Raw genomic sequence first — 277,289 nt, 5'->3', positions numbered from 1 at the left:
TATTCCTCAAATATATGTTACTGTTCATATGTTGTTATGGCTGACACATCTGGTGTACCTTCAATGACCAGAGGAGACACAAGCAGTCAACTTAAAGATTTTTATTTAGAAAAAAAAAAAAAAGCACTGGAATTTTCATGTCAAGCAAACAATGGAACCTTTTCATATTAGTATTGTTCCATATCACAAAGTGAGTAATGAAAAGAATAATTAAACCACACAAATGATACTTTTTTTGTAATAAATTAATCAGCATAACAAAAGATATAAAACATGCTTGTACTTCGGTGTTGCAATGGATATTTGGAAAGTCCAATGCTCCAAATTTAAGACACCTGAGAATATAAATATCAAAACAGCTTGTTGCAGCAATTATTTAGTTCCACAGCCTCTCCTATTCACCTTAACTAAAGCTTTGATAAGAGGATTTCTTTTAAAAATTACATTAATGTAAAAATCAATTTAAAAAAACATCAGTTTGTGTACAATGTGCATATCTGAATTAGTGTGGTGACGAGAGAAATCATCGTGGGGTTTTTTCTCAGCAAGCAGCGCAGCAAAAAGTAAAATCCAAAGTGGATAATGCTCGTCTGTCATCAAGCCACATTCAGTGATATGAACAAATAGATTTGGACTGAGCTCTTTCAATTGATATCTGCAGTGAAGTGACGGTCTACTTTTTACATGTTCAGTCTCTGTCCTGCAGCCGGCAGCGAGTCTTTCCCTTGGCAAACCAAGCAGCTGCTGAGCTTTACAGACAGAGGCTGGGGTGCAGGATTTATCCAGCTGATTCATTTACTACTGTCAACTAACAACAGAATGTCACTGAGGCAGGGAGAAGGAAATTCTGCTGCTACACAGGTAGTAGTAATGTTGCATATACAGACAACAGGAAAGACATGGGCACATTACAGACCATCTAGCTGATTAAAAACTCATTTCTGAAACCCAAGGCTCGATGGCTTTATATGAATTTCTGTAAAACAAGTTGGATGGATGCCGCACAGATCCCGCGAATCCCGAAAAAATCCGTGAGGTATGTTGTTCTTGTGATATTGTAGCTTTGAGATCTGGACAGAGTCTGAGTGTAAAGACACTTCCATCAATGAGGAGAGATGGAAGGATAGATTTCCAGTTTGAAAACGTAGAAAACAAGTAGGTATTAGGTGTGTGATTCTTTGTTAAACAGTCCATGTGTTCATGGTCACTGCCAGCAGCGACCAAAAACCGTCAACAGATTAAACCTCAGAGGAAATGTGCACACAATGTCAAAGCCTTGTATTCACTTGGATGAGTACAGCTTGTATTAAAATGAACAGATTAACAGAGAAATGGTGATAAGAGAATGGTTCGAAGAATGAATGAGGAAGACACCTGAAGTTGTTCTTTTTAAATGTGGAGGAAACAAAGTCAAAAGATCTGGGAGATGATGATGAATTCTGTAGAAACAAAAACAAAAAACAAAAAAATCTAATCGAAAGAAATTGCTAAACATAAGATGGCATGGATGACTACGCAAACACCAAAATAAACAAAAATCCGAAACAACTACTCAGTTCTTTTATCACGCTTTCTAAAGCACTTGGACATGAAGGCAGTTTTACAAACCATTAGTTATTAGAGACATCAGCAAAGTTCCACAGTGCTTGCTTGTAGAAGCATAGTAACAGTGCAAGCCATTACACTATTCAACCGAATACACCTGTAAGGAAAAAGTGCCATATTGCATAATGAGTATCTGATGAGCCCGCAGGAGGGCATATATATACCTATACAATGATCTAACTGTAAACATGGTGCGAAGTAGTTATGACATAGTTTAAGGCTTTCAGAGTTTTCCTGAAGAATTGATGTTCTCTGAGATAAATGAATACGTCCACGAGTTGGACAAACAGTGTGGAAACATTAATATAAAAAAAAAAGATTCAACCTCTCTAGACTCGGACCTGGACAATGCATGTGCTCATATTGGTTTAAATGTCTACTTTACTTGAGGTTTACTCGATTCAGTCAAATTTACTCCACAAGGAATATTCAATTTAGGTGCCAGGTTTAGTATGACCCAGTATTATGTAACTAAATCTTTATTGTAGTGGCCATTTTAATTTATCTCACACAAATATAATAGCCACAGACTGTATATAAAGATGAACGAAACATTTCCACTTCCTCTCACCATCCAGAAATGAAGCCAAAATACCCCAGATTTGAACTCTGTAGTCTTTTCGCACCAGAATCTGCGCAGTGAGGCGGTCGGGGGATGGCGCCATGTTGTCGAAATATAGTAAACACGCGTGCTCGACCAATCATGAGTCAGTCTCAGCTATCCATCGAGATGTTTCACCTCATTTCGATTGCATAAAATAACTAATTAAAACCAAATTAAATGGAAACATTTGCATGTGAAAACAGATCAATGTAATAAGAACTATCCAAAATGTCAGAAACAAACTTTGATAATGTTTTTGTTTTTTTTGGTCCATGTGAGACAAGGACCACTAAAATGGAGGTGGCGTGCTTAATGACCAATACTGCAGCCAGCCACCAGGTGGGGATTGAGGCGCTTTGGCTTCACTTTAGGGGCGCAATCATGTCGTCCATCTTTCTGTCCAGTCTATGGTAATAACATTATTAACGGCTTCAATCCATTTAGAAGTATTGTACAAGTCTTGTTAACGCTGGTTCAATGGCTCACTGCACAGAGCAGAGCCATTGTTTGAGTTAGCTACACCTGAGCGACAAGTTAAAATGCCCTTCACAATAAAGCTCTAGTGGTATCATCTTTCCCCGACTTTGTTTAAATTACTCTAATACCGGATTTGATTCCCACACACAGGGTTAGAATGGGAAGTACTTGAAGTCATAAACTTTGTTTCAACTGCTGTTGAAACTTACACCGTGTGAATAAAATCCGGCACACCTGATCCTGAAATATGCTCCCCGCGCCCCTATTGAGCACAGGGGTGAACGCCTTTTCACTTGGAAGGTCAAATATCAAGCTCACCTAATGTCATGTTTTTGTCCCTAAATATTTTCATACCATTGCATACACACATTCTCCAGTTCAGTCACTAACAAAAAATACCTACTAAATAAAATACACACCAACACTCACAGGCAATCTCATCCTATCAAGCGTATACTGTTACCCCTAATATAAGGACTACAATTCATCACATGTATTAATTCTGCTGCTAGTAGCATTACCATGTCTCTACATTAAAAGCTTAAAGCTTATATACATTTGCATCAGTATTAGAGATAATACTACTGTGTATTATGTGTCAGCGTTTCATGAATAACTCATCTAAACTTGAGGATGGCGTGCATACAGCTTTTCTAGAGTGAACTCTGACCCACTTTCTGGAAGAAAAGGTAATATTTGATCAATTAAACTCAATATACACGGGAAAAACAATATAGACAAATATCACCTCAATGATGGTTATGCGATAAAAAAAAATTAAGGAATGTGTCACCACTAAAACTCAAAGCTACAAAAAAAAGCTCAAAAGCTCCTAGTCACTGCCTCGCTAGCTAACATCACAATATTGTGCTACTCATGGTAAATAAATGGTACTAAAAGCACAATAACCAGGAAATAAACCACAAGAAACAGAAGTTTTGGCTTTTGATGAATGTGTAGATTTGTACAGAAAACGTGAAAAATCCCTGCAATTTGTGAAAGTGTTTCAGTTTGAGAAATGAGGTTCGATTAAGGGTCGGTGCTTAATGATTCCAAATCTTATCGAATCCTGATTGAGAAAGAAAACCCAAGTATGTTGAAAATAAGGTTTGAACTGCCATAAACCTGTCATGAATGAAGTTATTTAGTTCTTGGCTAAAAGAAAAATGTATTCTGTTGCACCATGTGAATGGTTTTTATGGCTGTAATTTTCACTTTGAGGCTTTAAAGTCGGGCATTACGAGTCAAGGAGCCAGACAGCTGTGTGGCACAACTGGTTCTACAGAATTTTTGCATCAATGTGATGAAGTACCTTGACTTTACTGGTGTATAATTCAGAGGATAAACCAAAAACGGACTCTCTTATCTAGTTCTTTTCGTATAAAAGGTTTTCACCGTTTAATTTCACTATGTCACAATACAGCATAAGAAACACCCTGCATCTTTACACCTTTCTGTAATAAATGTGTCATCATATTCGATTAACTTCCCTCCCCTGCATGTATTTATTACTGTGTAGTTTCATGTCAATTCATTTCATTCTTTTGTGAAGCTACACTTGGAAAACTCGCTCCAGTCTGCCATATTGTAAACATTATACACGTGGTTTGATCCATGTGTAAGCAGCCATGTAAATGAAGTGCAGAAAGTCCAAACTTTGCTCTCAGGAAACGATAAGCGGAATCAAAAAACACATTTCTTAAACAAATCCTTGGTTCTCATGAATTTGGAACATTCGTGAAACCAACCCTGGTTAAGTTGAGCAGGTGGATAGTGGTCACATGACTCATCTGGGTGGATGGAGAGATGAGGCTACGTGCTCCTCACTTCCAGCTCTGTGTGTTCACTGGTGTACAATGTGTGTATGTGTGCATTTTGGAGTACAACACCGTATTTCTAAATCCATATCGGTGGATCTGATTGTAGCTGGTTAAGTTGAAACCACCGCAAGCTTCCGTGCTGCTGCTGATCCTAGTGCACAGGAAACCCAGACACGCACCATCCTAATGGTGCAGGGCCGGACTGGAAGCTGAGGATGTGCCCTTGTTGCGTCCCAACATGGAGGGCTGGAAGTCGGGATGGCGACGGGCGTGCTTGATCAGATGGTCGCTGCGCATGAAGCGCTTGTCGCACAGTGGGCACAGGAAGCGCTTTTCTCCTGTGTGGGTGCGGGTGTGGCGGGCGAGCTCATCGGAACGGGCAAACTTTTTCTCACACTCGGGCCAGGTGCAGGGGAAGGGCCTCTCGCCTGCAGCACAGAGAAGGAAAAGAGCCGGGACAACCATTTACTAACATGTCGGTGACCAATAACAAGCCACCAAGTCACCACGGCTACAAGCATGCAACAGATGTGTTTGACTGAAAGCAGGTGAGTATCAGTTGGGAGAATGCTTAGCAACCCAGTGTAGCACCTAACCAGTGCAGAGGTTCATCATTACACAAAATTATAGTATAGTATAAATGTTACATAAAAAGTATGTCTGCTGTCTTCAAAGCCGTAACAAACGCAACACAACAAACCAAAGTCTGAAACTGGGAAATGTTTGACATTTGAGCTGGAAAAATGAAGTTTCCATTTGCCAATTTATCAATTAATCAGCAAAGATACAAGTTCTAAGAAATCCATATTCATGTAATAGGTGGGTTGCCCTTTTTATTATTTGATCCTTCATATAATTTAAATATTAGCAGGGCATAGTATTTAAAAGTTACTAAAATAAAGCAAGATATGTTCTGATATTTTAACGAGTGTAACGCAACATGCAAACAGTTTATAGTCTGTTTTAAGTTGTTCCTCATTGATAATATCAATCTACTTTATAGGACAGAATGAGGATTGTTTTTGGTCACTGTATGAATATTTTAATGAATAAAGTTGAACTGACTACATTTAAGATAGTGACGAAATTACTGCCTGCATTTGCTTTATGGGGAAAAAAAGTAATCTCTTCATAGTTAAATACGTGTCAAAACATATCTAGGATTTAGATCCTGCAGATTAGTCTTCCTAAACCACTCCTAGCCTTAATCTCTGCCAGGCAACATGAGTCAAGCCACGATGAGCGAGTGGGATGCTGCTCGGTGCCATTTTCAAGATCACAAAGCCGGGGCCACGTTGTTTGTTGCAGGGACACTTTGTGGGCGTTCCCTCCACCGTTTCTTTCCTGCCCTTAATCCGTCTGCGCCTGCTCAGTGATCCTGAACACACCGATTCCCCTCGTTTTACAGCAGGGGAGAACGAAAAACCACCAGCACGTTTTACTCTGGGCTGCCATATCAGGCTGGTTTGGTTCCAGCTGAAACCAGGTTTTTAACAATGGGGGGCTACGAGACTGTTTTCAGTGACACTGCCACGGCAAACACCAAAAACTGGTGAAAAGTAGATGATCATCTTTTGTACACGATCTTTTTTTCAGAGATTTGACAACACACAAAGTCAGTTTCAGCTACCATTAGCAGAGATCGTGAAGTTATCGTCCGGGGGGTGGGGAGCTACACAGCCACACATCGAGCACTTGCTGCCGCCATCAACAGGACAGGCGGTGTCCGACGATGAACTCCGTGCCACCGACGTTAGGGTTTCGTCTTACGTTCATTTCATATGCAAATGCGGCCGGGAGGAAGACCGTCGTCACCGGTTTTAACGTCCAGCCCAGTTCTTTTGTTAGTTTACTTCTTTGTCACGGTCTCCGAAGGGGAGTTTCTCTATCGTCCCCTCTTTGTTTGGCCACGTTACTGAACCAAGTAGACGGTTAATGGGGGGGACAAACTGCCGCCGCCACGCTGCTGCTAGCTAATCCCGGGAAGTACAAAAGAGCGCCCCCCCCCATGATCTGATTTAATGGTCATTAACGATGTGTGTGAGAAAGTTTATATATCAAGGGTCAGACGTGTGTGTGTGCTCGCGTGCACGACATGTGAGCTGAGCATGTTGTTGTGGCCGTACCTGTGTGTGTCCGGATGTGCGCCTTCAGGTGGGACGATTTCCCGTAAACTCTGTCGCATCCGTCAAAAGTGCACTGGTGTCGCTTCACCGGGGACCGCGGGGGGCCCACGCCTCCCCCTCCCCGAATCTGCTGCCCGGGCACCGGGGTGGCGGAGGGGGTCATGGTAGGGGTGGTGGGGTCGGACAACGTGGTGTAACCGCTCTCCCCACCACATGACGAGTTGCTGCTCTCCGAGTAGGCCGACATGGGGCGGAACTTGCCGTGCAGGTCGGTGAGGATGCCGGCCACCGCCATCATGTTCGCCCCCTCCAGCCGCAGCGTCTCCCGCACCTCCCTGTCCTCAATCGTCCCGTCGGGCTCCCCGGGGAGAAGGCCCGCCGTGGTGGGCAGGCTGGCGGGGGCGACCGGGGTGGGTCTGTGCAGGACGGGACCGCTCGATATCGACACCAGGCACTCGGCGGCGAAATAATCAGACGAGGCGCTCAGCGACATGGTTCCCTGCCTGGTTGTGTTGGCCTTAAGCGGTAAAACAGAACAAAAAAGCTGAGAGATCCACCAGGAGGGGCTAACGGTTGACTGATCCCGACCTCGTTTTTATCAAACTCGACGATCCAACCGTGTCCAGCGGAGCCCTGTTACCGCCATGCAGCGCCTCGGTAGTTAGGAAATGACTCAGTAAGTCAAAAAAAAGGCGCGTGTGTAAACGATAACGGGCTAGAACCGGGTCAGTTCCTCCGGGCCAACGTGTGTGCGCCTCGCCGCCTGACGGTTCATTGTGTCTGATGCTCCGAGAAGCCGCTGCCGGTCAAACCTACGCCCCCTGGTCCCGACTGACGATGCGTTCACAAACAGTCAGTAGTAAATGAGCAGGAGGTGCTCATGTGTTTACATCTCTGAAACCACCACACCAGTGCGCCTGTTCTGCCAGTGCAATTACCACAATGTCATTTTATTAGTCATGAGTTTAACTTTAAGTCCAAAAGTCACAAATAAAGCCGACATGGGAGAGAACGAATAAATAAAATAGATGTTGATCTACTTTTTATACGTTGATAATTATACACAAATATAGTCGCCCGACCTTCTAGTACACTGATCATATTATTGTGCAAATGAAAAAGCAAGCTACACAACAAATACAATGCGGTGACCTTAAAGTTGGGGTGAAGGCACCGAGGGGTCTTAAATCCGACATTTCTCCGCTCGTGAACGCACCTTGAGCCGCCAGCGCGCAGTGGCTGACGTCGGCAGCTCGGGCGTGGACCGCGGCGGAGGGTGCGTGGTGGAAAGTAGGTGGCGAGCAACTCGGGTAATGATGGGGGAAGGAGAGGAGCCCCGGATTAAACGAGAGGCGTGTGGGATCATTTCGACGGAGCTGAAGTCAGAGGCGGCACAACATGGCTGTGTTCTGGAGGGAGTCTGTCAGGTCACCTTTCCGACCGACGGTGTCCAACGATAACCCCTCAAATGTCCACTTTTTCACCAGAGACCCAGACGCTAGATGTCTCTCTTCTCTCAGATGACTCCTTCCTTCAACATGTGCTATCTGTCAGGAGGAATCTCTCAGTGTGGACTGATTGGGCAATGACTTGAAAACGTGGCAGAATGATGGATTTGATCTTCAAATATTAACTCTTTAGTTTTTCAACTTTGACCAGCACAGTGTGCTACTAAAACTGAATTTTGAAAAAGCTTCCCAGTTTAATTCTAGCTTCCATTGGACCAGTCGTGAATAAAATGGTCACAAGCTGTCAATTGTTCGTTTTTTATTATGAATTTGAATTTGAGATTCTATTATAAGAAGTAAGATAACTAATTTTTTTTATTGTTTTGTCTATTTATTATTGTCTAAAATTGGCTATGTATTGAATTTATTTTTGTTCTAAATGAATTCCTGTGTTTTGATCAACTGATTCACAAAACTAAAGTTTCCCAAGAGCTGTGTTACTTGTGCTGCTTCAGATATTTTTGTTCACTTGGGGTTTTTCTTTAGCTTTTTACATTACATTACATTTCATTTCATTTACGCTTTTGTCCAAAGCGACTTACAAAAGTGCATTCAACAATGAGGGTACAACCTAGAACAACAAGAATCAAGAAAGTACAATTTCTTCATGAAGGCGAAACACTAAGTGATACAAGTTAACTTTCTCAGAAAATATATTGCTACTGTTTGACATAGAGTTTAACAGACAGAACAAAGCCAGAGGTGAAATTGTGAAGGGAGATAAAGAGTTAACATTCATGCTATAATTGAGGAGAGGAAATTACTGAAGAATAAGATAAGCTGTCTGCATTGAATCCACATTTCCTAAGCTTAATGAAATGTTCCAAATTTGTCGAAAGTAAATCCTGGTTCATTTTAAGATATGTTCATGACATATAATAAACCTGTCAAGATTCAAGATTCAAGATTCAAGATTTGTTATTGTCAAATGCACAACAATAACATTAAGCAGTTGCTGGCAGTGAAATGCTTGAGTCTCAGGCTCTCTTCTAACAATGCTCAAGTAATTACAACCTATACAATAAAATAGAATAAAATAGAAATAGTATAAAATAGAATATCGAAATTTTAAATAGAAATTAAAGAATATATATATATATATATATATCTTAATATATATATAACCAGCTGAGGAGAAAATAAAACAAAAGTGCAAATATGCAAATATGTAATGGAGAGGAGTTTAAAAGTCTTATGGCCTGGGGGATGAAACTGTCTCTGAGCCTGGTGGTGTGGGCCCGGATGCTGCGGTACCCTCGGCCAGACAAGGTCTGGAGTTTGCAACTTCAGTTTTCAAGAATGACTCTGTGATTTCGATGTAAACACACAGTGGCTATTCTGTCTGGCTTGTAAATTCTGGTAAAACAACGACCAGTAGAAAACAAGAAAATGTAAGTCATCCATGTAGCTGGAATTAATAGAACGGTTTTGGATAGTGTACAGTTCCTACAGAAAGCCTACTGTAAAAATGGCTTGATTGTTGATTACAGTTAAAAAGTAGGTAGATATTGATGGTTTAAACATTGATAGGCTAACAATCAGCTCTATAAAACCCAGCAGGCTTCCTACCTACGAATATAAAATCATCATGGCCAGTGAATCAATACTAAAACACACCTGGAAAGGGGGAGAGGGGGCTCGTGCATTCGTCCGTCACTGCAAGCTCTTACACATGACGTCACTTAGAAGTTCCCAATGACACAAGATGTGTACATGTACATCTATGGACACATATTTGGGATCCCTCTTATATCTGTCTTTTTTTAACTGTAGTGTATATGACCAGTATATGGTCACATTATGAATTATAACTATAAATGAATCCATGAGAAAATGAGTGAGGGGGAAATAATGATTCAGGTTGGTTGACATTGTAAATCAGTGGTTTCATTGAAGAATAATGAGGTGAATGCAGTGGATGGCGTTGAAATGTGACACAGGGGGGTTTACATTGGAGCTGATTGAAAGCTGACATGGAAGGATACCTTGTGCGTCTGAAGGAGACGCCAAGGGGCGTGACTAAGCAGCAGAATTTGATGCTCCTGGTTTGAGAACAGGTTGACACAACGGCATACAACGGCAAAATATGACAACTAACAGACATGCACCGAACTCCAAACATCTCCTGACATTCTCTGGAGGGGAGAGACTCTAGACTTTCTGCTGAGATTCTCAGACCAGGCTACTGGTAAAAACTGAATGTTACAATGAGCCCATGTGAGAATACAGCAGGAGATCCTACAGAGGATTCACAGAGAGTGAATGAGTGTGTTGATGATGTCTCTAACATGCATCATATATCTCTATATATAAAATATGTTAAATTATATGTATTATATATTCAGCTCTATGAGCTATGTGACAATCTATATATACAACAGGCCTCTAACGCTACTGTAGCACAAGGCTACTCCCCTTGTTTCACTCATACCTGTCCCACTTAAAAAACATTGAAAAGTAGGAATTAACTCCTTGGCGAGGGAATACAGCAGCAATTTAAATGTTACACATGAAATACATAATTTACCTTGTAAACTATACAGCTAAATAAGAGACGTGAACTTTGCACAATATCTTTAGTGATTCAAATAACCCAAAACACATTGTGGACAATAAGTTACATGCATGTGTGATTAGACAGATGTCCCTCATAGTGGCAAACATTGTTTTGGTTTAAACATTAGATGGTGAACAGAGTGGAGCAACTTGTTCTGAGGCTCTGTGTCCTAATAAAGTCAAAGGGTCCAATGCTTAGGACTCCCGCATTTTTTTTTTTTACTTCAATGTCAAATATCATAGGAAATGTGGCTTTGAAGTTTCACTGTCTTTTATGACTTCAATGCCACATATCAAAGTAAATGTGGCTTTGAAGTTTCTGGAATATAACCACAAATTATGAGATCACATAATCAGTTGTCCTACCAAAATTAACAGAGTATATCTAAATATCCAAACACAATTAAACATTGTGTTAGGATATTTTTCAACCTACATCTCTGTTGATCTGGATTATTGGACGACATGGATGGCCCCCCCGTCTCACCCATCGCCACCTTGGCGAGTAAGCGGATTGTGACTAAGGCTACCAGGAGGAAGACCACCAAGAGGAAGACCACCGAGAGGAAGACCACCGAGAGGAAGACCACCAAGAGGAAGACCACCGAGAGGAAGACCACCGAGAGGAAGACCACAGAGAGGAAGACCACCGAGAGGAAGGCCACCGAGAGGAAGGCCACCGAGAGGAAGACCACCAAGAGGAGGACCAACAAGAGGAAGACCACACCTGAAAATGAGCGCCCACAGAAGAGGCAGAGGGTTGGAGAGGGCCCTGAATCCAGCACCGATTCTGCTCAATCAACCCTGGAATTAGTGATCGTGACCAACAGCTCCAGTGACGAGAGCACGGTGTCATCAGGCCACAGCAGCACAGGTGACTTACTTTAAAAAAAAATGTGCTGCTGTTTGCATGGATGCAATATGATCATGTTAAAATGGGGATTGGTGTTGACTCCAGTTCAGAGGTATTTCAGTTCTCTTTTCGTGATGTTGTTCACAGTGTTTTAAAAACTGCCTCGTCCAACTTAAAGGAATAATTCTACATTTGAGAAATATAATTATTTACTTTCTTCCCAAGGATTAGATACAAATATTGACACCAACCACTAAACTTTGCGAATACAACATGATGTTGGGTTTTATTGGCATTTGCGTATCAGACTAATTCTTGACTTCAGCGTATTTTCCATCATTAAGTTTGAGGCCTCCAAAGGGGTTCATTGTATTTCATCCTACTTCCAGCCAAATCATTTTATTTCAAGTATTTCTTTAAACTTAGGATTATTTTAGTGCAGTAATGTGCCTCATTAATTATTGTGCCGTGATACAGACACTTGTTTCAGGACTAATCTTGTTACACAGTCACTTTTATAGGAAAAAGTGGATATCATTCATGCTCCACTGTCAGTTAATTTTCACTTGCATTGATAAAACACGATTTCAAGATTTTAAGTGATCAACAGACTTGATCTCCTGGATTTCATTTGCAGACTCATGATAATATGTCTTTACTCGTTCACTGTGCAGGATAATAGCCCCCCAGTCATTGTGAATAGTAAACAGTACTTTCACTAACCTTAACCAAACAGTGGTTGCAATGTTCACATAATGTAAGAGCTTAGTTTTAAAATGTTGTTGTTTAAAATTGCAAAACAATGTTGATTGTGATACAGGATTTTCCAGAGTCATCCAATGTCATCCTCCTTATGTGGTCATAGGATTCAAACCTCACTACCTGCAGTCAACAGATTGATGCTCACTGTTTTCTTTCCTCTTTTGTAGTGAGGTTTAGCCTCCCGCACTCATCAAGCCCCATTAGGGCGAGTAATCGGCCTGTGACTAAAGCTACCAGGAGGAAGGCCCCCAAGAGGAAGGCCACCGAGAGGAAGACCACCAAGAGGAAGACCAACAAGAGGAAGGCCACACCTGAAAATGAAAGCCCAGTAAAGAGGCAGAGGGTTGGAGAGGGCCCTGATACCAGCACCGATTCTGCTGAATCAACCCTGGTGATCGTGTTCAACAGCTCCAGTGACGAGAGCACGGTGTCATCAGGCGACACCAGCACAGGTGACTTACTTTTAAAGAAAATGTGCTGCTGTTTGCATGGATGCAATATGATCATGTTAAAATTGGGATTGGTGTTGACTCCAGTTCAGAGGTATTTAATTTTTATTTTTGTGATTAAACAAACCAGATATGAGATGTAAACAAATATTAAGTTGGAGGTAGTGATGCTCCTTTTTTTTACAACTATATTAAACCATGTGTCTGTGTTCATTGGTGCAGATGACTTCAAGGCCAAGTACTTGGAGCTTGCCAAACTTGGTGAAGGAGGCTTTGGCTCAGTCTACGCTGGCATCAGAAGGTCTGATGATTTACCAGTAAGTACATAATATGAAGTGATAAAATAATTCAATATAATATTCTCACATCACCCATACATACTCTGACTTCATCCCTTGAACTAACCAAAGTGCTCATGACCTATCCTGTAGGTGGCGATAAAATACATCCCCGACTTCACTGGGCCCCTTCAACAAGTGGTGAGTGATCTGATGTCTCAGCACCAACTGTTGAAATCATTCTGTGACTTTTATGTTTTTGTTGTTACCTTGTTGTTGATGAGAGACACACACATATTTGTCTAGATGTTAAATGGGAAGGAACACTGGGTTCCCATTGAGGTGCAGCTCATGCTGCAAGCCGCAGGCGATCCAGCGACTGTGGCAGCAGTGTCGTTACTGGACTGGTACGATCGGGACCAAATGCTTATACTGGTCATGGAGAGGCCAGTCCCCTCTATGGAGCTGTCGCGCTTCATAAAGGACAACAATGGTCCGATGGCCGAGGACGTTGCAAAGGTACTGTTGTTTTATTCTTTGTGTAAGATGTTCCCTAGACTTCTACTGAAAAGGTATCATCAGCTTCAGAGGAGAGTATTTGGCTGCTATCACACCTATATTTAATTTGAGTCCAATTGCGACTAACATTTAAATTTCTAAATTAAATTATTTGAGATTCACTCTTTAGAAACCTTTACTTTATTGAGGGCTCTTTAGTTGTAATAATGTTTATATTATTAGCTGAAATGTGGAGAAAACTATTTCAGAACAAATTTTCTTTTGAACTTAATATGATTAAACATCTATTAAAAAGACCTTGTGTCAGGTCGTTTTCTACAATCGCCCGTCCATAAATAAGAAAGGCCTTTGAACTTCAACTTAGTCCTCAAAGTGTTTAGGAGAAGATGGATATTTGAACCCCTACAAGTTCATGTGAAGTGTGCTCTGGTTGAAAGATCCAGAGCAGCTCCAACATAGACTGTGTTTTTCAGTCCCACCCAGAGTCCCTTCTTCATCTCTCTAACTCATTAGTGACCCTTTATCTCTTTCTCAGATCATCATGAAGCAGCTGGTGGATGCTGCCATCGATTTGAAAGCCAAGGGCATCTTGCACAGAGATATTAAAGGAGAGAACATCCTCATAGAGTCAAGCTCCGATGGCCTGCGAGTGCGCGTCATCGATTTTGGATGTGGCTGGAGTTGGGTGGAAAACACAATTTACAGCGAATTCTCTGGTACGTACGGCCTGTCTTGTTTTCCAGCTTTTCATTCATCTGACTATCAAGTCTCTGCCTGTTCCTCATCCTTTGCTTTTTTCTGTCTCCTTCTATCTGACTTATTGTAGGAACCCCTGCATTCGCTCCTCCAGAGTTTAAATTCAACAAGCAATACATGGCTGGCCCCATGACAGTCTGGCAGTTGGCATCATTGCTATTTGAAATGCTTGATGGATTTAGGCGGTTCTTCACAACAGAGTTCCTCAGAAAGGAACTCCAAATCAGCTCTGTATGGTCCAAAGGTGAGACAACGCCTGTTACAATGTGCAGTTATTATGTTCCTTTCCATGTTACAGTCGATCATCGTAGATTCAAGCCTCATCGTTTGCATATCCTCTGTCCTCTCTCTTCACAGACTGCCAAGACTTCTTGGGAAAGTGTTTGACTTTAGAGCCTGAGGACCGTGCAACACTGGAGGAAATGAAGCTGCACCCCTGGCTACACAACCATGGTACCTAGCCCCATTCCCCACCCCTGGAGACCCCTTTCACCCCAGCCATAAACATTTTTGCCTGCGTCCGTCTGGCCGACGGTACCGCAGCATCCGGGCCCGCACCACCCGGCTCAGAGACAGTTTCATTCCACATGCCATAAGACTTTTAAACTCATCTGAACTGCCTTAACTTCACCAAACCAGCACTGTGGCATATTTGCACATTTGTACTATTTGCACATTATTGCACTATTGTTGTTTTATTTTTTTTCCTCTTCATCTATATATAGATATAATTAGATATAAATATATTTTATTTTCTATTTAAAAATGTTGATATTCTATTTTATTCTATTTTATACTATTTCTATTTTATCTTTTTTTGGGTTGTAATTACTTGAGCATTGCTAGAAGAGAGCCTGTGACTCAAGCATTTCATTGCCAGCGACTTCTTAATGTTATTGTTTAAATTGTGCATTTGAAAATAAAAAATCTTGAATCTTGAATCTTGAATCTGGTCGTCGTTTTATCAAACTCCATGAACCAGACGGAATAGCCTCAGGCCAAGGACCCCCAAACTGGGTTGAGAGATGGAGCAGGGACCCCCTACTATATATATTGTATAAAATTGTGCTTTATATTAAACTGGGCCAAGTGCCATATATAAACATAGCTACCCTGTTATTGTGCATTCCATACTAAGCTATTCAAATATTACTCGGGTTCATATATTCATGTTTTCTATTTAAACATGTGCACGGTACAGGATGGCCATGCCACTGCCATTTATAAACATAATTCTTGCATACAAGGCTGAGCTATTAAAGTAATTCACAGATTCATGTTTTTATTGTAAACATACATGTAGAAGAGACAGTGAATCCTCAAGCCATCTAAGGATGCCAGACATACTCCCACATTAGTGAGATGTCGGACCCTGATGGGTAGCACACAATTTATCTAACCTTGGACAGATGGAGGTTGTCAGGCAGAGGGTCATATTAGCCTCACAAAAAAATTGGCTTGAAAATAAATCAAAGATTATAAAAAATGTAAAAAATGGTCTAATCAACCAAACATTTCGCGACCCCCCCTGCAGTATCTCCGTGGATGCCCTAGGGGTCGCCAGACCTCTGGTCTACATCGAAATGACAGGGTCATGCGCGAAAACCAAAGTTGCAAACTCCAGACTGTGTCAGGTTTATTCTATCTTATGACTTACTTGACTGTTCCTGCTCTCTCTCTCTGTCGTCCGCCCCACACTTCATCACTCCCTTCTTTCCATTCACCTTTTCTGTCTAACTCTCCTCTCTCTTGGTCGAGGCAGATGGTATCCTAAATCTAGTTCTGTTAAAGGTTTCTTCCCTTTTGAAAGTAGAGTTTGCAACTTGCTTCGTAAGCACTTTTTATGTCACTTTTTGAAATCCTTTCATTTCTCTTTATCAATAAGTATAGTTGTCTGAAAAAGAAAAAAGATGGTGTCTGCGGCCACCTCACAGGACCGTAATTAACAGGACCGTAATACTCCTATGGTCGTACCTCCTGTCTGATAAATGTCTCAGCCGGATATCACACTGTCTGCCTCTCACTTTTCAAACTGTTAAACTTTCCTGAAATAAACTTTTCTTACCATATGTGGCTGTCGTCGTGGGTCAATGGGGGTTTAAGAAAACCTTGTGTGAAGTTGATTGGCCCGGTGGATGTTTGTAGCTCCAGCTTGGAAGGTATTTCCTGATTGGTTGCCGTGAGCAGGATGGGTCACGGTGGAAGCCCACGTACAAGTGTGGTCATTCAGTGGCTGTGAACAGTGCTCCGTTTTCATCTCACACACACGCTGAGGCTCGGAAGCAGCGAGACCTGCAGTGACTTTGGATTGCTATGGCCGTGTTCTTATTATTGCTTCATTGGCTGCATTTTACATTGATTTTTGTCAAACTGCAAGGTGAGTTGTAATGCTTAAAATGTGTATTTAATTGTTTATTTCTCTCCACTTTATGTGAAATAGTTAGTTGTTTAAAATTATTTATTTTCTTTGCGCTTATTGTTTTTTAAAATATTTTGTCTGTCTTATTATCATATTATCAACCATATGTGAAGCACTTTGAACTGCACCAACCATCTTTCAGAGTGCTATGTAAAAAGTTTGATTGATTTATCGACTGACTTGTGGCGTGATGACATGACTGAGTGATAGAAGTATGTTTGAAAAGGTGTCTTTAAAATCGTTTTACATTTTTGTGAGTGAGAGATTTTCATACCTTAGTTTCTCTGCAGGAGGTGAATGCTTCCAAGAGGAACCAAATCTCTGTGATTCAAGTTGTACTGGTGAGTTTTGTTTTTGTAGTGCACATCTAATCTGATGCATGCACTTTGACAAATACGTCCACAATAATCTTTTTTTCCCCCATGTAGATTAGTAGATGATTTTGTGTGCTTGAGGAATTTCTTCTATGATTAATTTTGTTATGATTATTTGTTATTATTATTTCACATCCACAGGAATTCCTTCCCCTGATTTGTCCTTTCAGAGAGGGGTGAGGTACACTTACAGGTATAGCACGACCATTACCACCACCCTTCATGGCTCTAATGCTGGCAGAAATGGACTGGCTTTGGACTGTGTGATTGATATCGATGTGGTCTCCAAGTGTCACCTAATGATGCAGGTCAGCTTTATTAAAATTGTCAATAAACACTGCAAAGGGTCGAAGATCCTGTGGTTTCATGCTCAGGTTTCTCCAACAGATCAGGAATCCACAGATAAAGCGTCTTTCCCCTCAGAAGGAGCACTCTGTGCAGCGCCTAAAAAGCCTGAGGTAATACGCACACTATTTCGTGCAATTTGGTGTTTTTATAACAAGAGCAAATAAATGAATAAATGCATGATTAATCTTTTATCTGCTCCACACATTTTTGCAGAAGTGCAGGTGGTCTCTGCACTGCAAACAGTGAAAGTCCAGATCATCTTGGAATGCTACAACTGTTTTCCTTGTGAATGTGATACTCCGTTCCGAAGCTCCACTTGTCTGTGTTCTCGGGTCTCGGGGGGGGGCTCATCTGGTGTTTTTGTTTCCCAGGGAGTCACTGGAGAGGACGCGCCTCAAGTTCTCCCTCCAGGGGGGAAAGGTCACAGCCCTCTGTGTCCAGGAAGGGGAGCAGGTGTGGGCCCTCAACATTAAAAGAGCTCTACTGAGCATGCTCCAGACCTCCCGCATGGGCAACAAACAGGAATTAGAAAAGGAGGTGAGGGGCTGATGTGGGTCTACATGCTCAATTTACCCGGCAGTATAGAGATTTAACATTAATTTGAACAGAAAAACACTAAAATATAAGAGTAAAAGTGCTTCCTCAGATCGGACACTAATAATAACTGTTATTAACTGTCTTAGGCCATAATATAGTGGATTATCTAGGATCATTTTTCGGCCTCTTTCTCAGACGGATGTGTACGGGACTTGCAGCAGCGTGTATGAGAGGCGAGGACCCCTCCTGCTGAAGACCAGGGATTTAAAACAGTGCCAAGAGTCCAGGCTGGCAAACTTCTGGCCTCATTCGGTAGCTCTGAGTGAAGATACGGTGAGTTTACATTTTGATCTCTGCAGTGTTTCTGGACACTTAAATAAATAAATGCATAGATGACTCAAAACAGAAACAGGAACATTATATTCCTTTCTCCAATGGCCCAAATGGCATCAGCTGTGTCTAGGCCTTTCATGAAGAGAACATTTTGCTTAGCAACTATCTGAGTAGTAGTAGGGTCACGGAGAGCGGCTTTTGGTCACTTCCTGGATTCCTTGACAAGAGGCGGGGGACTACAGCTGTGGATCAATAAGGGAGACCCAAATCGATTTGCGTTGACTCCCCTCCAATCTTTTATAACCAATCATATTAAATCTACAGTTATAATTATATTAAACCCCTTTTGTTCGGGGCCATTATTAACTACCTATTGCTAACTGATTTAGCCTAGGCTGTGATAATTGTCCAAAGCTATGTTGTTCAACTTTCATTGCATCTCAATAAATACTTAAATTGGACCAGTCCGGCTCATCTCTTATTTAGGATAAACCAACACGCCTGACAATTTTGGCATTCTTGAATTGATGACCCGTGACCTCATTAATTCAAGAATTATCGCTGTCTCCCTAATAGATTTTGCCTGTAGATGTTCTTTTCTCCTGTTGCTAACTGAGTTCAAGAGAATTGTGAATTTGATAAAGGGTGAGGATGCTGGTTGACAACTGTACCCTGAATAAGTTGTTATGTTTTTTACACAAATGGGATTTCACTTTTTCACCAGTCAGTGCAGTCAGAACTACACTGTGTTCAGCGCCATGGATCTACAGTGATGGAGGAGGTTAACTGTACAGAAGCTATTTCCATGGCAACATGGTCCAGGGCCGAAGGGTTGGTGAAGACCCAAACAGTGTCCGTCCTCCTTCTGCTCCGAGCCCAGCCAGGGACTCTGACAGGAGCAGGTCAGGAACACTCTGAATTAATGACACCTGTGTTTAACCTTAACTCTTTGAGCGCCATGGACCCTGATGCCTGCTTGTCTCCTGCAGATTCTCTGAGTCATGGTGAACTTACCGACCTGCAGTTCGAGGAGGAGGGAGCTGCAGGGTCGGGAACAGCCAGGGTGTCAACACCAGAGCAAGCCAGTCAGACTGTCAGGATTTTATGTAGCCTCACCTCAAAGCCACAACTGGTAGGCCTCAATGACACTGGCTCAAGTGAGCCTTTAACTGTATTTATTTGTAAGGAATACTTCACTTGATTAATACTCTCTATACCACTGTTCCTACAGTGATGAATACAAATCACTTTTAGGTAGCTGGCCCCACTGTCAGCTTGTTTATGTTTGTAAGGCCTGGTTTCACTTCCCCTGAGGCTTTGCTGCATATGAGCCAATTATTCCCCCCCCTCATACACAGAAGGTTAGTCAAACCCAATCCGGTGCCCTTCATCACAGTCTATCTACCCTGGATATGTTTAAAAGAGTACCTCAGAGCCACAGGCTGACACAGTGTGATTAAATGACTGTGTGGGGGAGGACTGAATGATTCGGATACAACCGTACATTCACAGTTCTGTACGAGGTAATCGGTTCTTGAAAGAGTGTAGTGCAAATTACATCTGTTTTATACTTACAAAACAGTGTGATGTGTGTGTGTGTTTGTGTGTGTGTGTGTGTGTGTGCATTTTTTCTGCTCCTAGGTGTCACAACAGTTCCTTCAACTAGCTTTTCAGCTCAGAGATCTCACTCTCCCTCAACTCAGGACGCTCTGGCAAGAGGCATCTTTCAAGTGTCGCAATGACTGGTCAGTATTCCCCTGGTGTATTATGATGGAGCATATTTTGACTAGTCCTTCAACGATAACATATAGCAATTATGAGAAGTTTAAATTTGTTCATATTTACACACCACTCAATAGTTGTTTGCGTAGCAACCAGATTAATGTTAAAAGGACTGCTGCTTATCGATTATTATGAGACAACTACACAGTGCCTCAGACTGAATATGCCGGAGCATTACAGTGTCCTGAGTTCAGTCCTGAGTATAATCTTTCACTGAATATACAAATGATCACAGACCACAGTTTAAACAAAGGTACTACACCTTTGTTTAATATTCAATCCAGATTCCAATAAGTGGTGACAGTCCCTCATATTGTGCGGTGTGGTTCTGTGGTTGGATTAACTGGCACTGAACTAAATGGAATGGAGGTTGTGATTGAAAGCTTTATTGTCATTTCACAAATCTGTACGACAAAATGTGTAATGCAGCACCTAAAACAAACACACATTCCTGCACACATCTGTCCTAATTCATAATTATTAAATACATTTTGAAATGGGTTGGATCCACACAGCAGAGACTGATACTGATGTTGATTTACTGCTTGGACAGGCAGCCGTTGTTAGATGCGTTACCAGCGTGTGGGACTGAAAACTGCATCGTGCTACTGACTGACCTGATGAGGAACACGGAGCTGGAGGAGGAGCAGGCTCATTCTTTCCTCACCACCATAGCCCTCATCCCGCATCCATCCCCACAGATCATCGACTCCATCAACGTAGGAACCTCTGGGTGACATTAATACTGACCTCAGTCTCTCATCGAGGCCATATTCTGTATGCACTCATCTCATGTTGATGTCAGTGGAGCTCTCCCATAGAAATCCGTATGATCAACCCTGCAGTGTGTGCTGAGAGTGCTGCTTTGCTCCTGTTGGTGTAGGCCTTACTGGAGGTCCCAGAGGTGCGGTCCAAAGCCTTGTTGTCTGGATCCTCTTTGGTCTACCAGCTGTGCCAGAGGTCCCCCACCTCCTGCAGTGATCTTCCCCAAGTGCAGACACTAATGCAGACGCTTAAGGAAACACTCAGGGACGGCTGCGAAGGAGATGAACCCAGCCGAGTGAAAGATGTAAAGAGCTAACACAGCATCAGGCTGAATCCATTAATGATTTATAATAAAACAGTCAGAAGCATTACTCAGTTTGTGTTCATTATGCCACCTGTCAGGTTTTTTACGCTCTGAAGTCAGTGGGAAACACTGGTCTGTCTGCTCCAGGCTTCACTCCTCTGCTAAATCACTGTGCGCTCGGCCACGCAACGGCGCTCGAGCTGAGACTTGCCGCCATTCAGGCCTTCAGACGCTTTCCCTGCTCAGCTGATGTAAGTTAACGATGACACTGCTATTTTAGACAGAAGTGAAATAATAATGTCCAGCAATAAAACCGGGAACGTCACATGAATTACCAGAAAAGAATCAAATCTAAATGTTTGAAGGACATGGTCATTGATTCATGATGGGTTGAGGTGGAGGTGAAAAGGTGAGCGGGGTACTGACATCAGTGACTGACAGCAGCTTCCTTCCCTCAGAGGTCTGTGCTGTTGCAGCTGTACCGCTCCTCCCATGAGGATCCCGAGGTCAGAATCGCTGCATACCAGCAGCTCATGCGCTGCCCCGACCAGAACGTGTGCGAGGCGGTGAGGACAACGCTGAGGAACGAGACGTCCAGCCAAGGTCAGATTGAAACTGGTGTTTGTAGAGAGGGTGTCCACAACCCCCCCTAAGCAGCAATTAAAGGAAACTGTTCTGGGCACCTGAGATAATTTAAACACTTCATGAAATCTTCTCAGCCCGCTCTATAATGTAAATGTCATGTTCTGAGTAACAGGCTGACAAAGTCTATTGTTTTGTTCATCACCTGCTTGTCTCTCAGAGCCATGTTTGATTAGGTCATCTCAGACAAAAACACGTGATATTACAGACCCTTGATTTGAATTGGCTGATGCAGTTTGTAGAGTTACTGATAGTGCCTATTAATAAATATTGCTTTCTAGTTCTGTCTCTTTTAAGTGTTATGAAACTGTAGTATAGCATATTGAAAGTCTAATGAGTGTAATGATTGACCGTTTCCATGATTTTGATTGTCAAGTGTTTTTTTACTTGCTTTTCTGTTTTTCTAGTGGGCTCATTTGTGTGGAGTCACCTGACGACCGTCCTGCGGAGCGAGGACCCCATGAAGCAGACCCTGATCGACTCGCTTCCTGACGACATCATCAGCAGAGAGTTTGAGTCAGAATTATTAAAATACTCTTCATATTCAGATTACACTGCTGCCTCAGGTACTGAAAGACTCAAATGAAGCAAAATAGCAATATTTCAATGAGTATAAAAACTGGATATTAACATGCATATACATAAATGCACTTTTTTTTGCTTGCAGGCATGGGAATCACAAATTTGGAAACATCTTTGATTTTCTCCCCCAAATCGTTTCTGCCGAAATCCGCCTCCACCAACCTCACTGTGTATTTTCACGGTCGAGCCCACAACCTTATGGAAGTGAGTTTTAAGTCCTTTCAGTTTTTACATTATATTATCAATGAGAGAAGAGCCTTCCTATTAATATGACAAAATGATGTTGATTCTGTTTCCCAAATTTAGGTGGACCTTCATGTTGAAAATGTGGAACCACTTTTGAAGAACATTTTCGGTCACAACACGCACAACTCTGAAAATGGAGGGTCCACTGCTCACAATCAAAAACGTGAGACAACAAGAAGAAAAACAGACGATGGCCAAGGAGAAGGAAAAGAAAAGTGTTTATCCAGCACCAGCAGTTATCTGAACCAGGCCAGGGCCATGGTGAGGTCACTGCGATAGTCATAAGACACTCTTCGGGGATTGGGCTGTTACCTCATGGCTCATTTCTTAATTTATTTATTTTTCAATTTATAGAAAATCCCAAAATAGTAAAAATGGATGGCTTCAAAATGCTTTTTTTTTTGTCTGGATAAACCCAAAGACATTAACTTTACCATAATATAAGAAATAGCAACAAATTCTCTCATTTGAGAAGCTGGAACCAAAACATAGCTGCAGATGAATTTCCTGTCGATGGACAAACTGATTAATTGATTAATTGGTCTAACTCTATATTGGATAACCTGCGTTATAAGCAACAAAACCACTTATACGGGTAACGAAGCAATCTTCAATAAAGCACCATCGCAGTTCATTTGCCATGTTCCACCAATTCATCATTATTCATCATCCAGTAAATTTTTTTTTTGTTACGTGCGCAATGTCGTGGAGCTTGATGGAATTGAAGGGAAGTGTTGGGACGAGGTCTTTGCTCTTCTTAGTGCTATGATATTTGTTTGTATCTATTATCCTGTCCACTTGTTTTGTGATGGTCAGATTGCTCCACTTGTCTGTTCCAGTTGTTTGGGAGAAGGACAACTGAGGAGAACAGGCCAAAGTGTTGGGTCGGTGTGAAGGTGTTTGGGAACGAGATCAGCGTGTTCACGTGTGACAATCTCTACGATCGAGTTAACCAGCTGTCACTGAGCATGGCGGGACTGGCTGTAAAACTGCTCAAGGTATTTGTCACAGAAACCAGAGGCTCCCAAACTTTTCAGCCCCCCGACCCCCAAAATACATCTTACATATACTGTTGCGACCCACATTATGCCCCGGTTTAGGCAAACAAAATAAATTTAAATCACCAATATACGCGTCTAAATTGCCCTTCTACAACTGATGCACTTACGCAACATTGTTTCATTTTAAATGTATCTACTAGTTTTGCTTTTATTATGCCTGAAAAACACTATTTCTAATCGCTTTTAGATTTTATTTGAGTTTTAGAAATCCCATTGTGACCCTCTCTCAATTGGCTCCGACTCCTAGTTTGGGAACCACTGCTCTCTCTTATGCTGTCATACTTTCTCTTATTAATCTCGTAATTTCTTTCTGATCCACTCTCCCTCTCTGTATCCTCCAGGGTCAGGAGGTTCAGTTGAACCACAGAGCTGTGCTGATGACAGAGGAGCTGCTGTTACCTTCACTGTCTGGTTTGCCCATCAAACTGGGCATCAACATGACCTCCCTTGTTTCACTGCGTCTGAAGGGCAACGTCAACTACAGGGACACGTCTCACTTCTCCCTGACCGGATACATCAAACCTAAGTATTTCCCACATCCCCTAATGTAACGGTGGCTTAGACATTTTGTTGGTAAAAACGGTGTGGGACTGGTCTATGTCTCCTCAGTGCCTATGTGGGACTGTCAGCCAGAATGGGTGTAGACGGCGCCCTCGGTCAGGCTGCAGTGGACTGGGTCTCCGAGCTGACAAGCTCCACCAGTCTGGATGGCAGTGTTCAGCTGCAGGAAGGCAGGGATGTCAGGGTCATGCTGAACACTCCCGAGGACATCATGGACATCTTCTCTTTCAGGTTAGTGTGGGCATTTAAATATAAACTACTACTGAATGTTTAGACTATAATATTCATCCATCCATTATCTGAACGGGTATGTGTGTTTAATTGTTGTGTGCACCAGCTCCAGAGTGTTTCAGCTCAGTGGAGACCACAGAGAGGAGCTGAAGGGGTCAAAGAGTCGGATCCAGAAGACCACCTGCACTCCAAAGACTTGTAAGTCTTTTAGTAACCTTAGACCTGCAGATTATTTCATTATTTACGGATCACATTTGACCACAATGTCATTGTTAACTACATTACAGAGACAGTTGCAGGCTTTTACCAAAAACTGATTTCTTCCTATGCAGGGTCCAAGATGGTCGGCTGGCAGTTGTGCTCCAATGCTTCTTATCCAGCAGGGATTGCACTCCCTGCTGCTGGACCCGTCCACCTTTCCCTCAGGCTGATGAAGCTGGACAGAGGACTCCATTACTACCTTCTGGAGGCCGCCTATACTCTGCTCGCTCAGGTGCAAAGGAAATTGAATATTTTCCAATTTCATTCATTCTTTGAGATGATTCTCTCTTTACTCTCTTTATGCTGCTTTAAGACATACAATGGATTTGAGACTTGCTCCAGAAATGATCCAGACATGTGAGATGTCTGCATATCTTGATGTCAGTTGCTCCAGACATTCTCCTGGGATGTAAAAAACAGGATGGCGATCTCCTTATCTTCTCTCACAGTGGCTAACACCTAAACCTGTCACACCTTGTGTTACAGAGGGGCACCTGGTTCCCCAGAGAGGCCTCCATCCACCTTCTCCTGGCCACTCCTCAGTCCTCCATCCCCAGAGACATGTCTGTGGACTTGGCCTTCAACCCTCACAGACTGCTGCTGAGGATCACTCATCCTCTGAAAACCATCCACATACAGGGTTTGTCCCACGCAAACATCTTCACACACATAATAATAACCTCTTTAAGAGTTTCTTAATGAGAATGTGGTTGTTTCCTCAGGGCAACTTGAACAAGAGAGGAGTGTGAAATCAGGAAAGCTGGAGCTTATAATTGATGGTGTTCATTATTATATTATGGTATGTACCAGCTGGAGTTTTTCTGCTATGTGTTTATGTGAGTTTTCTGTTTCTTGTTAGATTATAATGTTGCTCACCATGAGGCAGTGGTAATAAGGGGTTCGAGGAGGCTTGGCTCCGAGCTGCTCCCAGCCGACAAGTTATGAGGGTCAATCCAAACCAACTGAACCACAAAAATATACGTTTATGACCCACCTGAACCTGACCAGACTCAGTTAGATGCTAGTTACGTCATAGTGCAGTAATTCAGACAGATGACACAAGATCCTCTAGTGCTTGTGTGTGTGTGTGTGTGTGTGTGTGTGTGTGTGTGTGGAGAGTGTGAGAGTGAGCTGTAGCTTCTCCAAACATGACACCTTCTAAACAGCTGTTTTGTCCACAGGGTTTGGTCGACACTCAGTCCCTCCTGTCAGAGCAGAGGACACGCTACCACCTTGAGGCCAAGATGGCCGGCGATGGACATCCCATGATCCTCTCTGCTAACGTTACTCGTGGCCTGGGTAGGAAGACCAGCTTCTCTGCTACGTTGAAGAATGTGCTGAGAGAAACGGCATCACTGTCAGGTATCTTATTATAATGTTTTTAATTTTAAGCACACCCCCTGCTGACATGGTTTGTGGCAGTAGATGTAGTTCAAGTGACGTCTGTGTTCAGTGGCCCTGGAGCGCAGGCGTGACAGCAGCAGCAGGCAGTACTCGCTGGAGGCGGAGCTCCTGTTACCTGGTGTGGTCGGCAGCAGGATGCTGGGACTGATGGAGCAGAAGGGCTCACTGTGGAGCTCTGCCCTACGGCTCAAGTATGGTCTGGGAGGTGAGTGAAGGCACACACTGCAGATGAAGTCTCTAATGGTAGGAGTAAAGAAGCAGTCCACCAAAACACAGACTGGCTTCATAGAGCTGCTCTGTTCATATAGATTGTTACAGTATAAGACATATTTGCAATGGTTCACTCTGTAATGATGCAATTAGAGAAAGGAATCAACAACATGTGAACTTTTCTATTAAGATTTGCCCAACAACTGTCGATATCAGGGACTATATAAAACATAAACTGAGTAACACAGTCATAAGATGGATGTGAATAACCAATTTACTTTATAGGGAGAGATTTAGCTGTAAAGTGATTAAAATGCATCAGTATTCTAGTTTAAAGTCTAAAGGTATTTTTACAGTAGACTCTACAACAGCATGGCCAGAAAAACTCTTACCAGGCCTCATGTCACTGGCTAATTGTAAAGGTTTGGTTGAAGACAATTAGAAGTATATATGATGTGCCTGGGATGTTGCTGAAGGTTTTGCACTTACCCACAAAAGGCTGCCCACATTGTTGTTCGATGTTTTGCTTCTCTGGTCCCTTTGGTGTTACTCAGTTTGAAGTATTTAAAGATCGGGTTCCAGCCAATGCCTCTCCTTTCCAGGAGATATGTATTTCAGATCATCACCATATCTCCACATCATCAGATTGTGTTGACTGTCCTTCAGGTGATGCCCGACACCTTCATCAGGAGTGCTACACATCTCAGAGACTGAGGAGTGAGAGGGACTCGAACTTCACCTACGTCATGAGAGCGGATCATGAATTCTACTGCTCCAACACTGCTCCCATCAACCACAAGGTAACTACACACGTGGAAACACAGTATGACACAGAGGTTTGCGTTGTATCAGATTTGAAGCATAGTAAAATTCTTATGCTTATCCTGCTGATTTCCAGAGGGAGTTAACTGGTGTCTGAGTTGTAACAGAGGGTCTGATCACTCTGACTGTAAGCTTGATATTTTCTCTTTACTTTATGCCGCTTGCAGATTCACCTCAGGCATGCAGAAAGCCAAAGCCACATTAATTCAGCTCTGCACATGAGCTACGGCAAACACTGGGATGAGATTAACAACAAACGCACAGTCCTCTTGAGCCAGTCCTTCAAAAACCAGTCTGCACAAAACCACACCAGCTACACACTGGAGGTAAATAGAAACACACTGTGATCCACGATGCTATATTTCCTCCTGCTCAAATGCTTCGTGTTATTTAATAAATGCAAGTTTTTGTGTCTTCACGATGGCGACAAACATGGGCACCAGAGACATCATGTGTTTTGATTGTTTGTCCGTCTGTCCAACTCTTGTGAACATGGTATCTCAAGAACACCTTGAGGGAGTTTCTTTAAATTTGGTACAGATGTTCAGGCATTTTTTGCTTTTTAAATGCATTACCTTAAGAACACCTCGAGAAGATCATTTTAAATTTGGCACAAATGTTAATTTAGACTCACTGATTGACTGATTCAATTTAGGTGGTCAGAAGTTAAAAGTCAAGGTCACAGTGACCTCGCAAAACATGTTTTTGGCCTTTTATAAATGATATCATAAGTCTCAAAATATATATTTTTTCAAATTTGTTCCACTTATCACTTACATTAAAATATTAACTGATTACATTTAAGTGGTCAAAGGTCATGATCTTTACCACAGACCCTAAACATTCATTGTGAGATGATCTTGTATTTACATTTCTCAATGTTTCATTAACCTAATGAATAAATCTCTCACATTATTCCAGTTCAGTCTCAAGGTGCCAGAGAAAAATCTTAACTACAGGACCCAGCTTCTGCACTCTCACCACAGACACGTTGGATCTGAGAGCAGCACTCACTTAAAGATCAACTACAACAACCTGATGCCACTGGTGGCTGGCTTACACTTGAAAAGCCCTTCTCATGATGGTGTGCAGAAGAAGTGGGAAGGTAAACTCCCTGACAATTAAAAAATAGATTTAATTTGCATAATACGAGGGGCCTGCACCTGCAGTGAGACACTGATCAGCGTTGTGTCTTTCTTTATTGATATAGGTACATTTAACATGGACTCACCCTGGCTGTACATCTATACTGCCCACAAGCTGAGTCACCTCCAGCGTCACACACTCCAGCTCACATCTGAGCTGACAGCCAGTAAGTGGCTGACGATCCCTAACCTCACCCTGGAGGGTTTCTACAGAGACAGAGGCAGAGAGAGGAAGGCCCGTCTGGAGCTGTACACATCGTCTGCCACTTACCTTCACGTAAGAAGAGAAGAGGCTGAGCCTTCTTTTAGTAATTGACTCAGGGAAATCATAGTTTGGTTGCTTACTGGATTTGTATTTGTTGTTAGTGATGCACAACATCACTCAAATGTTACTGGACAAGATTTTGGGGTAGAAAATTGCCCTATATGTACCTGAGCATGAGCCAAAGCCTGAATAAATGCACTGCTGATCACTAAATTACAAGACACTTATAGGTTAAAACAATATCAAAACATCATGATTTACTGTCAACAAATTGTTATTGTCAAGAGAAATGTTTACATACTTAATATCTGACCAATTCTAACTCCGCCCCTCCCCAGGCAGAAGGATGGGGTGTGGTGGGGAAGCGAAGTGTGAAGGCCTCCTGCTCATTGAGCTCATTGTGGACTGCTCCCCTGAGAGGAGATGTCTCTATGCAGGCCTCTAAATTAGGCCATACCCTGCAAATGGCCTCCACCTACAATAAAAACAACATCAGCCTCTCTGCTGGGCTGAACACTATTGACAAGGTGGGTGGAGGCACAAATGGCGATGACCTGTGGAGTCTCATTGGTGTTAAATTTGTGATGTTCTGAAAAATGTATGATCTTTTTACTGACTTGTTTAAGAATTTGAAAAAGAGGCAAGTGACGCTGAAGATGACGTTCTCAAGGCCTAAGAGTCCGTCCACAGAGCTGGAGTTTGAGGGGGTTGTGGAGGAGCTGAGGAAGGACAAAAGGATGTATCAGAAAACTGCAGTGCTCAATCTCAGGTCTCCACCTCAATCTGATTCACTGATAATGAAGCTGTTGGTGTGTTTTGGGATATTGATTACTTCATGTTTTATTTCGATCTGCACCAATTTACACCCACTCAGATTGAATTATCATTCCCCTAAAATTAATCTCAGAGAAATAAAGTAGAAAGTTGAAAAACATCATATTGAAAAAAGTTAAAAATAGTTCCTGGATCTGATTCCCCCTGATCTGAATTTGCACCAACTTGTGGTAATCCATTGTGTATATTTGATATACTTGTGCTAACAAACAAACAAATGCAGATTAAAAACATTACTTCTCCAGTGGAGGTTAAAACAATTGCTGACTTTTAAACCCAACCTTCTCTCACAGACAACCCTTCCAGACCTTTCCTCAGACTCTCCTGCTCAGAGAGACGTTCACCGTTGACCTCCTCAAAGGCCTCTACATCCTGGAATCTAAAGCTGGTTTCCATGGCGACGGAGAGGTCATCCACACCCTTACTATGGGCTACCAACCGCCAAGCCCTTTTGTGCGTTAAACACAGGTTGATTTATTGACTCAACACATAATGCTCAAGTGAAACTGCAGGGGCAGTGTTTTATTGCTGTTTTCAGTGATTTTCATTTGTGTCTCTCTTTATATTCAGGTTTGTTCTGCACTGATCTATCCTTTCAGTTCTGACACTATTCCGTCCAACTCCGAGATCTGTGTGACCGTCACAAGCAACCAGGTGAACTGCTGGCCTACATAACGCAAAACACTGACCCCAAAGATCTGAAAATAATCTGAAACATCTGTCTAAAACGGATTGTGAGATTTTTACATATTAATGCTCGAAACATTTAGAGTCCTTACCAAAAAGTTCACAGGTTATTAAGCCTCTTAGCTGCAGCTTTGACTAAGTATAAAGATGGATGACATGAACGCTCCCCAAAAATGCCAAATCATCTCGATACAAATCTACAAATGATCCAAGAATAGTGTCGGACACTTCATAAATAAATAAAGATAAATGAGAAATGATTCTCTCAGAGAAAGGATTACAGTCATTGGAGAGGGCTGTTTGTGTAGTTACTCTTGCTGTCGGAAGGGGGAGACTACAATTTTGCATTACAAATGACTGCTCTACTTATAACTACTTAAGTGTATATACAGCAAAAAGGTTTAAAACTGTCATATCGACGCTACTTTCTTTTTCAGACCCAGAAGAATGTGCAGGGGAGGTTTCGAGTCGGCAGCAAAGAGCGACTGACTTTCTTTGGACAAGTTCTACTGAGTCCTTTGCATTCAAGCCATCAAGTTATAAAGATCAGAGCCAACTTTACGCATCAGCTGCAGGTAAACCAGCCTCTCCACTTCTTTACAACACAAGTATTCCACACTGTACTGCTCTCCACTGTACACGGGCCTGCTTTGTGTGTTGAATGCTTGGGTCAGCAGTGCAAGGAGTGTTCTAAGTTCACCTCCAGCAGTGTACAGTATAGTTTACAGTAAAAGAGGCCAAACTTATGACCGGTAAAACTGTTATTGCTGTCACAGCTGCAGCTCCCCTCGTCTGCTTTAATGGAGGGAGACGTGAGTTGGAACCCCAAAAACAACACAGACTTTGACTATCAGGCCAGAGGGAAACTGAGAATTGAGCGACAAGAGTGCAAAGTGAGTAAAGGTGAATCTGTATTATCAATAGGGTGTGTTTAAGCAGCAGTTTTTCAATTTGATTTGTGGTACCCTGGTGTTTTTCTTGCCAGCTCTCTGTGCAGCTCAATGGAACATCAGACAGAGTGGGACTGTACTCGTCCCTCAATCATCCGTTCAAATCAAAGCTTCCCAAAACCCTAGAGGTAGGCTGCTTCTCAGATCTGTCAAATGTTTATTGCGAAGTTCTTTCATAATTTTTCTGTTTTTGTCATGTGAAGGTTAAGGCCACCACAGACATGTCGACACTGACTGGTAAAGGAAGCAGCTCAGTACATGTGAGGGCTGATGGGAAGGAAAGGGTGAAGCTGGGCGTCCTCATCTCCCACTCCCTCCAGGGGGAACACAGCGCCGTTGGATTGAGGATGAACTTATCCCAAAGTTTGCTGCCCACGGCTGTCGAGCTTCTCTTGGACGTGGCTGCCAACATGTCCTCAGACAGGTGTGTGCATGTATTTTACACCTAACAAACAATGTCACTGCCTCTTTATGGACATCTGATCTGACTTGTGTGTTTTTCCACTTGTCTCTCGCTCTGCTAGTGGGTCTTTACATGGCTCCTACACTCAGGGGAATGAGCACCTGCTGCTCAAGGTTAAAGGCTCTGTAGGAAACACTCATGGTCGACAGCTTGCTGTGTCGGGGGACCTGAGGCACTCCATGGCCAACCTCGCTCTTCTTCCTCCAGCGCTGGGGTTGGATGGGGCCCTGGGACAGACTGACACCCTGATCGAAGGTGGAAATTTAAAATTGAACTATATCAATCTTAAAATCTATTTTTTCGCAATAAAACAAATACATGTATTTTAAAACATACTTAATTTTCCATAATGTTTTAAATTGATTGAGTTACTTTAAACAAGAAAATGTCTAAATCTGAAAAGCTCTTTGTGACATAAATAAAGAGTACAGACTTTATTGATTTGCCAAGAATATCATGTGTGTGTGTCTGTTTTGCAGGACAGCTGAGAGTTAGAGTGATGGAGGCGCTGTACAGTGTAGAGCTGAGACATCAGGAGGACCATGGAGAAGCTTTGGACAGTGAAGAGGAAGAAGGCATGATGGGAAAAAAGTCCAGCAGGGCCCGTGAATGGCTGTCTGTTCGTTCAGGGGAGGAGAATCTGTTTTTGAACGTGAGCCGCCAAGTGGGGAATCAAGGATGGGGTGAGGTCTCCACCCAGCTCTCTCACTCTTTCCACCTGCTTAATCTCACAGGTAAACATTACGTGAACATACGTCATATTGATATTGTTATAGTTTTGTTCCTCCCTGTCTCTCAGTCTCTTGGTCTTCTGGACACAGGTGTACCCGCCAACAGTAGTGCCCAGGTGAAGTGGGCCCAGGGTGGTGGTCACATGTCGCTTCTGGCAGAGCTGCCGACTGGACCTGAATATCTAAAGGCAGAATTTAAAGGCGGAAAAACAGACCATGTCATCCCAAGATGGGAATACTTCTCTGAGCTGCGGCATCAAGTCAAAGCTCTGCTGAAAAGAGGCTTATCAAGCTCCATACAGGCCAAAGCCCACTGCCAGGTGAAGCTCAATCATCACAGTACATTAAACTTCAACTAATGTGTATTAGGAATCAGAAATTTCCTAATGAATTATAAAATTTCCAATATTTTCCCCTCTTAGCTTGAAACCGAGGGGCTAGATACAGGTTTGACCTTACACATGGAAGAGCAGAGAATGGCTGACATCGTTTTCAATGTTGGATCAAAAAACGGCACAGCCATATTGGCAGTGTCTCTATGGCAACAGATGAAACTTCTGCAGGGACTCTTACCTGCCTCTTTACAGGTGAATATGACTTAATATACTCATGTTCATTTGCATATTTCTGTCTATGAATAACAATGTGTCTTTATTCATTGTTATCGATGATCTTAATTTGCTGTGCTACATTCAAGTCAATGTTTAAGTGATAGGTGCTGAATGAATCTACATTATGAATATCTTTTATCTGCATAATTACAGCAAATAAAAAGTCAAGAAAATATGCTTGTTCACCTTTTTGCACATTGCATCTTTAATTAATCTGTAGAAAGAAGCTTTTTAGAAGCTGGTGGTTAAAAACAAATTTGTCTGAAAGTTAAGCTAACCAGCTGCTTGCGCATTTTAGACAAGAGAGTGAATTAAACCCTCTAAATGTCAACAAGTCTTTTCCAACAGTTTTTCAGTATGAAATAAAGTTTCATCTTAACATTTGCTGTTTTATAATAAGGGCCTAGATAAGCATGTTGGTGCACCATGATTTTGTATGTGTTCAGTTTAAAGTTCAGGATTTCCTTAGAGATTCTTCCATCTCCTCCCTCAGCTTCTCCTTTGAAAAACAAACTTTACCAGCAGGGGGTTCTGTTTTCACAGATGAACTGCTCAGGGGACGCCGCCGCAGACCGTATCACTGCCCAGTGCTATGGAAATGTGGAGGGTCGCCCTGTGGAGGTACAAGCCTTTCGCTCCTATAGACCACACAACAGGCTGTGTTATGGTCTGATGCTCGCCCACTATTGCCTCAGTGCTCAAGCTAAAGGTTGCTACAGTTCCGATGGTCAGAGGGAGCTCAGAGCTAACCTCACACATTCTTCAATTCTACTCATGACATATTTTGGCATACCCACAAATTCTGGACTCAGGATCCTGGTCCGCCCGGGGCCTCAGAGGTGGGCCTTGGGGATGGGGTTTTTGGTTGGCCCCTGGAGAACAGACTTAAATGTGGCACTGAGGTTGGAGAGGCCTGGGCTGTATGGCTGCCATGGGCTGCTTGAGTATATGAGCAGCATTGTTACACACAAAGCTGAGTTGACAGGTCGGATGAGGTTGGAAAGCTGGTGTCACATCTGGGCAGATGTCACTGTAGCGTGGAACTCAATCAGCTCCAGTCTGTTGGCGTCTCTGAGATGTAAAGGGGTGGGACGGCTGGTGTGGGTGCTGGTTAGGGATATCGAGGGGGATGCACCACATAAAACTTCTTTAACAGTACATGGACAAGCAGAGAGAGATGGATTCAAAGTTTCGCTGGGTTTAGAAAACCAACAAGACTCCCTCCAGTGCCTCATGTCTGCACTGCTAAAGGACCAAAAGGCCGATGTCAGCTGGACCATGCAGCACTACTGGACCTCTCTTGTGTCTATCATCCCACACAGAGTGGATTTCCAGGGGTCAGGTCAGCTCCATGATACCTCCCTCTCCGGAAGTGCTCAATACTCTTTCAACACCCGCTCTGCTCAGATGGACATGACTGCTGCCTGGAAACCCTCCCCGTCTTTTAGGGTCATACTGCAGCAAAACATGGCCTCCGCTCGTTTACCAGGGGGGCTCACTGTTAGCATGTCGACCACGGCTAGTCACGTTCAGTTTGAGATGGAAAGTGATGCGTGCTCAGTGCTTCTTCTCCTGGCAAGTCAACACAGGGGAGGAGAGGACAGGAGGACCAGCTGGAATGTTTTGGTCCAGCAGCAATGTGGCCCACTGAAGGTTAGAGAGGAAACAAGAAAACAACAGGAAACTTGTTTCCCAGCAGAGGGAAAGCAAAAAGAAACATCTTCATCCTTGAGATGACTCTTATCTTTCCCTTATATCAAACACATTTCATTGATAATAACACCATTATCTGTAAACAGAAATGGTTGAAAGGAATGATAACCTCAGAGTTTAACTCCTGTGGTGTGCCAGTCCGTCTGTTGTTGCATCTTATATTTTAGTCCAGAGTGATGTATCAATATATATTTGGGGGATTTCAGTGGAATATTATAAAGCTGTTCAAGGAGCTCGTATGCAGTCCCCACAGGATGAACTGCAATAATGTTGCTGATTCCTAAACATTACTGCTAACATTCCACAAAACAATCCAGATTTATCCTGGATTTAAATCTGCTCAATCCACATATCAAAATAAATATCCAAAATTCCCACTGAATCTCAGGAAAACCTCTACAATAACAACCTCTATGGCACATTATGTGAAGGGTATTCGAGTAGAGGCTACCAATCCTGTCAGTCATTTCATTTAATTGATACCAGATGGCTTAATAAGGTGAAAAAGCTGTATACTTTAATATTCATAAGATTTAACACAGCTCTGACTTTACAATTTAAACAGTTTATATGTATTTATACTGTTAATTTGTCTGAAGAAGTAAAAATAATCGAATAAAATATGAATACAAATTAAATCTATTTTTCTTTCTTTTTCTCTGTATAGGCTTTCCTGCCCCCACAGGCCTCAGTCAATGTCTCCATCACTCGTTCTGGCTGTGCCACCAATCTCAGTACTGTTCTCCACTTTGTGCAGGATGAGGGCAAACAGGAAGGAAGTCTTGATCTAAACCTTACTTGTCTCCCGCGCTTTAGTCTAAAAGCGTCTGTCCAGCACTCTATAGAAACAATGCAGACACTGGGATTTCCTTCCCTTGGGACACTAGTTCTGAATGTCTCACCTGCACGTCTGCCTGGTGTGGAGGTTGGCCTGGAACTGGGACGCTGTCATTTCAGGGGTAAATTAGTGAAGAGCCAAGAAACAGAAGGGGACCAGGCTTCTTACACTGTCAATGTCACCAACTACTGTCCTGCTCTCCAGGTAAGCACACACATAGGTTTTGTATCATGCTGCTTATGAAAACCCGAAAAGGTTTCAGAGGTAAATATAGCTGTTATTTATAACTGTGACAGAAACACATCAGTGCTTTCCTCACAGTCAGAAGCAGTGGGATTTCCTACATGATTCACCCCTATTGATTTTAGAAAAAGTCTCTTTGAACTACAGTGTCTGCCTGTTAGAAGGTCAAGCCACAGCTCATTTATCACAAACAGCAGGACAGAAATGGGCCACTGATGATACAGCTGTACTGTACATGATCAACATTTAACCCCATAAGCAGCTCGTAGAGTTTAGTTTATTTTACTTTAGATGCTGTAATGCTATACAATACTATACGGCCGAGATGTGATACGATAGGATGAAAAATGTGACAATGAGATATAATGCGATGTTATGCCATACAATAATATACAATATAATATAATGCAATAGGATATTCTTAAATGTGCCACATTAAAGCAAAAAGAGGGTTCGTAAAATAAGAAACACAAAAAAGTAATATATAAGTAAACATAGGACTTATGATTAAATGAAATGTAAAAAGTAATATATACTATCTAAACAGAATATATACAGCTGGTTATTATAAGGAAGGGATCTATGTATTTTCATATTTTTTTCTTTCATAGGGAACGGTCTTCCCAGTGTCCCTGGATCTCCATGGTCTCCTGTCAGTCTCCTCCTGCCAGCTGAGACTGACCTCTTCTCTGAACGTAGACAACCAAGACCTCACCCTGGACCTGGCGCAGTCCTGCAGGCCTCAGCGTCTCTCTGGGACGCTGGCTCACTCCTTTCCTAAGCTGAGGAGTCAAGGTTTGCCTCGGATGATCTCTATAGAGGCCTCGGCTCCTGAAGGTGCCGGACAGAGCGGAACCCTGTTCATTAAAGCCGGGACATGTCACATTAGAGCCAGTAGAGTCTCAGAGGCCAAAGGACAAGCACAGTGGCTCTGGGCTCTGGAGTCAACGTGCCCGACGTTAGCGGTAGGGTCTCGATGATTATTGTAAAATTTTACATAGATAAAACTGTTACTCGGTTAATCCATCAGTCAGTCAATCAAACACAGTTTTACAAGATCATGAACCCTGATTTTAGGCATCGTTTAAGCACAGGATAAACATTATTATTCAATGAAAGTTTTGATTATGGGATAAAGCATCATTAGTTACATTAACTGCTGCATGGGGTGTCTGCCAATACGTAAGTTTGTGGGTTTTCAGAGACATAAATACATATACTAAACACAGAAGTGCTCCATATATATCACTAATTTAAATGTGCTAATTTCACTTAAAATCGTATTATGAAGAATGACACCCAGTAGACTGTATACCTCCACCGAGGCCCAACAGTCCTCTTCAGAAACCACAGTTGTACACATTCTTAAGTATCAGTTCCCTGAACATGCCTGATTTTTTAAATAAAGAACCATGAATTATAATCTGGGAAATCAATACAAAATAATGCAAAATAGCCTATCTTGCAATAGATTCATAATAAATGAGGTAAAAGTGAAAGTAATCAAATCCAGTCCAATATTAAATGGGTTCTTCCTCAGCCTCTACTGCATTTTTTCACAAATGTATGGATAGACACATGTTTATATATCTGTCCATGCTATACTCTGGCATAGAGTATCAATTAAATCTTTTCATATTCTCTCCTAGAATCTACTGATACGTCAGACGATGTTCAGTGTCTGGTTATGTATTTGCCATCATCAGTCAAATTGATCACAGTCTTCTCATCCTCTCCAGACACAATTGAATGGGTCAGTGAGGCAGGGCCCTGATGGTATCTGGACAGCCACAGTGGACACTGACCTGGAGGGCACAAGGGGTTTCTTGAGGATTAATGCGAGGCCGTGGCCGGAGCTGAGTATAGAGGGTGAGCTCAGTCACAACCTTCCTCCTCTGGCAGGTTTAATTAAGCACAGCAGACTGAGAGTAACCAGCAGGGCAGGGAAACAGAGATATGACACAGAAGGCTTCATTCAGATGGATGACTGTGCTGTTAGTGCCAGTGGAGCTGTGATGTCAAAGTCAGGCCTGCAGGGGTCAGTGGAGTATCACAACAACTGCACAGTGATTAAGGTACAGAAATGACTGATTGAATTCTTTAATCATACACAAAGTATCAACGGTCAAGAGTGATTGACTGTATCATGACCTGGTTCTGTTTCCAGGCGTGGGGCATACCAGACAGGATTCATGCTTCTGGGATGTTGTTTATCTCACCAGCTCTTACTGAGTCCCAGGTCTCCATGGCGATAGATGATGCAGCGTTACAGGCTAAAATGGCTCTTCAGAAAACAAAGGTGAAGTATATTTTAATATGTTCTTTACATTTAAGGGATGTTAATAAATTGCATTTATAGTGCAATAAATATATCTATTACATGTGCTCTGTATCTACTACAAGAACAAGACAATAATGTGTATGATTACAAACCTTGTGGATGTGCTGGACTTAAATAAGCTTCATTTTTTCAGTTTTAAATCTGTTGTCCCTTTAATGCTGTTGTTGTTGTTGTTGTTGCAGGACAAAAAAGAAGCATCACTATATCTAAATCAGACTGTGCCTGTGTTGAAGCAACTCGGTCTCCCAGCAAATGCTGCATTGACAATTAATTCGAGGAGTCACGGAAATGGCTCGTTCTTTTACATATTCAACAGCAGCGCAGGAAATCAAAAGGTTAGAGCAGTAATTGGCAAAAATACACACTCAAACCAAAAAAGTCCAAAGATTAGGACCATAATAATATATTGTATATATAATTTGATGATCCCACCCCAGCTGACATTTCACCTTTGCTGGCTTAAACAGCCAGACAGATGCAAAATGCAGAGACGACTGCCTCCATTTGTGTGGTGCACAATTCAAATTCACTATAACAGCTGCTGCATTAGATGCATGTCTTACAGCTAAGCCAAGAGATGACGGTGTCAAAGACATCCGGAGCAGTGAGAGTGAAGAGTCATTTCAGACACACAGTGAACTATCTGAAGACGCTCGGAGTCCCTGGAAACAACAGCATACAGGTCAGGGGCACAAGTAGAATCTTGTTGTTAACAACTGAGTGACGATTAGATGATTGTTCTCATAATGACTGTGTGCAGGTGGAGCTGGGTTCCTCTGAAGGGAAGGCTTTAACCCTGCAGTCCCAGTTTGGAGGTCAGCATTCAGGACTGAGAGTGAAGATGAAAAGTTTGCCCATGACCAAAGAGATAAGTGGAAGCATGTGGCACAGCTGGTCATGGCTACAGGACAGAGGCCTTCCACTCAATGTAGAGGTAACTGAATGATGTTTCAAACATCCTGTATAATCATCAAATATACTTATTTACACTATTGATTCATTATTGAATGATAATTAATTATATTGATTGATTTTAACTAGTTTAAATATTTCCTGGTTGTTTCTTGGGATTTTTTGTTTCTCCAAGGGTCTCTGTTCCATCCAGGGAGTCTTCTCTCAGTGTCAGTCCAGGGCTCAGCTCACCGTGGACGGACACAAGCTGCTCGCCTCTGGCTTTAACATCAGTGCGGTTGATGGACGTCTGGCCCTGCAGCTCTCCTACTCTCCACTGGCTTCAAATCGAACAAGGCCACGAGTCGGCCTGGGCACTGCACTGACTGCTCAGTTCAAAGGTCAGATCATATTAACAGTTGGCTTAATATGTGTTGTATGTTTTGCCTGAACCTATTTTTAACATTGTTCCCTGAAGTTTAGGATGTCCAAATATTTCTGCTGTAAAAAATAACATGTATATATTTTCGCACGATGGAGTATTAGGGGCCTATTCTAGGGTAAAGAAAACAACTATTTGTACAATTGAGATGAAACACACTAGTGAAAACATCATTAGGATTATTTTATATTCAATTTCTTCTAGTAAATCCTTTTCACCTGAATCTTACACACTGAACCTTGATTTCTTACTATGCAAATGCAATATTAAAGTATGGCCAGCAGGTGTCAACAGTTGACTTCATAAACTACCAAAGCACACTCACTTTTTAAGTAGTTTAGTAAAATACAGAACAAAAGTCGTGCTTATTTTTTTTAATTTTCAAGATTCTCATGATGTGATGAGAGGCTTTTACCTGTGACATCTTTGCTCTGATCCGATGTGCAGGTCCTCTGCGCAGCGCCTCAGTAGACGTCCAGTGTCAAGACTGGAGGCTCCGAGTGATTGGGGATGTCGGCGCCTGGAGGGCGCATGGAGGGTCCAAGGAGGCCAGAGTTACACTTCAACATAACATACTGGGACAAAGCAGTCCTGCTTTACAGGTGAAGATCAAATTCACTCAAATAGTCGTACAGCTTTGTTCCTCTCTGCTAAATATCCCTGTGACTGTTAATGTAGCTCGAAGCCTGGGGAAGACTCACCGGGTCACAGCTGAGGTGCTCCATGGCTGTGAATCCTGAACTCAGCAAATCACTGGCACTCATCATCCAGGGACACCATCTCCCTCATAGGTATGTTGACACACACACACACACACACACACACACACACACACACACACACACACACACTCACTCACTCACTCACTCTCATGCACAAACTTCTCTGAAAGAAAGATGTTCTCATGTCTAGCAAGGACCTGATGGTGAAGGTCGTCCAGAATATCCCCAAGCTATTGGTGTACCTTCCTACTCAGCTCAATGTTCGCTCTCAGGTGGGTTTAATTTATCGGACGCATTCAATCATTAATTTTTTCATTTGTAATGTATTTTGGTTTATAAGCATGACGTTTATCAAATATCACCATCCCTCTCCACTGTCTCCAGCTAAACCAGTCTCAGGCCAGTGTGTCGGCTCTGCTGGAGGTGTTGTCGGGCAGGAGGAGGCTCTGGGCTCTTGGGGAACTGGCAGCAATTGAGAGCGGTTACAGACAGGCCTTGGAGATCAAACACTCTTACCCACAGGTAAATTTAGACAAGCAGCTCCGTGATTCCTTTGTCAAACATCACGATAACTTAAATCAAATAATAAAGATACCTCCACCATATCCATATACATGTTTCCTATAATCCATGACATAGTTAATGTGCATGTGATTTGTCCTTGTTCTGGTAGTGGAAGCCGTTCCCCAGGACTATAGCAGTGAGGACAGTGTATGAAGCCAGAAACTGGAGCTACCAGGTTCAACACAGAGCTTTGTGGGGGAATCAGGAGTTCAGCATGTCTGGTCTCTACTCTGCCCCTCCAGCAGTGGAGTTGGGCAACCAGACGCTGCAGGGTAAACCATTGCAAACCAACTCTGCAGAGCTACACAACCAATGAACAGCTCTTGATTGTGGACTGCTATCCACCTAATCTCAGATTAAAGATGGACACAGATTGTTCATGTCATGTATATTTGTCCTGGATCTTAGTTCAGATCAAATGCATCCCACGCTGGACCAGTTTGGAGGTGACACTGGAGCGCTCCCTGCAGAGCCGACTGGACAGTGTGTCACTGGGCTGGATGAGGCATGGGCGAGTGGAGCAGGTCAGAGTCTACATACGGTGCCACGACCATGATATAATTGAATTACTGTTATTCGGATATGGTCAATAAGGGGCTCAGATTGAGCAATGAAAGAGAGAGAAAAATACTGTACGGCAGAACATATCCCCTGATATGTAAACACATCCCTGACCACATCACTAAGTCGCAGCTGTGATGATTTAACTATCTGAAACGTTTCGTGGAAACGCACCTTTTGCCTCTTTATGAAAAATCCCCCCTTTTTATTAAACGTTAAGTGTGAGCATCTGTTTGGTTTTCTGTTCTGTTTTCTCTGGTCGTGAACCGCAGATCAGAGCTCTCAGCACTTGGAGTCGGTCAGAGGAGATTAACGAGACCAAGCTGGAGCTGAAACAGCCGTTCTCTGTCACTCTGAGCCAGCTGTCGCTCCACACACTGTCCCATGGCTCACAGAGGGAGCAACGCAGCAGCCACCAGGTACAAAAGATGTTCACACATATTTATTTTACAGAGCAGAACCATGTTCCTCATCATTCAACCTAGAAACCAATCTCAGCACTTTCGTTATTTTTTCGTCTTTGTGATCCTTTTTATTAAACAGTCACCAACATTTTTTATATAGATTATCAATTGAAACCTTAATTCTATTAGCTGAAGTGGAACAGGTCCATGTCTCTCTTTTATTTAAACCTCAAAATCCAACATGACTGAAAGTTTTTTTTTGCTAATATTTCTTATATTTGTTGTACACAATGAAGGACTCCAGTCAACAATAGTTTAATGTTGTTTATTTAAATCAAATTACATTGTTATGTATACGTTGCAGTATACACATAAAAAGCTTCATTTTATTTTTAAAAACATCTCAAGGATAAATAGAATAACAGGGACCAATTATGGTCTTTTCGTAAACATTTTGATTCAATTAGATCAAAGAAAGCTGCTTTAAAAATGTCCATATGTTTTATTTTGATCTTTTCACTGATCTACCTTGTTGGGAATAAATTATTTCCTGATGTGCATAATGCATATTACCACATTCTTAATTTGTTATTCATAGACAAGGACATCAAACTAAATATAATGGAGTCCAGTTTATTTCTAAAGCAAATTTAACAAACCACAATTTAGCAAAGTGCTGAACATGAAATAAAAACAGAAAAATACTAGAATAAAATACATTATGATAGTGTCTTATAAAATATGTAAGATAAAAGGCCAAAAAGTGAATAAAAAACACAAATTACAATCGAATTCTGAGAGAAAAAACTTAAATACATTAATGGAGACGTATTTGTGTCTATCAAAGTTAAACCATTAAACAATTCCAAAGTTTCAGAGTGGCAAAAGTAAATGCACAATCACCTTTCAGATAATTTTGTAAATCATTGTTTACAAAGCCTAATCGTGTGTTTTTGTGTGCGTACAGACTCATCTGACATGGGACAGTGCGGTCCCTGTCAATGTCTCCTTCAGCCTGAACAAACAGTGGCAGAACAACTCCAGCAGGGGGCAGGCATGTGCTGTGTTCTCAACACAACAGGTTGGTGGGTCCCTCAGTTTCAAAACTCTCCAAGGATTTTGATGACCATATCGCGTGTGTGTGTGTGACTTAGTTTTAGGAATAGGGTTAGAATTAGGTTAAGGTAGGGGTTAGGGTTAGGCATTTAGTTTTGAGGGTTATGGTAAGGGAATCGGGAATGCATTACGTCAATGAGTGTCCTCACAACTATAGAAAGACAAGTGTGCGTGTGTATGTGTGTTTTTTTATGTGGGTCTGTGTGGTTCAGGTGTTACTGATGTCATGGGGACCTACAACTGTAACGCAGTCACAAGGGGACTTGTCTTCCTTATGAGGACAAATATCAAGCCCCTACTATGTTAATCATTACATTATAAGGTAGAAGACATGTTTTAACATTATGGTATGGGTTAGGTTTCGATTTAGGCAAGGTGTAAGTATGATTAAGTAATAAGTCTGCAGGAAATCAATTTAAGTCAATGCAATGTCCTTCGAATGGAGTCATGACTCTGAGTTTGTGTGTGTGTGTGCGTGTGTGTGTGTGTGTGTGTGCAGATGACGATGTCTTCTGTTAAAGGTTGTGTGTCAGTGGGGCAGGAGGGAAACACATACTCACAGAATGCAGAGCTGCGATGGGACAACAGGAGCATTAGACAAGGCATGAAGTACCAGGTATTCCTCTCAATCATACTTCAGTCCAACATGGAATGTAGGTATGCTGCCTGTCAGTGCATGTCTGGTGTTTGGTATATAAAAGTCTGTTTTTGATGTTTGTAGAAGGGTTCACGGGGAGTGCACAGCCTTCAGGTCAATGTGGGGTTGGAGAAAGTTTCTCCTGGACCCTGTCCCTCACACACACTGCTGGCCAAAGTCCAAACCAACCTCAGGGATCGGCTGGAGCACACAGTGCTGCTGGGCCTCTGCCCCTCCCAACCTGTGAGTCCACACACATCGATGATGCTGACGGACGATAAATAGTTTGTACTTAAAATATGATTCATGGTCTTTCCGTCTGTTTGTCTTGTCACGGACCTGTAACACAATCAAGGCATGCAGGGAGAATCTCCAGGCTGGATGAATGATTTGATGAAGCATTCAATAAACATAACAATGTGTGTGTATGTGTGTGTGTGTGTTTGTGTGTGTGTGTGTATGTGTGTCAGACTCTTTCGTGGTCAGGATCCCACAGAGTGAACTCAGGAGAGGAGCTGTTTTACACACAGTCTCGCCTCTCTGTGACGGGGCGTCCCCACCAGTGCAGCCTCACCCTCTCCCTCATCAACTCCTCCACCACTCAGGGCACCAACATGTCTCTTTACTCTGAGGTAAACAGCTAGAACCCCCTGCCGGTGAATAATCAACAATGACGTGTCTCTGTAAACTTAGTAAAACAGGGCATGTTATGTTTCACTTCTTTTATTGGGTATAATCCATTCATTACATTGTGATAATGGTTTTAAAGTGATTTGGGTTTAAATCTATAAAATGAGAACCTCAATACCTATGTTATATATTTTGTTGACTTTTGGAGTTACAAAATCTAAAATCTTCCCAACACACTGCTAAACAGTTAGCAATATGCCTTTTTTTTTATTGGTGATTCATAATACAACCATACAACCAATACAACCAACCAGACTACCATTGGGTAGATCTTCATCAACAATAGTGGTGAAGACAACAACTCCCGTGATTCTTCACTAGATCATCATCTTCAAACTAGTTTTTTTTTTTATTGAGAGACCCCTAGTGGTCGAAGTTACATGTCCATGTATACATAGCACACTGAACACAGTGGCGGTTTACCCATCCGTCTGTTGGAGAACCAGTTAAAGTTTTAAACCTTTAATACATTTCAGTTGATTCTCACTTCAAGGTTTAGATAGATATAATTCGAATTTGAGTAATGCATGTTTTGGTAGTTTAAAGCAACATAATGGCATTTCTTTGCTTTCTTGTTGGGATGTTTTATCAGTGAGGGTCCTCATAAGTGTACAACAACCAATGGGTGCATGTACTTCACAGTCTAAAATAGGTAACTGGAGTGTGGAAGTGGGAGGAAGCGCCCTTTCGTGGCCCCAGGGGTCCAGTCTCCAGGTGCAGGCCAGTCTGGACGGCGCTGAGAGGATCTGGCTGAACGGGACGGCAGAGGGACGATGTCTTCAGACCACAGCTGGACACACCAACGGTAAATTCTGAATAATCTCTGTAAATTTTGGCAAAAATATTTCAACTGAGATTATGATTAAATCCACTTGCTTCATGTCCAGGTCCAGGCCTCTGTGAAGACGTCACTGTGATGGCGTGTGTGGGAACCAATCACAGTTTGATGGTGGATGTACAGAATAGAGACAGTTGCAGTAAATCTGAAACTCTGGGTCGTGTGTCTGTGGGAACAGCCAATCAGAAGCTGATTCTGAGAGCTAGTGGCTGTTTGGAGAGTCTCACTGCAGTGGAGGTATCACATGATAAAAAAAGTGTCATCCTTTCTGTATCGATACAACATCAAATTATTAAATTATGTATGCTTCTTTTTTCACAACAGGCACGGATTGACTATTTGAGCTCTCAGATGTGGAAAAAACTGTCAGAGAGAATCAGGACGTTGCAGCATCTTCTCACTGAATTCAGACGACAGGTAAACATTACACAACAAAACTAGTTCACTAGCAAGGACCACACCCCAACTTTGTGCGAGTTATGTTGAATTAAAAGTTGATAATGGATGTTGGGGAGAAATTAATGAATGTTGAGTGAAAGGGTCGAGGTGAAGATGCGTCTCATAGGCTGGTCTGGGAGAATGCACTGGTGACCGGGTGGAGGGAGGCCCGGAGTGGGGGTGGGATGTGGGAAAGAAGATGAAGGAGTGTGGGTAAAAATGATGAAGGGATAAGAGAAGAGAGGAAGAACGGATATTGGGAGAGAGGATTAAGGGATGAGGAAAGAGGGATGGAGTGATAAGGGAAGACAGCATAAAGGGATGAGGGAGGTAAGATGAAGGGATGATGGATTGAGGATGAAGGGATGTGGGTGGAGAGAATGAAGGGATGAGGGAAGGAGGATGGTGGGATGTGGCAAGACAGAATAAAGGGATGAGGGTAGGGATGAAGGGGTGCGGGGAGAGAGGAGGAAGGGGATAAGGGTTGTTTCCCTTGTTTGTTTGGTTCTTTTCTCTCTTCTTTTTCTTTTCTTCTATACTTTTACTTTAAGGAAAGGGTGTGTTGAAGAATCGGAGACATTCAGATTGTGATGGGTTGACAGATGATTAGAGGTGTGGTTGTGGTTGAGGTTGAGGTTGAGGTTGAGGTTGAGGTTGAGGTTGAGGTTGAGGTTGAGGTTGAGGTTGAGGTTGAGGTTGAGGTCAGCCATTAAAGTTGTATACGGCTCGAGCTTGGGTATTAATGTGACGTCTGCTTCTCTTCCCATCATTCTCCGCAGTCCAGAGACAGCAAGTTGCTCCACGAGTTGAGCGCCATGCTCCTTGATGTTTCCCAGCGAGCCGAGGGGCTGCTGGGTCAGAGAGACAAAGGTTTGGTGGCTCTGTGGCAGAAGAGCCGCCTTCGTCACGCCGCCACCAACAGCGTTCCTCGCCTCCTGATTCTCCTGCAGCACGCCTCGCAAATGGGACAACAGGAACTGAGAAGTGAGTTCCTGTGACGCACTGTGGGTGTGTATGCACAGTAAATTTAGCTGCAGTATATATAGAGATGCTCTGGTTTTTGAGTCACGGCAGCACAACCAGACTCTGCATTTCCTCATCGGCAGAAATCTAATTTTTTCAAGAAACTCTGAATCATAAACTAATCCTCTCGTCCTGTTCTTCATTATCCAAAGCTTGAGAAATATCTCTTCTGTTACTCATTTCAATAATTTTCTTGATTGGGGAGCCAGGATACTTTGACCCCTGTGCTCCTCATTGATTCGTGTCCTGTTACATTAGGGAAATGAAAAATGTAGTGTTTTGCTGTCAGCTCTTATGTTCGGTCCCTCTGGATGCCTGAAGTGTGAGAAAGCGTTAATTAAAACCCTGTGTTTGTTTTGTGGTACGGCCTCAGGGCCCCTGGCTACTCTGGCAGGTGTGTACCAGGACGTGAACGGCCATCAGCTGGAGACCCTGTGGAGGGAGACTGTTTCGTTGTGTAACGAGAGGCTGGCGGAGGTCGTGGAGGCTCTGCTGGGGAACCCTCAGCTGAGGCCTCTGGCTCATGCGGGTGCCGCCATGTTCAGCGTTGCCCTGGATGTGGTGAGGAACTTGTACATCAGTGCCTTTTTTCAGTTCAACCACAGTTTTATCGGAACTTTGGGTCATTTCGTGTGGGCATGTCTAATTCTCTGTTAACTTGCACACATGTATCACTAATGACTGGGTCTCTGGAATATTCTGGGGATGTGTTGTTCATGCTGAACCCCTCCTTTCGAAGAACCTGGATGAGCTCATGAAATTTGAAGTCGCTGTCCAGAAGAGAATCTGCACGGATGCCTCAAACTCACCGACCTCTAGTAGAGAACCTGAGCGTGAGGAAGTATATACCACCCCCACTTGCCGAGGAAAGACGCCTTTCCTCCACAGCCCGCAGTCTCATTCCGGCCTGACAACACCTCCAACAGTCATGACACACTGGACTGGGATTAGTTTAGCTGGAGACAGAAGAGAGGGACAGTGATATTTGTTATAGTCGTACATATGCTAATAAACTGCACTGCCAATATTGAGCTGAGAGGGGAGGTAGATCAACATAAGAGAACATCTATAACTTAAAGTGTGTGTGTGTGTGTGTGTGTGTGTGTGTGTGTGTGTGTGTGTGTGTGTGTGTGTATGTGTGTGTGTGTGTGTGTGTGTGCGTGTGAGTGTGTGTGTGTGTGTGTGTGTCTGTGCGCGCGTGTGTCTGTGCGCGTGTGGTTCAGGTTTTACTCATGTTGGTGGGACCTAAAACTATTTACAAAATCATATTATAGGAACTTGTCTTCCTTATGGAGACAAAAAGCTAATTCCTAAAAACTTGATTCATTGAACTTTTAAAACTTTTAAGGTGAAGACATGTTTTATGGTTAGGTTAAGAGTAGTTTAGGGTAAGGGTTAGGCAAGTAACTGTGGTTGAATGCAATGATCTCTGAAGTTTGTATTTGTGTGTGTGTGTGTGTGTGTGTGTGTGTGTGTGTGCTGCTGCTGCCTGTCCATGGTTCAGATCTTCGATGCAGCTTATCTCCAGGCAGAATCTTTTCTCAGAGGCTGCCTCTGTGGATTTAAGTGCATCAGCAAGGGAATGATTGTCTGTGATACAGATTATTGCTTGAGCATGTTCAGCATCGGCAGTAGTCAAAACCAGTAGACAGAAAATAATGGCCTTAACAATTCAATCAGACGTTGCTAGTGTTTCACCAGCAGGAGTGCGCCACTAAATCTTCAAGTTCATGCAGATCTACAACCCCTGTTTTATCTTATTTAGATGCCAGTGATTAGGTTTGTATGGTGAGACTTGTGATCGAGCAGCCTATATGTCAGGGTAAGGGTTAAAGTTGCATTGTGTAGAATTTAGTGACATAAAATGGTGAAGTTGCATGTTGCAGTTGAATACCCCTCACCTCATCCTCCCCTTCCAAACATGAAAGAGAACCTGTTCTGACCTTCTGTTTTCTAAAAAACTCAAAGGGTGTTTACTTTGTCCAGTCTGGGCTACTACAACAAACATGGCACCCTCACGGAGAGGAGCCCCCTGATGTAAATATGAAGTAATTCAATATAAAGGGCCTATTCTAGGGTAAATACAACAACAATTTGTATAATTTAGATGAAACACACTCATGAAAATATCACAAGGATTATTTTATATTAAATTTCTGTCAACAGATCCCTTTCACCTAAATCTTTCACACTGGATCTTTAAATCAGAAAAAGACTGCCACTGCCACAACCAAACCACACAATTACTTTGGTTGTTTTGCAGTCTGTCCTCAGAGGTATTAGCAGAGATATTTCCAACACAGCTTTTTGAGCTACTGGCCTTGAGTGTATGCCTCCAGAAGGGTAACGTACATGTTCCTTCACCTGCCTCACGCAGATTAGGTGATAATGGGGTTAGAGAGAAAGATTGCTTCCTTACAGGGTAGAGGGAAAGCAGTGGGGGCATGGTAAGTGCACTTTGAATATACAGTTTAATAAGGACTTCCTAAAATGACCGAAATCCTCTGCGAAATGTTTTATTTGAAATGTATTTAGCAAAAATTGTTTGGTTCATTTCCATCCATTAACATCGATAGAGCTGGGTTATGACCTATACTGCAACCAGTCACCAGTGGGCAATCAAGACGCCTTGGCTTCACTTTTGGGAAGCTGTCACGTCTTCCATCTTTATCCCAACAGATGCACTAGAGCTCTTTAGTCAAGCATTAGCTGCCCATCATTCATGACCTGTCTTCTGAGATGGAGAGAAGCTTCAGTGCATTTAAACACTTGAAGACCTGGCTTCACTCTTCGGTTACATAATCGTCAACTTCAAACACGTGGTGAGGACCCCATGCCGCCAGAGTAAACAACCCCTATGGATGTAACTATCCAGGTTTCTAATCATATTCCAAATACGATCCGATCCAGCATGAGATTAAACTTAAAAGATTAATATGAATGTAAACGCTGTCATGAATCTGTATTAAATGATGTTTTGTGTGAATCAGGCAGGACAGCACACCTATCACTGGATGGAGACCAGGATGGCCACGGCTCTGTCTGGAGTCAGGAAACGTCTGGCCTCTGTCTACAAACTCTCCCCCAGGTACTATCTGACACCTCTAGAAGGAATTCTTGTTCCTTTCATGAAATCACTTTAACAGGTCAGAGAGGAGATAAATTCCTTCTGTGGAAGTATAGCGATCCCATCTGCCACTGTGTAGCGTACAAAGCAGAGATGAACTAGAGGTTTGTGTGTTTGATGAAAAGGGTCCGAGCAGCACATGAGCAGCTGAGGAGTGGGAAATAAAAAGAAACAGGGTTAATGTGCATATTTATATATTAAGAAACTAATTGAGGCCAATATGTAGAGTTATAACTTTTTTAAAGCCATGATGTGATTTCTCTTCACAGTTAAAACTAGAGAGAGGTGAGTTTTCTGGGTTTAATCAAAGCCAGGAGCAAGGATAACATTTGGGAGTTGTTTCCCCGGTGCCCCAAGTTAATGACTGAGACTGACATCTATAATTTCAAGGTTGCGTGTCTAGGACTCCCCAATTAGTCAGCTAGAAATGAAGAAGGCTTTTGTTTGAAAGGTGAAACGTCCTGAAACTCAAGCAAGTCCAGTAAATCACATGACCGGATGGAAATCTTCACAGACATAGTCAACACATGATATGTAGATATATCAATGTGATGGTTTGAACTGATTTGACCACAAGCCTCAAAGCTCTGCATTTGTTGTTAAATGACCACATGTTAGGCATGAGCTACACAGATGTCAGAAACTGATTCGACGTGAGATGTTTATGAACAAAGCGGTCTTGCTTTTGTTTTTCGTCAGTGAGTGTTCGGTGACTCTGTCCGTGGCGCTGCCTCCTCTCCCCCAGTCGAAGTTACCGCTGGCCGGACTGGTGGAGGTTCTTCTAGAGGAGTGGCTCCTGAGGCCGCTGCAGACCCTCGCCGCCATCAGACCCACCGCCGAGTTTTACCACCTCAAGAGGAAGATCATGGACAGCCCCTTTAAACGTAAAACATACTCACCTTTAAAAAATATATAACAATATGCATGACACAGCTTTAATAAAGGGATTAGTTCCTTTTTTTGGAATATTATGTTATACATATTTTTTATTATCCATTACTTCCTGATCATTTTCTGCGAAGATTCCTGAAAAAATAATTTGAATTACTAGGAATAAATGATTCAGTCAATTTGAAACATTTGATTATTTTAGTTAGAGCTGGATCACAAGGTGAACATGTTGTTTATAAGCGTTCGTTAACTAACTGTAAGAAGGCGTGACTGTTGCCAGGCGGGTTTGTTTAATCAGTCTTAATGACGGCCGAAAGGGACTATGATGATTATCAAGGACCTAAATCTATGTTTTGCTGTCTTTTATCTTTGTCTCCATGTGAATAGACCAAGCTTTGCTGGTTGCGGATCAGTTTGTGATGACGTTTGATGGCCATCTGTATGAGCTGCCACGTTCGCGTCCACTGCTCCTCGCCCAAGACGTTAGCGCTGACCCTTCGTTCACACTGCTGCTTGGCTCAGACTCACAGAGCTTCCTCCTGATAGAGATGAATAACAGCAGCATCAACGTGCAGCACAATGGACAAGTATGTCTTAATGCCGCGGCCAACACTTTTAGGGTTTAGTGTTTTGTATCATCTATAGTCTGATTTCCTGCATGGGGAGAAAAAACTGTTTGATTTCTTATAATCAACATTTATTCTAATCAGTTTTGTAAAAGTACAATTTTAGTGTTTCTCATTATTTTTAGTTTTACTCTTTTTACTTTTTATTATTACAATTTCTTAAATTGGTTTTAATGTAGTACTTTCTAATTTTCCTTAATTTGTGTTATTTGCTTGTTTATGTTTATCTTTTTTTAGATTAACTTTTTACCTTTGACTGCCCTATCATCATAACTAACACTAACCCTGACCCTTTTATTTCTCTAAATCTAAACTAAAACTAAATATTTAATACATTTTTATTCATATTAACATCCTTTGTTTTATCATCCACGTGTAAAGCAATATGTTTTGAATTGCATTTGACTTGTTTTGAAGGTCCTTAAATATAAAACTAAATAAAGGTTTGACTAATTGATTAATTGAAGATGCCACTACCTTTTCGTTTCACAGGTGAGGGCCGACTGCATCCACGCTATAACACACACGTTCCACAGTGATAGTGGAGTGTCGGTCAGAAGAGGCTCAAGCATCGTGCAGGTGGCCAATCGGAACGGAGTGTCAGTATCTTGTGACCCGTCGCTTGAGTTGTGCAGCTTCACTCTAGATGGATGGTTACACGGTAGGGAAGCTATGGACATACCACAGACTCATTTCCTAATTTTAAAAAACACATAAAGCTCTGGGTCATGTGGGTTTATTTTCCACACAGGCACGTCCACTGGTCTGTTAGGAATCAATGACAATGAAGCAGGCAACGATTTCCCTGTACCTGATGGATCTCAAGCTGAAAACCTGGACAGCTTCCTCTATAGTTGGCAGGTGGGTGTCCGTCGGTCTGTCTTCACATGTGTATAACATGTCCGTCTACATTCACACGTGTAGGAGCTCTGTTGACATGAGTATTTGCAGTTTGATCATGTGTTTTCTCTCTTTAGATGAAACCAGAGCGTATCAGGCCTCCAGCTCCAGCAGCCACGAGCCCTGTGAGCTGTGACTCTCTGTTCTCCTCTCCCGACTCTCCACTGAGTTCCTGTTTCAGAGTGGTGAGGAGATAAATTACACACTGCTGACATGTATGAGCAGTGTCTTTCCAGGAATGTGATTAAGGGATGATGTGCAGAGGTGTCTAAAGTATTCCCATTCATTACTCAAGTAGAAGTATAGATACTAGGGTTTAAACCCCCCCCCCAACACACACACACAGGTGCTTAGGGTCTCACGCTGCCCCCAGGGCCAGCGTGTCTCCCGAGGCCGGAGTTGTGTTGGTGTGTCATGCGAGTGCTCTCCCACCTATTTTCCTGTCTCCTCCACTTCGTCTGAGCCCTGTCCACGACCGTGCGGCGCCTCAGTCGTGGATGCTGAGAGGACGGAGGCGCACGCAGCTCTGGCTTTGCTCTCCTCCTTTTCGGAACCCCTTCGGTGCGGTTGTGTGGCTGCCTCGGCCTGGCCGTCATCCCGCGCGTCCGGAGGGAGGAGGGGGATTTAATGTTTTTTTATGTGTGTGTTTTTGACCGATGACAAACCGGAATGAAAACAAGTCAAAATTAAAAAATAATGAGGCTGTTTTAAAAATGTAAGGAGTATAAAGTACAGATTTTTGTGAGAAAGGCGTAGATGTAAAAAGTCGTCTGAAAAATAAATACTCCAGTAAAGTAGAGATACCCAAAATTTTCTACTTAAGTAAGGTAACAAAGTATTTGTACTTTGTTACTTGACACCTCTGGTCATGTGTCATTCCTAGCTCTCGTCACCGGTGAGTTTACCTTGTATGGACATGAGATGTGGAAAACACGTGTGTGGCACCGTGTCCACCATATGTCTCAGACCTTTCTCAGCTTTTAATGGATGTCACAGCCAAGATAAGACATTCTTCAGATGGAGATTATTGGACAAATTGATATGGTAAATTAAGATTACACAGTATGTGTCATGAACTTTGCTTTGGTTGGATGCAACAAAATCAGTCTTATCTAGAATGGCTCTCAGAGAGCACATAAACGCTGCCAAGGCCCGACAGCTCCTTTACAAATCCACATTTAAATGAACTAGAGCTGGATTTTTGTTTGGATCTACACCAAAATGTCATACACTCATTAATATCAGTCCTGTAAACATAATGATATCATTGGTAATGGTTCATATTTTGAGGTTTTATTGGTAATAGGTTTTCTATTTCTAATCCTAAAGATCTGGGAGAAAGTAGGTCACATAGGATAGTTAATATGAGCACCTGTTCACCTTTGAGTGGTTATTTGGAGAGAGGGTGACACTGTAAATACATTTCAGGTAAAATTAGATCATCTAAAATCTTGCATGCATTTGATAGGAAGCTAAATATTCGAGTGTCTCTGCTGCCTGACCTGACCATGAACTTGAGGAGTTAAAGACTAGATATAGTATCTGGCTGTCAATCTAATTTGTTCTCTAAATGAGAAACTGTGTCTCATTTACCATTCCCATACATTGTCCGTAAATGATGGTGGAACTTCATGTTTACAACCATGTTTTCTGTGTCGTCAGGTGGACCCTGCTCAGTTCTTGTCAGTGTGCGAGTCCAGCTCCTCGGGGGCCCCCTGCAGATTAGCATCGGCGTTTGTTCATCTCTGCCAGCAGAACTACATCCCGCTGGAGGTCCCTGTCCAGTGCTGTAAGTTCAACCTTTATGCAGCCAAGATGTTCATGATTAGAGAATGAGGCAGAGTGAAGCTGTGCTCTCATGTTTATATTTCTCAACAAAAATTAAAAATTTTCTAATTTCTTGTATTTCTTCTGTTTCAGTGAAAGTATGAAGGAAGGCGAGGCCTTTGAGAAGCAAGGATGAGTGATTTACCACACAGTTAGCTGCATCAATTGCACTTCTGTCCGTCCTGGGAGAGGGATCCCTCACATGTGGCTCTCTCTGAGGTTTCTACGTATTTTTACCCTGTTAAAAGGGTCTTTAGTAGTTTTTCCTTACTCTTGCTGATGGTTAAGGACAGAGGATGTCACACCCTGTTAAAGCCCTATGAGATGAATTGTTATTTGTGAATATGGGCTATACAAATAAAATTTGATTAATTGATTTGATTAAGCAACACTGACCAATGGTTATGTTACTTTTAAGTATATATTTTTTTATCATGCAATGTCGTACCCTATCGTTTAGTTTCACAATATTTTAAATCCTGTAATGTACACTTTTGTCCTGTCTAAATTATGTAATGTTGAACAATCTAACTATAACAAGTAGATTTTTTATAATCACTGATGCAAACAAACAAACCCTGAAGATATTTCCAATAGTTAAACTCAGTAACTAATCCTAACAGCCGAACTTTGATCACAAAGACATTGACAAATATTATTTTCAGTATGATGATGTGCATTTATTACTTCATTATATTATGCCCTGTATGTTGAATACATGTTCTTATTTGTTTCTGTCGCTCAATTTAATTTGTGCCCTGGAAGATGGGTATGTAGTTGTGTATCTTGGACTTCTGTCTCTGGGTGACACACTCGGCGATCCAGACGATGTTGCGACTCTCCTGCTCCTTCAGTCTGATGTAGGCGTAAAACACTCCAAAGTGGAACTGCTGCAGGAACGCAAGTGTGTTCAGTTTAACCTGAGGAGAGAGGACAGTTGCGGTCACTGAAATTGAATGAACTTGCACTGTATCTCTCAAATCCTTCATATCGTCAGTAAAAATAGCGGAATCAGACTGAGCTTACTTTTAAAATGAATTCAGAGGCCCAATACTAGAGTATGGAAATAATTTGTCTTGCGATATGAAAAGTAAAATTTCAAATTATGTAGCGGTGACTCCAGGCTAATGGAAAACCACTTTCTCGAAAGTTATTAAAGTGATATTACCTCTCGTTCAAAGAATCTGTCCTCCAGAGTCTTAAAATCTGATCCTGGCACAGGGTCATCAAAAATGGTTTTGTAGTCCTACAGAGAGGTTGAGGTTAAAGTTAACCACATGCCCATTAAGTGCAGCAACAACACAGGAGCCCTCGTTAAGATGTGCTCAGACTCACAGGGTAACAGTCGGCCACAGCTTTGACCTGCTCGTGGTGTTCCGCCTTGGCCAGCAGCTGCAGCCCCTCAGGGTGAAGTTTGCCACAAGACGGATACAGAGCGCTCCTGTCAGCGCCACTCAGATCTGTCCCGAAAGAGTTCACTGTGATGATGAAGGCCCGCCTGTCCGCCTCAAACTGCAGCGCACACAGACACATGCACACACACAATTTCAGCCAAACAAATCTTAAATATAGGTAAAACTTCATCATCAGGCCATGTGGTGGAAAATATCACAGTACCTCCAGGACAGGACACATTGTTTCCTTCGTGGCTCCGCCTATTGTTTTGCAGAGTGAGTGGAAAGACTCTAAATACGCCTTCAAAAGAAAGAAGGGTCAGACCTCATACTAGGAAAAACTATGGATTTATGTTTATGGTACATGTGTTAAAACTTTGACCTCAATAAAAGACCATAACTCAAGTTTTTACCAGACAATAGTAAAACACATACTCCACATATCATGTCATCACACACACTAGGCATCATGGTAAGTTGTAGTCACCTTGTACAGTTTGTTTCTCAGGATCTCAGCCTCCATTTCATCCAGGTTGGACTCAGAAACAGCATCCTGGAAAAACTGAGCTGCTCAAACAACACAAGGATCAACAGTTTGATCAGATCAGATCAAAATCACTGCTTGATCGCCATGTTATAGGAACTTTACTGTGTTACCAGGTCACCCAGCAGGCTCCCGCCCCTGTTATTCTCTCATAACACATTGCGTTCACGCACTTTCCAATCAGTAACAGCATAATGCCCCCCCAAACAACTTTGACATAGAGTGATTTTGCAAAGTTTTTTGATGCAAAATCAATTAATTTCACTTAATTCAAATTCAATATGGAGGGAAACAAAATCTGAGCAAATCTTTGCAACATATTTTTTATAAACCCTGACCTGCAAATTCCCGTTATTGCTTATTCAGAGTTGACTTTACAATGCTGACCACTGAGGGAACCAATTGAGAGACCAATATGCTATCACAGTGAATTACCTGTGTTTCAAACAGACTAATGGAAAATTTGCTTTCCTTGAGAGCATTTCTTTTCTCTTCACTGACAGAAACTCAGGCCTGACAACACTGAAAATGGACAGCTTGAAGCTCACTGACCCAAACCCAAGCAATGTTACCATTTATGGCTTTAATAAAGTTGAGTGCTTCAATCACGATAGATAGATGAGCAAGACAAGACCGCATAAATAGGGCAAACAGTGTGAGGATACATTCACATATTGAAGAGAATCTGGATAAATCTTTGTATATTTATTTCATGAATTTAAAGATGAACAGGTGGCTCCAATCAAATATAATTATATGTGCCTTGACCCCCTCTGCGGTTCAAGTCTGAATAGTAATGGTGAATGCTTTACAATCCCCCAGGTGACAAACTGCTGTGGGAGACGGAAAGAAAGCGTCCCTCTGTAAAAGTCCCCAAACCTGAGCTCAGCAGGACAGAGAGGGAAACAAAGGTCACTGAGCTGGGAAAATGTGAATAGAGGAACACACAGGTTTGTGCAGCTACCCTTATTAGGACTTGTGACGGAAATCTGGAGATACAAGAGGCTGGAAACAACAAAGTTATCTATGTGTATTGAATAAAGGGCTTTCTGCAGAAAGGATCAACACACCGAGAGTCCCTAAGGATCTCAGAGTGAAGATGGAGAACAGTGAAATACAAGGGTCTTATATAGGAGGTCAAGGAAGTTTGCCTGAGCCAGTTCAGACTGGTTCTCTAGGGTAGTTTAAGACAGGAACTAAAGCACAGTAACAAATGATTTAAATTCATTTCCATTGGGTTCTTTGGACAGCCAATAAGTAATGGAAAGGTCAAACAGGTCTATAGAAAGGTCATGAAGGTTTCAGGTCATAAACCATTAAGGTCATGGAGTCTTAGACACGTCTGCAAAAAGTTTCAACCACTCTTAGTTTTTTTCCAATACAGACTTCTGTCCATTGTGGACAGCCTAGAAAGCAAATCCCCATACCCTGGGGGTTTGAGCCTCATTAGGACCAGGCTTTGGTCCCCATGAGGTCTGCCGGTCCAGACAAGGTCAGTGTTTGTACTGGGAAAGGTCCTAGTGAGGGTGCAAGAGAAAGAGAGTTTGAGCATATGGCAGTGTGCATGTGAGCTACAACCGTTAATATCAGATAAGCCTTTTAGGGTCATAGATAGGAGGGGGAAAGATGAGTGTTCAGGAGGTTGTTAAAGATGAAGGACGGCCCTGCTCTGATAGCATTCGGTGACTCATTCCACCATCAAGGAATCGGTCTGGTCTGTGGTCACCTCATGTGCAGGAATGGCATTGACCCAAGACAGAGCAAAAGCCCAGTTCAAAGAGATGGGTGCAGACCCAAAGAGAATATATAACTGTAAGATCAAATGGGTTTTATTAATTTCCTTAAACAATACATTTTTTCATTCTAACTATATCTTTTTTTCTTCACAAATAAACCACTCACAAATTGGTGAGGGTAATCTCTATTTACTGATGAATACTGTACATAATTCAGATTGGCATCATTGGGACTAGAAAGGTGAAGATTAGATGAGTCCGTACCTAGTGGTGTGTCCACCAGAATGGCGGTGTAGAGCTCAGTCGGGGTTCGGGCGATGCCCACTGCTGCCATTTGTTCGAAGGCCCCCAGGGGGTGACAGCGCGGGAGGAGCTCGGACACTTCTCTCTGTTTCAGGGCCCCGGTGATCAGCATCACCACGTTGTCGATCATGTAGCTGTAACTACGTCAACACAGAGAACACAGGTTAAGTGAAATAAGCTTTCTTTGAATTTTCGGAAGTGCTTTGTGTCTGTTTAAAACTGAGGCTTTCTGGCACATATGTTGAAATAAATAAATGTGGTCAGTTATCCCTTTGTCATGACTTATTGCAGGTCTACATTCAGTGTGGGGGCATTACGTTATATAGTCGAGGAAGGTGGAGAGAAACGGCAGGGCGTTGGAGCGCAGGCAGCTGAACTCAGTCACCAGGTTCTCCCTCAGCTTGTGGTCCACCAGAGACACTGTCAGATTTTCATCAGACGAGGACAACAACTTCCCGTAGTCTGTACTCTGCAGGTGTAGCTTCATGTCTGGGAGGAGGAGAGGAGAGGAATTCAAATCAGGCCTTTTTTTCCACACTCACTTCAGATCGGGTTCAAGTCACAAACCAGGAAGAGGTGAATCATACGGTAATTCACACCAATGCACACATCGCTATCTTCTGACGGTGAATCAGTAGTGAGTTCTCCATTTGAATCCTGGCTCAGCTGGGGTCTCTCTGTGTGGAGTTTACAGGTTCTTTCTGACTCTGCTCGGCTTACCCCCTCAAAAGACATGCAGATAGGGGTTTGGTTAATTGGAAACTCTAAATTGACTGTAGGTGTGAATATGGGTGTCACTGTATGCTGGTCCTGTGATAGACTGGTGACCTGTCCAAGGATGTGCCCTGCTACTTGCCCAAGGTCAGCCGGGATTGACTACAACCCCAAACCACGACCTTAAGCTTTAGCCTATTTGTAATGGATGGATAGATCAACTTGTCAAACACATTGAAGCTGATGATGACCATGACACGTACATCATACACTTTTTATAGACAAACATATGGTATAGCTGTGTGTTTTCAGTCAATTTCAGTCTCAGTTCAAGATCCATTAGCCTCAGTGTCAATTGTGTTGGAGCATGAACTTACTGCATCTCAAACTAACACCTGATGGTCTTAGTCTTTACGAACTTGCTCTGTCTGTCTCTCTCAGAAAGGAATGCTCGTTTCTTGAGAGGAAAATTCTGATGATCTCCTTGACAAATGAGAGCCACCTGAATAAACCAGTACAGCAAGATGAAACATCTGGCCCAACATGTGGGTCCTCTGCCTTAATTTGGCCCCTGGACTTCCACGTATGGGCTGATTGCGGCTGTAATCCTGTCATCTGACAAGATTATGTCTATGTGTGTGTGTATGTGTGTGTGCAATAGTTGGTCCAGATGTGGAAGTAGCCTCAGACAGTCAGGCTGTAGGTTGTGTTGGAAAGGAGCCGAGGAACTAAGCGAATATTAAGCCAGAATTCGTAAAAACAAGTATTTATCAAACTATAATTGAAAATTAAGAGATCCCTGTACCTCTCTCACTCTCTCTCTCTCTCTCTCTCTCTCTCTCTCTCTCTCTCTCTCTCTCTCTCTCTCTCTCTCTATATATATATATATATGTGCCTAAAAATTAGACTGTGGTAAAAATTCTTACCGTCGAGCGTATCACACTGGGCCAGGTTGTTATAATCAGTCTGAGTCAGGATCCCAGCCTTCATCCCTCGAACCAGACCCTCCAGATATCCATGGTCCACGTTGAAGCTGAATTCTGCCATGATTCCAAATGAGTTGTCAACAAGTCAGGCTGCAGGTTGAGCGACATTTGACTGTGTTTCTCTTTGTTTTTCTCTTATATATACAACAATAGAAACAACTTCTGCATTATTTCTCCCTCTGACTCACATTCATGCTGTTATTTTTCCTTCCTCTTTGGCACCTTGTAAGTCCAGCTCTGTTCAGTATCACCTCACTGTCTTCAACACCAGCATATACATGTTCTTAGGAGACATGCATGGAATTGACTGCATGCAGCCTGCTAATTTTCACAGCAGGTGTTACGCACTTAAAGGTCGGTCACACTTACTCAAAAATTATACAATTTGATAATTGTGAGTCAAAACATGCAAGACATGTGCAAGTGGCCATGAAAGAGGTGTGGGGGGAACTGGGCGTTATGAATACTTCTACAACCTTGTGAAAAAAGAACTGGTCTACTGAGTGCCATTCTAGCTCCCTCTGAACTCTGAACTGGGGTATACGCCATGATAGAAAGCCAGTGACTCTTAGGGTGTATTTACATTTTTCACCCTCTGTAACATCACAGGATGCTGTGATTTTCAGCAATTTTGCGAATTTCTCAAGAACTAATGCAGGCCCACTTAATGGACTGACATCTTTGAGGGTGTATCATTTGGTACAGCTTGATTGAATTTATGGGGGCCGATGGAACTTGGCGGAGGTACGTCCTTTACTGAGAGCAGATTTAGTTCCCAGAACCCAGCTTTGTAGTCCGGGGCGGTGTACCACTTTGTGACATAAGAGCAGTAGCAGCCGTTTGTGGCAGTAGATCAGACGCACACATTCCCCTTCGGTCTCTGAGCCCACACAAGAAAAGTATTGCAGCAAAAATTTTCAATGTGGCGGTCGTTTCAGCAGCATATGCTCAGTGAGCCAGCGCGGTATGGCATTAGGATATGGGTGGTCTGGGGAGACGACCAGTGGAGGCTGGGTGTGGAAAAAGGAGCTGCTGGTTCATTAGAGTTGAGGACATAAGAAAGAACAAGCCTGCCGCTCCCCTGTTCCCTCCTTACATCAAAGAGAAAGACCTTCAAAGTCTTCCAATGCCCAAAGAGGAACATGAATGTGGTCCTCCTCAACATGCTGCATAAAATGGTGTGATTGTGAGCCCGTCGTCATCCGGGACTACAACCACAACAATGGACAACCTTCAAGATTCCAGCTGCTGGCCTACTCTTCCAGAATGTGTCCTCATATGACGCCTTCATGATATGGAAGTAAATCAACAATACCTGGTTTGCTAGAAGCAGAACAACAGGAAGGTTTTAGTAGGTAAATGCTCTTACTCAGTAACGTCTGCAGTACTTGCTGTTCAGGGGCTTGTAATTTTGATCTTTTTTTTTTAATGTGCAGTGTGTGAAATAATCAAGTGTTTCAAAAAAGTCTGTTCTTGATATTTTTGATAAAATGCACAAAAAACACAACTTCTGTTGGTTTCTGCTACTTCCTTCCAAGTCTCTGTCTCCTTACAAAATAATGTAACAACACCTATACAATGAATATACAAATACTAAAACTATTACTAAATCTAATAATATTAAAAATAATGATGAAAAAAATAAATCAAACTTTGTCAAAAATCCATCTTGGCTCTCATGGAAAAAAACACGGATATTTTCAAATTCAGTTAAGCTGCATTAATTTAGGGGTTAAGTGAGTGCAGGTAATTTATTGAGGCAACGGATGAATGTTAAGAATACAAAAGGATTAAAAACACTTCCAGCAAGAAAAAGATGATATAGAACAGATCAACACACAAGGATGATATAGGATTATAATGTTTTTATTCAATAACAAAAAAATATATAAACTTACTTCAATCACAAATCCACATATGAATAATTCTTCATCGGGGAAACCAGATCGTCTCGTCTCCAAGGCATGGGTTACATAGGAACAGAAACATCTGGGGTTTAACAGCTTTTCAACATTTAGTCTGTGGGGTCATGACTTTTTAAGGAGTAAACAAGAAATGTGTGTTCCAATATATATCTATTCATTAGCTTTCATACAAGCTCTATATGGCAGGAGATAGATAGAGTAAATACATTTAAAAGTAGCAATAGTGCGGGACATTTCAGAGACATAACACACAGTTAACATGTTATTGTAAGTGTACACTAAAAAGCATATGACACTTGTCCTTTCTTTACACCTAAAAACACTATGTTGCAAAATTGTATATTCTGTAAACATTTCTGTGGGTGTTCTATGCTTCAGTTGCTTCTCTCTTCCCTTTCAAGTGTGGACGCCAACCGGAATGGAAAGAACGTTCACTTCTAATCTCAGACTGTTTTCTCAATGTACCTATGGTTTACACTGAGCTGTGATAAAGTTCTCTAAACTGCACCTGTGCTGTAAAAAGAGAAAAACCCCACAGGCCAGTGGCCGGAGTGAGAATTCCCCTGTGTACACCAATAAGTCTCAAAAGGTTGGTTTTAACATCATGGCTGACATATGCTCATCACTTAGCACGTTCTGGTGCTGGTGTGTGTTTGCACATGAATACGTGTATGTATGTGAGGTATCCATCTATGTCCTCTTTTAGCACATGTGGTTCATCCTCCAGCAGTTGCAAATGGTATTGAAGAGTCGACACCGGCAAGAGGCACAGGGGTCGCAGCACGGCACGCGAGAGGAGCAGCTCTCCATTATGCGTCCGCAGCGACGTGCAGGCATCGGTCTGCTGGAGTTGAATCTCTGAAACAACATCAACCTCTCAAAACAATGATTTCAGCACATTTCTACGTTTCTACGTTCTAATGTTAAACAGAATCTTGAATCTTGAATCTGGAATCAGGTGGTTCATAATGAAATAAACAATTCAGCTAAATCTTCCCCGCATTTCTACAACGTGTTCAGTGAAGCCGGCTCACATCAGACAGAAAGCTGAGCAGCATTTGGAAGCATTTAGCAGCTTAAAAGTTGGAAGGGACCAAAACAGAGCTGTAAGAGGGGGAGTATTAGACTTACACATATTGTCCCTATCCGCTGAATGTGTTAATAAGCAGCAACATCTTCACTAACAGCTTTACCAAATAAACCTCACAAGGCAACAATGTCATTTGTGTTTATTCAATCTGTTGCACTGCCCCTCAAATCTATAATCTATTATATGGGAGACAAGAGGACAAAAAACAAGAACAACGTATTGATAAAATGTAATTGTACTGCCCCCAAGGGGTTCTAGAGTTTGGGAATTAATTCTACACATAGTGATTTTAAACACTTAATTAAATACAACGGGATGAATAATCAAAAAATGTTTTTTTATAGACTCATTAATTACTACATCTATATAATTTGTTCATGCCATATTAATCAAATTATTGAGTGACTCTTGTATTTCTTTATTTTTAATTTTGTCCAGTTTTTGTCCTCCATACAAAGTGCAACAAGTATAAAATCCATTGTCCACACTTTATAATCAAACTAGCATTATTTTCACCCGTCTTATTTACAAGCAATCATAGTTATACCTGACTGAATCATTACTGAACATGCAGTGGTTGCCTGTGGAATACAAAGACAGTTTAAGAAGAAAACTCACAGGTTTGGTATTTTTCTGTGGAATCCTTTTTCTTGCAAACAGTCGGCTCTTCGCTTGGCTCCAAACTACCGTTGGAAAGAAAAGGAGAATCATTGTCACTTTTAATAAACATATTCAATGACATGTGTTTGAAAAATGATATCTGTGGTTCTGTTTGAGTGGAGGCCAGTTTCGTTGCTGGGGCAAAGATCAAAACCACCCTCACAGCCACCCTATCTTGAGACCCGAACTCTTCAGGATTTGCTTCGGAATAGAAGTAAACATGTCTTAATTACTACAAGACTTTATTTTAGATGGATGCTGTGTGTATATGGACGTTCATACAAATTCTACCAGCTATTTTTAACAATGTGAAGTAACCATATTTCAATTCAAAGCTATTGTACTTTGGATGTCCGAGCTTCTCAGCCCCCACTAGCCTTTCACGTTGACTATGTAGAGACAGTGGCTGACGTCTCTGCAGCTTTGATTGGTCACTGTCAACACCCACCATCTGCAGCCTGGAGAGAGGCCAGACCCCATGTTTATTGTTTATATTGATCATTGAGGATGTCCCTAATGACATTTGTATGAGTCAAAATGTATTTTGGGATATTGAAATCACATTATGGATATCTGGGCTGGTTTTTCATTTGGGTTATCTTTAAATATATGATTTTAAAATTCTGACAAGTATCAACTGGATTGTGTCTGAAGAGGGAATCATTTCATTAAGTACTATGATGCACATATCAAGAATGGTCATTCTGGATATCCAAAATATAATTGTGGATACAAGACATTGTATAGGCATGAATGGCAGAAGTGACATAAATTGCCCTGGAAAGGATGACATGAATATTTAAAATGATCTTTATCAAGACATCTATTATATCTGCAATATAGTCCTACTGTGCATCCAGTGTATAGCTTTCACATGTTATAGTGTTGAATTATATTTTAGATATAGACATCCTGAAATAGCATTTTTAATAGTAAGGCAGTAATCAGTGGAAGAAATAATTAAAAATGGAACTAAAAGTTGCCCTGTGGATGCTGTGACCCCTGCTAATCAACCACAAATAGATGGATCGTACACAAAGCAAGGGGGGGGGCCTGGCTGGGTCTGCGCTGGGAGCCGATGGCTTGGGGCCACGCTGGGATTAGACTAAACAATAATATTGAGTTTGCCACCATATGGGCCCACCAGCCACAAAGAGGAGGTAAAACATTGGTTCATTAATTGGTCGGTGACGGAGAAGAACTTTGAAAGCCGACAGCCATGACCAGACACTGGGTCTATTCACAGAGAACAAACCGTCTGTCATCAGGTGGACTGACCTCTGAGAGGCCTCGGTGTCAGAACAATTGGAGAGTCTGTGCTTTCATGGTTTACAGAAAAAACAAGTTTGCAAAGGCTTTGTTTACGTACGTCCTCGTGAAACTACCACTTTATGAAATATTAGAGAGACCTTTGTACACAGTGTGTTTCCTGTTTTGTTTCCTGTCTTCCTCCATATATGGATCATTTGTCACAGTTCTGGTCGGACGATTTATGAGTGGAAATATGGAAGTCTACATCTTCTTCCTCTCGTCGTTGCTGGATAAGATCAAGAGTCAGGGAGTAAAACACAGATTGTCTTTGTCTTGTTAAATTGTGAAAAATCAGTTTACAAAGTGGTTTTGTATGGTACAGTGTAATTCTGTCAACACAACTTTCTACTGATTTAGTCACACTGCATATTCAATATCAGTCTGTCAGTTTAAATATCCACAGCTATTGGAATGGCTGCCATTAGGGTTTCCACGCACATTCATGGGCCTCTGTGATTATCTGACTTGAACTATGGTGCCATCATGAGGTAGTTTGGAGTGAAACATCTCAACAAGTAGCGAAAAGATTGTTAGGGAATTTCACATAGCATGGCTTAGCTGAGGAAAATACTACAATTCCAGTACAAGGGTTAGGGGTTAGAAGCATTTCCATAACTGATTGAAATGAAAACCGGAAAATAGACCTTTTGTCTATCTCACAATGCCAAACAGCACAGAGAACAGTGGAGTACATAGGGTGTCTTTATTTATTTCTCCACTAAATTGACTCACTGTGGCAAATCTGTACAGACGGATATCATTTACCATGATGCTTGCTTTGAAACAGGTTCCCTGAAACAATGAAGCTTGATTGACATCCAAGCAGCAATGATCCAATTCAAAACCAAAATGATTTGGCTCTAACCTCCCGCATTGGGCCTGGATGATCTCTGGATCCTTACCAAAACATCTTGCATCAAAGTTGAACTTTTCTCCTCGGAAATCCTTAAAATCCTGAGCCTTGTACCATAATGTGTCTTTTACAACCTAAATCCTGCGCAGGTTCGCAAAAGGCAACAAATCAAAAACCCTCCTCCTCGCCTCTAAACTCTTTTCCTTTCTGCGTCATGATGGATGGGCGCTGCACCTTCTCTTCCACTCCAGCACAACACCTTGGGGCTAATCTTTGCCCAGATGTGAACCCTTGATCTGCTACATCATCTGCCTGTGATGCTCACCCGTCCACGTTTTGTTCATCCACTCTTTGAAATATTGTATTTTTTTGTGAAGCCACCATCTGTTTTTTCAACAAATTATAATGAAACTATTCTCTTTTCCTTTATTTATATCTGAGCAGATTCCCGTACTGCATCTTCTGTAGCAACACAGATTTATTTCCTTAGTTGTGTTTTCTTTCCTTCTGTACTTTGAAATGCAATTATTCCAGCAATTTGGAAGATATTCAAACCCCTATAGTGGTTATTTGTTAACTTTTCACAAGGTCACACAGCACTGTTCCTGTGTCAGTGCTGCTAATGTGAAATAAGAGCTGCTCAGCACAGCATCTTTCCAACTCGGGATTAAAACATGCCGTAAGATCTTAAACGATTTGACTGGCAGGACAGAAGATTCTCTTTATTGATAAAATCTGACACCTCTTAAGGATTGTTTATATTATCAGCATTTAAACATTCATATTCTTTTAAATACATTTCATTATCGTGTCAAATTCTTGTTTGTAAACTTTCTAGGCTTAAAAATGATGGATTTTGCCTGTAAGTGTGACTGACTGTAGGCCTGCTTGCCCTGTTTGCATCTATCGTTAATCCATCCCAGTTTAGATGAAAGCCCACCCTCTTCCTGGTAATGAAAGCCTCAGTAGATGACTGAACCCCCTGTCCCTCGCTACTGCAGAGTTGTGCATGGTTTCAGTTGACTTTATTGGAATGAAAATAGAAGTTTCCTGCTCCTACTGTGCTTGAACTCCTCAGCCAAACTCGTGAAATTGAATGAAACTGTTTGTCCCAACTGAAAGTGTTTTTAAAAGATCATGGATTCATGTCCGAGATATATTTACCACTGGTTTGATACAATGATATGCAAAATTGGTAATAATAGGATCGCAGGACCTAAATTCAGACCAATGACCAAGGCAATGAATAACAAGGTTTACAGACGGGGAGGCAGGAAAAATAAAATCCCGAACCTCAAAAGACTAACGATCGAAGCTGACACTTGAGGAAAGAGCAGGGCGGCTGAGCAGAAGCACAAGGTCAAAGTGCAGAGACAAACAAATGAAGTGATGAATAGGACAGCGTGCATGGAGAATCAGAAACTACATACAAAAGGAAGGCAGTGACCATTAGAAACAAGTGAACCCACTCTTTTATCTTGGGCTGGACAGACAATTACAAGAGTGGGAAGATGAACCAACAGCAGGAATAAAAAAAGAGAGACATTTAGTGAGTAAGTACAAAGTAAAACAGGAAATAATAACAGACCAAGTTCAAACAAAGAGTCCAAAAGTTGAACGGTCAAACAAAGGTTCTTTAAGTTCCTGCTGTTATCAAACCACGACAGAAACGTTCATACCTGTTTGCATTATCAGGGAATTTTGACAAGCCACACTGAAGAATCTGCTTTGGGACAGCTTGATAACTACCTCAGCTGAACAGGTTATGTTTTACCTCTGTCCCTTGGTTTGTGTGTTTGTCTGCAGGATAACACAATAACTACTGAACCTATTTCCACAAAACTTGGTGGGAGGGTGGGACAAGGGGGCCCCAGTAAGAGGACATTTGGGACAGATCTGGACAGAGGGCTGGATCCAAAATGTTTTGATCGTTTCCTTTAAAGTTACATTTCCTTTGACATTTTCCACCAATTTCCCAGAGTATAAATCATGCATATAGAAAATCAAGCACATATGATGAACTGATATCTACGATCTGGTTCAGCTTGATTTAATTTAAGGGGACTGTTGGGTATTGGTGTAAGTACATTTAGTGCTCTCATGCTATTCTAGTTCTTTTCATAAAGACATTTTAAAAAGAGCACTATCAATTATGGGCTTTTCCACTGAATGTTTAAATGCATATCAACTTGTTTCTCTGTTTCCAAGTCCTTATTTAAATTAAAAAACAAGTTCAAATTAAAAAACAACTGGATAAATTACATAAAATAAAAATGGTGGTCTAGTATGTGTTTCTGTGTGTTTTCTGTGTGTGTACGAGTGTGCATTACGGTGGTCGAGAAAGCTCATTGCGCTGCATTTTTAGTGCATAGCCGTGCATGCATGTGAGCTCTCTGTTTTGAAGGGTTGTGCAATATGTTTAGGGGGGAGGAAGAGACAGATAGACAGATGGTGGCTGAGGGTGGTGTGTGTTATACGCTCATACCCCATGCAACATGCCATGGGAAAGTGTTTCTGGCTCCCGCCTAAGCTCCATCTTTATTACGTTCCACCTCACCTCTCTGAAATGTTGAATCGAGCATGATGCCACTTAGTGGTGGATTGGCTAACTGAGGTTAGCATTCACATTTTAAAACTGATCTTAAATTTCTGAAAATTCAGTAATTTTAACTGTAAAACTTAAAAACTAGTATTATAGAGACTCATATTCACTCAAATAAATCGACAAATCGACTAAAGGCAAGGAGATAATTCTGATGTTTTACCAAAAATTACAGATTGTCAAATAAGTAAATAACGTCTAAGATATAATTGAGATGAACACATTTTTTTTCATTTGTTTTTTTGACAATTTGCTTCTGGGCTTGCAGATGATGCAGATTGCTTTTTGAAAATGTGACTTGTGTCTAATCGTGGGATGTTTAGATGGGATATGAAGTGCCACAACACTTTCTGTTGGATTTTAATTAATTCTAATATATATAGTTGACAGTATAGTCAAATATTACATCAATACAAATTGTTGGTGTTTTATAGTTATTTTATAATAATGTTTGAGAATACATTTAATTAACAGTTAATTTTCATGCATATTTATACAAATAATGACCTGGAGATAAAAATGGCACCCATTGCGCAGAACTCACACCTGTCACTGACATTTATAGCAACATATGATTTCGTCAATCTGCTCCTTAATATCATGAACTGCAGCATTTGAGCTGTTGATGTAGTTTTCACGTTGGCTCACAGAAACAGAGAGAAAGGTAATAAAAGAATATTGAACAACAACCATCCTCACCTGAATCATTCCCAGTCTTCTTCGCATCCTCCTTCGTGTCCTCAGCCCAGGACAGCGGGAGGACGAGCAGCAGGAAGCACAACAAGTGTTTGCCGGCGATCTTCCTCATGATGATGATGAAGATGAGATCTGTTGAGGACACGGTAGGAGAAAGAAAGAAAAATATGATTTCAAATTCACAGAGTAAACCCCCCGACTACCTGGTGCCACACATCCAGGACTCACGTAGTTGCGCTCCAGTAAATCCTGAGTGTTTGTCTGTGTGTCTCCTTCGGGCTAAGTGGAGGAATCACCGTTTCCATCAGGGAGGTGACACCGAGCGAGATGCACCGCCCCCACGTGACGAGCTCGAGACACGACAGGAGCGGCGGACTGATGGACGGGGGTTGCCCTGGTAACAAATAACAGACTAAATGAGGCAAGAAATAAATTTTTGAGATCAAACATCAAGAAAAAATCTATCAAGCGATCGTTTTAGTTTGAGGTATTATACAACCTGCATTATATTGATACAGTGGATTTGTCTAAGTCAGGGATCATCATTTACACAATTATATGACATGTACAACTCCTTATTCAGTAACATGCACATTTAAGCCAATCCATGGTAACTGTCACAAGCTCTGTAACTTTTTTTCATATTTAGTTAGGTGGAAATGTTAGTGTTGTTTCCATTGTTATTAAATGATTATAGTTTAAAAGTTTGACAATTGAAAAGAAACGACTACTGACAAGACAAGACAAGGGCCAATCAGATTTCAGATTTAAGTCCCAATCCCTTCCTGGCCCCTCCCCTGGATCCTCCCATGGATTGTTATATTTTTATTTATTTATGTTTTGATATTTATCATACTGCATTACCTGAATCTACCTTATTCCAGTTTATTTCACTGCAATAAGTTGCTTAAGTTTCTGTCACACATTTATGTTTGTATTGTTTTAATTATTCTTTGATCATTGTGTTTTTATGTTATTTGTATGTTGTTTTACCCTTATTCTTTTATTTGTGAAGGACTTTGTAACTTTGTTTTGAGTTTCATAAAAATAAAGATATTGTTATAACACTGTTATTTCTGCAGAATGGTTGTTAATCTGATTAAATAATATGTACAAATAAATGTAATGCAAACTAGAACGGCTCTCATTAGAGCACATAACTCCATCAAATTGAGCACACTCATCCTGTCACACTATCCGTGAATATATATACAAATATGTAAAAAAAAAAAAATTTACATCAAGTTTCATACATAAATCTCCATCCATCCACCAACTTTAATTTTAATCTGACCAGTAGTTTTTTGTGTTATCCTTCTAAAAAGCAAAAATACAAACAAGCGCCAATACTAACACAAACTCCTTGGCAGAGGTAGTCAGAGTAAAATCTACAAAGATAGATAAATAGATTTGTATTAATGGATAGCAGTCAGAAAGACAAAAAAATCTATAGGATAACATGTTAAAGTGAAAAAACACTTATTTCCATCATGGTCGCAAGATGGCAAGAAAAAAACAAATTTGAAAAAGACACACAAACCTTTAACAACAACGTGTCTAAAAATAAATCTTTGTGTGGTGGATATGGTGATAAAGGGGCATGAAAAGAAAATCTGAGTAAGAAACTGATCTGATTTCCAAAAGCAGTAAGTTAAAGTTAAATATGACACATATTCTTTGATATTTTTAGCAAGTTTATTTTTCAATCCTATCTTTTCCAGTTTCAAAATAACTAAACAAGGAAAAGTGCCTGACCCACGTGTTATGGAGGTCTGCTTTGTTTGTACAGACCATCTCCTCCTTTACAGCTTGTAAACCCTTTTTCCAGCCAGTGACGTGTCGTTCCCTTCTTGTTGGGGTGGAAAATGTTGTTGGATCCAGGCTAAAAAAACAGCTCGGTGTATTAATGAGCCCCTCTGGGGCTTCACTGCTGGAGACATCATGAAACTCTCTTTCCTTTCATCTCCAAATATACCTTTGCTAACTGCACCTAGAAACTTCCATTTTAACTTCACGGGTCCACAGGCCTTGTTTCGACTATTGCAGAGTTTTTTGGTTAGGGGCCGAAAAGGTTTTCAGTCATATTTTTAAAAGTGTCCCTGCACAGAGGAACCATGCACCACCTCTCCAGAGTCTGCTTAATACCTCTGAAGTTGTAAAATGGGGGTTTTGACGTGCTTTTTATGCAAACAATTATCTTGCTAGATCTTAACCTGGGGTCCACTATCAGTGTTGACAGACATTTCTCAATGACACTGACTGCGGAAAGTGTTCGTGAAACATTTTGATGTAACTAAGGGCTCCTCCTGCTTTGTGGGAATCTTTTATTAAAATGTTCTCTAAACACGTTTACATGGACACCAATATTCTGCTATTAACCAGATAAAGACAATATATTGAATAAGACACTGTCATGTAAACAACCTCTCTTATATTACCTTAACCTGAATAAGACCACATTCAGAATGAGCAATAATCAAATCAACACATGTGCAGTATTCTACCCTTAGTCATATTATGGAGACATGTATATGTTTTAATCACATTCAATATTTTATTCAATTTAATACACTCATCAACATCGACTCTGAATTTGAATTGCTTGATGACACAGGACCTGGGTTCCAGGGTAAACAAAAAGTAGGACGTAATGTGGATGTGAGTCGTAATCAAAACAATGCCCTGCAATCTGCAGACTGGGATATGAATGGTATGTTTGCAACTCATTTTGTCAGATTGTTGGTGTCCATGTAAAAATGTTGTGTTACTGCTGACAGGTGCCCTTGGCTTCTCATTGTTTTGACGAGCATTTATAAAGCTTTCACCTTTGCAGCCTTTTACCTTTCCTATAGTGTTGAATCCATCCAACAAAAATATTTCAGCAGTTCCATTCATTGAAAAGTGTAATTGAGGTGTACTATGACTCTTTACTTTGGTTATGGTCCTAGCGAACAAATAGAATTTTATTCCTTCAGCCAGCCAGCAGGTGCTGGTCAAGAAGAGTTGGCTTCACTTTTGGGGAGCAGCCACATTGTCCATCTTTATATACAGACGATGGTTCAAACCAGCGCTCCAGCTTGGGTGGAGATCCCTGGAATTACCTGGGGTCACCAAACTTAAATAAGATTGAAAACTGATGTAGCTTCTCTCAGCATAACAAACTGCAGGAGAAGTTTCAGGCAGGTGTCAATCAAGCCCAGTCCTCAAACTAGATCTAATCACGCACAGTATGTTGATTTACCTGCAATGGGTTGACTGCATGTGTTGGACATTTAAAGTAGATTCAGTAGTATCCACATCCATTTTTGCAGCAATACATAATGACTATTGAGTCTGACAGGTTGCTCTCACAGAAACCATTTGGAGCTGTCAGTCAGCGAACCCCAGGTGTGAATGATAAAAGTAATCAGGACTGAATTCCTTCTCGCTGTCTCGGCCTCAGCGTCCCGGAGCGGAGCGGAGCGCGGCCGGCCCACCGTCACGCCGACAGCCGCTGTTCCTCTTATTACTAACACCTGCTTCTCCCACTGTGACATGTCAGAATGTCCACTCTGAAAAACAAAGTGAAAAGAGGTGTTTTGCTACAATAACAGTTCAACGTTCTGCTTTGAAAGGAAGGGCCCCGAGTGGTGATCTTCTTCATGTACTTACATAGTCAACTTTTGGGACGATTTAGTGTGTTTGAAGACATAAACGGAAGTCCAGTGGCAGTTTAAGTTGAAGATGTACATCCGCAGTCTGAACAACGTTGCAATATTTGATTTAACTTCCTCTAGACAAGTAAACCTAGTAATTATATGCAATTCTTAGAAATTGTTGAGATAAAATAACTCACTTCACTGCAAGAAACAGATTTTAATGTCATTGAACATCTCCTCTTGGACATTGGACATTAGGAGAAATACCTCCTCAGCTGGAGGCAGTGTGACTCCAGTAACATAATCTGACTCTGATATTCAAAAGCAATAAAAGTAGGATATTTTTATTATTGCAAGAGAGAGAAAATCTGAGATCTCTGAGGAACTGAAGAACATCTGTCACACATGATAGATGACAGATTAAGATCAATTATCCATTGATTCGAATCATGAGTAATAGTTTTTTTATTTTGTGGTAATACATTTCTACTGAGTGGGTGGCTATGGCTCAGGAGGTAAGGCCGATCGTCTACCAATCAGAAGAACAGGGGTTCAATTCCCGGCTCGGGAAACATAACCTCCTTGGCGGACGTATTAATCATTGACTTGTCGCATGACTGGTGCTGTAGGAGCACAGGCAGTAATGACGCAAGCACAGGCCGACAGGCTGACACAATGAATAAAGATATTTGAGGTTGATGGACAAACTACCTACAGGCAGAAAGGACAGGAGTTCACCGGAGGCGCAGCACAAAGAGAATCACAGGGAGATATAAGCAAACGATCTGGTATAAATAGCTGGGAGCATATGAGGAAAATGAGGAGCAGTGTTCAGGTAGGCAGGGATGTTCCAGCCACTGGAAATGGAAAACAGGTAAGATCAGTGGAGCTGGAGAGGAAGAAGAAAGTGAGGGGACATGTGGTACCATCCATACCAACAGCTACATTGTATAAACTGAGATAGGACCTAAGGCTCTGGGGGTAATTGTTGTGTCCATAAAGAGCTGACTGGATCTGTGTTTCTCGCAGTAGTATCTGTAACTAGCAGTTAATGTTACTATCAGAATCAGAATTCTTTTATTTGCCAAGTATGATTGCACATACAGGAAATTGCCTTGGTGTCGTTCGTTGGTGCACTGAACATAAAACAATAATATAAAAACCACAATACAAAAACATACAAAATATATACAGTACCCGATTTATGGGTACGTGCGGTGCTAAGGTGTATATATATCATATCATTTCAATAATATATCAAGTATAAATTATGTGCAGGGGGGGGCAGAGTCAGTGTGATGGAGGGGGCTTGTTTGTGAGACCCTCTGCCATGTAGAAAAAACTGTTCAGATGGGGCAAGGTTTAGTCCTGATGGCCCGGAACCTTTTTCCGTATGGGAGACTCTGGAAAAGGTGGTGACCGGGATGGGAAGGATCAGCAATGATCTTGCTTGCTCTCCTACCGGTCCTGGAGTGGAACAGGTCTGGGATAGCCGGCAGGTAACAGCCGATGACCTTCTCAGCTGACCGAATGATCTGCTGCAGTCTGACCTTGTCCTTGGCAGTGGAGGCAGCGAACTGCGGCATGTTGAATTTCTTCAGTTTCCCGCAGGAAGAACATCCTCTGCTGGGCCTTCTTGATGGTGTAGGTGATGTTCTCCGTCCACCTCAGGTCCTGTGCAATGATCGTCCCCAGGAATCTGAATGACTCCACTGTTTTAACTGTGGAGTCGCACATGCTGAGGGGGGCCGTTTGGGCTGGGCTGGAGTCTGCTACCATCTCCACAGTTTTTAAAGCGTTCAGCTCCAGGTGGTTCTGGCTGCACCAGGAAGCTTCCTCTATGTAGGCGGCCTCGTCCCCATTGGAGATTAATCCAATTAGGGTTGTGTTGTGTGTCGTCAAATTTCAGGAGTTTGACAGAGGGATGGCTGGAGGTGCAGTTGTTGGTGTAGAGGGTGAAGAGTAGAGGAAAGAGCACGCAACCTTGAGGGGCTCCAGTGCTGATGGTCCGGGTCTCAGAGACAAGCTTGCCAAGCCTCAAACGCTGCTTCCTGTCAGTCAGGAAGTTAGTGATCCACCTGCAGGTGTGCTCAGGCACGCTCAGCTGTGTCAGTTTGTCCTGGAGAAGAGCTGGGGCGATGGTGTTGAATGTGGAGCTGAAGTCCACAAACAGGATCCTGCAAGGGGGCCGGGGGAGTCGAGGTGCTGGAGGATATGTTACTATGATGTTAAAACTGAGTTATGATGCTATTAAAACCATTGTGTTAAACCCATGTTACTATGGTGTGAAAGCAGTCATAAAACAAATAACCAGTTTTACATAACTAAAATAAAATACAAGTAATAGCAGAGTGATTTGCAACTCATAAATTATTGGCATTCGATATTGTGAATATCAATATGATATCATAATCATTCTAAGGCAGTTTAGTGTACCATCTTATCTTAAATCTTAGAAAGACAAGATAAGATAAGATAAAACATTATTGATCCACATGCCAGGAAATTTCACTTGTTACAGCAGCAGGCAGGTCAGAATGAGGTAGACAAGAGAATAAAGAAATATAAAAAGGCAATAGAATAATACAAATTAAATCAACTCAAATGTGCAAACGTTGTTTTCTGTTAAAAATATTGCAAATATTGTAAATCGATTGACGTAACCAGTGCAGTATTTTGTTTTTCATTCCAGATGGTGTTTAGGAGTCTGACAGCAGTGGGAATGAAAGACCTGCGGAACGTTTCATTCTTGCACTGTAAGTGGAGCAGTCTGCTGCTGAAACAGCTGCTGAGGGCCCCACGGTGTCATGTAGTGGGGGGAGAGTGGTTGTCAATGATGGAATTCAGCTTTGCTAACATCCTCCTCTCACCCACTTCCTCCGTGGAATCCAAGGGACAGTCCAAGACAAAGCTCTCAGTGCACCCGCACCCGCTCTCAGTGCACCCGCACCCGCAGCCGAACAAGCCGAGCCACAATGACCACAATGTCATAAAAAGTCCTAAATAGTGTCCTCAGTCTCCTCAGCAGATGGACACAACCCTAGCCCCTCTTGTACAGGATGTCTGTATTTGCGGACCAAATACAGTTGTTGTTGAGGTGAGCACCCAGGTATTCCCCCATGATCTCAATGTCCACATGTTGTTGTATAGGTGATTCTGTTCACACCAGTGGGCAAAGTCAGTGATGACCCCCATATTCTCCGGCTCGTTTCCAAAGAACTGCTGGAGACGACAGGTGTCTGTGTTGTCTCTGAAGTCTGATCTGTATAAGACCAAACTAGACTCGGTCAGGCATAGACATCCTTCAAGGCTCAACACAGTCCACTTACATTCAATCAAGCTGCACCAAATGACACACACTCATAGATATCACTTGCCTATGCCAGATTAGTTGCATTCAGATCCAAGAATTATTCCCTTTGAAAATTGGTCAACAGGTCCAGACCCTTGTCCAGATCCTCATTAAGCTTGAAGAGATTCCCTCTTTGGATTGTAGGTGAACATAGATCATTTTCCTGTGGCCCTGATGAAGACACTTGTTTGTCTACTTTATGGTGATTAAAGGATGCACTCTTGTTGCACTTGCTGTGTTACTCACATTTTTAAAACTCCTTGTAAAACTTTTGTATTTTCGATTTCTGTATTTTTACGAGGTACTGCATTATTAGGGTTGCTTATGATGTTAGTGCCAGGACTTCAGCTGAATCAGATTGGGCTGTTCAGTGTCAAGCAATCCTGTACTGATCTGCTGGTTATTTGAACAAGGCTTGGCAGGATGGTCTGGATGACGGCAATGATCACGCAATATAGTGAACAAGCCAAATTATCCCTTCAAGCTAATGTGTGCAACTACACTAGCAACAGATGTGCAACAACAGTTTTTGTTGACACTAAAGTTATCAAGGAAAAGCCAGAGACTATATCGTATTAATATAGTTAAGGGTCTAAGTCAACAGCTGTGTCTCTAAGAGAGCTGCATGAAAGGGAGGAGCGCTCAAACTCAACATTAAAGCTGTATAACTGTATTACAGGCTGAGTAGATTAATTCACAAACAATCTGAAATCGGCAGGGTCTTGTCAAATATTGCCCAGAACTTAATTGTGCTTCTGGTCCCCTGTTGCACTGTTTTTTATCACCAGATCACATTGCGTCACAAAACAAGCGGAGGCCGTTGAGAGAGCTATCCTTGTGTCAAAAGCATGTGCTTTGCAAATGCAGAGAAATGATTTGACCTCCTTTTTGTCTTGCCCCATAAACGTTACAAAGAACTCTTTATTCAGAGTGACCCCTACCATCACAACTATATATGTATTTATGAATATGCAACTCATCTTACTTCCTAATTCTCCTTATAACTGAATACTTCTCAAATTAATTGATATATAAAGTTAAACCCTTGAGTTGGGCTTCTTCTTACCTAAGTCTAGTCATCACTGCTATGTTGGACAGAGCTGTACAAGGGGGTACCCAGAAAATAAGCGATAATGGTGCAGGGAATCAAGTCAATAAGGTTTTAACCACATCCTGAAAAATAGTTCCTCCGTCCCAGGATGAGAAGCATATAGCAGGACTTGACTTGTTCACAGTCTTTCTGAAGTGGAACCTCAGCCTGTCAGTGAGGAGTGTAGAAACAACCCCCTTTAATTTAACAGCACCAGTGTGGAACTGTTTCTTGAAAAGGTCACTGAGAGGCACAATTTTTATGGGTAGTCTAACAACAGTCCTGTCACCAGACCGTGATGCTGCATGGTCTTATAAATACATAAGGCCAGAGAGGTGTGCTTAGATATGTAGCATGGACTCTGTAAGCAAAATGCAAGTCAACCCTTAAATGAATTACCAGCGGGAGTGCATTGCTGCCTCCTGCTGGAAAACAGCACATTTGGTCTTTGCAAACTATAATAATATGTGTTTTTATTGACATCGAGAGCATGAGAGTGAAATGTGATCACAAGTGGGTCCTCAACACACATGTGGTGGCAGGTGGGTACTGATGTTAATATTAATACCTATGGACAGGGCATTTGTCTGAATCTGAAGTGAACTTGTAAAAAGTGATATGATGCTAAAGGGAAGATGCAATTGCTCCAATGGTGAAAACATTAATGATTTGTTACAGGATCCTTGTGTTGACAAATGGACACGTTTTATTATCTAAGTTTAGTGCTTGTAATAATATCTTCCTCCATACAGCCAGAGTATAGACCACATCAGATATGGATCCATCGCCATTTGACATTAATCTGCGGATCTCTCCAGAAACACTATGGAGTCACATGTGAGGATGAGATTGAAGCTCTATGATGCAATACAAATTCAATTCAAGTTTTTGAAGGAGCTGTACAATTGTTAAATATAATAACTAAAGGATTGTTTACCTTAAATAGCCCATTGGAAAAAGTTACCTTAGTTATTGTGCCTGATTTGAAACATTACATTGTATAGCGTGCCAAGATCCAACATTACTTAGAATTTCTCAAGTTTGGAATAAGATTTTTCTTTTTTCATCAAAATCCATTAATTATTCTCTCGGTAATTGGTCGATCAAACAAAGAAACGGACAGGAGAGAAAACATATCCTCCCGGTTTGTGATAGAGCTTATCACAAACCAGAACAAACCTAAACAGTTTGTTTGGGCGTATTTCTTGACTTGACATAAACATATTCAAAAACACAATCCATCTTATATTTACTCAATAAAAATTGAAGACATAATTTTGACTCTCCATTTGTTTAATGATTAATGAACGAAAATAAACCCTTTAATAAGATTATTTTCTGACGGGTGTTGTCTATTCCCCTTCTTATGAGGATTAGACGTTACATTGGCAAAGAGATCATGTAATTTAGTCAAATGAATGGGATCTATGATGTTTTCTATTTGTCTTGAATAAAAATATTGTTTCACGTGCCTCCAAAGAATTATAAAAATATATATATAAAACCAAGGAAACTAAGTATTATGAATATGTTCAATATTCAGAAGACTTATGAAAAAGCTTTTCACATGTATATTCCATAGTAAGAGCCATAGTCAAACCAACAGGTGACTAACAATGTGAGAAGTGGTTGTGGTTGATTGAAGTTAATGAATACTATTCCCATAACTCCCTAAAATGATGATGTGTTTTCCACCTCAGAATGACTAAAACAATGCCATTCCCATGTTTTCAGCATGTTTGAACAGATACAAAATGAACACGTGTTGTTAGGGATTCACAGTCTTTCAGGATCACACTTTTCTCTTTCAGGAAATTCCCACGTGCGGGAAACTCCAGCGAGTTAAAAATCCCCTCTGAAATTAATAGTAAATAAAAGGGTTAGGGTTAGAAAAATACTAATAAAAGATGCGTTCAACATTTCAGGAAGTGTGTTACTCTGCTGCGGACAAACTGAAACTAAACTGCTGCACCAAACACTCACTGAAAATGTATTTTCGGACTTGTATTGCAATATCTGGTTTATCTTTGGATTCCGAGTATGTATGTACTCGGCGGAGAAAAGCAGCGCTGAAATTAGAAAAACGAGGTCAACTGTCTGAAGGGGGGAAAAAACCTGTGGCCATGAACGCAGCAGGTCAAAACCCGGAAGCGTGTCGTCATGAGCAACAACAAACCAAGTAGCTCAGACAGCGGAGCCGTGTTGTTGTCAGTGACAGACAGCAGCCATCAGGCATCAACTCACGGGGGCGTCTACGCGCACACATTTAACTCTGGTTCGCCGGGTGCTCTTTGGGTTTCGTCAGTGAACTGGTTCGCCGGCCATTGGATGCTTTCTCTGTGTGTATCCGCCCTCCTCCTCCACCGCACTGTCGTTAGCTTAGCCTGCTAGCTATTCGTGACTTTATGACACGCGTGTGGATGGGAGCGCTCTTCCTCATTGCGTCCTGTTAAAGAGGCACTTCTGCTCTCAGTGGCAGACCCGGCGCAGGAAGAAAAGCTTCGCACACTTCCACATCTTCACTAGCGGCCATGGAGCATCACGTCGCGGCGATGGGCTGCGTGAACATGGGCAGTCTGACCAGCACCCTGCCGGTGATTCCCTACCAGAAGCTGACGGACCTGTACTACGTGAGCAGGGGGGGATTCGGCACCGTGTTCAAGGCGCAGCACTCGGACTGGAGGACCACCGTGGCTATCAAGTGCCTGAAGCTCGACTCTCCTGTGGGAGAAAGGTACCTGGATCAGCTCATGTGACCATAGAGGCCACTGCACCCTTTAAGGAAGGAAATGCGAATTTACACTTAAACAGAAACTTACACTGTTACTGTAACATTTGATAGGAAAGACACAAATCGACTGTTCAGGCACAGGCTGTGGGCTCTGTGTTCACAGTAGAGCAGCACGATGTGGTGACAATCAATCAAGATGAATATTGTTTGTTCCTGAGTGAAGGTTGTGGTTGTAAACTCTTTGTGAGCAGAGACTGAGACACATCTAGACATATTTACACGAACCTCCTCACTGTGCTTACACGATTCATAAGCTCTGTATTGAAAATATTGACTTCTATACATTATATCCTGGTTTGCCCAGATGTAATCCGAAGTGTCCCCCTTGTCATCTGGGTTGACAAAATTTGGGCATTAAAACAATAACAATAACTACTGTCATATATTTTCCATCAAGAGAAATATAACAAATTTGCGAGACGTAATTGGTCTTTATAAAATTTTCAAAATGCTTTTCATTCTCTGTCAATAAAGAAATGTTCATAACCACAACTCTGACTTTGGGGCAAAAATCACTCTTTAAACGTGAACTTATTAATAATGTGACATTTATTGTGATAATAATCAGTACAGAATAATTGGAAAATATTCATCTTGATATCATTTTGGGCATATCGCCCCGCCCCTCAAATGACTTCAGTCGGTATCCCTTCATTCCTCAGTCCTGCAGTTTAGGTGGAAGGTAACTTGCTCATGTCAACACCTGTATTGGTTCTTTTGGGGTAAATATTTAGCTCTGTGGCCCCGTCACTCAAACAAAATCCACATTTGAGATGGATGTTTGAAAGCTCTCTTTTAAACAAACACTTACCATAAAACCGTTATGATAAAAAACACTTTCATTTTTATTTAAAGAAGTAAGACCTATGTCTTGATTATAATGGTTCACAGATAAATATCAGCTTGCCTGCTCTCGGATGACACACTTCATAATGGAGACAATGTTTATACATTACTTCTACAGTATCTTGGCCTCTCTTGCTGATACATAAATATTTCATTAATAAGTAAATATTAGCAGACTCTGAAGTATTGAACTTCCTCTTTGGACGAGCTGCAGGGTTGTATATTTAGATCACATTAACAGATGTGCTGAAGGTGTGGTTCAAGAGAAACTCTACATTTAAAGGAGCACAATGACCCGTATTCCACTGTGCAGCGATGTCATGGATTGGCAGTAACTCTGTATGATCATTTGCTGAATTTCAATGAGATCGGAGTGTGATATGATTTAATAATATTATAATCCAACTCATTTACATAGACCAAATAATTGCGCTCAACCTGCTCACACTAACAAAATGAAAGTGTTTTAAACATAAATAATTAGGCCTCTTGTTATACGTGCCAGGAGGAAACTGTAGGTCATTATTTAAATACAGAGTACACAGGTATCCCGATTTGATATTGTGATAATGTAATTTGCCTAGGCATAGGTCTGTATCCACAACACTGCAAATGTCATCTCTGTTTTGATATTTTCTTCACTCGACTGACTCTGTCGCTGGCTGTGTCTCAGAGAGAGGAGCTGCCTGCTGAAGGAGGCCGAGGTGCTCCACAAAGCCAGATTCAACTACATCATCCAGATCTTTGGCATCTGCAACGAGCCCGAGTTCTTCTGCATAGTCACAGAGTTCATGAGCAACGGCTCTCTGGACCTGCTACTCCATGAGGTAACTACAAGCACTCAGAGGCCAAGACCGTCACAGCTTCCTCTTTCATTTAGGAAAGAAGAACTGATTTGTAACCAATCAAACCAACAATGGTGCGATCTTCCTTGTAGTGTTGAACCATGTAAAAATCAAAATCTTAAGTCACAGTTGCATATTGAACATTGACACATTGACAGTTGTTGTTTTTCCACTTTCGTTTCTTGAACGGCTGAAGAGAGAGACTCTTTGTTGCTTTTGGCAAATAAATCTCTCTCTCTGTCTCTTTTATTGAATGTGTCACTCATCATGAATGTGTATGATGTAACTTCCTGCTTGTGAAATAGCAACCAAAAGTGAAACCTGGATATATTCACAGTCCAGGCAGGGGGAAATATGTGAAGAAAGAAGTAAGGTTCGGGAAATTCCCATGTGTTGGGAAGTCTGAGGGTCATTTTAGTTTTTTAATCAGGCCAGAGAATCTTGTTTCTCAGTCTGAAATCCCTTTAGGTATGCTTTCACTGACGGTGGGGCAATACCTATTATGATCCCATCGTAATTTTATGTCAATAGCAAAAAGCAAAAAGTTCATTATCGATTTAATGTTTGTGCATCATCCAAACACAGTGATGAGTTATAGCACAAAATGGAAATACCTCAGATTTAGCAAATATTTTCTGTGTAAATGAAAGTGTTGGTTGTTCTCTGCCAATAAAGAAGAATTTACAACCAAAACCCTAATTATGGAGCAGAAAAAAGAAAAAAACAATTTCATTATCAAAATCGACTGATATGAACATTTGTGTCTTGATATCATTTTGATATAAATGTCACTTTCACTAATGAGAGGCTTTTGTCTGGACACTCTCATTTCCACAAAGATCTCTGGGGCTCAACCAGAGTGACCACAGGGTTCTTGGTCACTTCTCCCACCAAGGCCCTTCCCCCCGATGGATCAGTTAGTTAGAGTGACTAGCCTCGACAGCCCTTCCACCATTTTAGAATATTGGGGACCACTCTGGCTCTTTGGTACCCTAAATGCAGCAGATTAATAGCATTCCTCAGCACTTCCATTGACTTCATGGCTGGGAGTTTTACACTGATATGCTTTGATTTGGCATCTGTGTGACATTATACAGACAGCTGTGTACTATTCCAAATCATCGACTAAAATCATTGCGGTGAAACATCTCAAATAGGAACAAGATTTCAAGTGTGTATACATATGTGATGTTTCAGTTGTTATTTTTTTTATATCTGCTCTTCATACAGAAAGACACATACCCTTATCTCGCATGGCCTTTACGACTGAGGATCCTGTATGAAATCGCACTGGGGGTCAACTTCCTTCACAACATGAGCCCACCCCTCCTACATCATGACTTAAAGACACAAAACATACTGCTGGATGATGAATTTCATGTCAAGGTGTGTGTGTGTTCATTTCTACACTGTTTATTGGCAAACTATGTCTCCATTTGAATTGCTCATGTGATCAAAATACATGTTTAAATGCATAATAGTATCCTTATTTCTGCCTCGTGAAAGTTTTTATTCTAAAGGACCTTAACCTCAAATTGATCACTGTATTATCATGTAATTTATTCAACAACTGGATACATGAGGGACCAAACATGATAGAGAAAAAAAAAGAGGTTAAGGATGGATTATGTTTCATAGTCCTATCATGTAAGTCCAATTTCATTTAGTTTGGGACTTCTTTAATTTGTGTTTAAAAACTTTATGATTAGAAATGACTAGTCAATCAACCGAAAAATATTTTGGTTATTATTTGAGTGAGGCAAAAGCCCCACATTCTCTGGTTCAAGGCTCTCAGAGCATTTGCTCATACATGATATTAAAGTGAATATTCCAGAGTTATTTGAGCGGTTGTTCTGATCATTTAAGAAGTCTATGGGTCACAGTTTGGGATTAGGGAAACGGTAAATACCATATTTGACCTTTTTCGACATTGCTAAATAACAATATTCATGGGTAACTTAAGAAAAGTATCAACAACTGAATCTATAAGTAGAAACTATAGTTTTTATGCAATCAAAATGTTTGTGCATGGCATTGTCACAAAGCAACGGCCTGATGGGGGGTTAACACATTTTTTTTACGTTATCATGAAACTACATTCTGCAATGCACAAGAAGTGCAGTTACAAAATGAATGAAGCGGACTTTATTTAAAAACATATCATGTGAAGCTGATATTTATGAGTAACTCTCTGCTGTTGTTCTTTCCAGATTGCAGACTTTGGCCTTTCAAAATGGCGCCAGCTCTCTGTCAGTAAAGGCTCAGGTTCCAAGCCCACAGAGATGGGTGGCACAGTGATCTACATGCCCCCGGAGAAGTACGAACCATCCAAGAACCGCCGCGCCGATGTGAAACATGACATGTACAGGTGAGACAACCGATCCCAATAACGTGATTTGAAAAGAAAAATTGCACCATGAATCTGGTTATCAGTCACATTTAAAAACGTTTTATCTACATGACGTTCAAATGATAACAATTTGAAAATGGATCTCTTGATAACTTGATTTCAATAAAACACACCCTGATAAAGGGAATGTTTTCCAAACATTTTCCTGTTTGGCAAGTTGAGATGATGTGCCAAACTTTTGACTGGATTCTTTGCATATCAAAACCCAACACTGCAATTATATCTGCCAGAGGCTCAATCCGTCGATTGCACAATCAGCGAGGTTCATTTGAGGAAATCTGCTAGTGAGAGGGAGAAGTGGCCTATTACCAAAGAAGTCAAAAGTATATTCAATTAAAGACCCGTTTGAATTGTTGCAACAGCCCCATCAGTCGTCACACTTCCACAGAGCAGCATTTTTCTGATTAGCTCATCGTAAAGTCCCTCACGTCTGAAGGGGAATACCAGTTAGCACACTTCACAACCCTTATATTCCCTGACTGCCTCTTCATGTTTACACTACAGTTATGCCATCATCATGTGGGAGGTGTTGTCTAGGCAGATACCATTCGAAGGTAACGTGTCTTTGTTAAATCAATTGTTAAAAGTATTTTATATATGTATGTTTGAGTTCTCATCCTGTTATTAAGTGGACTTTATGTGTGTTCAGAAGTGACAAACCCAATGCAGATCATGTTCAGTGTGCTGCGTGGTATGCGTCCAGATACGAGCTTGGACAGCCTGCCCGCTGACATCCCCAGCAGAGGGACCCTCATCGATTTGATGACCTGCGGCTGGACCACCAATCCCGACGAACGACCGTCCTTCCTCAGTAAGTTCCCCCCAAACAACGCAACTAATTTCTGGCAGAATATTGCAAATTCATCCTTAAAGACATAATTTGTAAAAACTCTTCCTGAATTATTTTTCATTTTCACAGTTTGGGATGGTCTGTTCATGTTGAGTAACAGACTAATCCTGCGATGAATTTTTCCCTGACGAAGCGCTGACTAATAATCAGCTTCCTGTCACTGACACAACATGTTATTCACTCCCAGCATTTGTTCAAACTGCATTCATATTAAGTCCATAACCAAACCAACTCCTTTTTATGAGCTGCATGATAACCAGAACATGCAGCAGATTTATGAACTTATACTTGTTTTACAAAAAGCTTTAATGATTATACAGTTTTCTCTTCACCGTCACCAGTGAAGTGGCCGGTTTCTGACCCCTCCCCCAGCTAACAGAGCTTTTACCTCCATTACAGAGTGTTTGATTGAGCTGGAGCCCATGGTGAGAAACTTTGACGAGATCGACTTTTTAGAAGCCGTGCTGCAGATCCAGAGGTCAAAGGTCAGTCACACTAGGGTTTTTTAAGGTGTTTAATGCCAGTAGTAGAGAGCTGACAGTCTACAACCAAACCAAGCTGGGGACGTTGTGATTCATGGTCTGATTCATTGTGGTGAAGTTAATGGAAGATGATGGATATGTGAATGTGGACAGTGGGAAGTTGTTAGAAAAATTGGCATTATATTGAAAGTATAACCCGACTGATTTCTGTTATTTCTGTCATTTCTGGTATATTAGAGTGTAACAACTTTCCAGTACTGAAATAACGATATATATATATATATATATATATATTTATAAAATATATATACATGTATATATATTTATTTTTTTTATTGATAGAATTTACAGTTTACCTTACATGTTATAAATATAAAACGAAAACACAAATACAAACAAATATATGGAATAAAGTCATGAAATGTAAAAATAAGAGCACATTTTTTCTGTATTCTTTCTCCTGTAAGATTGAAGTTGCCATCTCAGCAAACATAAACTCTTATGTCTGTGAAAGTCTCCTTTCCGACCTTTCATGTCAGCCAGCCGAGTAATCAGTCGTGCTCTATCGAAAACATTATCGTCATGATTTGGGACGGCCATAATGTTCTGGAGAGGAACTGCTACGTGCTCCACAACATTTAACTGACCACCTGTAGGGAATTGAAAATGTTCAGGGGGTTGTTAATTTGTGTGACTCTTAGTGTGAAGCAGAACATGTGTGGTAGGTTGATGAAAAAAATGTTGTTTGTTCTCTTCTGTCATTTCTCAATGTTATTGGCTAATATTAGTGTGATTAAATAGATGCTTAAGGGAACCTCCATGTTTAGAGACACATGCAACAGCAAACTAGAGCTGATGTGTTCGCATGAATAAAATCTTTATTTAGCTTGTGTGTAATCCGGGGCAGTTTGCTGTGACTTAAGAGAAGGGGACGGGTCAAAGAATTCTAGTTCCTAATTTCCCTTCCCCCATTTCCTTCCACTTTTCAGTTTTGGTGTGTGTGTTTCTGTGTGTGCGGTTGTGTTTCCAGTTAAAAACCACTACTTTCAATAACTACTAAGTTTGAGCAGACATTTCCATCTAGGCTGCAGCTCGACATAAACTTTATACCTATAGCATTTGACCCCATTGTCGAAACATGTGTGGTAGAAGTTTGGTCCTTTGTTCAAAGAAACGCCCTTATCACTATATTTCCTCTCCAACACACAAAAGATGCAGCTTTTAAATCATGCCTATAAAGACTATGTTCCAGACACACTACAACACAAACTCCCCTCCATGTGTGGATGTAGATTTTCAGTGTTTCTCATGTATAAGGGTCAGTAAATAATAATAAGGTATATTTTTTGACTTTGCTTCATACAGTATATATTAGTCCTGATTGTGGTTTATTCAATTTAGCCCATTGTTAACATTTGATCGCCGCCCACTTGCTTCAGTTTGTCTCATTCCCTTGTTCTCCTCTTACTCGCTCCACAGTTAAGGCAGAGAACGGGCTGCTGTTTGGCTCAGTCGGTGTCCGGGCTGAATGACAGGCCCAGCCCCCCAGTCAGTAACCTCTCATTCTTACTTACGTTTAGCATATGCTTTGAGGAGTACATACGATCAGCTGTTAAACTAATATGACTGTAGAAATATCAAAATCAAAGTCTAAATTTTGTGTTAATTAATGTGTGTGTGGAAGTTAAATATCAGTGACTGTTCTGTCACAGGAGAGCTCCACCTCAGGCTCAGGCTCCTGTTCATCTCAGGCCTCAGACATATCTCTACCAGGACCTCTCAACAGTGGCAGTACAGCAGGGGCTACAGGTAATGGCAACATCACATGGGTTTTATGTTTAAACACATGTTTAAAACAGCATCAGTTATTGGTTATGTGGTTAAGCTGCTGTGACTATCTGAACTAATGTACAACATTTAGGAGAATGGTTTTCCATAAACAAAACAGGAGCAGCTCAGCGGCTCCAGATGTAACATTTTATATAACATCTGTTGACAATACCAGCTTCATTAATCTCCTGGGTACATCGCACCTCTTCCTTCTTCCTGCCCTTTCTTATGCAGGTAGCTGTCTACCGTCATGCCTCGACATCAGGCTGGAGCCTCCAAAGTCTCTGAAGGACCCTAGCCAAGAAAACAACCTCAACACAGACCAGACCAACAAACCCCTGAATGTTTGGAATATTCCCATCAAACCTGGCCGGCCGATTCCCGAGTGCCCAACTCAACTGGACGACCAATACCTCAAGCCACAGCCGCAGCAGCAAGGTAAAAGCAGTTAAAGTTAACTCCACCGTGCTGAGTCAACCCTGGAGAATGATCGGGCTGCACCCATTATCATTCTCTCTAGCTTGTTTGTATTTCTTTAAAGTAATGCTCTAATCCTAATCTCCTAACTAATCTAAGACAGAGATGCAGTGACAGTGACCCTACTTAATAGTGTTGGAGGGGGAGGCTTGTTTTGGTTGAACATTTGTGCACAGGCAGGTGAGCCCTGTTATCAGACTGGCTAATTACCCCGAAAGAAATCTGCCAAATGGCGTATGTCGACTGTGTTGTGCGACTTATTTTAAAGTCTGACTGATTTTCAGTTTTCGTTTTGTGTCGATACAATTCAATTCTAACATGTCAGAAATGTTGGTCTGCTGTCATCACGCTCCTGTGAAGTTGAAGCATATTCACAAGTCTATTCCTCCAAACTCCTCATATTTTTCCTCGCTGCATTTGCGTGTATGACAAAACACAATTGTAGGAAATTGAGTTAATGGCATGAGGCAATTGCACAGCTAGAAAGAAAAAGATGGAGGTAAAGATATTCCCTCCAACATGGAGGATGGTCTGACGTTTCTTTCTTTATTCCCTTGTTTCCTTTGTTAGTTTATTTCTTAACAGTAGCATGAGAAGAGAGGCTGTCATACGTTGTTCAGATTGTACCACAAATTTGAGAATTTGTGTTAGTAAATATATTCGACTTGACTTAATCCCACATTTGACCATATTTTTCCACTCAAACATGAATCGTACTTCTTTCTCCTCCTTAGCAGCAGAGCACTTTCCTACACTGCAGCCCTCTCTGACCTCACAAGGCCCCATCACTCAGTGGATGGCGACTCATCGCGAGGAGATCGTCTCCCAGATGACAGAGGCCTGCTTGAACCAGATCCTGGACGCCCTGTTGGCCCGCACAATGCTGATGCAAGAAGATTACGAATTTGTGAAAAACCAGCCCACGCGCACCGCCAAGGTCCGCCAGCTCCTGGACAACTGTCACCGTCACAACGAAGACTCCTGTCGCATCATCGTCCGCAAGCTGTACGACAACAAGCAGATGGGCCTGAAGCCGTATCCGCCTGAAATCAGCTCCCCGACCACCTTCGTGGCTCCCAGTGCTCCGCCTGCTTACACGTCCCAGCCAAGCAGTACAGACAACTACAGTTGACTCTCAGTGGTTCTGCTGTCATCAGGGTGGTGAACCTGGTTCTGTACTTCCCTCAGAAGACTGAGGCACGGCTGCTTGAGGAAAAGGAGACACAGTAACAGGTGGTTTTGAAATGCAATTTCAACTTCAACCAGAGATGGACTAGATTCTGTTTTATCAGAATCAAAATATGTTTGACTGAATCAGTGATTTTTATTTTACAATGTCATGGATTTACTGAGGTGATTTGTTTATAGTCTTTTCATACTGACTGGATATATGACAGGGTTTCACTCCTTTTTGGATGTCTCTCCTCTTCAAATTAGCATTGATTATGTAGCCTATAACACTTATGTGTGTATATGTGTTGAACACAAAGATTCTTGGTAATCTCAGTTGATCTGAGTAAATGACGGGAGGACTGTTAATATGCTGGAAAACCTGCAGCTAAAACAAAGTTTATTCCTGCTGTAGCAATCTTATGTTAAACTATCATGTAGTTGTGACCCAAGTTTCCTGATAATTCCAATTATTCACAAATCCGAGAGACTGTCTTTGTTTGAAAACATTTAAGAAAATGCCTAGTCAGAAAAGCTTTACAGCTGTTTATAGCGTGGTGGTTTTGAACGTCAACAGCTTCTCGTAATTCAGCTGAAACATAGGGATGAGTTAATTTGCTGGAATGGGGTCTTGTGACTGTCCTCCTCCATTAACTGTTAAGATAAAGACTGGCTAGGACGTGTGAGGAAGCTGAGATCGTAACATAAAACCCACAATGAGGGGTATGCGTGTGTGTGTCTGCATGTGTATTCCTCGAGTGAAAATGGAACAAAGTAATCAGCCTTCTGATTTGTTTAATCTTCTAAAAAGTGGCCTCAGCTCTCAGTATTTATTATAATACTCACTTTAGACACTTTAGACTTGTGGTGTCAGGAGTCACAGTTCTTCCATTCGCTCTGAGCTAAGGTTGAACGTTTTTTTTATCCTACTGAGCCGATACAATTGCAAAACACAAGCAGGAAAACAAACCTGCTGTGCTTGTAGGTTCAGTCGTTTTGTTTCTCTTCACTTTTCTACTGTATCTGTGCTGCCTAATCTGCTGAAAATGAAAGTAGTAAATGTTTCTGTCTGTTTCTATAAAACATTCAGTTCGCATTAAATCAGTTGCAATAGTGGATCGACGTAAAAACTATTTTAAACCTGTTTTTCAGCTGCACAGTTCACTTATACTTAATTCATTCCTTTGTGCCGCCGAGAATGAAGTGAAGAAACTATTAATTTATTTTTTCTTTGTCGTTTGACTAATTGTTTCATCTCTGGTGTGAATGTAGCTAGTTTTTTCATGAATAGCCTTTGAGTCCTCTTCAGTGATTTCACTCTGAAATAGGTGCTTAGATAACAGTATTGTAGCTGAGGTATGATCTCTGTAATATCCAACATTCATCACAGAATAACCCTTTGTTTTGTTCCAATTTCTATGAAAAGATGCACTTTTTTGTTAGCATTAAGTTGATGTACACCTCCCCGGTCATTAAATCCAAAGTGAATAGCAGTTCAAAAACATGGTAAGAAATAAGCCACAACAGGTCCTTCTTAGACTCTTTTACAATAAATATTCCATCATTTAAGTGTCAACAGAAGGGCCACCAAGGTCAATGTACTTCCACAATATGGGACTAGTATCGCCTCATGTTTGATAACTGCCTAATATTCTGCTTCTAGTCGCATCTATAGTAACATATAAAGGACTTTTACAAACATATCAAATAAAGAGTACAAATGCTATGAATTTGATAGCCTATATATGTTTGTACTGTAGATGATAGTTTTATGTTTTTATAAATATTTTCATCTGTGATCTCTCGTTAAATTGTTTTTTATTTAATATCTGTAGAATTGTGCAAAACAGCAGGCTGTCATTTAGGAGATAGTTTATCATACCGTTATATGTGTTAAATTAAAATTCAGTTGGCGTGAAGCTGTGATTTCTCATATTTTTCATATACCGCATCAAACTCATCAATAAAATTGGTATTCTGCTTTTACGTTTGATTTTCTGCATTCAGAGTTAAGGTTGGATAACACCACATCAAGGCAAGTCTAATGACTATAGGTATTGGACTGAGCTAGTCGAGGGATCACTGAGGAAGTCCTGGACAGAGTCATCAAGGAGATGGGAGCATTACAAAAAATTTTGCCAGTAAGCAGGAGGGTTCATATACATCCATGTCACTATAAGAGAGGGGTGAGGACCACCAAGAGATGCAAAACAGCCTCAAAAATACTCAAAAGGAGAATGAAGGACCGGCACAATGACCACAGATGAAAAAACATCAAGAACTTAACAAAACAAAATGACCACAGAGTCAGAAAATTACCAAAAAGACACAAAGAGGACAAAGAGAAAGAAACCAGCGTCCAGGAGACACACACCCAATTGAAAGAGACGCCAAATTCCCCAAAAGATTAACAATGACCCTCAAGATGCAAAACAAGCACAAATCAACACCAAGTAGAAGCAAAGGTGAAGATAATACAATGTATGATGGCTGAATTCCATTTAGTTGATTCAGTTTCAGGATACTGGTATTCTGCCTGCTGGCTCACTGTCACTGGCATGTCTCACCGGGACTCTTAAACTGAATGGAGACAAAATCATCAGTGTGCTTTTCACACTGTGTCATGCCGGCTGTGAGAAAGGCCTGTAGCAGCCCGTCCCAGTGACTGATGGAGAAGCAGGTGCTCGGCCAACCACTGGGCACTTAGAATGCTCCTTAATGACAGCTCACGTCACAGTATCCAACAATCTCCAGACCCTTGTCCTGTTGACCCAGAAGCAGCTGTGCTCCCTGTGTCTCTGCTGTTCCTTGGGGCCGGGGGCGAGGCCTATTGGTCTCTCAAAATAGCCCAGAGGGGAACACGAGAGTGCCTGCTCCTGTAAAAACACTCGCTGTGGATGTGTCTGGCTGCAGGGATTGCGACATCGACCGTTCAGTTGCTACCACTCAGATATGATCTCAGCGATTTCTCACAGCTAGGTGTAGAGGAGCAGACACTACACACACCACAGGAGGAGAAAAACACCTTTAGAATTACCCCAAAATAAGGTAAAGTCCTGTTTGTATACTTTTGCCTTTTATTTCACGGATTATTACACAGTGTTCCTTAGCGGTGTGAGCACATGGGTGACCTTTTTCTGTTTACTGGACATTGACATGATCAAGTTCAGCTCATGTGTTTAAGCCTGGAGATTTTGGACTCAAACCAACTTAGTCATTTGACAGTTAAATTTGAAAGTGCTTTAATTCCTGCTCCATAATCTCCATATCAGCAGTGCATCACTGATGGGGGATCTGAGGCAGAAGATGGGCGTCATGTCACAGACAATATGCCCACGTTCACAGTCTGCTTCTGTTGAGGACTTAAAGGCCCCAAATGCAGTCCAAGAGGAGAAGATGCACATGAAGAGAGAAATCTCTCTCGTCAACGGGGTCTGCCTCATCGTGGGCAACATGATCGGCTCTGGGATCTTTATCTCACCAAAGGGTGTGCTCATGCACTGTGGCTCATACGGACTGTCGCTGCTGATCTGGGCCCTCGGAGGTATCTTCTCAGTGTTCGGGGCTCTGTGCTACGCAGAGCTCGGCACCACCGTCACCAAGTCCGGAGCCAGCTACGCCTACATCCTGGAGTCTTTCGGTGGGTTCCCGGCCTTCATCCGCCTGTGGACGTCCATCCTGCTGATCGAGCCTGCCAGCCAGGCCGTGATTTCACTCACCTTCGCCAACTACCTGGTGGAGGCTTTCTACCCAACCTGCCAGCCGCCGTACCACGCTATCCGCCTGATAGCAGCAGCCTGCATCTGTAAGAAACACTCCTGTGAATGAATGAGAATGTGGGACAGACCAAATTCAGCATTTAATTCATTACCTAGGAAAAGAGTTGATGGATTTCTCATGACAAAAAAAGAAAACAAAAATAGTTCATATAACCTTCATTCAAGCAGGTACACATCTCATTTAGATTTAAGTGTCTCATCAAGAAGGCAGCCAAACATGGTTACAACAAGAAAGGGTCAGATGAATTAATTTACTGCAAATACAAACTCAACACTTCCTGCTTGTACATTACAAGCTTTCCGCTGTTAAAACCTACAGTGGCTTTTATTTTGAAGCAGTCACAGGAAGCAGTCTGAACACTAACATGTCCATTCACTCCAGGGTCAAACTCAGTAACCCTCTGTGGGACTGGCACCGGCTAAAGTTGGACCATCAGTCCTGTAAAAATAACACTGAGGTTTACAGCAGAGCTCTCAGCTTTGTGCTTTGAAGAATGTGGCTAGCAGTAGGACTGGTATTTGGGTGAGAGAGCAGCTCTGTCCAGATTCATGACGCGCTCACGCTGAGGCCCTTGAGACGCTCAGACTAGATGGTCATGGATCTGCTGTGTTGGGCCTTATTTGCATAAATGATGGTCTCAGCCATGTACGGCAAGGTTCATTCATCACCTCATTCCTCCACTTTCTCCAGGTATTCTCATTTTTGTCAACTGTGCCTATGTGAAGTGGGGGACTCTGGTCCAGGACATCTTCACTTACGCCAAACTCATGGCACTCATCCTCATCATCATTGTAGGAATCCTGAAACTATCAACTGGTAGGTACAAATACATTTAAGAATCCATCAGCGAAAACACACCATGCGTTTCAACCTCTGTCTTCTCATTTTGTGAAGGAGAAACAAAAAGCTTCGAGCGTCCATTTGAGGGCTCCTCCACAGATCCTGGACCGATAGCTTTGGCCCTCTACTCGGCTCTGTTCTCCTACTCCGGCTGGGACACACTGAACTTTGTGACAGAGGAAATTAAGAATCCAGAGAGGTAATGAGGACAGACGCATGAAAGAAGCATTTTGAGGCATGTAAACACACACTCAAGCCTTTGTGGACACGCTCTACATTTTACAAGACAGATGCACACCTCCAAACCGCACTCCTCCCTACAGAACTGACAACACGCACACTGACAGTCTCTTCACACAAATGCCTGTCTGCACACGTGCTTTTAGATATTCCCTGCAACCACTGACACAATTGTTTACCTCTGTATGCATGAATGAATGTGTCCAACACGTTTGGTAAGTGGATATGAAAGTGAAATTATTTTCTTTATTTTTGTTTTCCGTTTTTTATTTAATTGTTTTTGATTATCTTATATTTATATATTTAGTGACACGACCAGGTAAAGACATTGCTGGGCTTATATGAGAATTCAAATGCATCAATAACTTATTTCTTTTGAAACTTTCATTAGAAAGGTCAGAGCTAAAGGGCTAATATATCTCTGAAATTGTAAATAAAGTAAAATTTCAAATAACCACACAGAGATTTTACTAAGAAACTGGAACTCAGTAAATGACAAATGTTTTTTTTCTCACAATTACAGTTATAAGAAGACGTTTGTTTGCACTTTATTTACTCACAACGGCTCAAATTTCTGTTAATATATGAAACGTGTTGCTGTTCGTGCTGAGCCCACTGACAATTATCACATGACCCTGTGATTCAGCTCTGCACAGTCATGACTCATCCACCATGTGTCCCACACAACACGCTGAAACAAAAAGTAATGACTAAGCTGCCTGCCCAGCACCAGTCAGCTGACAGAGCACGTCACTGACTGTGTTTACCTGATCAGCAGTAATCCAGCTCTCGACTTTAGGCTGAATTAGACATCATTTTGAATTTAGATATTCATACAAATTGAATATAGAATATTTCATCATATTCCTATTTACATGCTATTAAAAGTAATGTGAGTATGAAGTCAAACGGTTGCCTCACATGTTGTGACAACTCAAGAGAATGTTATACTGCAACTAAGACCTATCTCAACCAGGGAACAGTCTTGTACTTAATGTTCTTTGTATGATGAACATCTTATGTATAAAATCTAAGATTTACTACTTCCTGCTTATTTTCCGATCATAAATTTGTGTATGGGTTTATTGTTTTGTTTTTGGATAACACTGAAGGAAGGAAATAAACAAAACTAAAAGTAATTGAACTAAGCCCATGAATACTCCACATGTCTTACTGTCATTATTGTTTATTCTCAGTATGGCCTTGGGTAATACTGGGTAATCATAAAATACAGACAGCATCTATTCACTATTGTCCGAATCCAATTATTGTCAGAATACAAGTTTCCATTGTTTACATAGTTATTGTGTTTCCACTGCATATTTTACTTTATGCTTGTTGTTGTAGAAATCTGCCCCTGGCCATTGCCATCTCTATGCCCATCGTGACCATCATCTACCTGCTGACCAACGTGGCGTACTACGTGGTCCTGGACATGCCATCCCTGCTGTCCAGTGACGCCGTCGCTGTGGTAAGACCTGGATGACGATTTAAGGTATTAATAGGCTTTGTTGACCCGGAGCCTAAACCAAAATGTGAATCTGATCCCGCAGACCTTTGGGAATGCAGCACTGGGGCCGTTCAAGTGGATCATCCCCGTGTCAGTGGCCATGTCCTGCTACGGAGGCCTCAATGCTTCTATCATCGCCGCCTCGAGGTGAGAACCAGGAACTCTGAACAGGCACTGACCGTAGGCAGCGTCATGGAGAGCGTCTTTGACTTTTCATCTCTATCAATGATGCAGGTTGTTTTTCGTTGGAGCCAGAGAAGGCCACCTCCCCAACAGTCTGAGTCTGATCCACCTGGAGCGTTACACACCCATACCTGCGCTGCTCTTCAATGTGAGAGACAGTTACTGCTCAGATGATGGACAGTGGTCTCAACAGTGTTAGTGTATGCTCTGTTTTCATTGCGCTCTCTGGTTCCAGGGGTTGATGGGCCTGATCTTTCTGTGTGTGGAGGACGTGTTCCAGCTCATCAACTACTTCAGCTTCAGTTACTGGCTCTACGTGGGTCTGTCTGTGGCCGGCCTCATCTACCTGCGCATCACTCAGCCTAACCGACACCGGCCCGTCAAGGTGCTACTACACACACACACACACACACACACACATTATAGTGGTGGAACAATCTGACTTCCTCTGTCTTGATACCTGTGCTCTGGTCATCAGCTAGGTTTAATTAACAGACTGTATACCTCATTTAAACACTGCTTCACCAATGAAATTAAACAGACTTATATAAATGTACTGAATTCTCATGTATTATTAACAGTATATGAATCAATAGATTTCTGCTAGTCCAGTTATTTAAGTCAGTATCGGACCACTATCCAATGATCAATTGATCAATAATCTCATCAGTGCATCCTCACGCGACTCTCGTACTTGACTGTAATCTATACTCTACTGATTTTATCTGACAGCTCTATCTACTCACCAATATCACAAATGTTATAATATTTGTCAGAATTGATAATTATCACAATCAATTATTTCTTATAACTTGATTTTTTGCTCCTGAGTGAATGTTGTGGTTTAAAACTGTTCCTTATGAGCACAGAATGACCAACACTTAATAAAAAGCAAAACATTTTATGAATTTGAGCTGAAAACTTTAATACAAGAAACATATTATTCTCATACATATAACTGAAATTACTATCAATAGAATTTTCCAATAGTCCTCAAAAAAGTATATATGTTAAAGTACAACTTAATGCATCATGAATAATGACAGGGAACATTTTTCAGAATTAATACTTTTACTTTTTGATATTTTAAAACATTTTCTTAATAATGTTTGTGTCATTATAAATGTCTTAACTCATACTTTTTTATTTTTACAGTGTTGTACTGCTACTTTTACTTTAGTACATTATATTAATGCAACATCCACCACTGATCATTAAATACATATATATATAAATATATATAAAAAATAATATATTTGTGAAGCTTACTTTACTCATTCCAATTAAGCTTGCCGGATTAACACACTACAATGACAATTATTAAAACATTTTCTTTTATTGGTTTTGTGAATGACACACACAAATAGTCTGAGAATGGATCTGCGGTATATAACAAATGTGTGTGTGTGTGTGTGTGTGTGTGTGTTCTTCTGTCCACAGTTGAGCCTATTCTTCCCCTTCATCTACTGCCTGTGCAGCCTGTTCTTAGTCATTGTTCCTCTGTACGGAGACACCATCAACTCTCTCATTGGGATTGGCATTGCGCTCTCTGGTGTGCCAGTGTTCTATGTGGCCATTTACCTGCCTGAGGACAAGAGGCCCAAGTTCATACAGAAATTAAATGGTAAGGCTTTTTAACAATAACTTCTGTAAACCCGAGCAGCAGGGATTTTTTTGTGTGTGTTTTATTATGGTGTGATTATCAATTAACTTCTGTGGTCATTTCATACATGTTTGGAAGAAGTGATGAAGTGATAAAGGGAAAACACTTCCCCTCTGAGATACTGACCTTTATTCAAAGACATGAGATTATGCACATAGTGAGATTACTGTTGATCATTACAGTTTGACTTCCTTACACAGTCTATCCCATACGTCACTTGGCCTTTCCACTCCCTCTGTCACACAAAACAAACTTTCCCTCTTTCCCTCCTCCAGCGTTTGCCACCAGATGCACCCAGACTCTTCTCTACTGCTGCCTGACAGAAGTCCACACAGAGCCAGAAACACAAGCAGGCGCTAAAACGCAGTGAACGCCATGGAGCGTCCATGGAACCGCCCACCACCGAGGCCTCTGTCCTGAAAGACGAGGCCCACGATGGACAGCACAGCCTGGCCTGGACTCATGGCGTTTGTGTGCCAGGTCATGCTAAAAAAAAAAAAGAAAGTGAAAAAGAGGATCTGACATCGCAAATGACTCACCAGGAGGAGCGAGCACTTGAGAGAATGCAGACTCGCTTTCCTCTGCGAATGTGACACACTTCTCTTCAGACAACGAGGAGTATTTCCTACGAGGATTAGATTAAAGTTCAAGCTGACATTTTGTATTGAGTGTTAAGATGTAATACGATTAGACTCTTTCAAGAATTCATCATATACTACTCATGTGGCGACAGGTTAATCATACAAAAGTATTTAATTAGTCGCAGTATGTATAATGTTATTGTGATTGATTACACAGTCGAATGTAATGTAATGCCTCTAACAGCACCTGGCTTATTAACTGCCTTTAGTAGTCACTGTTACAATGACTACTGAAGTAACTAAATACACAAATCTCCAGACACATCAACAGTACAACAGAGCGTGTTCATGGTGTGGTGATCAAAACCTCTTTGTGTTTAATGATGTAAAGTGAGATGGGTCACCTGTTTACACCAATTTGATGACCTGCCTACATTTATTCTGGAAATCCTACATTCATGTGAATAACTGCATATTAAGAACACTGTCGAATCCTAAGTTTCAACCAGTATTGATGACTGGGTCATTAGCAGCTTCACTGTGAAGCAGGTTCAATCCAGGGCCTTGTTTGTCATTCTTTTACTTTAAACAATTGATTTCAGTGAGTTTATATATTATGTTTTGTAATTATTCATGATTTTCCCAGGACTGATCTAATTGGTCCAGGATCCATCTGCAGGCAAGTAGCAAATTCGAATATACAGTATCTGCAAAACTAGTTTTTTGGCTAAAACCTCTTGTGTATGCTTCACTTGAAAGGCCTGTGTTTCTGTTCTAATTGAAAAAATTGTAACAAACTAGTGTGTACTGTAAAATGTTAAGGTATCCAGAGCCTCAACTCTTGTTTACTGGCAACCAATCAAACCTTCACTTGATAGGTCTTAAAGAATAAAGGTAAACTCCAATCGCAAACCAAATACATTCAAGAATTCACTTTTAGAAACAAGATGCCTTTTCTTTCAGTGAGTGACTCTCAGCCGTTGTCTCTTATAATCTTCAAAATCTTTCAAGCAGACGTGACGTTTTCTTATATTTACACATTGTAGTGTGTCATCTTGACTATTAACAAACTTTGTTTCTCAATTCTTTTGTATTGTGATTAAAATGCAAAACCTTTTCACAATAAATGTGTGGATTATATTTGCCAAAATGTGTACTACACCCCCCCTCCCCCCCATACATTACAATTACCTGTTTTTTTAAGTTGCATTGCAAATTTACCAGAACTATGCTCATTAGAATATATGTTTTAATAAGTAAATATCCATCTGGTTAAAATTCTCCCATACCCACAGTTTCCTGAGGTACAAAGGAGTCAGTAAAATTATTGTATTCAGCTTAAGAACTTCCTCTGTAGTTTATCCAATGTAAAAAAATCACATAAGCCATATAATATATCAATGCATTCAGGTTAAGCTGCTTCGCATCAGTACATTTTTTTGATTCTATTACATGAATTCATGTTAAACAAACTTTCAGTCTTGGTTACAGCTTCACATTTTATTACATATGAAAAAGCTTTTAAAGAAAACTTGAATAATGCTCATACATAGGATCAACAGATGAAAAACAAACAGTTTACTCAGAAGTTATATTATTCTTGAAGGTCACTAGTCTACATATTAGTTGGTATATGTTGGTATATAATAAGGATATAATTCTACCAAGAGGATTTACTCTCCTCTTAAGAAAAGGTACAGTCGGCCGTATCAAACCCAGGGCAGATCCACTTGTTGCTGAACTGTTTGTATCCTTCAGCATCAATCAGCCCACTCCCTGAACAGACAAAAGATATTGTTAAACTTCGTTGTTACTGTTTTTATAATGGAGATTACAATGCGTGAAAGAATTTAAGAATACATTGTAACCTTGGTTCTGAGTGTAGAGACTAGTCTCCAACTCGTACATGTGCATTATGTAAACATACAGGGAGAGAGCATTTACCGTCCATCAGGTTCTGGAGGCTGCAGTAGTTTGTGTTATTGTCAGCGGGGTCTTTGGAAACCTCGGACACAGCATCACCCTGCACATTGTAGTAACATCCCGGGACGCGGATTTTTCACAAAACACAAAAAGAGGGAAACAGAGTGTGAAGAAAAAAACCTCAGCGACCAAAGCTGCTTGACCTGAACTCTTAGTTCCCTCTTTGATTTCCCCCCAAAAACGCTCTGAGGTCATGAGAATAAACATTTTCACACGCTGTCCCTCTGCTTGTGATAACCTTTCAATGAACTTTTTTTAAACTTACATTTGACTTCAATATTCACGCCCAGCCGTTGAAATTTCCATTATTGCTGCATTAAATCAGATAGACTCACAGATGACTGATGAGGTCTTTGGTCATTAGGGAAACTGTGGGAGCAGCAGATAAAATTGTTCTGCTGTATCGTTGAAAAAAATACATATACTTACACTCATCTTGCAAACAGTGGACTGCTCCAGAAGAAACTGAAGGTCGTTGACTTTCTTTGTTTTCGGAGACATGTGCGTGGCCTGGATCATGTACGGAGCTGATGACACGAGCTGCCAGCACAAGTCACAGTCAGACACAGACATTATGTGCATCGTGTGCAGCTGTGGCCTCTGGTAGGTGGTAATAGTTAGAATAGTCCAACACTAAGACACTAAGTTACTTTGCAATATTGCACAAATCCTTATTTCTGTAGTAAATGGAAAACACCTGTGTCAGCGAGACCACGAGCAGATCAATAATTACCTTGTACTTATATACAATGCGGTACATCATCTATGTATCAGACATCAGGCATCAATCTCCACTCTTAAATATTTATAACCTTGTTTCCACATTTTTTTTATCCTCATTTAAATCACTGCTGAGATAACAGATATTATAATAACTATTTCGTGAATTATTTATTCAAATTCCACAGCTGACAGAAGCTTTTCACCTCATACGAGCACCTCTCCCCTGCGGCTAGACAGCTCGGCCTGCTCTGCCACGCCTTGATCTGGCTCACCAGCTTCTCGTTAACTTCACTGCATGAAATGCCAAACAACCTGTGGAAAAGAGCAGTCAGATTTGTTAAAGCTCACTTGAAAGGCTCATATAGTATTTATGAAAAGTGTGCAGAGTGTGGAGTTGAGCGTTCGTCTGCACGAGATATGACTAACGGCAGTCTTGTGAGCACAGACCGATGATAACAAGCATGAGAGGTGAACTTGGACTGCACAGAACTATGAATTCATAAGCACCTTGACCAATTCACTGTGACAGCAGTGGATTTCATGCAACCCAACGAGCTTTATAAAGCATTATCTATGCATAAGCGTTTACATGGTGCGGCCTCTGGGAGGTTAGATGGTATCTGTGTTTGCATGATCTCCTTCTGTCTGCATGGGATTTCTCTGGCTTCTTCCCACAGTCCAAAGACATACAGATCAGGGTTAGGTTATTTACAGACTCTAATTTGCTCATAGGTGTGAACGTGAGAGTGCTTGTTTGTTTGTCTCAGTATGTTGGCCCTGTACTGGCACCTCTCACCAAATGTCAGCTGGGATTGACTCTAGTTCCCCCCAAAACAATAAATGATAAGCGTTATAGATAACAATTGGATGAATGGATGGATGTTGGAAAATTTCCACCACTGACTAATTTCATGCAGTGCCCACTGTGCACTTCATACAAACAGTCTGATTCAACACAGGTTAATTCAATCTATAAATGATATATCTCTATCATGATATATATTATAACATATCTATGACTATGCAGACAATTCTCCCAGAAAGCCAACAAACCAAATAAAGCACTTTACCATTTGACTTTGCACTGTTCGGTTTCCTCTGCCAGGAGCATGGTGATGGTGGCCCCCAGAACGAGAGCCGAGGCGACAAACAGGAATCTCAGGTCCATGCTGAGGACGAGTGGATCAGGTGGTTCGGTGTGTGGTCGAGTGCGGGGTCGTCTTCTGAATGTCCGCTCGATCGGGAGCGATGGCTTAAAGAGGAAAGTGCACGGGTCATGTGGACGACTGGAGAAGAGGACAGCACAACATTGATTACCACGGATCACCTCATGGGAAAAAACTGACTCTAGCAAACTGGCCAAAGATCTCGATAGAGCACAAATGCAGAAATGTATAATTACAACGGTTAGGGACTTCATGAATTCATGTTTTTTTTTTTAGATCAACTTGAAAACCTCTGTCTTCTGCCCCTGGAATATCATGGACATAGATTTCAATATCGTTAGTTTCCAGAGGGGCCATTTGTAGAAAGCTTCCATTAAGGATCGTAGTAAGAGAGAACGACAACAGTAAAGTTGTGGATGTAGAACCGAAGCAATAAAGCCACTAGAATCAGGGTCATTATCAGGGTCATCATCATCATGCACGGTGACAAAATATGAATAAGCTTCTTTCTTAACTTGAATATAATGTAATTACCTATTTTCTTTGTAACAGGTTCCAGGGGTTGATGTCCAGCTTGTTTCCCTGGTCATTAACTATAACCTTACTACAAACAGAGAGAACAACATTCATAGGTAAGAAAAGATCATATACCCAATCATATACTTTTCGAGGGGGAAAACTGTCAAACCTTGAATCCTAATTTTGATGTGTGTAACAAGGGAGGGGATTTCTATGGTGTCTTAATAAACTGAAATTGCTTTAAGTAAACTTCCTTTGTCTTGGTGTACATGTTGAATTCACTGTTTAAAATGGTGTCTGCCACAATTTGTAAGCCACCTCATCAACATGGCAGTGTTGAGGGGAGGAAGAGTTGGTGAAAAGATTTGACTAGCAGCACCACCTACTGGCAAGTCAGCGTAAAACTTCACTAAGCATGTTACAGAAAAACATTCAAATCTATGGAGGAATACTGAGCATGCAAACACATATTTTCGTCAAAAAACTGCATTTATAGTATACTTTTATGGACTTAAGTCAATGTACTCATTTATATACTTCCCCTGTAAATTAGGATTTTTAATTCAAACTTGCATATGGATTTTTTTAATTTTTACATGAATTACTATTTTGAAGTGTAAAAAGCCATGGATAAATTCATTAAATAGTTTCAGAGAAAGTGATTTAAATTTCAGTAAATTCCAAATATGAAATGTTATTCTAACATTCTATTCAATTTTATCCAAAATGTTAACATAAAATTCAAAGTCATTTAAGCTTTTTAATTTATGTTTTAACTAAATAAAAACATTCTCACAGACTTGTGACTGCTGTGATGCTGCAGGCTACCAGTGATGTAGGACGGCTGATTTGTTCCCATGTCCCACGATCCATGTCCTCTATTTCTTTACTCAAACTCTTCCTGCACTCCAAACCACATTTATTTCATTCATCAAACAAACAAAACTATTTAAATGCGAACACAAAATCTCAAATCCTGATCGAAAAGGAGTACAAAGATATGTCAGATAGTACCGACACATTACATGTCATCCATCAAATAAATTCCCTCTGTGTAACTAAACAGCCCTGATTACAGAGGACCAAGCGTGCAACACTGATTTGTCAACATTCAGACGTGACAGTTAGTTTCCCTCACCCTGACTGTGACATGACAGGCACACAGCCAGTATGAACCATCCAGAAAGACGTTTTCCTGAAGTTCTCAGGAAAAGATGTGAGGGAACACAGATGTCACTTGCTCAGGACCTTCTCCAAAACTTTTCCAACCGGTCTGTCAATAAAATGTCTGCAAAATGAGAGACGATGGGAAAACACACCAGGAGAAAGTCCAGAAAAATCACAGGCATGGTGATAGTATTTCTAACACGGGATTGACACAAAACGGATTAAAAATAATACAAATATCTCAGGATAGAAAGAGGTATCATACATGTAGAAGACACAAACGAAGAGAGCATTTAGTAATTACAGCTATAATGGAAAAATTGACCTAATAACTATTCAGTTTATGCTTACAGCAGACATTTCCATCTAGTATGCAGCTCAACATAAACTTGATGCATATAGAATGTACACCCACTGTCTAGCATGGGAACCCATTGTCTGAACATTTGATTCTGAGGTCCCTTGCACTCGATACCAGGCATAAAACTATTTCCTCTCCAACACATTTGGGATGCAGTGTATAAGTCACGCATACACTGAATATATGTTCCAGACACAGAACAATACATTCATTCCCACCGTTACCTACTGTCTCTGGCATACTCTATGCAGGCACCTTCCCCTCCTGAAAGACATTTTACTATTGTGAACACGCACAATCTCCTGCAGCGTTCTATAACTTTGGAAAATGTGAGGACCCAATTTGTAATTCTTCCAGAGTTCATGTCTGAAACTTTTTAATACTGCAGTTTTTATCCGAAATCCATTCGTAATTTTCATTGATACCTCCTATACCCTTGTATGTTGTTCGGGTCTGTGGGACCTATTTTCAATGTTTGCTAAAAGAAAGATAATGCGATAAATATTATTTTACACCTGAGACTCATTGGCCTTGGCTCATTCTCGTGATGAACATATAAAAGAACATACTTTCAGTGACTGTACACTGTACACTCCTACACATTTATATTACATGTGTGGTGTTTGGTTCCACTGGACCCAGGACTATGTGAAATGTTAAATTGTACATTTCAATCACCTCTGCTCCCACATTCCTGCATATTTTACGTAAAAGTATTCAGCTGCAGCATGCAACTTTGCCACTAGATATCACTAAATTCCTCACACTGAACCTTTAAATATGATTAATGTTTTATCATACATTATATCAAACATAGCTTCAATAAGCATTTTTAATATCACTCATATCATTGTCCCTACTTGTGTGACTAATATATTATTAGATGATTATTAGTACAATCACTGTTACAAATGTGTGAAACAATAATTTTAGCATTCCACCCAACAAATGATTCATACACTGATTGATTGGAGACTGTTACTTGCCTCTTAAATCATGATGCTATTTAACTTCCACTGTAACTCCCTCCATTGCGCTGGATTTTGACTGTAGGAATGGGTGGTGTAGGTTCCATCTCATATGGCCTCTTTTCATTGACCCATGTAGACTTGTCTCTCTGTTTGGTCTACCGTTGGGCCTTCTCCATGTAGAAGGCCTTCTCCCAAGTCTTTGGAGGCCTCATCTAAGTCCGTATCTTTGGGTTTGTTGACAGTACACTTTGTAGATGTACATGTCTCCCCTGGTGCCCTAAACATGTCATCTGCTGGAGCGGTCACCATTTTCACTCTCTATGGGGAAAGAGCCACAATCAATCCATAATAACAGCACAACAAACTGAAGACGGTGTAATATCCCAGTATGTTTGACATATTCGATCTTTAGAGTACCTCTCTTAGTGTTCCTGGAGTGACAGTCAGACTGTAGAGACACCACAGCGGCACCATGAGGACTGAAGATGCTGCCAGAAGTAAACCAAGGACATGGCCCCACCATGGGTAGTGGTAGGTGTTGTTGTATGTCAGAGGGGTGAATTTGATCACAGAGAAAAGCAAAACGCTCTATGAAGAGAGAAACACAACTGGGTCACTAAACTGAAAACTCGTTTATATTTTCTCAGTGAAGTATATGTAGATAATAAAGGAAGTTTCCTTCATTTACTTACAGCAGATAAACATGGTGTGATGAACTTCCAACAGTATTTCATGTAAAGTGAAGGTCTGTAGCCAATCATTTCCCTGATGTTATTGTAATAACGATCAGCACCTTGGAGACAGACATTTATTAGATAATCAGTATAGATGGCAAGGAGAGTGAAAACAGAACAAAACAACATTTTAGAGTTAAGTATGAGTTATATTTAATAGTCTAAGTTGCAATATGTACGGAGGGGGGGGGGGGTTCTGCAGTAATAGTTTTGGATATTAACTGAGCCACCTGTTTTTATTTTAGTGAGTAAGTCACAATTATAATCATTATTATAATTATGACTCTGTCGTTACCCAGCTAGCATTGTGTTCTTGTTGCTCTGGGTTGGTGTTCCCCCAGTAAAACTGTAAACAATCAAATTATGGTTTTAACATCGCGAGAAGTTTGGGATCTAAACGTATGTGTGGTGCTATCGATGGTGCTGCGTGGAATCATCCCCTTGAATATGATTGTTGAGAGAGAAATACACTTTTCTATTTGTTTCTAGATGTTAAGTCCTCAGTGGGCGAAACACTGATGTCAAGGCCACATGTGACGTCTCCATCTGCTGGTGATGCTGGTACTGTACTGGTGCGAAGTGGAATTGTCATTCTGTATTTAGTGAGAGGATTATGGAGTAGCTATTTGTATTTGAAAAACAAAGTAACTCACCATAAACCCATCCTATAAAAATGGTCTCCAAAATGCCAAGAAGTAATAATGGGATACCGGAACAGGCGTAGTAGTCAAAAAGCAGAAATACATAGATTCCTCCCTGTGGTTCATTTGAACAAAGAGAGAGAAAATCATTATTAAAGAGAAAAGTAAAGTTGTATAGAAATCGATCAACTGTATGTAAAGCAGGAGGCAAGACTTTGCACCTATTCTTTTTTATTATTGTGACCCTTCATTAACTCCTTATACTGAGAGGACTCCAACAGTCAAACAGCAGAACACACAGACAAACACAGAGAGGTCATTCTTGTATTATCTGAAATGGCAGACACACAAAACCGCACTGACCTCAGTGACCATGCAGAGGCCGATGACTAAGCACACGGCACAGATGACCAGCAGGAGTAGTTTACGTCGATGACCAGTTAAAAAGAAGGACGGATGCATATCTGATATGGATGTTACCAGACATTCCAGATACACAAACTGTGGGTAGAAAGGAATATAGATTAGAGCTCCATTTAGTGACATTAACACAGACTATGACTGTGATGTCAGAGAACTGCATTGAGAAGGAGGGCAGTGCTACATTTGACACTCAACTCATTCAGCAACAGTTCTCCACAGCCGTCAGATGCTTGTCTTTACAATTATTCTTTGTTTGATTTTACTTCATCCTGAACTCCTTTACAGCATTGTCACAGATGAGAGTTTGGACCAAGGTCCAGACAAAGTTTTTAGTGTTTACATTTGATAGATTAAAATATAATTTCACATTACAATTTAGGGAGCGCACCAAAAACATATATATGTGATGCAGTAGTTACTCCTGTCGTCAACATCTGTGATTGATTGGTCTATATGAACATGTGTGTGATGTTGGCGCATTTTTTATGCAGATTTTGAATTTGCTAACTTTTTTGAATAAAATGCATTTGTGCTGTTGTAACAGCATTATGGTTTGACTACCACTCACCAAACACATCATTCAAACATTAAATAGTCAGAGGCAAGCAATCCTGTGAGCCTAGGAAACCCTGTTTCTGGAGAAACCAGAAAGAGTTTCACTTCTGTTTGTTCTTCTATTGTTCGATGCAATAGAAGTTAGTTTTCACACCTCAAATAAACTGAACCATGGTTCAATTTGATCAAGACCAAGACTGACTCCTCTGGTTGGAAAAAAAGTTTTTTGGTCCATTAGTCTGGACCTTGGTTTCAGGGAACCTCTCACACCTGTTACTCCTTGTCGTCATCACTTAGTTGGGCTACATCTACCTATATTTCACATTGTCTGGTTTGTAGTCATTCTGATGTTGGTTTGTTACATACTTGGCTATTGTATTAACCAACTATTTTGAATAAAGGGGTTTGAATGGTTAAAATGAAGTAGTTCTTTTTGTTAAATTAACATCCTTTTCACCCAAATATCTTTGGAGACGAAGACTGGAGGCAATCCTGGGAGCTATCTTCTGCTTCTCTTTCCTCTTCTATTGTTTCATGCTGTCTCAACATCTTGCAATAACGCTAAAGGCAGAACTATACCAAATAGAGTTTTTAAGAAAACAAACGTTCCAATCCAGTTCAGTTTGATTCGGAGGGAGACCATCTGTTTTGATGTGACCAAGTCCTGGTCCATTGGTGTGTCCTACCTGACTATCCACTCCAAGGAAGACAATCATAAGAAAGAAACAGGCAGCCCAGAGTTGGGGTAATGGCATCATTGCAACTGCTCGAGGATAGGCAATGAATGCCAGGCCGGGTCCTGCAAGTGGCACAAAGGACAAGGTAGACCACAAAATATGTCCAGCCACAAATTAATTCATTCATTCATTAATTAGAGCTTGAAAAACTAATACCTGATTCAGCCACTGTTGAGATGTCAACACCCAACTCATAGGACATGAAGCCAAGGACGGAGAATATTGCAAAGCCAGCAACAAAGCTGGTTGTACTGTTCAGTAAGCACAGGGCAAAGGCATCCCTGTAGAATCAATAGATACGTTAGTTGAGTCATAGAAAATAACAAAACAAATAAAATAGAGGAGAGAAACATGTTTTCCTTACTTGTAGCAGTTGTTGGTGTATTTGTTGTAACTTCCCAAAGATGTCAAACAGCCAGTGCACACAGCATAAGAAAAGAACACCTGACTGGCAGCATCCATCCACACCTTCACGTCATGAAAAACTTCTTAGTGTGTCCTTTCTTTATATTCTATTTTTTACACATTTTCATTTGATCATTTATGTTTGAAAATGCAATGGCTCATCCACTAAAGCCCAGAGTTTAAATTTGGTTCAGCAGTTCAATGATTAATGTATAATTAATTTGTTTAAGATTTGAAATCAATCTCATGTTTGACCAGTAGAGGCAATAAATCCGTCGCATTCAGCCTCCTTGTTGAGAAGGGTGGCAGTAAGACTTGGAACCATTTAGAACAGTTTGGTATTTTAAAATATTAGGTAACGCCACTAGTGATGCAGACTGTTTTTATATTTGCTCACATTTTTGTCTTACCTGAGGATTAGCCAGATGTGTCGGATCAGGAGAAAGGTAATATCGAATACCATCTAAAGCTCCTGGCAAAGTCAGACCGCGGATCAACAACACAATCATCATCAAATAAGGAAATGTGACTGTGAAGTAGACGACCTGAGAGAGGAGGAGGGATACAGATACAGTGAGTATACAAAATACTAACAGTACTAACATATTACATTCACAATCGAACTTTGTTAAGCTCTCAGAGATCTTTGAGTTACTGTCGTTTTCAGACAGGAATTGTTTTAGCTCCTTAGAGTTGTCGGACAAACATTTTTGGAAGTTCACCTTTCCTGAAGACTTGACTCCTTTCCAGACACAGAAGTAACAAATAATCCAGCTCAGCAGAAGACATCCAGCCAGGTCCCAGCGGATACTACCCATCTCTTCAATTCCTCCTGACAAACCCAGGACTCTTCTCCTGAACATAAGATACAATTTAGACACAATTTCCTGTAAAATGTATCTTCTGTTTTAATATGAATTAGAGTTTTAGTGAATACGCACTGCCAGAATTCCTCAAATGGAGACGTTGCATTTGGAGATTTGGGATTATTTGATGAATGATTGACTAGAAAATCCACACATTCCCCTTGTAATAGAAAAGAGTAAGAGGTTAAATTGACATTTTATGCTCCAGTGAATTTAAGAATTGAATGTCTTCGTGAGAAATGTCTTAAACAACGGTTTCCCTGTCATTTTCTTTAATACATATTTTCTCTTATGTTCTACTGCATGAATGAGTCAGTGACAACCCATGAGAAGTTCGTAACCAGCCATGTCTTTTGACACATGTCATCTTCCCTAGCCCTTGGTGAAGCATCAAGATCTTTTTAATATCCTTAAACATCAGGGCACAGTTTTTAACAGATGTCAAGCCAACAAGAGGAAATAGTGCTGGGTACTGTTGTCCTGCAAATTGGAATTATCACCTTGTGGTTGTGTCTCTGCCACCCATTGAACTTTTAGTCCCTCCATATTACATTTAAAAATAATCAAGAGAACAAAAAAATGCTTTGCGGGGCCACCTTGACCTTTAAACCACAAAATTCAGTACATCCATGAGTCCAATAAATATTTGTACAAAATTTGAAAGGACACTCTGGAGGTGTTCCTGAGATGTAGTGTCTGCAATAAAAAAAACATGGTTTGTCGGGTCATCGGGTCCTCTACCTTTGACCACTAAAATTCCCTAATCATAATAATAGCTTGAATTTATATAGATCCTTTCAAGAGGCCAAAGGATGCTGGGAACTAAAGAGAAAAAAAATGAAAGTAATTTGCACAAAACCGGATAGAAATGAACAGCACTAATGGCAGGAGAGCCTTAACTGAGGCCAAAGGCCTTAGTGACTGCCTGGTGTTTGAGTAGTTTTTTTAATTAATTCATCTGTGATTGTAGCTCAACATCCAAGATTCAATCCATGTGAACGTTTTATACAGAATTCGAATAAATCTGTGGGAAATAAAGCGAAATGTCGGCCAGTTTTACAGTGTGGCTCACTGGTGTAGATTTCGACAGCAATGTACGGACCTATGGTGCAGAGATTATGTTAAGAATTGAAAGTAGGATTAATTTGTTTTTTGATCTGTGAATTACCAGACTGAACTTTCAAAAACTCAACATTTAAATACTTAACACAGTCATAATATGTCGTAGAGTTGGTTGTGTATGTTCACCTGTATTCCAGGTGTTGTTACAACCGACCCAGGGGAGCTCGGAGTTGAAGGAGGAGAAGAGGTAGAAGAATCCCCAAGCCAAGATGACGATGTAATACATCGCATTGTAAAGCATAAGTACTTGACCGCCATAGCCTAAACCTAAATACACATGTCATCAAATTGGAAAATAGGATACAAGAATACAAATTTTAATTTTATATCAACTCTTCTGTATTATTGTTCAACTGAACTCACAGTACCTTCAAGTATAGGGCATATTTTCCTCCAACATGTAATTGAACCCTGACCAGTAAGCTGCCCCAGAGACACCTCCAGAAAGAAGATGGGGATTCCACAAGTGACCAGGAACAAAACATAAGGAATCAGGAAAACCCCTAAAGGAAATGATTAGGTTATTTTTTTTGGTTGAGAAAAACCACAACTGTTATGAGTAAAAACAACATTATAGCAAGTATTACTGATGATTGAGGCAGATTGAACTAAGTTTCCTGTCTTCCCCAAATTTCACTTTCACAGATTAGAATTTTGACAATTGTTCTCTTACCACCTCCATTTTTGAAGCAGAGATATGGAAATCTCCAAACATTTCCCAGGCCAATGATTTGACCAACTACTGCCAAAAAGAACTCCGTCTTGTTGGCCCACTGGCCTCTCTCAATACACTTTGATGTGGGAGGATTTGGAATACTGCCATCTTTCATCAGCTCCTTCACTGGATTCGCTGCTGGCTCCATTTGGACAGGGCAACTGTTGTGGGATTTTACATTTGAACAAAATGAGTGAGTTTTAAGATACTTTTTTGGTTTTAGATACCTCTTTACTATTCACAGTATATAACACCAACTTTTTAGAGACTATGGATACAGAATGAAATTATCATTTTTTGACAAAAAACATAATTCATAATTTTTGCTTTCAGCCGCTAACCAACTCCACTATATGTTCAAGGCTCCTTCAGATGATATAGAGGAATGTGTGCTTCAATCCCTGAGCAACAAAAGCTCCAATTGGTGGATCCCTCTTCAGCCAGCCCATTGCAGAACTCATTGTGAACCAGTAATAAGGCTAACTAGGCTAAGTGGGCGGTCAAGCTGCATTAAGTTCAGCAGCTCAAAGTAGCCTAATAGCCCCTCAATTGGCAGACAGACAAATGGCTGCTGTTAGATGCTGGACATTCAGAGAAAACCTGGAAAAGATGAGAATGGTGAGAGTCATCTAAAAACAAATAACAGCTATTGGCTGTAAAACCAAACCAATGATCTGAAAGACACAGCCAGCGTTGGTGAATCCTTAGCGGTCCAAACTGAGATGAGGTTATTTTATGCTTCCTGTGCCACAGTTTGTCCATCACATCCACGGTGACCTCTTGAGACATGAGATGCAGTGACGTCAGTAGTTAAGAAGACTGCTGTCCATCCCTGTTTCGTTTCCCCACAAAATTGATTGTCTCCAATTTAGTAAATTGGCAGAACCGGGCACAATCCAAGTGTCTGAGATGACCCTGTCATCTTTTTGACATTGGCTTTGTGGCAGAAGATCTGACCTGGTCCTGTGGTTGTCGTTTGATGGGATTTATTTGGAGCTGGCTGCTGGTCAAGCTTATCCTCAAACTCACTGTCAGACTCTGAATTTATAGAAATGTGATCCTCATATTCTGAGAACTCTTCCTCATCTTTCAAGGCTTCTCCCTGTTGTTGTTTCTAAGGTCCTCTGAACAGAGAATACGTTCATCACCTTGATCAATTGTTGCATCCCACCCCCAATTTAAAGCTCTGATAGAGTGGGAGGAAATGTAGAATGGTTTCCAAAGACACAGGGTTAAAATGTGCGGGAATGTGGGAGCAAAGACATGTATGCTTGAAATGTAGCACTGCTGCAACCTTGTGCATGGATAACAGGTGCAGGAAGCCAAAGATCATGCACATACAAGTGAGCACACACACACACACACACACACACACACACACACACACATACACTCATACTAACAGCAGGCGAAAGTAGGAGGAGGACTGAGTCAGATATACCAACAGTTTCAACACTTACTTTACCCTCGGGTCCAGTGGATCCCTCGGACCCGAACAATATGTAATATGAATGTGTTGGGGGGTGTAAAGTGTGCAGTAATTGAAAATATGTTATTTTTCTATAATTTTCACAGAAAATGGTTGAAAAAAACATCAATCGCGTCAGTTTTCTTTTAGAAAACATTAAAAACTACACACAAGGGATAAAAATGTTCCTCATAAACTCTTGAGCGAATTAAACATATACAATGTAAACTTCAAGTAATGGGGAAATCCTATTAACTCCAAAATAAGTGTTGGTGTTAAAGTGCAGGTCAGTGGGGGAGTAGTAGTAGTAATGCACTCACTGAAACTCTGCCATATACTACCATAAACTACCATGTTAAAATGTTCACCTGGTAGTTTATGAAAGAACAGTGTCAGGGAGTTTTCACCATCATACGTCCTTTCATCAGAAATAGTAACATTGATATTAATGATAATTTGTGTATTCTGTTCACTGGTAAAACTACTGTGATGGAAATCGGAAATTGCAAGAGGCAGGTGTATTTCCATAAGGGCTTATCTGCAGAAAGGATCAACACAGAGAGTCACAGGGAACTCAAAGTGAAGATGCAGAACATTAAAATGCAAGGATCTTATATAGGAGAACTAAGGCTGTTTGTCTGAGCCAGTTCAGACTGGTTCTGTAGGCGCAGATTGAGACAGGATTTTACACACAGGAATAAATGATTTGCATACGTTTCCATTCAGTTCTTGGACAGTCAATAAGTAATAGAAAGGAGAGACAGGTTACAGGTCACACTAACCCTAACACTTCAGGTGTTAGACAGTTATGCAACAAGTTACTCTTCAACTACAAAATAGCTTTCCCTGCTCTAACAAGTCATAACATCTTCTGTTTTTTTTAGTTTTTTTTTTTAACTAAAGATGATGTGCTGTGATATCAGACGCATATGAGAATGATAATATTTCCACCTAGTGGAGATCACACAATTTATACATTTAATTCTCTAAATCACATCAAACACATTTGACCTACAAGTACATGGAAATACCATCTAAAACTACCGTACCTGCAATTTTCTTCAGTACATTTCAAAGATCATGTTTTTGTCTTCCCTTGTGCTCTCGTGTTTTGACCGTAGACTCTTAATTCCAGTTGTTGGATAACCTCTTGTTTTAATTTTATTCAAGAGGCTTGTATGCTCTGCTGCCAGCAAATAAATCCCTTCGCCTGTTAGATAGTTTTTAAATTTATGTTTAACTGTATCAGTTGAATCAATAATGAAATATCCTAGGTTGGAAACTTGGCTTGCACTTAGGTGCACAAGAGTGTACAGTGTATGAGTAAAGAAAATGATACATATAATTGCAAATAACCAGGGCCGGCCCTAGCACATTTGGCGCTCTAGGCAAGCTTCACTCCTGGCGCGCCCCCCCCCCCCCCCCCCCACAAGAAAACTTATTACAAAATAATTTCTTTCTTCGTCGAAGTTGCTTGGACACACACACTCTAACCATAAGCCTCAATGTGCTAGCATGTTCTGACAACACCAAGGAGGTTCGTATCTCAATTTTTGTCTCATTTTAACCTAATGTTAGATCAATTTTTTTCAAATTAATCTAATTAAAGTATATCTTCAGAATACAGCATGAATGCAGCAGCAGTAACGACACGGAGCATTCAGTTCCACATCCAGACTGCATCTTATTCAAATTAAACACAATTTCAATTACAAGCATTTCTTTGAGTGTAACTGCATTTTTAAGTGCATATAACATACATTCAATTATTATGGTGTCTCTTTCCTCCAAACATCTTAATATACATCATCACTCATAAAGAAATATAAACATTTACAATATAGACCTATTGAACATTAGCTTATAACTGGTCTTTATAAGGCACAATAACAATACATGAATTACAGAGTCTGTGTGTGTCGGAGCTGAACTACACACTGTAAAGTAAACAATATACTATCGCGACCCGCCTGCAAGACGACGTGCAGGTAAATTAAACACCTATACAGGCGAATGTAGCCCCGCCCACCTAGTGCGCGAGTGTCTCTCCTCACTGCCCAGCGGAGTTTTTAAGTTTTACCAGTCTAAGTAGAAAATCAAAACAACATCAACACGTCTCAATGACACCCGTGGTGATCAAGCGAGGCTCTAGGAGCTAACGTAGGTGACTCTCACTCACTACTAACCTGTAGAATACAGGATGGAAGCAGCAGCAGGAACGACACGGAGCATTCAGTTCCTCATCCAGACTGCATCTGACAGTACGGGGTGCAACTGGTCCCGTGCCAAACGTTCCACCTGAGTGCTGCTGTCATTTACTGATTTCTCTAATGAAACTACTTAAATTACTGTCAGAGTAATTAAATACAATATTTTTGGCCATACCACATAGAGAAGGGGGCGCCAAAAACTCTGCCTTTTTATTTTATTTTTTGCTCTGCGTAGTTTTTGGCGCCCCCCTCTGAATGGCGCCCTAGGCAACCGCCTATGTCGCCTGTAGGAAAGACCGGCCCTGCAAGTAACAAAGAAAAAATTCAGGAAATGAATAGATAGAAATACTCAAATCAGCCTAACAAGAATCATGACAAATACCAGAGAATGGCAGTAATTGGTGTGCACGCGCACGCCGGTCACTCCCAGGAGCATCAGACTCCAAGAGTGAAAGATAAATTCAGATTTTGTTTATCGCCATGAAACCTGTAAGTAAAATAACATACGATTTGGCCGGTACACAGTGATGAAACAGAAATCTAACTTACAAAACTTTCATACACATGTAAATGTCAATGAACACATTGAAAGAAATGACTCTGGTCGGCATTTTTTTACAGTATGAACTACTCAAATTGGTTGTAGTTATATAAAATGTGTCTCAGTAAATATCTATCGTATAAGCATTTGGGCTTGAAAGGTGAAATACAAAGTGAGATGTGATTACTGTTATCACCAGAAAGTAAATCTGACTTCACAAATATTGATTCTTGTGATGCAATCTTTTTTTTTCTTTCATTTTTGATAGATCTTCGCTTTAAAAAGAAAACGAGTATAACTCTTTCACATCTTGTTTTGTTTTACTGAAAGATTAAAAAGAACTACAAATATTGAATTGACTGTGATGTGTGACAAAGAAAGAACATTAAGTTTAGAGTTTACAGTACCGTTCAGAGAGAAGATACTGCGGAACTTTCAAACCTGAGGAGGAAAGTGAATGCACTGAGATCCCCTCCCCTCTGTATGTGTCAGGATGTTCCCTCCTCAGTTTTCACTGGAGCGTGAAGTCTGTTACTGTAATCTGATTTGACCGTCAGAACACTGAAACACACAAATACTCATCAACACACTCATGGAGCACTTCATTAGGAGTCGTATACTAATTTTGGGTGGGTCTTCCCTTTGCCTGGGGTCATTCTGAAATGGAGTCAATGAGTTATTTGTTTCTGCAGATCTTTAAGCTGCCTATTCATTCTGCCAATCCCCTGTTCTAACCGACCCAAGGGTTGTCTACTCGATTCAGATTCGATGAATATCACTAAGTGAAGTATAGTGAAATGTTCAATAAACCAGTTTGAGATCTATCTCCGTGACATGGTTCATTTTCAATTGAAATAGAATAATTTGAAGATGGTAAAATGAAGCCACTAAGTGATAAACATGGTCAGCAGCAATGGCTGAGGCAGTAAAAGTATCATTGATTGGTTTTAAGGGGCGCAAAGTGTGCCAAGATTGTGCAAGTCGTCACCTTTTGTGTTATTGTTGTGAAGGTAATACTGTTGCCTTTAGGCAAAATAATAAATATTTACTGATCAAAAGATATGAGGACTGATGCCATGACAACTAGATCGTAAACTAGGTAGCATGTGTGACTCACTACAATGAGAAGTCGTTTGTTGAAATAAGAGTCACACACTGTCCAAATAATGCAAGATATTTATTGAAGAAAATTGTTTTGATTCATGTTAATCCAAAAGACCAAAAAAATGAAACGGAAGTGATGGCAGGAAGAACACATTTCAGAAGGGAGAATCATCAGTAGTGTCAGGTATGTGTGTGAGAGAGAGATCACCTTCAACCATTTAAAATGTACTCATTAGAATGAACTTCATGTGTGTTCCACAGTGCATCTGAAACTTATGTTCAATATGAAAAAAAAAACAAAAAACTGCTCGGTAGTACAGTGGCTTGAGTTCCAAAAATATATAAATATATGTCACTCATAATCATTGGAGGCTCTTTTGAAGGCTTTTAGTGAGCAACGGCCACTGCAGCCACACGTGATGATTATCTCTCATGGGCTCTATGTCCATGATCATTGTCCGTCTCTATGAACCGAAACATTCCTAAACACATATTTCTCATGATCCTGAACCAGAAGACCTGCTGCTGTGACAAATTACACCAAACTCTGTTCACAATTCTTGATATTTTAAAAGGTTTCCTTGCTTGTTTTCAGAGATTAATGCAGGTTTTTAAATAGGCCTGATTCTGGCAGTTGAAGCTGCGACTATCAGTCAATGATCCACATCTCGCAGGAGATTACTCATCAAAGACACAGAGCAAGAAAAGGCGTTCAGGAAGAGGAATGAAATCTGCAATATTCTCCCTATTCCAAGTCAGTGAGACATCACAGTGAGCCCATTGTGTAGCTGCTATTATATGGTAAAAAAGTTGCATAGTGTTGCTTTAACAAGTGAAAGAAATACACACGTAATGTTCTCCAAAATCCAAAATTTGACACATAGATTATAAATAGCAGAGGATTATCCGTATTCAAATTATATTATATTTTTTATTACCTTGTGAAACATGTGAGCTAACTCTCAGAAACACACAGAAACGTTTGAGATGAGTCCTTTTCATACTCTAGTGATGTTCTTTACAGTCAGAGTGAAGTTCCTATCTGGTTGACCCTGCTGGATGATTTCGTAAAGCTGAAAGACACAAATCCAAATCAACTCATCATATTCAGGTCCTGGTTCACCTGTTGTTGTTATTATAGTGTGCACTACACAATCAGCATACAGAAGTTTAATAAATGTTTGATAACAGACATTTTAATTGATATTAAACTCAGCGTGAACAAGAGAGTCGTCCTAAGAACAGGTTTTACCTCAGTTAAGATTGGAGCCAGTGTCGTTTCATTTAACTCATGATTGGAGTGAACGGTCGTCTGAAGGATTGCCACAACTGTGGCACAAACAAAACGAGGCATGAGTTCAAAGCCGTCCAAAGTCATGTTGGACTTCAAGGTGCAAGATCAAACTTACTGTTGTTTGTGAGAGCAGAATCTGGAGTCTCTGCTGTGGATGTCCCCGAAGTAAAGGAGGAAAACGGCGCTGGGGAAACTTTCCAAATAAAGTAAAGTACATTTGAAATCTACATCATCGAAACACTTCAGCTCAACAAATTTGCTCAAATTGTCTCCATCTACTTATATATCTACATATATATTCCAGTTGTCAATTGTCTTTGTACTCACTTGACTGGGTGGCCCCCGAGGCCAAACCTGCAGTGAGTACGATCAGCAGCAGCATGTCGAAGCTTTACGTATATATTCAGTGTTTTCAGCGTGAAGTCTGTCGTGGGAAGGTGTCGTTTCTGCCTCCAAAGGACCTCTGGTTGCTTTTGTCCTGTGTGAGGAATTGACACCCTTTTTCAGAGGGTGTGTCATGGTAACAACAATAGGTACAGAAGGGACAACTCAAGCAGAAATCAAAGGGATATGAATAAAGGGTTCATTGTTCAAAAAAATGTGATGCACCGTTCTAGTTCGGGGAAGCATGGCCCTCTATGATTTGCTTCTTCATTAACCATCAAAATCCTCCCACTGACTAACCAATGAATGAAAGGCTGAATGAGTACAAAGAAAACACTGAAAAAGACATAGCTGCTCTTGCAAAGCTAAATGACAGCTTGTTGGAGATCCATCCTTTTTTTAGAGCAGCCGCAGAAATGTACTGCAACAGGGAGAACAGCAGGAAAGGCAATTACTGGTTGGACTGTTATCTCCACACCACCTGCTCGACAGCCTCTGGCACTGGCCCTCTTACTGCTCCAGACTCCTGGCAAAGGACTAAGGGAGACAGAGCTTTTGAAATAAGAGCACTGAGGCTCTGGAACACGCTGCCTGAGGAAATAAGGCCAGCTGAGTCCGAAGCTTCCTTTAAATCAAAGCTTTAAACAAACTCTACCGGCTTAAATCTCTGTCACATATTTAGTGTTTTACTTCATTACTTGTTTTTATGTTTTCGTAATACTTTTATGTGTTTTTACTTTATTTATTTGCAAAGCACTTTGTAACTTTGTTTTGAGAAGTGCTATATGATATTATTATGATTTTTTTTTTTTAAATCATTGGGATTTCCCCTGCCTTCTCTTCAGGGCGTGGTGGACACAGTAACCAGGAAGCTGGCAGTATCCCTCTCACCCTCTTAGGACAAAGCTTTCGAACCTGTGGTCAGTGGTTCTCCTTCCCTGTGTGACTCTACCCGGAGCTGGGGGGAGCCTCCTGTGGGGTACCTGCGCATCTGACATTCATCTCCTCATCCACTCCACCTCTCACTCTATAAGACCTCAGCTCATCTCCCCTGTCTTCGCCAGATCATCCGTTAACACCCTGACACATCCCCTTTTCCACCTCCTGTCCTCTGGCAGCCACCGTACACCGAAACCGCTTCAGAACAGGTTATTTCCCTTTGCTGTCAGCCTCATGAATAGCTGACAGTGTCATGTATGTACCACAAACCGGTTGTTCTCCTACATGTACATTGACATTCACATTTGCAAACAATGCACATACATCCATTTCTATTCTAAACACAAAACACACTACTGTTGTTTGCACTATCACATTGTATTTTGGTGACGTTTACACCGACTGATTTGGTGAGTATATGAGTCCTGTCTGTGGATCTTTTGTGGTAAACGATTCACAGCCGAGAGTAAATCACCTATAAGCTTTCAAAGTTCAGAAGTCGTCTCTGTCTCCCTCCTGTCATTCAGCTGTCAGGCGCGTCTCTGACCCTGCACCTCACCTCTGGATACATCATCTCCAATTAAACCCTCCAACCAGAAGCCCTTCATCAGACTGCACGCTCCATCCCTCGTCACCACCACTGCCCAGGGACCCAGGTTAAGTCTTGATTGCTTCCATCTTGTTCCTGCTGGGGTCTATGTGCCAAAGTCTATTCCTCTGGTCACAATATATTTATGTTCATTATAAAAAGTCTCTCCTGATTAAAATGTAAGTTTGTAAGTTCGGTGATAATCTGTAACAATAAGTACAAATACAAATACTGTCTTCAAGTACTTTTATTCCAAAGTACTTTCAAATGGAGAATACAGAGTTCAGCAGCCATGTCACTTCCAAATCATGATATTAAGTTTCCGTTGATTAAACAAATGAAATAATGATTGGTGTTCTTTGAGTTCAGATGATGTATGTGATTACGGTTTGTATGTTGTATTCAGTTCAGTTCTTCATAGCCTGATTATTGGAGATGGATGTGTGTGTGTGTGTGTGTGTGTGTGTGTGTGTGTCTCCTGACTGCTTCAACTAAAAAAGGCCAAACATTTCACAGTCTGTGTCCATTGAGTGATGTGACACAGTAATTCTATACAACTAGGAGTTCTTCAACTTCCTGCTGCTGGTGCTGCTACTTGCAGAGCTGGAACGTCTGGAGCTGGTGGGAGGAGGGGAGGTCACAGTCATGTCTAAGCCCAGTTCCACAGTCTTCAACACGGGAGAATGAAGTGCAGAGGCCCTGGGGCTGCTGCTGGCTGAAGATGCAGGAGACCTTCAATACAGAGAGAGAACAGCACCATGAAGGTACAGAGGAGGAGTAGCACTGGGAAATCTCCAGTTCTTTGTATGACAATAAAGAAAACAAGACCTTTAATGGTACTAAACTAGATTTGATAAGTATGAGGTCTGTTGAGGAGAGAGTCTGACCTGAGGGAGGCAGAGCTGCGGGCGGAGTTTGTCTTGGAGCTGCGATGGCTGGTGGGCGTGGAGGAAGGAGCTGGAAAAGACAGATTGGCCTGAAAGAAAATGCAGAAACAAAAAGGTTAAGGAACTCGGATTTTGTCACTAAAACCTCTACACAATTCAAGTTGAAATCCCATTACTGACACTAAAGCAAAGCCAAGCACGTTTAATGCTTAATATACATCTGAATATAAAAACAATTCACAGCTCTTCGTTTTATACCTGCAGGAAATATTTCTCCAGCACTGGTCTGAGATCAGGCTTGTCCTCCACGGCTTCATTTAGCATCTTACCGATGCTCCTGTTGAATTCTTCTAGTTCCCTCAGTTTAATGTCTTTTTCCTCTAAAGTCTCAGACTTGGTGTTATTCGCTGCACGGATCTGTTTGGTCAGCTTGGAGCACTGGTAAAGCACAAGGAAATGTTATTATGATTAAAAGGTTACAAACACACACACAGCATTCCTCCTTTATTTACTAAAAATTACCAGAGCAAAGTCTACCCTATTTATACCAGGTTGAGCCAAACTAGAGAAAAACACAAACAATTTGTTTCAGATTCAAAATGTTCAATTAAACTGAAAATAAAAATAAGGTAGTCGTGTTCAGATTTTTTTAATTATCATAATATTAAAACATATAAAGTAAGGTTAGCCAAACAATTACAGTTGGACATCAAACCTGTTTGGTTGCCCTGTCAATCTTCTCTTGCTGGGAGGTGATTTCTTTGATCAGTTTGCTGATGAGTAATTGTCTGTGCTCCATCTTATCTTTTTCAACCTGCTCTTCTTGCAGCAGACTCTCAAAGGTGTTGTTCATGTCCTGGAAACAGAGGGTGGTACACAAAAGCAGACACGTCACCACACAATAGCAGCCATCGAGAAAAACATAAAAAAAACTGCAAAGGACTAGAAACATTTTTTTAAGAAACAATGAAGCAAGAAGCCATATCAAATATCTAAGAATATTAACAATATATCATGGACATGATCTGAAACAGAAATACTGAAAACTCCCTGTAATCAACCAATTTATGCAACAGGAAGAAAACCATTGTGATTCTCAAGAGGAAACAATATTTGGACTTTTAGTGGAAATTAAAAAGAGTTTTAACGGCCTTTGACACCTGACTAACCCCTGGGTACAGCTTGTGATGCTACAATGACCCTAATGTGTAGGACTGTGTATTGGCCATATATCCAAATGTTTTAATCCAAGTTTTGTAAAGCTGTCATAGAATTAAAAAAGAACCCACCACCATGCATGAAATATGTAGGTATTTTAAAGGTGAAGAGTCACTTGGCTGACAATAGAGGACAACCCTGCTGTGTAGAACACAAACACAAAATAAACTGTGGGATACAAATCTTGATATGGTAACTATTGATAAAAAAAATTAATAAGAGGTTTGTCAGAATTGAAACAGCATTAAACTAGATGTGATCAACTTTTTATCGCTAAAGACTTAGGAAGGACTTAACACACATATTTAAAAATGGATTTACAAATAGCTGTTGCCCCCTAATCTAATACCAAAAAATATGAATTCTTGGTCAGAGATATCAACACATCACTTAAGATTTTTGTTTACTACAACTACAAGGAACTAAGTGTGGTTGAAACCTATTATGCAGTCGAAAAATATTTTTTGCAGATTTTCATCACAGAACATAGATGCTAATTATTGACAACAAATTTGATTCTTCTGAGAATGTATTGTACATGCAATTCCAGTAGACATCTTCTGTGAGACTTGTGATGGGACACTTTATGATTCAGGTTGAGTTATTTATTTAGAGGTTAGGGTTAAATGTTACATCTTTCTACTTCATCTGCTCAACACCGGCTATAAACGGGACTAACCTGTAGGTCCTGTTGCAGCTCCTGGACGTGTCTCTTCTTGAACTTGAATGTATCCTCAGCTGCACTTAACTCTTCCTCTAACTTCAGTTTTTCCTGGTATTCTGGACCTGGAACAAAAGACCTGAATTACTTGGTGTGTTGTTTTTGATTTGTTGCTCTGAAGTTGTTCTGTCAACCCCGTCATACGTACCTGATTCATTGACTTTGTTGAGAGATTTGCGAAACATTGAGTTACTGTTGTTGAACAGCTGGATGGTGTTCTCCAGAGCGCTGTTCTCCAGCTCCATCTTGTGTATTTTAGCATCTAGAGCGTCTCCCGTTTGCTTGAGCTCCTCTTTCTCTTGTGCAGCCTGGTGAAAAGCACAAAACCGCAGTCATTCAGGGAGCTGGTGGGCACTGAGGGACAATGTGATCACGGTTAGCTTCAGCAGACTCTGAATGTGACACGATGGTGGTTGTGTGTGTGTGTGTGTGTGTGTGTGTGTGTGTGTAGACCTCAGACCTTTGTGATATAGTAGGCCAGTGTCTTCTCCTCTTCCCCCTCAGGAACTGCCATCGAAAGGGTCACAACCTCAAAACGGCTCTTGATCATGACAATCTTGGACAGTTTCTCATTCAGCTCAGCACTGAAACAGAATCAGTCACAAAATGTAGTGACTTTCTTTGTAAAACATTTACCAAAGGAGAAGCTACTTAAAAACCAAGTGGTACATTTGTACACAAGGCCTCAGAGTACCAAGACCACTTTACATTCACCTCTCAGACTATCGGACTTAGTTAGTATATGAGATTCGAGGTAATTGGTGTTGTTCGCACCTCAGTCTCTGTCTCTCCTGCTCGCTGATCTTGAGCTTCTGGCCGAGCATCTCTCTGTAGACCTTGATCTCAGCCTCCCTCTCCTTTAAGGCTTTCTGCAGCCCCAGCTTTCTCTTCTCCAACGACAGCACAGTGTCCGTCTTGTCGTACAGCAGATCTCTAATGCGCTTGACCTCGACCTTCAAGATGTTAAGCTCCACCAAGTCGTCCTGCAGAGGAACATGAGGTCAAACACAAATATTGTTCACATTGTCACAGTAAGCAACTGCTAAGTTTTTATAAACTAAAATTAGAATTGAAGCTGCAAATAATGATTATTGTCATTATCAAATTGTCTGTTTTTTATTTAATGAAAAGAAATTGTATTTGCATCCCTAGAAATGAAACAAATAGTAGATTAATCCATTAATCAACTGACAATCATAACAACAATCAGTGTGAATGTTGTGTTTAAAAAAAACAAACAACGTAATATCACTTTTGGCATTGCGAGGTCTGATTCACATTTTATACAATTTGATAACATTTAAAATCAACAACCTGTTGATTTATCAAAAGTTTATTCAATGAAAAAGATAATCATAGGATGTTAAAATACTTAATTTAGTCAGGCCAACAGACTTAATATGAAAAGCTATTCAACAGTCAATGATACCGTCACTTTAAAAAATCAAAATAATCTTTAATTGAATTCCTGTCATTCAAATCAAACTGAGCAAAAATGGGGAGCTTTCTTCCAAAGTGACAGAACCTCCGATCAAAGTATTTAAGTCTGATTTCCTGCACACAGTTTGAATACAGGATGTCCTGAGGTGGTAACTAAATGTCAACTACTCAGGTGAATTCATGACATCTGCTGTATCATCAGCGCATCACCTGTTTCCTGAGCCGGAGTGTCTTCAGCTCCTTCTCACTGGTAACACGGAGCAGCATGAGCTCCTCTACCTTCTCGGTCACATCTCTCTTTTGAGCTTCTGACTTTCCCATTTCTTTCTTCAATAAGCGGATATCTTCCTGTCAGAGAGAGAGAGCCAGAGAGAGATGTGTCAGATATCATTATTTCATTTAGAAAGAGCAGAGAGAGAACGAGCAGTGGGACTGACCTCAGCCTCCTTGAGAATGCTGGTTAGCATGTTGGCTGCCTTCTTCTTCTCTTCCAGGGCTTTGGTCAGCTCAGCGATATTCATGTCTAGCGCTTGTTTTTCATCTAGCTGGACGTCCCCTTGCAGCCGTGCCAGTTTTCTATCCAGGTTGATGACCTTTGAGTCCTATGATGCAGGAAAGCGAGAGGATAATAAGCAGCTATTTGTTGATGTTGCAAAGTCTCGCAAAAGACAGGCTAAAACAGGTTTTAGTTTTTTGTGTAATCTCACCTGCTCATTAATGATCATCTGCTGTCTCAATAAGTCTTTTTCTTGTTTTCTCAGCTGGCTGTCCAGGCCGGTGATGGTGGATTTGCTCCTGGAAACACAGGCGACAGAATCCTTCCCCTTGGTCTTTAGAGCCTGCAGATGCTCTTTATGACGGAACAGCTCATGTCTGCAGTCACGCAGCTGCAAATCCAGCTCCTACAGCGAAGCACAGGAAACACAGGGTTACAAAGTACTAATACAGTACAAAGCTGTGATACTTTGAGCACTTTATAGATTCTAACAGGGATTCATGAAACACAACATTTTTATTAGTATGCTTTGAGGGTGGTAGGGGGAGTTTTACCCTACATTTATATTAATTCCTAGATATTGGTTAAGTAGCTTTTGTGTTTTCCATGCTAACAAACAAAGGTGGAGGTATGAGATTATCTATCCTGCTTTTCCTGTGATTTCAACAAAAAGTTAAAGTTCACAATTAATTTCAGGCTTAGTTTACACTATTGACTTAGTAACATTTTGAAAAGTGAGGGGGACATTCTCCTTGAATGACCCTGGAAACGTCCAATTATATTGCAAAACGGCAGAAAGGGACTGTGGTTATCTCTAGTCTCTCCCTCAACCAAGCGGAGTGATAAATTCTGGCCGAGGTTATTGTAGTTATCAGATCCATGTTGTCCTAGTCATTTTGCTCCTGTGTTGCTTTGAGAAGAAATTGTCAGTTTGAATTTCATCTCTTGCATCTATTAATACATCTCTTCCATATAATTAATCTCACTTTACAGTTGATTTATATTTAAATTGAACTACCAGCCATTTTTTTTTTCAAAAAGTGACTTAAGATGTGAAAGTCCTGAAATGAAAAACTAAAAAAGATGCTCTAGCGTAAATAACCACTCTGTCCAGCCTGACCCCAGAGCAGTTTATCAGTTCCAGGTTGTATCAGGCTGCCCACCTTGATTTCCTCGTCCTCATCCTTGAGAAACTGGTCCATCTGAGCAGCTCTCTCCTCCTCACTCAGGGCAATCTGAGTCACTTCTTTAAGCTTCTCCTCCAGCGCAGTGTTATACGCCCTGGCCTCCTTGAGTCTACAACACACACATATACAGACAGAGCTTGCTTATGAAGTTCTACAGTGGTTATATATCCACAGAGACATGTTGTCAGATTTCACTCACTTCTCGTCATTATCCCTGAAGTCTTTCTTCATCCTGGATATGTTGGTCGTCACAGACTTCACACTGGAGGTTGCTTTGTCTCGTGCGCCCTTGCAACTATTCAGCTGCAATTAGCAAGCATTAGAATCAGTCTCAACAACACAAAGTTAGAATACAGATTAGATTAGCTGTAACATTCCTTGAGCGTGTATTCTTCGTTGCTGGCTGATTTTCTTTGAGTAGCTGACCTCATCCTGCAGCGCTCTGCAGTTATTCTCCTGCTCCTTCAAATCCTGCCGCAGCTTCACAGCCTGCCGCTGGGCTCCAGACATCTTCCTCTCAGCTTCCTTGTTGTTGTTCCTCTGATCATCCAGCAAGTGCTTCCTCTCTTTAACGGTGGCATTCCTTTCCCTGATAGTCTGGTTAGCTTCGGCAAGTTGCTGAACGGGTGAAGTAACAAAACCGGAGTTCAAACACAGGGTGTTCGTCAAGTGTACTGTTCAGTCGGCATTCACATTCTGATGGCTTCTACTGTTCAGAGGCTAATATATATGGGTTTGTCTTTTATCAGCCAAAGTGCAATGGTTAAAGACCTTACCAGTGCACACTGCTGCATCTCAGCATCACGTTGATTCATCTGCTTGACCGTGTTTTCCCACTGGTGGATCAGCTGCTGTGTCTCCAGGTGAGTCTGCTGCAAATTATCTGTCATCTTATCCAAAGCAATCTGTAAGAAGAGCAGATGATTATCTCTATGGGAATAATCTAAAGGATTCACAGAAACTCCCCAACCATCCCATCCCCTGAATCCAGGCCACCACCTCTTACTGGATATCATTGTCTGAGGTATTTTTTTTGTACCTGTGCAGATATGGTCTCAGTCAACTCCTTGTCAACGGCTTTTCGCTTTTCACCGGCTTCCAGTGTCTTCTTCTCTATTGCCAGAGTGAGTGACTGCAACAGAGGATGTATCACAGCTGTTAGCTCAGGAGGAGTAAGACTTGTAAAGGGCAGTTTAGCTTGTAGATACTTCTCTGTCTTTTGACTTCACCTTGATCTTATGCTCATCTTGCTGGGCGTACTTCATGATGGCCATTGCGTCCTCATCTTGACGTGCTGACTCCTCCAAATAGTTCTCCATGGTCTGCTGGTCCCAGTTCATCTGGTCCCTAAACTCCTCCAGCTTCTGTTTGGTCTTGAAGATGTGATTCTGAGGATATGGACGAAGGTCAGTACATTGTGAGGATAGGATGAAACCATCAGCTAAAGGTGTTTCTTATATTCTGGATTGGTACTGACCTCCAGCATGTTTCTCCTCTCTGCTAAAGATCGACGCTCATTCTCCATCTTTGTCGTATCCTGCTCCAGGCGACCTGTCTCCCTCTCTGCGAGGGCTGTGAGGTGTTTCTCCAACGCTTCTTCTCTTTCCTTGGCCTTACATAAAGCCTGTGTGCATAAAAAAACAGAGAACAAAGCAATACAATGGCCCTGTTACTTTAACCCAATTGTGAGATGCACACCTGACACGGAATACATGTGTATTGTATTCTGATAAACTTACCACAGTGTTCTCCAGCTCTTGTTGACCATTTTTGAGGAACTCGGTCATTAACTGCTTTTGATCCTTGTAGCTCTCAAGTTTGTTTTCCAGTTGTTCCAGCTTTGCTTTTTTTTTACGAATCTGTTGTCGGTAGAAAATGTCATAAGATTACAAGCAAATATAAATATTATAAATATCGTCTGTGTTTTTATTGTTATCTTACTTTGCGTGTTTTTTGCTCTCATCTTTCTAATTGTTTCTTAAAAGCTTTTCTATTCTTATCTTGGATTACATTTTAACATGTTTTTATTTTCATTTATATTGTATGTAAAGCACTTTGAGCTGCATTTCTTGTATGGACTGTGATACATATATATATACAGTGGTGGCCAAAATTATTAGAACACCTTTAGTTCGACAAAATTGACATTTTTTTGCCTCCAAAACATGATTTAATTTCATAATGTTCATGAAACATGCAGATGGTTGCTCTGAGCACAAACAAATAACAGATGAAGTGAGTCCCAGTGTTATTATCCACTTTTAACTTTAATATTTGGTATTTCCACCTTTTGCAGCAATTACAGCAGCACATCTCTTTGGCATATTGTCAATATATTTCCTGAGAACTTCAACACTAATTTTATCCCATGCCTTCTGCAACTCAAGCCAAAGGCTTTCCTTTGAATGTACAATATATCTGTCCAGTTTATTTTCCAACTCGCCCCAAATTTGCTGGATGGGGTTCAGGTCTGGACTTTAAGGGGGCCAGTCCATCATTTTCAATGTTCCAGCAGATTCCTTCTGTCGCAGGTAGTTCCAGCAATAGTTAGAAAAATGTTTAGGGTCATTGTCCTCTTGGAAAAAAAATCCAGGCCCAATAAGACAACTCCCAGATGGTACTCCTTGCCTCACCAGAAGCTTGTGGTATACCTTCTTATCCATTGTGCCATCAATTTTCACTAAGTCACCTGTTCCTGAAGCTGACATGGCACCCCACTCCATAATACTGCCCCCTCCGTATTTAACTGTTGGCAAGAGACACTCATTTTTATATCTTTCCCCCACCCTCCGTCAAACATACACTCTTCGCTTGTTGCCAAACTGCTCAAATTTGTACTCATCAGTCACCACTTTATACCAATCTTTCTTTGTCCATTTCTTGTGTTCTTTGGCACATTTCAGGAGTTTCACTCTATTTTTCTCTCTCAGTAATGTTTTTTTTGCTGCTACTCTGCAAACAAGTCCCTCTTCTCCCAGTTTCCGTCGCGCAGTTCTTGAAGACACTGTTGCACCATCAGTCATTGTGGTGTTGATCTCATCACGCAGCTCTCGTGAGGTCTTTCTTCGATCCTTAAGACTGAGAATTTTGAGATGCTTCACTTGTCTGTCAGAAAGTTTCTTTTTTCTACTTCTCCCCTTTCGGTTCTGGTGTGAATTGGTGGCATCATGGCGGTCTAAACATTGACAGTGAAATAGGCCTAGCTTGTTTTTGTAAGGAAAATTACCTAAATCTCCTTATGATGGCTCTATTCTATGGTTTATACAGCATAATTGATGACTTTGTAGATATTGTATTCGTTTAATGGGTATTTTAATGGCCGATTCAACAAAAACAACTTCAACCTCTAGTGTTCTAATAATTTTGGCCACCACTGTATATATATATATATATATATATATATATATATATATATATATAAAGTTTATTATTAGTAGTAGATAGGATGTATGGATGGATGGATTGATAACTCTATTGATCCACGTAGGGAAATCAACTAATAGTAATGGTAGTACTAACAGTAATAGTAGTAATAGCAGTAGTAGTGGTGTTGTTAGCGGAAGTAGTATCAGTAGTAGCAGTATCGTCTAGTTTCATGAAATGCATTGAGTCATGTTTTAGATAGTATAGTTTGGAGACTCTGTATTTAAATGTCTAATGTTCATCAGTTGTCTGATCAGTGTTGTCATGATGCTCAGTGAGCTACATGCTAACCTGATGCTAACCCTGTCACTCACCTCCGCTGTCACAGCCTGGTTCTCAGCGTTAACTTCGGGGAAAGCGAAGCGCTCGTCCCAGCTCACGTCCGATAAAACGGAGTTCATGATGCTCCGCGTCTTCTGCTACAACAGAGCCAATAAGAGAACCAATACCAGGCAGAGGATTCACAGTAAGATCTGCTGCTGCTGTCTGGTGTCTGTTGTCTGTCTGTTGTTTGTCTGATGTCTGTTGTCTGTCGCCCGTAGCAACGGGACGAGCCCATCAACTGTGTTGCCACCATAGACTGTATATGGATGACACTGGGAGGCAGCAGCGCGGCAGCAGCGCCTCACACTGTCCGTCCGTGGTACTGCAGTCATCATTTCTACACCTCTGTTTATACAGTGGTCTGACATTAAGACATTTAAACAGGAGTTTCTGTCACATCTCAATTTAAACACACTGTGTCTGTCTGAAGGCAAATTATCATCTAGGATCATATTTATGTGAATTGATCAATTTAATACAACCAAAGACATCTTTGCTTAAAGTTTATAGCACTCAACAGGACTATAATAATATATTTCAGAATGATCAACAGAAATAGTAAAAAATAAACGTTTTATTAACATTATTATGAATGTTATGGATATGAACTTAGTATTTGTTAGGATGTTGCTTTCGATTAATGAAGTTGATTTGTGAAAGAGAAATCAAAAAAGGAATTCCTATCTGTATTTATGTTGTGTAGGCAGGTAATAAACGATTTGGCTTCTTTATGCACCTTTTTCGTTCATGAATGTTTTGTTAAAATGTTTCGGATAACACTCTGAAATAAATCAATCTCGATTTTGCAAAATGCTCTTTAAATAAATATATTATTATTGCATGTTATTATTATTATTGTATGTTATTATTATCCAGTCCCATAAATTACCTTTTTTCGTTTCTTGAAATAAAACTGTTCCAGTCAACTTTAAATTACCTGCTGCTCATAAACCTTGACAGTCCTCTAAACAATGAGCTAAACAGCATTTGTATTTCACTGACATGAATCATTCTTCAGATTTATCAAAGAACTTCTGTGGGCCCAAATCATGACAACCTACAGCTGTCCTTATCCAGGCTACTGAGAATGACCGGCCTCTTTAAAGATACCAAATTGAAACATTTATTTTATATTTATACATTTGTGTTTAAACAAACAGCATTATGCTTAAAAAATTACAATCAATGTTTTATACTGACTTGTCACACAAATGTATTATAAAACAAAAGCAAAATCATGAATGCACACAAGAGTGTTAAAATGCAATATTTAAGACTGATATCCCCTCACGAACCCTCGTATTAACGTTGCAATTCAAAAGTGTGTCTATCTTCCTGCTTTTCAGTGGAGTCCAACCACGTGGGCGAAGGTGGTGACTCCTCTGTAGTTGGCTCGAGCACACACAAAAAAGCCCAATACTTGGAACAACAAAGAGATATGCCTTTTTATATATGTACATACACACACACATATATAAAGTCTCTGCTGTGTAAAATATTTCAGTCCTGAGGGTTGAAAAGGCAACATAGTTCTCAGCTCAGTGTGGTCCCCTGGTGCTCCGTTCACTGCGCTCGCTGTTTTTGTGGAAACCTCACATGGACGTTCCTTTCGGCGATTAAACTGCCGTACTTTTGGTCCCAATATGCGGCCGTGCAAACTCCACAAAGTCATCGATAAGGACAGGCCACGCTCCTAGTGAACAAATAAACACACGAACAAATTTAACCAACTGAATCATGAGACAATATTAAGAGCAACAAGGGGAATTCATTCATTCGTAGTCTGCATTCGTAGCTAGGATATTTTTGTTTCATTTCTGGATGGTGAGGGGAAGAGGAGACGCATCATCTATCTTTATATGCAGTCTATGGTGTAAACTATCCCCAAAGGTTGTGAGAGAAGGACTGTGGCTCAAAGACGTTTTCACACAGCGGATTGCGAGCACTGTACAAACCTTCCTCGTCATAATTCGACATGTCATCTGTGATCATTGTGCTGAAGTCTAGTAAGAGGTTCCAAGTGTCCTTGGGAATTGATCTTTTGTGGTGCTCCTGCAAAAGGTGTAGAGTAAAGTTGAAGCAACACAAGGCAAAATAAAGTGAATGACTTACATCTGCAATTATGAACTTACAACTAAAAATGTGTTCCACAAGTCCAGGAACTTGAATCTTCCAGCCAGTACTAAATTCCAATATGCAATTGCCATCTCTAAATCTGTAAGAAATCCAGAAGTAGGTTAGTAAAGATAAAAAAAAATGAAAACAGAATGTATGTTGAACTTTAAGAGACTCTTACCCAAACCTTTCTGGCCAGGATTTTTTGCAAAATTAAATGTAAACTGGTAAAAATCCTTGAATTTCCCATGGTCTTTTAACTCCTGCTCCATCTTTGGCAGCTGAGCTTTTAACTTCTCTATAGTGTCACACCTGAAGAAACAGGAAGTGAAATGTTAGTTTCACTAGACAAAGAGAAACATTTCAGAGCATCACACAGATCTATGTTTTTATGTAAGGAATTTATTTAAGTTTCTGTACATAAATGGCAGTTACTGGCGTATCATTGGTTCTATGAGTAATGGTGCAACCCTCTAACCGGCTTTGCAGCTGGTTAACCCTTCCCAGTCCTGCCTTCAACACCCTGTGACAGATCTTTGCACTGAATGACCTATCGGGGGGAGCGATCGCACAAAACCCCAGTGCTTTGCTTCTCGTTTCCCTTTGGAACACCGCCACGTGTACCCAAAAGGAGGCCAGCCTGACTGGCAGTTAGAGAGCTACACGTGAACTCATAGAAGTGGAGTTACATCCAGTCACTATTTCTTCTAATGTCTTTAAATATCAAGTCGACATCGAAGGTGAGGGGAATAAGGGATTGAAGTGATCCCAGCTGGACCCCAGTTATGACCAGTTAAAAGGCCTGCAAATGAAAAGAATGAACCTGGCAATGGCTCGAACGGTGGAAGGCTTTGTCAACCCCCGGATGAGCCAACTATCTTTTAGCTAATTAATAACATTGTGGCCTTGATCTAATCATTTATAATAATACAATTATTCATGTTATAAATGCACAAAGTCCATGCACACTTACAGGAAAAAAGAAATAAAAAGAAAACACTTAACAGCACAAACCAAACTTTTAGTTGGCATGGAAATGATAAACACAAATTACATTAATTTCAAGTCCAGCAATTCATGGTGATTAAGGTCAAAGCCCAGATTATTAGTGTGCACACTTCAGCAGCACAGTAACTACACCGAAGACAAATGATTTACTACACATTCCTGGCTGAGGGCTGAGCTCTACTGGGGTATTTTCTAGGCTACTACTAAATCAAATGTGTTTGTGACATATTTTCTACAAAAATCCTACTACAATTAAGTCAGTGTTGGAAATATAGTAGGGTCAGGGTGCTTCTGGTCCAAGCGATAATCGTGTTAAAGTCCATCTCACAAAGAACGGAGGAGCCATTTCAGAAGAGAATCATGTTTGCAAAAAAATAAAAATCTCACCCCTGTTCGGCCATGCCATCCATGAACTCCAGTTTCGAGAACTCGCACTGTGTTGCTGCCCTGAACTTCCAAGCGATGAGGAGGACACTTATACTGGCCGGATCCAAACCCAGGTCGTCACAGAACTGCTGGATCCCGTCGATGCCGATCTTGTTGTCATCATGAGGATCTAAGGGGGCGTGAAGAGAGAGTGATTGGATAATTAATTAATTAAGTCCATAGTAAAGGCATGTTTATTAATCTACTTTCTATAAAAAAAAACGTATTCTTATACATCCAAGCGATGTATAAGAACACATTCATACGAGCTTCAGTGATCAGATCTCCAGTGGTCAGCACCAAGTACAGGTGTGAACGCACCCGAATGCACCCTGAGATCCAATCACTCAGATCCCATTCAGAGGTGGTCTGGTACGCACGTGGCCACATTCTTTTTGCAAATCCGTCCTGGGCCACATGATGTCGTCTGACACGCTACAGTGTAAATGTAATTTTATGCTAGTCAGTGTTGCACCATCGCAATTTCAACAGTGACCACCACATAATGACCGATACTTTACTCAAATCTCTTAAAATCATTCTTTATAGCTACGCTCGTTTATTAATTAAGTCCCTCCGCTCTCTGCTCTCCTTCTCTCTCTCTCATGCTGACACACATACAAACATTGTCATCAAACACATCTGTAAACTAACCTGGGTCTACATCATTTTATCCTTGCACACACAAACACAGGTCATGATTATTTGCATATTGAGTGAGAAAGTGGAATCATTTTTAGTTTCAGGTGGGAACAGACTAACTTGAAACTGTCCCCCTGTGATTGGATGGGTCAGTACGGATGTTGATACCAGGTCTGAAGAGGGTCAGGTTCAAGTCTTTCCATACCTCTGTATCTGTGGTACAGCTGATCGAGCCTCTTCTTGTCTAAAGCTGCCTTTAGATTTGGAACGTAGAGCTCTGGACTTTGGAAGAACTTGTCCGTGGCAACGTCTAGTTTCCAGTCATTCTGTGACAAACAGGTCAGCGCCGTCTTCTCATTGGATTGAGTGAATATCATGAACTGGCGAACTTTATCCTTCTGTGAGGACTTCAGCTTGTTCTGCATAGAGACAAAGACACAACATACACTAAACTCAGAAACAACAGCAATGATCAGACTTCTGTAAAGAGGCATATAGATAATAACGTTTCTATAGAGGAATGGGCATATTTATTTATGATTTGTGAAAGACTAGAAATTTAAACAACAAGCTACATGTGGCAGCAGGATGCTTACAATCCAAACTGGCACTAATTAACCACGAAGTTTGGTTTGTTTTTGGCACACAAACATCAAACAAGTGGTGGCAGCAGTAAGACAATCTGTAATAACATGCGATCCTGACAGCAGGGACCGGTTTTAAATGTGTCCACGAGCTTGTTTCCAGATTTAAACAACACCAAACCAACAATCTGTTCTTAAACCATGTGGACAACAACTCACAGCTAACGTAGGTGCAGGGTGTGTGGTATTATTTGTCCGATGGCTTAAATGCTAGCGAGCTTAGCTGGCTAACTGGGCTAGTCTCACCGTGAGCTAGTGGGCTAATGCTAACGAAGGGAGGTTTGTTTTCATTGTGCAAAAGGACCTTATTGTGAGATTGGCGCGGCCTCCGGTCTGTATCGATCTCCAGAAAGTGCCAGTTAATGTGTGTGATGGGTAATAATACTAGAAATGTGGCATCAGGGTAAAATAATGGCTCATTTCTCACCATGTTTGTCTTCGCCCGACTCCCTCTCCTCCCATCCAGCTGGCTAATGACTGTAAAGTTATAATAGTCATGTAAAATTATTTCTTTTTTCCGGTTGGGGCTTCTCTTCTTCAAAATAAAAGCGCTTACTGAAAAATTCCTTGGTGATGACATGCCTTAAAATGATAGTTTGTTCGCTTTGTATTAATTAAAACATTTATCAATTATTCTTAGTGCAACGCCTTACTGACTTTCTTAAGTTGGTTGGTGAAATTTGAAATATTACCACGTGATTTATTCTATTTTGAAACACCTTGCCGGAAGTAGTTGCGGAAGTGGTGCAACTAAGCTAGCGCGCCTGTTCCGGAGCTGTCAGAAGTCTCTGGATGTTCAGACCTGCTTTTCAGAGACTTCGGGACATATGGAGGTCATACAGACACAGGTTTGTGCCCTGGGTTGTTCTCAACTTGTCAAAAAATGAGAAAACTCTGCGGAAGGTGACGGAGCGCTGCAGGGACAAGGTGGTGCCCGATGAGGAGGTGTCGAGGAGCCTGCTGAAGCTCTTCTCAGCCCTGATCAGGAGCCATGGGGCCGATCACAGGGAACTGCGAGCAGCTCACTTTACCAAAGAGGTGCCATGTGGAGAAGAAGAGCAGCATGCAGAAAATCCCGTGTGTAGACATGATGCCATGTTACGGTGTCTGGGATTCTGCATTGATCGTCAGCCCAGCACTCTGCCCTCTGCAGGAACCGGTGTGTTTGTCACCAAAGGGTTTGTGCCAGGAGGAGCCACAGTGGCCATGTACCCCGGTACAGTGTATCAGGCCTACGAGCCTATCCTCCTCCAGTCCATCAGTAACCCCTTCGTGTTCAGGTGCATCGACGGGGTCTTGGTCGATGGAAAAGACAAAGGAATTTCCAGAATGGTGTTCAGGTCCTGCAGCGGCAGGGACAGACTGGGGCCCTTCATGATGAGTGACACCAGCTGGCTGACAGCCACTCCACACAACCCACTGGCTGTGGGTCAGTATGTGAACAACTGCTCCAACGAGTGTCCTGCCAACGTCTGCTACCAAGAGTATGATGTGCCAGAAAAGTTTCCCATTGAGCTCTACCAATACCTCCCCAATGTCAACTACAGCCAGGACTCACGGAGGCCCCTGCGCTGTGTTGTCCTTGTGTCACTCAGGGACATTGCAGCAGGGGAGGAACTCTTCTCCAACTACTTCACGATTGTGCATTAGGATTAGAACTTAAACATACCCCGCCTGCCATTGTCTGAACTGAATGATAAAATTATATTTTTGAAAATCAATCAAAATTGCTATCATTATTTCTATTTCATTTTCGACAACACTCTTTATAAACTCTTAAAAACTCATAACGGAAGATAGATAAAATATGTCTCACACTCCAAAAACATGTTGTTTGCATTACATAATAAACTTCCATGTAACTTTTTTTAAATAAATTCCATGTAACGGGTAACATAAATTAAGTTTTGAAATGTAATGTAGGAGTATTAAGAAGGGATCCAACTTTTTTGTGTGAATCTGCACTGCTCCACCTCTGTCCGTCCTGGGAGGACTTGCAACTCTTTCTAAGGTTGCTGTGTTTTATTCCCCCTGTTAGAGGGGGTGTTTTGAGGAGCTATCCCCCACCATTGGCAATGGTTAAGGACAAAGGATGCATACCTTGAAGAGATTGTTTAAGCCCCATGAAATAAAAACTGATTTGTGAATATTGGCTAGATCAAATTTGATCGATTGATCAAGTGGGCCGAGAAATATAGGATTAGCATGTAAGGCAGGAAAGACTTATTTATATCTTATACTGAAAAAATCTATAAAGAATTTTATTTAAATCCATTCCATTAAGGATCTGCACTCAAAATATTTAATGATCAAAATTATAAATGGGCAAAAATACACCTAAATATCCAGAAATAAAAATAGCCATTATTCAGAGGGTTAAGTTTGTACTAACCAAAATCTTAATGTTACTGGGTTGTGATTTCAGGAGTATTTCTGTAGACAATATGATAGAGTTTGAGTTTGATATAGTTTGTTGACAGTGTATCAAAGTGTTCCTGTTTTTAAGTTGAGGACTTTTGACTTTTGAAGTTTTAAAGAAACTGGTAACTAAGTACCTCAAATGCCCCCCCTTCTTAAATAACAGTGCTGAGATCTAGCACAGTAATGGAAACTTGGAAAAGCAGCAGCGAAGTGATCATAAACTGAGCTTTGCTGAAGGGGAGGGACCAAGCAATTTTAGGAGGTTCAAAAGCTATAATCACTGCACAAAGATTCATGCACATTATTTGTCCATTAGGGTATCAAAGTGTAAGGGGACATTCCTTAAACACAGCCACAGCTAAATGGACTCAATAGAAGTAAACTCCTTATGGAGCAACAACCAAATGGAGGCAAAGGTGACACAGATGATTGGAACCTGGACAACAGAAAGAAATAAAATGTCAGTGGTAGAGGAAGTACTCAATTATTTGACTGTGAAAGTACAAATAAAGCGACAAATGTTAACTCAAGAAAAAGTAAAAGTAGCAAAGAAAGTTTCTACTTCATCAAGTAAGTACTTGCTTTTAAATATGATATATTTAAGTATTAAATGTAAAAGTACTTGACAAGTGTAGCCTGTTCCCTGATGTAACAATCAACTATATATTTATGGCTGAATGAATGATGAATAAATTAATGAAAACATTTTAGGTGTTTCTTCACCCAAAATGCTTTTGCTGTAGATGTATGGTCTCATTGGAGGAGGCAGAGTTGAAAGTAGTCTGCATGCTCTGATTGGATCAGTGGAACAATTCCTCTGTTTTTAATGATCACCTTTAAAAATATAATAACAATCACAATGTGTAACCCTATGCATCTTTAAAAATATAGTGTAATATAAACATTGTCAAAATATATGTGTTACTTTTAATTATTTGTTGACATATGCAGTGGAGTAAATGCACCCTATATTGAATCTACAATAAGTACAGATACATGAAAAATGTCACTGAGAATGACGGGAAGACTCTGACAGACACAAGTGGGAGGCTTACCTGTATATTATTTTTAAAATAAAATAAAAAACTTGATTGTTAAGACGGGTTTGTTTGCTTTAGGCAGGTTTCCTCAGTGTATTCTTTAGAGTACACTCTATACTGTGTATTCCGTATGCTCCAGTATACACACAAACTATGAATGACAAGCATTGTGTACATATTGAATTGTGAAACGATATATTGAACAGTCTAGTAGCTGTGGTGAACTCACTGCTATCTAATATATCTCTATAACAAATCTTTATGAATGCAGGACAAAAGGTAGTATGATGACAAACAGTGCAGACTAGACTTCATCCTAATTCAAAATGATCTCATGACGAAGAGTCCGTTCTGTTCTTTCTTCTTCACGTCTCTTTATTTTTTCATTTCTCCCACATGTTCAGCCTCAAACCAACCCAATCGCCAAAATTGTTGCGCAACCTTCTCAGGAGGAATTTTGACCTGTTGGGGACACTGTACCGGCCCTAGCACCAAATATTACTGCAATATCCTTCCGCTGATAAATATAGTCTGGAACAATTTCCTCATTATATCGTTGATTGGCACATATGTCTTTATAAAGCAGATGTAGATTAAAACACGGTGTGCTCCAAAAATTATGTCCGTCAACTGGGACGAAACTGTGGACGGAACTGAGCATTATGTTCCTGGGTGAAAATAGTCCGTCTGTATAAAGGCACGCGGCGTCGTCACTAGCGATCTTTTCAGTTGCATGCTGAAGTTGGGAACAGACCATGTCTTCTGATCCTACTGAATACAACAGGTAGACACTCACATTCTATCATCAGGTTCCTAACAATACTCGATGTTGAGATGTAATAACCGTGTAACGGCAACGTTTGCTTATTGTTTTGTCAGATTAGTGAAACAATCGCTGTTTAAGTGTCGGGGCGCTCTGGATGCTAACCCGTTAGCTTTGTGAATTCATTTAGAGCTGAAAAACTCAGCTTTAAATAATTAACCGGCACGCAAGGATCATCGGTTTTTAGTATATGCTGAGGAATTAAATTAGGTGCGGATCGTTTTTATTGATGGTGGCCTGCGGTAGTGAGAGGACTTATCGGAGCAGGCCACAGAGGGGCCTCGTTTTCAGGCAGCGCAGGCCATGCAGTCCGACATATTGGTTAACAGGCAGCGGAGCACCATGTTGAGATCCGCCTAATGCGACTGTAGTCCCCCTTTTAAAGTGAAGTTAGCAGAGTGGGCATGTGATCCGATCTGGAAGCACCTCAAGGTTTCCGCATATTTAGTGTAGAAAGTGGAGCCCCTCTCGTAGAATTCCACACGTGCACGCAGCGAAGCTCCGGGCTGTAACGAAATACTTTGGGCGTGACCCAAACTACCTGGAATCCGCTGATTACTTACCGTACGTGGCCTTCGTGAATTGAATGAGTCAAAGTGCAACTTTTCTACCTTGGCGACCGGTCTGACAAGGCTAATGGCGGCCGCCATTCAACCACACACGTGGTGGGAACGACTGCTCTCTTTACATCTGTTAACTACTATAACTTTAAGAGCGTTTGTTCCTTATCTGTGATCAACTTAATGTTTCAATGACACACTTTAGTCAGTACATTTGACATGTCTCTTGAATTCCCCAGCTCTAGAGAGAATGCGGGGCCGGATTCAATGGAGCCTGATGGCGTCATCGAGGTAACTACATGATAACTAGACAGCCTCTAAAGCTGACCTAAGCATAATGCTCAATATGTACTTTGCTTCACACGCTATCCCTTTTGTTTTTCCAGAGCAACTGGACCGAGATTACGGACAACTTTGATGATATGAGCCTGAAGGAGACTCTTCTCAGGGGAATCTATGCGTACGGTTTTGAAAAACCATCTGCCATTCAACAGAGGGCGATCATCCCCTGCATCAAAGGTACAGAAACCCAATTTACCCATGAATTAGTTGTTAAGAATTAAATGAGTAGTTAACAATTGAGTGAAATGATGTTTACCATCTTTCGGGACTTACCCAATTATGGGGATAACTATTTTTCACTGATCACTCAATATTATAAACCTGTCTCAGCTGAAGCACCAGAAATATCCTGTGTTATATGCATTGAGGCAGTGTTGACTTGACTATCACTTTTTTGCACTGTTAGGATTGAGTCCTTTTTTAACATTAAATATTCCCTGTCCTATTGCCATTAGGCTTCGATGTCATTGCCCAGGCCCAGTCAGGTACTGGCAAGACGGCCACGTTTGCCATCTCTATCCTGCAGCATTTGGACATTGAGCAGAAGGAGACACAGGCTCTGGTGTTGGCTCCCACTAGAGAGCTGGCTCAGCAGGTATGCTGTTCCTGAGGTCATGGTAGCCTAAGTCTCTCAGACCTAGGCAGCATATTGGGGATTCAAATACTAAGGTAATATTTGCTCAAAATTTACAACAACGTGCCCTCTGAGGATTGGTGTAGTCTCTGTCCATGGCTACATTGGTCTCAAAGGTGATCTGGCTCCATTTATTTGATTGTACCTGTGTTGCTGTAGAAACTAGGTGATATGATGCTTTTCATCTTTCGGGACTGATTTAAAATGCTGAGTCCTTACTTACACTGATCACCATGAACAATTCTACACTTTTGTTGGCATGTTCTGCCGTGTTCCGTGTACCACATTATCCTGAAGTAGTCTTTTGTTTTTGTATTACTGTTTCCTCATTAGATTCAGAAAGTAATTCTGGCTCTGGGCGACTACCTGGGTGCCTCCTGCCATGCTTGCATCGGAGGGACCAATGTCCGTAGCGAGATACAGAAGCTGGAGTCTGAGGCCCCTCACATCGTGGTGGGCACACCAGGGCGTGTGTTCGACATGCTTAACAGGAGACATCTTTGTAAGTATCACATGTCCTGTTTAGCAGGACAGCTTTTGACGGAACTCTGCAACTTCTAACAACAAATGTCTTGCACAGCCCCAAAATGGATCAAGATGTTCGTTTTGGATGAAGCTGATGAAATGTTGAGTCGAGGGTTCAAAGACCAGATCTATGAGATCTTCCAGAAACTGAGCACAAACATTCAGGTAAGGATCATTTGTGTTAAAGGCGCAACAGACTACTATGAAACCCTTCTGCATTAACAGAAGTCTGCTATAATTGTGTGATCCAGATTTGATCTGTTTCATGCAATAATGCTAGCAAACTATTGCGCAGAAGGAGATCCATATGCACTGCACTGAAAATGAGATGTGGTCGAACCTCTTTCTTAATGTTCATTGGCTACTTTTCTCAAGGTGCAGTGCCACAATTTAAGTCTTTACTTAAGCAAATAACTATTGTAACACTGCATTTCATTTTTGATCGACTGAGTCTTATAAAAGTCATTATTCTTTTCCTTCAGGTGGTTCTGCTCTCTGCCACGATGCCATTAGATGTGTTGGAGGTGACTAAGAAGTTCATGCGAGAACCCATTCGCATCTTGGTGAAGAAAGAAGAGCTTACCCTCGAGGGTATCAAGCAATTCTACATAAATGTGGAGCGAGAGGTGGGTAAGCTGATCAGTCACCCAGTTTGTTTTTCAGTTTTCACTAGTCTTTGAACATCATAGATCACTCTTCTCTTAAAGCACCCTGCTAAAACTGCAGGAGCCAGACCTCTGGTTTAGCTCATGTGGCCGTGTAAGCATGGGTACACCAGGGAAGGAAATAAAAGGCACAGTATCAGAAATGAGACAGGGAGGGACCTCTTTCTAAATGTCCAATGTCCTTTGCCTCACGATCCTGTGTTACATCGCGGCTGCTTTTATCAGAGTTGAATGGCTGTTTGATAACCCCCCCCCTTACAGTGCATGACTTGTGTTTTTTCCATCGATTTCTGCAGGAGTGGAAGCTGGACACCCTGTGTGATCTGTATGAGACACTCACCATCACTCAGGCTGTCATCTTCCTCAACACAAGGAGAAAAGTCGACTGGTTGACTGAGAAGATGCACGCTAGAGACTTCACAGTCTCCGCCTTGGTATAAACTGTTCTACATCAGAATACTCCTATTTTGCTTATCTGCGCTTGTTTGTATTGCGGTTGCACCTTTTCTCTATAATAAAAAGTATTTTCACAGCATGGTGACATGGATCAAAAGGAGCGTGATGTCATTATGAGGGAGTTCAGATCTGGCTCAAGCAGAGTGCTGATCACAACTGATCTTCTGGTGAGTATTGGGCACAACATGGACGGGGTGTATTAATGTATGAGAAACGCAACTGATCAATTCAGTTAAACCAAAAGTTTATTAATCTTGCAGCAGTCCAAAAGTGACCAAGCAATCTAAACTTTTGGTAGACTAGGGCTCGCGCTCCACAATGAATTCTTCTAAAGTAGGAATCTGTTACTTTTTCGCGAGCGACAATACCATGTGCACAAATAATCTCATCTGTCTTCGCTTGAATGTAATTTTAAATACCTAGTTTCTTTTTGTCAGGCTCGTGGGATCGATGTCCAGCAGGTTTCCTTGGTCATTAACTATGACCTTCCTACAAACCGAGAGAACTACATTCATAGGTAAGACAAAATCGTACACACTGCCAAAAATAGGCTTATCTCACCGTTTCCACAGAATTTGCACTCTTTCTTCTGTGCCAGTATTAACACGACTCAACTTGTCTCTCCAGAATTGGTCGAGGCGGCCGTTTTGGCAGAAAAGGAGTTGCTATCAACTTCGTCACTGAGGAAGACAAGAGGATTCTTCGGGACATCGAGACGTTTTACAATACAACCGTGGAGGAGATGCCAATGAATGTGGCCGATCTGATTTGAGCCCCGAGATCTTGCGTTTTGTTTTTTTACCGCGGTGATAGCGGTCGTTCCACTTGCATTGTGCTTATATTATTCCAGGGGGAAAACTTGTCGATGCTAAACCTTGGGATCAGAATTGCGGTGTGTGTTTAAAGCGAGTCGACTTCTATGGTGGATCTTCTCTGACAGTTGTAGATTCTAACCTTGACGGATGGCTGGTTGGAGCTACAAAGCTATGAGGTCTGAAAACATTATGGTTGTTTTGAGGTATTTCTTTCCATGTTCATTTAAGATGCATGTTATTGATGTTCTCCACCATTTAGTAACTTACTTGTGGACTAAAAGGTATAAGTGCTGTATAAAGTCAGCAAATTATGTTATAATGTTTATGCGGTGTAATGTGGGCCTGCTTAAACAGAGGCACTTGTGATAGTAAAGATTCCCTTGCTTTTTGTTATCTTTTGTGACTGCTAATTTTAGTGTTTGTTTTTATTCCACTTCAAAATTCCTCACTGGTTGGCCATATTTTGCTGACGTGATTTTACCCTTTCCAGAGTGTATTGCTTCTGCTCCTTGACTACTTTTCAGATTTCCTTCTCCCTAGACGTTTAGGAATGTCTTAATAAACTGAAATTGCTGTAAGGACTATTTTGTGTTGGTGTTCATTTCCACGGTTAAAAATGGTATCTTCAAGTACCAGCTGGAATTTGAAATTCATCTATTAACGAGGTAGGAAGAGTTTGAGGGTTTAGCAGAGGAAGATTTAAGTTTTAGCACCACCTACTGGCAAGTCAGCTATAAGACCTTAACTAAGCATGTTGATGCACAGTAAATCTCAACAGGTAACATGTCTAATGGAGCTGTTTTTGTAAAACTGCATTTTAAGACTGCACTGAAGTCAATATACTGATGGATTTTCATTATAGTTTAACAAATTATGCAAGTTTAGTTAATGCAAAATACCAAATTCTACCCATATATTTGTATCTGCAGTGATACTTAATGCAAACTAATTAAGTTTAGATTAATTTGAGTCAACTAAAGTAAAACCTGAGATTTGATGCAACATTTTTTCAAATTAGTTTCTGAATATTCTGACTCAAAATATTCAAACTAATTTGAGAAATTTGTTTCTGAATTTTAGAGGATACAAACTTTGGCCTGGTTGCTTGAGCTATGCTGTCATGCCTGGAATTAATTTGCAACAACCGATTCCTGCAGTACTCAGTGTTAACTGTTAACCCTTAAAACTTTAAATATAATACTCAAATGATTTTTGTTCAAAAACAAACACCTCGTTGACTTAACTCGTATAATAAACAAACTAAATTGTAGCAATCATGGATTGATAAGAGTGACCTACTATATTGTGCCTCCTGATAATCCAGCTGCATATGTGGAACTGTTAGATAAACTCGTTCTTTCAATAGTTATTTGTCAAGTGTTAGATAAAAAGCGATAACTCATATCTGAACTGTAAATGGGAAATTAGCTGAACTAAGCATAAATAATGGAAACTAGTCCAAAGATACCAAGAATCCACCCCATTGATTTTACATTTTGTTCTGCAAATGTGTCTCATGTTAATATTAATTAGTGAGCTTTAAATGGGCTGGGGAATTTTGTAACCTTTGGATAGCATCTTGCTTTATTTCCTAATTTACAGTCCTTGTGATAAGATTAACACCTGGCTGCAGTTGTATATTCAGCACGCAGTCAATTTTCAAATTCTCAGCAAGGAAGTATGTAAGCAATCCGTTTCCCAAAATGCCACAAAAATCTAATCGGATTAATCCACTCCTTTTAACCAATCCGGTTTTAGACTGAGTTAAACCCACCTGCATAAGTAACATGTGGACGCAGATATAAATACACATAGAAAATACAATAGCCTTTTTTTTATCACAAACTATTTATTTTTCTAATGAGTTTTTTATTTATTTATTAACCATATTGTGGCCACATCTATAAGAACTATGAAAACCGAGTGAGATGGCCTAATTAACGTTCTAGTGTCACCATGTGGTAGGTCCTGTGTGATGCTGGTTACAACCACCCTCATGTGACGTTTGTTCTCAAAGAGAGACAGTATTTCAAATGTCCTATAGTTAAACCTCACCTGTGGGCCTCAGGTGTTACAATGACTATATTTAGCATGCCAACTTTCATGAACGCAATGATTTTCCTTAGCCACCTAGAGGAGATTAAAGAAGAGCCTCACTGATTGAGTTTCTGATTATTAACCTGTAAATCAGAGGCTGATTCTCCGTTATGATCCCTTGAGTAAATCTAAAAATAACATGGTATTATCACATCATAGTATGATATTTTCTAAATTAAATCTAGCTAAAGCTGCATGTTCATCATATTTGAGGGAGCTTCCTTAAAACCCACCAACAGGCAGTCTTCACAGTTTTTATAAACAGATGTCGGCAGCTGGTTGTGTTTTTAGTCTCGTCTAAATCCCTTGTTTGAATTATTCCTCTTTATCTGTTCCCATGGAAACAGGGCAGCTGTTTGGAGCACAGCTAATCCGGACCACATCACATTTCAGGAAGAGGTGCCATAAATAAATATATAGACAAATCCCAGCGGGGAGAGGACAACACTTGTGACCTTAAACTTGTACACACTGACATTTTAATTCATGTACCCATACTACACATCCGTCAGATGATGTTTACTATAACATGGAATTATCTGAATGGGGAAACATATCTGTGGCTGCAGCAGAAAAGAGTATATACACTACACCGTGGGACATTTTTAAGCATGATGTTAACGATAAGATCATACCAAGCTGAGCTAACTAGGTGATGGTGCAGAAATAAAAGTGGTTATAGTGTCAGTATAAAACAAACCAGTGTCCTATGTTATGTTCATGATACTACTGTGGAAAATTAATGGTGCTTTTAAACATTTTTACTACTATATCCATTATCAACACTTTTGCTATTTTCAAAATTAATAAACAATGTATTCTAATTATGTAAATAGAAAACTAATCTGAAAAACCTATTGTTTTTCCTTCAAAATGCATTTGCTGGTTGCAAGTTAGTAGCATAAAAACATAATAGGTTGAAAGCAGGGTTATACCAAAACAACAGGGTGTAGTTTAAAAGGGGGACGCCCGCTTGTTCACCATAAGGTTCAAAGGTAACTAGCAGAACATTACATAACTCCTGTGTTACATGTTTGACATGTTATGGTTTGAGTTTGTATTTTGGACTCATTTAACGAAAGAGATAACATATTATTAATTAATCAGCTGTAAGACTAGTGGCAGGAGCATGGCCAGGTTTCCAGTAGAGGTGTGTCGATCCTCAGCAAGAATGTAAACTGGTGTTCTACTGGATTGATTCCTTTTACAGGAAGCTTTACTAAACTCTCAATCTGTGTGTCATGCTCCTGTTGCCCAAGGAAAGAATCTCCGGCAATCTCTTCACAGGAAGAGCAGGGTCAACTATTTTACCGCTCTACTGATCCAAAGTGCCACCAGGAATTCATGTTGTTAATCACTGCCCATTTCCTGAGAATGTTTGGAGAATTGACTTCATTGGACGACAATTCGAAAACAAAGGCTTTTCTATATATGGGACAGACAGATTGTTTTGTGACACTGTTTCAATCCTCAACTGGTTTAGCTTCCTCTTACTAAGAGGTTTCCTGAGCAACAAACTGACGCGATTTATTACTACATTAAAAAATAAATAACTTTGACAACATTTGACACCTCCTTTGTCACACCTGAAACAAGAGTGTGGGTTTTATTTCATTTAAAAAAAATCACTAACGCCTTTACAAAAAAAAGGAACCTCCTATAACATATTTAACTTTGTTGCTTGTCATTACTGCACAGGAAGTCTTCTCTGCCGTTACACGTCACGGAGGCATTTTTCGGTCTCACTGTTCTTCTCACACTAACTCGCACGTCATGACCACCTCCCAAATGTGTCGCTTCTGCTTTGCACCACAAGTTAAGAAAAACACATCTCCTCATTGGGCCGTCAGGGATTAAAAAAACTTTTAGAAAAATGCAATTATTTCACAGTCCATGTAATAAAGCAGGTGAATGAGAGGAAGGGGCAGTGAGTGCCTTGTTTTTCAACACATTTTGCCGTCGGTTCAACGCCAGTGTCAGTGCATTGTTGTACGAGTGGTCATTGATATTTTTGTAGATGTCACACTAACAGATAAATCATGTGACCTCTTCTGCCCACACACAACATGTTTCCAGTCTTTCCAGACGCTGGTGTCCGACTGAAAGAACTGAGGTAAAATTCGCAGCGATGTTTGTCATCTCATTATGTTGCACAGACACACCCTTGACACGCGCTTTCGCTCTCGGCCACAAACTGCCACGCACACCAACACCTATTCAGATGTACTACAAAAAGGCTGCTTTGCAGGGGTATGTGTTGACATAGTAAGGTTTACAAAGGAGAGCCATTTTCACGGCCGTGCAGTACAGCCTGCCTACGACTCCAGAGGTCCACCGTTTCACCTGAGGGCGTGTCGCGGCCTTCCACAGTTCATAGATATTCTCCACGTGACCATGTGAGGTCATCATCTGGTCATAGATACACATGTGGTAGGGCGCCATGCCCTCACCCGAGAAATAGACGTGATCTTGTGGGGACACACCGACGGCGTTGGCGCAGATGCCCATGAACACATCGTCTATGTAAAGAGAGGCGTTCAGGGTCAGTGTGGCCTGATAGATTTTGTCTGCTGCGTCGCTGGAGAGGACATACCCAGCCCCTGCTGTGTAGTCGGGATACGACAGCCACGGGTACATCTCGTAGGTTACGTAGTACTTGCTGTCTTTTCTGCGGATGGGCGGTGCCCCTCTGTGCACTCGACCGATCCAGAAGTTTGTGACGCCTCTGCTGCTCATGTCCTGCAGATAGCTCACCAGGTTGGGCATGTGGACGAAGATGTCGTCGTCGGCCGTCATGAGGAAGCGGGCGTGTGCACAGTGGCTGTGCATCCAGTGGAACTGTAGGATCAGCTTCAGGGTCAGGTTGTGGAAAGAGTCCAAGAAGTCCTGCTGGATCAAATCACCATGGAGACGGTCCTCATGGATGAGCTGCTCCTGGGGGCCCACCCTACTGCTCTTCCTCCATGAAGGCTCTTCCGTCTTGGTCCGAGGCGATCCTAAGGCAAACACCACCCTGACAGTCACTCCCAAGGTGTTTTGGATGTAGGTCTCATTACCCCAGGTGGATCTGATGGCCTTACGCCTCTCAGTGTTCCCTGGGGACGTTTTGACAAAGAGCAGGAGGAGGACGTCCTTGTTAGCACACTTGTCCGGGTGATCCAGCAGGTAGCGGAAGTTGCTGAAACTTCTCGCCTGCTCGCGGGGGATGGTGAAGCTCTTGTTGATGTAGGAAAACTGATTGACCAGGTAGCGGTAGGAGTAGGACTTGACGTGACTGACCACAGTGTTGTCCAGCTGCTCCCAGCAGACCATCACCACCGACAGCACCAGGCAGGTGGTCATCAGCTGCACACATTGGCATCTCCGTAATCGGCGGAACCTCAAAAACATCCTGGAATCTCGTCACGCCGCGGCGGTGAACCTACGAGCGCTGGTGGCGAAGCAGCTGGTCGTGTCGGCGTACGAGGAGGAGACAAGACGACCAAAGTTGCGGGGGTTGAGCGTGTGGTGTTGCAGTGCCTCAGAGCAGCTTGTGGTGGGTCTTCCATCCTAGGCTGTCCACATCCAGCAGGAGCCACGGGAGCTGATGGGAGTCACTGGGTCTGCTGGGATGCGAGAGGAGACAGCACATTGTCAGGTGAGCTTTGTTGAAACACAAGGGTTAAAAAGTCAGTTTCTTTCAACAACAGGAAGCGGTTATCCAAACATACCACAATTACTCAAAGTCAGCTTGACCAATATCTTCTCTATTTGGAAGCCAAGACTGGCACGTGCATCATTGTGTCATGTTGGGTCATGATTGTAGATCATGACCTAACATGATCTACAATCATTAGTTTAAGTAATTCAACAAGCCGCACTAGGTTTGCACTGGGTTTTACTACAGCAGCACAATGTCAACTACATTAAACAGATTTTTTCCCCTTCTTTTTCTGCGATCAAACAACATATATGATATAAAATAATATTATATTATATATTATAAATCCCCTCCCACCCACGTTCCCTCACTCCTATCCCGCACCAGCATTGGAGGAAGGGGAAAAAGAAAAGAAAAAGAAAATGAGGCAAAACCTAAACAGAGAATGAAGATGAGTGTGTATCACATACAGGACCTTTGGTTTGATCAGTTCAAACTGAATTTTGACATCATCAGACAAAAGATAAATGATACAACCGCTGTTCGTCATGTACTGTGTCCAGATTAGAGTCAGGTACTCATTGAGCTACAAACCACAACACAAAGTTGGGACAGTAAAAGTACCAACAACTGATGATACTAATAAATACAAAACAACAGCGAGAAAAAGGCCATAAAACACTATATGTATAAATGTGTGAACTGGAAACATGACTTTAGTTATCCCCATCTGCTGGAACAAGTGCAAGGGCCTTTACATGGTCCAGATAAGGTAAACACCATTTGTCAATGAGCCTTTAGATGAAAATCGAATCTTCTCATAATTGATATATGGATGGCATCCTGATCAATCTGCTATGGGTAGTAGGAAATAAGAAATACATCTCAAAGAGAGGTAAACAAGTGTTAGCATTGGTCCTTTTAGTTTTTTTACTTTATTTGTGTCAGTCTCTTGATGGATTTAAATCATTCAAGAGCTTTATACCACGGAAACAGAAACGATTAACTTTGTTTTTGAAAAAAATTAAGAAACATTTTAACTGGAAACGTTGACTGAAACTAAAGGAATGATCTATATTCACACCCCCTATATTCTTTCCCTCTCTTTTTTATGGTGTGTTGGAAAATGGACCTAAGGAACTCAATCATGAATACAAAGGACTCATAGATCTTGATAGCGCATCGTGACCTAGCTTCGACCCTTTTATTTGACGGCTAGTTTAACCTTTGACGACCCTGTCTGTTGTCTCTTTGTCGGAGTTCTCTCTCCGTCCAGACCAGACAGAACATGTTGTTATATTTTCATTTGGCTGCACCAACTTCACACTCGCCGTTTTCTGTGAAGGCGTAGAAACGATCGCTGAAAAGTCAAAACGTTGGTGGGTGGGAGGGGGGCTAGGGGATCGGGATGGCCACTGAATGCAAAAGCCTACACAGCAAATGCTGCAACGCAAGCTCTTCCATAATGGAAGGGTTTAAGGCGCGGACCCACTGAAATCGCTGAGAGTCATGGAAAGCGTTCGGACACAATGGGGGGTGTCAGAACCAGCTCTGCGGCACAATGCGCTACAATAATAGCGCGCTTCCGCCCCGGGGCCTGGGCTCAAATCGAGGGGGGACTCCCATCGCACCCCAAGAGCTTTTCAACTCTTTGATACACAACATGGGTCAAAAGTGACCCGGGTCAGTTTTTATTTCCTATATCTTTGCAGTGAATGAATTTCATCATTCAGTATTTCAGTTATTCCCCAATTAACTTGTTTTTGATCATCACAAATCCTTATTTAAATTGTTCCTTTGTTACTTGTTGAATGGAAATCGTTTTTTGTATCACTACCCTTCAAATGCACAACATCGGTAAAAAATGACCCGTATTCACTTCCTCTGTTATTTCATGCAGTGTTTCTCTGCTATATTTTTTAATAAATGTATTTCATCATTTAATATTCCAAGTATTCATCTTGTTTTTGATTACCACAAATAATTATTTACCTTTTCCTTCTTTACTTTATTATCAAAGTACCTTTTTGTATTTCTACATCACTTTCACACCAATGGGTCAAAAAGGAACCACTCTGTATATATTCACTATGGAACACCTACCATTCATTTCACACACCTGCTTTTGCACATCTGATGCATGTAAGTCTTATTTTACAATCCATTACTAGTGAGAAAGAGAACTATGACCAACACATAGAAAAGCTAGCTAGCTGTTTACTGGCAAGCTAACCATAGCTAATTCAACAAAATAAAACTCGAAATATAACAGGATCTACTAAATACACTGATTGATAAGCATTTATAAGATGATTTTGATTTTCTGTCTCCAGGGTTTTAGTATGGCTGGTCGCAATCCTCTCAGACTAATGGTTGCCATGTTCATAAAGATGCTGCAGGAAGAACAGTAAGAGGGGGCAATTCTTGGTCTTGATTCTAAATCTGAAATCTCTGATGCTGAGGACCTTTATAATGTTTCACAGGATCAAGCTTGAGTTCAATCAGTCCGAATACTCACTCACCATTTCCAATCAAAGAAGCAAATGATTTCCTGACATCAATAAAGAGACAGTAAAGCTTTGATAGTTCCAGTAGGGTGTGTAGTTGGAAGGAGGAAAGTTTATAGGACAGGCCCCTTTGATGTAATAGAAGACTCCTTTACCGTAAAATAATATAGCAAGGAAACACCCAGCCTTGCATGATATAACACTGGAAATGAATACAGGTCATCTGGGACCCATGTTGTGCATTAGAGGTTTGACTAGCCTGGGTTAAACATCATTGGATTGAAGGCCTAATGAGGTCACCGGCTCATAAATGGCTTATTTTTCTTGCTGCCTGTTAATGAGACACTCAGCCTCATCTTTGCTCTCACACTGGAAAAAAAAAAACTGCACTATTCCACCCATGTGTGGTTTCAAAGTGCACATATCTAGGCTGGGCCTAAGATCTGACTTTACAGCCTGCCATAAAGCTAATGTTAGCCGTATATATGCTCACTCTTGTCAGCAACTTGACAGAGGTTGATGAATGTTCAGTGGCCGGCATGGAGATAACCTCACATAACAATTAGACTGTGAGCAACACATTTATCATATGAGTGAGAGAGTAGCAGGAAAATGAAAAAACAATCCACAGCTCGTGACAAAGACATTGTTTCCAGAAAAAGATTGCTTCTAAAATTGTATTTTCACAAAATACATAGTTTCCTTCGGCTCCAAGGTGTACGAGTGTAAGAATTGATATGAATTAAAAGCATCATTGTCTGCTCGGATCAGAATGCAGTTCAAAGTTGTTTTGTTAGGTGGATGAGCTGCAATTTAAAAGATGGCTTTTGTCTCCCTGTTCAGCCGGAAAATAAACCTACGCCACTCCTACCGGCAATACAAATATAATCCATCACATAAAATACAGCCACACATGACTCCAGTAGCAGGACGGGAAAACGTCACCAGACTATCTCAGTAATAGTGATCGCGACAGAATCCCTTCTGAAAGGAGTGGTTATGATTTCCATAGACACAGTGCTCACGTTACAGGTGTCCAGTGTCGTCTGTCAACACCGTGACGGTGTTGAATTCATATGGCCTCGTTCCAGTCTAAACTTAAATGATAGTTTACGATTTGTTTTTTTTCTTTTCTTCAACAGTTGACTGTAATTTGATCCTTTTGTCTGTGTGGTCTCCTCTTGTCTGGTGGCTGTTCGCCTCCTTTACATGTACGCACCGAGGGTTTCGTCATTGTCCCGTCAACAGGCTGAGCTGCCGTCCCGACACGGAGCGCTGATCCTCACGCTCACACTGCAGCTAAAACAAGCCCTGCGTAAGTGAACCACCTCAACCACATATTTCCAAAGTCACCATTCACATAAATAGAACCTGAAACACACTGGAGGGGGGGGGGGGGGGGGGGTAAACAGCAGAAACTCAACGGATCACTGCAAAACAACTCACCGGCCAAACAAGATGTGTCGGAGTGAATCCAGCACAGTGGCGGCGGCGGCAGTCGGACTTGTACTCCGCTCCCTCCTTGGAGTTTACCCTCGGATGACAGGAGGCGCAACACAGAGCAATCTGCAGGGCTCAGTCCTTCTGTTCCACAGTCTTGAAGGAGGTGTGTGTAGGGGGGGCGGGTGGGTGTGGGTGTGATAGCGTGTGCGTGTGTGCATCTGTGCGTGAAAATACCTGCGAAGATCTGTGTGTTTGTTATCCTCGGATCTTTCCTCTAGCAACAGTGTGTGGACTCCAACTTCCCAGCGTGGAAACAACTCCGCTGCCAGCTCGCCCTCGGTCCCTATTTCAGAGTGGGGGGTAAAACCACGCCCAGTCTGAGCAGTTGCACAGTAAAACCATCACACAGGAAGTGGAACTTCCCCCTTCTCATCACCTCAATGTCCTCATGGAAGTTCACCTCGGTATGTCTGGTCCCTTCAGAACTCTAACGTGAGTCAATAAAACCGGGGGCGTGATGACTCCATGATGAGCGTGACACAAAACTCACATGGGTCACAGATGAGAGCAGGCATGCCAAAAGGACCACACCCTTTTGGGTTGTAACTACGGTGGTCGAGAGAGCACTGAAAAACAAGTAAACACATGCGATACAAAAAACGTGCAATTTAAGGAAACTTCATCAAGTCGACTACACATGCGCTGCATGAGATAGATAGATAGATAGATAGATAGATAGATAGATATATAGATAGATAGATAGATAGATAGATAGATAGATAGATAGATAGATAGATAGATAGATTGATTGATTGATTGATTGATTTTATTAATCCCGTAATAAGCATGTTCATTTTGCACATGCAAAATCAAATAACGCCACAGAGCATAGTGCATAACCTAGCATAACCTACGAGCAGGTTCAACAATTTTTTCGGTCCCCAGGATACATTTCAGTTTTTTTGACATTTTGCAGCGCGTTTCTGTATTTGCATGTGTTTCTTCTGTTTTTCTTAATTTGCATGTGTTTTTTTCTGTTTGCATGTCTTGTTTTAACTTGCACTGCATTTAGCTCTCTCGGAAATTGCACACATGTCTAGCACTGCTAGCTGCTTTTTTTACATCAAATAATACAACTAAAAACCGTCCATGTTGTCCCTTGCTTCCACAAAGACAAAATAATGACAACATAATTGATCTGGGCCTAGAGATACCCCCAACTCATCTATACCTATAACAAGTAGCATTCAGAGGTTTGTTTTGGGCCAAGCAAATAACCAGGCACGTCCTGCCAACCCTTCCCCCAAATGCAATACAGCCCATAACTTCTATGTGACACCTTCAAATATCAGCTTTAAACAATCGTCTCCAGGTAAGTGGCTCCAAAGAGAGAGGCAAAAAGTGTGGGGGCTCCATGAAGCAGGAAAGATGCACATGTCGCAGCATGCAGCAGCTGCTAACTGGTGTTTGCACCAATTGAAAATGTTGGAGGCAACTAGTCCTGGTGGCCAAAGCAAAGCCTGCAATATTTTGTAAGATAAGAATGATAGCAGGTCAGTCAGACAGGCATTCCGGTCCATACACACAGGGGTGGACTGCAATGCATGTGATGTCATTCTTCGTTCATAACATTGTAATCTAAATTAGTTGCGTAATGAAGGTTAATAGTGACTTAAATCCTCCCCCTAGCTCACTGTGAGCATCTTTGTGAGTTGTCTTCACTTTGACTTCCCAAAAAGGGCTTGCAAAGCTACAGGAGAACAGGAGGAAGTGCTGCATGTCCTACAGAGAACTGAGTTAACCGAAGAGGAAATCCAACCGTGAGAGAATTTCTCAAATTCGGTTTTGTCCGATTTACCTTTTTAAAACTCGTTAGGTGACTTTGATTTAACCATTCAAACTGAACCTAGACCAAACTAGGGGAAGTTATGTGCCTAGTGTTAATGCAAAACAGAGAGGAGGAATTAATAAGAGGAAGGTCTGCTCTGAGCCCCATAAATGTGCTCTGTGTGAGTGACAGTCAAATACTCACTCTGTGACAGACAAATGATCCATGTAATGATGCACAGAATCCCTTTATGAGCACCAATGGTTTATTGCATCTGTTTACATGCCAGACTTTTTTTTTATATATTTATGTGCAGGATTTTATGGCACATAAGATACATTCTTGTTGCACGGAGGCAAAATTATTCAAATTCTACTCCACTTCTCTGCCGTTAATGTTTAGGTTTGTGGTTGAAGTTCCTCTCCAGCTCTCGCTGAGTGAATCATGCACCACATCATGTATTTAAACCGTCAGGAAATATAGTAACAATACCATCACCCTCTTCTGTACTCTCCTTAGTTCTACTTTCCAAATGTGAGGATGTTAACACACTGAATTAACCTGCTGAATGTCAACGTATTAGCAACATCATTGTGAGCATGTTCCCTAAAAGTGAAGCCAAGTGCTAGGCGCAGACTCTGGAGTTCAATTCTGGGACATTTGGGCTTCATTTCTGACAATGTACAGAGTACTCTCTGTGGAATAGGTTCATCTTTTTTTCACATATTAGGTAGTTGTATGTTGATGAGCTCTATAATAAATATTTACCTTCACAGAGGAGTCCGTGTTTTTAATTGTCTGTTAGTCATCTGAATTCCATGAATGTTGGTAATGCGTGCAGAGAAGGGAGTATCTGAGGAGTCAGTCTGTCTGTAGTCTCTTCATGGTGAACAGATTCACTGTATGGGGATAGGCAAAAATTTCCTCACAGGGTGAGGTCGATAGAAGAGTGGATTAAGGAATCTGGTTTCACTGCCAGATGACATGGTGAGATGGGGCGTTAGTCTGTGTGGTGGCATGCGTTTTCTGAGTGACCTACTTATTGGAGGTGCAGCTCTTTAAATTTGTAACAACAACCTCAGGACATTTTTTTTTCTATCCTCCTACAAGGTCTACAGTTATTGGTTGAAATCATCATCAATAAAAAACTTCAGGTTCACTGTGCGATGTTTCTGGCTTCATCCGGTACAGAAATCAACCACAGAATCACACTGAAGTGTACCAGGGTACATTGCTGGAATTGCAGCACCTGGCCGTTCTAGATTTGAAAATATAAGTGGTAAATCTGAGAGAGATGACAAATTTAACAGGTTAGTGAGCTCATAATTCATCTGTTGGCCCAACTATGTTAACAAAATTACCCTAGCATGATTGGATAATGGTTGCTTTTCTAAATTCAATCAGAAATAGTCAAAGCATCGGAACAGTTCAGATACTAATAGTTTTAGATTTAGACCAGTGCAGGGGCCGCCAAGAAAAATCCCTGCTTTCTATATTTTACTTTAAAGTAAAGAATTAGTAAGGCAGAATGTTATCAATGTAGCCTGATGGAGCCTTTATAATCAATAAACAAAGCTGGATAGCTTCATTAATAAGAAAAAACATCAAATTTGATTAGATCTTAGGTCAAATTTTTTCCCCCTGTATCTTGACAAAATATAGTACAGATAATAACATCGTTATTGGATAAATAAGCAGGATCTGTAAGAGTAGTACGTCATTAAAATCGTATTGATGATTCCTAATTCCAGTCAAGTAGTGACAGAAAACCAGAAAAAATGCATTCATTGCATTAACCCACTAAGCAAAAATTATTTTGGCCCAGATTTGGCTCACATATGACATGTAGTGATGGTACTGCTGACTGCTTATTGAGCCAGATTCACCATTTACCACATTGGCCACTTTAAGTTCACATCCTGATTAACTCTTGCACCGCATGTTTTCCAAAAAACACTTGTTTGTGGATATTTGGGACACATTTGTAATTTTAACAACTTTAGGGTCACGACCAATCCAGGGTCACAAGAAGGCTCAGAGTGTTGCGTCGAGGTGGCCCCCATCTGTGTGTCATTGAAATAAATCCATAAATTCAAAAATTTGTTTTGCTGTGAAGTATCACTTTATAGTATAGTTTGTAATATCTGATGGTTTTCAGGTTTTCTTATTGTCATAGATGTATCCTCATCTATGTGGATACCTCATCCTCATCCTCATCTGATGCTCACAAATTCCAAACTGTCAGACCTCATTTAGTGGAGCTCAGAGTTTCACCTGAGAGTTTAGCGAGGGACCTGTACAGTCGGCCGAGGTCTTAAAATAAACTGAATGACCTGATTAACAGAGATGTTTGTCAGGAGGTCATGGATGTAGACGAAAAAAGGATATATTTATATATATACACGTGTCCATTTCTTCCAAAGTTGGAAAGATACACACAAATAATCAATTTAAAAGAAATGTCCTAGCATCTTGATGAGTCTTTAATACTGTGATGCAGGTGTATTGAGGAGGAGAACCGGGAACTGTGTAACAATAGTGGAACGATGTCCCAGCGGCAGGTAACTCTCACTCGGGCCAGACAGAGAGCAAAATGAAAAGAACCTCCACTTCCTCCCAGCTCACCCACTTCAGCTAACATCCGTTACATGCACTCTCCTGATGGGTCAAGATCGAGGAGGCTTGACCGGCAACTTGGACGATACCAAAGTACAAACAGCTTGAATGAATGAAATGGCCTCACAATAACAGGCCAGCAGGAGTTAGCACTGTCGCCTCACAGCGAGAAGGTTCCTGGTTTGAAACCTGGTTTTGCCGGCCTCTCCCTGTGTGGAGTTTGCATATTCTCTACATATTTGTGTTGTTTTTTTCTCTGTGTACTTCAGCTTCCTACCACAGCCCAAAGACACAAAGACTGGAGATGGGTTATATCTGAAGACTCTAAATTGTCTGTACTACTTAATGTGAGAGTGAGCTGGGGCTGCATGCCCCCGTTTGCCGGATCTGGGCCACTGGTAAGCCACAGCAATACCGCATGTCAAGGCTGGCGCCGAACACCAAACACAAACACATCCAAATACTCCGAGCAACTTTAGTGCAGGAAGTGGCACACATCCGTTTGTGTGCAATTGCGTGTGTACTTCCTTTCTTTCAGATGGTGTCAGACAGCAAACGGCACAGACGACTAATTTTATTTTACTGCTGCTGGGAAAACGGCTATAATCATTCTTATTGTAAGAATAGTCATTATACTTCCACATTTTAGAACTATTAATTCATTATTTAAGATTTTAATTTGTTCCCCTTTATATTTCCACATTAACCAGCGTTGGCAGATTTTTATGGAACTCCATCTTTTACTTGGCACTGATGCAATCTCTTACAGGGAGAAGAGTTATTTTGGTAACCACCCAACATGATGACTGTAACCTTGTGTTGATTGACAGCGTTTGGTGTTTTGTTATTTCGTCCAAGGAGGTTGGTTTTCACTATTTATCCGTCATGTAGCAGGATTTTGCAAAAAACGCTGTCGGATGAGTTCTTAAGGTCTGACAGGAGAGGACGATGTTTTGAGAATCTCAGAGTTGAAAGTCAGATCAGAGCCAGATTGACTATTAGTGCACTGCATGGGATGAGCTTAGAGGTTTGGTGGTTTTGTAATGGCCGGATTTTATCGGAGACCATGCAGCTGCGCATTTGTTTGACATCGATCCACCCATTATCTATACAGCTTCTCCTTTGAGGGAGAAGCACCTACAGTCAATTTAGAGTCTCCAATACTCTTTCCTGCCTGTGTTTGGACTGTGGGAGGAGGCGGGAGAATCCGGAGAAAACCCACAGACACAGGGAGAACATGGATCCTTTGTTCAACATGTATCAACATGCCGATTTATTCATTGTATCCTTTGAATTAGGTCAACCTTCTCTGAATTCTTTTTAACATGTGCGTCACTCTCTGCTCATAAAGAAGAGTTTAAAGCCGCAACCTTCACTCAGGAGAGTAAAAAATCTGTCTTTCATTAAAAGAAATAATGTGACTTTTATCATGAATTGTTTTTTATCTTAGGACCACAAATATTTCTGAATTCACAAACTAAGGCTGAGCTTTAGACACCGCTGACTTTGATTACATAGATTCCAATAATATTATTCTGCATAATGCATTATTTTGATTATGTTTACATTATAAGCTATTATATAATATTCCATTCATATTCACACTTGAACGGTCATATGTTGCTGTCGCCATATGCTGTGGAAGCGCCAATAGAATGTTACAATCTCATTCAGACGTTCATGTGTCTATAGAATGCACATTGAATCAGAGTAATCCACATTTTAATTAGATTATATACAAATCTGAGTACAACGTTTAATCAGAAAAATTGCTTACGAGGCAGTATCTTACTCAGAGTACTGTTCTGGTTAATAGAACCGGTATGTGTTTGGTGAGCCTACATGACCTTCAACGTTGTGTATTCTGGTGTGTCCTTCCCATGCATAGGTTGACTCCCTGAGTAAAGACAGAGCGATCCAACGAGTGAACACCCTGATATTATCAAAATAGATTTTATTCTAGACCTTGAGATCTGAGTGATATTACAACAGTCAGATCAGGAGGCTGCAGACAGCAACCATGTGAGTGAGAGAGAAGAGTACAACGTAAGTGAGGGCAAAGACAACACAACAAAAACGTAAATTGGTATTTACAGGTTCTGTGTTACACATCAACAATTAAATCCAAATTTTATATTTTTTGTTCATTTTCAGTACATAGCTACAAATAATTCAGAATTACAAAAGTTTTGACGAGTACAAAACCTTGAAGGGCTCTCCGACATAGCAAAGATAGAATTGACATTAGTACTTTCGGTAAGAAAAAAAAAAAATAGCAAACACACTTGAATGCAGTGTAAAAAACTTATCTAAAAACTAACCATTATAAAATACCATTCCACTGTCATAGACATCATTTGAAATAGTCTTTGTGTTACAGTCCAATCACTGCTGACTGTATTAAAGCAAACTTCAAGATATTCTTTAGCTTCAGTACAATTTTTTTGTTTCTAACAAGTAACATTCTAAAGAATATGTTTGCTGATGTATGTTTGTGTATTTCGAGCCTTTTCGATGTTTTCCATTGGCTACGGGATGAGACCTGGAATGCCATGAAGTCGGATGGGTAGGACCTAATCCCAGAGGAGTCAGACAGGACACTAGTTCCCCTCGTTTCCCCGCTGTCGCTGCGACACTTTCAGCTGATTCGTCTTTAAGAGCATTTCAAACATTAGATAAGTCCGTGATAGCTCGAATAAACACATCTCCCTGTTTCTCAATTTTTAGCCTAAAGTGCAGAGGAGGAAAAAAACGACCCTTTAAAAGGGGCTGCTCTTTTGTTTCGCTATGACTGTCTAATGGTATTTTATAAAAAACAACACCTCATGATCACGACCTCGGGTGATGCAGAGCAACATCACATACTGTATTTAAAAAGTTACTTTAAAATCCACCCTCAGCACACGAGTGGCATACAAAAGAATCCCCTGTGATAGCACAGATATATATATTTATATATATATTATATGCAGATACCGTGTTACATCAAGTCATATGCTGCGAGTCTGCTTTTTAACAAGCGCAGAACTGCCTCAAAACGGCAACTCTGAACACTACAAACAAAAGCACTGTCTATCTGTGCATAGGCCTGAAAACAGCCCGTCTCCAGAATGTGTGTGTGTGTGTATCTTAATGCTGGGCAAAAACTGCCTGACAACAGCAAACCAAGGACTGTAGTGTGTACTCGACACTGGGTATGAAAAGCTGCACACGTTACAGAGTGAAAGTGTGACGAAGACTCTGAGGTGACAGCGAACACTCGACACGACAAACTGGTTCGAAATCCAGAGCCGGCAAATCGACCCACGTCATGTGAGCTAATTATGAGTCGTGTTTTTATGAAGGTGTGATCAAAAGATCCTGTGCCACCAGAAGAAGAGATACTGCAGATGATGCTGTGTTGTTTTAATGACTAAGCAGAGGAAATGGAACACAACTAGACCATTTTGTTCTGATTATCTTCCAGCGCTGGATAGCAACAAGCTATTAACTGAAGAAACACGCACAACTATGACTAATAATTATTTCATGTCTGATGAATTCAGGCCGTTATGGACTTGTTTTCCTGCATCTCTCTCCCTCCCTCTTGCCCTACACATCCCAGAGACTAGACAGATGCCAGAAAATAAGTCATTTCTGTGTCACATTACTTCACGGCCGTGTTTTTACGAGCTCTATTCCAATGCGGTGAACCTCAGGCGGTCCACACATTCAGCACACCGTTAGAACATGATATCAACATGAAGTTACAGCCGCAGAGGGTTTGAATTCTTTAGCGATTCATATTAACCTGATGAATTAACACCTGAAAAACATTTTTGAGGATTAAAGTTGCAAAAACGAAGGACAGTTCACTGTTTGACAGACTGCTTGACACTGTGTAAAAACAGTCGGGAAAAATTGTCAATGCTTTCGTCTTCTGCGCTTGACAGGGTGCCAAGAACGAGATGAGCGGATCGCCCAATGAACAGCTTCGAACACCCACTGCAAAAGACAAACCGCTCCCACACCCCCGCCCCTCCCTTCTCTCCCAACCCACTCGTCATATAAAACCTACAGAGATCTGTAAAATCCAAATTCAACACAACAATGTCCACAGGACACCAGACATGTGCAATATGCACAGGCCAGCAGAAAACAAGCATCTTTATAAACCTGGTCCAAAGGATAAAAAGAGCAAAGCAAGAAGAATCCTGGTGTTTTGGTTTGTGTACGATGGGTCCGACATGGTTATACTCAGTGATCACGTTTCTTCCTGCAGGTCTTGTGAGTGTCCATAGAGACCTGTGCATAACAACTTTGTGTGGCAAAGGTTTTGGTCCTTGTGTGTACATGAGAGAGAGCGAGAGAGAGAGAGGCAGGGGGCTGTAATGGCAGGCCATCGCTTGGATGGGACTACAGCAGTGTGTCGGACAGGCAGGGACAGTCAGTCAGTTTGGCTATGTACACATTCGTAGTCGGTCCACGGCTCCCCCCAGACGAGTGTCATTTCCTCAGGTCCAATACACAAACCTGGAAAAGCAGGAAGGAGGAGAGTTACACACAACAGTTACAAGCTCCCCAACTTTTGGTGATGAGGCCTGACGCTTGTGTTGATTGACAATTACACAAGATTTCCGCAGACTTTATAACATCATGTCCTGCCATCATGGCTCTACCCAGGTGCCGGCCCTTGCCAGAATATTCTGGACAATTTCCTGTTGTTGTGTCAAACCCGGACAATCTCCTGCTGTGGTGTTTGTGAAAGGCAAAGTCCAGAAAATGTTCCACATCAAATACTCAGGAGATTTTTCCTAAATTCATGTCTGAAAAAACAGATAAAGACTGAGGAGCATCAATTGTCATATTGTGACCTGATAAGACCAAATGATTGTTTGGAGTAAGAGTTGAAAATAACATCACTTTTGTCTTGTCCATAAATATAGAAATTGGACACTGAGGTACATTCAGAGGCTTTATTGACGGATTTCATTTATTTTTCCACATCAAATGTTCGGCTGAGTTGAAGCCCGGATTTTGGACCACAATTTACTGACCTTCAGATACTTCCGCAAAAAAACACTTCAAAGTGGGTCTTAGCTATGAGCTATTGTTTTTCTTGCCTTTAAGGGATCCTTTATACTATCCTCATACCCTGGCCAATACTCAAGTACCTGCTGCCAACAGCATGTAAAAGAGTTTGTGCCAAAAATTGACAATAACATTTTGAAATGATGTCCCTCAGGGTTACTTGGCAAACAAAGGAATGGCTTCAAAGCTGAATTTTGCAGAGGCAACTGTCCTGCAACTCAAGCAGGGACAACTGACTGATAGGGCATAGGACAGGCTTCCTGCCAGGCTGCTGTACTTGCCTCACATTTTGATTTGACACACTCTCGGACGAGTCAAAAATCGTATGTGACTGTTGATATGGCCATGTGTCTGTTTCATATTACTGACACAAGGAAGCCCTCTGTCATCAGCCAACCACTAAACTTCTCTGTAGCAGAAGAGAAACTGAACTTTTAGTCAACCAAGAGTTTAGCCAGACACCATTACAACAGATTGTTGTGTCCATTTGCCTGAGTAGAACTTTTTATTCACAGATTTGACCTACAAAGTTCATATTTCCGTAGGCAGGTGTTTGTGTTGTACACAGAGATCATAATGGCGGCTACGTGTGCGACGCAACTCACCGATCCGTCTGACGCGCTGGCTCCTACTTTGTCCCCTGTGGCGTTCCAGCACACCTCGAAGATCCCTCCTGTTCCCCGGTAGCTGTGAACTAAAGCACCCGTCTGAGGAAACAAAAACACGTGTGAGCAATTGCAAGCTTTTGTGAAGCCTTTTTTTGGGGTAAAGCTTTACAACAGTTTTTAGTCGATCTGCTATGATCCCACACCTGAGTGTTCCAGATGTGGACACATTTGTCGAAGGAGCCGCTGGCGAGATGTCTGCCATCAGGGCTGAAGGCGACGCTGTAGACGGGCTCCTGGTGGCGGGTCAGCGTGTGGATACACACGCCGCGCTCGACGTCCCACAGACGCACTGTTGAATCAAATGATGCGCTGGAGAGAGGAAAAGAGAAAGGGGAAACTGAAGTGGGCTCTGTGTCCAGTGGAATGAAAATAAGGTGCCATGTAGCCAGTTGTAAAGTAAAGCATGTAAACAGGACATGAAAGCTAGAAATAAATTTAAATGATAGACGAGTAGTCGCTTCATCATCAAACCCTTATGACAAAATAATAATATTATTATACCAAGAAAGTAATTGGCACAAAACAGGACAGAAATAAAGAGCACTAATGTCCGGGTGGAGCGTTAAACAGGGGGTGATTGAGGAGGTTGTTCAAGCTGTCCAGAGATGCAGTGTTGCAGATTTCGGCAGGGAGAGAGTTCCAGACACAGAAGGCTCTGTCTCCACAGGTTCACACTTTGGTGATGGGGATGGAGAGAAATCAAGTGTTTGAGGACTTTCTGAGTGGAGTGTAAGACTGGAGGAGGTCGGTTAGATACGGTGGGGCTAGGGCGTAGGGGATTAATAGGTGAGGAGGAGGAGTTGGTTGATCTAAACATGAATTCACATTTTGTCTGCATTGTCTGTAGAACAAAAGTTTTCATAACTGCAAACATCAATGCTCATTTTGACCAGTTGACGTGACATACACCATGAAAGGTGTATTTCATGATGCATCTGAAGTTTAGTGAAGGTGGCTGCCTGCTTAAAGCCAGACTGTGGCCCCTGAGCCGTCTCCTCAGATTAATCCCGGTCAAACTTTGTATGAGAAGTAAAACCTAAAAAATGATTCGGTCACAACCCTAAAACAATCGTCAGGTAGTTTATTGATGAGGTATTTGATGGAATAGGACTGACTGATCTGATCAGAGGACAGAAAATAAAAAGCAGTTATTGCATTTCCCACATTTTCCGCCCCCTGAAAAAAAGATTTAAGATTTGCGGCAAGGTTGCGATGTTGTATCAACGACTCACCAGAGTGAGGCATTAAAGAACCTGTTTTAACACACCTGAATTTATCAAGCAACCTTATATCACATAACAACTATAAAAAAGAAAACTAGTTATTATTAGCTTCTTTTATTCTTTTAAATATAAAATAGTAGGATTTCATATTGTTGGCTTCATCTTGTATCTATTAACAGAAAACTACCCTGTAACAGTCCAGTCAAATGACACAAGTAGAAGAAAAGTGAAACTGGTGCTCATCTGCTGCTGTTTGTTTTCTTACCTGGCCAACATGAGGTTCGCACTGGGGTTGTTGGTCCCGGGGCCTGTGGGGCTCCACTTGATTGTGTAGATTTCTTTATTGTGAGCCTGGAGGTCGTGTACACACGAGTCCTGTTTCATACTCCAGATCTTTGTGAGGGGATGGTAAAGAAGCAGCTGTTAAGTTGCCTACAAATATAATACAAAACGCTTTCCTTCAAACTATGTCTGATTGAGGCTGATTTCTAACTTTTCTCGGATATTTGGGGGCATTCACTTGTTGTGCATTGTGTGAACTGACCTTGAGCGTCATGTCATCAGAGCAGGAGGCCAGCAGGCTGCCAGTGGGATCCCACTTGATGGCGTTGACCTCATTCTGCCGCGAGTAAGAAGGGGGATAGAAACAAAACTCAGATGTGATGTGGTGAGTACAGGCCATAGCTAATTTAGAAACATTATACAGTAGTTCCATGAATCCTGATAGCTAACTTCTAAAACTATGTCTCAAGTTTGACATGGTTTTACGATAAAGTGAAAGCCAAGCACTATTTTAGACTTTAACTTTTGAGAAAACATGACACTATGTATGTTTGCAGGTTGTTACAAAATGACTTGAATGGATGGATAAGTCAAATTGTTTTTCAGAAACAGTTTTAATTCAGCTCATAAGCACAATGTCTTACCGTGTGTCCCTGGAAGGTCTTGACAGGTCGGTCCTGACCCAGTTTACACACATGTATACACATGTCTGTGCTGCAGGAGGCAAACGTGTTGTTGCTCTGCCAGTCTACGTCCAGAGCAGGTGCTGTTGGGAGGCAGACATGTACAAGCAGGATAGGATTGACTGATGGAAGATTTCTTATTGCCACACTCGATCTGTAACAATACTTTAAGTGCAGATAGTTGGTTTAAAACCTTAAAATACAATTTGTAAATACATTAGAGGGTCAGGTCTGTTACTGTCACACGCCAACAAGCTCAACGTTGAATATGAGTCAAAGGTATCAGTCACTATGTGTTGAAAGATTTGATGGTAGAAAAAACCAGGCTGTGGCAGAAGGTCTGAAAACAGAAACCATTGAATGAAAAGACTTGAACTCACCAGAGTGGAAAGGAAATTGTTGCTTCGCCTCTCCCGTGTGTGCGTCCCAAATAATTGTGGTCTGTGCGGGGGGCAGGATATTTCAATTATTTATCATTACTTAAACCCAGTTTACATTACCCACACACAAATCATATATATATGTTTATACAGACACACCTCAGGCCTTTTTATACCTGCAAGACAACTGCGCTTGAGTATTAATGTGCAGCCTATCCTGTCGGTGACATGGTGTGTTATTAGATTTTAGTACACTAGATGGCAATGTTGCACAATGTCCATGAATGGTTTGTTGTGACAACTTTGAGAGCGAGAGATCTCTGTTTGATGGAAAAGCATCACGCCTTACCATAACTGATGCGCATAGATCATTTTCATTTATTTGCTAACTCTGTCTGTAATTTTATCTCTCTTCCATTATCGATTATGGTCTGGCTGAATTCTTCAGTGCTAACTACAACCTTAAATCCACAGCGTCATTTAAGAATACAGCTCTCAAGTGAACCTTAACTATTAAAGACTTTTTCCAACTCTCTAATCCTCGAGAGCAAATAGTGACCCAACAGAATAGAATTTGAAATACCCATGAAAAGTTGCCTTTAACATCTTAGGAAAGTTGTATCTTGGAAAACCGTTCATCTTCGACAAGTGCTTTAGTAGACATAAAGAAAAAACACCAACCTATTAAACCATTACACACTTCTGCACAATTTCAACCCTCCAATGCAGCTGATCGACTAATATCCAATCCTGAATAAACCTGAGAACTCCCCGTGTAACGCCTTGTTTGACCTACAGGAAATATAGAAAAGTACAGCCCCATCTAGACTGCACATATTTCTCTATGGGAGGTGGAGGGGATTCAGTCATCTTTATTAGTTGCGACTTTTTCTGTGAACTACTCTTCCATCTGTCCGTCTACCTTTCAAGTCGACTATCAACTATACCGTTGTATTGTCAGCTACAAGTTTGTATTGGTATTTCTTGCGAGAGACCTTTTTATAGCAGATATTTGGTCATATTTTGAAAGTAATTTTCCAGCTAAACATACGCAGAATCCACCATTAGCAGTTCTGCGTTGTAATTTACCCATGGATGACATTGACTACTACCACTCAATTGCTTATGATACTGAAGAAAACTTAGATTGAATTAAATAATTATCAGTTAAAATCGGAATTGAATTATTCTATCATTTGTGGACGTTTATTTGTATACGTCTGTATAAATTTGTATAAATCATAATTTTCACAGTAAGGTTACATGCCCTGGTTTTTCATGGTATTTTAATGCATATATTCCTGTACTTGTTGAAGATGAGAATTGTACTGAAAACAACCAATCAATTCCAGTCAGGCATTTTGAAACCTGTGCATACAACTGGTAGTTGTTAATTACCAGTCTCCATAGCAGGTATTAGAGAGCAATATCAAGCTGAAGAAATCAAAAAAGTTGTCACTTCTTAGTAATAACAGCAGATAAAAGCAACAGATAAGGAGAAGATGTATAAACAACAATCCACAGTGGCTGCAGCCAACCAACAAAAAATACACTACATTGCTAGGCAACACGCTGGTGCTCATCTCTGTAGAGACCCTGAAACATTCAAGTACGTCTGATGAGGCTCTTACTCTGCAAGGATTTACTCTGTAAATTAAATGAAGTACGCAAAAGTACAAATCAGAGAAACAAAGGTAAATATACATTATTTCCACGCCTGCATCTATGAATCTTTGTCTGAAAATAAAATCAGAGATCATGTTTTCTGCTGGAGGCCTTTCTAAAATGATCAAAGATGAGTTAGTTGGGAAACAATGTGATCTTCATGACAACAGCACCAACGTACAAACCAGTAGGAAATGCTGCTTCCATCCTGTCTAAAGGAGGTTAAGAGTAGATGGGAATATTTCATGGGGGGGTTCATGAGACAATAACAACATAAAGTTTCAAGAAACTTTCATATTTTGGAAAAGCGGCACTGCTTCCAAAACCAGGGGGTATTCAACCAGCTTATTCAAAACCACAGTTAATACCAACAGGCCTTACCTTGTCAACACCAGCACTGAGGATGAAGTTTCCTTTCTTATTCCACTTGAGTGCAAATATAGGACCTTTGTGTTGACCCAGAGTACTGGCCAGGTTACCTAAAATACAAAACAACCCAGTGCTACTTAGAAAGACAACAAAAACATATGACCACACAATCATCGCAGTAATATATGCTTAGTCTTACCATCTTTTGTCCATATTCTAGCAAAGCCGTCATATGAACCTGTTGCTAGCAACGTTCCCTCACTCTGAAAGAGACACAAAGGTTTTTTATTCATCTGCAGTCAGTCGCATTCAATCTTTTTCACTTTAATTTGCATATTTTGGTTCAGCATTGTTCCATGTTGCACAGATAAATTCCACAATCCATATTCATGAGGCTCTTCTGATTAATACATATTTTATGAAAGATAAGATATTGGTGCTTATGTGGTGTGCTCAGGCTGAACAGCATCAGATGCTTGTTCCCCTGTGGGAGTGACTCTCTCCCATAGATCTGGTTAGAAGGAATGTCTTGAGCAGAAGTAGTGGCCACAGGCATGCACACATGGCACTAGATTAGATTACTACAAATCTGCACTCGTTTGAGCAGACACACACAATCTTACTGTACTACACACACACACTCACATTCCAGTCTAGTGAGGTGACGTCTTTGTTGCTGGGTACATCTTGGCCCCCTTCCCGAATGCAGTGCCTCAAGACCAGCTGGGTGGATCCACCTGTGCTGTTCTCACTCAGGTTCCAGATCCGTGCTGTTGAGTCTCCGGACCTGACCGGGACAAAAAAAAACAAAACATTTGGTCTTTGCAACTAGCAATGATGTGTGTGTTTAATTGCAAAGGGAGATAAGATCACAAGTTCTCACTTGAGATGCATGTGGACAGACATTCTAAAGCCAGGGGTCAACTGACATACAGCTATGCACTTGTGATAGGATCTCTTCAGACGTATGGTGTGAGGTTTAAACAGGGCCAAACACAGTGGGGAGAAGTGGTAAGAGATGTAAATGCACGTTATCCTCTCAGGAGGAAACTGATTCAGTGAGATGATTTTTTCAGACAGACCTGTGCATTTAAACCAGTATGATCTGATGCAACATTGTTTTTTTCTTGTAAGGAGAAGTGCATGATAGGGAAACCTTTTTTGTTGTGTTGATGGCAGTTTCTGCCTTCTCATAAGTTTTGAAGTCATAATGGTTGTTAAAGACGCTGGTTACAAAGAGGCGGAGGCAATGGCCAGTAGGTTTCACCCACAGCAGCTGTAAAGATTAACCTGTCTAACAGTACAACGCCATTACAGGGTCACTAAGTAAATTTACTTTAGTTGACCTTATGGTATTTTTTTGAGTCTGAAGCAGATAAAAACCAGTTGGCAGCTGAAAGTTAAAACGAACTAAAAGACTTCTATTGTTAATCATTGCCTTTGTCCTGAAAACTGGAGATGACTGGAAACCACAAGAGCTTCTGTCAACATACTCAACATTGACCATTTTTTTTAAATGTCAATATATAATAGAGCAAAGTCAATGATTTACAATAAAAATGTGTATCTGTTTCAGACCCTTGGAAATTAAGGTTTTTCAGGAAGCCCTCAGGTTGTAAGCCATTAGGTTTTAGAAGATTTTTTCGCGGGTGAAGTCTTAATGTGTAAAACAAGAACACAATGATATGCTAAATGGGGTTTAGCCTGATCAGCTATGGAGTAAGTAGTGGTAACGTAGCCCTTACTTCAAAATCGATTTATCAGGACAATTCTCTACCATACAGATAATTATGTTTAGCGGATATTGGATTAATGTGAATGAGACTATGTCTGTGATGGTGTCTGACTGTCATTGTTTAACTGCAGTTCCAAGGTGTAAATAATCAGAAAGGGCATTTAATGTGTATTTCAGCAATTTGTCTTAAAAAAAAACCAAAGGGAAATAAGATTAAAACTTGAATTTCATAGGAGGGATTTTTTTTTGGAGGTTTTTTTTAGTTAAACAACTCTATTCTGGGTCAAAGGACTTTGATTAGGAATGCATTGATAACAAATAAACATTTATTAAATAATCTAATGCATTACATGTCTTAAGTGTCCTGAAGGAGTGACACTTTTCTGGGCTATTTTTAACACTGCATGAGAATCCATGTGAACTGTGAGGCATGATGTGTTGATACTTACCCTGAGGCAAGGAGGTCATTGACTGGGTTCCAGGCACAGATGAAAACTTCAGACTCGTGGCCCCTCAGGACCATGGCTTTACTCTGGGGGATCTCCACATCTTGATCAACCTCCATCATCTCTGAGTGGTGATCTACGGGAAGCAGTGAGAAGCACAAACAAAACATTTATCCAAAGGTTTGTACAAGAGTAATCATAAACGACAGTGCCACTGTTCTTAAGACCAGAGCATAATATTTGAACAACTTTAGGACGTTTTAAGGCTTAAAGTCAGAATATGAAATTATAGGGTTTTTAAAGGGTTTTTAAGCCCCCAGGAAAACCTTGCAAGATGTAATGATTCAAGTTTCCAGTAAAATGGTCTTAACTTTTTGAAATGAATAACCAACTTTCCCAAGTTAATGCTTTGTAGATCAGGAAAATATACTAACAAGAAAACTGGATTATTTTTTAACAACGTTTTACATCATCGAATTTCCTAGGAAGCTTCCGTTCAACAACAGCGCGCTTACTTCGTCTAATGTTGTTAATCCAAACAGACTAGCAACGCTAGTGTTTCTTGAGTAGTAAAGTAAACAGTGCTGCACTGAGCCAATACCAGCCTGAACAGATGACAGCTGTGGCATTACAGTGCAGACTATGCTACTGTTGCAAGGCCAAGAGTGTATATTCCAAACACAGTGGGCCTGAGGTGGGCACTGAGTGTAACATAAGAGTTATTAAGCCAATGTGTTATATGCTATAATTGTATTATTGTGATTAAAACCTGCTAAGAAAAGAAGTGAACAACTCTCTCACACACACATTAACGAACTAGTTATAAAAAGGGGTTGATTTAACTCTATGGAATAAAACGTGACTTAAAGTCTTTTATAGCATTGTAGTCTGAATTAGACACAGGATCCGTTTACTATTTTCCATCATATAATATAATTTCATATATTATCTTTTTTCAGTATTTTATATAGAAATGTTCCAACTTCCTACTGCGGTATTATTTTACATTACATGATTTATGTTCCACATAAACTTTAATCTTTAATGAAATCCTGCATAAGATCATGAAGAGAAAAAAAAGGATTCCTTCTGTGTGACCGACCATTTGTTCCCGCTCAAACACAAGAAAACACAGATCTTTGCTAAGGAGCGGATTCAGAGGCAGAACAACCATGATCTAGCTTACTGGCTAAGGCGTGGGATCCGTTTTCCTCCCCGTTGGCGGCACCCTCTCCGTTCTTCGTGCTTCCCTGGAGTCCTGTGCCGCTGCAACTGCCTGCTGCTGCCTGCTGCTGCTGCTGGGCCAGCTTTTCCCTGTAGGCCTGCTGTCTGGTCTGCACAACATCTGGCATCACGGCATCGATCAGGGACAGCGACTCGATGGGCCGCCCGTCAAACAGGGTTCCGTCCTACACAGACAAAATGCAGCTTTATATAACCACACTTTGCTCATGTAGGAAGAGATTTATTGCTAATTGACATTACAAGTCAGAAAAGTTACATTTTGGCAAACAGGCACACTTGAGAAACATAACGCTGATAGTGGACTTTTTCTTGCCCGTGTTTTGTTAATGACTCTAATTCGTAGCTGATGGCGTAAAGATGAGGCCTGACCTCATTGATGCTGACTTCAGCCTCCACATACTGCAGGCCCTTCTGGATGATGGAGATGAGGGCAGCAGGGGGCACCAGGGCTCCATTGATGTTGGACTGACTGATGTGGCTCTCTATGCCAAAGGTGAATGCCGAGTGGGAGAAGCCTGGTGGAAGTAGGATCATTTAGAAAGTAGGAACAAAGACTGTATGTAAAGATGGATGACGCGTCTCCACTTCCTCTCACTATCTAGAAGTTAAGCTAAAATACCCTGGATACTAACAAAGTCCTGTTGAACATTTAGTCCCAGAGTCTGTGCAGCGGGGACCCTGGTGTATCATGGTCCCGTTGACACACACATTCAACCTAACAGTAGTCAGTCATGATGTCTCGCCCCGTTTTTATAGCAAATATCAAATTAAAACCAAACTTACTGGAAAAATTACAATTAAACTAACATCAGCGTGATAAGAACTACCTAAAGTATCTGAAATGTATTTAAACGTCTACTAGGTGGCTATCGAATAGCATTGGCTGTACTTTTGGGGGGCAGTCGTGTCGTCCATCTTTAAATAAATATCAATGAGAAGACTGGATTTAAAGTCCAATACCAGGGATCAGCAGTATAAAATGTAGTAGAGCTAGTGCAACTCACCCGACTCTTGCAGGTATCTGTAAACCAGGAAATTGACCTCATCACTGCTTATGCTCATTTTTAGTCCTGGTGATCAAACCATTGGGTCAGCACAGCATAGGAGCCTGTAAAAACAAACCACAGAGCATGACGTGGTGTTACACATGACAGACATGGGCTGAAAATAACTTTGACTTGTATCTTCATTACGAATGAGCATTCACATCTCACAGAAACATAACATGGATACTCCAAAGTAAGAGGACATGCAGTGGCACTGAGCCATTTGAAAAAGAGAAGTGTCACACACACAGACTGAGGATGGTGTTACACTACAAGCTAACTCCCAAACTGGCACACATGATGAAAACAGAGAAGAGGAAGAGAGAATAAACACGTCATCTAGCCTTACCTACATCTTACAACTTCAGGCTAGGGGAATAGAATAAATTGGGATTTGCCATTTGATAAGTTATAATATATTGTTTGTCTCCCTGTTTGGTGGATGCAGGAACCTCCTGGCTCTAGGCAGGGTAACATTTTCCATTCATTAACCTACAACTGGGAATAATTACCTAGGAGGGGTATTTGGAAACCAAACATGTCTAGAACAGACCGGCTTTAAACCTCAGCAAAAAACAGATTGTACAGCTCTTGTGTCCAGCCTCCACATTTATTCATGCAGAACCCGCACTGTTTGAACGGGACTGTGGAAATAAACAAGGGGTCTGGATGAGGTACAGAACCTCTACTGTTTCCATCGTGCCGGCCCACTGAAAAAGTCAACATGTCTCCTACCACATCCCAGAGGCTGAAATCCAAGACCAACTAAACCAAGAGGCCTGGAATCTAATAGAAGCCCTTCAGCAATCCCCAACAAGGTGGTCACAAAGTCCTGAGGCCGAATGTTTCCCACAGCGAAGCACAACCAGTAGAATACAGCACATGGCTTGAAACAACCAGGAAATCGTACGTAGCAATAATAAATGACAAAGAACAACATGGTTTCAAAATCCATGTTTGCTATATTTCTAAGGTGCACCATAATCATGTTGATATTACACTTGGGCTCATCTAATACTAGCCCACTTTCATAGGGTGCCAGCAAAATGTCATAACCATGCAAGTGACGCAGCAGCGAACAGGGTCAGAGCTAACTTACATGAATAGTTCGACCAATCCATCATGCTGACATCTCATCCAATACGTTTGAATGTTTTATGAACCTCAGCACCGATCGTTAGCTCTATTGAGAACACTGCCACACCACTATTGACACATAATTCATTTATTCAGAAAAGACAAACAGCTTCCTTCTCCAAGGGAGTGTTTTAGCTGCTAACTCGACTCAGGAGAAACATGACCCGTCCTCACCTCACGGACTCAATCTTGTCAAGTTACATTATTTCCAGCTGTAGGCTTGACAAGATAGGATCGGACAGCCTCATTAGCAGCTCGCTCGGCCGAAGACGGGTTTAAACAACGAGCCATTTCTTTTCAGGGTCCCTCGGTTAACACTAAAGATTACGGTGTCACGTTTTAAAGTGGATCAAACAAAAGCATCAACCTCCAGATTCACAGCTGCAAATGACACACACTGAAGGCTATATGGTGGATATCTGTTCAAACTATTACTCCAATCAGACCCACACAGTTATGCATTTCAAACATGTCAGTGGAGCGAGAGAGCACATGTGGGCGATCAGGAGAGGGAGCATGCAGATGGACAGACGCTCATATACATGTAATGCAGCGTTGTCTCAACACTGCTGACTGGAGTCTCTGCTGACAGCGAGACGCAGAGAAGCAGGGTGACAGCTCTCTGCATGAAAGCGTATTCCAGTATTAAACTCACTGACATAAACCAGTCTCACATTACCAGAAATCCAGTTATTTGAACTGTGCCAAAGTAGGTCTCACGCTGAGTGTTGACCAAGTTATACGCACACAGGAACAGCTGCGGACACCACTGACGCATAACTGTTCTTATACGAGTATCACACAGAGCTGTGCACAACCTCAAAAATTCATAGAGCAGGCATGATGTTTCTAACACACCGTCAACAAGTTATACCGATGGACCTTGAGTTACAACCAAAAAAATCTAAACCGTTTATATAGGTGTAAATCGCAACTTATAGGTAAATCACATGTATAGACAAAGAAGTCCACTGAACACATTCCCACACTATGGACCTGGGTATGTTGTTTACCATTATCTTCATCTGAGGCCACAACAAGAACGTCTCCGACACTTGACCTCAGCTCATTGTTTAAACAAAATGACAAGATATCCATTACAGTAACATGTCGACAGTTGTAGTGGCAACCTATCACCACCCTTGTTTACAGGAATACTTTCGTAAACAACTGGGATGTTTATTTTTTGAGACATGCTTAAGACTGATGGTTTTGTGTGAGGCATTTGTGTAAACCATTCTCCCACGCGTTGAATATAAACCTAAATTCCCTTCTAATCCAGACACATGACACTGTGTCACAGTGAAGTGATCCTCCAAGTGTCAATATGCAGCCATAGAAAGAGGCAAAACTGTACATGGAACAAAACGCTACAAAACTGGGACAGGTATCAGTGACATTATTTTGATTATGATGTTTACTTAATTGCTAATAGAATATTCCATTCAAATTCCAGTTGTTTTGTTACAGAGCATAGTCTGATTATGAGTCAGATCATCATTGTTTACCAATGCATGGAATGTATCATCAAGCAAGGGGAATTACTTATTATTGAAGTCAGAAAAAGCTGTGAAAGGTCCAATAGGAGATTATAATGTGATTAGGATGGATACATGTCTACATCCTGTTATTTTGCTGATGTTCTCAGTTTCACGTGGCATCTATTGCACTTCTGTCTGTCCTGGGAGAGGGATCCCACACATGTGACTCTCTCTGAGATGTCTATTTTTTTCCCCTGTTTGTTAAGCCGGATGAGACAAATTTAGATTTGTGAATATGGGCTATACAATTAACATTTGATTGACTGAATATTGGTGTTTAGTGAGATGCCCTACCCATGTGATCACAACGTCTTCAAAAGGCGCATCATAGCTCCCTTGCCCTCAGCAGGAACTGGCAGAACCTGAGAAATGCAGGAGAGAAAATAATTAACTTCCTCCAACACATTCATTAAACTTCACAGGTGGACATCATATCTAGTTAGTCTCCGTGGCAGAAACCACGTACTCACAAATGTTACGAAAATAATACATTTTCTGCATGTAGAATAACTTCGGCTTTGTACCATTTCCCAACACATACAGTGGTGGCGCTCCTACTTTTTTCCAAATACTGCCAAATATACACTTTCACAAGCAAGACCAGCAGGCCGTGCCAAGAAGTCATGGGAGACGGTATCTGTCTATCATCGCTGAAGGAGATTGTCCCAATTAGAAGGGACATTTAAGCAGCAATGTGTCAGTGGGTGAAAAGGCAGCACAGACAACGTGTTATAGCACGAAGGGGCGTGTCACAAAAACAATGCGAGAAACTGGGTCAACAAAAAAGCCAACGCAGTCTGAAGATAGTGTAGCAGTGCATGGTTGAACCATCCCTGAAGGGCTTCAATTAGAGGTGAACTGTGTTTCCTTGTTGTGTTGTATAAAGTCAATAAAACACAGACCTGCCACTGTCAGTTTAACTTATTAAAAAGGTATATGATTAAGAAGTTGATGGCTAACTACAGCTCACTTGTGCTGATGCATCACATATTGGTGCCAAGGCTTGCAGCCTTTTGGCTTGTGTCGCCAATGGCGGTCTACGTGAGCGCCGGGCCTCGGACAGATCTCGTGCCTGTTAAATCCAAAGCAAGGTATGTCCCCATGCTATCTTCCGGTAGCTAAATTAGCAGGATAGCACGGTAAGCTACTAGCGGAAATACGTTGCCCATCCCCGCACACGCGGGGGCCAGTGAATGAGATGAGCCGACCTCAGCAGACCTGAGGCTCACGTTGTGCTAATGGAGGAGTCAAAGTGCGCTTTATTACCGTGATACAAGCCCGAATCAAACACCCCCTTCTTGTAAAAACGCACACATGCTGCATTTATTAATTGTAGCAATGGCTCCATTCAACTCATTGCCATTACAATGTACTGCCGGCTGAGGATTGCCCACATGTCATGGGTCAGAGTGGATGTGCGCGGGGACATGGGAACAGGCTTTGTCGGCCACCGTAACTTATTCGAGGCGCCTGTCAAGTGAACGCTTTTATTTGTGTTTACCTCGCTAAATTGTGTGACTGGCTTCCTCTGCTCTCCATCATATTCATTTGCTTAATGCCAAAACTTACGTAGCGTTAGCACCCCGGCTAGCATTAGTTGTGCAGCCGTCAACTCACATGCCACTAGGGCACCGAGATTCCGTCCAACTGAACCAGTTAGCTACCAAGCTAATGTGCTCTACCCGCGTGTTAGCAGGCGTACTCATTACTCACAACCCTTCGGCCGTTAAACGTGGTTAGCTTATTTTTAAATAGCATCTCTGACGATTTCGTAAACCCGTCCCTGCCACTCTATACCCCACTCAAAAGAACCAGCAAGCTAGCTAGTTAGCACTAGCATGCTATGCTAATGACAGTGTTGCTGTAAGCTCGTACCTACTTGGATAAAACTGTTCGCCTGGCGATATCTTCCGCAGCTCGTGTGTTCACGTCAGACCATGTTATGTGTTCGGATCACTTAGTTTTCGCACATACAGTGGAACTATTGCCGGGTTATGATATTCAAGCTAGCGCCAGGCGGTGAGGAGCCAGCTACGGCTTCACATATTCGACACAGTGGGGGTGACCCGACATGCGGAAATGAGCCGCCTGTAACCACTGTTATTTCAAAGCGCCACTCGCCGAGGCTCAATATAATGATTAACCCGTGACGACTGAGGAGGAGGAGGCAGCCTTCATCGTGTCCCCCTACCGACCACAGCACCGTGAGCTGGGCCACCTCGAGGCCGGCAACACCCTCGTGCCACGGTCCCGCCGAGCAGCCCCGGGACACAGCGCGATCACGGAGACGACTAACCTATTCTCCAGACGCGATCAGAAACACAGCCCGTCCTGGTTCCCCCCCCTGCGGCTCGAAACCATCCGTCCTCCTGCGACGATCGGATACCAGCCGCTGCTCCGTCACATCAGCAAGCAGACGTGTTTCTCCACTGGAACCGACCCATGAGATGGAAAAGACAAAACACACACTCTCTCTCTCACACACACACACAAACACAGCAAGGCCTCCTCTGGAAGTTTGTCCCACAGCCAAGCACCAGTCATAACAAGAGCTCGCCCATCCCCCACTACACCTCCTTTCCGCCTGTCTGGTCACCACTAGCCCTGGATTAATGCCCCCCCCCCCCTCCTCTGCTCAGTCATTCAGACTGGGAAAGTCAACAACAAGCTTACATCATCAGTACAATCTGTGTTGTACATTGATTCTGTTTTATACAGCTCTATACGTAACACACTGGATTATTAATTTCCCCCAGCTTCCAGTGCAGTGGCTGCATCGCCTCAGGCTCTTGCATGTGAGATGATGACATGACGTGAAATGCTGAATTGAGGATTGTTAGATCAGTTCTTACAATAGCAACAGGCATATTCGGTGCATCGTTTTGTGGCACTGTTGGTTTCTTGCTGTCATAAATGCATCTGGGATGACCCTCTATAGTGGATAGATCTGCCCAGGCCCATCAGTCCCTTTATTAACCCTCATCTCAATTCACTATGTCCAGATTTTTATTTGGATCTGCCCCAAAATATACACGCTCATAGATACAAACCCCTTCACTATGTCTGATGTTTCAAATCAAAATCAACAAACACGTGAAATAATGCACTATTTCACGATGTTAACAAAAACAAATCTCATCCAGATCCACAACAAAATGTTATGGGTCCTTCCCTGGACCGGTCTGCATCTGTCCCCCCAGAATCTCTGGTAATTTGTGCAGTATTTTTTGAGTAATCCTGTTAAATAACCAACAGACACAGATGGAAACATAACCCCCACGGTGGAGGTAAGTCTCTGCTGTGTACAAACATGCACTCACAACAACCCTCTTTAATTGCTCACAATCGGCATCCTCACAAAAACACAGTCCCTACCATCGCCTCAGAATCACATGTTTGATTTTGTGAGACATATCATGTAGAGTAAGGGTTAGGGTACTGGCCAGGGGTTTGACCAATAATCTTCAATCAGAGTCACACAGATATTACAGCCAGACTACATCATTAGCGTTCAATCTGATCGTAAAAGTCTAAAAGGTTAGCATGTATTACTATAGCTGGAGTCCAGAGTGATGGATTTGGCTGTTTCAGATCATTTATGCTCTCACTGATTAAAAAAAGAAAATCCTTTGCCACCTCCCAGTCTCTGAGCTACTGTATTTGATCTGAGTGGGAGCAGTTATATCAGCGCTCATCTGACCCCTTGTCAGCAACTCATCCACCCCAGACCTCCCAGTCTAGTATCCTGTGCCACACATTCACAATCATGCATGGGTGATTGGATGTTACACACAGCGATGTAACTTCTTTACATGGAGCAAAGGTCACAGGATTAAAGGCCAAAGGATTGAGGTGGAGCTTTATGCACACCACCAAAAAATCGCAGGCCTTATTCTGAGAATCTGATTTTCTTTTTATTGCTGTTTGGTCCATTCAGAGGCATGATTTCCCAAATGCTCCCTCTTCTTCCCTTCTTCTCCAGCCAGAATAAACAGAAATAATGTGCTCCATCACTCCCACTGCTGTGTGAGGGTGTTTCTAGCTGCCAGTGAAGAAAACGCAAAGCAAATTCCTCCTCCTCTCCAGGGCCAGGGTTTACGCAATACGTGATTCACTCCAGGGACAGATACTGTGAACTGACTCACCTCTTCTCTGTGACCATAATCCTGCTCACCCACTTTCAAATACAACACATGCACATATTGTATACAAGATACACAACATCTTACATCAGAGGGAATCATGAAATGGTAAATTATGTTCGCACATTATAGTCCCTAAAATGAGATTAGCATTGTTTTCCACCATAAATGTGAGGCTGGGAGGGAGACAGCAGTGTGGTATCTGTGTGTGTGGAGCCAGGGAGCTAATCTTCAGGACAATAACACAAGGTTGCTAGGCATGTGAGCGCAGCCGCAACACTGATAAATATGTGCTGGACATGTTAGCATTGTGTAATTGCTTGGATACAGCCACACAAGCTTTATCCACGGCCTTAGCAACAGCAGTAATGCCTTTTCACGGGCGTTTGTGCACATCTCCCTTTTTTAGAAGACAGAAAAATAATCTCAGATTGTTATGTAAAAAAAAAAGAAAGAATGATGTCAAGACCTCAATGAATATTGAAAAAAGAGGAGATGGGACCCAGCCCGGAGGAAGCCTGGGGCCCCCGTCTGGAGCTAGGCCCAGACGGAGGGCTCGATGGCGAGCGCCTGGTGGCCGGGTTTGCCACGGAGCCCGGTCGGGCATAGCCCGAACAAACTACGTGGCACCCCCCCTCTCTTTATCTCATGGGCTCACCACCTGTGGGAAGACCCGTTGGGGTCGGGTGCGCAGCCACATGGGTGGCAGTGAAGGTCAGGGGTCTCGACAGACCAGACCCGGGCGGCAGAAGCTGGCTCTGGGGACGTGGAACGTCACCTCGCTGTGGGGAAAGGAACCGGAGCTTGTGAGGGAGGTGGAGCGCTATCAGTTAGATCTGGTGGGGCTTACCTCCACGCACAGTCTCAGCTCTGGTACCGTACTCCTGGATAAGGGTTGGACTCTATTCTTCTCCGGAGTTGCCAAGGGCGTGAGGCGCCGGGCGGGTGTGGGGATACTCATAAATCCCCGGCTGAGCGCCGCGGTGTTGGAGTTTACCCCGGTAGACGAGAGGGTCGCCTCCCTGCGCCTAAGGGTTGTAGGGGGGAAAACTCTGACTGTTGTTTGTGCTTATGCACCAAACAGCAGCTCAGAGTACTCGGCCTTCTTGGAGACCCTGAATGGAGTCCTGTATGGGGCTCCAGTAGGGGACTCCGTAGTTCTGCTGGGTGACTTCAACGCCCACGTGGGCAACGATGGAGACACCTGGAGAGGCGTGGTGGGGAGGAACGGCCTCCCTGATCTGAACCCGAGCGGTCGTTTGTTATTGGACTTCTGTGCTAGTCATGTATTATCCATAACGAACACCATGTTCGAACATAAAGGTGCTCATAAGTGTACCTGGTACCAGAGTACCCTAGGCCGAAGATCAATGATCGATTTTGTGGTCGTGTCATCTGATCTGAGGCCGCATGTTTTGGACACTCGGGTAAAGAGAGGGGCGGAACTGTCAACCGATCACCATCTGGTTGTGAGTTGGATCAGGGAATGGGGGAAATTTCCGGATAGACCTGGTAAGCCCAAACGAGTAGTGCGGGTGAACTGGGAACGTCTGGAGGAGGCCCCCGTCCTAGGTATCTTCAACTCACACCTCCGGCGGAGTTTTTCTGGCATTCCTGTGGAGGTTGGGGGCATTGAGCCGGAGTGGGCGGTGTTCAAAGCCTGCATTGCTGAAGCTGCGGCGGCTAGCTGTGGCCTCAGGGTCTTAGGCTCCTCAAGGGGCGATAACCCTCGGACACCGTGGTGGACACCGGTGGTCAGGGAAGCCGTCCGATTGAAGAAGGAGGCCTTCCGGGATATGATATCCTGGAGGACTCCTGACTCGGTTGCAGGGTACCGACAGGCCCGAAGGGCTGCAGCTGCTGCCGTGTCGGAGGCTAAGCAGCGGGTTTGGGAGAAGTTCGGAGAGGCCATGGAGAAGGACTTTCGGTCGGCACCAAGTGTTTCTGGAAGACTATCCGGCACCTCAGGAGGGGGAAACGGGGAACCATCCAAGCTGTGTACAGTAAGGATGGGACTCTGTTGACCTCAACTGAGGAGGTCGGCGGACGTTGGAAGGAACACTTTGAGGAACTCCTGAATCCGAATAACACGCCCTCTATGTTGGAGGAAGAGCTCGAGGTTGATGGTGTTTGATCGTCAATTTCCCTGGTGGAGGTCACTGAGGTGGTCAAACATCTCCGCAGTGGCAAGGCCCCAGGGATTGATGAGATCCAGCCAGAAATGCTAAAGGCTCTGGGTGTTGAGGGGCTGTCATGGTTGACACGCCTATTCAACATCGCGTGGGAGTCGGGTACAGTGCCAAAGGAGTGGCAAACCGGGGTGGTGGTTCCCCTGTTCAAAAAGGGGGACCAGAGAGTGTGTGCCAATTACCGGGGCATCACACTTCTCAGCCTCCCTGGTAAAGTCTACTCCAAGGTGCTGGAAAGGAGGGTTCGGCCGATCGTCGAACCTCAGATTGAAGAGGAACAATGTGGTTTTCGCCCCGGACGTGGAACTACGGACCAGCTCTTCACTCTCGCAAGGATCCTGGAGGGGGCCTGGGAGTATGCCCATCCTGTCTACATGTGTTTTGTGGATCTGGAGAAGGCGTATGACCGGGCCCCCCAGGTGAAACTGTGGGAAGTGCTGCGGGAGTATGGGGTAAGGGGGTCTCTCCTCAGGGCCATCCAATCCCTGTACTCCCAAAGCGAGAGCTGTGTTCGCGTCCTCGGCAGCCAGTCAGTTTCGTTCTCAGTGGATGCTGGACTCCGCCAGGGCTGCGCCTTGTCACCAATCCTGTTTGTGATATACATGCACAGGATATCAAGGCGTAGTCGTGGTGGGGAGGGGTTGCAGTTCGGTGGTCTGAGGATCTCGTCACTGCTTTTTGCAGATGACGTGGTCCTCATTGGATCATCGGCCTGTGACCTTCAGCACTCACTGGATCGGCTGGCGGCCGAGTGTGAAGCGGCTCGGATGAGGATCAGCATCGCTAAATCTGAGGCCATGACTCTTAGCAGGAAACCGATGGATTGCTTACTCCGGGTAGGAAATGAGTCCTTAGCCCAAGTGAAGGAGTTCAAGTACCTTGGGGTCTTGTTCGCGAATGAGGGTACTATGGAGCGTGAGATTGGCCGGAGAATCGGAGCAGCGGGGACGGTATTGCGTTCGCTTTACCGCACCGTTGTAACGAAAAGAGAGCTGAGCCGCAAGGCAAAGCTCTCGATCTACCGGTCGATCTTCGTTCCTATCCTCACCTATGGTCATGAGGGCTGGGTGATGACCGAAAGGACGAGATCGCGGGTACAAGCGGCCGAGATGAGTTTTCTCAGAAGGGTGGCTGGCGTCTCCCTTAGGGATAGGGTGAGAAGCTCAGCCATCCGTGAGGAACTCGGATTAGAGCCGCTGCTCCTTTACTTAGAAAGGAGTCAGCTGAGGTGGTTCGGGCATCTGGTAAGGATGCCCACTGGGCGCCTTCCTTTGGAGGTGTTTCAGGCACGTCCAGTGGGGAGGAGACCTCGGGAAAGACCCAGGACTAGGTGGAGAGATTATATCTCAACACTGGCCTGGGAACGCCTCTGGATCCCCCCGTCAGAGTTGGTCAATGTGGCCCGGGAAAGGGATATCTGGGGCCCCCTGCTTGAGCTGCTCCCCCCGCGACCCGACCCCGGATAAGCGGACGAAAATGAGATGAGATGAGATGATGTCAAGATATAGATGTCAACTGGAAAACAGTATATTTATTCGTCTTTAAAATACAAAGACAGTGCTTTTCTAAATTAGAAAGACACTGTCCTCAAATTCAATCAGGCTGCTCCAAATTGCGCACACTTATAGATATCATTATTACGTAACATGCCAAGAGTTTTTCATCAGATCCAAGAATCATGTGAAATTTGTGAAAATGCCACCAAAACGTCCTCTTTCCCAATGTTTACGAAAGTGATACAAATTCATAGATTCACCCCTGATCCGGATCCACACCAAAATGTATTGGTTCTGCCCTGACCCATTCCACATTCTTCCACCATTGTAATACATCCAGTAGTATTTGTAAAAACTTCTTTAGGAACCAACCAACAAACAAACAAATAGGGGTGAAAATGAAAACTCCTTGGAGGTATAAACAAATGGTTGGGACCTTTGGGTTCAAGTGCACATGCACACAACCAAAACTCTAACAAGGGATGCATTGTATTGTCCTTATTTGCATGGACGCTTTTTTTTCACAATAAAAGCATCCATCATAAAGATGCAAAAACTGATTAGAAATATCTACAGTAGAAGCTCAATCTTTTTATCCATCAGCTCAGTGATACACAACAGCACTGCAGGCGAAACCCCCAATAACCACTGTACAAATATCATTGACACTTCCTGTACCTAAGATGATAATAATCGTATCCTACAGCTGATGTGAAAGTTTCCTCACGTGCATCCTCAACATGATGCTCTACGTGCGAAAAGGCAGCGAGCGACAGAAAAAGGAGGAAAAGGGAGCAGGAGCAGGGACTACGGCTCTGCTCCTCTGCCTGCTCAGCAAGAGCTATTTTTAGTTGCTGAGAGACAAAGGAGCCGAATCGTCTTTCATCCCCTCTCTCTCTTACTGGGTTGTTTCACGTCCAAATGTGGCACTTGAAGACAGCGTGCACGTCTTTGCAGGTATGTTTAGGCCTAACCTCAAATACATGCGAATGCCTCTCCATCTGCCCTTGAGTCTTTTTTTCTCCCTCATCGTGCTATTTGTGCACATTTTCTATGCTGTCCTATACTGTATGCAGAAGGGTGCTATTTTTTTCCAAGGCTGAAGGCCAAGGTATAATTACCTCAGAAAGGCATCTGAGCTGAAGAGTAAGGAAGCAGCTGTCGGGATTTTATTTTATACAGCACTCTTTGTACTGTTGCCATCACTGGATGTATCTTAGAGGAGACAGAAAGTGGTACAAAGTGGTAATAAGTGAGCAATTCCAGTAGAATAGGATCTGACTGTGCTGGTGTGAAGGACAAACCAGCTCCTAGCTGGAGACTGCGAGGGGAAATCCTCCATCTGTTCAGAACAACACTGTCATCACTAGTCAGATGCTTTGGATTCTCATTCATTCGTTCAACCTTTCTATGAACTACAGACCTTATTTATAATATGGTGAATTGCAGAGAATAAACTAAACATTCCAAGACACATTGAAAACAAAAATTAGAAACAGTACAATTTAATAAAATGTAATCTAAAGCAAATGAATCAATAGAAACAAATAAAAAAAACTAAAATAATAACTTTTTTAGGTAAAATAAGAAGAGATTGAAACGATAAATTGCCTTAATAATTAAAGGTGATTTGAGCTCTAGATTGTTCTGTATGATATTCCAATGTTAGAAATATATACATACTAAAACAATAAATATAAAGGGATAAAATAGTTGGTTAATCTTTGTTTGAGACTGGGAGGTCACATTTTTGAAGTCACTTAATTGGAATATAAAATGATGCATAAACACACCTATATATAATATACAATAATACAGTCTATACATCTTAAGATAGCTTATAAATTAGGTATAATGTGCTGAAGGGAAGAATACGTTTGTAAAACAAATATAAAAAGCATGATTTATTTCAAAAACGTCCATATTGATTAATGATGTGCTTATAGCGTGAAACAAAATGAAATACAGACATAAATAACTACAATTATCTTTAACTGTTTTACTGACAACACAGATCATTTCTTTGTCTTTGTAAATGTGCATCCTTTTGGGTATATAAGGAAGCTGTGTGTTAAACATTCATTATAAATATGTAATTATATAGATCTATAACAAACAACCTGACACTAACATAGTTTCACATTTCATCTGTTCAGTTGCTGGTAAATCAGACAAAGAGGACTCAAAGAGGAATCTCCTTAGCCCACTCTTTCTCCTGTATCTGAGGTTGCAGAGACACCTAGTGGTCGTAGGTGTTCTTGTCTCAGTGTTTCACTTTGAAGTTGCCTATACATACTCTACATGTGTAGCACTGAAAGGCGGATGTGTTTGAAATAACTGCCCCTGAATTCCTTCGTGGAAGTGTCTGCAATAATCATAGCGACGGGCCCCCAGCGGTGCCCCTTCAGCGCCACAGTACAGTTGAGATTCATTGTGCGGGACCATTTTAACCAGACCAGCATTGTGCAGGGAACTCATATTACCCACACAGGTATGCCAGGCATCTTGTCCACTTGGGGTAAGAGTTTAAATAAGAGGTCACAGCTGATGTCCCTCGGAGCCCACACCATGCTGGAGAGTCACTGCTGACAGTTGTAGCCCAGTGTCTGGATTATCATAACAACCCAGCGACAACAGGTAAGAGCTCACAGATTGGACATATTACCACCACTATCGTAACCCAGCACACACAGGAGCCGGGGCTTATTGTTATTTGAATGTTCATAGAAGGGGATCATTTTCAGGTAGAAGTAGAAACCGGGAGACTGAACACACACAGCACCATGTGTCTCAAGATGTTCCAGCTCCCAATAGAGGGTTGACCCACAGCCCATAGCAATGATACTAAAGATGTCCACATGTCTCATCCATCTGATATGTATTTAGAAGGTTTATGGATTTTATGACTGATTGGATGCAGATTTTCTTCTTGAGGTCCTGGATGAATCACAATTAACACGCACTCCACAGTTAAATAGTAATAATAAATGTATATACAATAAACCGTAGACGAGTAGATTAGTAGGCTATCCTTTGCTCACATCACTAAGTTGCCAGTGTGTGCTCCTCAGGTAACTGTTTGCTGCTTAGGTGCTGTCTCAGTGGTGCGTGCAACTTTTTTTTTTTAAGGCACCGAACAGTGCATTGGACACCTGACAGCGAAGCACTTATCACTGGAAGGACGTGGCAAAAAATACATCCTGAGTCATTCGTCATGAGAAAGCGCGATGATAGCAGGTCAGACTTTAAATTCCAACCTGCTGCTTAGCGTGCGTGCAGAGTACACATGTACTAAAGCAAAATGTGCAGCAGTAAACCTCCGAGTCCTCACGTCTCAGGTTTGTATGTTGTACAAGCCTCTATATGGTAATACGAGCTCAATAAAATCCACAGAAAGTAAAAAACAATTGGGTGAATTATGAGGCACAGACACATAAAAATCTGTGTCAGCCAACAGAAAATAGACACAAAACAACACAAAACATGGCTGTTGTGTGTCCCTTTGTTTTCTTTTTGCTCTTTTTGTTGTTGTTTTGAGTCTTTTTGTAGTTGTTTTTTTGTCTCTTTGTAGCTGTGTTGTGTCATTTCTATTTACATCTGTCAAGGAGGTTATGTTTGTCTGATATTAAGTAGGATTACACAAAAACTACTTGATGTATCACCATGAAACCCGGTGAAAGATTGCAGGCTGAGACAGGGGAGAAACCATTACATGGGGCAAAACCATTTTTTTTCTCTTACTTTCTTGTAAATGTTTGATTTCTCAGAGAATAATTCATGTATCTCGATGAAAAAATCAAATATGTTTAGGGCATAAATATTTCTAATTATATCCAGTTTGGAGTTTCCCCCAAAATGTTTGTTAGTTTAACTTTTTATTTGTCTTTGCTGTGTTTTTGTCTTTCTTTGTAGTTTGTGTTAGTATCTGTCTACCACGTGCCGTTTAGGTTTGTTCCTCATTCAGTCAGGCCTTCAGTGTCACAAGATGTGGGAGGGGCAGATGGAAGAAACACGGACCAAGGACACACCCGTAAATATTATACAGTGAGGTCAGCTGATCCCATCGGCCATCGGCTCAGGATATGTACTTCATTAAACTGATAAAAGGGAAATGTGAACAATGCGTTCCTGCTAGGATAAGCAGTTTCACACTAGAGCTGCGAGCTGAAGCAGCTCCTCAGACTGTCCCCCTGCACTGCAGACTCAGTAGCTTTTTTAATAGGCAGAGATATGAGGATTTATTTTAAATCTACAGTTTTTTTTATAAATCTACTTTTCAGTCGGTGGCTGTCGTTCAGGTCCCCTTCTTCACCTTATTGCTATGATGCTGTTTCTAGCCATTTTTTAGCCATTTCACTTTAATCATTTCAGATTCACGTGTCTGATTATCTTAGGAGTAACTATGCTATTTTATTACCATGTGAAAATGTTTGTAATCTCTGTCAGTGTTAATAAATGAGAAAATGATCAAGCTAAAAAAGTGTTTCCATGTAAAGTAATCTGATATATGGACAATATGTTTAATTTTGAACACTATATATTTCATGGTATATTTCATGTTTCCTTCCCTGTAGCTGACACAGAAGGCTATGCAAGGTCAAGCTCTAAACCCGAGTGAGACGGCCTGTCCAACATGTCATTAAGGACACCAGTTATTCCTTATAAGTTATTAGGTAGGAAGTCACCTGGCACTTTTTTTTTGCTGGACTGTATTGCAAGGGGTGAGGTGACATTTCTGACAGTGTGCGTCTCCATGTTTAGCTGAAATGAATACAGTTATGAGTGGAACTTGAGGCAGTAGAGGGCCAATGGTCAGCGTGCCTTTACAGAGGAGAAACGTTGGGAGGTTGTAATTACGCAAGCAGAAAAAATATACTTGTAAGTGTAAAACTGTTTGTTGTGCAAACACGCAGCATGCAACCTCGCATGGAATGTTTCGGGGAAACTTTTGCGGGCTCTTTCAGATGTGTCATGTCACACTGGGGTTGTCTCTCAGCAACATTTCCCCAACGCAGCTGGGAATGTAATACAATAAGGAAATTACTCATCTAAAAGGAACTTGTTGGCTTGTTTTCGAGCTTTGCTGCTCCCTGTGGTCGGGTTGTTATCCTCTGCAAAAGCGAAAATGTTAGAGGCTACAAAAGTACCCAGCAATATAAAACCTAATCCAATCCATAATGACTATTCTGCCTCTGAAGGAGAGTAAATAAATAATGTGACTTGATTGTTGACTCCTACTTGATGCATTGCTACTTCCTCTGGGTCATGATGCAGCTCACTATTGATTTAGACAGGGCCATGACAACACAGATTTGATGTGAGCAAATGACCGCGCATAAATCCTGTTTGTGAATAAATACCTGGCAATTTCATGAGTGGGTTTGCATTGACCCTCACCTTGATGCTAACGCTCGGCAGACCCAAAACTAATAACTCATAATGTCTCGTCCGCCCATTCTTTTGCCTCTGAATCAAGGCGAATGTGGTTTATGGGGCTGAAAGCCTCATGTGCAGCGCTGAATACTGTGTTTTCTGCAAATGCTATAGGAGCTGCAGGGAGCAGGAGGAGGCACATGCAAGGTGTTGTTGTTGTGTCAAGAGAGGAGCCAATGACTTTGTGTTGACAGCTGAAGTGTACAGGATACAGCAGGTAAGTTTTTTTTTTTTTCACGGAGCGCCTCATCAGCATTAACACCTATCATCAGCCGTCTTGTTTACCCTTTTGTGGAGATGCATTGTGTTCAAAACGTGATGTTTACCTGGGGTACTTCCGGTCCCAGCCCAGCATAACACTCCCATATTCAGGCACTGCTCGTTTTGCAGGGTTGTCGGGATTCTTATTTGTTTCGTACAAAACTGGACTTATTTTTTAAAACCCCTGATTTTCAGAGCAAACATGCACCAAAGGTACGGTACAATGCGTGTTTCTCTTTCATTGCAAGTTTGTTTTGCGACCGGTGGCTTAGTCTTTCTGCTCTGTTCATGATCCTGCTGGTGAAGGTGTTTTCCCGACTATGCTGCATCACAGCTAAATATAAAATAGGCTGTGATTCTTCACAGGTCTTTTCAACAATCTTTCCGTTCGGCCTCGGCGAACACAGGAGGACGTAGATCATCTGGAAAGATGTTCTTTGTGGCAGGGGCCAAAAATACAAGAGGCGCGGTGAGAGGAAATGAGAGGAGGTAACAAGGTTTATACAGTTCCAGGCCTGAACATCCACTAAAAAAAACAGAGGTTGGATTTTCATGTGATTTGTCATTTTCCATCATCAGCTCAATCTACCAGAAACTGCGAGGGGTAGATTTATTAGACAAAAAGAAGACAGTGACAGCTCTAAAGCCTGGTGAAGATCGGGCCATGCTCCTGGGTCTGGGAATGATCCTCTCATCTGTCATGATGTACTTTGTCCTGGGGATCACCACATTACGCTCCTATGCAGACAGGTACAGGCCCTTTATTCAAACACCTTACGTAGGAGTTAACCTCCTGACAGAAACATGTTTTATTCAACACACGTGCCGTTTGAAAAACTGAGTGAATGCTCTCTCAAGCTGAAAATTGCAAAAAAGAAATACTTTTTATTAAACCAGATTTTTCCTGGGACAATTTACACCCCAAACCGAGTCGATTTCACACCAACAGACCCCTCGAAATGCTTGCCCTGTTTTGCATTAAATTGAATCTTCATTTAAATGTCAACACAGTGTGTGGACAGAGGAGGGTGTGTGTGTTGTTCGCAACTCCACGGTCACAGCAGACATGAACTGTTCCTACAACTGTGGGTCAGACTGCTGGAGAGTCTCCAAATACCCCTGTCTGCAGGTCTACGTGAGCGTCAATAACACGGGCCGTGTCAGCCGTTTATCTCACAATGAAGAGACCCAGGACGCCAGCTCTGAAGTGAGTACTGTGCCAGAGGGAAAATACAAGGAATTACTGAACCGTTTCAAATGTTGGCAGGCGGCTGTCAGATGTTGGCCTGATTATAGATGCACTCTGCTCCCAGTGCAGAAAATGTTAGCAGATAGGATTTTGTAATTTTTTTCCTGGTCAAGCTAAAAGAAAATGTAGTCGGTGTTGTGAAATATACAAAAATCCTTGCCCTCTAAATAACCTCTGTGTGCCTCCATCCTGTCCTTGCAGTGTTTCTATGTGCCCAGATGCCAGAGGGACAGCTGGGCCATGCACACCATGATAATGAATATCTCCGAGCGCCTGAAGGTCAACCAGCAGGTCCCCTGTTACTACGACCCCTCCGAGCAGCAGGAGGCCGTCCTCCTGACCCGGCTGTACGACCACAGAGTCTTGCTCCACTCGCTGCTCTGGCCCTCCTGCATGATGACAGGGGGGGTCCTCATCATCGTGATGGTGAAGCTCACACAGTACCTCTCCAGACTCTGTGAAGAGATAGGGAAGATCAAGAGGTGAAATACATTGGGCGGCTGCGAAAGCCAATCATATGGTGGTTTTGATGACGGACACTTGACATGACAAGGATGGTTGGAACCAAACAACCTTGCTGTGACCCCTAGCAAACTTTCCCCGTCAGCTGAGACATGTGGAACAGATGAAGATTCACTGCAGCCTGAGGATGTGACTGTTTATAAAAGTGGAGTGAATGTTCCGAGGCGGAAACTGTCAGAAGTGTAGCTGGCTCCTGCACAGGGAAAACTAGGACTGGGTTTTGAATTGTGTTAGAGGATTATAAAATGCCCTGTGGTTACTTGTTTACGCGGAAGTTTATTCTAGCAGTCATTTTAAATCCCGTGTATTATACTACTTTATATATTGCCAACACTTATATGATAATACCAAAAATCAGACATTGTAAAACACTGCCCTGTCTTTCCTAAAAAATGTCTTATGTGTTCCAGCTTTTGATGTTACGCAACTTTGTACAACTTTGAGAACTTGTCTATGGTGATTTGGAATCAAAATAGTTTTCTGAAACAATAACATATTCTTATTTTATACTCACCACCACCACGATGACCAATTATGACTACTGACCGGTACGAAGTAGGCCTTTTACCTATTTTTGTGTATACACGAATAGCGATGAAATAAAATTGTGCCAGACCTCTGAAATATTTGAATAGCACCTTTAATGCATACAATGTAACACAAAGAGCTGTGCAGAATAAAAGCAAGACAAAGACACATCCACAGCAAGATGCTGTCGTAAATAAAATAACAAAAGAGATATGAAATGAATGAATCTGAAATAATTAAAAGGCCAAATAAAGAGGTGAAAACAATAAAGATGGAAATAAATTGCTAAAATAGATGTGAAAATGTTTCAGTAAATAATAAAATGCTAACGAAGATGTGAAAAGAATAAAGATAACATAATAAAAGGCTAAAAGAGATGTCAAAGAGAAAAGGGTAAAATAATAAAATATTTTATTAAATGTGAAAATGATGAAGGTGAAATAAAGATAAAATGCTATAGGAGGAGTAAGTACCGTAAATAAAAAAGAGAAGATTGAAGTGAAACTCAGAGAAAGCAAATAGCTAAGCAATAAATTCAATAAATAAAAAAAACAGAACATAAATGAAATAGAATAAAATGATACATCTGAAGAAAAGTATAATTAATTAATAATTATGTTTCCACATACATGGGGTCGAGAAGTTCACTCTTGCTTCACATGAACAATAATCCTATTAATGAGAACAGCAGCTTAATGCATTGTAATGATGGTGCAGTGGTCACGCGCAAGCGCACACACACACACGTGGCTCTGCAGCTGTAATAAATGATCATCATGTAATAAAGAAACAAAGTGCTCCTCTATCAGGAGCTCAATCCCATGGCTTGAATTCCAGTGATATGCAACATAGTGTAATTGATCAACCCAGTTATAAACACACCGTGTTGTAACCAGAGATCTGCATCTACCAGCTCCACGTCTTCACTCCACGTTTCCTCCCGCAGGAGAAACACGCACACGCTGCAGGGGGGATTAGCTTCGGGCTCCACATTGTGACCGGTTTGCAGAAAAAAACAGATCAGCCACTGTTTCTCTCATGTGCTCTTCGCTGGAATCTCGACAGAGTCAGACCCGCTTCCCGTGAATCCCCCAGTCTCACCTCATGACACTGCGAGAGAGAGTGTGCGTGTGCGTGTGTGTGGGGGCGGTGCGTGCTGCTGATGAGGAGCCTGCTAGCAATCCCCAAGCTGCTGCTAGCCTTGCTGCGCGGAGCTAGCTCGCTGCCAAACTGCTAGTGTGTGTGTTTTCGGGACAGCACGACGAAGAGCATTATGAAGCATTATACATTTATTCCACTGCAGCATAGTGGCCACTTCACCGGATGCTAGGGGCGTCTTTTTCTCCCAGTGAAGCGGGACTGTCCCGGGCCCTCGGTAGCATTGTTTGGATGAAGTGCGGCTGGAGAGCTAGCACCGCTGGGTGAGACTTCCAGAGCGGGCACGAATGGGTCTTCCAGAGCTAGCCGCGGCTAACCGGGTGGTGATAGCCGTCTGACACAGGTAGCCTAATATTTGTTTTTTACTCCCCTCATGTTGTGTTGTGTGTTTGCTTTTACTTTCAACCAAACGAGTTTCACAGGTTCACAACAAGCGGTGGGATCGCACCCGTTTTATTGTGGTAACGTCACATTAGCTTGTGCCTGAGCGGATGTTTTTCATATTTTAAAATGACATTGATCTGCTCAGGGAACCTGGCTAGCACGGTGAGCTAGCTAGCAGAGAAACAAAACACAGCAGCAGCAGCGTTACACTTTGAACCAGTTGATGCGACTGTCAAGCTCGGGCTGAAAGCTGAACCTTAGCAGCGTTAGCCACACTGAACTGTGTGTGGGTTTGCTAACACGTTTGTTTACATGGCTTTTCAAATGCTTTTCATCTGACACCACTGTTAGCTTAAATTCACTAGAGCTAAAGTTTGCATTGACAAGCTGTGTTATCATTAGCCTTGATGCTAACGTCATAATAATGTAATTAACAGTGGGACGTCTCCATTGGTTGCAAGTTGTGTTAAGTTATTTGCGTGTTGCTATTGTCTGTGTTAATATCTCCACATAGTAGCTGTGTACAGTGTGGTGAGCACATTAAAAACAAAAACCCAGTTTTAGTACTATGTAACCCTAATGCTGCTGTAATGTAATGTATGTAATGTAACTACATTATAGAAGACGTTTGGGAGCTCATAATACCTTTAAAAAACCCTCAGGAGTTAACTTTTAAAATTTGTATATTCTGCTCTCGTACATTTACACCATCTCTGAAGTCAGATCCTAACCACAAGCGTCTGTATTAGGTCTGTCCACAGGTCAGAAGTTGTTATATAATTCAGTTTTCTTCTCTCTCACAGTTAGCTGGCATCACTCATCTGATAATTACCAGCCTCTGAAAAGAGCAGATTTGCTGGCACAACCATGCCTCCAAGGCCATCCTCAGGAGAACTATGGGGGATGCACTTGATGCCCCCCAGCATCCTAGTCGACTGCCTTCTGCCAAATGGCATGATTCTCACATTGGAGTGCCTTCGGGAGGCCACACTCATCACAGTCAAGCATGAGCTTTTCAAAGAGGCCAGGAAGTACCCTCTGTACCATCTGCTGCAGGAGGAGAGCTCCTACATCTTTGTCAGTGTCACCCAGGAGGCAGAGCGGGAGGAGTTTTACGATGAGACCAGGAGGTTGTGCGATCTCAGACTCTTCCAGGCCTTCCTCAAAGTTATTGAGCCAGTGGGCAACAGGGAAGAGAAAATTCTCAACCGAGAGATAGGTATGTTTCTTGACATCTTATGTAGTTACAAAACAATATGCTGCAGCATACAGTAATATACTGTAATAGCTGTTGTCCTTGGCAATGTTATGACACAGAGTGAGGAGGATTAACATAATACCATTGGGTTAATCTGGTCACAACATATATTGTGTTATGAAATGCAACGTATTATTTGACGTGACATGAAAAATGCACCTCAAATCTTTTTGAGGTTAAAGGACTCGCAACTCACTTTTATTATTCACTTGTTCCCTCATAGGTTTTGCTATTGGAATGCCTATATGTGAGTTTGATTTGGTGAAAGATCCGGAGGTGCAGGACTTCAGAAGAAACATTTTAAATGTTTGCAAAGATGCCGTGGACCTCAGAGACAGTAACGGACCCCACAGTAGAGCTTTATATGTGTACCCTCCCAATGTAGAATCCTCAGTAGAACTTCCCCGGCACATCTATAACAAACTAGATAAAGGTAAGACATCTTACTACAGCCACTTGGAAGCAAATCTTCCCTGCAACGACAACACAATATATTTTATAAACATTCACATTTCTCTCTTAGCACTTTCCCTTGGTGTGTGGATAAAATTATAAAATATTTCTTTTTATTTTCTTTCCCTCAGGTCAAATCATCGTTGTCATTTGGGTTATTGTGTCCCCCAGCAATGACAAACAGAAGTACACCCTCAAGATCAACCATGACTATGTGCCGGAGCAGGTGATTGCGGAAGCCATCCGTAAGAAGACACGCAGCATGCTGCTCTCCCAGGAGCAGTTAAAGATGTGTGTGCAGGAGTATCAGGGAAAATACATCCTCAAAGTGTGTGGCTGTGACGAGTACTTACTGGAGAAATATCCTCTGAGTCAGTACAAGGTAATCTAATTTAATCAAAGCTTATCTGATGCTATTGAACTTAAAGGGGGAAGAGATCTACCGCACGTCAAATTATCATCTAGTCCAAATGGGGCTTGACATTCATGACATGAAATGCAATTTACAAAAATATATGCTGCCTGTATAATGTCCTGATTCAAGAATAGACCATACATATCATGGTATGTTAAGTACAAAGTGCTGTATGTCTGTTATTGCAGAGTTGGCATTGTAAAATTCAGTAATTCAGATGTTAATAAACCTAGGAGTTTGAATGGCTTCGAAATGTCAAACAGCAAGAATTGCTTCAAAATGTCAATTTGACTGTGCTCAACAGTATGTGCGCAGCTGTATCATGCTTGGACGGATGCCCAACCTGATGCTAATGGCAAAAGACAGCCTGTATTCCCAGTTGCCCATCGACAACTTCACAATGCCGTCGTATGCGAGGCGAATATCCACAGCAACGCCCTACATGAATGGGGAAACAGCCACCAAGGCTCTGTGGACTATCAGTGGAACACTGAGGATCAGGATACTGTGTGCCACTTATGTCAACGTCAACATCAGAGACATTGACAAGGTACAAATGCAGTGTGGTGCTGTCACTACTTCATCTGACTTTCCTTAAAGATTCTCTGCTTTTTTCTGCATTGATTAAAACAAAATCTTAACATCTCCTGTACTTCATCCTGTGAAAGATACTGTTATCACTCAGGGGCTTAGTATATAATCTGTTGTTCTTGTGCCTGCTCTAGATCTACGTCAGGACTGGGATATACCATGGTGGAGAGCAGCTGTGTGACAATGTCAACACCCAGCGGGTGCCCTGTTCGAACCCCAGGTAATGCACAATGAGGAGTAGTGTTTTATTCTCTGGAATTTCTCTCCGCTTTCCATCAGAAACAAGATTGATTATGCTAATGTTCGTTTCCTTGTTTATTACAGGTGGAATGAGTGGCTGAACTACGACATGTACATTCCAGACATCCCCCGTGCCGCCAGACTCTGCCTCTCCATCTGCTCTGTGAAAGGGAGGAAGGGAGCCAAAGAGGTTAGCAGTGAAACTCTACATTGAAGTTGTATATAACTTGTATGTATATGTATGTTAATACAGCTTAGATATAGTGTCAGCAGTGTGTCATACTAAACACTAATGGTAGATAACATGCATCATTTTCTGTTTTCCTTCATACCTAAAAAGCCAATTCGTATCCCAAATAACAGATTTTAATATGATTTTATTACTACCAGCATGTTATTTCATGAAAATCTAATCAGGAATTAGAACATCAACTGTCACTTAAAGATTCTACTATGCTTTGATGCAGTGTTGTCATTTGGATTTCTGTTTATTTAGTGAGTCAGAAGAGTTAAAACGGTCAGTGAATGGAGAAGTGGAATATATACAACTTCCCTGCGAGCTGCACTGCGCCTTCCTTCTTCATAGCCCTGAGCTGTTGACTGTTTAATCATCTTCATATGCATCATCCTGCTGCTATTTTCCTGTAGGAGCACTGTCCTCTTGCCTGGGGCAACATCAACCTGTTTGACTACACCCACACACTAGTAGCAGGAAAGATGGCTCTCAACCTATGGCCTGTTCCACATGGCCTTGAAGACCTGCTCAACCCTATCGGCGTCACAGGCTCCAACCCCAACAAGGTGAATATAATTCCCAATCAAATACATGGAATGGCATGATTTAAAACATTAACTTCTTCCGGCTAGCGCGAGGTACAAACACAAGTGTATATATTATGCTTGTGTCTGCTTATGACCTTCAAGCTTCATGCCCCAATTTGAATAGAGCTTGACGACCTATAGAGTTACAGAGCTGGATTTGGGCTGCCTAGATTAAAGCAACCAAGCTTCTAATTCTACTTAATTAATAAGTCATTGATCCAGGCACAATTCTTTGATTTGAATTAAACCCTTTGACCACCTTTTTCTGAACACGCAGGAAACCCCTTGTCTTGAGCTAGAGTTCGACCACTTCAGTTGCCCCGTCAAGTTCCCCGACATGACCATCATTGAGGAACATGCGAATTGGAATATATCCAGAGAGCTTGGCTTCAATTACTGCCACACTGGTTTGGTAAGATAACAAGCATTTGTTGTTTGTTTAATGTTTTTGCTTCACTAATCTGAGTCATCGAAATAAAGAAATATATTTTTTTTAAATCTTGAGCAGCTGCCACATAAATCAATCACATCAGAGAGGTTGACATCGAATCACTGTCTTATTCGCATGTGAAGTTTTATGTGACACTCTTCAGCGTTGTCTCCATGTGGTTCTGTGTGTATTATTAAAGTGAGTTCTATGGTTTCATAGAGTAACAGACTGGCGCGTGACAACCCCCTGACTGACACTGACAACGAGCAGATGCGGCAGGTGTGCAACAGAGACCCGCTGTCTGACATCACAGAGCAGGAGAAAGACTTTCTGTGGAGGCACAGGTAATGTATATATGGTTGTATATCATGGAGATTTTTTTTTTTTTTAAGTTGTATGATTGGTTTGTTAGGATTGGATATAAACGCTCTCTTATGAAAATCAGTACATTTTATGAATTTCACTATTGTATGGGCAGGATTTTCCCTACAATGATCAGACTTGGGTGCATCACCTAAACTGAATGAAAGAAAAACTATACTGAGTATTCACTGGAGAAATAAAACACTGTATCGACCATGAAGTAAAACCATAACGTGTATTCTTTTGAATGGAGAACAACTGTGTTTTTTTTACGGAACTGCATTATGGGTTATTTCTGCTTTATTATGTTGCTAGGATATAGAGTGATTTCGAGTCTTTCTATACTTAATCTTTGTCTGTTCTACCCCCTCATACACAGCCCCCCTTATAGAGCTTGACCTGCAGGAGTTTAGCTAAGAACTACATCTGTCACAGACGATGATCCCAAAAAGACTGCAGTGTGAAAAATGTTAGCGGTCAGAAAAAATAATTTAGCGAGTGGATTAAGGACTGTGAGAGAGGAGTGGTCTCGCTGCAGTGACTCATTTAGCTGACTAGTAGCCTCTGAGACAGTGAGCTGTCTTCAGACAGACTAGAGAAATCTTGGTACGCAGCCAAACACTGTTACTTTGTCAGAGAGCCATGGGAGGATGATTAAATAGCATTTCAAATCCATTCACTGCAAGTCCTGTTTTAGCAATTTCCTTTTCTATGGCGATCCTTCACAAAAATGTAAAGCTTGCGTCATGACATTCTCACTTCCTGTATCCTCAGTGAGCATATTCATTTGCTTTTTTCTTCTTGCTAATGTCTGATTGTACTGTGAAAACAACAACCTGTGTTGTGTTTTAAACTGTGAGTTTTTAACTCTGTGGTTTAAAATGAAATGGACCTTGAACCAACCTGACTAAAACAGCCAACTTTAAGGGAAACCCTGCGTTTAGGGTTGAGACTAATTCTGTCTCCAAACTTATTCTAGACAAGACTGTGTCAACATGCCAGAGATCCTTCCCAAGATCCTTTTGGCTGTGAAATGGAACTCCAGAGATGAGGTTGCACAGGTGAGCTCAAGTTTCTACTGCTGACACACCTTTATTTTGAAGGACATCATGTACCATAACAGATACTCTGTCTAACTTGGTTGTTGTACCAATGCCACACAGCTGTTTGATAATGACAAATGCAAACATTATTTATCTATGTATATTTATACCAGCCCATATTTTTTATTGTTTTGTATAGATGTATTGCCTTCTGAAAGACTGGCCTGCTATGAAGCCAGAACAAGCGATGGAGTTGCTAGATTGCAACTTCCCCGATCCTATGATCAGAGATTTTGCCGTGAAGTGCCTTGAGAAATATCTAACAGATGACAAACTTTCTCAGTACCTCATTCAGCTAGTTCAGGTGGGTTGCATCTTTATTTGGCTCGACTGTAAAGTCAGCAGGTTTGAATTATTCTAAGAAAATACTCTCAATGTTTTCGTGTGATGTTCTCTCGTAGTGGCTTTTATGGTAAATTATTGTCTGTGTCTGTTTCCAGGTTCTGAAGTATGAGCAGTACCTTGATAACCCACTTGCACGCTTCTTGCTGAAAAGAGCATTAACCAATCAGAGGATAGGACATTTCTTCTTCTGGCATTTAAAGTGAGTGAATACAAAAAAACAAGTTGTATCTGTTTGTTTGAGACCTTACTGGTAAACATTTATATGGAACCTAACAGTCTGATGCCAAAATTTGTTGAATTTAATGGTTGAGTGTTTAAGATTTAGGTGAAAGGGATCTATTGGCAGAAATTGAATATAAAATGATCGTAGTAGCTTTTTACAGTCGTCCAGAATAGACAAACTAAACACTTTTTGAGATTTTGTTATAACTGAAGGTTACCACAGGTTCACTCTAGTGTTTGGAAGGGGCGGGTGAAGTGAAGGGTATTAAGCTGCAACATGTAATGTTTTCCATCAGGGCACCAAACAACATCTAATTATTGTTCTGGTATGTTCACAGGTCAGAGATGCACAACAAGACAGTGAGCCAGCGGTTCGGTCTGCTGCTGGAATCATACTGCCGGGCGTGTGGCATGTATCTGAAGCACCTGAGCAGACAGGTGGAGGCCATGGAGAAACTCATCAATCTCACAGACCTCCTCAAACAGGAGAAAAAAGATGAGGCACAGAAGGTAATCTAACAGCCACTACCTGTTAATTGTGAACCACTGAATCGTTGAGTTTAATCCTGACAACATCTGGACTATCTGGCCTTACAGATGTTACGATATATAGCAGAGGGATACATTTCGACAGGTGCTTTCAGTCTGCTTACAGCAAAATATATTTCAAACATACCAGAATGAAACTTGATTCATCCCTACAGTAATAGGGAAAAAAATGGTACAAATAATAAATAAAAGCAGTTACTCCTAAATTATGTTAAGGATAAATCAGATGGGGTTTATTTAGGTAAGTGAATTATTGGTACGAGACATTAAGCAAAGTCAAAACATTATTTTCATCAGTTTCCGTTGTTACAAGATTCTCATGATAAGTAAAACACAGCAACAGAAAATTAATGCAGAGGAGAAAACTAGAGGGACTATTTTATTCATAAATCAAGGAAAACCATTAATTATGAAAATTTAACAAATTGGTGTACTCTAAATTATTGAAGATTTTACTTGACATTATGATATGAATCCCAAAAAATTATTTTGGATATACAGAAAAAGCTAAAAAACAACACAGAAGGTAATTTTTAATTAAAGACTTAACTGGAGGCTACAAGAATGTTTTAGCCATTTGCTAATTTGCTAATTGTCTAAGCTGAGGTCTTGGTTAGCTCGCAAACTAGCAAACTGATCTAATAGAGCCTACGGTAGAAGGAGTGAGGACTTTCTGCTGTCCTGATGTCAATGGGGAGCTTTTCCCACATTTGGGAGTTAGGACAGCAAACAGATTTTGTTGATTGGCCGGTGCAGAGAGTAGTGGACGGGCTGGGATGTAAGGTTTAACCATCTCCTGGATATAGAATGGGCCTGATCTGTTCGCAGCACGGTATGCAAGTACTAGTGTCTTAAAAGCGGATGCGGACAGCCACTAGTTGACGACCAGTCAAGCTGCTGCATTCTGGATGAGCTGCAGAGCTCGGATTGCACTAACAGGTAAAGGGAGTTGCAGTAGTCTTGGTGTGAGATGACAAGAGTCTGGAACAGAAACTTAACCGGGCTGGCTCACTCATCCAGCTGCTCGGCAGCAGTAGCAGCATTAATAACTGCTACATTCTCTCTTACAGAATCAGATCTCTCTAAAAGGGAGAGGCCGAGCAAACCAATGCAGAAAGGATGGAAAACACTGTAGATAGTTTATATTAGTTTAAAGGATGACAATTTATTTTTCATCATTAGGAAACTGGCCTAAAAAATTAGACAGTGGTCCTGGTGGAAAAACTAACTGATTCTGTTGTTTCATCTCTTCTAAGGTTCAAATGAAGTTTCTGGTGGAGCAGATGAAAAGGCCGGATTACATGGATGCACTGCAAAGCTTCACCTCCCCACTGAATCCAGCTCATCAGCTCGGAAACCTCCGGTACATCAGCACATTCTTATCTAACTCTAATGGTTGGCATTAAGATCTTATTTCCTCTGAGGGTGTTGCTTGTACCTCTCTGTCCTTCAGGATTTAAATACTATTTGGTGTAATTGAAATGGCCTTTTGTGTATGATTACATTTAGGAACATAATGAACTCATCGCTTTCCAAAGCAGAACCTTAATTTTGTGGACCAGTCCACATCTCTCAGTTGGGACGAGCTAATTTACAGTATATTTAGTTGAGTCTGGAATCAAGAGTACAGGAACAACAGCTGAGGACTTGGTGTTTCCCTTCTGTCATTTCTCATCTTCTTTAAACATGCTTGTGTGTGTTTCAGCCTGGAGGAATGCAGGATGATGTCATCAGCCAAGCGACCACTGTGGCTCAACTGGGAAAACCCAGATATGATGTCGGAGCTGCTCTTCCAGAACAACGAAATTATCTTCAAAAATGGAGATGGTGAGTTTTGTTTCTGTGCTTTTCTCTTGTTCTCTAATTCTCTACCTCTCTTTGTCCACCCTTTGTCTCTGTCTCTCGCTCACACACCCATGAACACACAACTCAACTTGACAATCTGTTTGCTGAGCATGCGGCAAATTTCAGTTGAAGCCTGCAGGGCATATCGTGTTACACAAACACAAGCTCATCTATGCTCTTTACAGGGAATACAGAGAAAAACGTGTCATGTTATCTGAATCACCCTTTTTCTCAGCTGCTTGTGCATTTTGCAGCACCGTGTATGACAAAACTGACATTGACAGCTCTGCTCCATAATTCATCTCTGGGGTTGATCAAAGACGAGCTAGTGCTCACCTCACTGTCGTTCACCTCCTTGTCTCCCTGTGCCTTCGCAGATCTGAGGCAGGACATGCTGACGCTGCAGATCATTAAGATAATGGAGAACATCTGGCAGAACCAAGGCCTTGATCTCAGGTAGGCTCATCACTTCACTGTGACATCAACGACAATGTACACTTCAACAGCGCCAGACCTTTCATGTTCTGCACTCAATGCTTGAATGCAGATTAGCGGCAAATCCCGGCAGCCACTTCAGGTCATTTCATTTAGACTCCATAATTTTTCTTTTCCTGCCTCTCTAGATGTTTCCTGTGCTTGTGTTCACAGAATGCTGCCATACGGTTGCCTGTCAATCGGCGACTGCGTGGGGTTGATCGAGGTGGTGAGGAGCTCGCACACCATCATGCAGATCCAGTGTAAAGGAGGCCTAAAGGGGGCGCTGCAGTTCAACAGCCACACACTGCACCAGTGGCTCAAGGATAAGAACAAGGGAGAGATGTGAGTGGCAGAAACAGTGATTTACACAGCTGTAGGACGAAGAGGTGACCACACAGTTACTGGATCCTCTCTGAGACACAAGTATTCTCCGTTTGTTTGATTTGTCAGGTACGACCAGGCCATAGATCTGTTCACACGATCATGTGCAGGCTACTGTGTAGCCACATTTATCCTGGGCATAGGAGACAGACACAATAGCAACATTATGGTGAAAGATGATGGACAGGTAAAGATTACTTTTGACATTCTTTCTATGTTATATATACAAGTACATACTTTCAGTTAAGTGTTTAATTAAATTCTGTGTTTTTCCTTCTACTTCCACAGCTGTTCCACATAGACTTTGGCCATTTCCTCGACCACAAAAAGAAGAAGTTCGGGTACAAGAGGGAGCGTGTGCCTTTTGTGCTTACACAGGACTTCTTGATCGTTATTAGCAAAGGAACTCAAGAGTGCACCAAAACGAGGGAGTTCGAAAGGTAACGGCAGCAGTGGACAAGAGTTTGTTATCTTTGGATGAAAGAAAAAGGTTGCAGTACTCTTACGGCTTGAGATCGAGCTTCCATCTCCTCTCTGTGGCCCACTTGACCCCACTGGTCTGTTTTCTCTGTCCCCACGTTTATTTCTTCCACTCCTTGGGTAACGTTTTCCTTCTGCCCCTCAGGTTCCAGGAAATGTGTTACAAAGCGTACCTGGCGATCCGACAACACGCCAACCTCTTCATCAACCTCTTCTCTATGATGCTGGGCTCTGGGATGCCCGAGCTGCAGTCATTCGATGACATCGCCTACATCAGGAAGACCCTGGCCCTGGACAAGACCGAGCAGGAAGCCCTGGACTACTTCATGAAGCAGATGAACGATGCTCACCATGGCGGCTGGACGACCAAGATGGACTGGATCTTTCACACTATCCGCCAGCATGCCATGAACTAAAATGGCAAGAACGCAACGAGAGGAAGAGTAAAGGACTGTGGCAACAACAGCACACTAAAAACCAAAAGAGAAGGGAGAAGCAAAAATAAGCATTTGCTCAACTCCACCAAGGCCTGGTTAATGTTACCGCCAGCATTTGACTCTGAAACATCATGTGCCCGTGCACCACAAACTAAGGGAGCTCGAAAGGGCCAATTTCAGGGACATGATGCCTAATTGCTCTTATTTCTTCAGGTGTCTGAATGTCTTCTCCCTGCACTATGAACTCAACAAGGCATGGGTGGAGTTATATTCATCTGTCTTCTCCATAGGAACTAAAAGTGTGATGGACCTGGACTACATTGACCTCCTTCATGCAAACAGAACTTGGGACAAATTTTTATTTTTCATATCTTTAAAAACTTCTTTCAATACATCTACAACCATCAGCATTAAGAAAGGAACATTTTGAACTGGTACTCTATGAGCACAGCAGGCTTTTTCCTACGGATAAACTCACTGTTGATTTCCACTACCTGTCGTGACCGGATGAAGATGGGGGAGATGTTTGCGTACACAAGCCAGGACAGCTGAGATGCTGTGAATGAAGCCTGGCAAGTGCCCAAACAAAGTCCTTACAATAAAAAAGAAAAGAAAAGAAACACTATAAGTACAAGACTGAGAGAGATAGTGTGGAGAACACTTAGCTAGCATTTAACACTTTCACAGAAACTGAAATCATGACTTATTTGTAGCCCTCAGACGACGTGTCCACTGTGTAGAAATCCCGACACCACGAAAAAAACTGACCTTTGTACAGAGAAAATATTCATAGATTTTTTTTTGCATTCGGTGCACATATTCCTTTTTGAGTCTATTTTCTACTGAGCCAAAGTACTACATGTAACCCCCACTACTCCGCAGTCTTATCGTAAAAGAAAATAGTCAGTACTATTCCAAGTCTCGTGTACTCACCACGCCGATCTCTGCAGTATTTGTTTTGTTTTGTCTATCAGTATTATTCTGTGTCAGGTGACTTGAGGCCCAAATGTTGGAACATGGAGTGACTGCAGAACGTATCACCCGTCAGGACTTGGTCTTTAGTTATTCAGCTGATGAAGGTGAGAAACGCAGGAGAGAAGGATGCATAACATTCATTTTGTGTGCTGTGCTGTTACACTATGCAAGTTGTGATCTTTATATGTACTGTATGCTGAGGGGGAAAAAATAACTTGATGTCAGAGTCAGGCAGAGAGGCTTCACACAAGCGAGCGTGTCCGACCTCTGTACAGTCTGTACATGGAAGAAAAGCAGTATCTCTTACTTCTTCCCAACAGAAAGAACAATGAGATGCAGTTTCAGGCCCCTGCCTTCGCCCTCTCCTTACCAGGTTTCCGCGTGGAGCTCCAATCTAAGCCATCTGTAAAATAATTAAGATTTTGAGCTTTGCTCCCGCCTCCTCGAACTCTTTTAGAAAAATCATTTAAGACGACTCTCTGCTCACATTTGCCATACGGACCCAGATCATGACATCCAGGTTAACAAAAAAAAAGTAACCGAAGTGAATTCTTTTTAATTTAAACCTTCCAAGTGTCTTCTTCCCTACTCTCTCCTATGATTGTTGCCCTTATGTGCGCAAGAAAAGTCTTTGCAATTTTGTTTGCCGCACAGACACATATGTAAGAGGTCAGTAAATGTTCTAGCTTTACCAAATGATACCCAACAGGGCGGTTTCCTGGACACAAGTTTGTGTGAAAGTCAATTTCTTTTCAATTCTTTTCCTGGTTAAAAAAAAAAATATGAAAAAATGCTCAGGAAACCGATCCTACCGAAATGCATGTGCTTCTGTACGGGATACAGAGCAGTGGGCCGGACCCGAACTTAAGAAAACTAGTCCCCTTGTTCTTTATGAAAGAACAAACTAAATGATGCGATTTCCCTTTATACTTCCACATTATATGTTTTCTGTTTCTCACACTTCATTATGCATGAGGTCCTCTAATATCTACTTTTCCTTTTGTTTGACCTGATGTTGTTTACTTGAATTTCATGTATAGAAATGACCTTGTTACTTGTGTGGGGGTACAACAAAGTCACGGTGAAGGTAACAGATACTGATCCTGCTACTACATGTGCAAATGCTTTCCTTGAATAATTACAGAGGTAATATATTTTTGTATTTTTAAATGTAAAGCAAACTCATATATGTAACTGCTAACCAAAAAAGCAATCATGCATAACATGCACCATCCTCATACGCAAACCCAGTAGACGGCCTCGAGTTGTTGAAACGATATGAATGACAAAGCAGAGGTGAATTGTTGAATGAAGGACGGGGACTTGATGCAGTTGACCCAGTGCGACCCTCATGTCCCGTGGAGATCTCTTGCCCTGTGAGAACAATATGGAGGAAGACGCTGCCCTGCATGTTTTTTAAAAAAAAGAACCGGAATGATGTTAGTTGTCTGTCCATCTGTATATTTCATTAAAAAAAACTTCAAATATTTGTTTTAGTCATCATATGACCATGTCTGATAATGAACTGTATGCATTCATTTATTGTGTTGTTGAATAAATACATTTCTCCCTATCTAAATAGGTTATTTTATTACAATGTCTGACACTTCTATCAAATGATGTTATTTACAATGAAATTCAATTTGTTTTCTGCTTCATAATAAAAATGAAAAACAGTGTGCGACACGGCTTGAATCAGTACATCGACATTCTTTTTGTCTGTGTTCAAAAAAGATTTTCCAACGACATATGACTCCACAATGCAAAGGGCAACAGTGCGTATAAAACATGTAGGAGACGCTCTTACAGTTCAGACACAGGTTCGGGTGTGTTGCCGCTTTTGTAGCCGGTTGACTACAGATGAGGTGGGGGTGACAGAGGTGTGGCAAGGAGTGTTCAGAGCACTTAGGGGCCCAAGCAAAGGGTATTATCCCCCCCCCCCCCCTTTCGGGCACGTCATACACACGTGTAAACATTCTGGTCCTCAACCACAACTCTACAATTAAGAAACTTGTGGCAGAAAGGGCAGTACGCGACCGTGGGGTCATTACAGTGTTATTACAGTCTTCTGTAGACAAATCCAAGAATTCAGGTTTTTCTCCACACACTTGTTGCTGTGGGCTAATGTATTCTGTCCATCTCTCTTTTGGCTTGTTGCGGTTATGGCAGCGTAAACACCAACTGTGTCAAGATGGCGACTGCAGGCTGGACCTCCGTAGGAGTGTGTACAATTTGCCCTGGGTGTATCTTGACGTCAGGCTGCCCTCGGCAGCAGCACTGCACACCTCAGCGGACAGATGAGCCAGGTACTGTGTCAGCTTCACCAGGCCCACCAGCAGAGCTCCACCCCCCAGCATCAGACAGGGCCACAGCAGAGCCAACAGGGCCTTCTCCAGCGTGTACTTCCTGCTCCAGATCACATCCCCGGGGTGTCTTGTGCGGTCGGTGAAGCACGATGACGTGTTCCCCTGCTGAGCGTCCAGCATCTGTTTCACTCTCTGGACTTCAGCTTGAATATCTGCAATGTCCATCTGACATTTGGGTATGTAGAAACACTGTGAAAGAAAAGAGATGATTCAAGAAGTGTCATCTCCGTCATGGCGCTGCCTGTCCCTGTTGGCAGTGCTGATTGCAATCAGTGTGACGAGCTACAAGGTCAAAAGAGGAAAAGCCCTTCTCGGCCTCTATTTGCAGCACAGATATGTCAGATTGGTTCTTTCAGTCTCTGAGTTAGACTGAAGAGGAGCATCTCTTACTCTGACAAACAGAGGGATCATAGTGATGCTAGTTTTTGTTGTCCTGTCTGTTTATCTTTTTTCTTTGTTTTCTTTTTGTCCCAGCTTGATGAAAACTCTGAATCCTGAGAATCAAAATTACCATTCACAAAACAAAACTCTGCAGAGCTTTTGAATACACAAGAAAGAGGAAAGGGAGAAACCTGAAAAATCACTATAAGTCCCCTTTAATGCTCAGATCCACCTCCAGGCAAAGTATCCTGCAGGTGTTCCCACGTGCCACTTGACAAGCCTCACCTGGTGAGAGGCTCATCCGAACCAGAGGCTCATGAAACTGTAGGTGAGACCTGAGAGCCGGACTTTACCGTAGTACCTCAGGAGCCAGCAGGACGGATTCCTCGTCTAAGTGTAGGAAAGCACTTTGATTGAAGCCAGTGAGGTTAACCATCACCCTGAGGCACGGCACGGTGCTCACACCCCTGCAGTTCACCCACTCTGTGAGGATGTCTGCCTTCATCAGCACACAGCTGGCCTCCTCCTCCCAGTCACTGGAAAACAAGAGGCAGGAAACGTTCAGGGGACCCGAGCCTCACATCCAGGAAACAGGCAAACTTAAACCAGGAAGCCACTGCTTGTTTCTCGCTGTATCTCGGCTGTGTGCCCTGGTTTTATTTCATTTCATTGTGAGTCTGCACAGAGGACGACTCCTAGCTTTGACAATCGGCTTGTGTAATATCACACCAAGGAATTTCCCATCAGCCTTGTCTTAATTTGCTCACAATTTTTTTTTTTGCATTGGCACTAACATGGTTAATAATATCATGTAACATTTTGAGCTTGTCAGCATGTAATCTAGTTACATTTGACTATGTTATCTTATTCCATTCACCCTTTCCTTTCCATCACATTAAGGGAGAATCATGTCTGAGTGTAGACGTCACCTTTCTAGTGTGAACACAAAAAGTACTACTCATCTACTTGGTATCATGGATGATGGATTCGGGACAGGGTCTGACAATCTTGGTAATAAATGAGGCTGCACATTTAATGGAAGCCACTTTGTGCCAGTAAAATCAAAGACGTATGTATGTAAGATAAAAACATATGGTTTTCTATTTCTATAGCTCCAATTTTCATGAAGACAAATATCATAAAAAAGCAACGCAAATGTACAAATGTAAGGGATTGCTTTTTCATGTCACTGCAAATACAATATCCCTGTTTGGGTTTCAACATTTTATTATGTAATTAAAATCTAATCAATAGCTATATATTAAATAATTTACTCATTTTTTAAATGAATTTGTTTTGAAATTTAGAACAAGATATAATACAAAATTTCTACTACTGTTAAAAATCACATAAAAGTAATTTGATTGTCTACCATATGACATCCTTGCTTCCTGCAGTGTACCTGTTGACAAAGGGTTTGACCATAGTGATGCCGACCACAAAGAACATGAGCACGGAGAAGGCCATCATGGTGAAGCCCAGCAGGATGGCTCTGTCCTCCCCGACACTCGACACCTGCATCTGGGAGCGAACTCTCTGCCCTCCACGTCCATCCGCCCCTCGGCTCCACTCCTGCTCCTGCACTGCGGAGGAGGAGGAGGTGTGGTGGTTCTCCCTGTGTCACTCAAATACACAAATACATGCATCAAGTTCAAATTCAAGTTTAATTTATTAAATCCAGATGGGACAGACGCATGGCCACCAGGGTCGCAATGATTTAATCCAACAATGATCCAGATTTCATTTGTGATTCGATTCATCAACAACTCTCACGGGCGCCTTGTGACTTGATCCTTTTCTCTGAAACAGTGTGATTCTTCCTCAGGGAGAAAATACAAAAAAGCATCTGACACAATTTATTTTCATTTTTTGTAAGAATTATTTTCGAGTTTAACCTGGAAGAATCTTGTGCAGCCTCGTGGAAGAGGTGGCCTCATTTTTGCATCCTGTAATAAATGGTGATGGACAAATTCAAGGATATCAATGGTTACACCATTCACACCAAGGATGTAACACTCAGCCCACACAGCTGCCAGTCCCTCCTAACTAGACCAGAGGAGTTGAATTTATTCCATTATGTTTCAACTTTATTCACAAAGTAGTATTTCATCTTTTTTCTTCAACTGCAAACTGGAAAAAATACTCCTCCTCTCTGTTTTTTCTCCTACCGGGTCCTAACACTATTCTGTAGAATAGTCCTCAGGCCAGGCATAAGATGAAAAAAGGTCAACTCCTCTCAAGTCTGCTGGGCCATCGGATCCAGTTCGGAGAGTGACTGACAGATGTGGGAGCCGCCAGAGCAGAGTAGTCTGAAGGATCCCTGTTTGTGGCAACCTGCTGCAGTGTGCAGTTCTTTTCAAAAAACGTAGTCCTGTGAAGACCAAGACTTTATATAAAGATGGACAACACTTCTTCACCTCCTCCCTCGATCCAGAAACGAAGCTGAAATGTCCGGGATATGAAAATGGTGTTATCTTGTGCATTTGGAGCCAGAGTCGCAGTACTGCCTATAAGTGAGGCCCAGTTGATATAGTACATTACCTCATCCATACTTACATAAAACCATACTTACTGGAAAAATGAGCAATTGAACAAACATCTGTGTGATTCCCAAATTGACCGAAACCATCTTTGAAATGTGTTTTATTTTGACTCATATTCCGTCAACTACAAAGAGGAGGCAGGATTTACGACCCTTACTTATCAGTGTGATCTCTGTGTTCAGTAATTTAGTATGACCCTCGAAGGATGTTGTAAAACTTGTTAAATGTTCCCCTACCCTACTTCAACTGATAACCCTGATGGCATCTTTAAGGACATGTCCTATGAAACGTTTTTCCAGAGCCACAGAAGTGAAAAACACCTAATAGTCTGCATGACAAGTCAATAGAATCAGTGGAATCCAATATTAATATTAACGTACAAATTGCATTGTGTATAATCACACATGCATGTATGTTCCCCAAGAGTCAGAAGCCTGAGTGTGTAACTTTGCTACACCTCACCTGTGTGTTTCCCTCATAATGAACCCCTGGCAGTGTTCTCAAACACTTGCTTCCCCGGCCCAGTCGATGTCCCTCTCTTACCGTGCCTGCCGCCTGCGTGCACCCTGCAGGTTGATGTTAATGGGGATGTTGAACGACCTCCGGGGAGAAGCTGCGTTCAAGAACATGCTCGCTCCTCTATGGCAGCAGCCGCCTCCTTCAGCCCCGAGTATACGCGCAGGCACCGAACAAGCTCCTGTCTATCTGAAAGTCAAACGCCGTTCTCCCGGCGACTCCCTCATCATCATCTTCGACCGGCTCCAGTGCAGCGCAGTGAGTGACTGGGTGGACTAGATTGCACAGTTTATCCACTGGGGAACTCCCTGTTGTTTACCAGGGCTCAAAGGTGAGCGCAACAACACCTTCCACCCTCATGTGGGTTTCCATAGAAACCGCTTCAGGTAAGGCAGGTAGGATGCTAATGGCCTCTCAGTGGGCCCGTGAGGCTCAGCTGCATGCAGCAGTTTGTCATGGAAAAGCTGAGTCCCCCCCCCACCCCCCCCCGTGATGATTAACTTTTTTTGCAAAGGATGAGCAGAGCAGGACAGGGAGGAGAGTTTGTGTGTGTAATTCAAATCAAGCACCTTTACACTCACAGAGTAAATATATATACACAAACACACGTGACCTGCTGCACCTCAACAGGCCGGCAGACTGTTGATCTTGACATAAGCAAGACGGTGAGCGGGTTTTTTATGTGGTATTCAAACCCCTGAAACTCCTTGTATTATTCATGTGGTGCTGGAAAAAAAAACAAACATGTGGCGATATTAAATTGGTGACAGTTCTGTTTAACATAACAAGCCCAAGGGTAGGAACCCACAGCAGCTTGGAAATGGAGCCAGTCATTCAATAACACAGACAGTGTGTCACATCTAATTTATTCGGTATTCAATACAGCACAGTGTTATTTCGGATCTTTTCTTTCATCACACAATCTAGACCATCATCTCTGTGTAATGTAATCATGCTTCCGTCTGATATATTTGTATTGCCTGTTTGGCTTCATAACTATTTGTTATTTATTGTGTTTGTGAACTGGCAATTTTCTGTAAAAACAACAACGCTGTCGATCTTCGTCTGCAAAAAGGTGGAGATACGGGCCTGACAGACTCCTTCTCAGGGTTGTATGAGACTCAAGTGTTCCTGATGAAACTGAAGAAAACAAAATAAAAAATGTATGAAGCTCAGTGTGCTTTATCTCACCTGGTAACCTGAGACATTGGCTCGTCCGTGACACTGCATGCTGCTGGGCTGCTGGGCTGCTGGGTTGCGGACGTGAATCTAACAGAATTTCATCTTTAACATTGACGACTAATGGGAATGGACTACTGCCTGCTTTAAAGTGGACTGCTCTGTCTCCAGCGCTGTTTGGAGGTGCCCTGCCCTCTGTTTCAGGTCTCCCTCCTGCTGAGACTCCTCCATACGACCTCTGTGTACTATCTGTGCAAAGTCCTGGATTGGCCTTCTACAATCGCACGACAAATTTCTGGGATTACCCGGGGCCAGCAGCCGTTATTGGACCCACGGTGTCTCCTCTTTTCTAATTATGTGTCTGAAGAGCCTTTCTGACCATGTGCAGACAGAGTTCGGTGTTTAAAAGGTTGCACACCACCGGGCACGATGGATAATCACCAAAAGAGGAAACAAACTGTTTTTACCATTGGACTGATATTCATGCTGAGCGGCATCGAGTACGGTAAGTTCATCATGGCAGCTTTATGGACACAGGATACTGGTCTCATGGGAGCAATCTGAAATACAGATGGGCTTGGCATTTAGGTTGTAGGCTCATATCAGAGAGGACATGGCCTGTGATGTTGTTCAAATATATTTTTCTCTGGGTAAATGAAGCTTGTCATTTACACATCTCCCTCCACCTCCTCCATGCTCATCCTTCTCTTTATCCGTGCTGGAGCCAGCCGTCATTCTGCCTACGATATGGAGGTACCTGCAGATTTTGGAGGCCCCCCCCTACTTCCTGGGTCTGGGTCTGTCGGCCTTCAGTCTGAGCGGGCTGCTCACAGGCCCGCTCTTCGGGTTCTGGTCAGATCGGTGGAAAACGACAAAGTCCATCATCCTTTTTTCCAATCTTTTTGAGATTGTCGGTGAGTCGTCGCACCATGAGACAAATCACACGTCAGAGATTGTGTGGTCAGTTGTTGTGAGACTCTCAGTAACACATATTTGTGCTCTGTCTCAATTAGCACTTACCACACACTATAATGTGGTTTCTATCTAAACAACTATAAAGGGCTTTAGACAGTCGGCTCAAAAATGTCTTTTCATTTTGCAGCAATTTATATTTGGCCTTTTTCTTAACCACTGTCTGCACAGTGCATGATTGGAGTAACCCCTCGGTTAATGACCATTAATTATAGACTAGTCTTTACAATGCATTATGGGAAAATGTTGAATGCATGGGTGACTAAACATTCAAGCAAAACCCTGCTGGCAAAACTGACAAAAACTGTATTAAAGGTAAAAACAAGAGAACAAGGCAACAACAACAGTGGAAGGTAAACACTATTACCACTAATACTTCTATTACTACCACTACGAATACTACTACTACTTCTAGATATTAGTAAAAGGCTAATATCAGCTTAATAACCCATAGTCAATGTGTCATATGTAGTTATTACCTTGCTCACTTCTTTCCTTAGCATATGTGCTATACTAACATTAGCTTTTTAGCATTAACAGCTAAAACGTTGGCCAAAGTTCCATATTGACCTAATGACAGTACCACAAGTTAAGGTCTGTCCAACATTCATAGCTCATCCAATTGTGGTGGAGCGCATTCATATTTTAGCTTCTTCTGCTAGCATGGCTAAAGCAAAATTTGGAAACAACATTGAGTCTTAAATGAAGATGTGTTTTCTATCTTGTCTGTTCGCAGGTAACCTCATGTATTTTATTGGATATTCAAAGTGGCTGTTGTTATGCAGTCGGCTTGTGGCAGGTGATGCATGCGTGCACACACACACACACACACACGCACACACCCAAGCACACACACACGTGTTTCAGCAAAATGTCGACCTTCTGAAGGCAGAAGCTTTTTTCCCTTCAGGTGTCGGAGCAGGAGCGGGATCCTCCATCTTTGGTTTCCTGACTCAGAGCACTCGGCCAGAGGAGCGTGCCGGTATCTTTGCTGCAATCATGGCCTGTCGACAAGTTGGCCTCCTTGTCGGTCAGTCCCCCGCCCCCCCGCCTCCCTTCATCATACCCCAGAGAGAGGTGTCATTTCACCTCTCTCCTCCTCCCCTGTCTTCTCAGACGGAAGGATTTTGTGCTGTCTTCTTTGATGTGATGAGAAGGGGACGTTTGATAAAATCACCGAGGCGGAGGCTATACCGCTTCCGCACATCCCCTGTTTTTATCCCATCTCCTCTTTACAGCACTTCATCCTGTCTCTCCAGGGCCGGCGTTCAACCTGTTCCTGCGGCTGTGTGATTTCAAACTGGGGCCCTTTGTTGTGAACAAGTATACGTCTCCTGGGGTAACAGCATCCAGATAATCAGTAATCTGAGGTTCTCATGAATACAAAAGCGATCCGCAGAAATAGTTTCTCTGCATCCTGCGCTCATATGTGTTGTTTTCTTCTCTCTGCTCCTCTGAAAGAATACAAAACACTGCACAACTACAAGACATTCGGAGGCCCGTAACAACCCATATTGATCTATTTCCATCTCCCACGTCTTTGAATAAAACAACTGTAGCACAAATGTGGCTTAAATTAGATATAACGCTTAATAAAAGCTCTTCTATGCCCACTTTCATTTTCCTGCATAATTTGACGCTGCATGTCGCTCTTGATTTCACTGTGCCTGGTAAAAAAAAAGCTTTTTAGGATTCTAGTGTCATGAAAATGACATTTTTTTAACTTAAATTAAAATATTATTTTTAGGACTTTCTTGTCTTCATACTCCCAGATCTTCATGTGTCTGCTGTGGGTGCTGCTCCAGTGTGTTGTCCTGGCTATGTATTGGGATTTACCGCCCATCACCTCAGAAGATGAAGCCGTGATCCTGGAGATGAAACAGGAGGAAGATGATGATGAGGAGGTGCCGCTAATGCAGTCCAACGAGGAGCTGTCGCACACCTACAGAGCCGTCAGCTCCCACCAGCCGGAGTCCTCCGCCTTGTCAGATACGCAGCCCGACCACGAGGCCACGGCGGCGTCGAACCCCTTCAGAAACTTCAGCGCCAGCAGAGGTGAGACAGCAGGTTTGAAATGTCTGTCCTCGGCAATAACTGTACGTTTTCCACTGCCCTGTCTGTGAGGTTCCGGTAGGAGGACGTGTCACTGCCAATGCACATGTCTCCAATCTGCTCTATTGATTCTTTTTGAAGACGCACAAAAATACACACACGCTCACAAAGGGAGAGAGAGAGAGGGAGAGACAGAGAGAGACAAAAGAGAGAGAGGGACTAACAAAGTACAAAGGAAGTTAATCAATAGTGGCACACAATCGCTGCTCGCATCCCATGTAAAATTACTATAACACTAATCCAGTAGGACACCTGACATCATATATATATATACACACACACCGACACACACACCGACAAACACACCGACACACACGCCGACATACACAAACACACACACACACACACACACTCTGACATAAACCAGACACATACACACACGTCCAATCAATACACCCGAAATCTGATCTAACATGCCACACCGAATTCCTCAGAGAGGTCTGGAGAATGGCAAGTGTACCTGAGTGTGTGTGTGTTTGTGTGTGCGTGCGCTTGCCTGCGTGCGTTTTTGTGTGTGTATGTGTTTGTGTGTGTGTGCGCATGTGTCAGACTTTCATATCGATTCTCTCACTCTTTGAAGATGTGGCAAAGGGATGGATAGCAGACTTCCTCCTTTATTGACTGGCTTTGCTGCGGTTGACTTGTGGATGGAATGGAGAAAGAATTGGTTATGTGGCAACATCCTTCTCATTGATTCTGCTTTGTTTTGAAGAAATCATGCAACACCAGAAACTCATGAGAAAAACGAGAGGATATCTGCAGCTCTGGCATATACTGTGCTGTACTGAGTGTGTGTCAGCCGCTGTGGCGTACCTAGTATTCACTCTTGTGAATTATTGATCTTCTCTGACTTGCTCTGTAGGAAAAAGAAAATCTTTCACTTTTCAACTATTTTTAGTTCTGGTTTTGGAGGAGTATCAGTGTATCAGTGTTTCTACAGATTTACCAAATCCTAGTTGTGTTGTAATATAAAGTATCTAAATAATCACTCAAATATGTGATCCATACATTAACATATCACTATATTTGAACCTCTCTCACTTGATCATACATGAGTGTGATGAAAACTACTTAAATACTTTGAACTCAGTTTGGCCTCAGTCCAATCCACTAACATGGAGGGGGTGGGGTTTATGACCCTTACTGCAGTCGATCTTTATTTACAGTCTGTGGTTTAAAGAAATGCTTGAAAGGTCTGTTAACTGTCTTTCTTCTTTTATTTTTTTGCTCCAGCCAGGGGACCATTAACTTAGCATAAAGTCTGGAGCCTGGAAAAAGTAGCTAGCCGAGGATTTTTGTCACATTTGAACTGTTAGTGATGTTGTTTCCTGTCTTCATGCTAAGCTAAGCTGCTGGCTCTAGCAATATATCAGATGTGCAGATAAGAGAGTGGTATCAATATTCTCGTCTAATTCTCAGCTCTAAAATGAAACTGTATTTTTTCCAAAAAGTCGTTAAGGGACCAAACTCCTCACACTATGGTTGTACCTGATGACATCATCTGGGAATGTGCAGTTTGATATATAGGTAAACTCTTACGAGACAAGAACGGCCCAAAGAAACACATTCAGAGAAATGCAGAATTCATTGTTTTGGAATTTCAAACCATCTTGATCACTGCTGCATTTATTTTCATTTTATTTATTCTCTCTGTCTCTTCCAAGTCCCTCAGCTTATCTAAGTGCAATATTAAGCCACGTGAGGATCACTTTAAATCATTGTTTAAAGCCTGATTAATGCACATTTACATACAACCAACTTGAACGTACTGTATATGCAGGCGTATAGAAAAATGATATCATGTGAATGATGGTATAAACACTAAACTGAGAGAACTGAACCACAGCAGATCACACACTGTTATTTTCAAACCATTCCCACAGCCATCTGGCACATCCTCGCAAATTTAGCACCAAGCCCGGCTCATTTTTCCTGCTCTCCAAGTCCATAAGGGATTTTTTTTGTTCCAGGAAAAGCTGGAACCACAATTTGGAATTTATTGAAATGTGTGTAGGACAAAACAGAATTCTCACTGCTCTGTAGATTAAGAAATAGTTTATTGGATGAGAGGATCAACATGACCAAGCAAACCAGGATTGATTACACCTGCCTCTCTCAGTCCTGGCATCCCCCTCGGATAGTCCATGTTTTCTTTTTCGCTTTAAACTTTTTTTTTATCTCGTCGTGGCTCGCCAGTCGAAAACTTCCAATTCAACGTGGCCACTTGAGCTTGTTTTATGATTCTCTGTTTGGTTCCTCCGGTTTTTCAGTATATCTCTTCTTTCGCTCTGCAGAGTTCCTGAGAGAGGAGGTGGTCGTGCTCCTCACGGCTCAGTTCATCACTCTCTTCAATCAGACAGCGCTGGAGGTGAGGGCAGTTAACGTGGAGATCCATCAGCCGGAGTCTCCAAACATTTCACCCAGCGTCTCACTGTTTCACCCCGGGTTACAGCCACACTGCATCCATCTGAGCCCCACCTAGAGAGAGCTGCACTCTTTCTAATAAAAATGATAATTCAAGCTTCAGCGTGTAAGATTTAGCTGAAAGAGATCTATTGGCCGAAATAAAATAATCGTAGTGATGTTTTCACTCATGTGTCATCACCCGCAATTGTACAATCTTATAATTTTTGACTCTAGAATTCGCACTTTATATATAAATACTTTAAATTGCTTGTGAGATAATGTTACATATTGAGATTTAAATAAGCTGGTATGCATTTTTTTATGCAACTTTATGTTTACATCAGGAGCAGGTCTACAGTCGTGCAAACTGGACAAACATTTGAGTTTTTATGACAACTGAAGGATACCCCAAGTTCTCTTTCCCTGTTTGGAAGGGGAGGGTGAGGTGAGGGGTATTCAGCTGCAACAAGCAACTTCACCACTAGATGTCACTAAATTCTACACACTGAACCTTTAAGTCGTGCTTCACACTCAAAATAACAGACTAGTCACATAGTGCTGACATGGATTATACAATCTTACTTTCATTTTTATATCAAAACAAAACACCACTTTTGATCTGATGCCTCTGATCGACTTAAAAAAGCTGCCTGTTTCTGCCCTGATAAGAAATCTCCTCCTCGACCGAATCCCTTTTTCCAACCGACTGACCCTGTGAACATCTCTCTGAAACCCCGCAGACCATGGTGACTCCCCTGACGCAGCGTTACTTCAGCTTCGGCGAGCTGAGCAACAGCCTGATGTACAGCCTGTGCGGGGTGGAGGTCATCCTGGGCTTCTTCTTCGTGCGCTGGCTGAGCTCGAAGGTGGCGGACCGCGTCGTGCTGGCCGCGGGACTGGTCATCTGCTGCACCGCCTGTATCTGGTCCCTCGTCTTCCTCTGCGACCCTCGAGGTGCCAACCTGTCGCGGGGAAAACACACAAACACAGCGAGACACACATGCAGAGCCAGACACAGACTCACAACTGACTTGAGTCCTGTGCCAAATCCCTTCTTTGTGCGACTGGTGTTGATGCGTAGAGCCGAGTGGAGCCATACTGGGTTACACACAGGCTGAAGTGAATGTGCCCTGTAAACGATATCATTCGGGCTCTGGCAGGACAGACGGAGATCACACAGGCAAACTGGAGTCTGTGTGTTCATGTTGGCCCGCGTCTGTTGCGGCTCGTCACGTTTATCACTCTGATTATAAGTAACAGGTGCTGGAGCCGGGGAGTGCCTGAGTACATATGAAAGGATTATAGTAATCTTATTAAACAAAAACGCTATTTGTTAAAGCATATCATGCATTTGTTTGCTATTTGTTCCACCAGACTGAGAAACAAAACGCACAAGACAGACACCTGAAGAGAGAGGGTTTTTATTCGTTCTCGCACCATAAGAGACATGTTGCATTGGTTTCAAATGCATTTTGATGGCAAGAGGGCAGGAACATCCAACAGTATGAGTGGGCACAGATTCACACAAACATGTGCATGATGCAAAGCAGCAGAGAACAGAAATGGAACGGCCGCCAGCTTGGCAGGGGTTTGGTTTACAGATAGAGCCATCTCTGCTGGTGCCAGCCCATTTGTGGAAGGAAGTTAAAAACCCAGAGAAGACTGGGCTGGATAACTCGAGTATTAACTGTCTTCGAATCGCTTTGAATGATATGAGAAATGATATGCAGCAAAAAAATTGTAATTCAACAGCTCTGCAATATACAAAATTTATATATTTTTTGGTGTTTGAGAGTTGGTGTTAGTTTTACACTCTGCAAATGTGTTTCTTTAAATAAAACATTCCGTACAATTGTAGTAAAGTAATGTGGTGGTGTTATCTGTCCGTCCTCTAGGTGGTTATGGATGGGAGCTGACGACCTTCATCATCGCAGTGTTTCTGCAGCTGCTGGGCCTTCCCTTTGTGGCCGTGTCTCAGGTGTCTCTGTTCTCCAAAGTCACCGATGAGAAAACACAGGGTTGGCTAATTTTACCTAGGTGCTGTTTGCACAGTCCAACATACTGAAAGACAAGATTACTGCTCCGTGTATGTGGGTTATCTGTACTGTAGTTTCAGACTATATCTCAATGTAAACGTTCATCCTTTGTGTCTGTGTGTCACCTGTAGGATTCAGCCAAGGAGTCAGACGCTCAGTCGGGGGCCTGGCCACCATCCTGGGTCCTTTGTGGGCTGGAGGACTGACCGATAATTTGTACATAATGCTGGGCATGATGTTAGCTCTCCTCATTCTGATCACAGTAAGAAGAACCTGCAAAGAAAAGTGCTAACATGATGAATTACATTTGTAGCTTGGAGTCATTTTGGGGAAATAGACCAACTTGCTTTCTTTCAGTGGAGAATAGTGAAGTGACTGTAGTTGTTTCCCCACGTTAAATAAGACATTACTGGCAGCATTCGGTTCACTTAGTGTAAATGCTGGAAACAGTGGGAAATAGCAAACTGAGGTGTGATCTTAAGGTAACTGAAAAAAACACAAATGTTCAATCCAATGTCTCCTGACCAACGTCTCATCTAACTCTCAGTAACAAAAGCAAATACAAGCTTCACGAAATGTTACACCATGCTTTAATTCGGACTGCCAGCTACACGTGTGAGTGTGAGTCTCATGCAATGGTCACAACTTTTATATTAGAAACATAATAAAACACCAGTCAAACAGCAGGACATGCCCTCAACATTATAATTGTTGTTTTCTAAAAGAAAACTCACCACAGCTGTAGACAACAGCTCAGCAAAAATTATGGAATGAATATTTCTTGTACTCATTTGGATAAAAATAGTATAAATCCAAAACTCATCATCAAGCTATAGTCCGGATCTATCAGCGGCGTTACACAATTACAAATCAATTTAGCTTGTAGGTGGTAAATTAAACGAATCTCTCCCAAATGGCGGGAGCCCTGCTGTAATTCAGATTCTGCATTTGACAACAGTTTAATACTTTAAGCCATCTGGAACTATTCAAAGCTGCGGCCCATAAGGAAAACATTCATTAAAACATCATTTTTCACACGAGCACAATGGAAAAACAGAAGCTGAGGGCCGTGATTCCCAGAGAAATCCTCAAGTCAGCATGTCTTTGACAGCATCTGCTTATTACTCAGTGCCCTCTATATTCTCTGAAGCCACGTCACGCTGTAAATCTTCCTGCAGGTTATGGCGGCGCTGTCCTACGAGCGCCTGACCGAGCCCAGGGCGGTGCAGTGCGCCCAGAGCTCTGACAGCGGAGGGTAGAGCCGCAGTGGGTCTGACAGAGCAGGATAGGCCGAAGACGGACGTGAGGGGATGCCCTTCACTTCTGAGAGGAGCCTGCTGCAGAGGGGGAATGTACGGGTGTGTGGAATGAAACGTTCAGATAATTGTGCTTCCCCTCAGGACACAGAGGTGAAATGCAGTACGTTTTCAGCAAGACACAATCTGTGCTGTCAGGAGATTTTTTTTATTAGAAACTACCTTGTATGCACTCTCAACGCCAGACTATTGATTATATTCTACACAAGGGGGCACCATTGCTCTCATCTTGAATATTCGGGGGCCTCAATTGAAGATGAAAGCCATTATTTTTAAACTGAACTATTTATACCCCCAGGTGTTGATGAAATGACGAGAGAACAGGGTTTTTTTTTATTCTACCATGTGACCCAATGTTCCACAACTTCCATTTCTTGTCCCGAGTCTTTCGTCTAATGAAAAAAGAAACAATTGACACAATGAGTGCAGAAGAGAGGCTGTCATCATCTGAGCAGCTCCACGCAGAGAGGCTGGGAGAAGCAGAGGGTCAGAGAGAGTGGAGCTTTAAACATTCCCGGCTATTTGTTTGTGATGTGTAGGAATCTTGTGCTTGTTTTTTTTATTTTTAGTTAAAAAGAAACACAAAGCCTCGGATGTGACAAAACCAGTTTGATGTTATCTGAATCTCATATCTCATATGAAAACGAGGAGCTAAAAGCAAATTTGAAGAATTATCCTTTAATTAGCCTTCTCTATATTTTTTTTAAAGTTTAATCACCTGAATTCATTATTCAAAGCCTGGCAGGGTGTGAGGAGTGTACAGTCAGCTGTTCTTGCCTGTGTTCTCCTCTAGGATGTGCTGTATGCTACACATCTGCGTGTAGGAGGAGAGAGCTGTAAGCAACATCAAGGCATTGTAGATTCCCTTTGTACCAATAAACACGGATTTGGCCGATCTTTGTTTTTGCATAATTGCAGATAAGGCTCTGTAACCTTTACGGTTTCCTACCCTCAGTATTTGATATTTGGCTTTTTTCCCCCCTGAAATGGAAATTCTAATCTCAGTGACTCAAGGACATAATATCTATAAGTACTTTCATGCCCTGATCAGCGTACTCAGGTAGCTGCTTGACATTTTCAGGGAGATAACAGGGTGCACGGAATCGGGTCAGGCCTGAATTTACTGTCTTTGAACTGGCGTGCTGTTTCAGCGTGATTCCTGCTCGTCTTGTGTTTTTAAAGAAACAACCGTGCAACAAGCTAAATATCTACAACCAAAAGACCCTGACACTTTTATCTCAGGCTCCAGTTCTCCTCTGTGACATTAAATATATCCAGTTTTCAAAGTGTTAATATTCCTTAAAAGATTCTCCCTCTAACAAATGAAAAGTGATGAAACTATCTCTCGGTCATTTCTCTATGCTCACTGTGTTTGCTGCTGCAGTCTCAATGGTCGGGTGCAATGACTCTCTCTATATACAGCAGAGTGTGATATCACCAGTGTGGTGGCTTATGTTAACTAGTTTTAGTTTGCAACCTTTGATAGATGTTGTGGCTTTTTCACTGATATTACTGAGACTATTTGCTGATTAACACTTCTGCAAAGGATACACCATATTTTAACAATGAATAATATAAATTGCAAAAATAAAACAAAAACACTGGACCCCTCTGTACGTAAAGTATCTTTTTATTTTTTATTTAATAGGCTTTTCTCTTGAGTATAATGTGTTTTTTATATATATATATATATGACACTGTAAAGAGCCGACAGAAAACGAGAGAGAAAAGATTGGGCTCAATCCTGGACTTTGTGATCATGGGGTCCCAAATATCGAAGTACCATATTTTTGTATAACGTTAAAAGGTCATTACAAAATAAGACCAAACCAAATCCTAATCAATTAATGGTGAGTTGGTTCAAATTTGAGTTACCCTCCATCATGGGAGAGGCGGTGGTCTAGTGGCAGAAACTTGGACTATGGGCAGAGAAGGTCTCTGGTTCGACTCCACGGAGAGACAACAAAAAGACAAACCTGGATTGATCTGTCCAGAAATCCAAGAGTCTCCCTACCCTGTCTAGTGCCCCTGAGCAAGGCACCTTACTCCCCCAACATCTGCTCCCCGAGCGCCGTACATGGTTGCTCACTGCTCTGTGTGTCCTGCACCAGATGGGTCAAAAGCAGAGATTAAATTTCCCTACCTGCATGAGTGTGCATTTGCATGTCTGTGCATGTGTTTGGGACTAATCATCAGGGCTGTGTGGCTGCGATTGGATCAGAATTTGCTCGATAGTAACAAACCCATCATCTGTCGTCATATTCTGATTTCAAACATTACTAAATCCTGATTGGCTGTCAGGGATTTGCAACATAGCTTTTTCTACCATACCCTGCCCCCCTCAAACCGATGTTAACAGCACAAAGGAAAAAATACAACATGCAGACATAACAACCTTTTTCTCACTCATTGTAAAAAGCGGATTACAGTTGTGTTAAATGTTTTCTTCCCTCCTTGTTTGTTTGTTGGTTGTCTTTTGTGTTTATAAACCAGATTACACAAAAACAACAGATCGGATTATCTCAAAACTAATTGGAAGGAAGGATAGGTTGGACATTCTCCCCAGGGTCCCAGGGCATAGTTCATGGATCTTGAGTTTGTGAAATGTGGTGCAGCTTGATTGAATTTACGGAGCCTGTTGGGCTGTGAGTGACATTCTAGTCATATAATAATCACAAAAAAACTATCAAAAATGTTTCAATATGGCACCAAGAATGAGAAGAACCAACAAAAACCCCTTCTGCTCTGTTGTGAGGATTTTGCCATCACACACCAGGCTGTCTGGATCAGTGCAGTCAACTATCCTCCAACTTACTCTCTGCATAACAGCCCTGTATAGGCTGCACCCCCCCCCTACCCCCCCCACACACACCCCAGGACATAAATAGAAAAGTCCGAGGCCTCAGGCTTTTATGTCATGTATGCCAAAGGTAGGCACAGATGCACAACTTATGAAATTTTAAAGATACACAGAACGACCATTTGATGCAGCAGCCAACAATTATTTCTGGATGGAGTTTATCACTATGGAGATGGCGTTTTGTGAGGAGGAGAGTAAGAAGCCAAGGATTAAGTAATGTTATGTAATTGGGGAGTGAAGAGGCAGTTTGCTCCGGTGGAGATGGTTGTGGAACAGACGAAGGTGTAGTAGTCGCTTAGGTGGAAGTATCCGCACGGTGCATTACTACGGATCTATAAATGGCTCAGTCTCCTCTCCTCACTGTTTCCATGCCAGATCGAGAAACTATAACTCGGCTACAGGCTGTTATTTCAGTGAAGTGTAAAAATATCTGTAGCGGCTGTAACCGCAATCTAGCCCCTGTTCACTGTCTGGGGCTTTTTGAAGTGTTGCTGCTGGAAACTGAACTCATCAGTGAAGCTTCTATGATTTAGTCTGCTGTAAGCTTTGGTGTTTGTTCGGGTATGTACTTGTATATACTCTATTCATCACACATTACAAGCTAGATTTGTTGTATATATATGTATATATATAATCTAACAACTTATATATATATATATATAAACTCAAAGGGTGTTTAGTTTGTCCAGTCTGGACTACTGTAAAAACATGGCAGCCCGTGTGGAGAAGACCCCCTCCCGATGTAAATATAGAGTATTAAGATATAAAGGGTCAAGAAAACTAAAATCTGTATAATTTAGATGATTACACACTAGAGAAAAACATCACTAGGATTATTTTATATTCAACTTCTGCCAATATATCCCTTTCACCTAAATCTTACACACTAAACTTTTAATTGGTGCATTTTCAAAAAACATAGCCATCTGTTTAGAATATATTTGACGTATTAACCCCCTTAATTAAAGATTTTACCATGATAAATGCATTGAATATGGTTTAAAGATATAAAAATATAATATTATATTTTAATATTAATATTAATATTATTATAATTTTTCAAACCGAAATTCGTTCAGTTTGGAATTAGCTTTATTATAGGGACAAAGGGAATCTGACCTATCGAGGTCAGGGTTGTAGGTTGAGGCTCTGAAGCAACATATTCCTGGTCAGAATGGAATATGTCTTAAAACCAAGACTGATCCATATTGCTGTTCATAACAGGAAGAACAGCATTTCTCCAAGCATGTAATGAACAGGCCAGAAAAGCAATCCTGCAAATACACAGTACTTCCTCTGCAAAGGCAGAGAGCAGAAAATGTGATCCTCCAGTCTGTGTCACGGCCAAATGAGGCAACGGGAAAACCGCAGAATGGAGACAGAGCTTCATGAAAGATATTGGAAAAATACGTTAATATTCATATGTTATTTATTGATGTTTAATCACAGAATCTAAATGTTCAATAGTCAAAAAATACAATTCCTGCAGTAACAGGTTAATCAGATATATATCCACTTTTTATCAAAGTGAGATTTACCATGTGGTAGAAGCAGTTATTCATTATTATGCTCTGAAGGGAAATTGACAGAGATAAAGGTAATTGGTTATAAAGAGGAGAGCAGCGTTTGACTGGAGACGATGCATAACAGTTATGTTAGCGGCAGCGGAGGGGGCAGAGAGTGGCTCTCCTCTTCCTGATGGTATTAGCTGGACTGGGGATGGTTGTTAATGGCTCGTAGATGATGGAAGAGTTATCGTTTCGAGGGGGATATATGAAGCAGGGGGGGGTGCAGGGCAAAATCAGGTCAGCTACGTGCTTCATTCATTCCATGATTCACGTTTTTTTCTCTTCAACCCATATTTTGCGCGGAAAGATTTGTCCTTACCAATCATTTATTAAGAGATTTAATTTTAGGGGGATATATTTATCCAGGATGTAATTGTGTCTCCTTGGTCCAGGGGGATATTCATTAGGTAAAAAAAAATCATATTAAATATATGTCAGTGGTTGGTCTGCTGCCAGCGTGGTCCGAAGATTTACAGTTTCACCGTCATTGTTGCTGACTTAAGGCTCTGACTTCTGGATGTCATTGCCAGGGTGTGGCTCAAATCCAATACTGTGTACGTGTGTGTGTGTGTTTTTGTGTGTGTGTTTGTGTGTGTGTGGTTTTTGTGGGTGTGTGTGTGTTTGTGTGTGTGTGTGTATCTGAGAGCGATTTAAAGGAACTGCATGTCTCTCACACACACAGAGAGGGGAAATTTGCGACCAATTATGAGAAAGTTTTTCTTTATCTAATTTGCAGTATTATGTGTGTCAGCAGGCGTAATTGGATGAGAGTCTGAATCTACACCTTGTAGCAATATCAGGATGGGCCACTAATGAGCTGACAGGGGAGTAAGGGGTGGGGGGGGGGGGCAGAGAAGAGGAGCGGAGAGAGGGACAGTGTGAGCTCATTGCTCGCTATTGATGAATACAAATCACAATTCTTCATGTCCCCCCTCTTCCTCGCGAGCAGCTGTAGATTCAGAAACAGGACTGGCTCCTGGGAAGCTCAATGATTTGATTGATCACATGTGACGCCTGCAGCGCTCTGGACTATGTACAGTATATGTGTAGAGGCGACAGTCGCTCAGGTAGCTGCCCCCTGCTCATCCTATAGCTCCTATCACAATGCTGTTTGTATTCTGCGTGGTTGCCGTCGCCTCAGATATACTGAATCAATGGCCTCTACCCACACCAAGCGTCCACCCCCGTGGTCATATGTGAGCCCCGGTGACATGAATGCCTTCGAGACGTGGCACGGCTCCTGAGTCTGAGGCCGTTTCGCTCATTGATTGCAGCTCATCGTTATAATAGCGATGGAAATATATTCAGATAATCACCGGGCTCGTTTAGGTGTGTGCTCTGCTCATGAACCCGGTGTTGCTTCGTGAAGAGAGTGAGAGGGGGAGGGAGGTTTTTTTTTTTTCACCAGAGAGCCTCGGAGCTGACAGTAAATTTGCTCATCAACCAGTTTTGTTCCACTGTGAGGTAGAAATTATCCAATATTTCACAGTCTGGCCCTTTGAAGGCGACATTACTCAGCAAAGCTCAATATGCTGTTCAGAGCCAGAATGGAATGGAGTTCGAGCTAACACCATATTTCTACGGGTAGGTACAGACCTGTCCTAGCTCCTGCAGGGCCGAAATGAAGAATAAGAAAGTCATCTAAATTTACTGTTGTATATTCTGGTGCAGTGCCTGTTGTAAATGTTTGGAATGGGTTTCTTTTTTTGGCCTGTGTTAATGCTCCTCAGCTACTTCAGAATTACTCCTTGTCAGTGAGTCCTCCTCGAACGGTTCTATAATACAATGTCCCTTTTTATCGTTTGTGTGCCGGACGTTGTGTGCAGAGCTTTAAATAAACAGTCTGTGGTGCAGAGTGAAGTTACAGAAGTTTGTGTTCATCATACCTGGTTTATCTGCAATGAAGAATTTATAGTCAATGTTTGTCAAAAAATTAGACTCAATTTGCTTTATTACTGTGGCGTGTATATACATCTGAAGTTCACAACTTTTCAAAATAAAAGCTCTGTAATTCAGCTCGGGATAAAGCATTGCAGCAAACGAATGTTGTGCTTTTACATATTAAAGAATGTGTTAAGTAGGAAGTGATTCTATGAATCTTGCTGCCATGACAAAGATCAGCACCCACGACCCGACAGCGTCTATGGCGGTCGGACATTGTCAAATACAAATAATGAAATCTCAGTGATCTGGCAGTGAGTTGACCTGCCGTTTGACTCAGGTGTCGACCACTGCTATAGTTTATCTTGGGATCTTGAAGAATACAGTCCACAGCCGGAGGGCACCCTGCCCCATCCCCACTGACTGCCTAAGAGCAAAAGTCGCCTATTTATTAAGTCCTTAATTTATATTGAATGCTACTACAAATTGCACTTAACTCCGCCCTGCACCTCCTGGGGCAATTTACAATAAACATGGCAGGTGCAAAGTCGATAAGATAATCTGCTTGCAAGATACCCGTTCCACATACACACAGACAGACAGACAGTCAGTTTATTAGTAGGTAGATGACAGACTGGAGGTAAACAATTCAAGTAAACAACCAATCCTCGAGTTTGGTTTCGGCCTCCTCTTATCTCCCTGAGGCTGTAAAAAGCCCCGGTCATGCTTGTTGTCTGACTGCATTAAGGTCAAGGTCTTACTGCCCTTGGACCTGTGGGAGCCCATTGATCTCATTTACACTATGTGTGAAGAATATTATAAAATGATGAGAACTTCACAGGAGGTCAGCAGAGGATCAATATTAAATCCTATCTCGTTTATAATCCTGCTGAGCGGAGTGGCTCCGCGGGGCTTAGCTGCTTAAAGAAGGCAGCGTTTGACAATTTACTTTAATGCTCATATGAATAAATGTAATGACACACAAGTGCTTTGAGATTTTATTGTCTGTTTCCAGGCTCTTCAGCGCTGTTTGGCTGTCAACACATGCACTATAAATACGCTGATGGCTGATGGAGAGGCTTGAACAAAACGCACACACGCACACATATTCACACACAAATACGATCAACCAAGGTATTGGCATGGAAGCAATATGAAATGAAAATCAATTCATCAAATATTTGTTACATCTCCTGACAGACTGATGTGTGTCCTCAGCTATTTTTAAGGAGATTTGGCTGCTCTCATCCTCTATCTCCGGCCTCTTACACACACACCATCTTCACATTGAGGATTAAGCTCCTCAGACATATCACATAGGAATAACCCGTCTGCACACTTTTATCTCCCCCAGGTTATGAATCTGACCGCTGATGGATGCAAAAACTCGATGAGGGCAGTATCGTGCCATGGATCTTTTTTTTTGCCAGATTCCAGCAGGCAGCTGCAGAGAAGCTCCACAGAGTTTTGTCTCCCAAATCAAGGAATTTGACCTCTGATTTAGCATTTTCCTGAGCCAATTAAACTGTGAGATTTGTTTGAAGTTGCAGATTGTAAGGAGAGCTCACCAGTTCTTCAGGCTGGACGGGAGACCACAGGGGTCCAGGTTCCCAGAGCCTGCATGTGTAATCCAGCCTAACATGCATGCAAATCTCATCTGTGCCCGCACACAATGGCCTGTCTGTGTGGAGGAGGGAGGAAGGCAGGAGAAAGGGGGAAACGCTGTAAGTGTGTGTCCCCTGTGCCAGAGCATATGCCATGATAGGCCATCGGAGACCGAGCGCAGACAAACTAAGGTTCACAGACTAGTAAGAGTCTTTTATTGGGGTTGATATTTAAACATCTGGGTGATTAATCCAATATCTTTGGAGTTCTCCGAGGAGAGTAAAAGAACAGCGTTGCCCGTGGTAAAAAGAACATTGCAAATTCCTGACACGGCCCTGAGTGCACTTCTTCTTCTCTGCCGTGTAAAAACAAAAGTTGGCAACCCAGATCCCAGGGGAAATTAAAAATCTTTGTCTCATCCAGCCAATTAAATGAAATACACTTTTTCTGTAGATGGCTGGAGCTGGCCCCTGGAATCTATTTATGACTTTGTTGTGGTTTCCACTTCTACTACGCCGCTCACCGCAGAGACATTCACTTCTCTTCAGGGGTGTAGGGTTAGGGGCGTGGTTTTCTTTTTCTTTCCCACAGGCGGAGATGCAGGGAACTTACTTTCCATCTGTCTTGATCATATAAATTTATAGGATTAGACCATATTCTGTTTTAGTCCTCAGCCGAGGCTCAACTCTTTCAAGTGAAACATTGGATTAGATTGTCAGGGAGCCCTTTGTGTGTGTGTCGTCGCTCGTCTTCCAAAGGCTTTCTCTGGTCTTATTGTGTGGGACGCTGATTGTGTATACACGCCATGCCTTGAACTTTATTACATTTCGATAACTTCATACATGTGTGTTTGTGTGTGTGTGTGTCTCTATTCTCCCAAGCTGGCACCTCTGCTCTAATGGGACCCCAGTGAGCAGACCATAGCTCAGCATGGGGCCTTCACTCCAATTTGCCATCGTTTGTCACCATTTGTTCATCCTGACAAACAAATGTTGGCCCTCGGTCCCCTCCCGTTTGGCCACAGTCACACATGGGATCAGCTGCGCTCCTCTTCTCATGTCTTTATTTTAGTGGCATTGCATTTTCTTTTTTAACTCAATAGTAGGACTCTGAACGCCAGCCGGGGCCGACTTGTGCTTAAAATAGTTTCCTCTGTCTAATTACCTAATTTCATCTGACATTAATATTGTAGCATGTCACTGCTGCATTATTGATGGTGTGTTTGTCTTGGTGTATGAGATGTTCATTAAAAGATAAACTGGAGCTGTGGCTGTATGACAGCCTCTTTATCTGCGAGTCAGCGCGCTTCTCAGTCCCCCCCCCCCCCCGACCCTGTCTCTGTGTCTATTGTTGATGCAGTCAGATGTCTCTTCTAGTCCCAGCCTCATTGTGCTTAAATATCTCTATTACAGGCCCTTAAATGTCAAGGTAATTGCATAACGGACTTTAGAATCAGTTTTCAGCCGGACTGCCACGCACAAGAGGCCGGCTGGGCTGAGCACAGACGAACAGGGTCGAGATTTCAGGCAGATATGAGCCTCTGCGTACAGTCGGCATGGAAACCATCTCCACAGTCGGAAGGCCAGTGCTGATTTCCAGCCTCATATCACTTTCGTGCATCTCAGCTGGTGCAGCAGGGAAACTAAAGCATGTGAAGTTGGCCCTCAGCTCCATAAAAGCCCTGGAAGGTCAGGCAGTTAAAGAGCTTTCTGGGGCTCCCTGGGAGAGTACTGTCCCTCGTCGGATTGCTTGCAAAAGGACGGACAGTAAACTTCAGGTGACTTTACGGTGTTAACAGCGAGGAGTGAACCCGGTCAGGGGTTTGGTTTCACCCTCCTCTACCTCCTCCTTCCTCTTCCGCCTCAACGTCTCTCTGATGTTCTCTGAGTCACAGGTTTTTAGCTGCGAGTGGTGAGATGAACCGGCAGATGACCGTACCATTAGGCTGAGTGGCTGTGGCTGGTCCTCTGGTCAATGAGGCCCGTGGTGACAAATATGTTGGCAAAGATTTACACAAGAGGTTGTTTGGCACCGGCGCCCTGGCTCCGTCCTTTTCCAGCCCCGGCGAGGGCTGAAGAGCAGATGTCTGGTTTGAAGCCACCGAAATTTCTCTTGAGCAGCAAATTTTGTCTTGTTTGATGTGAGCCCCGAGGCGTAGCTCATTTTCAAGCCCTTGTACCAAATCTTATGCATACCTTTATTCACATCTTGAAGACTCTCATTATGTGAGATGAAGAGTGTCAGATATGGAGGAAGCTATTAAGGAAGAGCAGCGAGCCCAGTGGTCTGTCGTAATTGGAGACACTAGTGCTGAGATGAGCTTTATATTACCCACGCCAGAGTAAATACTGACCTTGCTGTTTCCATGTTGCTGGCCCTGAGGGTGGCTTTAGTCTCCAGTTGTGATTCATAGACGAGTAATAGTGAAACATAAATTCTTAGCGCAAACACACAAACTGTACGTTGTCTCAAGGAACAAAGACATAAAATACATTGATCATGAAAAGAATGCCTGCATTACAAAATCAACAGGGGCAAAGGTGATGGTTAAAATCTATCTATCCATAATCTATAATCAATCACTGGTAATTATTGATAACAGTATCTAAGAAGTGACATATAAGGCCTGACATATAATTGCAACCATTATAACATTGTGGCCTTTGCATATTTAGATATTAGCAGTTTATACCTGCTTGATTCATATTCATAAAGATATTGACATTATTCATTGAGAAATTGCCCAAAATGTCTAAAAACTTCCTATTTTGCAATGTTAAAGAGAATGAGAACAAATTCCTCGAACCGCCCCCTTAATCGAATCAACCCCAAGGCCAGACAGTCCACATATGAAACCATCTTCACAAGATCCTATTATTTATTTGGATCTGTACCAAATTACACACTGTCATGAATAGCAGTCCTGCAAGAATAAGAAATCAATGAAAACTTTGAAAAGTGGCAATGCTGTAGAAAGTGAAAAAAAGTTCCTGGATCTGTGTTCTGGCTCAGATCCACAACAAAAATGAACGAGGTCTTCCCTGACCCATACCACATCCTTCCACCAAGTTTCGTTGAAATATGTCCAACAGTTTTTGTGTAATCTTGCCCACAAAGCACAAACCATGCGACGAACAATCAGACAGGGGTGGAAACATAACCTCCCTGGTGGAGGTGAACTTTAGGGAGCCACACTCCTTCATTACAATAAAAACGTGGCCACTGTAGTTTAATTTGACTCAGACCCACACACACCATCCTGCTGCTGTAAGCACTCACTGGGGCAGCGAATGTGTGTTAATCCACTGCTAAAATAATCCTCAACATAAGCACAATTCACTCTTGCTTAAGTTACTTTATTTTGGAAACTGCTGAACCTTTCGAAACAAGGCCGAGGGTTGTATTGGAACTGGTTCACAAAAAGTTTTTCTGAGCTGGCTGAAAATCCAATCTGTTCATAGATCATCTGATAATTGAAATGAGCCAATCATCACATTCAATATACTCACAGAGAATGTGTCAGAACGAGTTGGCCCGAAGGAAGATGTTAGGTTTTGTTACTTACCTCCATGTGTGAAATGCAGATCTTTTCAAAAAAAGTTACACAAATTATCGGACACAGACGCATAATTTGCCTGACCTCCATGCAGATGTTGGACTCTGGTTCATGCTCAGCTGATGAAACGGACAGATTGTGGCTGAAGGGTTTACGGCTCTGCGAGCCGATCTGTGTGGATGTTGGCTACTTAGGCTTCGAGCCACATGCTAATGTCAGCAGCCTGACATGCTCAAAATGATAATGCAAAGTGGATGTAATGTTCACCGTAATTATGAGAATGTGTTAACATGCCAACGTTTGTTAATCAGGAGTAAAGGCTGATGGGAATGGAGCATTAAGGGTTTGACTTAGTGATGACATGAGGATATTACTATATTGTTTATTACTATAAAATATGACTAAATAGTGCCCTGCCGGCAAGGGTAATGTTGTCATTGCCATTTGTTTGTCTGTCTGTCTGGCAGCAGGATTACTCTTGAAGGATTACTTTAACCTACTCTACCGATTTCATTGAAATTCTGTGGAGGGGCGGCGATTGACCCAAGAAAAAACCCATTAATTTGGATCCAGATCCGACGGAGTTTTTTTCACTGTCTACAATTTGGGGAGATGGGGCATTAGAATTGCTGAAGGTATGTCCTAGTTTTGAAAAATGACTTTCATGTGGAACAGATAGATTTCCATCTGTGCTCCTTCAAAAAGCTCGTGAAATAAACTTAATATTTGAGCCTTGTCTTTAAAGATTTGCATCAGTAGCGGCAATCTGAGTATTTTCTTTATATCATTTTAATGTTGCTTTGTTGTCAAAAAAGAAAATATAGGTATCTTGATCATGAGCTGCAAAATGTACCTTTAAAACCCAAAATATAAAGAATTTTTAGGTAGTTTTTCAGTTAAAAATACCTCAGGAAAATCCTTTCATGTCTTCAAACCAGGATAATCAAAATCATCTCTATAGAATTAATCATTTTATGTGAATCGGCCTCTTTGATGCTTCAGTCATTGATTTAAACGACTGCGTCCAAATCTCATCAGCAAATTCAGTTTAATTGGAAGCAACAAAGCGAAGAGTTCTTTCACTCCTCAGTGGATTCATGTTTAAGGTTTATTTGATTGACATTGACACTGACCCAGGGGGAACAATGTGAAGTTTAAATTTGCTTTCACTATCCGTGGCTCCATGGGGAGGTCAGAGGTCACAGTCTGTGTGGATCTGGTGTTTTGCTTCCCGACGCAGGAGTGAATCTGGCTCTACTGGTCGAGGGTCAGTTCTTTCTCCACCTCACTGCTGCCACAATGCTAACAGGTCATTGGTCTGATGCACGCAGATGTAGTATTCGTAAAAATGAACAGAAACTTAAAAAAGTAAGGATTTTATTATAAACTTTCATTTTTTGGGTTAAAATAATTGCTAGAAATTTGAATAAAAACATTTGAACAAAAAATATGTTGGTCTCAATGTTAAATAGTCATTTTTAGGAGAAGTGCAATCAGCAACCGTGTTATAAAACTATTCACAGATTACTGAGATATTCCAACCTTCATTTCATAACCATGCACCATTTTCTAATCAAACCGCTTTCATCAGGAGCTCATCTAGTTGTTGCAAATTATGTTAATGAGGTACAGTGAGGATCCACCAGTGTGGTTGCAATCAGCACAGACTTTCATTACTGTATGTTGGAAAATAATGGGAAGGCAGAGCAGTGGAGAAGCATGATGACTGTGACTCAGCACTTGGGGGAAAAAAAATCTCACTCCTAATTAAATCAAGTGCAACTTTCGCTTCACTAAACTTCAATATCTGGTTTTTGATCGCACGGCGGCTGATGGTAACTTGTACGAGACGCTTTGAAAAATATCTCAGCAAATTCTAAGTTCCTGGAATTCGATTGATCTGCAGTTGTCATCCTGAATTTGAAATCACTCAAGGAAACAGTCTGCGTTTTGTGCAGATGATCAATTTATATCTGACCTTTGATTAACGACTGAAGCTTAAATGGCTTAAATACAAGTATATGATCTTGTTTTCACTTGGGAAAGGAGATTAGACTGTGTTGCGATGTATTCTACGTATAACATTATAAGAGAGTATTAACAGATGGAGTTATAATTTTATAAAAAGGACATTTACACTGGGCTTTGCATCCAAAATATCACATTAAGACACTGAGTGCAATATAGGAGCTTATTTCTATACAGGGAATTCAAAATAGAAAATGAAAATCCAACGTCCAAAATACAGAAGCTAATACTTCTAAAATGTCTTTATTATTTAATAAAACTTCATAGATGCCCCATCATTGGTTATTCATTTATGTGTACAAATGGTTTCTGTCAGGTTGTAATCAGCCATAAAGCCCGAAATTATGAATGTTACTAAGTTATTAATAAATGGGTTTTAATCATCTTGAATAATTGGATTTGGTTCAAGTAAGTTTGGCGAAAGGGATCTTTCACAACCTGGCAACCCAAAAGTTGCTCTTATTAAAGGATTATAACGGATCAAGCTTTAATAAATTATTCATTATAAAGCCATAATAAGTCACCATCTTATAAACTCTGCATAAATTATGAGTTATTATTAAAGTGGCGGCATAAATGTTTAAGAAAACACGACTGTGTGTGTGTGTGTGCTTGTGTGTGACACATAATGAAACCATTGTTTAATTAGAAATTCAGATTCTAGTGACACTGATTACATTTTAAAACGTACCAGACTGCTGCATCCAGCTATGAAGTGTTGTCCCAAAGTCATTTCAGTATTGTTGTCACAGTATTAGTCGCTGGAGTCAGATTTTGAAAAACTGAAGAATTTAAGCCCTAACTTCATGGGCCGAGCTTTAGAAAACAAAAGATTCTACATTTCTAATAATTCAATTCAATCAAATCTTTCCTCAGACCTTCCCTTTATGGTAGATACATCTTTCAAACTCCACACTTGCAGATTGCAAAAGCATATTTTATTTCCTGTTGTCAAACCCAGACTGAGGACCCTCTGGTGACATCACCATGACATCATCAGGGTTCTTTTCTCAGACTTGATCCTCCACTTTATTTTAAAGGACAAAGAAACAAATCATTGATCCTCCAGAGCCACAATATACATCATACAGCTTGTTTAATATTCTACAATAACATAATGTAGTGTATTGGATTGTCCCTTAGAGCTGACGAACAAGAATCAATACAACACAGAATAATTATCAAATATAGGATCAAAACTGTTTTTTTTTTTTTTTTTTATGATTGTATGATTATCTACTGTTTAGAAACCATCCAGCCATCCATTTTATTTTTCCTAATACATTAACACACACACACACACACACACAAATACACACACACACACACACGCTGTGCTCTCTCCGCTAACATCTGGCACATGCTCCTGATAAACAATTCACATTATATAGTTAAAGTGGCCTTTTTTCTAAGTGGTATTAAAATGTTACTAGAGGAAATATATTGCTAACTGCTATAGCATGTCATGCACTGTTTGTTTTCTGAAATAGGAAACAGTAACAGAGGGCTGATTGGATTGACCTCGCTTGAGATGTCAGCCGCTGGATGACGGGTGCATGCTCAGGATAATGAATATTTAAGGAGGGTTCACACATTTACCTGAAGCAACGTTCCAACCTCGCCCAAGCCGTGACTTGAGCATGTCCGGACCAATACATTTTTAATGAGATTGCCTTTCACATGTACGCGTTTAGGTGAGGGGGTGATGGGGTCTGTGAGGCAAAGTTCCAGAAAATGTCCGGAGCAACTGTCTCTGACATTTAAGCTCTCCCATTCAGCCCCTCTAGAGAGCGGTCACATGAAAAAAGGTCCGGACTTCCCGTTGATGACTGGAAGCAGCTTTATTTACACGCCATAATGAATGTACTGTATGTCCCATGAGGCACACTGTGATTTGTGAATATGGGCTAAATCAAATTTGATTGATTGAGAGAATGTTAATTAATTTCCACTGATAAAATGATCCACATTAACTACACTTCATGATGCTGTCAGACAGATGAACAACGAACAACATGTGAGATAATTTGTGTTTACCAACAACATGAAAACATTATATCAACTATAACACAGTGAAGGACATGAATTATGTGAACATGTATATATAAACCTGGACAGATAACAGATAAAAGAAGACAGACAGGCTTAATTACATCATGAAGCATCTTTGTGGACATGAAAAGACACATTTATTTGACTTGTTCTGCTTTGCCTTCTGGCTGTATATTTTTCGGACTTTTTTTGGAGGGGGGGGGAAGTTAAATTCCCATTAGCATTCAACAAATCTAATTTAAATGTTTTGGCAAAGTCAGCTTTCAAGTTTAATGCGTTCATTTATTTTGCTGCAGCCGCTGATTCCGTCTGGCTGGGGTCCTGAAACCGTGTTTACTGTTCGGCCCTCCTGCACCCAACAGAATGTGCAAACAGTACAACAAAACAATGTCTGTGTTTTGCGAAACGATGGTGCAATACTGTCGCTCCATTTTAACATTCATATCGAATTGCTCATGAAAAATTTTTAGGTATCTTTTCCGGCGCTCCTCTTGCAGGATGTTGCTCGGCTGAGGACCGGTCCTGAAGTCCCTCTCCTTCATTCCCAGTCTCCCATCCTCTCACGACTTTTCATTATCCTTACAAATCTCCCAGTGTGCTAACAAGCCGCTTCGCTCAGTGAGTGAACAGACAGAGCTCAGGGGGTAGAGGAGGATCAGAGCGACTCGGTGCTCTTGGGTTGGTTCGCTCGGAGATTCACATCTCCCCCCCCCCCTTACATACAGCAGGGGCACAATTAGTGTCCAGTTTTACTAATTAAGTACACTATGCATGAATCAGTGGTGCAAAAACTAACGTTGTTTGTCAAATCATACGCTGTATCCGGCTTGCTGCCCCTGAGGCAGGCTGGAGGCCCTTCTACTGTACAGTGCTCTTCCTCTTCCTCTTTCTCTCTCGTCCTTCATGTGCACACAGACGAAGAGAGGAAATTGAGCGTTCCCACGGGTTTTCTGCAGCTACCAAATGTTTCTCTTCCCGTCGTGTTTACACAAAATCCTACAAAGCAAGAAAGAGGTGCAGTTTTAGGAGCAAATTGGGAAAAAGCAATAGTCTCGATATTTAATTGTCCCCCCCCCCGCGATCCTGTCCCTTTTTAAACCGCTGCACTGGACGTTGAAACGCATATTTCTGCATGACATCCATTATTCTAGCGCCGGGCTAAAGCCGGGCTAAAGGCATGGAAGTGTAGTTTAGTGCATATTCTCCTAACAATGTGAAGCCGGGTAAGCTTGGCACAGCAGATGAATCCTAAAGGACTTGAAGAAGAGACCCACAGTCACAGACATTTACAGTGTGAAAATACCCTCACTGGTGTCTGAAGTTAACACTTTGTAGCAGGATTTGTGTTAAATTGCTCCCACAGAGAGAATTGGGACTGTCAATCTCTACACACCATCTGCGTACGGTATTAATTTCCCAGACAAGACGGCGGTCCTTCGGCAGAAGGGTCAGACTCCTCCAAAATGATCTGTCAACCCCTTCATCCCCCGTCGCACTCTTATCAATGCCGCACACTTCCCTTCTCCACTGTTGCCATGGCTACGGTTTGGCAGGGATGAGCCCTATCCAAAGCGCCGTGGAGTTTTAGAGAAGACTCCTCTCCACACTTACCTCTGTAATGTTGCTCTAATCCTTTGCTTTTGATCTACTTTCTCAAGGAGACATTAAACCTGGAGGAATTCAGGATGTACCTTACAGACACTTCACGCTACTATTTGATTGGATGAGACGTCGATTCTCTCCGGACCGATCCCGTGGTCCGGCTCGGGCTGCTCTCTCGCAGCTAGCAGATAGGACCTCATTATCTGCTGTCCGCAGATAGGGAGCCTCTCGCAGCCAGGAGCAAAGCTTTCTTCTTCTGCTCCACAAAATCTCTGCACATTTTCAGTTCAACAACACTAAAAAGGCAGCAGTGTTCCGTGCCAAAGTGTAACTTTTAAATACTTGGTCGACTTCGGATAAAAGCCTGACGTTAAGGTTTAGGACTTTTTCTCACCTGAGAGTCTGAACCAAGTTTCGTATATTTTTTTTTTTGACACTGTTAGCATTTCATCTGGTTCGTTTTTGCTTCACATTATGAGGAGTGGACCAAAGACTTTGGTGTGACATACTTTCATCATCATCTATGTGGGCTGGGTCTACCTACACTCGATTCTGATTGGTTTGTAGACAGTTGTATGTCTGATGTCATGGATTCGAAGTAAATGAATGAACCGTTTCATTTTATTCATTTTATTGCCACTGTAAGATCGATATGGTTCCACTGGCAGCGTCACCAGCTTCGGGTTCCATACTCAAGTGTGAATGCAACAATTAAAGAGCTTGATGTTCAAACATGATGTGGACTGCAAGCAATCCTGTGAACCAGCTCCACTCAACTCTACGAGTATGTCCCCAGAAGGACGCTTCCTACTGACTGACCGAAAATAAAAACAAATGCTCAACTAGAAGAAGCTTCCTAAAGGGGCTCCGTCTAATTATTTGAATCTTTGATGTAGAGGGGGCAGACCAAGTTACTGTATATCCTCAGGGTAAATTGATGCTCTGTACTAAATATCTTGACAATCTTATTTGCATATCCTTCTGTATTTCACTCAAAACTATAAATGGGAGACTTGTGTTTCTGCTAGAAAGAAGATCAGATATATGATCAACAAAGTTATTAGGATTCATTCTCTGAGGACGCCGCATGTCTGTCAAAATGGCAGCAGATCTTTTAGGATGAACTTTTGACTGCAAGTAAAAGACAAATTTGCCATAAAGCCATTATTGCTAACAAGTTGTGGAATGTTACTTGACTTCCACTGTGCTAAAGTGCAATTTTGAGATTTTTCAGCTATTTACTCAAACATATTTATTCAAGCTGTATTCGCTTTGCTGGTTTGTATTTGCACCTCCAAGGCTCCAATTACCCGAGTTGTGAAGTTGTTGTTCTGACTTTGGTGTGTTCATGTGCTTCAAAATGTTAAGCTGGATGTGTTGAGATCACTTAAAATAAAATACACTTTAACTATTTGTTTCCAATATTTGCATAATAACAAAAAGAAACTAAAAAAGGATCAGGTGTGACAGGCTTATGAATGTTTTAATACTTAACACATTTATCATAACAATGTCTTTGTTGGGTAAATAGTGGTGTTTAGGGGCTTGTGAGAGATGGACACACATTTTGCAAATGACTATATTGTCACAAGTACACATTAGATGGTAACATTTAGGCTACATCCAAAACTACTATGTTTTCTTTTAAAAATGCATCAAGATTTAAATAAAAGAACTGGAAAAATCCTTGATGCCCCACAGCAGAAGAATGGATTAATGAAATGATTAAGATTTCATCACATGGACACATGTGGAGTAGAATGAATAATGTAACTGAGACATGGGAACACTTCTGTCTTCATGTCAAGCTGAGCCTTAGATAAAATTGATATATATATTAATTAATGCAAACACATCCCTTGTGTCCACCGTTTTATTATACTTAATTTTGTGTTAATGGCTGGTTGGCCCCTATTGTGTAAATCATCTGTACTGTATCGGATACGTGGTCCGCCGCACGGTTTCATTGCACCAAAAATTGTACGACAAAAGAAGAAAGACAACTCATCAATATGTCAGTTTAAGTAAGAAACCTCTGGCACTGCGTTTTAGGGCGCGGGTCATAAAAATCTATATGAGCGAGCGAGAAGGTGAATAAAACATTCTCTTCCTGTGGCGCAGGAAATCCAAAGAGTTGCTTTTAACTTTGCCGATATTTGCGTTCAGGTGACGTTGCCCTTAGCCTGGTTGGATCTCTTTTTTTTTCATGATTCCCCCCTCAACATGAGTGCCAGCTACCGGTGTCGATAGCTACATGAATAATCGAATAGAAGCATTGCTTACCCTGGCTTTGTTAACAGCTGCTGGGCCATTTTACAATGATACAACTTCTTACTGTGAGGTTCGGTCATTTTAGTTTGTGGATTTCTGTCTCTTTGTGTTTTGTGTTTCCTGTTTTATTTTGTAGTCTCGCTTTCCTTGTGTGTTGTTCCAGCTTCTCGGGTGTGTCACTTCCTGTCTTGGTGATTGTCTTTCCAAGTCCTCATGTGTTGCGCCTGTGGCTGGTTACCCCAGCCTTCCCTGTTTCTCTATTTAAGCCTCTGTGTTCCCTTTTGCCCTCTGTGGGTTAGTTACTCGTTTTTTACACGTTGTCAGATATGGTTTGTCTTGTCATGCTGTCTCGTCCAGCTTCCCCTGCTTAACTGTGACACTTAGGTTTGAAAGAGACGAGCTGTTATTCGAGGGACACAGGAGGTCACGTGATATGCATTTCCAGAAACGACTTGGAGTTCTATAACGCGGTAACCCGTGCACCAACTTTTCCAGCACGTGAACACACGACACCTATGATTGTTGTTATTCTCTATTGAGTATTTTCACACTGTTGGATTGCGGCTTTTACTTAGCCGACACTCCTTTCACCGGCATCACAGCCCAGCATCGAGATAAACCCTCGGCTCTGTGTTCTGTATCCATCCCCTCGACTCAGTGTGAGGCAGTGATGAGAAGATGTGCTCGAGTGCGTCGCACAAATATTTCCTCAATCGCGCTCCTTTCCCTCATCCCGCGCCCCGTGGCCCTCGGTGAGAAGCATCAATATCGCTGACAGATGGTGGAAGCACAGCGAGAGAGGAAGAAAAAAGAAGAAGAAGCCCCAGCTACATACAGTAGGACAATTTGTGCAATGTGTGAGTCCTCATCTAGTTTAATTTAAAGCCACAGAATTTCCATATTGCTCGCATTAGTGCGAATGAGGCTCTGATTCCTGAATATTCATCCGCTAATACCACGGCACTCTCCACTGACTCGTACTAACTATGGCAACACATTAGAGTCAGTGCCATCTTAGCAAAGTCACTTTACCCTGTCACTTTAATGCTAACGACTGACAATTAATGTTGCGGGGAGGCGCCTGATGCAACATGACACACACAGACACACACACACACACACAAACACACACACACACACCTACACACACACACACACACACACACACAGCTGACATGCAGCTAAGCTTCAATACGGGGATTTGATTTTGAATGGGTCATCATGCGCAGACATGTTTTGTGTGGCTATTTATCAGCGGCGGGCATAAAAAGTTGACTGTGCGACTTGTTGTGAATATGCTGGAGTTTATAAGAGCTGCATGATGAATAGCCGGTGTCAGGTGTTACCATGGGGATGATTACTTGAAAGCAGCCGAGGCAGTATGAGCATTTGGGATTTCTAGCCAACCCATCAAATGCTTGGCAGGCCATTTATTTCAAATATACAGGTAGTTTCAGGCAATAAGAATCTGCCTGTGTTTGTGTGTCTGTGTCTGTGTGTGTGTGTCTTTGTGATAGACAAAAAGAGATCACGCTGCACTCCAGTCAAACAGCCTCCTACCATTTAATTACAAACCTGCGCTGACACATACCGCTGTCACCATCGGCGCCGTTGACCCCGGTAACAGGACGAGACAGCGCGACACACCGCGCTCAGCTCGGAGCGGCGAGGAGGTGTTTCGGTTGCTCGCCTCTCCTCATCTTCCCAGCGAACTGTAAAGCCCTCCACGTGTAGAGGAGAGTCCCTGAAGCCCGCCAGCCAGGCCTCTCGCTCACGGCCTTGTTTCTAACACGCCCCACAGGCCACAACAAAAGGGGCCTCTGAAAACAACCGCTCAAAACTTGGACTGGCAGCCCGGTGGTGCGATCCGCCCCGATGCTCCGCTCAGATACTTTGCAGATTTAGAGAGATAGGAGTTAAGCCCAGGATCCCCCGATCCCTTTGGTCTCCTTTTACTTTCTCTGCCAATTTGGGACATCTGCTTCCCCCCCCCACACACACACACACACACTCCGTTTACTCAAAAGCCTAAAGTCTGTCTCTTCCTTCTCCCCATCACAGTGGGGATTTGTGATTCAAACTGGGCTGAGGGACCTAAACCCCTCTATCTCATCTGCAAACATACAAATGCATAATCTGCTCTTTCATTCCGGCCCATTCACATGCATGCTAATGATCTGTGTTGGCCCCTCCATTCACCAAGAGCCCTTTGCCCGGGTGCTTTGAAACCCACCCTGGCAGTGTGATGCGGCCCTGGATTCAGGCTGGATTGTGGGTTTTTTTTGTTTTTTTTACAGTGCACAATAGACACAGTGTCACAGTGTTTGATGATTTGTCACCTCATGGCAGGATGACAGCTCAGTCAGAGGCTCCCGGGCGAACACGCGCACATTTCAGCTTTGAGATGTCAGATCCTCACCCGATCACAGTCCCGGGAGCAGATACCAATTAAAAGAACAGCTTGAAATTTTAGGATATGAGCTCATTTGTTTTCGAGCTGAAAGTTTGACGAGAAGATTGATTCCACTCTCGTGTTGTAAAGTGGAAACGCCTGCAACTGTTCAACAGAGACGAATTAGCATCCTGTTTGGTTCATTTGTACAGAAAGTCTTTAGTCTGTGCTAAAAGATAAAAATACGCTGTGTCCAAACTATAAAGTGCTGAACTCCTGATGTCATGTCCAGACTCTTTTAGGCCCCTAAATGTTTCTCTCTGTTCCTCTAGAAAAAGAATGTGGTCTCTTCTTGTTTCTCAAAAAGTCGTCCAGTACAACTAATTCAAACTGAGTTAAACACAGTGCACCCAGTAAAAGAGACTACAGCTCCCAAAGGTTTTTTCAAGGAGGTAGTTGCTGCAAAAAGTGCGGAGAAAACGTCAGCATAATTTCTTTTGGAATGTAAGTGCTAAACCGAACAGTTTACTTGTTAAAAAAACAAAAAATGTCAAAGTTTTTGAATCAACCTAAGAACTTCGTCCATAGCTCTGTTGCTGGGCAACGGCTGTACGGCTGGGACCAGCTAGTGATGCAACAAGACGACCAGACTTCTTGTTTTGGGTTCGGCCGACGTGGTCAACGTGGCTGATGATGGATGAAGCTGACCTCCTTCTCGAAGACCAGGTCCTCTGAAACAGATGTGACCACTGAGACGGAGCTATCAGGTCCTGCTGCCTGCAGGCTCCACCCGGGTGCCGCCGCTCACCAGAATGTTCTGGGCATTTTCGTGCTGTTGCGAATGATTCTGGCCCGAACAAGGTAAACTCCATAAAAAGACTGCACTCTATTTCAGCATGGTCTGGGGCTTATTGGGAATGGAGTTCTTTTTAAGCTTTTACTAACAGCATCACGGAAAATGGAGCGAGCCATGTACACGTGTTGGATTTTCTCCTGTTGGCTTATAGTTCCAAATGTCCGTGTCATTTTGACGGGGGGCTTTCCATACTTGGGGAACAGAACATGGGATTTCCAGGAGCCAGGTAACCACTGGAGACGTTAATGGTTCCTGCCAAGAAGTAGTCTGTGACACAGCTGTGCCTCAGCACAAACAACACAGATCCAAACATACAGGCAACAGCGATTCATCCCCAATTCCTCCTCATCCTTCCATTTCCTCATCTCCCCCTTTTTTCCCCTTTCCTCCTCCCGACCTCATTTGCTGCTCTGTCCCTGCACATTGTCCTCAAACTGTGTGTGGCTGTGGCCCATAGATCAGCAGCTCTGGAAGCAGCGGTGTAGGGGTGGTGGGGTGGAGGGAGGCAGAGAGCGGACGCCTTTCTGATGCACTGTGTCCTGTCCTGTAAACACAACAGGGCACTGACACCCGTTAATCAATGGTCAGGGCTTCAGAGTCCATTTAATGGATCACGCTGCAGAGATCGGGGATCGGACTCGGGCGGAGGTGGGGGAGCCTCTCTGAGCACAAAGTGCACTGTCATGCTAATCATCAGTCCCTGCAACACTAAGGGCTTTCATAAGGAAAGTGCTGGGAGGTAAAGGGGAAGTATTATTTGTGTGTGTGTGTGTGTGTGTGAGTGTGTGTGTGTGTGAGGGTGTTTCTGTGTTGCAGCATTTTTAATTAAATGTGAAAAAGTCATTTGAGGGGGAAATTGAGTATTTCAGTAATTAGACGTTTGTAGCTCCTCATTTCTATTTTTCATTAGACGTGATGCCGCAGCACAGATTACAGTTGCATTCAGTGCCGGCTGCTACGTCGAAATGTTCACACCATAACACTTGGAGAGCGGGGTTAGGGAGTAATGGATTATCTTTAACAAGATTACCATAATCTGGTTAGGAGAAATGCTAAATGTAATCCATTCCTTTAGATTTAAAAAGAGAAACGGTCCCGCAACTTTACAGCTTCATTCTGAGTTGTCGATTTATAAGCAAAAAGTGGAAATTGCAAGTTAATTGTTAATTAGTCTCTAAATATAAGGAAAATTAGAGTAATTTCTTTATTATAATGAAGTGTGTGATATATTATGTTCATACCTATCACTGCTATACTCCTGAAGACAACGCAAGCCCCTTTTACACAGTTCAGAAACCCACTACCACACACTCTCACCTGACTTTAGGCTGTAATGTGAGTGGATTTGATTTGCATTCACTCCCAGCTCCTATAACAAGGCAGTGGACACTGGTTTTTAATCGGCTCTGGCTCTGCTGGAAACATGACAAGTGAACACGCTATAGGTTTTTGTTTTATTTTGGAAGTCTAGATGCTGACGCTGCATGAAGCATGTACTATTTGTGTACTTTTTTTTTTTTTTACATCTTAGGAACAACCTGCAACAGTGTTTTGGAAAATGGAACAGGGGTAGGCAGCGACAGCTGGGAGAGCGCCTCAGTTCCCAGTACCTGTGTGACATCGACCATGACTCAACGAGGGGAAAGCACAGAAAAGCAAACTCCTCTGCTGGCAAGGGGAAAGGAGTTGCCTTTTTTAGCAGGTTTACTCGCATTTAAAAAACCTGTGTTTACTGTCCCTGCCAAGTTTTGTGTAAAAGCGATAATATTAGAACTTCTTTTCGACACAACATGTATTAAACAGTTTGTGTAATATTTGATTGCCCCTTCAAGTTCACTTACAAGAATCACTATAAACACCAAACAACAGCAATATATCACGTTTCTGAGCCTTTTGATGATGTATATTATCATGAGAACATAAACATAAATGTATGATTAATAAAGTCATAGCTGAGCTGAGTTGAGTTATTTTTTTCCCGTTGACTGTCGTACACGGAGCACTTACTGAGACACCTCACACGTAATGTTTCAGCAGCAGCTATCATTTGTGTGTGTGTATTCACCGTTTCCCTCATTTGCTGCCTTCAAATCATAACACTCAGGCAGCTTAATTAAAACAGAACCAGCTTTACATAAAACTCGTTGCTGAAAAGACTTTGATTTCCGTTTGTGCTTGCAGCGCAGAGATGCAGATACTCCTCCACAAAGTTTGAAAAAAAATAGGAAGATATTTTTGTGTCTCTCCTCACTGTTTGGGCTTGGTGCTGCATGCGCCTCACAATGAAGAGGGTAGGTTTCCATTGATGAGCCGGCACAGGCAGCTTCAGCACCAGCACAGGCAAATCACCTCTCTGTTAAAAGGCCCTGATGCGTAGCAAACTCTCCTGCCAAGCCTCGTCGCTCCAAATCTGCCTGCTTGCAGACCCCCTGTAATTGGAGGCATTAAACTTGCTTTGGACAGGATGGCATATGAGTGCTCTGAGCCCGGAAGAGAACTGACTGGTGCATTCAGGAGGGGTACTGCACAAGTAGCCGCAGCTAAATCCAACAAATCACTGCCAATCCTGCAGATCTGCTAGCGAGTGCCCGAGCGTCTGCAGTTGTAGTTGAGTGTGTGTGTGTGTTTGCGGTGTTTTCTCTCCCTGCCGTGTCCGGTCTGGCCCGGTGTTTGTGTGGGATTATGTACATGGGGGTCTGACGGCAGAGCTGCTGTTAATCTCGCACTAATTGTCGGGATCTCTCTGGTGACGGAGGGATTTGACGGCGAACCCTCCAACTGTCTGGTCACTGACAAGCAACCAGCAGCCATGGAATAAAAACCTGTCCGTCATCCCGCCATCGCTTCCTCAGGTTTCACTCCACCAAGCATGCTCATTAAAATCGCCGTGAGAAACTGTCACTGCAGATTTTTCATCACTTAATGGTGTGTAATACAGTAATGAGATATTTTCCTTTAGGTTTGCTGCCATTTTGCATCATCTTTAAATATGCAGCAGTGGGAATAAAACGCTACGTTTCCAGCTCTCAGGAGATGGCGGCTGGCGGGTGTTGCCTGTGATGTAAGCAGTGAGCCCCAGTGGCCGGCGAAGCTGGAAAAGCTTCAAGTGTTTACTGGTAAACAGGATGCAAATCCTCACTTTTGACACTGTGTCAGATCTCAGATGTCATGGAAAAATACCCAGCATGTAGAATAATTGCTGTTTCAGAGATGAATTCAAAGCCGAACGCTCTTCAGAATGACTTCTTACAATGCAGCTGTTCACTGGAAGCCCTCGTCCTGAACCGGTTTGTATGCACAGTGTTCTCCTGCAAGGTCAAGCACTTGTACACATCTTATTTACTGCTTCAACAGAAAGACCAGTTACACCGCAAAGCGGTTATCTGTGATCTGCCTGCAAAAGCTTTGACACACATGATGAATGCCATGCTGCCTGGGTCGCCCAGTGGAATTATACTCCGTGGCTCGGTGTGTGTGTGCATATTTGTGCATTTGTATGTGTGCTTTGTGTTGGTCTAGTGTGTGATTGTAGCAGATTAAAGAACATGTGAAAAACACAACTGTAGGAACATCATACAGCTGCAGCCAGTCATATATGGTTAATCATGAACCCTTGAAGAGCGCCACCTCCCCCATGGTCAATAAAACCAGGGGGTGACAGCTTCCCTCTTCCGCATCACTCTGGAGAAAAGACCCAGTTTGTGTCCCGGTTACCAGATTAAAGCCGAACAACATTGACATCTGGTGTGACGCCAGATTAACTTTGCTTCCTTGAAGCCTGTCCAGCAGCAGCTGAGGCAGCCGACACTGAAATCCCCAGAATAGTCCTGTGGTCACGCTAATTGGCGAGCGGCGTGGACCGGCCTTTGATTCGTCTTAAATCCTAATGAGTCCGTCCGAAGCTGCTGTGATATTCCGACTGAGGTGGTACAACACACTCTCGATTCCCTCCTTTCATCCCGCGGCCGGATGAGCAGAGACCTGGAACCTCAGCCTGGTGAACCCGCCGAGAAATCAAAGAGAATACCAGAGATCCGTTTAATAATTTATTTGCATATGATTATCGTAAAAATACTGAAAGAGAAATGCTTATTTTTGTTCTAGTTTTCTGGCGTTTTTTTTTGTTCTTCCTTTTTTTTTTTTACAATCTAATACACCTTTAATTGCACAGGAAAAAGTCTGCCTTAACAGACACAACGTTTGATTTTCTGTTTTCATTGTGACATATAGTTTCAGATATGTAATGACCATTAAACTGCAATCTGCGATTTGTTTGCTCCTCCACAATAAACAAACAAGCATAGAAACAAGGGTCATTGAGGCCAAAGTCAGGTCAGATCAAGTAAATGCTGAGCAGATTGGTCTAATAGAAATACAGTATTATATACAGACAGTTGTTTTAGATAGAGAACTGCGCTGACAGGTGGCGTGCTGAAGGAAACACATGTCGGGCGAAATAAACCAGTGAGTGATTTGTTTAACATCCAAGTTTGTAGGTCTGGTCAATATTAAGGTCTCGGAGCCATCATGTGGATAGTGACCTTTGTTAGTTCTCGCTGATCTGCAACATGTTCGCCAAAGTAAAAGATACAACAACAGCACTACCACGGGCACTTTTCATTAAAAAACAAAATAATGCCGAACAGCGATCTCGAAAGTCTCCTCAGTGTATTTTTTTTTTTTTTAAAGGTCTGAGCAGAACGTTTCCTTCTCGATTCCCTCATTCATTTTCTGTCTGGTTTTGTACATGTGTGAAAAAACAAGCATCGTAATAAAAAAGTTGAAGCCCCGGTACTCGTAAAAAAAAAACAACAAAAAACACCTCTTTGCAATAATAGATAATAACTTAGCATTCAAAACAATGCCTATATGAATCAAATAAGATTAGGAAAAACATGGACGTTAAAGGTCCATACAGCAAGATGCCACCAAAGCAACAGTAAACGTGGAACTGGTTTTTTGTACTTTTCCCATGAAGAAGCGTCCACTTTGGCATGCACATGACGTGTCCCGCACAGTGTCAGTTCCATCTCCCCTCCGACCCACAGAGAGAGAGAGACGGTGTGAAGACTCAGATGCTTTGTACACATTTGTAACAAGTTTATCTCCCGGTACACATGGAAGACGGTATTTAAGAGGAAGCGGATGAAAAGTAAGGTTCATTGTTTTTTCTTGGTTTTCGAAAAAGAAAAATTTGCAAAATAAAAGAACATTGGTTGGGTTGGGTTGGGAAAAAAACAACATTGGACTGAAAGTCTACAGATGTAGAGCGGTTTCAAGAGTTTTGGCACTGTTGTATTGTTATAGACACTGAATCCTATCATCTGTGTGAGCTCTCTCATCCTCCGTCAGGGGTGGAAGAGAGGGAGGGATTGATTCCCAACCAGCAGAAAACACATGCAGACATGCAAACACAACCTGAGAGGGGGCAATAGGAAGTTTATGTCAATTATACAAATCCAGAAAGTGTCAAGTAATGAGCACACACAACTGCGATGGAAGGTTCTCTTTAAATGGACATTAAATCTCCAGTCGGGGGAAAAAAAAAAGTCTCCAGTCTCTGCAGTTTCTTCCTTCTATCTTCTTCTTTTAATATTTTACATTAGGCTCTTTCTGCAGCAGAGTTTCTAGGTAGTTTCTCATTCGTCCTGCGTCCTCCGATGACGTGTGTTCAGCTCACACTCTGATGGGGAGAGTTTGGCTCATCTGTTGCCGTACGATTTCCTGACTGCTGTCCGGACTCTTCCTGTTGTGTCCTGGCAGCGTTCCTCCGAGCCGCAGCAGGTCCCTGCCAACACAAAGCCACGCAGGTCAACAGCAGGTTCACAGGCACTTAAAACTAAAGATACAGCTCATTATTACAGCGCTAAGTGTTCTCATTGAATGTGGATAAAGGCCTAATCCGTCTTAGTGACAGAGTAGCTATATTCTGCATAGTCCGTATAACTAAGACCTCGTGGTTATAAACGATAAAACACAGCAGCAGTGAGTTAAAAACCGAGCTGCAGATTATGTAAGAAGAATCCAGCTCATTCATCACATTTCCAGTTTTAATAAAAGTTCTGGATATTTCTCAGCTATCTCGGGAGAAGCGCTGCAGCCTCAGAGTGTCCTTTGTTCCTCGGCCAGTGTCCTTGTTTCTAAGGCCCTCGTGGCTGTAGATACTCTACAGATAGCGCCGCGTCTCATATCCTCCCCCTCCCTCCATTATCTCGCCCGGCAATCGCTGCCCAGCCAATGGCAGGTGAGCGGCGGAGAGAATTCAACGGATCAGACGCACACAGAAACACGGGAGACGCTCTCTTAATCATGCTCAGACAAAATGATCCTTTCTCTTTGCTTCTCTTCCTCCTGCTCCCGCTCTGCCTATCTCTCTTGTTGTTGCATACAGATGAGGCTATAAATTAATCATTGGCATGTCATCCGCACGCAGCGACACGTAACATAACATGCACACACACACACACACACACACACACACACACACACACACACACACACACACACACACACACACACACACACACACACACACACACACACACACACACACACACACACACACACACACACACACACACACACACACACACACACACACACACACACACACACACATACACAAACAAACAAACACACACACATCCCTCTCCTATTCGCCCATCATAGCATCGGGCGCGCCCTCCCCTGATGCATTAAAAAGCTCATTAGCAACCTAATTAAACACATTCCTCTCTTTTAGCTTCTCCTCAATCTCCCTTATTACTCACACTTCATCACTTCCTGCTTTTCCACATCAGCAGCTCTGGCTGCTGTCTGTCCTATCACCTATTTTCCAGAATCCAGCCAAGTATAGGGGAATTAAGCCGAGGTCAGCCATTACATTTCCACACACAATTAGCCTCACTGAGCTCAAGTCCTGGCATAGCGATCGCCCTTGGGGCTCAGTCACAGAGTGAAACTGTGAGCCAAGGAGCTGGTACCAGACTTGGATACTGGATGTATGAATTCAGCCTTTTGTACCTGTCGACACAGGAAACCATCTCGTAGTCAGGGTCGCAGAGTTTAGGATGTGTGCTTGATTCATTACACATCCCTGCAGAGCGGAGGATCCAGCACCTACACCGGCACCAATCATATTGTTGACTTGATGCCAGAATAACAAAATGCCTCACAAACATGTTGGTAAAAACATGTTTGATGCAGACATAACCTGAAATACAACTCGTCTCCACCAGGTAGATGGCTACCTATGAGTAAGTCAACTTGTAAACTTCAGAAGGAAGTGTCAGTGAAAAGGAAGCGGATGTTTGTGTCGCAGCTCGAGCATCCTCCCAAATCAACTGAAAACATAAAACAAACCAGACCCAATAGGCATGAAAGCTGTTGTGAGTCTCTTTAGGCCGGCAGTCTTTTTTTTTACAGTGACATCTTATTCTAACAGCCCAGAGGCTCGTCTCTGCACCAGGTGGAGTCTTGGTCCTCAGCTTCACAGCAGGAGACCATTTCACACCAAGTGAGAGAGAAAAATTGCCTCACCTCTTTTTTGTCTCTGCTCTATTTCTGCTGTGGCTGTAGTAAAAACCTTCAAAGCGTTTTGTGCCTATATTGAACAGTAGCAGCTTAATGCAAATACTTTATATTATGACTCAAACAACAGTCAATATTGCAGTCACAGGAAACTTGCTACCACATATTACATAAGTATATTATATAAAAACTTACAGTAAGTACCTATATTATATATATTATACATACAAATACATAATTCATTATGTGTATATTGTATTTCTTGTTATTTGCTTTTGCTTTCTTTTTATTTAACATGTGTGAAGTGTCTTTAAGCATTGTATAAAGGAATATACAAAGAAAATGTATTATCATAATTATTATAATTATTTGTTGTTGTTGTTGGTGGCTGTCTTTGAGATTCTTCAAAAGGGAAACAGGTTTGTAGGAATGTAGCTTTCAGTACTTTTAGTTGAACATTTGGTTCAAAGTTCTGTGCATGGTTGAGAACTCATTGAAACTGAATATCTTGCTATAGCCACTCAGAAAGAGTCAACTTCAAACTCTAAATAAATTCTATGTAACTATTGCCTGAAAAGCTGATACATCTCGCAAGAAACTTGCCAAGGTGGCACCGGTGAAGTGCTTTGCTCTAATAAGAAGTGAAATTGCAACATATTTTCTTAAAGCAAAAATGCTCCATCCACTTCTTTCAATTCAATTCAGCGTCTCAGAGGCAGCTGGAGAACAAAGGTGCGTTACCATCCATGACACAAAACTATGTGAGAAAACTTCTGCAGCGTCTCTAAGTGAGGAATTAAGGTGTCGGTGCGCTTCAAACGAGGTGCCTGGCAGTTGGTGGAGCAGCAGCCTCCTCCACCCACACCTTTCCAGTGTTGGAGTCAGAGGTGGGGGTTGGGGGTGCTGCATCAATCAATTTGTGCAGTGGATGGCGCCCGTGAGAAACAGCTGAGCTGTGTTGGTACAACCAAGTGCAATAGTGTCACGTTATCGTCATTTCGGCTTTTCGCGCATGATGCAATACCCACATGGACAGTAGGGGCAGTGTACTTGCTATTGTCACAACATCTTTGATTTAAGGACCTGTGCAGAATGCTAATCTAATACTCCGGTAACAAGAGTACTATATGTGTTGACCACAGCAGTTGTGTGAACAATTACCCTCTTGTCAAAAGCCTGTGTCGACACAAAAGTATGGTTTAACAGTAAGTACATGTAGATGATATTAGATGATACCTCCGACAAACCACTGTTTCAGGCATACTAACACCAAGTCCTGCACATGGTCTTACCCTGAGTTGCCGCTGGTCACCACCTTCAGGCTGGCGGCATTGCGGAGCAGCTTGTCCAGGGTGCTGACGATGCGCGAGAACTTAGGCCTCAGGTTCCTCTCCTTCATCCAGCACTCCAGCATCAGCTGATGCAGCACCATGGGACAGTCCATGGGCGGCGGCAAACGGTAGTCCTGCTCTACCGCCGTCATTACCTGAGCAACAGGGAAACGTCATTAAGGCTCAGATTTACCAGCAATGCAAGCAGCTATATGTGTGCAGGGGCGTTGCAACAGGGTTGGAAGAGGAGACAATTGCCTGGGACCCAAAACTGAGTGGGGGCCGTGACACCGTTAGCTACGGCAGTTTTGTTAGTGGTTGTGAAGGTTGGCAATCAAAGTTTACAACTTCGCTATTGCTAATATGTATACAGAGCATGCACTTTGTGTAGAAAATGTATGAATAATGATGTATGTTATCATGTATCTTGGGGTGGGGCGGTGGGGATTTCGGTTTGGTTTGTAGTAGAACCCCAGGTCCCTTTTACCTTGGACCCTAGAATCCTTTGAAACACCCCTGTATGTGAGGCTGTACTTTAACATTGGGTTGCTTTGAGGTAAATGCTAATATCAACATGCTAAAATGCTTCAGTTTTTGAAAACTTTTACCATTTTAGTTTAGTACGTGAACATGCTAACATGCTAATGGGCAACTTAAACAAGGCCCAGCAGAGGCTGAAAGGACTTTTTTTGCAGACGACTATTGAAAAGTGAATAGGATTTCACCAAATAAGTGTCTCAGAAACACCTTTCCAACCCTTTTTTTTTAAATAAAGGGATCACCAAAACGATTACAGTTCATCCTCCGGGGACCATGAATATCTGTGCAAACTTTCAACCCAATCTATCCAATGATTCTGAAGATATTTCATCAAAAACACCAGAGCAAAACAAAAGATGCAAAAACAGTCATATAAAGATTCATTTTCACATTTACTGCAACATTTTGACCCGTTTTGAACCTTTGACTCTCTTGTACAGAAAGATTTGATCAACTTTGTTGTGGTGCCTCCTCATAGCGCTAACACCCAAAGTTCTACACTCTCACTTTCTCATTGATTACTGCTCACTCTTGCTTTGCTGGTGCAGAGGAAGAACAATCCCTCGTTGTCGTTGTTTTGTCCATCGTTAGCCGGATCCTCCGCTCAGTCTGTCACATCTGCCTCCACAAAAACTCCACAAACTATTTTTTCTCAAGCATTCTCAAAGTTGTCACTTCAAAACAGCCATGATTGACAGCAGAGACAATAAGTGGGGGATGAAAGCGTTTGCTCATTGATTTGATTTCGCCAAGCAACTACATTAGCCTCCATACACTCTGTATGGGCTTTAACTCCCCACAACAATGACAAAATTGCCATTTGGGAGCAATAAAGCCTTTCTGCTGCACTCGTCTTCCCCTGCTGTTTGTCCTTTGATTTTTTTCATGTCGAACGAGTACCTCTGTTTATATCTCCTATTTGTCGACTCTGTTGCTTATTGAGCGACGACTGCGGCACAAAGGCTGCCGGGAACAATAGAGGCCCGCTACTTTGATGCTTTCATTAGTGCGTGTGGGTTCTGTTATGAAAGTTATACATACATTACTGGCATTTTTCATTTCGGCTCCTTCTCTGCTTTATTGCTATCAGCGTTACAACTCCTCTTTTTGAAGCCCAATACAGAGCAGATATTCCTCCGAGAGTAAAGTGGAGGTGTACACGCCGCTTCAGTACTTTGTTCAAGAGGAGGAACCCAGAGATTTCTTTTTCTTTCCTGCGAGCTTGCTGCTGTAGTTATGATGTCTGCGCAGCGCAGATAGCCTTCAGGTAACAACGCCCGTAAAAAAAAAGCCTTTATGTGTGTGTGTGGGGAAGGAGGATTTGCAGTATGGATTTGTGGAAGGTGGGCAGACTGGGGCTGTAAATGAATTGTTAAAAACAAGAACAGAGGCACACAGCTGCACCAGCGTCTGCAATGAGGAGATAAAGACAACTGCACAGGCCCGGGTCCAACATGTCACGCTAGAAATCATGGCCACCGCAGCTCAGAGAAACTTCCACACACAACTCCTGCGTTGGTCTGTAGATTTGTGTTCGCCGTAACTCACATCCTGGTTGCTCATGTCCCAGTATGGTCTCTCTCCATAGGACACCACCTCCCACATGACGATGCCGTAACTCCACACGTCACTGGCAGAGGTGAACTTCCTGAAGGCGATGGCCTCTGGCGCCGTCCACCGGATGGGAATCTTCCCTCCCTGCTCACACACACACAGAGAGAGAGAGAGAGGGGATGGAGTCAACACCTTGGGAGACATCACAATCAGCCAACGACACGGGGAGGCCGCGTGAACACACACATGCAAATTTACCAGACGTGCTAACGAAAATATTGGCACACATGATGAGTCACACATGCGTCCGTGTGTATATGTGAGTCAAGTGAAGGGGATCGAATTAGAAAGCGCAATTAAACACACACGGAGGAAACAAACACACAAGAGCAGAACGCACAACGCTATACTGACCAGGGAGCTTGTGTACGTGGGGTCAGCGGAGGTGTCGTCCAGAAATCGTGACAGGCCAAAGTCAGAGACCTTGCAGACCAAGTTGCTGTTGACCAGGATATTGCGCGCGGCGAGGTCTCGGTGAACATAGTTCATGTCTGACAGGTACTTCATCCCTGCGGCGATGCCACGCAGCATCCCGACCAGCTGTGTCATCGTGAAGCGTCCGTCGTTCAGCTGCAAAAGAGCAGAGGGGAGGAGGAGGAGGAGGAGGAGGAGAGGGTGGTTAACGAAGGAGGATCAGTGATGGAGGAAAAATGAGGAAAGAAGGATGTGGAGAAATACGGAGGGACAGACAACAGGGACGGGGTTTTTGAGATAGAGAGGAGGGGAAAGCACCAGGGAGCCAATCAGTCACTGAGGCAACATAAACATGACATGTGTCATAATGCTTCACGGCCGCTACTGACAGTCACTGACAGCCGACCTTTTCACACATGCTGTCCAATTAGCTGATTAATTATACCCCTTGCTTTCATAATAAACCCATTAGGGCTCAATACATACAACTACCAACCAGCCACACACAAACAAACAAGGGAGCAGCGATAATGGAATCTCGACCAGACCTCTGCAAGTATTTTTTTTTTCCTCTCTACATTTTTTCCCCTGTGAACTTTAAGGTCAGCCCTCGACCGGATTGGAGCGCATGTTGCTCCAAGCTCGGTTCCCTCATTTCAAAGTCCACCATTTGCGGATTTTTGCCCTTTCATGTGAACATTTGAGAAGCATGAAACAAATCTGAAATTAGGGCTTTCAAGGTTTAATTTGCAATTCTCCACGTTTATGAAGTGAGCCACGGCGGGATGAACTCGAGATCATAATAATTCAGCACTGAAAACCTGTGAAGGCTCATGAAAGCCGATGTGTGACTGTGCTAGACCAAAACTAATCAATGGAATGTCGACGCACAGTAAATACTGATAGATAATAACTCGGCAAATCTGGACAAAGCTGTGTCTGCGCGCCGAGGCTCCTATCTATGACTTGAATATTTAATACAAGAGCAAAACAATTTTCGACATAATCAATCTCTCAGACTCAGTAACAAGAAGGCAAAGAATACAAGACGTGACATGACAAAACCATAAACACTCTGCTTTGTAGTCTGCACACTCCACTGAGATCTGACAGCAAAACAGGCCGGGATGGATGGATGTATAAACAGCTATGATTCATCGCAGGCCTTCAAAGCCACGGTGGCGTGTAGGTTGGAATGTGTGTGTTATTTCTGTGTATATCTGTAGTGTTTCTACATGTGCATATGTTGTGTGTGTGTGAGTCTCCGGGGAGCATGTGTGGGACACATTCAGACAGTTTGTGCATGTGTTGCTAAGTTAACTCTATAGTGTCTTGGTTAGAGCAGAACTCCGAGTTCCTTTGAATCACAGGCTGTGTGGCGGCGAGCGGGGGGGGGGGGGGGGGGGGTGAGGACGGCACAGGCTGGGTGTTTTTTTTTGTGTTATTTGTGGGACAGCTGACTGAGAGGAGTGGGTGAGAAGGAGGGAAGAAGCTCAGGCTGGACAATCAGATGTACAACCAACTCGTCTTCTTTTTTTAAATACCAATTAGACCGTTTTTTGTTATTTTCAAATGACAGATTGTCACCTTTACAAAATGTCAGAAAACAGAGAAGGTGATGTTTCCAATGAAAGATGAACGGGAAGGAATTCATCTGTTGCTACTTTTTAAGAAGAAAATCTAAATATACTGAGATGTCATTATTTTTTTTTATTTTACTTGTGCTCTTGTGACTTATGTTTTTTTCTTACTCACAGAAAAAGGTAATTAATATTGAAAAAACTATCGATTGTAGCTATTTTTTTTATTATTTTTTGTGGATGGGCAACAAACAGAACCTAAAGACATTGATTTGGCAATAATTAACAGAGAAAAGCAGCAATTTAACGCATCCGAGTTTGTCGCAGTAAAAGCAATTTAGACTCAAATAGTTCATCCATTACCAAAATTGTTGTCAATTAGCTTGTTTTAATTGACTAAATAACTGGACAAAGGTGCTGCAGACTGAAATGTGTGTGTAGCTCCGAAAGCAGCAGAGAGCCAGATCGAGAGTCACCGTCTCATTTACTCGTTCTTCTTTAACCAAATTAAAGCTTCACTTAGATCTTACACTGCATTTTGTTCAGGCAAAGTTCTGGTCAAGCTTCTTATCGAGGTGACATTTATTATTTAGGAAGTTATAAATATTGAAATATTGAAACATATACTACATGAATATATTAGGAAAAGCAGAGCTGCAACTATTTATTTTTCATTATTTATTTGATAATAATCTTTCAGGCTGAATTATTTATGGTTTCATATACAGAGTCAGAAAAAGACAAGAAGAAAGAAATCAGAAAATGGGTCAATTAGTCCTATCCTCAAAAATATATTTCCATTGACATTGATTGCTTGTTGATGAAGAGATTATCAACATGTTATTGATAAATCAATTTTCTGTTGATCACATAACTGATATATTGATCATGTTCTGAAAGGACGAAGAAATTCATGTTACATTTAACTCATTTCATTCTTGATAAATCAGTTGTTTCGATGAATTAATGCTTTTCCCCAGATGCCAGTGTTTTCGCACATTTTAGAGGCAAAATACATTGGCTTGGTAACTTTGATAGATTACTTACAAATGTTAACTGGAATGTATCTGTATTTATTCAGGCATAGTTGATGTCTGGCTGCTTATGATAAAACATGTTGCAGCAATCAATGGGTTTTGAAAAATGTTGTCAAATCATACAACTTTGTGTGTCAGTATTGTAAAATTTTAAGCAACACCCACTAATCCTAAAGATTTGTAGTTTTTTGAATTTCTCTATTTTTGCCCTGTGTCTTTGTGCATCCCTATGGAGAGGTAACAACAGTGTCAATACAAGCTGACCAATGTCGAGACTCAACACTATCAACGATAATCTACGTACGCAACAAATCTGAATATCACTTCAGGATGAATTGCATTTAAGAGCAACAGCTTTGCATCGATTCCCCACAAGCATTAAGTAACCTCCCTCAGCCTAACAGCTGCAGTAAGTAGACGTCGTCACAGTGCAGCCACGCGAGAAAACACATTTTCCTGAATGTAAATGACATGTAATAGCCCCCCCACGCAGCTGGAAATGTACTGTGTGACACCTCATTTCTCATCCTGCCTTTGTTCAGCATATTGTGTAGGTGGTGGTAGTCTGAACCAGGAGCTCTGATCAGTAATGTATTCTGTAGTTGTACAAAGACTCTAATACGCTGGAGCAAATCCATCCAAAGGTCTGCTGTGTGACAGTTCTCCACCAGGAGTTTGTGTATTGGAAAGTCTGTCAGCATCAGTCACTCACGTCAAGCAGAGACACTATGCCTGTCTCCAGGCGTTATATTGCACATTTAATCTCTATCACTCAGCAAGTGATCGCCTCAGGGTGTTTTACAGCGAGAGAAACATTACGATAACCCAGAGGTGTGGTGAATGACTGCCTGCATGTGTGTGTGTTCCTCTCAGCTTTGATAAAAAAAACAAAACAGAAAGTAATCTTCTCTGCCAGAGGTTTTGGGGCATGCACCTCCCGTCAAGCTCACCCTGAGGAAGGAATCGAGCGCTCCGTTCTCCATGAATTCGGTGATGATGAGGACGGGACAGATTCGTGTCAGGACGCCTTCCAGCCGTATCACGTTGGGGTGGTCGAACTGGCCCATGATCGAGGCCTCGCCGAGGAAGTCCCGCCGCTGGCGCTCGGTGTAGCCGGCTTTCAGCGTCTTAATCGCCACCACCATCTCCCTGCGACTGGGCTGCTTGAGACGCCCGCGGCACACCTCGCCGAATTCACCTGGAGCGAGGAAACAAGGTGGAGAGGGGGTATGGGTGAGGGAGGGTGGGGGGTGAGAGGGATTGAGTGAGCAGAGGAAAGAAGAGGAGGGGTGGAGGGTAAGAGGAAGTTGTGGAAAAGTGCCGGGGAAAGGGAGCGTCACTGGTTGGAATCAGGAGTGAAGGAGCTGATTTGAAAGAATTGAGGGTCAGCGTCAACTGTGGGAGAGGATTAGAAGAGGGAAGCGGAGAGGTCGGAGATGTCGGGGAGAGAGGGAGTGACTGGTATCGATCGAGGGTGCAACCTGGGAGCGGTGGAGGGAGACAGAGGACGGGCAAGGAACTTGGGGGTTCTACATTTGTTGCCTGCATACGAATGTTTACAGGAGAGCGGGAGAGTGAAAGCATAAAAGACAGGAAAGGGAGGAAGATTGAACGAGCGGGAGCAGATTGTCATTTGAGGTGAAGTTAGGACACGACATGCTGCTGGAGAGCAAGAAAAAAACAGACCTGAGGGGGAGAAGCTAAAGAAAAAGACTTTCCCTTCCATCCTAGCCACCCTCGGCGCTCATGCACACTCGAACCCTTTCTCCCAGAGAGAGACTCTCTTACAGAGGAGACCCAAGGGCTTGATGGCACACTCGTGTTCAAATAAATGATTAATAAACCTGAATCATTCTCCAGCCACTCAGACAAAAACAACAGCAGTTTTGTTTTTTTTTACCTGCACCGATGACTTCTTCTATTTTCACGCAGGAGATGTCTATCTCTTTGGCGAACTCATGGACCGCATCGTTGGGGTCCTCGTAGGTGAAAGGGTCGATGTACACTTTCACCCCTGGTGAAACTGAGAGGGAGAGAGCTGAGTCAGCATCCACATAGTATTATACATGAGTTTAGTTATTAAAAGGCAGAAAAGTGAAGCGAATGAAATCAACCAAAAGACATTAGCCATGCTAACTTAGCCACTCTAAAGATGGTAATTCATTGGTGATTGGTTAATTCATTTCCAGGGGGATGGTCAGTCCCACATGAACACCAACCAACACACCATGTCAAATGTAGGCCTCCCAAATATGAGGTGCAAGATACTGCAGGACACTTCAATCAGGAAAACGCACAGCAAACACAGTGTCTATGAAAGCTAATGCTGAATGCTGCCTTCCAGCTGAAGGCAGTGAAATCTTTATGGATATTTTTTAACAGCCAAAGATGAGGTTTTTGATGGTCTCTTGTATGTTCGAAATGAGATTTGCTTTTATCTTTTAAAAATACTACGGCTTCACATGTTCTTTTGGGCGTTTAAAAAGGAGCGAAGGGCCAGGCTGGAGCTGAACCAGAGGCAGAGACTCTGTTTGTGGGGCCCCCAAGCTTCCGTCCTGCAATTTAATTAGCAGCATTAACTAAAGGATGTTCATAAGCACACACAAATCCTCTGTGTACATGTAGCCCTCTCTCTCTCTCATAAGGGATGGGGGATGGCTGAGAGAGGATGGCAGAATTGACAGATTATTTACTGGGATGAATTTTTGGTCACTTTGGTTTAAAGGGGATGAACCGTTCAAATCTGCCTGATCCTAATGGCTTCGGTTATTTTCTCATGGTTAGAGCTGCGTGCTGACATGTTAGACTGAGACAGTGACCATGTTAAACATCACATGCTTCACATTTAGCCCTCCTGTTGGGATTCTATCTGCATGCTGACATTCTCCATCCGTGTGCTTGAGATGTGTCTGCTCAGCTGCTCCGTCTGGTCGGGGGGACCTCCTCCGAACAAACGGGGAACTGATTTCCTGCCTCCATCAGGTGATTGGATAATTGATTGAATCAGTCGGGTTAACTGTACAGGCATGACCGCAGAGGACACAGTTCCCAAGCCGAACACATGAACTTACTGTATTGCTGCAGTTTCTCAGTGTACTCCAGCTCGGAGCCGGTTCGCTGCTTCCTGTAAACAAGCGGCACATAAACAAAGTCACATTCACATACTCAGAGTCGATCCAGGTAGAGCATATTAAAACTAATATTTAACTGTCATGTGAAATCTTCAGGCTGCCAAGGAGGAACCTCACAGAGCCGCTCTCCGAAGCCCAAGAGTGAGCATACGCACTTGGAAAGCACGTTAAAGTTTAATGAGCCTCTTTGTTTAGAGCCTAACTAACAAAATGAAACATGCAGTTCAGGCTGTCAGTAATAAAAAAATCAAACACTTACTTAAGGCAGACGACAGCGATAACCACCAAGGCAACAATGACCACCAGCCCTGCAGAGGCCGAACCGACGATGAGAGGAAGCTGGTCCTGCACCGACTTCTGAGGGTCACCTGGATCACATAACACACACACACACACACAGACACACACACACACACACAGACACACACAAAAATAAGTAAATAACAGCAGAAACCCTGCTTGAGAGAATTAAAGGTGGCCTGGTTCTGCATGTAAGAGCTACCAATTAAGGTAGCCGTAAAAACTATTATGCTGGAACTCCCATTAAGAAAACTCTGGCAGCAGATCATCAAGCACAGGGGGTAAGTGTGTGTGTGTGTGTGGGGGGGGTATACGTACTGTGTAGGCTGGTGCTGAAGTCCATGGGGTTGCTGTAGCGCCCGTATCCAGCTACAGTGCGAGCTCTGACCTGCACCACATAAGGCGAAGCGGCCCTCAGCCCCTCCACCTTGGCTGAGCTGTGCTGGGCAGTTACTGTGTGCGACATCGCTTGGCCCTGACATGCAAATAAAAATGATCGTTAATGCAGAAGGAAAATAATCCTTCTTTAATGTTTTGCCGCCCCAAAAGCATGAATAAAGTTGCTTTCAGAAAAAGTCCAGACCCAAATTTTCTGGACCTTGCTTTTTACATATGGAGAACACACAGATTTCCAGGTTGCCATCTTTGTCTCTCTTTTTCATTCTGAGATAGTTGTATTTTTTTCCAGGTTTGCGTCCATCATCAACGCGCTCACACACTCGTGGATTTGACCACATTTACTCAAACCTCAAAGCTTTCAGACAGTGGATGTCTGAAAGCAGCTTATGTAACATTTAAACAATCTTAAACCGGCAATATTTAAAGTTCATTTCATGACCAATAAAACAAACCATTTCAACTCGACCGAGATGTTCAGCAGCTTCTTTACTTGTAGCTGGTGGTGGCAAATCTTTCCTTCCTCAATTATGTTTTTTTTTTCTTCACTACTCCTTGTCACTTGTGGCCGTAGTGAATTACATGAATTCATTAAGACTAACTCAAACAACTACTTACCTAAGCCTGGGTCTAACCTTAACCTAACCCTAACCCCAAAATCAGCTTTTTCCTAATGGAAAAACAGCTTTTGTCCTTAATCGAACAATTCTTCACCGGTTGACTGGTTTTTAATCAGAAATTTGCCCTGAGGCAGCCGCACACAAACACACAGCCACCCATGCACCCACACACACCATTAAAGGTAATAAAATGTCCATATTTTATCAACAGGGCTTACAATTCGATCAATACCAATAAACAGGGGCTGACCTGTTTGACTGTGTGACATTCAGTCTGAGTCCTCACTGTAGCAGCCTGAATTTGAATCAGCATAGGCCATTAATGGCTGCATGTCATCCCCTACCACCCCCCCCCCCCAGCTCTCCTGTCTGTCTCTCCACTCACACTGTCATGAGGCAGAAAATGCCTGAAACAATAACTTGCTGAGTTTAACAAGCACATTCTCTGCAGCAATAGAGATTTATAGACTCGTCTAACCCGCTCACAGCACATTTAGATATCAAATCTCTCTACATCTACATCCATCTACTCTAAGTCTGTCTGTCTGTATGTTACATATCTCAAAAACCTCTTCACACTCGACTTGTGTATTGTTAAAGGTGCAAGAAGGAGCAGCAATGAATTTGCTGCCATTTGGACGCGAGATATGTTCAATCTGAATAAACGTTGAGTAGACAGGCGACCAGTGCTCTGTAACAGCAGCTACTGGGTGTCATAAAAGTGAGTGACTTTTTGTCTATCGCGACAACAGTGAATTCACAACAACTAGCGAGCTCACAACAACAGCAATGATAAAACTGAATTAGGGTACTGCATACAAGCTTCACCCGACTTCAAATAAGCAGGTGATCAGCTCATTGTGCAGCAGCGGAGTTGCAGCTTCAGGCTTCAGTCGACTGAGTCCTGCAGCCAGCCGTCGGCCACTTTCACAGTTTCAGAAAGAAAGCTGCAAGCAGCATTTCCACAGGCTGCAAAAATGTTGCAAAATAACGTTTTCAAAGTAGATTAAGCATGCAATGTGACCCACATTGAGGATACAACAAAAAGTCAGAGCTTACCCTCTCGTGGTATTTGATCTCGTAGTCGAGGATGACTCCGTTGGGTTTCTCGGGGGGCAGCCACGACAAGCTGAGGGTGTCGGATGTGGAGCGCATCAGATGAACGGTGGGCACTGCTGAAGGCGCTGGGGGGGTGGACACCAGAGAGGAGAGGGTTATATTATACTGGTAACTTGTGTTCTGGGTTGCCAACATTTTTGCTCTTTTAAAGACACAATCCATCCCAGTACGATAATTATTATTCAACATACTTCATGCAGAGCGGTTTAAGAGAAGCAGTACATGTTTCACCTTCACTGCTCTGCAGCTTATTGATTTGTGAGGCCTGAAAGTGACTCAATTGATAGTCATTGTCCCGGGTCCATAAACTGCAGTAAGGTGGATTAAGTGCAGGTTAACTGGGAGAGTAATTACATTCTGGGAAAGGTGCGGAGCAGTTTGGTTGATGGTGATGATGCAAATATTAAGTGGAGATGTTGAAAGGTGACATTGTCACTGAGCTTCTGGTTGACAGTGGAGACAGAACAGATACTTTACATTAGATCTGTCTTTCCTTTAAGGCTACATCCACACGACTATGTTCTCGCATCAACTCTGCTACAGATGCGTTTTTGTATCCACACTCCTCTGGTGTTTCAAAGCCACTAAAACATACAAGAATGAAATGTCTCTGAGCTCCTCTTTCTTTGAAAACTTCAGGGCTTTTGGTCTGGACGGACACGATCGGTCCAGTAGAGCCTTTGCTGATTCGTCAGGCTCTAATCACATGATCCAGAAGAAAAACAACCAGCATTGGCCTCGGCTGACTGTGTAGAACACAACAAGCGTTGCTGACCCTGTTTTCTTGGCTAACAGCTGCTGTGCAATTAAATTCAGCATTTTTACAAAGTTACAAATGCTTGCATCCGTAGAAGATTATTTGTTATGGCACAGTCGGCAACTACCAACCAAAGGCTTCCTATTTTGCACAGGCATATGTAAAATGCATTTACAGGCATAGTAGTATGGACAGGGATTAGAATTGATACACAGAGATTATTTCCAAACGAAAACGCAAATATGGATGGAGCCTAAATCGCTCTAACTGGGATTTCCCATCTGTTGTTCCCACTGAGCTCGTTCACCAGTGTTTGCTGTTGGTGTTGATACTGCTCTGGAGCTCATTACCACTCTGAGCGGCTGTAGGCTCCACTAACCAGCCTGCTTCATCTTGATGGTAAACCTTATTGATCCGAACCGCCCGATACATTCACTTGGATCGTGGACACATACAGTGTCACCGACGCGTCTTCTACTCACCGGCTTGGTTGGTGGTGATGTTGACTGTGGAGTAGCTGGGCGAGATGGGGTTCTTCCCGGAGACCCCGTTGACAGCCTGCACCTCGAAGCTGTAGCGCGTGTGAGCCTGCAGGTTCCTCACCACCACTTTCCTCTGCCTCAGCCCCAGCCTGCGGGGGGCGATGTCCACGTTGTCGTCACAGCGCGTGCAGGGGGTCCGGTCCCTCAGGCATTTCTTGCACACCACGTTGTAGACCAGGTCGCTCCTCCCGCCCGTGTCCACGGGCTCTTCCCACTCCAAGGACAGCGAGGTCTCGTTCACACTGGATATAACATTGCGAGGCGCTGAGGGGATAGCTGCAGAATTGCACACACACAAACACACACACACACACACACACATACACATACGTAGGTGTTTAAGAAGGTAGGCAGTGCAGAATAGACAAATGCACAAGTGAGGTGTTAGTCATGTTCCCTATGCAGTGCGGTTCTTCTTACACAATACTTTTACACAAATAGATGTGTTATTTGCTTTACAAGTCCCAGAACTGAGCATGGAAAACTTGTCAGAACACAACAACAGGGAAAAATCCTTTCCTGGTGCAAATAAATAAATTAAGGAATTCGGTAACAGGAGAATAAGCACAACTTCACATGCAACGCAACACCACTGTTCATCACTAAGTCATGTTGCTTAAAGGAATACACAATGCTGCACAGCTGTCCAGTTGTAGCCCACGTCCATCTCTATGTACATCTCCTCTTGAGGCTCGTAGAGCTTGGCTAATCCACCCATGATAGGAAATCATGTTCGAGGATCTGTATAACCCAAGGCCACCTGGTTTCAAATGGCAGTGCTGCGTTTTCAGTGAAGAGTATTATAAACCGCGATAAAAAATGATAACCACAGAGGGAGGCAACAAAGATTGGTTCAGCTAAAGTGCTTTTCATCCTATTACAGTGGGAGAAGAGAGGGGCTCTCCCTCTAAGCTTCCAGTGGTAGAGAGTCTAACCCGTCTCAAAGCAGAGAGAGAGAAGGGGGGGGGGGGGGGGGGGAGACTCTTAGTCTGTCAGCTGAAACTGTCTGTCCGCTGAGTTCAGCTCCTCAGTCGGCTCGCCCTCAGCCGCGTTCCACTCGCCCTGTCCTCCCTAATTGGGCAGACACAATTCAGAGTGGAGGCTCTTCTAATTGGACACCCATCTGAAACACACGCTGAGTCCAAGCTGCCGGCCATTGACTGGCCGAGGATCTCCCTCGTGCTACACACCACTTCCAACACAAAGCACAGGCTGCCTAGCACAAGCTCTGACAGTCCGCAGGGACAGAACTGTCAGGCTTGTGTTTGTGTGGATGTGTGGATGTGTGTGTGTGCTTGTGCACGTGCATGTGTGTGTGTGTGTGTGTGTGTGTGTGTGTGTGTGTGTCTGTGTTCACTCAGAGGTGGTGCTTGTGTCCCTGCCTGCCTGTCTGTGTGCACTGGTCAATGTCAGAGTCCACAGTGTTCCTGTGACGAGGATCTGGGGAGGACAGTTGCGGGCCATGTGTGTCATTTAACGCGGTGAAAGGCCCCTGGGGGGTGATTTTACGCGGTCAGGACAGCACATGTCCCTCTCCATCAGCACAACTGCTGGGACTCCTCTCAGAGGCCTGTCTATGCAAAACAAGCATGGACGCTGTGGTCAGCACCAGACCAGACTGGTTACCATCACAGCACAATTTCCATTTCAAACATTGACAAGCAGCTGCACATGTGTCATATTTCATGAAGCTGAAAGGAAAAATCTGAATTCTCATACATTTTGGGTGTAAGAAAATATAAACTAGAGTAATATTCATACATAAAAGCATTCTTGAATATGATCAGTGAAACAGTGTCTGGCAGTTACTGATATTTGAGAGTCAGCACTTTCAGAGTCCATGATTCACTACTGTCTAGATGCAATTTTCCTGAAAAGCTTATGAACATTGATACAAGACACCATCCCCTTTTTAACAACAATCTCACTTTGCATCAGTTATGTGCCGTACATGATGTAAGATTGAACAAGAGAACAGCTTGATCGGCCCGATGTTCAATCAGAAAACTGAGACTGAGAGCACAAAGCAGCCGCTAATAATTTAAGCATCCCAGCTGTCCTATAACAAAACACTGTAGCACCTGCTCAATCATCATATTGCTACAAAAACAATAAATATTCATCATAAATAACTCAAATAATCAAATGAACCGACAAACAATAGTTCACACGCTCGATTGAAAACCATTGTAGAGGCCTGAACGATTAATTTAGAAAAAAAAAAAAAAAAAAAATATATATTTTGATAGATTAACAAAATCCCCAAAACAAAGTAATGAAAATCCAAGGATATATGCTGACCTATCCAAAGGACAATTGATTTCAGATTGGTTTTAATCAACAGGTGGCTGTGACTGAGGGGGCAGAGCAGTTGTCAGGAGAATTAATACATTTAATAAAAGCTAAAAACAAAATCATTGATTCACCCTGACACTGATATTGTCCTGTAAGTTACTTGGGCTCTTCTGAATATTATATGTTAATCTTTCATCTGGACAGCGGTGGGAGCCGGGTCAGCCCTCCAAACGCCAATGTCCCTGACAAACTGGATAAGGAACCGTGTGAGGGAGTGACAGAGCCCTTTCCCTTTGGACGTTGCTCTTTTTAAAATGATTTGGTCCAAACACTAACATCATCCGACTTGCTGCTGTACACGCTCAGCTCCGGCGTCAAGTGTTGGCCGTGTTCAGCCCGCCTGCCAAGAGCTGATGCAGGAACATGCACGGTTAAAGGACAGACTACTGGTGTTCTGTCAAGTTAACACCGGGTGAAAACGCTCGGTGGCCTAAATGGAGACAAAATCAGGCTATAACCAAGATGTAGGCGTTATACCTGCTTGACAAAAAAAGGGAACAGACGACTCTTCACATCAACACGCCCATACGCAGTCCAGAATCACACTGGCTTTTTACTTGTTTCTATTCTGTGCAGTGGAGGATGACTTACTGGTGCAGGCAGAGTCAGGAGGATCGCTGTCAGCGCGGTAGAAACCACTCTGGCAGGGACAAATATTGGCTCCTCGTGCACTGGTGCGACTGTTGGACGGGCAGGGAGCACAGGAGCCTTCACCGAATTTAGATTTGAAGGTCCCAGGGATGCAGGCTGGATGAGAGAGAGAAAAATACAGAGGAAACTAAGAAGAGACAAACAAAACGGAAAAAAAACCTGTCGCACTCTGTCGCATCTAAGAGACAAGCGGGTGTCACTTCTGTCACACAACAAAAAACTGTTGCCCGGTGGGTCCCTGCAAAAGTCGTACGCATGTGAAATTGGTGAACGCTCGAGCATCAGGTGTTATCGTCACGGTTTTGCATCATTTTCGGACCGGGAGACATTAATCTCCCCCCCCCCCCCAAAAAAAAAAAAATCAAGACGACGGCAAAGTTTCACGTTGAGGAGGAGGACGAAGATGGAGATAGTGTGTTGACAGGAGATAGCTGTTGTCAAGACAAACAGGGATGGAGAATGCTTCTGAGAAAAAGGAATACACCCTAAAGCCATCCATCAGTGTCGGCTCGGTGCTCAGCTCTCCAAACCCCACTGCTGTGCTGAATACAAACCAGCATGCAGATCGGCTCCATAATAAGTTAATAAATCAATGCAAATGAAGGGACATCAGACTGGACATGAATTAGCAGGAGGGGAGCTGTTTGGAAAAATACACAAAGTTGCCCTGATCTCAGATGATGTGTCCGGGCCACTTATTGATAAGTGTCACGTAGAAGATCGGCTGATATCGAGTCTTAAGGATAAACCGACATAAGCCAAGACTAAAGCGGGATTCAGATAAAGGGGATTAGCAGCAAAAGGTCTGGATATAACAGCCTCCCGAGAACCGCGTTTTACTGTTTCCCACATTCCTGACTGGTGGTGTAAACGCGGGGTCTCTGGCAAACATCTGTCCTGTCAGCGTGAGGGGCTCGTAAAAATTGCCGCCAGTGAGGGAGAGAGCATGATTAACTAGTCAGGCTAAGTGGTCTTTTCAGTTTGAACCCAAGTTCCACCCTAATTCCCAACAATGGCACTTTTAGGCAAATCAGCCCAGCTAATGGACCCGCATTGTAGCTCTACAGCCATGCAATAAAGAGCCAAAGAGGAAGATGAGATGAAAACGGTCTTTATTTCCCTTCCCACAATTCACCAAGAACCTCTAGGCTCTAGACTCTGTGATCTGATTTATTTCTCTTCTATTACGGAGTGCGTCGTGATTTTCTTTTATTTGTTTGTTTTCCTCGCTTCTTTTTTCGAGTGGGTGCTGAATCACCCCCACTGTCTCGCTTCACTCCAAGGCAGCCTCCTTGTTTCCCTTTACCCCCCCCCCCCCCCAGCTTCTATTGTCTCCTCTTCTCACGCCGCGTTTGGCTGCGAGCGAGCAGCCAGACCCGGGGTAAGAAACGAAACGTCTCAGTGATTAATGTCGGTGTGGCAGCGTTGGCTCACGTTGGTCTGAATGGTGTTAATGAGCGTGGCCATCTGTAGATTAACTAACGGGAGGCCTCGGAGGAAATTACACTTCCTCATCGCAACCGCTGGCAGACGCCCTGCCGGCTTTTTATCAGGCAAAGCGTTTAACCTTGAGCCGCCAAATGGCAACGAATGAGCTCTCCCCGCGCATGTTAGACAATCTTTCTCACGCCCAGGTGAGAGGAGGCTTCGCTTGTCTGTCTTTGACTTCCTGTGCCCCCGCCTCTCTCCCTCGGCGGCTGCTTCTTTGGCTATTCACGCCTGTTAACTCGCCCTATCTCTCTTAATATCTCTCCTCTGGACTCGAATTATCTGCATTTTCCTCGCACAAATCTGCCGCCTTTCCATTTTGTGCCTTTCTTTCTCTCCCTCCTGTTCTGCTCTCACAATATTTGTATGCTGCTCCTCTCCGCGACACCTCATTAATTCATACTCTCCTCCACCCTCCTTCACCCCCCCCCCCCCCCCCCCGCCCCTTCAGGAGCCTCACAATAAATGCAGAGAAGAGGGCACAGACTGAGGTGACTTGCACTGAGCATATAAAGAGGGTTTGGTTAAATAAAAGCCCAAATGCCTGTTAAATACACATACCCTGGCACTGGGTGCCGTCTGCAGAGGGTTCAAAGCCAGCGACGCAGGTGCAGGAGCCCACAGGAACCATCCACTCGCCGTCCCCGTTGCAGTACAGCTTCAGAGGGACGGACACCTCCATAGCGTTGGTCACGCAGGCCCCCGGGGCGATCACTAAGGAGGTGGCTTCTGCCCCGGTGGCGGTCTCTGGGAAGACGGCAAAATTGGCGATGGTGGTGGAGCACTTCTTGAAGAAAACCCTGACGGAGATGAGCGACATGCAGGCGCCCAGGTCCTGGAACGCCAGGTAGAAGCCTGCCTTTGAGAGGGGGCCAAAGCTGCGCACTTTGGTGTTGATCCTGCCCGCCTCCAGCAGGGAGAAACTCTCGTCCGGGGCTATAGTATCCACCTTCACGTAGGGGTTCTCCCTCCACAGGGGGCTGGTGTCTGTAGCGGTGTCCCCCTCCGATTCATAGTAAAACAGATTAAAGGTCTCTTTGCAGGAGCCAGGGATGTTGGGGATGCTGGCGCAGTCACGGACGGAGAACTTGAGCTCCACGTAGACGCGCAGCACGCCCCGCCGGGGGATGAAGTCCGTCCTCAGCCAGTTGTTCTGGTTGGGTTGTCGGACATTACACACCTGATAGGTTCTGATCGGGCTCATGGAGTCATCGTAGCCGCTGACCTCCTCCCACTGTGGACACAGCAGAGAGACAGTGGGACAAAGGGAGAGACGGCAGGTTAAGACAGTCGCGACAGAAGAATAGAGGAGGTTAAAGGATGAAATGACGGGAAATTGAATTTATCATCTGATGTGACAACACAGTTCTACTTCTCATTCAGAAGCTGCTTAACTACAGCAGAAAGTCACTTATCCAATATGTTGTCAATTAATGTTGAGTAATGGTAAACGCTGCGCATCCTAATGCAAACCATCCGAGCATAGAGGACGTCCAAGACAGAAAAGCCACGTATAAACACAACATGAAAATGCGAGACATGCACACTCACACTGACACACACAAACACATCCCCTCGGTGTGTTGTGTACGCGAGGCCTGTGAGGAATAATTTGCAGCTAAAATGATTTTAATCGCATGAGTCGTTCAGAAAATTCCAATCATTACGGACCAGAAATAGAAAAAGATTTCTACATAAAAACTCATTTAATGCATTTTGGCTTGTTACCAGCCCTGGTGCTGATAAGAGTTTGGTAAATGGAGGTTGTTGGTCAGTCGGATGATAAACTAATTTTCAGACAGAGCTCAGTGTTGCTGCAGCGGGGCAATCCGAGCGGTTCTCAGGGAAGGGATTCAGATCCCACGACATGTAAATGTGTTACTTTAGCCGAGAGAACGAAAGTATCAAACTGTACATTTTTGATGGAAAACATTCCTCCCACATGTATAATGCAAAACGTGGGTTATTTATTAAAATGGCAATCTAAATGCACTGCTGTCAGCATCGTCGCACTGTAGAAGCGCTTCTGACAACTTAAGCTGATGCTGAAATTATACGTATTCTTTCGCGCTGACACGTCGAACCAGAGAGCTGATATTAGCATTCACTGTGGTTAACATACCTGGTGGACTTGTCTTTTGAAAATCGCTATTAAAAGAGAGACATGACATGGACATGATTTCTGCCCCTGACCCGTGTCAAGGCCCAGATTTGCATGTTGCTTTACCTGCTCTTTGTATGTGGTGAATAAAATCAGAGCCGATGATAAATGGCTTCATTGGTCAATACATTTAGTACATTAGGCAATAACCCTGTGAGGAGTCAATCCTTTTTGATTTTTTTTTTTTTCTTCCTAATTCCCTATTGGCCTGAATGCTTCGTTTCCATAAGAAATGAGCTTCCCAGAAATTGATTATTTCAACTGGGAAGAAAATAATGCATAACTCATCGCACGTCGGCGAGTTCCTGCGCTATTCATTCCCCAACGATGAGCCCACGAGTCAGCATCGGACGTCGTAAATCACCGGCAACACGTTGATGCACTGCCTGACAAATATGATAATTGCTGGCCCCATCGCGAACGTATGGGCCTGTCAGGCGCGAGGAGAGGGGCTGCCTCGCCAGTCGTGACATATGACTTCATGGATGCTGGGACATTCAGGAGCCGGCCATTCTGAGGGAGAAGGGAAGGAGCCGGGGCTGCCGAAGATCGTTTCCATGGAAACCCACCATTTCCATTGAGTGACTAGGCGCTCACGTAGCGAAGACAAATTACACTGGCCCGGGAGTGGGGGAGGTCTGTCAGGCTGTTAGCCCCGGGTCAAATTCATGTTGTTTTATTTTCTCACCATTCCTATAGGGGGGTATCAACTGAATACCTTAATTCCTGCCTCTAATGTACTCTAGGGCCTATATTATAAAAGACACAGACACATGCTTTCAATTATCTGGCGCTCTCTCCTGGGGAGACATGCAGGGTAAAGCCTACCTTATAGCCCTGACACACTGCAGGGATTTGCTCTGTGTATCTGCATGTTTGCTCATTTGTGTGTTTTAAGCACAAGATGCACGGATTTGTTTTTCACAGTTTAAGCCTTTTGCATCGTTCTGACGCTGAAAAAAATCTCAGATTTCTTGAACATCGTGTCACACAGTGTGTTTCTCATTTGCTTTTTTAGGATCTAAAAAAAGCAAACATACACAGCAAAAATAAAGATATAAAACAGTAGGAGGTGAGCTGTTCAAGGCAGACTGGGCTCAATTAACAGGCAAATGGAACAAATGTTGTTAAAGAAGAAAAAAAAAAGGGGAACACAAAACAAACTCAACACAGGCAGACAGAAATTAAAACTCACCCCACTTTCTGGGAATGTGGTCCAAGCCAGCTCTGTGGTTGCCCACCGGCTGTCCATAAGGGTTTCTGCAAATTAAAAGGAGGAAGAAGGTTTAACACGCAATAATTAACTGGTGTGAGGAAGAAAAAACGAAATCAGCACACAACATTAAAGACCGCACACACACACATATACACACACACACACACACATCCAAGATCCCCCCTGCGAGACAAAGGATCCAGGTAAAACTTTCCTTCTCTTTCATAACCTCCACCTACGTGTACTGTTTCTGAAAACGCTGACAAGCATGGCATATTTATGATGACGCCTAATTAAGGCTTTTCTCTCTCTCTCTCTCTCTCTGTCTGTGTGTGTGTTTGTGTGTGTGTGTGTGTGTGTGAGAGTTTTTGGCACTCAAAAGTGCACCTCTTTCAATATTCATTTGTGGACCTAAGAACAAAGCATCCTCCAAGATGCCTTTAGTGGGAAATATTCCATCAGCGAGAACTGTTGCAGTGGGGGTCAAATAAGCACGGGGGAAATGTAATAACACAACACATTTAAAGGGGAGGCTTACGCCCAAGGCACAGAAATGTGATGCCTTGTGTTTGACAATTGTCATATCTGAGATGACTTGGCCAGTCTTTTCGTCACCTCGCTGTTTTACGACTTCACACCGAGGTGAGAGCAGGACACACACAATCTGAGGAGAGGCCGCGAATAAACAGCAGGATCGCTGAGCACTGTTGTGTCAGCTTGTCACTCAGGTGTCACCCGAGTGGTGGTCCAGCGGTGTGTGTAGCACCTCCGAAGGGGCCACTCCCCTCTCTGGGTTTCCAGCGCGCAGCTGTGAACGTGTTTGGCTCTCGTCGCCTCCGTTGTTGTTAGCACGTAATCACTGCAACAATTACACTTTCTCTTCGTGGAGCCTCGATGACACGGCGCCTGCTGTGCACCATTTGCTTCGCGAGTCACTGGTAACGGCGCTAAAGCAGGCAGGGTGGGACACAAATTGCAGGTCCTGTGCAGAGCAGCAGCTTGGTCCTGGTCCCGACGAGAAACGGTGCAGACACGGGACAGCTTGTCCTTGGCTTCAGCGTGCAAATGATAAAAGCCGCTTGATTGAGTGAGTGGATCATTGGTCCATCTGTAGCCGCTGAGCTCGAGCTATTTGCAGTGTTTACAATCTGTGCTCTGTGTTCATTTAGAAAAAACACAATGGCTTTTCTTCCTCCTCCTAGAAGACGACAGATAATGAATTGTGGTCTGTACATTGCGTCGGTGGGTTTTCAACTGTGTGCCGCGGAGAGCCGAGAGAATCTCACCAACGACTGCAAACAGGCGGCGGTCGCACTCTAATTAAAAGGCTCATCTCAGGGCTTCATGTGGTCCCATTCTCCCTGCAGTAACTGCTTCGACCAAAAGAAAGAGACAAAAAACCTCCTCGTCCTTAGTTCTCATGCAAATTAGCCTGTCTGTGTGTAAATGAAAGCAGGATGGGACAACTGCTATTTGATGTGACGGATACAATATCATGTGTTTATCATATGTTCCTCTCGTTTGGCCAGTCATGGTGAGGAGCTGATCCAAGGATTTATGATTCCTTCTGACAGTTTTCTAAATTACCGGCTGAAACATTGTGGGAACTCTTGTTTGCCGTCTTGACCAGAGTTAGATGAGAAGCTTGACTCCATTCTCATGTCTAGACAGTCAGCTGACCATAGGGACTGGAAACAGGAGGAAACAAGTATATCTTTATCTACATCGAACAAAATCTACTTACAAGCTATCTAATCACCTTTTAAAGATCGTGTTTCTCATATTAAAACCATTTTTAATATTTAAAGTAAAGTCCTGAACTAGAGGTGATTCTAACTCTGGACAAAGCTGTTGTTACTTTTCCCTCATGTTTCCAGTCTTTATGCTAAGTTAGGTTAGCCTGGTGAGGGAAGTAGCTTCATAGTTAACAGGGGGATCTACCTGTTTGCTGGTTGGTATAATTACTGGTATTTGTCATAATTTCTTCCTTTCAAACAAAGACAGGCTAGTTGTTTCCCTCTGTTTCCAGTTTTTGTGCTAAGCTAAGCTAACTGTCCGTGAAGATGACAGACATGAGAGTGGGATCCATCTTCTCATCTAACGTTTGACAAGAAGGAAAACAAAAACATATTTCTCATTTACTAAAGCTTGATTTATGGTGATTTAATGCATAAATTCATTTCGGGGTGTATCATAAATTAATGATATTCACCATGAAGAAACGATGAAGTCCCTCTAAGGTTATTAATGCTTAAACAGACATACCATCATCCACCATCACTGACTGTTGGGTCAGGCAGCAGCATGCACATGTTTGCATATCAGTGGCGGTTTCATTAGAGTAGGTACAGTAACGATTTCCAACTGATTCTATTCATGGCTCTGGAATTCATCCCAGCTAATTTGGTGGCATATTAGCGTCTGAAGTATTTGAATTAACAATCATTAAGTGACGAACCACTAAGCATTAATTAATCACATGAAGTCTTAGTCGCTTCATCACTCCTTCATGGGGAGCAACAGGAGTCGTGCATTGCTTAAGCAGGTGATTTATGGCCTTGAACAGAAATATTTCAAATGCAAATAACCGTGTTTTAGGAAATGAAAAGTGGGCTGAAATAAACAGATGAGTGGTGCTGCACAAAGTAGAAATCATTGATTTTTAAAAAGGGAAAACAAAGTGGCTGCCTTCATGTTTTTGACAATTGAAATGACATTTACTCCTGCATTTTATTATTTATGCATAAAGCAGCGTTTAACCAAAACAAATAGACTTGTAACGCGTTTGTTAAAGCGCTCGGCCTCTTTTATCTGCGTGCGCGAGGACACGGGCGACAGCAGTTAATAACTTTGGCTGTCGAGCCCAAATGTTCGCCATGTTCGCGAACAAGGTTGTTTTACTGATTAACACGACTTGAGCCGCAGACGAGCAACTAATCAGAGAAATCAGAGGCTGTTGTCTCTGCTTGGCTACACTCGGCCCTGGGAGGCACACAGCTCACTGAACAGTCCCAGACTACTTGCTGCTGCTGATCCATGGATCCAGTCTATCCCCTGGGTGTCTGATCTGGTTCTACCCCCCCCCCCCCCCCATCCCTCTTCTCTCCCGGCGCCCAGAAGCAACAGAGACAGAATCGCTCAGCCTCAGCGAAACCACAGGTTTGAGCTGATGCTCCATTCAACAGGCCTCACCTCCCACAGGGCGCATGCAGGGGGCAGCAGGGTGGCCATCTGTAAAAGCCGGGTTCAAGCCCCCGGTATAAGCAGGATTTCACCCCACTGGAGCCTTCCTGAGCAAGAGGCTGAATCCCCAGCAGCTGTAGAGGGGGCTTTTATGCATCATGACCTTTGACCTCAAGATTTGTTTTTCCTACAAATATTTGAAAGACTCATAAAGTTGGTCAATCTGGCAGAAAATTATATTAAGAAACCATTTATCTTACGAGTTAAAATGATCATGATCAATGTCACATTATTATTTCTGTGAAGTTTAAAGACAGATTTTTCCTCGTGAGTGCAGGTTGTACTTTTATGTACAGCTAATGACAAAAACTTGATAAACTGCAAACTAGTTCATAAATCTGAGGTCGATCAGTTGTTTCTATACCTCCACACTGTGCTGCAACATACTGATATTTATATACAGAAATTGTGTTGTCTTTTTATGGATGAAAATTATGATGTAATAATTGTTGGAATTATTTGAAAGCACAGCCCCACTCTTAATAACAGAGTCCAGACTCACGTTGCCTCAGAATCACAAAAAGTCACATTTCAGAAATGAACTCTGGAAAATGACCCAATCTTCTGCCCATTTTCAGGACTTTGTGCTTACCCTAACCACATGTGAAGGACGCAGCGGGGGAAGGTCTGGATCAGACGTGGTCACATAAACATTCAGGCGGGGGGTGGAGGCTGGGTAGAGCGTGCTAGAGGCAGGATATGACGTATAAATCCTGCTGCGGGAAATTGCGTGTTTTTTCTTTAGAGCACATCCACACCGGTGTCAGCCCTTATCGCCAAAAGCTCTTGAATCTCATTGTCATTCTGAGTTGATATTGTCCGTGTCTTCTACGGCGCCTCAGGAAAATGTCTGGAAAATACCCAGACTTCAGTGTGTGTCTGAAAACTGCTTCGGTGTCTTACCCTAAAAAAACTATTATCAGCCAGAGTTCAACATCATCAGGCTCACGATGCAGACGAATCACTTAAACCTCAGTGTGGAAAAGGTTTTCGTTCGACTACGCCCATCGCCACCAAAGTGTTTCATCGTTAAATCACTAAATCCCGGAGACCAGTTAAGATTGAAAAAGATCCCATTTGTTCCACAGTAAATTTACAATGCCTCTGAGATAGCCTCGCTGCTATAACTCAAAACCAGAAATCTTCCCCCCGCTCCCATTAAACGGTGGAGTTGTTTCCCCCCCCCCCGGGGCAATGCTGCAGAGGGAACTTTAGAGCATCACCACCCGTGGCATTTACTGTTTTGTTTTTTTGATCACCCGCCAGAGCCAAAATGCCACACAACTCTGAATCCTCCGAGCGCTTTGGAGGCTCGCACATGCTGATGTTTTATTCACTTTGTGAGAGCGGCTGTATGATGAAAGGCAGGCCTCGCCTTCTACTACACATACACTCGCTGCCAACAAGCACACAAATGAAATATTAACAGCCCGACATCATCATCAGTGATCGAAGGATGATCAAACGCGTGGCTATAAACAGATGTAAAAAGAGGACCTGGGATTTTTGTCACTAAAAATGAACTTTGGAGTTGAATTGTTATTTGCCTGCATCAAAGATGAGTGCGATGCTCAGCGTGACGTCTGATGAGCGGTTTTTTGAAGAAGCAAATCCGACCTAATTCAATCTCGCTTCAGCATTTGATTTTGCAGGTCAACAAATTACGACTCTTGTTGATATTCTCACGCAGAGGAAGCAGACAAATGTAAATGAAGCTCCTCTATTAATGTGAAAATTGCCTTTCCCGACCATCGCACACGTACAGACCACAGAATGTGTAAAATGCTCTCCGGGTGGTCATCCATCTCCTTTATGAGCTTTTAAAATAAGAGTACAGTAAACACTGACTGTAAATAGAAGTAATATGGCATAAAAGTGTCACAGTTGCTGAGGCTTTTACTGCAGTGTGTTGGTGTGAACCGGAGATAAGTCATCGCTGGGGCTTTTTTAAATAAGCACACGCTAAGTTGCAGGGTGTGTAGTTGCAGTCCGGCTTGCATCATCCATGCGCAAACACTTGCCAGGCAAAAAAATAAAAATCAGATTCAAGCCATGTGTTGAAATCCTCTGAGTAAGCAGCTCAATAATGAGATGTAACTCAAAACCCTTTCCCCTGTCATTAAAACCTATCTGATGATCTTCCCATTTTGTTTATCCTCAGAGGACCAACATTAGTTAACCCCTGAGCTTTGAGTAACAGTTAGTGGTGCAGGCTGGGGAAACAGGACTGATCATCTCGCGGTGAGAGCCCGGTGGGACCTGGAGGGCTGCTGCCGCTGCATTGATTTACTTGCTGACACCAGAATTGATGAGGGATCGTGGCTGGCCCCGGTCCAGCAGAGGCAGATTGGACAGGGGAGGGAGGGAAGGGAGGCAAGAGACGTGTAGCTACAGCTCAGAGAGGAGTTGCTGGGTGGGATGCACCAGCGGCGGAGGCGGTGGTGGGCGAGGGTGGGCTTCTCCCCCTCGGAGCAACGCTCCCTCGATGGTGGCGGGAGCTGCAGGGACGGCTGCATACTTGTTAGGCCCTTGACCTTTCATTCACAGTTGTCATTTAATATATTTCACGTGTGTGTCCCTGTGGTGCCTGAAGCCTCCACAGCACCGGTATCCCTGAACCACAACAGCAGGTCTCAATGCTTTGACATGCATCATATGAGGAGCCAGTGTGTTTGCATTTTACAGTGACAGTGGAGGAGGGACGCCCCCCCCCGGATTGTCTCCTCTGCTATGGCTCTAACCTGGGGGTCGGTGCAATATCAGTGTGGGCATCCTCCCTCAGCTTGTGGGTGTGACAACAACAGGGGACAAAAGCAACAGGGCAGTTCTTCAGCCGCAATGGAAGCACTGGGATTTCATCACACACACACACACACACACACACACACACACTCACACCAGGGCGGGCTGATACATGTGTGCATGTATTACAATCAGCGAGCAAATTGATACTCAGTAGAATTGCCTATTCTACAGAGCATGTCCACATCATTATTGGTATCATTATGAACAGCTTTAATTTACATAAAAATGAAAGGAGTCTTGTTTAAAGATCTAATTTCACGAAGGATAAATCTGCAGTGTGCTTATTTAAACTGACGTGATGCACTGATCCCAGAATGATTTCAATTACAGCAATAAATAACCTTACTTTCTGTTCCTACGTATATATATTATGTTTATATTTATACAGGTACTCTAATGAGGATTTGTTTTCCTTGTGCCAATTTGGAGTTTTAATTCTGATCCATGCATTCAGCCCATTGTCCATCGATGGGAGACAGAAGTAGAGATGGATATATCATATGGAAATATCAACCTACCTTCTACAGCCAGCACCACGGGGACAATGAGGCTGCACACCCACAGCAGGTAATCCATTGTCATAGAGCAGGCGTCTGCAACATGAAGGAAGGTGTGTGTGGACTGGACCCTTCGTGTGGATGGATGGAGACTCACAGCACCGCAGCCCCGCTTTTTGTTCCTCTCCTCGGTCTCATGACTTCATCCGTGCACCGGGGCTCTCACTTCCACATTCCACCGAAACGAAAGGAAATTCTCAAAAAAGAAAAAAATCCTCCAAACATTAAAAACCACCGAGCCGCTGCCTTCGTCCGTTATTCCCGCTGTGACAGGAGCGCTACACTGCGTCTCGTTCCCTTTCTTCCCTCACTTCACCCAGCCACGCCGATCCTCCGTCCAGGGGCGCATCTCCGAAAACCTGCCCGGCGCACAGGCTGCTGCAGCGGGATGGAGCGGCGGTCTGTGTCCGGCTGGGGGGTGGGGGGGGGGGGAGCTGGTTCTCCGGGTTCAGTCTTTGGACAACTCCGCGTAGCTGTTGCTCCTCCGTGAGGGATGTGCGTCGGAATGGCAAACACTGGGACACAGAGGGGAGGGGGGGAGCTCACACACACAGTCAACGCACACGTAATCTACACCAAGCTTCCGCTCAATGTTTTCAAAATAATGTCAGTACCGTCCTCGGAATCATCATCATCATCATCATCATCATCATCATCATCATCATCATCATCATCATCACATTATTATTGTTATTATTATTATTATTATTATTATTATCATTATTGTTATTGTTGTTGTTATTATTGTGCATATAAATATTCACATTATCAGTAGTAGTAGCGAGGAATGGAGGTTTAGGTCTAAATTAGTAAGCTATTTAATTTGTCCTATGCTAACTATATGGGATGATGTTTAATGAATGTAGACTCAATTGCTTATTACAATATATTCTCCTCCTACTTCTGCTACTGTGGTTGACACAACTTTAATTTTCCTTAATGGGATCAACAAAGTTAGTCTTGTTTTATCTGAAAATAAAAACCGAGATTATTATTATTTAAAAACTCCCACAACATCCCCCTATACCTTCCTCGACTTGCGTCACCCATTCTAACAGCACATCCAAGCATCGATCAATAGGTTATAACACATGTGACCACAGGAGATTGAAAGTAAAACCATGGGTAAAAAAAACATTTATTAGAACAATAAATCCTAATTAATGGATGTTTCATGCCATCACGGAATTAAAGACCAATTTTGTTATTTCTCAAACATTAAGAAACTAAGTTTATTAATGTAGTTGTTTTTTCATTCATTTAAGGCTACAGTAACAGTAAAATTGACCAAACCCCAAGGAAAATATATGGATAAAAAAAACCCCGTTTGTGATAGTAATAAAATTCATCACATGTTAAATGTGGAAAAAAAGGTTTATATCATTCCATGAGTGATGTGATATTACCACATTTAAGGTGGGAGAAAAAAGCTTATATCATCATTTGTGAAATGTGAAAAGAATACTTAATGAAAGGATTGTTTATCATCAAGTCTATTGCT

General features: G+C 42.2%; 19 protein-coding genes, 1 long non-coding RNA gene and 4 other non-coding genes across 35 annotated transcripts; 12 read left to right on the top strand and 12 right to left on the bottom strand.

Annotated features, from left to right (window-relative positions):
- Positions 1–1,255: 1,255 nt before the first annotated feature.
- On the bottom strand, positions 1,256–7,433 carry zgc:153115 (uncharacterized protein LOC768186 homolog). Its single transcript, XM_062403691.1, has 2 exons — positions 6,633–7,433; positions 1,256–4,934 (listed from the first exon to the last, which is right to left on the bottom strand). Exons 1-2 carry the CDS (start codon positions 7,123–7,125, stop codon positions 4,690–4,692), a joined length of 738 nt encoding a protein of 245 aa, XP_062259675.1. The 5' UTR covers positions 7,126–7,433; the 3' UTR covers positions 1,256–4,689.
- Positions 7,434–43,228: 35,795 nt separating this feature from the next.
- On the top strand, positions 43,229–54,394 carry LOC133967908 (uncharacterized). The gene is made up of 16 exons (XM_062403610.1): positions 43,229–43,332; positions 43,438–43,596; positions 43,824–43,985; positions 44,686–44,848; positions 44,931–45,118; positions 45,206–45,298; positions 46,099–46,303; positions 46,716–46,903; positions 49,333–49,430; positions 50,169–50,353; positions 50,748–50,947; positions 51,479–51,647; positions 51,738–51,847; positions 51,964–52,071; positions 53,549–53,675; positions 53,807–54,394. The coding sequence occupies exons 1-16, from the start codon at positions 43,321–43,323 to the stop codon at positions 53,815–53,817; spliced, it is 2,178 nt and encodes a 725-aa protein (XP_062259594.1). The 5' UTR covers positions 43,229–43,320; the 3' UTR covers positions 53,818–54,394.
- LOC133967910 (V-type proton ATPase subunit d 1-like) lies at positions 54,301–59,479 on the bottom strand. Its single transcript, XM_062403611.1, has 8 exons — positions 59,331–59,479; positions 58,008–58,179; positions 57,652–57,830; positions 55,595–55,674; positions 55,331–55,408; positions 55,049–55,225; positions 54,882–54,959; positions 54,301–54,633 (listed from the first exon to the last, which is right to left on the bottom strand). Exons 1-8 carry the CDS (start codon positions 59,449–59,451, stop codon positions 54,460–54,462), a joined length of 1,059 nt encoding a protein of 352 aa, XP_062259595.1. The 5' UTR covers positions 59,452–59,479; the 3' UTR covers positions 54,301–54,459.
- Positions 59,480–61,298: 1,819 nt separating this feature from the next.
- On the bottom strand, positions 61,299–68,845 carry asip2b (agouti signaling protein, nonagouti homolog (mouse) 2b). The gene is made up of 4 exons (XM_062404951.1): positions 68,756–68,845; positions 68,531–68,659; positions 63,024–63,088; positions 61,299–62,173 (listed from the first exon to the last, which is right to left on the bottom strand). Exons 2-4 carry the CDS (start codon positions 68,637–68,639, stop codon positions 62,018–62,020), a joined length of 330 nt encoding a protein of 109 aa, XP_062260935.1. The 5' UTR covers positions 68,640–68,659; positions 68,756–68,845; the 3' UTR covers positions 61,299–62,017.
- A 9,911-nt stretch (positions 68,846–78,756) lies between these two features.
- On the top strand, positions 78,757–90,294 carry LOC133968462 (receptor-interacting serine/threonine-protein kinase 2-like). Of its 3 annotated transcripts, none has more exons than XM_062404524.1 (11): positions 78,757–79,341; positions 80,918–81,071; positions 82,320–82,475; positions 83,300–83,457; positions 84,004–84,053; positions 84,149–84,310; positions 84,749–84,834; positions 86,311–86,379; positions 86,544–86,640; positions 86,896–87,099; positions 87,876–90,294. In XM_062404524.1, exons 1-11 carry the CDS (start codon positions 79,139–79,141, stop codon positions 88,268–88,270), a joined length of 1,734 nt encoding a protein of 577 aa, XP_062260508.1. In that variant the 5' UTR covers positions 78,757–79,138; the 3' UTR covers positions 88,271–90,294. The 3 variants fall into 3 exon arrangements, with proteins under 3 accessions (XP_062260508.1, XP_062260509.1, XP_062260507.1); XM_062404525.1 differs by having other exon boundaries at positions 78,758–79,341; positions 84,203–84,310; positions 87,873–90,294; XM_062404523.1 differs by having other exon boundaries at positions 78,758–79,341; positions 87,873–90,294.
- A 941-nt stretch (positions 90,295–91,235) lies between these two features.
- On the top strand, positions 91,236–98,226 carry LOC133968465 (Y+L amino acid transporter 2-like). Its single transcript, XM_062404526.1, has 10 exons — positions 91,236–91,356; positions 91,581–92,113; positions 92,779–92,904; positions 92,983–93,127; positions 94,516–94,639; positions 94,722–94,825; positions 94,913–95,009; positions 95,097–95,246; positions 96,302–96,485; positions 96,800–98,226. Exons 2-10 carry the CDS (start codon positions 91,594–91,596, stop codon positions 96,892–96,894), a joined length of 1,545 nt encoding a protein of 514 aa, XP_062260510.1. The 5' UTR covers positions 91,236–91,356; positions 91,581–91,593; the 3' UTR covers positions 96,895–98,226.
- Positions 98,227–98,596: 370 nt separating this feature from the next.
- On the bottom strand, positions 98,597–102,774 carry wu:fc46h12 (uncharacterized protein LOC568958 homolog). Of its 2 annotated transcripts, none has more exons than XM_062404720.1 (7): positions 102,635–102,769; positions 101,512–101,581; positions 100,882–101,097; positions 100,015–100,123; positions 99,518–99,628; positions 99,050–99,128; positions 98,597–98,881 (listed from the first exon to the last, which is right to left on the bottom strand). In XM_062404720.1, the coding sequence occupies exons 2-7, from the start codon at positions 101,565–101,567 to the stop codon at positions 98,790–98,792; spliced, it is 663 nt and encodes a 220-aa protein (XP_062260704.1). In that variant the 5' UTR covers positions 101,568–101,581; positions 102,635–102,769; the 3' UTR covers positions 98,597–98,789. The 2 variants fall into 2 exon arrangements, with proteins under 2 accessions (XP_062260704.1, XP_062260705.1); XM_062404721.1 differs by having other exon boundaries at positions 98,598–98,881; positions 100,882–101,063; positions 102,635–102,774.
- Positions 102,775–104,105: 1,331 nt separating this feature from the next.
- Positions 104,106–113,894, bottom strand: LOC133968583 (sodium- and chloride-dependent GABA transporter 2-like). The gene is made up of 15 exons (XM_062404719.1): positions 113,848–113,894; positions 110,152–110,354; positions 109,847–109,981; positions 109,605–109,745; positions 108,432–108,516; positions 108,213–108,345; positions 107,901–108,035; positions 107,450–107,553; positions 107,242–107,366; positions 107,035–107,147; positions 105,734–105,871; positions 105,383–105,485; positions 104,688–104,788; positions 104,413–104,583; positions 104,106–104,313 (listed from the first exon to the last, which is right to left on the bottom strand). Exons 2-15 carry the CDS (start codon positions 110,339–110,341, stop codon positions 104,116–104,118), a joined length of 1,872 nt encoding a protein of 623 aa, XP_062260703.1. The 5' UTR covers positions 110,342–110,354; positions 113,848–113,894; the 3' UTR covers positions 104,106–104,115.
- A 185-nt stretch (positions 113,895–114,079) lies between these two features.
- LOC133968585 (uncharacterized) lies at positions 114,080–114,849 on the bottom strand. Its single transcript, XR_009924113.1, has 3 exons — positions 114,820–114,849; positions 114,254–114,358; positions 114,080–114,173 (listed from the first exon to the last, which is right to left on the bottom strand). It is a non-coding gene; the product is annotated as an uncharacterized LOC133968585 (long non-coding RNA).
- Positions 114,850–115,587: 738 nt separating this feature from the next.
- Positions 115,588–128,598, bottom strand: ccdc39 (coiled-coil domain 39 molecular ruler complex subunit). Of its 2 annotated transcripts, XM_062404717.1 has the most exons (24): positions 128,409–128,598; positions 126,411–126,530; positions 126,149–126,295; positions 125,901–126,059; positions 125,711–125,803; positions 125,448–125,576; positions 125,098–125,289; positions 124,871–124,974; positions 124,648–124,780; positions 123,696–123,890; positions 123,426–123,590; positions 123,199–123,336; positions 122,323–122,531; positions 122,009–122,132; positions 121,697–121,856; positions 121,507–121,613; positions 120,325–120,465; positions 119,868–120,047; positions 119,610–119,698; positions 118,609–119,454; positions 117,138–117,288; positions 116,926–117,003; positions 116,769–116,845; positions 115,588–116,589 (listed from the first exon to the last, which is right to left on the bottom strand). In XM_062404717.1, the coding sequence occupies exons 1-20, from the start codon at positions 128,493–128,495 to the stop codon at positions 119,280–119,282; spliced, it is 2,847 nt and encodes a 948-aa protein (XP_062260701.1). In that variant the 5' UTR covers positions 128,496–128,598; the 3' UTR covers positions 115,588–116,589; positions 116,769–116,845; positions 116,926–117,003; positions 117,138–117,288; positions 118,609–119,279. The 2 variants fall into 2 exon arrangements, with proteins under 2 accessions (XP_062260701.1, XP_062260700.1); XM_062404716.1 differs by having other exon boundaries at positions 117,138–119,454.
- A 929-nt stretch (positions 128,599–129,527) lies between these two features.
- Positions 129,528–133,725, bottom strand: dcun1d1 (DCN1, defective in cullin neddylation 1, domain containing 1 (S. cerevisiae)). Its single transcript, XM_062405155.1, has 7 exons — positions 133,681–133,725; positions 132,815–133,028; positions 131,929–132,097; positions 130,715–130,845; positions 130,551–130,633; positions 130,374–130,470; positions 129,528–130,111 (listed from the first exon to the last, which is right to left on the bottom strand). Exons 1-7 carry the CDS (start codon positions 133,681–133,683, stop codon positions 130,035–130,037), a joined length of 774 nt encoding a protein of 257 aa, XP_062261139.1. The 5' UTR covers positions 133,684–133,725; the 3' UTR covers positions 129,528–130,034.
- A 276-nt stretch (positions 133,726–134,001) lies between these two features.
- setd9 (SET domain containing 9) lies at positions 134,002–134,998 on the top strand. The gene has a single exon (XM_062404579.1). It carries the CDS (start codon positions 134,046–134,048, stop codon positions 134,901–134,903), a length of 858 nt encoding a protein of 285 aa, XP_062260563.1. The 5' UTR covers positions 134,002–134,045; the 3' UTR covers positions 134,904–134,998.
- Positions 134,999–137,391: 2,393 nt separating this feature from the next.
- eif4a2 (eukaryotic translation initiation factor 4A2) lies at positions 137,392–142,115 on the top strand. Its single transcript, XM_062404255.1, has 11 exons — positions 137,392–137,498; positions 138,337–138,388; positions 138,484–138,616; positions 138,895–139,034; positions 139,407–139,575; positions 139,654–139,763; positions 140,081–140,224; positions 140,560–140,697; positions 140,797–140,886; positions 141,157–141,236; positions 141,347–142,115. Exons 1-11 carry the CDS (start codon positions 137,470–137,472, stop codon positions 141,489–141,491), a joined length of 1,230 nt encoding a protein of 409 aa, XP_062260239.1. The 5' UTR covers positions 137,392–137,469; the 3' UTR covers positions 141,492–142,115.
- Positions 138,678–138,748, top strand: LOC133969068 (small nucleolar RNA SNORD2). Its single transcript, XR_009924174.1, has one exon. It is a non-coding gene; the product is annotated as a small nucleolar RNA SNORD2 (small nucleolar RNA).
- On the top strand, positions 139,238–139,307 carry LOC133969069 (small nucleolar RNA SNORD2). Its single transcript, XR_009924175.1, has one exon. It is a non-coding gene; the product is annotated as a small nucleolar RNA SNORD2 (small nucleolar RNA).
- On the top strand, positions 139,807–139,989 carry LOC133969066 (small nucleolar RNA SNORA81). Its single transcript, XR_009924172.1, has one exon. It is a non-coding gene; the product is annotated as a small nucleolar RNA SNORA81 (small nucleolar RNA).
- On the top strand, positions 140,291–140,472 carry LOC133969065 (small nucleolar RNA SNORA81). Its single transcript, XR_009924171.1, has one exon. It is a non-coding gene; the product is annotated as a small nucleolar RNA SNORA81 (small nucleolar RNA).
- A 1,977-nt stretch (positions 142,116–144,092) lies between the features above and the next one.
- Positions 144,093–151,722, bottom strand: LOC133968823 (lactosylceramide 1,3-N-acetyl-beta-D-glucosaminyltransferase A-like). Of its 4 annotated transcripts, XM_062405035.1 has the most exons (3): positions 151,225–151,722; positions 150,998–151,077; positions 144,093–147,236 (listed from the first exon to the last, which is right to left on the bottom strand). In XM_062405035.1, the coding sequence occupies exon 3, from the start codon at positions 147,019–147,021 to the stop codon at positions 145,858–145,860; it is 1,164 nt and encodes a 387-aa protein (XP_062261019.1). In that variant the 5' UTR covers positions 147,022–147,236; positions 150,998–151,077; positions 151,225–151,722; the 3' UTR covers positions 144,093–145,857. The 4 variants fall into 4 exon arrangements, with proteins under 4 accessions (XP_062261019.1, XP_062261018.1, XP_062261020.1 ...); XM_062405034.1 differs by lacking the exon at positions 150,998–151,077; XM_062405036.1 differs by lacking the exon at positions 150,998–151,077 and having other exon boundaries at positions 144,093–147,233.
- Positions 151,723–157,602: 5,880 nt separating this feature from the next.
- LOC133968379 (F-box-like/WD repeat-containing protein TBL1XR1) lies at positions 157,603–175,686 on the bottom strand. Of its 4 annotated transcripts, none has more exons than XM_062404376.1 (16): positions 175,452–175,686; positions 173,450–173,517; positions 170,436–170,539; positions 169,801–169,946; positions 169,373–169,595; positions 168,190–168,322; positions 166,651–166,792; positions 166,205–166,268; positions 166,018–166,115; positions 163,972–164,032; positions 163,553–163,674; positions 163,171–163,245; positions 162,892–163,019; positions 161,547–161,712; positions 161,341–161,442; positions 157,603–160,177 (listed from the first exon to the last, which is right to left on the bottom strand). In XM_062404376.1, the coding sequence occupies exons 3-16, from the start codon at positions 170,491–170,493 to the stop codon at positions 160,151–160,153; spliced, it is 1,545 nt and encodes a 514-aa protein (XP_062260360.1). In that variant the 5' UTR covers positions 170,494–170,539; positions 173,450–173,517; positions 175,452–175,686; the 3' UTR covers positions 157,603–160,150. The 4 variants fall into 4 exon arrangements, with proteins under 4 accessions (XP_062260360.1, XP_062260361.1, XP_062260359.1 ...); XM_062404377.1 differs by lacking the exon at positions 175,452–175,686 and adding an exon at positions 175,031–175,239; XM_062404375.1 differs by lacking the exon at positions 175,452–175,686 and adding an exon at positions 175,035–175,239.
- Positions 175,687–183,144: 7,458 nt separating this feature from the next.
- On the top strand, positions 183,145–189,833 carry LOC133968273 (calcium-activated potassium channel subunit beta-2-like). Of its 2 annotated transcripts, XM_062404228.1 has the most exons (5): positions 183,145–186,632; positions 187,043–187,165; positions 187,256–187,426; positions 187,688–187,883; positions 188,127–189,833. In XM_062404228.1, exons 2-5 carry the CDS (start codon positions 187,107–187,109, stop codon positions 188,409–188,411), a joined length of 711 nt encoding a protein of 236 aa, XP_062260212.1. In that variant the 5' UTR covers positions 183,145–186,632; positions 187,043–187,106; the 3' UTR covers positions 188,412–189,833. The 2 variants fall into 2 exon arrangements, with proteins under 2 accessions (XP_062260212.1, XP_062260211.1); XM_062404227.1 differs by having other exon boundaries at positions 183,146–187,165.
- Positions 189,834–190,150: 317 nt separating this feature from the next.
- Positions 190,151–203,584, top strand: LOC133968272 (phosphatidylinositol 4,5-bisphosphate 3-kinase catalytic subunit alpha isoform). The gene is made up of 21 exons (XM_062404226.1): positions 190,151–190,476; positions 191,321–191,736; positions 191,999–192,208; positions 192,360–192,610; positions 192,948–193,193; positions 193,369–193,454; positions 193,559–193,664; positions 194,123–194,275; positions 194,574–194,708; positions 194,946–195,070; positions 196,069–196,150; positions 196,332–196,496; positions 196,633–196,736; positions 197,098–197,269; positions 198,565–198,671; positions 199,014–199,135; positions 199,531–199,609; positions 199,802–199,972; positions 200,081–200,198; positions 200,300–200,451; positions 200,637–203,584. The coding sequence occupies exons 2-21, from the start codon at positions 191,385–191,387 to the stop codon at positions 200,905–200,907; spliced, it is 3,207 nt and encodes a 1,068-aa protein (XP_062260210.1). The 5' UTR covers positions 190,151–190,476; positions 191,321–191,384; the 3' UTR covers positions 200,908–203,584.
- A 302-nt stretch (positions 203,585–203,886) lies between these two features.
- kcnmb3 (potassium calcium-activated channel subfamily M regulatory beta subunit 3) lies at positions 203,887–207,822 on the bottom strand. The gene is made up of 4 exons (XM_062405283.1): positions 207,737–207,822; positions 206,053–206,265; positions 205,012–205,186; positions 203,887–204,458 (listed from the first exon to the last, which is right to left on the bottom strand). The coding sequence occupies exons 1-4, from the start codon at positions 207,820–207,822 to the stop codon at positions 204,090–204,092; spliced, it is 843 nt and encodes a 280-aa protein (XP_062261267.1). The 3' UTR covers positions 203,887–204,089.
- A 1,495-nt stretch (positions 207,823–209,317) lies between these two features.
- mfsd8l2 (major facilitator superfamily domain containing 8-like 2) lies at positions 209,318–217,673 on the top strand. The gene is made up of 11 exons (XM_062405030.1): positions 209,318–209,393; positions 209,617–209,802; positions 210,597–210,659; positions 210,771–210,890; positions 211,120–211,199; positions 211,633–211,915; positions 214,267–214,340; positions 215,119–215,332; positions 216,274–216,396; positions 216,546–216,676; positions 217,593–217,673. The coding sequence occupies exons 1-11, from the start codon at positions 209,318–209,320 to the stop codon at positions 217,671–217,673; spliced, it is 1,431 nt and encodes a 476-aa protein (XP_062261014.1).
- A 26,761-nt stretch (positions 217,674–244,434) lies between these two features.
- On the bottom strand, positions 244,435–276,249 carry ephb3a (eph receptor B3a). Its single transcript, XM_062404953.1, has 15 exons — positions 275,750–276,249; positions 269,163–269,227; positions 266,368–267,040; positions 264,259–264,414; positions 261,253–261,588; positions 259,954–260,078; positions 258,197–258,353; positions 257,838–257,946; positions 257,519–257,571; positions 256,348–256,470; positions 255,398–255,645; positions 251,771–251,986; positions 251,351–251,500; positions 249,224–249,417; positions 244,435–246,189 (listed from the first exon to the last, which is right to left on the bottom strand). The coding sequence occupies exons 1-15, from the start codon at positions 275,811–275,813 to the stop codon at positions 246,078–246,080; spliced, it is 2,781 nt and encodes a 926-aa protein (XP_062260937.1). The 5' UTR covers positions 275,814–276,249; the 3' UTR covers positions 244,435–246,077.
- Between the last annotated feature and the right edge of the window lie 1,040 nt (positions 276,250–277,289).

Source organism: Platichthys flesus, chromosome 14 (assembly GCF_949316205.1).
Source record: "Platichthys flesus chromosome 14, fPlaFle2.1, whole genome shotgun sequence".
NCBI classification, from domain to species: domain Eukaryota; kingdom Metazoa; phylum Chordata; class Actinopteri; order Pleuronectiformes; family Pleuronectidae; genus Platichthys; species Platichthys flesus.
The sequence above is the reverse complement of the archived record's forward strand: the minus strand, read 5'-3'. Positions and strand labels throughout refer to the sequence as shown.

Excerpts from the sequence above, each read along its gene's own strand:
- eif4a2 (XM_062404255.1), top strand. The coding sequence starts at position 137,470 with ATGTCTTCTGATCCTACTGAATACAACAG. Across the intron at positions 138,617-138,894 it reads GATCATCCCCTGCATCAAAG|GCTTCGATGTCATTGCCCAG; the intron begins GTACAGAAACCC and ends TATTGCCATTAG. Across the intron at positions 140,887-141,156 it reads TGATCACAACTGATCTTCTG|GCTCGTGGGATCGATGTCCA; the intron begins GTGAGTATTGGG and ends TCTTTTTGTCAG.
- LOC133968272 (XM_062404226.1), top strand. The coding sequence starts at position 191,385 with ATGCCTCCAAGGCCATCCTCAGGAGAACTATGGGGGATGCACTTGATG. Across the intron at positions 193,665-194,122 it reads GGAGGAAGGGAGCCAAAGAG|GAGCACTGTCCTCTTGCCTG; the intron begins GTTAGCAGTGAA and ends ATTTTCCTGTAG. Across the intron at positions 196,737-197,097 it reads TTCTTCTTCTGGCATTTAAA|GTCAGAGATGCACAACAAGA; the intron begins GTGAGTGAATAC and ends GTATGTTCACAG.
- ephb3a (XM_062404953.1), bottom strand. The coding sequence starts at position 275,813 with ATGACAATGGATTACCTGCTGTGGGTGTGCAGCCTCATTGTCCCCGTG. Across the intron at positions 264,415-266,367 it reads AGACGGCACCCAGTGCCAGG|CCTGCATCCCTGGGACCTTC; the intron begins GTATGTGTATTT and ends TCTCTCATCCAG. Across the intron at positions 251,501-251,770 it reads CCACGTACACAAGCTCCCTG|GGAGGGAAGATTCCCATCCG; the intron begins GTCAGTATAGCG and ends GTGTGTGAGCAG.
- ccdc39 (XM_062404716.1), bottom strand. The coding sequence starts at position 128,495 with ATGAACTCCGTTTTATCGGACGTGAGCTGGGACGAGCGCTTCGCTTTC. Across the intron at positions 126,060-126,148 it reads AGAGGAGAAACATGCTGGAG|AATCACATCTTCAAGACCAA; the intron begins GTCAGTACCAAT and ends CCATATCCTCAG. Across the intron at positions 122,532-123,198 it reads CACTCCGGCTCAGGAAACAG|GACGACTTGGTGGAGCTTAA; the intron begins GTGATGCGCTGA and ends GTTCCTCTGCAG.
- LOC133968379 (XM_062404376.1), bottom strand. The coding sequence starts at position 170,493 with ATGAGCATAAGCAGTGATGAGGTCAATTTCCTGGTTTACAGATACCTG. Across the intron at positions 168,323-169,372 it reads CGGATCCCACGCCTTAGCCA|ATCACCACTCAGAGATGATG; the intron begins GTAAGCTAGATC and ends TGCTTCCCGTAG. Across the intron at positions 166,269-166,650 it reads TCACCTCACTAGACTGGAAT|AGTGAGGGAACGTTGCTAGC; the intron begins GTGAGTGTGTGT and ends TGTCTCTTTCAG.
- LOC133968273 (XM_062404228.1), top strand. The coding sequence starts at position 187,107 with ATGTTCTTTGTGGCAGGGGCCAAAAATACAAGAGGCGCGGTGAGAGGA. Across the intron at positions 187,427-187,687 it reads TTACGCTCCTATGCAGACAG|TGTGTGGACAGAGGAGGGTG; the intron begins GTACAGGCCCTT and ends ATGTCAACACAG. Across the intron at positions 187,884-188,126 it reads CCCAGGACGCCAGCTCTGAA|TGTTTCTATGTGCCCAGATG; the intron begins GTGAGTACTGTG and ends CTGTCCTTGCAG.
- kcnmb3 (XM_062405283.1), bottom strand. The coding sequence starts at position 207,822 with ATGTTCTTGAACGCAGCTTCTCCCCGGAGGTCGTTCAACATCCCCATT. Across the intron at positions 206,266-207,736 it reads GCACGCAGGCGGCAGGCACG|GGAGAACCACCACACCTCCT; the intron begins GTAAGAGAGGGA and ends TGAGTGACACAG. Across the intron at positions 205,187-206,052 it reads GTCAAACCCTTTGTCAACAG|TGACTGGGAGGAGGAGGCCA; the intron begins GTACACTGCAGG and ends CTTGTTTTCCAG.
- setd9 (XM_062404579.1), top strand. The coding sequence starts at position 134,046 with ATGTTCAGACCTGCTTTTCAGAGACTTCGGGACATATGGAGGTCATAC.
- asip2b (XM_062404951.1), bottom strand. The coding sequence starts at position 68,639 with ATGAGGAAGATCGCCGGCAAACACTTGTTGTGCTTCCTGCTGCTCGTC. Across the intron at positions 63,089-68,530 it reads GAAGACTGGGAATGATTCAG|TTTGGAGCCAAGCGAAGAGC; the intron begins GTGAGGATGGTT and ends TTCCAACGGTAG. Across the intron at positions 62,174-63,023 it reads CACAGAAAAATACCAAACCT|AGATTCAACTCCAGCAGACC; the intron begins GTGAGTTTTCTT and ends ATGTTGTTTCAG.
- LOC133968823 (XM_062405035.1), bottom strand. The coding sequence starts at position 147,021 with ATGTTTTTGAGGTTCCGCCGATTACGGAGATGCCAATGTGTGCAGCTG.
- dcun1d1 (XM_062405155.1), bottom strand. Across the intron at positions 130,634-130,714 it reads TCCTGGCCAGAAAGGTTTGG|ATTTAGAGATGGCAATTGCA; the intron begins GTAAGAGTCTCT and ends GATTTCTTACAG. Across the intron at positions 130,112-130,373 it reads GTCGAATTATGACGAGGAAG|GAGCGTGGCCTGTCCTTATC; the intron begins GTTTGTACAGTG and ends TTTGTTCACTAG.
- mfsd8l2 (XM_062405030.1), top strand. The coding sequence starts at position 209,318 with ATGGATAATCACCAAAAGAGGAAACAAACTGTTTTTACCATTGGACTG. Across the intron at positions 211,200-211,632 it reads ACAAGTATACGTCTCCTGGG|ATCTTCATGTGTCTGCTGTG; the intron begins GTAACAGCATCC and ends TCATACTCCCAG. Across the intron at positions 214,341-215,118 it reads TCAATCAGACAGCGCTGGAG|ACCATGGTGACTCCCCTGAC; the intron begins GTGAGGGCAGTT and ends GAAACCCCGCAG.
- LOC133968465 (XM_062404526.1), top strand. The coding sequence starts at position 91,594 with ATGGGGGATCTGAGGCAGAAGATGGGCGTCATGTCACAGACAATATGC. Across the intron at positions 92,114-92,778 it reads GATAGCAGCAGCCTGCATCT|GTATTCTCATTTTTGTCAAC; the intron begins GTAAGAAACACT and ends CACTTTCTCCAG. Across the intron at positions 95,247-96,301 it reads ACCGACACCGGCCCGTCAAG|TTGAGCCTATTCTTCCCCTT; the intron begins GTGCTACTACAC and ends TTCTGTCCACAG.
- LOC133968462 (XM_062404523.1), top strand. The coding sequence starts at position 79,139 with ATGGAGCATCACGTCGCGGCGATGGGCTGCGTGAACATGGGCAGTCTG. Across the intron at positions 83,458-84,003 it reads GTGAAACATGACATGTACAG|TTATGCCATCATCATGTGGG; the intron begins GTGAGACAACCG and ends TTTACACTACAG. Across the intron at positions 86,641-86,895 it reads CAGTACAGCAGGGGCTACAG|GTAGCTGTCTACCGTCATGC; the intron begins GTAATGGCAACA and ends TTTCTTATGCAG.
- LOC133967908 (XM_062403610.1), top strand. Across the intron at positions 46,904-49,332 it reads TCAGCGTTGCCCTGGATGTG|GCAGGACAGCACACCTATCA; the intron begins GTGAGGAACTTG and ends TGTGTGAATCAG. Across the intron at positions 50,354-50,747 it reads CATGGACAGCCCCTTTAAAC|ACCAAGCTTTGCTGGTTGCG; the intron begins GTAAAACATACT and ends CCATGTGAATAG.
- zgc:153115 (XM_062403691.1), bottom strand. The coding sequence starts at position 7,125 with ATGTCGCTGAGCGCCTCGTCTGATTATTTCGCCGCCGAGTGCCTGGTG. Across the intron at positions 4,935-6,632 it reads GCACATCCGGACACACACAG|GCGAGAGGCCCTTCCCCTGC; the intron begins GTACGGCCACAA and ends TCTGTGCTGCAG.
- wu:fc46h12 (XM_062404720.1), bottom strand. The coding sequence starts at position 101,567 with ATGACCAGGGAAACAAGCTGGACATCAACCCCTGGAACCTGTTACAAA. Across the intron at positions 99,629-100,014 it reads GGGAGAGGTGCTCGTATGAG|CTCGTGTCATCAGCTCCGTA; the intron begins GTGAAAAGCTTC and ends TTGTGCTGGCAG. Across the intron at positions 99,129-99,517 it reads CCACTGTTTGCAAGATGAGT|GGTGATGCTGTGTCCGAGGT; the intron begins GTAAGTATATGT and ends TACAATGTGCAG.
- LOC133967910 (XM_062403611.1), bottom strand. The coding sequence starts at position 59,451 with ATGGCAGAATTCAGCTTCAACGTGGACCATGGATATCTGGAGGGTCTG. Across the intron at positions 55,675-57,651 it reads TCTGGTGGACACACCACTAG|CTCAGTTTTTCCAGGATGCT; the intron begins GTACGGACTCAT and ends TTGTTTGAGCAG. Across the intron at positions 55,409-55,594 it reads TGAGAAACAAACTGTACAAG|GCGTATTTAGAGTCTTTCCA; the intron begins GTGACTACAACT and ends TTTCTTTTGAAG.
- LOC133968583 (XM_062404719.1), bottom strand. The coding sequence starts at position 110,341 with ATGGAGCCAGCAGCGAATCCAGTGAAGGAGCTGATGAAAGATGGCAGT. Across the intron at positions 107,148-107,241 it reads CTCAACAGTGGCTGAATCAG|GACCCGGCCTGGCATTCATT; the intron begins GTATTAGTTTTT and ends TGCCACTTGCAG. Across the intron at positions 104,789-105,382 it reads TTTTATAGGATGGGTTTATG|GTGCTGATCGTTATTACAAT; the intron begins GTGAGTTACTTT and ends TCTGTCTCCAAG.